Source organism: Argiope bruennichi, chromosome 8, assembly GCF_947563725.1.
Source record: "Argiope bruennichi chromosome 8, qqArgBrue1.1, whole genome shotgun sequence".
Classification (NCBI taxonomy): Eukaryota; Metazoa; Arthropoda; class Arachnida; order Araneae; family Araneidae; genus Argiope; species Argiope bruennichi.
The window spans coordinates 121,998,140-122,286,497 of record NC_079158.1 but is presented as its reverse complement, the minus strand read 5'-3'; the positions used below and the strand labels follow the sequence as shown (position 1 = coordinate 122,286,497).

The 288,358-nt window shown below is 28.2% G+C and overlaps 2 protein-coding genes across 3 annotated transcripts; both read right to left on the bottom strand.

Annotated features, from left to right (window-relative positions):
* Positions 1-37,225: 37,225 nt before the first annotated feature.
* LOC129980968 (tyrosine-protein kinase Abl-like) lies at positions 37,226-75,207 on the bottom strand. Its single transcript, XM_056091512.1, has 11 exons — positions 74,879-75,207; positions 67,789-67,989; positions 67,246-67,544; positions 64,889-65,161; positions 63,107-63,191; positions 61,846-62,023; positions 57,991-58,175; positions 56,932-57,084; positions 52,850-52,939; positions 49,434-49,550; positions 37,226-42,611 (listed from the first exon to the last, which is right to left on the bottom strand). Exons 1-11 carry the CDS (start codon positions 75,033-75,035, stop codon positions 40,192-40,194), a joined length of 4,158 nt encoding a protein of 1,385 aa, XP_055947487.1. The 5' UTR covers positions 75,036-75,207; the 3' UTR covers positions 37,226-40,191.
* A 27,665-nt stretch (positions 75,208-102,872) lies between these two features.
* LOC129981616 (neurotrimin-like) lies at positions 102,873-231,470 on the bottom strand. Of its 2 annotated transcripts, XM_056092528.1 has the most exons (10): positions 231,313-231,470; positions 144,887-145,002; positions 139,852-140,059; positions 134,034-134,189; positions 130,385-130,513; positions 122,789-123,088; positions 118,306-118,353; positions 111,698-111,802; positions 108,982-109,044; positions 102,873-103,201 (listed from the first exon to the last, which is right to left on the bottom strand). In XM_056092528.1, exons 1-10 carry the CDS (start codon positions 231,386-231,388, stop codon positions 103,089-103,091), a joined length of 1,314 nt encoding a protein of 437 aa, XP_055948503.1. In that variant the 5' UTR covers positions 231,389-231,470; the 3' UTR covers positions 102,873-103,088. The 2 variants fall into 2 exon arrangements, with proteins under 2 accessions (XP_055948503.1, XP_055948504.1); XM_056092529.1 differs by lacking the exon at positions 108,982-109,044.
* Positions 231,471-288,358: the final 56,888 nt, after the last annotated feature.

The following is a 288,358-nucleotide window of genomic DNA, read 5'->3' as shown; positions in this document are numbered from 1 at the left end:
CGATAACAACAATAGAAATATAATTTTCTGTTCAATTTAAGTGGAAAATTATACTTTTTCATTATAAAAATTTAGCAATATGCCTACTCGTGTTGCAGCTTCATTTTGATTTATTTCTTCCCAGTAGTAGACAATCTATCTTATTGTAATGCGAACCAATTATGCAGCACAATTTCAATGCGGAGGCTATTGCTAATCTTGCAAGAAATTAGAGAAAGTAGTTTCACCGAAACTTTCTCGCATACTTTGTTATCTCTCGCAAAGATGTTATCTCTTTTCTTCCCACATAAAATTCCGAATTTTGGATGAGATTGCAAATGCCTTATATGTCATTGGCAAACAGTAGTGATGAACTATATGTCTTTAGCCTGGATCTTTCATTTTGCTGAATTTATTGTAAATATGCATTTTGGAAACTTTCCCCAACCGACTGTAATCGAAATTTGGCTCGAAAATATAGCTGGAATCACAAGATCATATATTGAATTTCGTTGTTTTAATTCGTTTATGAATTATAAATTATTGTGTTTAAATGCACGTGAAAGTGCAGACATATAGGCAGAGGATTAATCCTTTGACATATTTGGTTAAAAATTGGTGGGAATACCCATTTTAAATGCTACATCTGAGTACCGAATTTTACCATCGAACTCTTTATGCCTTGAAGTTATCGGATTCATTTGTACTCGAACAACCGAATAGACAGATTTTCTCTGAATGGATTTCATTCAAAATCTGAAAACATTCTACAAATTTGATCTAAAGATCATTTTCCAAATTTCAACTCCCCCGAGGGCACCTCGAAATGAGAATGAGATGCTTCCGGTATGGTGGTTGGAGGGCACACAAAAAGGTGGGGGATCTGGCTCCTCCCATTGATGACGGGACGTACTTCCTTCTGGAAGGGTTGTACTATGGCCGGTGATGGCCCTTAGGACTTAACTACAGTTCCCTCCAGTGTTGCTGTTGTGGCGGTCTGGTCCCGTCATCCAGTGTTATTTATCCAAGTGCCTTCGGGCGGGTCTTAGAGTCAGTGATATGACTATTCCAAATTTCACGCTTCTAGCTCAAATCATTTTTGAGTTATACTGTTCACTGATAGACATAATTTGAAAGATGTATTTTATTGGATTCAAAAAGGTCCGAAAGTCGAAAAATCATCGAAATCTCGATTTCGAATATTTTGGCGATTACAGTATACTTTTTTTTTTTTTTTTTTTTGTAAATTGCATATACAAGAAAGTAAAAAAAAAAGTGTAAAATCACACAATATAGAGTTTATTTTAAATTTAACAATATAGAGTTTAATGTTAAACGACATGAAGAATGAAATTCACCAGATCAACCGTGATTTCATGTGAATTGATTACATTACGATTTTGGTCTCTAAAATAATTCCAAATTTTTCGTGAAATGTTTATTAATAATAGTTTAAGATAAATAATCTTAATTTTAATCTTAATCTTAGTTAATAATACTTTAAGATAAATAATCTTAATGTAAATAATATTTTGTATATCTGAGGGCAAGGAAATTTATTATATCAGAGGTCAATAGTTTTGAAAATTAGAGTAATTTTAACTCGGTAAATCTTTTTTGTCTTGTAATTTGTTTAAAAATATTTGTTATAAAATTCTCTGTAATCAAAACTCTCTAAAATCAAATATTAAAAATCAAGGTTTTATTATTCACTCAAGTATGTGCAAATTTTAATAAAGTCATAAGAAACACAATTGTTTTGTTATTTAAGCCAGTTTATATATGTTTTGTCAGTTTATAATTCTAATATCCCGATAGATTACAATTAAGGACTACCAATATTTTACGTTGAATGTCGACATATTTCAAATAGGTTGTTGAACGAGTGAATATTTGGTTCAAATCTTGTATATCTGAACTGGCATTGCTCTATACAAGCGTAGACATATTCTGTTGAGAGCTGAAGCGAAAAACCGAGAAGACGCAACTAGAGAGGCGAACGTTACAATTTAAATTTTTGTCATAGATAAATAACGCTGATAGAATAACTTCTATATAAATTTATTGTTGGAATTTTCTTCATTCAGAATGCACTATTCGTTTTAGTTTGAATAGTTTATTGCTTTATACTTCTTATAAGAAATAAATCGTAATATCGTAATCGTCAAAAAATTCGAACTCGAGATTTCGACAAATTTCCATGTTCGAAGAGTTCGAAAAACACATTTTTGAAAAATGTCTATATGTCTATTATGTAGATAACTTGAAAATGCATTGAGCTAGACAAATGAAATTCGGCATATGATATTTTCACCAAATTTATATATTACAATCAAATTTTGATTGAAATCCGTTCTCAGGAAGTCTGCCTGTACGGCTGTTCGAGTACTAGTGAGCTCTATAACTATAAAATGCAAATAACTTGATAGAATAAATTTAGTACACAGGCTTAGCATACATTTAACAGGCTTAGCATAAATTTAGTACACAGGCGAAGCTGTCAAATGGTAAATCGTCTGTTTAGCATTACTTTCACGTGCATGAAAACGCAATAACTCGTAAACGCATGACTTAAATCAATGAAATTTGGTATGCCATCATTTTTATCATTTATTATCATTTTCTCATAGTTAGTCTTGCTATAATTTAAAATTATAATCTTGTGATTATAACTTTAGTTACATTCCAAATTTAAATGTCCTTCTACCATCAAAAAAAGGTATCCAAAACACATATTCTCGCTAATTTCAGATTCGCGCTAAAGATCTAAATTTTATAACTATCTTTTACCACTGCCATGCAAGGCATTCGCCTTATTACCCTTGATAGGTTCAGTTTAGTTACATTAACTTCCCATTTTAAAACAACACTAAGGCTACTTTGGGACGTACCTCGTCATTTTGAACCTTGGGTAGACGACGAAGAAGACGCCATAGCTAACACCCCTTCTCCAAACTTCCTCACCGGACCAGCGAGAGGGAATTTTGGCCCTGACAGATTTAGCGGGCACCAAACACCCTTGTACGATGGTTCTTCGGGGAATCAGGTTTTGAAGATGAGACCTTACCACCATGCCACAGCAGCCTTCCTTTGATCCATAATTTTATGCTTATGGATGGGGATAAATAATATATTGGAGAAAAGATGAGAATGTTTTGACGAGACCACTCCTGCTGGTTTATATAAACTATCTTTTGTTTTGATATATATCATAATACGTTCTAATAAGACTGTATGATTCAAAATATACAGTTTTGTCTTAATGTAACACAAAACTATTATTCAACATTCACCATTATTACATGCTGAATGCCGACATTTGTCTGTGCTCGAGTGAACAATGTTCTCTATATCGCTCAGCTCATGGAAATGCACCAAGAGACTCTCAGGATACTAGCATTCATCGGAAACCATTGACGTTGTCAGATAATTGGTCGTTTATACTAATACATGTATTTCATTCCTTTTTAAATGCACAATTTAAATTATTGCAAATGCAAATATGTGTTAAAAGAATAGAACTGCTGTAATGTTTGTTGTGCACATCACCTCGCTCCCATAAAATAGGAGCATCAATGAAGAAGTCATATCACTGACTCTCCGACCCGCCCGAAGGAACACGGATAAAGAAAACTGAATGACCGGATTGCCGCAACAGCAACACTAGCGGGAACTGTGGTTGAGTCCTAAGGGCCATCACAGGCCACGGTACAACCTTTCCCGAAGGAAGGACGTCCCATCATCGATGGGAGGAGCCAGATCCCCAACATTTTTGTGTACCCTTCAGGGTGGCGAGATCCAGCCACCATTCCGGAAGCATCTCATCCTCATTTCGAGCTGCCACCCCCGGGGGTTAGCTTCAATGAAGAAGAAGAATTCTTATTCTGAGAGCGGATATATTCAATTAAAAATATTTTCTAATCAATATCTTTTGTGTATTAAATATCTCTTAACAATTTCTTCCATATTGATGAAAATAATAATTCAGCAATTGTCATTATTAGATCTTCAAATATCTTTTTTACATACCAACTATTGGTATTATATCTGTCTATATAATACCATCAGAAATCTCAAATATCCAGTTAAGTAGCTCTGCTTACTATAAACCGTTAATGATGGAAACAATGCTATAGTTTTAAAGAGATGTTTCCGTTGTAATCTAGAATTTATATGGATTCAAAAAATGTTTATTGAAGTATTGAATTCTGATCTCTATTTTTATTTTTGGCTAAAATACAGAAATTTTATTTAGAAATGCATTTGCTATCATCATAAATTAAAGGAAACTATCTTTCCACATTTATCCAATCCTCAAAAGATCTAATCTAATCTTATATCTCCTTCAGAAATATAATCTGGATAGAAAACAATTATCAAAAAGCATTATCTTTAATTGTATATTTTCGAACATTAACACATATATACATCATTTTTCCAATGACTATATTATAGCCCATTAAATCACTAGCATGCGATTATATAATAAACTGGAAAAAAAGTCCAGGAATATATGTCAGGATGACTATCGTTGTTAGATTTGAAGCATCAGATTATCTTATAAATGAATTGTTATTTTATTATATTTAAAATTTCGCATTGTTTTTAAATCAATTGCAAAGAATTTAAATCTGAACATAATAGAAGGATCAATAAGATGCCATTTTTGGGTTTCGTTTCTTTTATTTGTAAACTAGCCGCCTTTGGCGACCAGCAGGTTCGCCAATCTTAATGTTCGTTTAAATTTTAATAATTAAATAGGTTGAACCAGAGTTTAACCCCCTTCTTCGCCAAGTTGTGATAACGCGCCAAAGCTGGCAATCTTTATTATGCACTATAATTGAACATCTGCTTCTTTGCTTTTGAACATTTCGCAAGGCCGTTGTTTGCGATTTTTAAAAATTTCCCCAAGCAGGGGATAAAATTCCGGTCGTACCATTAAATATTTTACGCAATTCCAACTTTAATGGATTCTTCAGCAAAATATTTTAAAACTTCAAATTTTGATAGGCATATAATTCACTCATAATATTATAAAGGCCTTCAGTTATAGCGTGAAATGTATCTCTCTCATTTTCTGTTACCCCTCGTAGAAATTATGCTTTAAATTAAAGTGTAAATGATTAATCTGCAATTAATATAATAATATTTTATACTGAAACAAAGCATTTTTTTAATAATATGATTACTGATAATAGAGTCACTGAGCGTTTAAACTTTATGGTCACTAAAGAATATCTTTCTTAATTTATGTAATATCTCAAGAATTTGTCAACAAAAATTTCTCAGATTCATCATGAACAGATCGATTCATTAACAATGTTTCATTTTAAATGCATCCAATACTAAGAAAATAAAATGAATCGTTTAAAATAATCGGTCGAAAACAGGTTTAAAAAAAACTACTTAAAAAACGATGTACTTAAAACTATAAGCATATACAAATAACTAACATAAATACATTTTACTTACAAAAGCATGCAACTAACCTAAAAATAATTTAAATCGTCCGTTGGTTGTCATGGCAACAATCAGAACAATGCGCATGCGTGGATTTTCTTCGCCAGTTACGTTAACGCAAATGCGTAAATTTTTCTACGCCAGTTGGGGTACCGCTATGCAGATTATACATTTTTAATTTCCTTTATTCTGTGTTATTTTAATTCAAAAGTACTTCAGAATGAATCTGAAACATGGATTAATTAACAATGTTTAATTTTAAATGCATAAAACATTAAGAAAATAAACAGAATCGTTTGAAATAATCCGTCGAAAATTGTTAACCCTAGCCTCATTACTGTTGGGAGAAAAAAACAACTAATGCCTTACTTATTTGGCGGTGGGGAAAATGGAAGATTTTTTTGGCGGAAAAGTTGGCGGTGGGGAAAATGAAAGATTTTTTTGGCGGGAAAGTTAGTTTTTAATTAATAATTAAAATTCTAATTAAAATTTCAAAAAAAGGGACCCCAGGTGCACATTCCCGACCTCTAAGTATACATGTACCAAATTTGATAGCTGTATGTCAAATGACCTGGCCTGTAGAGCGCCAACACACACACACACACACACACACACACACATTGAGCTTTATTATAAGTATAGATAAATAAACAAAAACTCAAATCTGCTCATCATTACCTACATTTATAAGTTTAAAAATCAAACTTTATTCTTAGCTATTTGAATAATCTTTCCAGCTGTCCTGTTTAATATCCAGAAATATCTGTAAACTTACAATAATATAGTTTGTAAAAATAAAATCTTTGCACATGAACAAGCAATATTTATTCCATTATTTTTCTTGATACCTTAGGCAAGAGCAAAGTATCTAAAGTTTAACTAACCAAACTTATAAATTTTTTTTATGATGGAGAATCTTAAATAATTTCTTGATTTTTCATCTGGAGTATTAGAATGACCCTCGGAAAAATATGAGTAGTAAATTGGAATGTCATATTTTAATTCAAAAGATGTGGTAAGTATTTATTAAAAACTTTCATTGCGAAAAATCCCCATTCGTTTATTTGAAATCAAGCAAGACGTAGTTAATTCGGTTCAACATAGTTATAATAGTTTAAAAGTAAATGACACTTTGTTTTTCAAGAAAGATGGATAGTAAATTAGAATACTGCTTAGATTAAGATTATATAAAATAGTAAATTAGCAGTACCTGTAGAATACTGAAATAAATAGGTTTCTTTTGTAGATTTTGATTTTTTTGGCTATTAATATATATGTCTTTGATTATTATAGAATTATTGTAGCAACATTATATAATTTTAAGGAATTTGAAAATTAGAGATAAAATATAAGTAAAATTATATTTTGGAAAACGATAACTAAATATATTTTGAATTAAGATTTTTTTATCAGTAGAAAGACTTAAAATATCTTTTCGGCAGTGAAACAGGTGAGAAAATAATATAAAGTCTTATATAGTTGCAAGAACAAAATAATTCTAATTGCTCTGAATTTATTCTGGTAATTTATTAAATAATTGATTCATTAAATTAATTAAAGTGTTAAAGCAATCATATAAAAACAAATTTGAATGGAGTAAATTAATTTTTTACTCTAAGGGATGAAGGCAAATGATGACTAAAAATCTGAAACTATATATTTACATCATTAGAACGAGTTACTAAATTTTGGATATTATCAATTGGTATAGACTTATTGAAAAATATACAAAATTTACTTAATTCTTATCTTGCATAAACCATAATTTAGTAGAAATAAGTTTCTTTATTTTGATTAATGTTTTTGGGAGCATCAATTAGAAAAATAAAATTCTTCTAATTTATTATTCCAAAGTCTTTCAGTTCATTAACCCTTTACACTCGTAAAAGTAATTAAAAGTTATTGAATAATTATTCACTTAAAACAAGGACTAGTTTATTGTTTCGAAAAATAAATGTATATAAATATTTTAAATTGAAAAATTTCCACAAAAAAAATTACCCTTTTTCACCACTGTTTAAATACTTTTAACAATCAAAATTAAATAAATAAAAAGTCAAAATGATGCATCATCTTGAAGAGTACTTGAAAGAAGGCATCCGAATGCAAAGTGTTAATAGAAATAATTTTAATTTTCAGAGTGAAATGGATATTTTTCCAGCTACTTTTATTTTTAGAATCGTTATTTTCGTTTAAAAAGAAAAAAAGAATCACATGTCAAAATTTTTTTATAGAATACAGTACACTCCCGAGTATCCAGCCTAATGTGATGGAAAAGCTGGCCGGATAACAAAAATGCCGGATAGGTTGGATTTCTATACACTCATTTCTTTGCTCACCAAAATTAGAAAGAGTTTTTGTACCAAAACGCACTGTTACAATACGTATTTTTTCACTTCTTATTGAGTACTAAGTCCTTCATGTATCTCAATGTAAACGCAGCCGAGGCCCAGTGAATCATAGAACCGATATCCGATAACGTGTCGAGTTAAAATAGAAGGCTCTGTAATGGTAGTTTATATACGTTTAGATACTGGGCTGCACGTTTCAAGAATTTATTAGAGAAAAAGTAAGTTAAATAATATAAACTGTTCGCATTTTAACATAAATTCTGTAATGCCCAACTTAAATACAGGAAACATAAACAAACCTTTAATGTAAATTGTAGACCCAATTCTGAAGAAAATTGGCTCAAATTGATTTTAATTTTCTCTGATAAATGATTACAAAGATATGAAAAGGTGACCCTAACAGAAGAGTCAAAATGTACAGTTTTTATTTTTTGAAAAAGTCTTTAATAGATGACTTAATAGGCATCTTGCCTTCCTCATTTAATAACGATAAAAGAAAACCAGGCAGGATTGTATGAAAACTGGATAGAACCGGATGCTCGGGAATGTACTGTAATTCCATAAAAAAAATTTTAAGTAAAATTATTTGTTAAAGAGTAATTAAACTATTTCTCAATTTTTTTCACTAGCTGCTGAATTAGAGTTCCTAAATTACTTACACTTGCGATCCATTTTTCATAAAAGATGATTTTGTAGACTTAAAATGAATATATGAAATAAGTAAAGATAACAAAAATAGTAATAAATCATACAAAATTATGTTACTAAATTTTAATAAAATAAATATAATCAAAATATTTTCTTAGCTTAACATATTTTTGAAAATTATTAAAATTAAAGAAAATTAGTATGAAATAAAACTGACTATACAGAGTTAATTTTCAAATTTTAAAATGGTGCAAAGATTTCTTTAGGGCAATAACATACTTCATTAAAAAAAAGTTTACGATGAATTAGGAATTCGGTGTAACATTTAACAAGTTAACTCGTCGTACAAGTTAATTTTTAAATAAAAATATAATTAAAACTTATGAACCAGCTTTATTAAATAGCCTCTACTATCTCAAATCTATCTAAAAGCCGAATTCTATCTGTCGTGAAAGCATTTTGAATGATTTTTGGATTTTGCAAATTATTTGTATCCAACATATGAACATTATTGTACTAAAATAAATGTTATAATTAAAATGAAAAAATGCGAATAAATAACCAAAACTACAAGTGGGAATGGATCATATACAATTCTAAATATCATCACATAAAATTGCATGGTAAAAACTAATATGGAAACTTAGTATCGAAAACATAGCGGTTAATTCTACGTTAATTTAATTCATTAATACACTACATTCTTTAATACATAACATCCATATTTACTTTTATCAGTCACTGATAAGAGATGGTATCTTCCTGAACAGGAACAATAAACTCAGCCTTCCTCAATAAGGTATTGATTGCTCAATAAGGTATGATGGAATATACTCATTCGCTTGTATTCTCATGGAATTGATGCTTTGTTCGTCATTCCCTTCTTACGGTGCTCGTCCTGATCCAAGCAACAGCTGCTTTGTAAAGTCTATCTCTTGGCATTCACCGCGTGCCTTATGATGTAAAACAGAAACATAGAGGCCCAACAGTGAATACAGAGAGTCAGACAACTTGATGAACAGACTTCTGAAAAGAACATCAAAAAGAAAAAAAAGGACAATATTCTATATTCAGCACACAGAATGCTGTGTAAATGTTTTTCAAATTAATTTTAACTTAAAACTAATTTTTTTATTGATAATTATATTAGACATAATGTTATGTACTACTATTAAAAGGAAGGTATTATAATCTTTTTTAAAGTAAAAATAGTTACTGAAATAACACTTTCAATCTTAGGAATATGTATTTTACTTAAAAGCAAAATCATTCTCTATAATTTTATTTTCTGTTATCTATATTTATATTTTTCTATTCTTATATTTTTCTTATATATTTCTTATATTTTTTCGATTTTTATTAAATTTGTCTATATTTAGATTTTTGGAAATCATGAGAAATATTCTAATACATCTCTAAACCAAATGATATTGCTATTCATTACATATTCTACTTATAAACAAAATTATTCGTTATAGTAATAAGATTTATACATATTGGAAATCATACAAAATATCCCTAAAGCATATGATATTGCATTTTTTTATCGTAATAATTTTTGATACTTAATGGAATAAATATACATTCTATTTTATAAATAAAGCATTTTTTTACAAAATAATTTACAGTAAGAATATAACATAAAAAAGCTATTGTCTTTGTAATATAAGCTGAATTTATTGTTAATATTTAATTAAAAATACTTTTGTTTACATGAATATTTAGCTAAATATATAATTTCTATATAAATAAAATTAAGAAAATTGAGTAAGTTTAGGTATATCAATACTGGTAACTTGCAATTCAAAATAAATATTCGGATACAAAAGCACATTCATTTTGTTTCACTAAAATGCAATTTAATTCGATTTTCTTTGCTTAAAATGCAAGAAGTAAAAGTTTTCTTCTTAATAAATACATGTATGGTGGTTTATTTTATTATTAAAATTTCATTATAATATAGATGAAAATGATATAAATCATTAATACAAAAAGTGTTATAATAGTAAAGGTAGTCTTTATTACAATTAAAAGAAAATATTTTTACCAATACCATAAAATACCATTAATATTAATACTATAAAAGTATTATTCATCATATAATTTTGTTAAGTAAATATCCGTGTCATAAAATTTAAGAATATAATTACAAACATATACATATAAGTCACATATTAATCATTAATTCAAACATTTACAGATTTTCAAAAAGTTTTTTAAAACCCTCCAAGAACATTAAATAATCTTGTCTGTTTAATATTAAATGAAGTTTTTTTTAATAAAATCAAAACATTTATTTGACAATAATCATAGTTTCTACAGTTTAGAACTAGTTTATTCATATGCACGCATAGGCCTCAAATACTAATTTCACACACAGATTTTATAAAATTTAACAGCTTTTAAAGTATATAGAAATTTTTCTATCGCTCTTTAATTGTTCTGAAATTTTGAAATTCAAATTAACAAATTAAATTAAAATTCAAAGATATTTTTAGAATTTTAACTTTATTTATTTTCAGAATAAGTTGCTTCACTATATTATGATATGTTATTTAAATTATCTTATTAATTTATCAAAAACGTATGCAAAATATTTTTTACAGTGTTGTACTTATAGAAAATTATTTTTAATACTTTTATAAAAGATTAAAAAAATGTTTTTAGTAGCATTATTATGAAAATTTAAATCTATAAAATTATTATCTTAAATTTATTATTAACTATTTTTTACAGTGTTATATCTATAGAAAATTATTTTTAATACTTTTAAAAAAGATTAAAAAAATGTTTTTAGTAGCATTATTATGAAAATTTAAATCTATAAAATTATTATCTTAAATGAATTATTATCTATTTTTTACAGTGTTATATCTATAGAAAATTATTTTTAATGCTTCCATAAAAGATTAAAAAATACTATATCTATATCTAATCTAAATTATCTATATCTATATTAAAATATATCTAATAAAAGATTATAAAAGATTACTTAAATCTATAAAATTATTATCTTAAAAATTGTTTTCTTTTTCTAAATCAAAAATAAACTGCCAAATACATAAATATGATCCTTTTTCCCTCTATAAACTAAAATATTTATCGAGCTACGAATGCTTAAGACATTTTTAAAAACTCAATAATAACTCTCTTTGTTTAAAAAAATTAGAGTGTGAATGGTTTTTAATAATAATAATAATTTATACATAAATATAAAAATATAGAATAATGTATTAATTGTGAAAAAAAAATGATTAGAAAATTTTATAGATCAGTTTCATCATGAAATTACATTAAGATGTTAAAAGTAAATATTTACGTAAAATTACAAATGTGCTATGTTGCAGCTATTCGATTTAACTCCTGCAAATATCAGTGTAAGATATCTCTCGTTCAGTTGCATATATATATCTAAGCATTATTTTGTTTAAAACAGCAGGTTCAAAGACATTGAAGAGACTGTTTACATTTTAAAATTCATTTTAATCCATCTCGGGAAAGCAATTTATTTACAAGCCGGCGCGGACAGAACACGTTCACAACAGCGCAGAACAAAAAGCAGAAGTAAGGAAAGGACGAAACACATGATCACTAGTTTTATATAACATGGGATTTACAGCCACGTGTCAATTGAATACTCGTGTTCACCTTGGATAAGGGCACCGAAGATATCATTTTCACTTGACACGTGTAACTGATGGAGCATCATTTTTACAAAGCTTCAGCAGTGGAATGGGATCAGGAAACAAGAGAACACTTTAGAATGACCCGACATGGACCAGATTAGGCAAAAATTTGGGAAATTAATTTGGATTAAATTAGATATTAAAATATCATTACACACACACATATATCGTATAATAATCGTGTGTCGTATAATATAAAAAAATCCTATTATAAAAAATCCCTGATGAAAAATAACTTAACGGTTAAAGTATTATGAAATATAGAATTAAAGAAATTCAAACATAAATTAACAACACAAATAAAAATGATCTAAATCAAGACTTTCAAACTTTTAAACACTGTGACCCACTTTTTAGAAACCAGAACTTCGACGACCCACTTAATCCTCGATACATTTTTTTCAGAAACAAATAATGCACATTTTGTTTGAAAGAAGCGAGGTGGAACATAAAGAAAATTTTGTGAAGAAACAAAGTTTTTATTATTAAATATATATATTTTTTATTTTAATTAATATTGTGATTATACGACTTTTATATGCGAAGATTTTAATCCCATATTACAGTTTTGTAAATTGGGGTTAGATATATACATAGAGGTCGTGTCGAGGCCCGCGGTTTGGGAACCAGTGCTCTACACAAAACCGAACACATAAATATTAGATTATATCGTTCCCCATCCATTATAATTAAAAGTATTCTAATTAAATCATAATCCAATGATAGTTTAGAGAATTTATACGAAGTGAAAATTCTGTTGTTTTAAAAAACTACTTCAGACTGAAGTTTTACTGCATTCAAAATCAATTTATTCGAAATTTAACTTATTTAAGAAATAAATCATTCATTTTAATAAGTGTTTCTTGTAAAGTTTTTACCTTAAATCTAAAGATTATCTGTATCAACTGAAAAAGTTCGTAAATGATTTCAATATTAGATGTTTTCAAATTATTTCTAAGATTCTGAACAAATATTAATTAGACGAACTGTTCTTTAAAAGTATTTATGAAAGCCTATTTTTTTTTCCTCAAGCGACGATGTAACAAAAAAGCAAAGTGTAGAGAACAAAATAAATTTATAGACGAAATTTGTGTTCAAACATGGTTATTTTTCACCTTAATCTCTGCTAAGTTTAGTTGGTTATTATAAAGGTGGATTGCATTTCACTCTCTTCCCTTCGAAAAATTTTGCCGCCAATGTTGTTAGATGGGTCTTTACATTCCTTTGAAATTCTTATAAGGCTGGAAGTTCTTTGAGTGTTCTTTTAAAGAAATAAAATGGAGAAGGTATGTTTAAGCATTTATTTTCCAAAATCGTAATTTTGGCATGGAGGTCAGCCAGCTGTTTGCCTGGGATTCCAACATCATTTATTTCTTTTGAACTATTTAATCAAATTCTTGAATCAAACCTTCAGCAAAACGTGCTTCTTTGTACCTCTTTATCGAGAATGCGATTTAGAGCCGAGTGATTTTCAACTCTTTCTTGCATTGAAAAGACAGCTAGTAAGCCAAAGCTTCCAGATTAATAATCAGTTTAAAAAGAATTATAAAGCCCATATTGTATCAATGGCAACGTTTTTCGAATAAAGGAGTGCAGATCTAGTTCACCGTTATGACAAACGTCTGAATTTTCCAAAGAATTATGACAAAAAAAATTATATTTGTATATAATTTTTGGTAAAAAAATTTATTTTCTTCTCAAACCTTGTGTTTTTTAATAGTCCATTGTAGTCTGGATAAAAAGTCCCTCATACGCCCTGAACAATTAATTAATTATGATGTATTAATATAATGGACAATTAATTTATTCTTTTAGAACTATCAAGGATATATTTGGTTTTTCATATACATTTTTCAAAACAAACTGATAATTGATTTTCATATTATTCAGCGTAATATATATTAAGCCTGTACATATCCACGAGATTACATACAAATTATTCTCTTCCAACATCATCTGACTTAAAACCTGTTAAGAAAATAGCAGTTTATAAAAAAAAAGATAGCATGGGCTTAATAGGAAAATAAAGGAAAAAATTAATCTTTTCTTCAATTTTTAATTAGCCTATATAATTAACAATAAATCAATATAATTTTGAAGTACAGTTTAATGAATAAATTGGTGAATTGACACGAAATATGAAATTATAAAGATTTTAAAATTATGATGATAAAGTTGCACAAGATTAACCAAATTTGTGAGAAAACTTAGAGAACTCTGAATTCTTTAAGTAAACATTTTTTTTTTCCAATAGATACTGTATGATTCTTGATACATTTATTATGACAACAAATTTAAGCTTTATATTTATTTATTTTTTCAAGTTTATCTCGCTTTATCGTTACTGAAGGATTAAAGATATTATGATGTCAAAACATTTTTTTTCAGGCTTTGAGAAACGATTTGTGCTAAGGTTACTCATTTTTTATAGTTTAAATTAATTTCGAAAAGATATTATTGAATAAATAATATGAAAGCATACCAATAAAATTAGAATTCTAGAAAGGTTGTTATATTTCAAAAATATTTTTTGTTCAAAAATATTTTAGAAGAAAATAATCCAGGCTATATCAACTTAAATCTTAATTAATTGCTACGTCACATGTCATTTCAATTATCAATTTAATTTGCATTCAAATTCTTTAAATATTAAGTTATAATAAGTAAAATACAATATAGTCCAACTTTTTCAAAAATATCAATTCCTAATAGTCAATATGAGTAATTGAAATTTACAATGAAAATGATTAAAAATTAAGAAATAATGATCAAAAGCCATATAAATATAGATAAAATACATCAAATTCTGGAAACATTTTATCGAAATTCAGCAATATTTCCAAACTGAACTATTATTTAAATAATCGGTTGGTTCAATAAAAGTACATTTTGTTGAAAATCATTTAATATTTATTCTGAATTATAACCACGTATTTAACATATATTTAGTTGATGAGACATTTCACGTTTCTATATCTATATACGGTAGTAAGAAAATTATAAATAATGTTTATTTATTTGTTTGGTACTAAAATAAATCTTGATTATACAAATAAGTTTGAATTGTGCAATTGATTAATTAGATACAGAAGTTAAGATTAGTTTTGATTAAATTAAAAGAATTTGAAACACATCACAAACCTTTTTGCCTTTGTTTTGAAACTATTCTGAATTTATCATTAGATATAATTATTCTGGTTTTATAATGTTATCTTTTTTTTTGGTAAGTGGTAGTTTTTTTTTTCACTATCAAAAGTCAATGTTTTGAAATTATGCATAAATGTCATTTAAACATTTGTTTCACAATTAGTAGAATGGAAAATTTTGATATAAAATATTTTATAAAGATATTAATTTTGTAAAAAATTTATGCTCTATCTCATTTCGAATGACCTCAAAAATAATAAAAGAATATATTCTTGCAGTCCAGGAAAGGAAAATATTTCATTGATTATTCTTCCAAAAAAAAATCGAATTTCCAATTTCGACGGGGAGTTTTTCTGTCCAGTAACATAAAAATTATACCTTAAAGTAGATATATTATTCTTTATAATAATTTATTTTGATTCAATATCCATAACAGGTGAAGTAATTCATACATATTTTTCCATTAGATGAATAATGAAATTGCAAGTTGATCAGGCAATACAAAAAAAAAAAAAAAAAAGTAAATAAGCAAGGTCGACAATGAAGTCATTTTGTAGACTAATATACTTCCGCTAAAAGTGAAATTTTTGAGCCCATGCCAAGCACGAGCACAATGGAGCCATTTCTAGCACAAAGCTCGAAAATTGCTTCTTTTTCTTGAAGCATATTCGAAAGTAAGGTTGCATTTGTCTCGGAAACATGGGTGGGTCGCCATTTGGTTACCTGGCCGAAGCCATAATCCATCATTCACCACGTGAATGACATCATTCTCAGTACGACTACGGTACTATTCCCGTGGTTCTTCGTGAAAGACTGCAGTTTAAGAGCTATAAAATTGCTAAGCCTAAATATAAAAACGTTGTCTGAAGTTTTTCTTTTAAACGCATTTATTTCAGACTAAATCAGCAAAATATTTAACAATACGATTATGAAATGATAAAGAATAACAACAAAGATTTAATATTTCCTGTAAACTTCTTAAAGAATAAATTCCTCAACGTGTAAAAAGTTATTTAAGTTTCTATTTGTTTACAAATTCAATACATCACAAAACTAAATACATACTGAATTCGAATCGAATTGATTCGAATCAAAGATCAGTTTTAATTTACAATTTTTTTGTTTAGTTTACAGATACATACAAGCATCTTTAAAAAAGATAAAGTAGAAAAAAATAGAATGATTTGTTCTAATTTTATTTAAATCTTCTGTTCAATATTGGAATTTTAATTATCGTTTGATAATTGCTGTAATTAATTGCAATTCAAAAATAAGAATAATTCATTTTCATAGTTTAAAAAAATTACCAAACAATATCTTAATGATTAAAAAACGGAAACTAATCCCAAAATATTAATGTTTAGAAAGCATTTAATAATATTTTTTTCAAGTAAAATTTCACTATCTCACAATGCACAGAATAATATATACAATTTGTATTTTCATAGTAATTTCAAGAGTCTAAATTGTCTCCTATAATAGAAAACTCTAGAAATTTAGGTTTATGAACAATTTAACAAATAAATTTTAATAAGGTTGTATTTGATTAAGAAATAAATGAAAACTATATTTTCAAAACAATAAATTTTGGGAAGTTTAGAAATCTATTATTGTTAAAACTTAAGCTTTACTTTACTTACTTACTTATAACAGATTTAAATTTTATTTTTCTTATGTTGATTGCTTGAAATATTATCAGTCAATTAAAAATTTATTTACAAAATTGTATTTACAAAAATATTGAAATTTTAAATTTTAAATGGAATTTGGAAATTTTTGCTTTAATTTAAAAAAAAAACACTTTTTGTTGTGATTTTTCTTGTAAACAAATCAGATAAAAAAAAAAAACGTTTTTCTCTGAAACATCCAGCAAAATTTGAGATACCTGATTAAAAAATTTGTTCACTTATCACTAGCAAGTATAGCTCCTTTGACATGAAAAAATAATACATTTGCTTGAAAATCTATTTAAAAATGAATAGCATTATTGAGCAGGCATTTAAGATTTACTATTTTACTAACATAAATGAATTATTCACAATTTTACTGATATGTGAATCGAATATATCTAATTTAATACATGTCCTAAACATTTTTCAAACACAATTATGTATATAAGTAAGAAAGGGAAAAACTAATAGTAGAGTCAGTGATAAAATTATATAAATGTCTGAATTCAATTAACATTTTAATAAATTTAATAGGATTTTTTTTATTTGGAAAAGCTTTCTTAGATATACATTTTTACTAGCACTGAAGTGTTTGACATATATGAATATCACTTATGAGTTCTTTATTCTAATTCATTGAAATTCATCTGCAATGAAAGCAATGAAACAATAAATTCTCAATATGATTAGAAATTTCAGCATCTTTTTTAACCTAAAGAGTTTATCATTTCAAAATACTTAGAATGCCAAGATACAAATCAAATTTGGTCTTAATATTGCAAGAAGACTAAATAAAATAATGCAATCATAACAGCTCTTTGTTCATTTCGACTCACTACAAATTTTCGATTGAACCTATAATGAACCATGAAAAATCACAAATGCACAATTTGTATCTTTAAATAGGATCAAAATTAATGTTAACTCAATTGTTTACTTATCAGAACTATAGCGTATAAATATTTTATTCCATTGCATAACTTATATTAAAAAACAAAAGTTCATTACATTTCTTAAGAAAATATTACTTACTATTTATTCTATATAATTAATTTATCGTATACATGAATCGAGCCTTTGAAAGTAAAATATTTTCATAAATAAAATTACACACATGTTTAAGGAAAATTATCGTTCAAAAATGAATTTAAAAGTTACATTAAAAACAAATCTTAACTAACAACTTTTTTTTTTATACAGCATGAAATTCTTTTTTATATAACAAAATATTTTTTACATAACAAAATTCCGCTTAATCGAATTCTGGTTATTCGAAATTCCCCTGAAATTGTTAATCCAAAGAACACTACTTGTTATGTCTTTACTGTTTGCTGTATTGCTTGTTATATCTTTCAGTAATCTACTATTGTATTTTAATGTCTTGATTTTTTTAACGAAAAATTAAAAGTGACCACCGCATCAACGGGAACTTATTACATATTGTATATTACTACATTTTTTTTAAAGCAGCATAGAAATATACGTTGTTGTTATTTTAGGTTGGACTAAGATTATGCAGTGAGTCCCTAATGAAAAGTTTGGTTTCCTAATCAAAAGGCTGCCGGATACTGCTGCTCAAAAGCGTTGGTAAGGAGTCAAAAAATAAACAAAAATTCCTTTGTTTTTTAATGAGTAATTCAATATGTTATAAAACTAAACCTAAGTATGTATATACGCATCTGCTGTAATCTTAAAAAGGCAACTATCATAATAATAAAAAAAAACAAGATGAGCTTAGAATATTTTGAATTCGTTTTACATTCAAAACATCTCATATTTAATTAGATACAAATTAGCAATAAATGTCCATGTGTTAGCCCTAAAACTTCTTGATCTGAAATGGCCAAACGCTCAGTAGAGTTAGGTCAGTCGTGATAGTATTGTATTTTACGCAATATGAATTGTTATGTACAATAGTTAACTCAAAATGATTTCCCGAATGTTTATTTACATTAACTCTTATTCAAAACTCAAAATGATTTCTCTACTAACATAGTGGATGCCAATTTTAATCTATTTTTTTGTTTGTATACTGGATTAAGAATTTTCACAAATTTCCCACTTTGCCTCTCATAAATTTGACTTGCTCTAAATCAACAGCATTTTTGTAAAAGCCAATTTCACTCTGCTTTTCTTCCCTTTCTGTTAGTGGTAAATAAAAAATCACCCAGAAGAAAATAATAATTTAAGACTGAAACTCTTAATTCTTTTTATTCCATTAATTTTCTTATGTATCATTTATTTAATATCTATAAGTATATATAATAATTAAAATACTGCATAGAATTTGTTGTTTCAAAATATTAAAAAATGAAAAATATAAAATACTTAAATAAAATGTAAACATAAAATAAATGTCCTATGACAATGTTTGTTAAATAAATATATCGTTAGAAATTTCTACATTCGAAAGATTTATATTTATATTTACTTGTAGTAACATTTTAAAAACTAATAATCAGATAAATTTTTATTAATAATCCTACTAGTTTTGTATAAAGTTTAGAATTATGATCACCTCATATTTATCACTCATTTATATTTCCCCGAATTAATTTAACTAATAACATTTTCCAAAGTGATGCAAATTTTAAATCCAACTCTTGCACTTTTTTTCTATCTACAACAGCTTTATTTCTTGATATATTTTTTCATTCAAATGCTTTTTTTTATTTTAATTTCCAAATAACTTGAAAAATTGTTTATCAATTGCAGTTTCTTAAGAGAATTTTAATAATTAGTCCTCAAATTCAGTATATACATTAAATATATTTAATTACATATAAACATATTATTATTGAAAATATATCTAATAATGAGCAATAATAATTAACAAGAATTTATATATAAATGTGTTCACTATTTATATTTTATAGATTAAGAATAAGATATAATATCAAATTTAAAATTGACGTTCCATACGATACACCATAATAAGATTATTAAAAAAAATGCAAGAAATTAATTATAAGGGAAATATTATAAAACTACCTACCTGTTATAAAGAGAACCATTTAAACAAAAGATTTCATAAAACATAAGAAATATTTTGGGAAATTGTAAGCTGGTCTGACATCTAAAACATAGAAAGGCCTGTCTTTGTAAACATACTTTTTTTATCCGAATTTAAACAGATAAAATCTGCTGTCACTTATTTTAAGCAAATTTGAGTTTAAACAGATAGAATTAATGCATTGATCATTATTATTCATTAAATGAAAATCTTACCATTGAAATTAAAATTACTATATAAATCTATATTGCAATTTAAATTAGAAATATTTGAATAAATAAATTGTAATTAACAGATCTTTTGAATTATAATTATTATGACATGAATAAAGATACGATAAGATTTATACTATTTGTTACGGTATTCACTAACGTTTTGTAAACTGAATTCTAAATCTTATATAAACAAATTGTAATAATCAACTAAGTTCATAATATTTCTAACTTCATTTTTTATATAAAACTGATTAAATTGCAATTTATGAACTAAACCTTAATTCATTGTTTATTTATTATGCATTTATTTTTTTCGCTCTGTTCAAAAAAAGTATAGCTATTTCTATATAGCAAAGCAATCCATGAGAATTATAAATATTATTTTCTAAATTTTGACGACAGAAACTAATAAATACTGACTTTTTAATAGACGAATAATAAAGTATGCAATAAACTTATTTAAATGCTCCTCCATAAGAGAAGATTATGAAGATTTTCAGTTAGTTTAATCTTTACTTATGAATATTTTTAAAAGAATAGAACGCAGAGTACATTAATTTCATAATTAAGAATAAATGGTTACGATACATCAGATTTTTTTTAAAAAGTACATTTTCACATAAATAAATCAGTTTTATCTCATATTATAGAAAATATCAGATTATATAGCGAAACTTGAAAAAGAAATTGAACTATAGGGTATCCACTTTATTTTCCTTCGCTGTAATTCGTTAGAACCATAGATTTATTGACACTAAATAGAAAAATATAAAGATGCGATCGTAGATATTACCATAATAAACACTTGCTTATCAAGCTTTTATTACCATACGTCAGTCAAATCTTTAGTGTGGGATGCTTGACTTCATCAACAACAGATCATGCCACCTGTTACTTGTTCATAACGTCATAACCACAAGAAGTATGCTTCCACTGTAGATAGCTAGCCGCATCCCCAAAAAGAGCTGACAGACAACTATCATCCCTGAATCATCGTTGAAACATACACTTTGTGCTGCAGATCGGCGTTTACGTCTCATATTAATACTGCCTTTTGATGAAAATAAATTGCGCAAAAGATCCTGACACTATTGCTCCACGAGCATTCCCTAGAAAGGCGGTCGACAACGTCACCAGGACAAAAAGGATTCCATCGAATTCGGCAAGGCATACATCCTTGGCAGAAAAGGTCAAGAGACCAGCAATCGCTTACCTGAAGCTCGCTGACCAGCAGAGGGACGTTAGATATATCACAGAAAGGATGTCCTTACCTGGCTGAAAAGGGCATCGTCCGCTGTTAGGGATGGAAGTCAATCTGCGACCGTAACGGGTAGCAGCCGATGTCGGATCTCCTCCCTCCTACCAGAGGACACCGGAAAACCCGAGAAACCGGACATTATGCAGTGCCCGGACCGTCCCCCTACACGGCGCATGCGCGGCATCTTCGATCCGATTACCGTCCTGACACCCTCCCTCCAAGGTAGTTGCAGCAATGGTGAGAGATCGATAATTCTGAATCATATCCCTCCCGTCTCCGTTTTGTACTTTTTGGCGACTTTTCCAAATTATTTACCACCGTTTCCCATCCTTTCCAGATTTTCCAGGCCCTACCGATCTCTTGCACCGTCTCCAGAAGCAAGCAAAAGCCTACCCTCCGGCTTTAACCTACCCCAACCCGGAAAAATATTCCACTGGATTAAAAGGCTTCTATGGCAACTGGCAATGGTGGACGGGCGCATCTCTCTAAGGCGGGTGGGGAAGGTCTGCAGCTATTCTGTGGAGGGGGGGGGATGGATTGAAACTCAACAATGAGTCTCAAGATGAGGGAATGGGGGGATGACAGGCAGGAGGGGGTGTTTTGGACTAAGCTCCAATCAATAACACACAGTGGGGAAGAAAATAGGGGATATTTCTTGTATTATTATTATTTCCAGGATCTTTCATTAGGGCTCGGATCCAGGAAAAATCCAGTAGGTATTTTTGGCAGCCTAAAGTACTCGGGGGCTGGTATCGATTTATATGAACAGCCATCCTGAAAAGCGACTGGCAGAATCGGTAGCTCTTTTATCGATCGTTAATAACCACCTTCTCTCTCCCTCCGCCTTCCAGTCACTGTTGCCATCGGGATCCAGCGAGGTCTTCTCCATCACTTCATCTCGAGCATCCCTTATCCCTGGAAGCGGCGCAAACCGGAATTTCTGCCCGCATCGGGATGGAAACAACAACAAAAATGGGGCTGCGATGGCAAAACATTTAATTTCGTATTATGAAAAAAGCGTTGTGGGCCAAGTTGATAGATCTGAGGAGAAAATTGGGTAAAAATGGAAATATATAAGAAGTGATATAAAGATTTCTTGCTTCCGTGAGTCGTTAAAAGTGCTCAACATTTTTATAAGAGATCTATGTATCGAAACAGTAGAAATTGGGACTTATTCCCAATATATTTTTTATGGCGGAAAAACATTACGGCTAAATTAATAGCATTAAAGATAGGTAAAATTGTAGAAATTGCTTTTTGTCATATTTATTGTAAGAAGATTTTATCCTCATATATTTTTTCCTTATGCTAAAACATTAGACTTCATAATGGGAAAAGAAGCCCCAAATAAATAAAGATACTTGGAAATATGTATGTAAAAACATTTGATATATTCGTAATAAGAATATTCACTATCAGATATACACATTTCAACGATATATATTTCTTAATGCATATTCGGGACAACGTGCGTGGTTGATGAAAAAGTGAGGCAATATCAAATGATTCAGTTTTACGCCATAAAAAAGATTTACAGATAAATGAATAGCAAGTAGTAAATATAAGTACAACTTTAAATTTAAAGATGTTTCTGTATCTATAGAAAAAAAAACAGTACTAAAAAAGAAGCATATTGTTGGGGATTCACGACAAGGGACATTCAGAAAGTGTGAATTAGAAGATTGTTTGTGGTTTTTAAAAATATAATTAGTAATAAACTTTTGGAAATTTACAACTTTTCCATTTTATACTTATTAATTACTTTATTGTATACATAAAACTTGTTCACATTTACATAATTACTTGAATCAATTAAAGTTTACTTTAAAATACGAACAAAAGGATAAAACTTTTATTTCTTAATAAAACTATATTGTAAACAAATTGCATTGAATATCAGCGTGCGATTATATATACAACATGTATTCTTATTAACGAGCAACAGTTTAACCACAAATATTAAAACATGTTAGCGATATTTATATGTTATATTAAAACATTTTTTCTTCCGTACATATGAGCTATAAATTGTAATGAGAGGCTAAAAGGCTAAAAACCTAAATTAATAATTAGTGCACAGAGAAGACACATAATGATACGATTTTCTGACAGAATATATTAGAAGAAACACGAAATTTCCAAAGCAAATATATAAATGGTTCAGCAAACGAAATATCTATCTAATCATTCTTGAACTGTGGCTAGTTATTAGCGAAAAAAATGATAATACAAATTAGCTAGGATTTGAACTTGGAAATTTAAGGATTTTTTAATCCATTACCGCATCTCTCCTAAATGAATCCAGTATAAAAGTTGTTTGTAGAAAATAAGCATATCAATTTTTGCAGCTGTAATTAGTTCTTAGCTTAAAAATAAAAATGTTTTGTTATCTCTGATGTTATAAGACGAACGCAGATTAAATAGACTAAAATACCAGTTTTTGTTTGTTACCATTGGTGTTTTCTAATATTTTAATTTTAACATCGAAAAAAAAAATAACCAAAAATTTCTTTTTTAATTTAGAACATATCAACAAAAATGTGTTCTTTAACTTAGAATAAATCACCAAAATTTCAGTTGGTTTAAGATAAAGTAAAAATATAAAATGCGTTTTTAAGAATAGGTTTCCAAAGGTTTAAAAATTAATTGAACTGTCATTCTGAGTCAAAAACTATCAAGGTTTCGATAAAAAAAAAAGAAGATTCGATACAAAAAAAGAGAAGCTTTAGTTAAAATTGAAAAATATAACGAAATAATAAAATATTTAAATGTACTGTATTTTTACCATAGGAATTTCCGCAGATATAAGGAACCAACTGTAAACAAAATAGTAAATATTCGGTTCATCCATCTTCTAAATTTGTGATATTTCAACTTCACATTTTTTAAAATCTGTTTTGTAAATTAGATAGACACAGATATAATAGACAAAAAATATTTTTAAAAAATAGCGGAAATTCCTCAAAAATTTTCCAAGATTATTAAATTGTCAACATTAAAAAGAATTTCTTATATTTTGAAACGATGTAAAATTCTAGTGGTATGCAGTATTATTTTTGGACGTAATCACAAGAAAAGCCAAAATTAAGCTTGATTTTTAATTAATTAAAATTTCAAAAAAAAAATTGCTCTGGGGGACATATTTCGACCCTTCAAAATATACATGCTCCAAATTTGGAAGGTGTAGGTCAAATAGTCTATTCTGTAAAGCATCAACATACACATACATCCATCCTTATTAGTAGAATTGATAAAGAAGTGTAAAATATTTTTCTGGACACAGATCTTGATAGTCACCTTAAGAAGAAAAGAAATGTTGCAAATTCTTGAACTATTTAAATTTAAAAAAAGCAGCTTTTTTAATTTTTTGCGATAACTTTGTGAAATGTTAGTGAGAATAATCTTATTTTTATAACATTTTAAAACTGAGAAATTTAACTTTTTAATATTATAATTTAGATTTTCATATATTTTCATTTTTTTAAAAGTTAACTTTTAACTATGATACTTCGCGAAACTTTTGACTGTTATGAAGAAATTCAAACCAATTCCGTTGTTTAATCAAATCTTTCAATTATTCTTTTACTTTCTTGTGTACAAAGTACCGCAATTGTTAAATGATTTAATCACATAATTTTAATGAATTTCTAGAGGCCAGGAAGAAAAGGTCTTTTTTCAGAGCATGGAATTTTAAAAAAATCTTGTCTGTTTGTTTTCGATCCTTATAACTCAAAAAGATGATAAATAGAGCTATACGATCGAAATCATTTACGAGATGATATCTTTTTTAAAAACTGAGTATACTTTTTTAATTTCACGAAATCGGTCGATGGAAAGATCTTTTTGTCTATCTATTTGAATTTGCAATATGATAACTCAAAAATGCAACAAAATTGGCGATTGAAATTTGGGTACATAGTTTATTTTCAAAATTGTAAATTTGTTCCAAATGTAAGGAAAAATATTCTCATTAATCCAACTATATTCTATCATTGCAGAATATAATTACTGCCTGTCTGTTCATGCCTTTGAGAACTTTATAACAAACAATAAGCAATAAGCAAGATGAGTGAATTTTGATGCTAAAATTATATATCTCTGTTTAACTTTTTTGGTGACTTCTCTGATTGTATATGCCCTTACAGGATAACTCAAAAACACAATTAGTTAATAAAATCCCTGAAAGTTAGAAAAATAAAATTGCAGGGCTAGAAAATAGACATTAATTAATGTGTCGTTTATGTAATCACAAGAAAATGCATGGAAAATACTGCCGCTATTTTCTTCTTTTCGTGTTAGAACGTAAACGGATGCTTCCTTTGAACTGTAACTCTAAAGCAAATTTTGACTTCCGACTTTTATTTTTTTCTCAAACAATAATAGATATGAATGTTGACACTCTACAGGAAATGTTAGGCCTAGAGTTACTAATATATCTGGCCTAGAGTTACTAATATATCTGGCCTAGATTTACTTTCAAAGGCAAAAATATGCATCTCGGAGAAATTCTTGAAATTTTAATTAATTAAAATTAAAGCCAAGTTTTTAAATTCTTCGATAATAATTTCGGAAAATATCACATATAAATAAATTTTACAGTCTTTCAAAATAAAAAACTATTTTTAATAATATTAGATTTTTCCAATGTTGGCAATTTTTTAAAATCTTTTTTAAATCTAAATTCCAGCAATAGATTATATTGTTGTCCTGCAATTCAAATCGTTTTCATTGTTTCATCCATTATTTAATCGAGTGATTTTCTTCCACCGTTGAAAGCTAAAGAAGAACGATTCTGTTTAAAATCTGTGTGGTTTACAATACAAATAAAAACGTTAGAAGATATATCATTTGGGAAATTACAATTTTATACGCTTTGATGTCATGGAACTTGATTCTAATAGAATGGTACAAATACACTATAAACAGAACAGATATTAGAATATCAAATTAATACGACTTCAATTTCTGTTAAAATTTGACACTTAAAAGTACTTTTTTAGAGGAGTCATGAATGTTAAGTTATGCATGGAACAGAAGATCCCTATGAGAGAAGAAGCAATTGAAAGTAAACGAAATCGAAATTCCGAGAGACCAAAATGGTCGTCAAAGACGACTAGATCGTAATGAGCATAGTTCGTTAATTGGTAAGTTTGTATTGAAAATTAACTAAAACTTTTAAATACTGTTTAGAGTTCTTTTAATAGGTTTATCTTAAAGGATTTAATTTTTCCTATATCAATGCAATTAGTTCGTACATCATTGACTTATCAGTATTTATATTTCGTTTGAATTCAAACTCACTTAATTATAAGATATTTTTTTCATTTGATTCATTTTCTTATTTGTGTCACTGACTTTAAATTAATATATGATTTAAATTTTTAAAAAAGCGGCATTTGTTTTTGGTTATGGCTTTTAACAGCAGATTCGTTTCAACATTGCTGCATTTAAAATTCATTACTTTTCTTGAATAAAATGAATTGTAATATTCTCCCTGAAATAATTTTATATTTGGTAAACTTTTATGTTGAAATTTCTCTAATGATAATTGTCTATTTTCGTAAGATTTTTAAACGTTGATAATACTTTATTACAATTTTAAATTTTACAACTTCGCATAATTCATTCAACAAAAATATTTGCCGGCGTCCTGGCATAGGGGTAGCGCGTCTTCCCCGTGATCTGGGCGTCCCGGGTTCGAGTCCCGGTTTGGGCATGGTTGTTCTTCTGTTGTTCTATCTGTGAGATGTGTGAATGTGCCCTCCTGTAAAAAGGGGTTGTGCAAGCGAATGAGTGATGCGTGAGTGGCAAAGTCGTACTCTTGGCCCTAGTTGGCGCTGCTATAAAAAATAAGAGACGTTCCCCTCAGGCTTAAATCGCTGTCTTCGTAACAGTGGGCTTGTCAGTGGCAAGTGCCATAAGAAACAAACAAACAAAAATATTTAGATTAGATTGCATGTAGATATTTCAAGCCTGCTGTTATTATTTAATTAGATTGTTCCATGTATTCAAGAATATTCAATAACTATATATTTTGAAAACACATGTAGAAATTATAAAAACCTTTTTCACATAATGTCATTTTTTTTACTTTGTTTCTTTTTATGGATTTTGTTCAGTTAACGAGGTCTAAGGTTTAGATTAAGGTAAGGTTAAGGTGAGAGGTCATTAGTTTCGTATAATGATAAAGACCTCAGCGGAATCCAACTTAGAGAGACTATCTTTCTTGACATAACGAAGATATTGACTCGGCAATTATAAAGTGACGTAAAGCAATTTGGGGGGAATATTTTAGTTTTTATTAAAGTTTTAGCTTTTCTAAATTAAAAAAAATGACAATTTTTTTAATTCATAAATTTTTGAAAGAATCGTCAAAATGAATGAAATTAAAAATTTAAAATATTTTTAATTCTTATAATGTCATATCATTTGGTTCTCTTGATTTTTTTCCCACCAATTTTACCAAATTTTTGAAAATGCTTTGCTAATTTACAATTTTATTATTTATTATGTTTAAAGGTACTAGTAATATATGGATATATTAACTGCTAGGAATTACAGTGACAATGATCCAAAATTCATCATCTGGAAAAAAAATAGCATGTCAAATGTCATTTTACTCGAATATCGTATAATGTCCTCTAGTGACAAGGAGGTGAACTTTTTCAGTATGTGTAAAAGGGTTAACTTAAGTACTATTTGATGGTCTTACCACAAAAATCGATTTTTTTCAGAAGGAGAGCGAATTCGCTACTATGATTCTGAACTAATGGTGCTTAAATTAAACATTATCTATCCATTCAAGTCTTATTAGCCCTTCATTAAATAAGTTTTTCTTTCATTGGATGTTCTTAAAATTGAAAAATGGTTCTAAATCACAAATGAAAATTTGTTGCGGTCTGCATAGAAGAAAGTGTAGTATATTGAGTGATTTCTAACCAAAGATAAATTTGCCTCATAATTCTAAAGGTAACACTTTTCCATAAATTAAAAAAGCTGCCTTTTTTATTTGGCAATTCCCTTACAGGCCATGAACTGAGTTTCAACAATCGGGGGGGGGGGAGATCATAGCAGAACGAAGCTTAACAATCATAATTCGTTCCCAAATTTTACTTGTCATGTGAAATACTCTTTAAACGAAACCATAGGCATCCACATAAAATAGAACAAAGCTTTCTTTTTAAAAAAAAAAAAAAAAAACGAAAATTACGTAGAGTATTATCTTTAAATGAATTTATACCACGCACATCTATTGCCCCGATAGGGCGATGTTTCGCAATGCACCATGCAATAATTTCATATGCTTTCAGCATGTCTTTTATTTTACTCGAAGGTTCCTACAATGTTGAATCTATTTTTTCTTCCTCCCTTGTTTAATATCCTCCGCAGTTTTTTGCTGGGATTCAGAATGCAGCTCTATAAATTCTTCAGTTGCTTTGGCTATCTTATTCTACTAGCTTATTGGTGTTATTGCTATCCATCTTTAACTCTGTGATCTTGAATTTAGGCACAATCTCGTCGATTAAGGCTCTGCAGACACATGCTTAAGACCCTTGGAATCGCGTTTGACAACGCTGTCCAACCAAAACTTCTTCCATATAGATTTAATGTTTTTTTCAAACAAGAGTTCAATGCTGACTGATACAAACTAATATAGCATGTGATGTCTCGGTGTCTCTTCGATACTCGTTCTGCAAAACATCGTTCGTTAGGTGAGGCTTTTTTTTTTTTTTTTCATTTTGTTTTGCTTGTTGAGCGAGGATGAATTGTATTTTCTTTCTTCGCTTATGATTAAGAGTTTGTATGTGGTACAGTGACAGTTTATCCATTAGGATTGCAGAGCCTCAGAACCCCTAAATTTGTTTTTAATAGTTAATTTTTTAAGTCGAATTTCCTTGCTTTTTTTTCTTTGATATTTCTTTTCTTACTTTATTATTCTGAGAATCGGTACTTACATATTATCGCAACCAGGTTGGCGCGATTTGTAAGTTTGAGTAAGAAAGTATGAATAGAAAGAAAATGTACATTTATTAATTACAGATAATTTTTAATACAGTTTTTTATATTATTTTCTTTTTACAGATATTTTTATATTTTATATTATTTTTGTTGCCGTTAGTAGGGTCGCCAAATTTGGCGATTTATGCGAATTTTGGCCTAGTTGCGTTAATACGTAAGTACCTGAGAATCTGTTGATCAGCAAAAATGGAGATAAAAGCAATAAGAAACGCAAAAATAAGTCAGGCAATGAAAAAAAAGCAAAGAGAATCGCAAGCCGGGGCCATTGGATATGCAGCGCATGAAAACTCATTGTGCTAAAAACTGACTGATTAATTGGAAGAATATTGTAACATTTTGAATTTAGAGGTGCTAGAACTGCAATCACAGAATTTCCGGTTCGTAGAATGGAACCTCTTTTTTTTTTATTTTTTTTTTACTCTCATTCAAAATCTGCTTTTATTCTCAGCGTGCCCCTCCCCCCTCCTCTTTTCTATCTTTCTCGCTCGATGTTTATGAACTTTGGTTTTCAATTCTTATTGCCCTGACAGGAGTGCATCTTCTTTACCGAATATTCTTTTTTTTTTTTTTTTTTTTTTTGTTAGAAATTACTCTTCAATGATAAGGTACATGAATAAATTTTTTAAACGTTACTCAGATGGAAAATTTTACGAGGGATCAATTATTATTTATTATTGGTTGCTTCAGACGACCAACTGGTTGCCCAGAGTATATTGATTATATTTGATTTTAGATAAATTTATAAATTTAGTTTATTTAATAAATTTATAAATTTAGTAATTAAACTAAATTTATAAATTTATCCTTATTAAGTTTATTTATTAAATTTAGAAATTAATAAATAAATTTATAAATTTAGTTTAGTTTTTTATAACTTTATGATTCAACCAAATTGTCGGACATTAAAACTCTGTTATTTTACTTGTCTTAGTTAAGTTCTGTTAATCGTGTACATGAACTTTTTTAATGGAGAATGTCCGGAATATCGTAGCGATATTAAAAAACGTAAATATCCAATTCATTGTTAGAAATTAAGCAAAAAAATTAGTTAGAAATTTTTTTCAAGATTCAGCAAAAATTCGCACAATTATTAAATTGGCATCACAAACAATAGATAAATTATGAAAAATAGGAAGGTTTTTTTAAAATTTTAAGATGATGTTTTTTTTTTTTTTTTTCCAAATTATAAATAATTTATAACTGAATGTTGATATAAATTACTACAAATGAAAAAGTATTTCTTCAACTACAAACATTTTGCCTCTTTTCATTGTTCACATTATTTGAAGCCTATTCTGTAGTTTTTAGTCAATGATCTCTTTTTTATAACCCTAATTAACCTAAAGTAAAGATATAAAAATGACCGTAGCTGCATTTATTTTAAGTCTACAAAATGCTGTTTCAGAATTCCATAAGATATCGTTAAAATATTCATTTGTATTTTGCGTTTTTCTTTGTAGGCACTTATACAATAATTGTTGATGATCTAATTCCTTAAAAAAAAAAGCCTTATTATGTCTGTTATGTGCTGTGGGTGTTCTTGCCATCTTATCCATGAATGACATGTTGAAAGCCTTTGCTCGTTTGCAACGAGCATCAATACCAACATTGGCAATGCGACATTACAATAAAAGGATACAAATCTGCATATCTTGTAAGTTGCTTTTGTTGCTGTAAATTATAATTCTGCAATAATTTGTAATTTGCTGATATAGTGGGAATGGAGTTTTCCATTCCCACTTATCCTAATTGTACGGTTATTGGAGAGCTCCAACTTTTTTCTATATATGCCCAAGGCATTCTAATATTTTCATAAAATTCATACAATAAACTCCCTTTACTTTATTATGAAAAAAAAAATCCAAACTGTTACAATGTTAAGGTTAATTTCTGCTTCGAAATGCTACTTCTGGGTTTCTCTTCAGATGTAGGATATTACAGTTATTATAACAATTTTCTAATACACTTTTTTAAAAAAAATTGATAAGCAATTTCGGAAAGAAAAGTGTAAGTCGTAAAAAAAAAAGTAGATAAAGTAGTGAGGTACTTCAATGGCACTGCAGTAAATTTATAAACAAACGAAATCGAAAGAAAATTTTATTATTTACCTCTGATGTTGGAGGGATACTTAATTTCATTATATCAGGAATAGGTTGTTGCCGATACTCGATTGTACCTGATACTTTTAAGCCTGATACAACCAGTAACCGATTCTTTTCCCATCAGAATGAAATCAGGTGGGTATCGGTTCTAGTGCGTCGAAATTAGGATTAAATTGAAACCCAAGTTTACAGTATCATGAGATGCCGAAATCGAAAAAGAATTTCTTTTTTATTTACCTCTGAACTTGGTTTCGCTATATCAGGTATTGTTTGTTACTGATACTGGATTGTAACTGATACTATTGATACAACCAGTAACCGATTCTTTACAAGTTGGATGAAAGCGGCTGCGGTGGATATTGGTTCTCGTGCGCCGAGCCTAGGGTTAATTTCAAACCCAAAATTGCATCATCATGAGCAAATTGATACTAATATTCGATTGTAAACACCATTTTTATCTGAAAAATTTATACTTGATATGAAAACTGATCAATTAGCCGCCGATAGATATTAAAATCTGTTAATAGATATTAGCTTTAAAAACTGTTCCCTCTACCCTAATTGGTAGAGGGAACATATAACTCCGGTATTAATTTTGTTTTTTAAAGCAATATTAAAAAATAAGGACTTTTATAAAATTTAAGATTGATAAAGCAAGAGTCTGATTTTCTTTTAATTTTTAAGTATAGATGTTGCCAAAATTGTGGAAACCTTTGAGAAGCCAAACACTTTACTTGATGGGTCTTAGCAGCAAAATATTATATAATAAAAATTATATAATATTTTGAAGATAATTAGATCAAGAATTTTATAGAATAATTATTATGATGGATATTTGCATTGGAAAGCAATTATAAAAAAGGAAATAGGAATAATAACTATTACAAAATTTTTCTCACATATAGCAATTAATATATACTTAGGTAAACTTTAGCGTCAATGACTGTCATCAACTGTAATATTACTGTTACTGTTATTGTTACAACTGTTACAAATCTGTAATTTTGCTACCCGGTACGAATAGTGTCATCCTGGAAAAACCTTTGTAAGATCTGTACTGTGCGTGCTGAACTTGGCAACTTGGCGATGACTTTGGCGACTAAATGGATAATACCGGAAAGTTCGAGAAGCTTCGCGATCCATCCAGTAATAATCGAGATACACCGAGGTACGCCCTGATTGGTCTGAAGATTCTAGCCCCGCCTCCCGGAACTATAAAAGACGAGCACTCTGAAGCTGGAAAGAAGTTCAGGGTGCCCTGACAAGTTTCTCCCAGTATCCTGCACCTCATTGGCTCCTGGCTACTAATCTGAACCCCGAAAACCAGTGCTTCCTTCTCCTGGCCTCACTCCTGTGGTGTCATCTTAATAATCTCTCATCATCTACTAGTACCTTGAACTAATAAGAACATTTTTATTCACCCCAAAGTTTTATTTCTTGTTAGATTTACGGATGGTGGGGCCTGCGGCCCCAATGAGCCGTAATCCCTCTCAACAAGGGAAAGAAGTTGAGTCCAGGGCACATCCGCTGCCAAATCTACATGCTGCTAGGAAGGAGATAGCCCGGCTTCGCCGGGCGGGTGCTCCATAATCCCAAATCTCGGCTGGAAAGAAGTTGTGTGGATCGTGAGAAGTCGTGTGTATAGTCAGAGGCGGTGTGTGGTGAGAGTCGGAGTCGCCGACACGTAGAGAAACTGGAGGAATAGACAGCAAGAAAGCTGCTGAACTAGCAATTAAATGTGCTGCGCTATTACGATTGATTTGCGATTATTGTAGGAAAAATTTTTTCGTAACAATACCATAATTATTGTTTAAATTAATTGGATTTTATTGCTGAGTTATTTCTGTGCAACAAGAGTTTTTAGGCAGCTCCATAGATTTTCTGTTGAGTTAAGGTCTGGGCTATTCCCAGATAATAAAATAACTTATGTTTTATATATAATGACAACACGAGTTAGAGTTGAATTCTTTTGAAATATAGATTCTTCTTTATCTGGAGAAAAAACCTCATGTACAAAAATATTTAGGAATAAGAATTTAATTAGATATTTTGAGACATATATATTCCCTTACGCATACAAATTCTGTCCACGAATTTTTCTGTCGTACATTTCCAGATCACAATAACAACTAGGTGATTAATCACAATAACAACTAGGTGATTAATCAGCATACAAATATCGTCCTTGCGTATTTTATGCCATCACTCTCAAATGTTGAGATTTCAGTCTCATCACTCCAAACCACACTTCCCATTTTCTATTGTACAGTTATCATCGGATTTTGTGCATTTTAACTCTTTCAACCTTTTTTTCTGATTAAAAATGGCTTATTTATTGCATATATATATAATATTAGAAAGAATCATACAAAGAAATCGGTTCGGCCAAAAAGAGTCAGATACCATCATTTTCAAGGTGAGCCGATCTAGAACGAGTTCTTTTGAAATTCTATCAATTATACTTGATGAGAAAAGGTGAAATTTAGCAAAAACATTTAAGACATTTTGTGGCGTTTCGGTATTGAAAAGTGGCAGATATAAAGATGAAGTCACATATTTCCCTTTGCTGTCTCAATACTACTGAGCTATTGTGTTCTCTATTTGGTGAAGAGAATTTATAACAGATATTTTGCTTTTAATCTCAATGGACAATTCCACAATTTCTTCAAAATGAATGATTTAATATTCTTTTAAGCACCATTTAGGATTTGTATAATCCAATTTCTTGACGGATTCAAGTTGTTATAAATGATAGAGGTATCTCAGAAATAATTCTATATTCTCTTAAATAATTTTATATTCATTCGCTTGTGCCTCCGTTCATTTGTTTAACTCCTGCAGACAGTAGTGACCAAAATTGTGAAAATTTCGGAAAAAGCGCATTTTTGAAACGAGGTGGATCATAGCAGCAATTTTATCAAGAGAAAAAAACCCAAAAGTGGTAAATTATTAAAATAAATTTTACTAAAAATTTAAGAAAACAACATTTAAAACTTATATTTGTATTGGAACAGCAGTTATGAGGAAGATAAAGGAAACATAGAAATAATGGTATATATGTATAACATGTATCAATCGTGGCACTTAATATTTGATTAGATAACTTTGAACAAGAAATACGCCTTACTACGGAGTTCCCCACTGCTTTTAGTTCTTCACTTATTATAATGTGATATCATGATTTGATTATTGTTTCAACTAACTGGGTTTTATTGCTGGGTTGTTTCTCTGTAGCAAGTTTCATTAGCCTATTTCATAGACTGTCAATCGGCTTTGCAGTAGTGAAATAAGATTGTCTTAAAACCTTTTTTTTTTTACACACAGTGGCAATATAATATAATGCTAAATCCTCTCGAAATATAAATTTTTCTGTATCAGGTACAAGGTATCAAAACAAGGTAGCAGTTTAGGAATGAGTACTTCATTGTATATTTTATTTTTATATATACTCATATATATGTAATGATATCTCTTAATCTAATTTATTCACCTATCAATTCCACCTTTTATTTATTAAATTAATTCTACAAGAGCTCTGTAAAACTGATTTAATCAGTAAGTTCTTATGCTCCGAGTAAAGGGAAAAAAATCTATCAAGCTAAGCAAATTCTTTTAAAAGATACCTATATTTCCCTTACCTAAACCGACAAATGTCAAAGAAATCCCTATCAGAATCTCATAGTTTAAAATCACAGGAGAGGGGGGATTTTTTTCTTCTCTTTTCATTCTTTTTCTCTTTTCTTGTGCCGTGGACTGACGCATCTCGTCGTTTCTTGCTTGTACATAAATTATGCTTTCTGGGATGGAAGCATACGAAGTTTAAAATTTTCAAAGGTGTCTTCTATCTATCCGGCCACTGCTTAAAAATTATGTTTTACATATATGTGTGTGTGTTTATGTGAGCATTTTCATTCCCATTAATCAAGCAAATTCTTCCCACATCCTTTACTGTCACATAACCTCAGATCATAACATTGGCGTTTAACAGTAGAAGTAAAAGAATCAAGATGTAAATCTTCACCTTAATATTTTATACCATGTTATGGCATAAATATATTTTATACTATTTCTTCTACTAAATACTAAGATTTTGGCCTGATCAAATCACTTTCCCCTACCTCTTATTTTATGATACAGTCAACATCGGATTTTATCCATGCGATGAACAGTTTAATCTTTTCAACTTTTGAGTACGATTTTTTTTAGTACAATTTGCATTGAATGATCCTTCCATTCAGTTTCACATTGCATTACATATTCCTTGGTGATTTTCTTATATCAATTAGGTGCAGTTTTTTAAAATTATTCTATCTTCACTTCGTGTTGTGTACGTTTTCCTGCCTTTACAAATTTTTTCCTTATACTTCTATAAAAAAAAAATTTGAAATGCCACCTTTAATTACGTTTCTGTCAATTTTCTTTCAAATTTTATCATAAGTAAAACCTTGTTTATCTAGTAATAAAATACTGCACCATTTTTTAAGTGACCAAAACAACTCTTTGCACCATTTCTTCGTTTTTTTTAATGCTTCGACAACTCACATTATGTAAGAATAAACAAACATTAAACTTGATGATAATCACAAAAAGCACTTATGAAAATGACCTCCTCTCATTTCTAAAATTTGGAGCCGATTGCTAAATTCTTCCGATTTAATATTATATATATATATATATATATATATATATATATATATATATATATATATATATATATATATATATATATATATATATATATATATATGTGTGTGTGTGTGTGTGTGTGTGTAACATTATTTTGGTTGAAGCAGAGTGCAGGTTTGAAGATAGACGAGACGTTGTATTTTTAATTTCGTTTTATTCTCTCTTTAATATCCATCTCGGGAAAGCAAATTTACAAGCAGACGTAGCGCGGCACAAATACAGAAGTAAGAAAGAAGCGAAAAAGGCCGAGACAAATGATCACTAATCTTATATAACATGGGATTTCCGGCAAATCGCCAATTCAATACACGTGACAACTTTTCAAGGGCACTGAAGGGATCACTTTCATTTGATACGTAGTACTGATGGCGCATTATTTTTACAAAGGAATTAATTAAACCGAAAGTGGAATTGGATCACGAAATAAGAGAATGTTTTAGAATGAAATTACGATGGGCTAAATTAAGATTAAGTTTTGGAAATTAATTTGGATTAAATTAAGAGTTTAAAATATCATTACATATACATATATATATTGGTTGTCTGAATACTTATTACTCACATTCAAATGAAAAAAAAAAAAAAAACTGTGCCTTATCAACTTAGACAAAGTGTGGTTCTTTCTTTTGCTTATTTACCCACAAATTATAAAATAATAATAAAGATAACTGAACATAATTGAATGTAGTAGAGTATAAATGTAAAGGCTATTGTTATAAGCCATCAAATCTTCAAAATGTACTTTTTCCAAATTGTATCTACAATTTTGGTCACTACTACATTAGAAGGTTGAGGAGACCATTTTTGTAATGGTTACGCTATGAAAACAACATGCGAGGAACAAATCGACAAACTCAAATATTCTAGAAAAAGATTTTATTTTCTAAATTTAAAAAAAAAATAAAAAAGAAATACTTTTTATATATAAAACAATGGTAAAGATTTAAAAAAAGACACAGATCAAAACACCAATACAAATTAGCTAAGTTATTGATTTTCATCCTATAATAAAATTGCAACCATAAAAAAAAATTAAATAATATACAAAACCTTGATTCTGAATATTATTTCTGTAAGTGGTCTTTGACTAGATATAATTTATTAAATTTAAATTATATAAAAATTTAACAATGTCATGAGATACTCAAGATGCATGCTTGCTACTCATTTATATCAGCTATAAAAGTTATCTTAGTATCATATTTGAATAGATTACAAATAAAATTTTATGGATTTATATTTTAATTTATTAACTCTTAAAGAATCTAAAAAAAGTATTTGAAATGACACAAAATTTAGCCAACTTTTACAGACTTGCTATTTATAAAATGATTAAGCTTTAGTTATGTATATTTCAATGTAACTGAATTTTTTTTGGTAATCTTTCAATGATCCGAGTTCAAATTTTAGTCACAAGTTCAAATTTTGAGTAGCACATCGAAACCTCTTTATAAGGTCATCAGGGAGTAAGGCCACCAATAGAACACATGCTTACTAGTTAAAACTCTGGTCTAAATCATTGTTACAGGACAAAACATACAACACGCAAATTCAGATTATAAAATAAAAACTACTAAAATATAAAAATTTAACAATCAATCTTTGAAAAGAAATATTTTTAAATACTTTTCATCTGTCATTCTTAGTCAGACATAAAACTAAAAAAGAAATCTATTTGAATTCTATTATATTATCATGAATAGATTTAGTCTATAATGTTAAAGAAAGTGCCCTAGAAAAGGCACTTTCTAAACTAAAGACGCATTGCAAACTAAAGACATACCCCCCAAAAGATATGCCTTAAATTTGCAATAAGACATATCAATATAGTATTGCTTTATTGATTATATAAGCTGATGCAAGTGCAAATGGAAGAAAATGTAGCTCTGGAATGTCATGAAAAGTTAAAAGTGTAATCCACCTTATTTTATAAAAGGTTCCAATCAGATAGAGAGAGCTATATCAAAGATTCTTGAAGGAACCATGATAACCAATAAAATTCTGTAGTTATCTTGGACCATAACATATATAAACCAAAAGTTATCGAAAAGAATTGATACAATGACTGAACATATAATATTTTTAAATATATTCAGTTTAGTTCAAATGCCTATTGAAGGACTTGGCATCAAATACTCGGGTGCATTTTGTGCTAGATAGTTTAAACAAAAGTTTATTGATTTATGACAAAGGAAACATATCAGAAGATTTAAAATGGCCAAATTCAAATCCAGAAAGTAGTTTTTCCTTTTATTTCTTATTACAATGACATCATTTCAGAAACTGGTACAGTCCTCAGATAAGTCAGTATAAAACACTCTCGGCATAAAAACAGCATTATATGCATGATTAATATGAAGGGAAATACTAGTCCCAATATGAATTTGTATGCATGAATGCAACAGTAGAACCTTTAAAATGGTTAAAAGGAGCGAAAAAAAAAATCATGACACTAGTTATTTTTGCATTTTACCATGAAGCATATGAAGTAATCTGCATATCAAAATTTATTATCATAAGTAATTTGATGATAATTTTACTTTTTAGGCACATACAGTATGACTAGTATAATAAATGAATTGCTTCCATTTGATGAATACATATCTTATTGCTTATTTCACAAAAAAGACAAGGGAAAAAAAATTATAAATCTGAACATTTTCCAAGAACACATTTTAGGACTAATTTTTAATTTTTCTAAATGTTTAGATGTTTCTTGATTGTTAAAAGGTTTTCTATCATTCAAAAACTTCCAATTTGTTTCAGATGACAGCAAATTTTTATCATTTACCAATAAAGGATAATACAGACAAATGAAAGCAGAGTATGAAATTCAGAAAAATTCCAAGATTCCTTAAATTTCTATAACATAATTGTCCTTAAATTGATCACAATTTTATGTATAAAGTATCTTTTTTCTAGTTGAATTCCACAAATAAACTTACTGAAAAATGGTTAATGAATTATTAAAATAAGCATATTCTGAAAAATGACGAGTAGTAATAACTAAACAGTAAAATTGAATAAATTTGCAATTCCTTTCATCTTTAATGCAGATTTTTCATTTCAAAGAAAAAAAATGTTGAATTAAATAGGTGACAAAGCATCAAAATATATAAAAGTATAAAATAAAAATACAAAGTAATGATAATAATGCTATATTATTGGATTGATCCAAATATTATAAATCATTATTTTCATATTTTACCTATAGTTCTATTATAAATTTCCCATTTTCTTTTAATTTCAAATTTAACAATGAAAGAAATCTTTATTAATAAAACCTTTCAAATAAATATTTTGTATGTGTATATATGCATGTAAGCAAAAAGTCCTACGAAATTAATATGGATTAAAATATTCAATATTTTTCAAACAGCTGAGATAATGCTTTTAAGTCAATCAAATCCAAGATGACCATATATAAGGTTTCAAATTTTTCATTTCAACTGAAACAAAGAAATGGGGTAAAGCTCCTCTAAAGTATAACAGCTACTGTAATAATGAAGGAAAATAATAATAAAATAATAATTTATATAACATTTAAAAAATTTAATAAATCATTCTTTTCAGTAAACTAAATCTGGAATCATTAAAAATATTGCTAGACAAGTATGTAATTAATAAAAGCAACACTATTATAAAAAAAAAACCCAATGTTTCAATTTAAAAAAAAATCTTAGAACAAATTTATCTACAAATAAAGGTGATTACATCACATGAGTGACTGGTCAAGTAAGAAGTGCATGTTCTTTGCCAGAAGAACCTATAAAATTGTCCTGAGGCTGATTTTTGAAACCATACAACAAATTTGTCACACAGAGAATATTTACAAAACAACTAAGTACATAAACCTAACATAGTGGTATGTGAAATAAGTCCATCTTCAATGCAGACTAGACATTTTTATATGTATAAAACGATTGCACCGAGTCATTTGTCACATGTATAAAAATTTCACCTCTGAACAATGTTTATCAAGTCTCTAATTGTGCTATGCATTTCAGTCAGCAGTTTCACATCACTCGAGCATTTGCTGGAATATGAATGAAACCGCTCCTTCTGGCTCTCCAAGATGGAGATGAGCTCACGGAAATGAAACTGTTCTTGTGCTGCTATACTGGCAGTGTAGGTCCCACAAGTGGCACAGAATAGACTAATCTTTTCTGTAAGCTGGTTGACTCTGGAACCATTGCTGTGAGAGGAGTTCCGGAGACGGCTAATCAGTTCCTCTAGGTTCCGGTACGTCTCCATAAGTTTACGATCAGGATCCTTAGAACCAATCTTTTCATTAGTCTGATTCATGTTTTTGGTGGAAGAATCTGAAATCTGTGGGAAAAGCTTATTGGCTTTGGACAGTTTTTGGTCTAGGGAAGGAGTGGTTGCAGGAGAGCCATTTTTTGGATTGTTGGAAGAGACCTCTTCAAAGGCTAATTCTTCAGGCGGAGGAGGTGGTGGGAAAAAAGAATTGTCATTTTCTTCTTGCACATTATTGGCATTAGCAAAAAAAGTGTCAGGTTGAGCTTTATCTGTTTTTAAATCGTTCTGTGTTCTTTTCTTGGTGTGACTATGTCCTTTACCTTCAGATGAGTCTTCTTCATCTGGGAGGTCTGGGCTGCCACCACCATCAGATGACTTAGCAACTTTATCATAGATAGCAAATTCCCGTTCAAAGAGCTTTTTGAAGTTCTTTACACATCCTGAACTGTGTCTTCTTCCATTTGACTCTTTCTTTGCAAGAGATGGCTTATCATTCACAAAGGCATCACTTTTACTTCTTTCATGTTTAATATCCTCAGGTTCAATACTATCTGTGGAAATATTTTTAAGTAAGGAATTTTTAAGATGTGCTGGTTTCTTTTTAATTTGAGGCTTTATAGATTCTGTAGCACCATTGCCTTCAGATTTGACATTTAATTTTTCTAAACCAGTCAAACAGTCTTCTTCATCAGCACCAATAGAATTCTGAAAACCTTCTGGAGCAGGGATCACTATTTCTGAACCTAAGACACCAGATTGGGAAGTCAATTCGAGTTCACTGGTGGTATCTGGAGGTGGTACATCAGCCAAACCGTCAATGTCATCTGGAGAACTTAAGGATTCTTCACTTTCAGAAAACAAGTTCTCATCAGACAAGTCAGTAACAGGGGCAAGTTTAGAACTATTAACAAAACATTTAGACTTTACTTTTTTATCACTGATACTTAATGGCATGAATTGCATGTTCCCAGAATTACAATCTGCTGAATTGTGGTGATTATACATCAATTTAGAGCTCTCATTATTGACAACTTGGTCTCTACCATTAGATGGCTTATTTAAGGTTCGTTTCTTCAGGTTACGTTTGTGCATATCACGATCAAGCCTATCTGAATCAAACACCAGAGCATTATTAGAAAGACAGTTATTGGCAACAATATTTTCCCACGAAGCATGATGAGTAGAATTTCCTATGAGTTCCATTGGCTCTCGTATGCAGGACAAACTTTCTGATTTTTTCTCAGCCTTTTTATTTGGAAAAAATCTGCTACTGAGAATAGGTTTCCTAGATCGCAGATGGTGAGATTCAGTAATGGAAAATGTTTCAAGTACATCATTCATTTTATTATGTGTTAGATCAGATTTTTGCCTGAGAAAAAATCGGTGAGAATTTCTGATAGATTGATTTTCTAAACCATAACGCATACCAGCCATATGTCTGGAGCTTATTTCTAGTCTGCTAAGATTGGTAACTGATCCAGTCACCCTTCGGTCAACATGGACTTCTTCACTTATTTCTCGGAGGCATTCCAATTCTCCTTCCATAATGGTTTCAGGAGGACATTGGGTACCTTCGTGCAAGCCATGTTGTTTCAGCGAATCCAGATAAGCCCCAATACGTGCACCTTTTGGTAAAGTTCCATAGCGACTGATAGCTTTCTTGACATTTTGAACTTCCAATGCTGCAACTCTCACCTTTTTTGTCTCATTTTTCTTACCATTGTTACCATCCTTTGATTTTTGAATTGAAAGAGATGTTTGGGATCTATTTTTCTTTGACTTCTTTAACTGAATGGAAGAAGCATCAGAAGAAGAAGCTGCTACCCCAGAATCATCTTTTTCTGAAATGCGATCATGAGAATCACCTTTTGGAATTTTATTGCACATAGAAAAGTCTTCTGCACCAGCTTCAAATTTGACATCAGGCGGCTCTCTAAAGAACATACAATCCTCAACTTTATCCAAGTCATCAGGAAAAGAATTTTCTTTGAAAGAGCTCGTTCGTTTAGGAGGAGGAGCTGGTGTATGTTTATAACGAGGACTAGATCGGCTAAGCTGCACAAATACTGATTTAACGGAAAATATGTTTTGGCTCTCTGAAGACATGACATTGTTTTCTGCAAAAGAAAATAGAATGTAAAAGAATACCAATAAAGATCAAAATTTTATTATTTCACTATTTTAAAGCATTATAGACAGATATAAAGTTGGTTTGTTGCTTTGCATTTTTTTGCACAAGAGCCATTTTTGGCCAAACTGTGCCATCCATGCAGTAAAAAGATATAAAAGAGCAAATGAATTATTCAATATAATATTTAACCTGTTTTTATCATTAAAAAAATATAAAATTGGCCTGTATAACCCTTTTTTTTTAACTTTATGAAGGAAGAAATATTTAAAACTGATTTTTTTAAAAAAAAGTGATGTACAAAGAGAATTTATAATTTTATTTACTTTTTTCATTATTTATTTATAATTTTTTCATGGAATTTTTAATTAGAATTTATTGATTAAAAATAAAAGAAATTAAATTCAATAGTTTTACATAGTAAGATAGTACTAGTTGAAATAATATACATAGCCATATAGCAATTATCACATTGATAAAATGAATCTTCTCTCCCTTTTGAGAAACAAATAACACAATGTTTTTGAGAATGATAAAATTGTTTCAATAAATATTAGAAAATGTTGGACAAAAAAAATTTTTTTTGATGATAATGACGTAATTTCTTTTATTATGGTTTATTCTACTCAGTTTTATTTTTGCTTGAAGTAGTGAAATGCTCTATCAACTTCTAGCTTGCGGCCGGTATATCTGTTGTACCAGATTTTTTTATTACTTTTCCTTACTACTCAATACAACTGCTGTACCAGCAACGAATTTCAATTTCGTTCCCCCACTTGAACTTTCTAGCTGAGCCCTAATTGCCTCGCAAAATCCCTTCTTTTTTGTGTCGCACCCCTTAGGGTAAAGAGATTTTGTCCAGCAGTTGCTATAATCATTGTTGGCATTAGTAAGTCTTGTGAACCCTACTTGGTGGCATTTTTTTTTAAAGTAACATTCCTAAGAGGTATGGAATGAGTTTGCATAATTTCATTTATGGGAAATACTCATTGTAACTTTCGTCTTTTCATATGTTTCTTAATTTTTTTTAACTTTATAAATTCCTTAATATTTTAACTTAATCTAATTTTGTAACTTAATAATAATATATGGTTATAGTTGGACCCATCTATTTGTCTAAATATTTGAACCAAGAATTTACTAATCATTTGAAGTTTCATTTCTGACGGAATGGCATTATGAAAGTAACCGGCACCCTAGACAAATTGCTACTTCTTTGCCCCCATTCATCACAATTGATACAGAAAAACTAAATGGATCTCGGGGTTTTTTTTCTCTTTTTTTTCACTCTATCACTATATTTTACATTGAAAAGTGACAAAACACTTTGTTTTGTCTTCATGCTTACCCTCCCCCCCCCCCTCTTACTGGAGCCTTGGGCATATATACTTCCTAGTCACTAATGTATTAGTCACTATTTTATTAGTCAAACATAATATTAAAACGACCTATAATTTTTTTAAGCTTTAAATTTTAATACTTGAACTGGATATATTCCTATATTTGCTAAAAATACATTTTGGTTTTGATTTTTAAGTAAGCTGTTGGTTTCACCATTATTTTTCATAATTTATGAAACCGACTGTTTTAATAATTTATAATTAATCATTCATTAAAAGTTATAAAATATTGAAGGAGGTTGTTAAAATCCATCAAAAATAATAATTCGTAGTTTTTCTATATCAGAAGAGAAATATTAAAATCTTTATACTCTCATTTCAATCCACCAAGAAGTTACTAGACACTTAAGTTATTCCAGAAATATTTGTATTGACAATAGAATAGGAAAATGTTACTAGTAATTATATTAAAAACCATTCAAACTATGTTAGGAATAAAAATTATATTCAATTTCTGTGAGCACAGTATATTAACATTAAAACTGTCAAAGATATTTTAATCTACAAAACAGCAGATGATTGTTATCTGTGTTATGCACAAAGAAATGGAAATATAAACAATTAGGATCTTTATGCATGATATATATATTGTCACATTTTATCAAAATTGATGAGTTAGAAGAATAACAAAATAAAATTCACAATGGTCAGTTCAAGCTTTATAAGAATTAAATTTACAGCTTCAGTAAAGCTTGAGAAATTTATTTAACTACAAATATGATTGAAAAATTGACAATATTTTGTTTAATGTGCTAAATAACAATACAGCAGTTATCCTATTTACAATTTATTTAATGTCATAATATTTAATTCAATACTTTCTCCTACAGAATTAGTAAACTAATGTTTTAGGAAAAAATAATAATAATAAAACTGCGATAAGAAGTTTTTCCTAGGATTCAGACGTAGTAAAACTGCAAAAAAGCAACCTGGTTATGATGGAGAGGACAGATGGCCAATAACCACTACAGGTGGTCGAAATTGGAAAGACCATTTTCAACAATTGCCTTTAAAAGAAGGAGAAAGCATCTTCTAGCTTTTCTCACTGAATGCCATATTCAAAGTAGCTTTGCTGAGTGTGAGTTCTCAAAGCTTAACAAATAGTTTCAAAGCTAATTTAAATGTTAAAAAAAAAAATCATATCGTCATTTTTTTTTGCTTTTGAGACTGTTACATAACATGGAATTTAATAAGAATGTGATCTCATTTTGCAAGCACTTTCCATTTACAACATATATGCTGTTTGTATATCTGCTTCATTTTGTTCTTATGCATAAAAAACACATAGAGAGAGCACTTATCAGCACTTTAGTGATAATGGCCAGGATAATTCTGCAAATACATTTGCTTATGATGTAAATGGGCTAAAATTCTCAATAGAAAGAATTTCATTAGTAATGATGTGTCATTGGTAACTATTTTTACATTGTAAATACAGAAAAAAAGATTAAATGGACGAATCTATAAATGATAGCTTTCACAGAATCTCATTCTATGTAATTACTTTAGTAACAAATGACATAAAAAAACTGAACTAAAATTTTAGAATAAAATATTTTAAATTTCCCATTAAATATCAATTTGTAGAAAAATGTCATTAAATAGGTTTTAATATAAACTCTTTTTAATCATTTATACAGCATACATATACTGAATAAAATGAAGATTACAACACAATAGTATTTTTTGTATATATCATTCAAAAAATCTAGTGACAAAATTAAATAGTGATTATATGAAGATAGATAAAATACAAATTACAGAATGATAATACAAGAATAAACCAAAAATCAGAAAAAATTTATGTTTGTAAAGAATGGCTATCAATAATCAATGGAAACTAATTTAAATACTTACCATTTCATTTATATAGCAGTATTTCTACTCATAATAAAGGACATATATATTAGAACCCTTAAGATAGACCATATGATCTAAAGCTACCAATTTTGGCACATATATACTCCAAGTGAAAATGAACAACTCAGAGTGATTATTTTAAAATTTAATTAATCAAAAAAAGTGTTGGCATTTTTTTGGTCTTGTTCATAATGCAGTAAAATGTTATAAAAAACTTAAAATATTATCTCTTTAAATAATACACATAACTAAAAAAATATTTTTATGTATAATTTTCAACAATAGTTTTCATTATTATGAAAAAAAATTGAAAACATTTTTGTTCATTTATAAAGTATTTAACTGTAAGATTTCCTTCCTGTGATGAAAGCTAAGGATGCTGCTAGATATCAGCACAGTTTATATGAGGAATCAAAAAATAATAAACATTTCAATGGCATTTTGATGCTATGGGATTAGATTCCATTAGGAACTTGGTATGTAAATTAAGCAGAAATGGTACAAAGTTATAAAAATAAAATAGTTTTCACATCAGACAAAAATTCCTGTTTACAAATAAATGGTAGAGAGAAACATCTAATAACACTTAGCAGATTTAATTGAAATAAAATGTAACCAATATTACCAGGGTCAAAGTCGGCAAGACATGAATCTAGGTATTGTGTTGCTCAGTAGGCCAGACCATTTGATCTAGAAGCTACCAAATCTGGTGCAGATATACTTTTGAGGATAGAAATGTAAATCTTGGAGTGATTTTTAAAAAATTTTAATTAATTAAAAAAGCTGTATTTTTACGTTTTCTTGCAAATACTTCCAAAAATATTCCCACCCAAAAAACAATTCTTGCGGTCTTCAAAGTCCAAAAATTATATTTTCAATCATGCCAATTTAGATGCTGTCAAATTCTTTACGCTAAATTTAATTAACTTTTAAACATGTTTTTAAATATATTTCCCACAATATTTTTATTATAGTGAATGAAACCTAAATCGTTTTCTCCTATTTCATCAAACGCTGACTGCATGATTTTCTCTCATAGTTGAAAGTTAAAAAAGGATTCTGTTTATATTTATATACTTTACAGGATGGATAAAAAAAGTAAAGTAGTTATAATATTGGTAAATTTAAAAAATAAATAAACTGGACATAATACTGTTATGATTTCATGAAATTGTTCATAAAAATAATGAACAGAACACACAGAAAATTATTAAAATAAGGTGGCTTTAATGCCTGACAATTTGATTCAATTATGGACATTAAGTTATTTTGTAAATTATTTAACTGAAATTAATCTCTAATCTAATATCAACCAATACCTCTGGCAAACCAATTGATCATAAAATGTGACTAGCATATTATATTTACAAATCATCATTATGAAGACCCTATTGCTACAAAATTATTGGAGAACTTATGCTCATTACCCAAGAATGTGCTTTTTTCATTATTCTAACTTTTTAGTATAAAGCTACATTTCATTGATAAGAATGCATTTCAGAGAGTTAGAATAATAAAAAGTATACATTATTAAAATTTGTGTTCTTAGAGCATACTATAAATTTATATGAATTCCATTAACAAAAGTAACTCTTTTATGGACTTTGAATAATTTTTATCATTATTTCATATTAATTTATAAAAAAATATATTAAAAATGACAGATAGCTAATGCTTTTTAAAAAAGTGTCTCATAATGAATAATTTAACTTTCTTTATGAATTTATTTAACTTTCTGACAATTTCTGCACAAATGCAGCCACGAGTAAAATATTTAATATGCTATAATTGCATTTAGCCATTTAAAATAAAATCTTCAAAATATGGTGCATTTTTAAGGTGTGTGTGTGGGGGGGGGAGCAAAAAATTTCCTGCATAAAGTCATTCCAAGTATATTAAAATATTTAATCTTAAATTCTTAATAACATTTAATACAAACTTTAAGGCCTGCATTCCAATCAGATTTCTGAAGAACAATATTTTTCTTAGAAATTTCAGCAGAAAATTTTCCATCTGATCAGAAACTTTAAATTATAAACATATTTCTCAACAAGATGAAGACCATTTGTTTCTTCTCTGAAATTACCAAAACAAGTTTTTTTTAATTATTATTTTATAATTCTTAATAGTTTTAAAGGGGATATTTTTAGTAGTTTTCTAGATAACTATGATTTAAATGATATCTTATTCTTTTTGGATTACAAGTAGCTTTCCAAGTTTAGAATGATTTTGAAAGAGACATTAATATATCAAATAAATGAAATTCTCAAGAAATTTATTAACTACTCATCAAAAATACTATTATTCTAAAGCATGAGAATACTACAAAAAAATGTGACTCCTTTAGTGGGGAAAAGAAATCCTTATCAATGAATTGTATAGTAAAATTTCAATTACAAGATAAGATATAAATAAAATGTTTCTATTCTTTTATAAAATATTAAATCTGCAACTGTATTACATAAGTGCTTGTGTGTGATGAATTGCAATTTTAAAATTACTGATTTTCTCACTTACTTAAATCCAAACATATGAATACTTTAACTTCTATGTCACAGAAGTTTTTAGTTTATTTTACGACATATATTTAAGGTAAAGCTGCAAAAAATAACTAGTCAACATTTTTATAGGTGAAATTCAGTCTTAGATACATAAAAAAATAAAATCCATTCTCATGCTTTGTTTATTTTGGTCTTAGTTGCTGTCAGCATACTCTCCGAGTTCCTGGCCATGATTAATAAAAAAAATTTTTAAGATGAAAAATTTTGCTAATTATGAAAAATATGCAGAGCAATGCTTCAAAGAATGATTCTCTGGTTCATTTAACACTGAATGGCATATAACGTTCTTTGATTTAAGGAGAAGCAAAAGTGGTGTTTTATTTAGTTTCAATTCAATTTTATTCTTCATAATGTAATGGAAGGAGTTCAATTTATTATCAATATTCCTTGGTCAGAGCTATGACCAGACAATGCTCTAAACTGAATAGGAAAGCAGAAAATAGGAAAAGGAAATTGTATAAAAAATATCTTGTACTTTTATAGGTTAAGAATGGAATTTTGCAAAGAAATATTTCCAGCTTTAGCTTGTGAAGTGTTGTTCCACAATATTCGGAAAGTTCAAGTTTTAGAGAATCTCGAGTGATTAGAAAATAATTATTTTTAAAACATGGATAAATTGAAATTATTGCACATGCACACTGTCGTAAAAGAATAATGCAAGTGACATATTCTATATAAAGTTAGGTTTTCAATTTATATAGAATATATTGAAAACTCAAACTTCCTAAAGTTATGTTTAGCAACAACAAAAATTCTTCAGTCTTGAAATTTAAATTTATGCCAATTCCACATACCATTTTTTTCTTCTTGTCTCATCTTAAATGAAATCTTTAAAATTTGAAATAAATCTGTATTCCTTCTTTTTTTTAATGTTAATGCAATTATTTACTTTTGTGAGTATATACCCCCCCCCAAAAGGGAAAAGGGAAAAACAAACAAACAGTTGATCTGTAAGGCAAGAAGTTGCATTAAATGTGTAAAATTACTCACCTAGTTCAGAAACCATGTTTTGGCAAGTTTTTTCATTAAAAGAATGAGACTTAGAAGAAGAAACACTTCCAGATTTAGTTACACCAGAAAACTTCTGATCCAGTTGTTTTTCAACTTCTATAATTATATAATGATTTTAATTAACAAATGAATTTCATGAATATTTTAATATTGAATAAATAAAAAAAAGGAAGATGAAGCATTGACCCTTTTCAAACCCAACAATGATATGAGTGCAAAACACGTTTTCAGTACAAAATAAAATACGTTGGATGAATACACAATATGTATTTTTCTAGTATCCTATTCAAACAAAAATAACTGTAGTTGATTTACATTAATAAATATATCAATCAAGATATTAAAGCAATGATTTATTAGCCTTGTTATCACCACATTGTATATATTATAAGTAATACGATGAACAACTATTTCATAAATCACTGTACAAAACAATTTAATAAAGAAAGCATTTATGTATTTCAAAGCTTATGGAGAGAAACATTATTCATATGATTAGTTCGAAAACAACTTTAGATAATTGAACTAAGATTTTTAATTAAACTATTTCCTTTAAAAGATCAAAAGCAAAAGAAAAATAATAAGACCACCCTCTCCAAAAAAGTAGGTTGTTTGTATCATTTTCAACATTTAAAGAAAATATGAAATTTCAACATCATATGCATTAAAAATAGGTCCTTAATGTTTTGGAATTTGATAAAAATTATAGTAAAAAACATCATTAATTGTAAATATTCCAAAAAGAAAAATAAGGCCATAAATAAATACAGATAAGTTGAGATAGTATGTTTATATCATTCATAAATTTAAAGGAATATAAAAAGCTGAAATTATAATAGAATGTTGGAAAAGTTACTTTCAATTTATAGTAAATAAGGAATTTAATAAAATGAAATTAGGAGTTGGGTGAGAACAATATAAAATAATAATGAATATCTGATAACCATAAATAATCCATAATTTCTCTTAATTCTGAAATGAATAACAATATTACAATTGCAATGATAAAAATTAAACACTGTTAATAAATTTTTAGAAAATTTTTGAATGTAAGGAAATATTTTTTTTTATAAGCGGACGTCAAAACTGCACAAAGTAAAAAAATATTAGAAAGAATTCTGTTCATATTTGTTACAGTTAAAAAAGTTGGAAAAATTCCTTTATTTCAGTGATTAATCACATTAATCAAACATTCAATAATTATTATCTATTTTGATAATTTGAAGGAACAAAAGAGTATTAAATAAGGAAATATTCCGCATAAGAAATACAACTGCATCAGACTTTTATTACTCTTAAATAATTTCATCAACATTATTTCCTCTTTTAAAAAATCACATATGTGATTTTTAGTAAACCTATAAATACAAAAATACTACATAATAAGCAAAATGGTAAACAAAAAGAAATTTGTAGCTTTTACCTAAAGATTCCCTTCCCCCCATTCATACACTGAAACTTAAGAACATAACACTATGGGCGAAATCTCTCTTAACTTTTTTTTATTTGAAAAAAAATACTTTTATATTATAATAAGCATATATTATTAATGTTAGTAAGAGAATAGTAATTGCACATTCCAGTAAGACTAACTGAATAAGATGTATTATAAAAAAGTAATTATTAAAAAAATTCTGTGGATTACACAGAACTTATTATTTATCACATTCATTCAATAACATATGCAGTGTTTTTACTGGCAAACTAAAGCTATGTAAAAACATATACAAAAAAAAAAAGAAAAAAGGAAGGGAGTCTGAATGAGAAAAGCAAAATAAACTATAGTTTATGTTATGAGAAATTGGGTATTCCCCCCCCTAGTAATTATTAATGCAATACATTCAGGGTAATTTCAACACTCCCAAACATTAGTACGTGAACATTACTAAATATTTTTTTTTTTTCAAGTTTCATGGAAGGAAAAAAATTATATGCAAGCAAAAATAATGGAAAACTTTTACTATCCCAGTACTTCAATCCCTACTCCATCAAAATCATTCAATGATGATGTAAAGCACCTGGAAGCTTTCGCATGTAATAGATCACTGGAAGTGATATAAGTAGAAATGTTAATGAATAATTAACAGAAAAAGTATTTAGAAATAATTGTTACAACAAAAAATTAGCCAATTTAAATATAAATGAATTGCAGCTCACTAAGCAACATAACACTGGAAAACTCAAAAGTAAAAATAAACAATTTAACATAAAATTGTCATTTACATGCAGTAAAAAGCATTTATATAGTTTGATTTTCCCAATAAAATTTCACCAACATAGCAACAAATAATAAAGCTACGAATATCCCCATATAACTTAATAATACTTCGAAAGAGCTTACAGCAGAAAAAGAAAAGCCAAATTAGAGTACTAATTTCATTTTTAGATAACTTTATAATTAACAAATAATTGCTAGAAAAAAATAGGTTAACATTTTAACAATTAAAGTAATTAAAATGTATTGCTTAAATTTTCTAAGATAATTGCACAAAATTTTCTTTTTTTTTCCCCCTCCTGTTTCAAAAGTTTTTCAGATGTTAATGACAGAAAATTCATCATTAGGCACAATTTAAATAAGAATTAAAACTTAAGAACAGTCATAAAATGCACATCATATTATCATGCATTTAAACTATAGAGCAAACTCTAAAACTCCTATAAATTTAACCTCTAATATAATATAACACATTTAACCTCTATCTAGCTTTGAAGGTATACTAAGCAAAACAATTTGCACTAACAACCTACTAATAATTGAACATCACTTTTTCATATGTTTATTTGCATCATTAACACAACTTCAACTGACTTTAAGCTATTCAAATTTTAAATTCTGATGTCACTTGCATGTTTGAAAATTATTTGTGAATATAACATGGATACTACAAAAATACTACAGAACATTCAAGAAGTTACTGAAACAGAATATGATTGAGATCACTTAAAATTACTAAAATTGTTAATATGGAATATGTGTGTGTGTCTCTCTATGTGCAAAATAGAATATGATACTTCCACAGCAAAATGGCTTAAAAATATATTTATTATTTATACGAAAATCTATTAAAAACTAAATAAGCATTTTTACCAAGTACGCATTAAAAAATCGATCTAATGCACGTTTTCTCTATTAATTTATTTTACAGAAGGATTAAATTATATTGTAATCAAAGAATAAATAGAATTGAACAATTGTTTAATTTTTACCATTGTGTACATTTTTCTCTAGACATGCATATATCAATATAAAAGTCAAAAGACTAATCTAAAAATATTATTTATATATTTAAATTATATTATTCATAAATTTTTTTTCTCTAAGTTCATAATATATGAAAAAGTTTTGATATATAGCAATATTAGATTCAGCTAATAAACTATTCTAAAAATTTTACCTTCAATTATATCAGAGTTTTGAAACATATTTTCCAGTATTTCATGAATATCTTTGAAGGTAGGTCTATCATTGGGCTCCCAAAGCCAGCCTGCAAAAGGAAAATAAATACATATGAAATGATAGTTCCTGATTTCTTCCATACATTTTACTTGGTTTATTATAGTTTAGATCTCCAGTTTTATCAATAATGTTACAGAAATACTAACCAATATAAACAACTTTTGAATTGTATAATTATAAGAACAAACCAGCTAGTTCAGAAGGCATTTAGTTATGAATTAATATGTAATGTTGGACAATATAACTAATAATAATATAATGCTAATTTGGAAAGAATTTAATTTTTTTACTATAAATATCAATGTAACAGTCCTAAAAGCAGAAAAGTTTAAAATACTAAAATAATAAGGCCCAGGTATTTAAAGATTATGGCTGCACAGATTAATAGAAATTTGAAGCAATTTTCTGGTTACAAACTGCTTTGAACCACAGACATAAGATTTTAAAAATTTATGTCATATTACGTAATGCAGATATGACACATGCTAGGAACAATAAACCTAACTTAATAGTAGAAATAATTCATTCTTCTACTCCAAATATAAACAACAAGCAAATAACAGGGGTGTTTGTGGGACCACAAAAAATCCCCTGAAACTTTTACGGAGTTACTACCGACATTTTGGAGTTTCGAGAAGGGGGGGGGGGGAGAAATGAAAAATTACAATTATGAAGTATTGAATGACCTAATTATAAAAGTTCAATGAATTACTTTTTTTGCAAAATTAATAACCATAAATTTTCAAACATATAAACTACTACATTTTATGTAAATATTTTAAATTACCTGAATTAATTCTTTAAAAAAATTATCTAATTTCTGCTGCTTTTTTTTATTTTCTGATGTTTGTGGGCTGGTCTTTCTTTAGTGGTGAACTTCATAATTGCGGGAAGGTTGACTTTTATTTTCCTCATTTACAGTTAAAGAAATTTCCTCGAGAACTGCACATGCAGAGGTGGAAGCAGTTTGCTTTTCTGCTAATGTAGAAAGTTTTTCAGAGACTTTTATAGGTGACTCATCTGAAATACATGTTTTTAAGTCCTCTTGATATGTTTTCCAACTTCTGTTCATATTCAGTAAGAGATCTTTGTGAAGTGGATCAGTCATTGGATTTTTTGAGCCATATTTTTCACATGAGGTTTCTTTAGAAGCCATTAAATCATATTTAATAGTCTGCACTGCATCTAGGGAATCAATCTTAAGAGATGTTCTATAGTCAGTGACAAGTGTATCCATTAAGTTGAATGCACTTTCCACTAATGGGCCATGGAAGCAGCTAAGGTAGGCTTTGGCCACTTTAGCCAATGTAGGATACTTATAATCATTTGTGAAATCATCTTTTAAATTAAAAACTTTAGACCAATATTTATCAATTGTACACTTGACTTGATTTCCACTTTCATCAGATGTGTAGAGCATTTCTTTGGTGATATCAATATCACTCTGGTATAACCTTATTTCAGCTTTTACTTTTGACTTTTCATTATCACTAAAAATATGGGACATAAAAGATGATAATTTTTCAAAAGCTAATATTGTACTGGTTTTACCTCTTAGCTCTGGATCTAATGCTGTAAAACTAATTAGATATGAATTTTTAAGGGGTAATTTCTGTTTCATATGCTGTGCTGTATTAGTATAAGCTTTCATCAGAGAAATTTGGAATTCTTTTGCTATTGGATGATTGGATTTTAGAATGATTTGTGAAAGCCTTGAATCCTTCCCCACCATACTTCAGCAGTGAGTTACAAAAAACACAATATGCTTGTCCAGCAACATTTATTTTCTTGCACCATGTGCCGATGGTATCCCCATTACCATCTCTCCGTTCAATCCAATTCCACCTAAATGCCTTCAGGACACCTTCTTCTAATTGTATAATATCACTATTTATATCGAGAAATTTCATAGTGAAATTCTCTTGCGTACATAAATAAAAATATATTTCAATAAATGAAACGAAAAATTTACACGTGCATCAATAAATGAAACGAAAATTTTACACTGCGGAGAAAAAAAAAGTTGCGAAGCGATCAATGTCAAATAGCTAATACGACGAAAAATCCCCCTTCTCTACTTATTGGCGCCACGCCAGGAGAGATAAGACCTTTGAACCCAGAGTCACGTGATCGCACATCTGGTCGAACGAAGTCTCTCCCTTTTTTTTCTGCCGCGCCTACTTGCCGAAAAGAATCCAGAAGAGAATGTCCGAGAACCGGGGGAATGAGTCATAACTCGCAATAAGGAAAGAACAAAAAAGAAGTTTTTTCCCCCTTTTCACGCATTATCACTGCCTTTGGAGAAAGAAAGGAAAAGTTTTCACCACACACACTGACCTTGCGTTTTCTGCTTTCAAAGCAAACAAAATTACCCAGATCAAAATAAATAATTCATTATTATTCCTATTTCCTTTTGAACGACGATCCCCGGAATTTCCGGGTATCGAAGTTCAAAATCCCCGGAATTCCGGGGTTTCCCCGGAGCACAAACACCCCTGAAATAATGTATAATTAAAGAACAACAAAATAGATCAATTTGTACAAAAGAGACTTTAGTTATTAAAAATATTATAGCTTATAAAATATTAAGAAGTAATTATTCATAAAAGAAAATTGCTTGATCTTCAGAATGCTGAAATTTGTGTAGAAATGTGACGTCGTATAAAGTTTTCAACTGAAAATTTCAAATAAAAGCTCCTATTAAAAAGCTTTTACTTTAAAATAAAGTATTTAATAAAATATTTCTAAGAAATACGATGACATAGGCATGTTTAATGGATATTTTAAAAAATCATAAAATACTTAAATTGCAAAATGATTTGAAGGATAGTCATTTCATTCAGTTTTTTAAGGGGGAGGGGGAGGAGATGAATGAGGTAAGTGGCGCCATAAAGAACTGTAACATTGAATCCAGGTAAATAAAATATTTATGAGTTTTTGTGCTTCTCATTCTATTATATAATTTCTGATTAAAAATGTCATATGGTAAATTAAAAAAGCATTTTACCTCATGGTGGAGATTATGGGAAAATTTTGTAATGAATTTTTAATTAAGAATTGCTCTACTCATTCATTCACATTAATGGCCCTTACTAGCACTTTTTTTGTTAAAAAAAATCGACTATTCTCCAAAAGTGTGTAGAATATTTTCTCTACAAACTGTTTTTCAGTGCAATATATATATATATTTTTTCTCTAAGTAACTAAAATATGGCAAGAATGCAAATGAATCAGCTTCATTATTCAAGTAATAAAAATGTAAGATTTTTTTTTTTAAAAAAAAATTCCAATAAAAGTTTTCCAGAACAGTTCTGAATAAAATAAAAATACAAGAGAATTTAGATGTAGAAACAGATCTCTCTTAAAAAGAAAATTGTTAGTTAATCTGCCCTTCCTCTTTGCTAGTATTATCACCAGATATTTAAATACTGTTGCTTAATACACACTTACGTGAAATCTACAAATTAACTACATAACTAGAAAAGATATGATCTAATTATCTAAGATATGAATAAATGAATAGATAAATGTTGGATTTCCACAACATAATGTAAATCCTTGATGAAAATTTAGAAATTTTACTGAATCTCTTATATGATCCTTGGATAAAGCCACAAATGTCTTACATGGCGTTAATAAAAAAAATATTTTAAAAATATTAATCTTTTTAGTGAATTTATCAATTTTACTGAATCTATCATATGATCTTTGACATTATTTGGTGAGTAATCCCTAGCAATTAGCAACAAGAATTTGAAAATCAAATTTTTGTTTTAATCCTGTTGTATTCAACCAACTGAAACCTAAATTTAGCATGGAACAGCAAATGTAGTCACAAAATTACATACCAAGCTTCATATATTTATTTCATTGCATTGTTGAGTTATTGAGTTTAAATGATTATGGAAGTACAGACTGACAGAAAATTAACCCCTCAAGGATTTGTATTAAATATTCTTATAGTGTGATTAAACTTATTGTTCCAATGGAAATATAAAGAAATAACATGTAAATACTTACATTCTTTCATTAACTCATATATACGAGAAGGACAACCTGCTGGACACTCCATTCGATATCCAGATTCAAGCATATGATACACATCTGTTAGTTCCACTCCAGGATATGGGGACATTCCATAAGTGGCTATTTCCCACAGAAGAATACCAAAGGCTAAATATCAATGGAAAAACTTAATATAAATTTAAACTTATAGAATATACTTATAAAACTGAAATTTGGCTAATTGCCTTTGGCAATCAACTATATGACAATAATCGATTTTTAAAAAAATAATTGGCTAAATCAAATTACAATTTGCAGCATTAAACACTATATTATCTTTGCCAATTTTTATTTCATATTAAATCAAAATACCAAAGATCAGATGCATTTCATATCAAATCAATGAGTTGCTTCTCTCAACTATCATCCAGTTTCAAAAGGAATTGTTTAACTGCTCATTCTCTGTTTGAAAAATCCTTGACTCAGTATGCCAGTCATGATAATAAAATAAAATATATAAATACCGATTTTGCCAATTTCAATATCATAAAAATGTTCATGACTTTTCAATATGTCATTATTGCCTATTTTTGAGAGATACTGAAAATTAACAGTTGTACCATTTTTGACAATTTTGACCAATATTTTGGAAACAGAAACCAATCAAAATACTCTACCATTATTATTAAGCCATCATGATTAAAAGTAACACTTTTTATTTTGAGAAGATATATTTCAGCAAACCTCATTAACATGACTTTGCTAATATCATAAAAAAAATCAAATAGAAAAAATAGTAATGTCTTTATATAAAGCTTCCCTGGAAATGAAATGTTGTGATTTGTATATATGTTTCAAGTAATAGAAGCTCAATATATTTATTTGAGGAAATATAAAATGTATAAAATTTAACACTAACAATCCTATACTTCAAGAGAATAACACAAGTTAGAATTTCCATATAATTAAATGTAACAACAAATGAAAACTACATAATTACAAGGCTAGGCAAAATCAGTAAAATAAAAATTGTGAAATGTTAACAAAAGAAATTTTATTTTACAGTAAGCTTACCCCAAACATCTGACTTAGTAGAAAATTTATTATAAGCTAAACCTTCTGGGGCAGTCCATTTAATAGGAAATTTAGCACCAGCATGAGCAGTGTAAGTATCATCTCTCATTAAACGTGCTAATCCAAAATCAGCAACTTTTACAAGATGGCCATCTCCAACTAGGCAGTTTCTGGCGGCAAGATCTCTGTAAAATACCAATAATTAATAAAAATAGAATTCAAAATGTTTCAAACATTTGAATACATGAATCTAGCCATGATCAAGGGCCTATTCATTTGTGACTAATTTCTAAATCATATCAAATAAGCATATACTTTTAGCTAGAAAAATGCTTTAAATGAAGTAAGAATTATATTTTATGTTGTTTAAGTCAATTAATGTACTGCTGAACAAATTACAAAGTCTAAATTTTTATACATTTTCCTGGTTCTATTAGTCAAGATCAGCAAAATATTTTTGACATTCTAATATATATAAAAAAAATCACTGATTTGCAATTAAAAAAAGCTTATCAAATTATATTATTTTAAGCATATCGATAACCACAATGAGAAAATACCATACACTGTTAAAATTTCCTCAATATAGCCTTTGAAATATGGTCCAAACTAATGATACTCAAAGCTTCGTAACCTGGTTAGTTCAGTCTCAGAAATATACATTTTTATTTATTTATTTGCTTAAAATGCCGGCTCATTTCAATAAATATGATTAATAGAACATGCAACAAAATAATAATTCTTTTAATTATTATTATTATATAGCATATATTTTCAACTAGAAACATGTCTATATTTTAATCAGGAAAAATTTAATTATTGGGCCTTGACCAGAATGGTCATGTTTTATATGCTACTATAAATATTAATTTGTTTTAAAACATAATATAGTCCAATATTTTTTATTAATTATTATGCAAAGCTGCATATATATATATATATATATATATACATATTATTCTCTGCAAATAATTATATCCCTCCATACCATTTCTTTCTTTGTATTATATTATAATAAATTATGTTTACACTACGAAATACATACTAAAAAACTTTTTTTAAATGGAAACTGCACTCATTCAAGAAATACAGTGTGAGTCAAAAAAAAGTAAACACTAATTTTTCATGTGTGAAACAATATATAGCAAATATATTATTGACTTGTAACATAAATTAATATTGCATAGTTAAATAATTAATATTAAAATATTTAAATCGTTATAAATATTAAACAAATTGTAATTACAAGAAGAAATAAGCCGCTTAATCAAAAAATACACCCATTTTTGAGCGTTAAAAAAAAGTAAACACTGACAAGTCTTTCACTATAACGTTATCAATTTTGTAAGTGCCACCACTTTTTTTTCACAGAATCTTAAACAAAAGTGAATTCTTGATGTACATTTCGCTCTTCTGTTAATTTCTGAAATTTTCTGGAACATTTTTAGAAAACTGGATATGGGGAAACAAACATCACTAGAAACGAGAAAAATAATAATAAATTTGAAGAAAAACGGAAAATCATTACGTGAAATAGGACAAATTGTCCAAAGGAATCATTGCACGGTCAAAAAAATCATTGACAAATATACGAAGTATAAGCAGATTAAGGATTTTGAAAGAACAGGAAGACCAAGAAGACTTACTGATGCAGAAGTTAGAACTGTAGTACGAGAGATAAAACAAAATCCAGCTGAAAGTGCTGTAAAGATAGCGCAAAATGTATCTCAGACATCAGGAAAATCAGTAAGCGCAAGTACTATAAGAAGAACTCTTAATGATCATGGGTTACATGGTAGGATACCGCGTAAAAAGCCATTCATATCGAAAACAAATCAAAATAAGCGCCTGAATTTTGCTAGGAAGTACGAAAAAAATGATTTAAATTTTTGGAATAATATTTTATTTAGTGATGAAAAAAAAATTGAAATTTTGGCCCCTAAAAAGCAGTCGAAAATATGGCGATCGAAGAACGAAGAATTTGATGATAAATGTACAGTTAAAACAATTAAACATGGGGGTGGCTCTATTATGGTCTGGGGATGTATGGCGGCAGCAGGGGTCGGAAATTTGGTATTTATCGAATCTACGATGGATAAAATAGGCTACTTAAATATTTTAAAAGAAAATGTTGGCCCCAGTGTTGAGAAATTAGGACTGTCACGAACTTGGATCTTCCAGCATGACAACGATCCAAAACACACATCTAAAATTGTAAAAGAATGGTTACTATATCGGACACCCAAGACTTTAGACCATCCTCCGCAGTCTCCAGACCTCAACCCCATTGAACATTTATGGGCATATTTAGATAAAAAAAGTACGCCAAAGAACGGTTTCAAATAAAGAAGAATTGAAAAAAACTATCTTGGAAGAATGGCAGAAAATCCCGATCGAACTGACGAAAAAATTGGTAGCATCTATGCCTAGAAGGTTAAAAGCTGTAATAAAATCTAAAGGAAAGCAAACAAAGTATTAATTGCTAATTTTTTTCATTCTATTTTGCTATCAGAGTTATCTTTTTACTTTTTTTTGACTCAGAAAGTTGGCTAGACATTTGTTTAAATTGAGCTATTTCTTTTTGTATTTTGTTTTAGCTTAACATTTATAAGCTGTTAAATTCTAATTAAATGAACATTTAATTTTAAGTATTTGTTTTACATTATAAGTCAATAATGCATTTGAAATAAAGCATTTTATACATGAAAAGTTGGTGTTTACTTTCTTTTGACTTTCACTGTATATAAAATTTGTTTTATTACATATAAAAATAGGGTCTCCATTTATATTTACAGTACGGAATTTGCATAAAATTACCATTTTAACATAAATTATTAAGTAATTTAAATATATCCTTCAGATACATTCTGCTATAACTTTCATTTTTAAAAAATTTGTTCAAAGAAGCAATTTTTTTTAATGAGCCAGAATTAAAATAATCCATTTCTTGAACTATAAGCGAGGTTTGCACTGTATTCACATAAACTAGAAGGTAACTTTCACAAACATAATAAAATTCAGTGTTTTTTAAATTTAAATAAGAATTTCAGTGTCAAAATTTCATCAAAATCGTAGATAAAATTCTTGAAATAAAGCATTTAGGTAGAATTATCTGCCTTGAAAAGAAAAAAGGAATGTACTCAGCTTCTCACATGCACTAGTTGAACCACTGGCAAGTACACTAGATGGAAGACACCATAAAAACAATAACTGCAACAATTTTTTATTAACACGTTGATGGACTCTCATGTGTCAAGCTTATGAAAACAATACAACAGAACCCCTAACAACGTAAATGGCTTAATCTGTACTGCTAAATCACATAATTTTATAATTATTTGTTGTGATGCTGTGCCTATAGGCAATGCATTAAATTCAATGGTGTCTCAGCAGGCACTGCCATCAAGGTTGTACTGTTCATCAATGTGCTAATGAATGCTTTTGCAGATTGTGCAGTACACTTAATTCTACACTTAAATTCTATTCCAATAAAGTAACTAATTCCAAACGAATTCTATTCCAATAAAGTAACTAATAAATTTATTGAAATGAGAGCAAGGAAAAATAAGAGTTACATTAATTTTCTTCTTATTACTTTTTTTATTATTAACATTTCATAAGCATGTTCCTTTCCATATAAATGTTCTTTTCTTCAAAAAGAATAATAAAAAATTAAGAAAGAATAAAAAATTTATGTATTTCTTTTTCTTTATTGGGGGTCTTATTCTTTATTTATGCTTGAAATTTCTAAATTCAAAAAGTGGTACTGAATATGATATTCTTTCTTCAATTACAACAAAGAAAAAACATCATTATCAACAATTACAAAAGCAGCCACAAAAGTAATTTAATTACCTGTGAATAAAGCACCTAGATTCCAAATATGACATGGCGGATGATATTTGGGTAGCCATATGCATGAGAATGATGGCATTTATACTATCGCGAGTAGTATTCCGCAAGAAATCGAGAAGGTTTCCATGTTGCATAAACTCAGTGATGATGTAAAATGGAGGTTCTCGAGTGCAAACACCTGAGCAAAACATTAAAAGCACATATAGAATAATTCACACAGGCTAATGGAAATTATCATTTACTGATAACATAAAAATTTAAATGCTTTATTCTGGTATTATATAAATGATTTCCAAACTTTATTATTATTATTATAAGCAATCTTGATGAACAAACTTTTATTAGGAACCATTTAGAAAACTCTTAACATGTACTTTTCCCAAGTGAACCAATATTATTTTTATCACTTATGAAAAAATAAATACAGGACATTTTATGTGACAAGAATTTACTAAGCATATTTTAATAAATAAATTAGTGGGATTACAAATGGCAGATTTAGTTATTTTTCGGCCCCAAGCAGTGCTCCTCATGAGGCCATTTTCTTAATAAATTGATCAATCCAATTTCAAAACATTTTCAATATTATAAACATGTTAATTATCAATTTTTGATTAATTTTTTATTTACTAATTTATTAATATGAACATGTTTATACATTATGATTTGTGATCCAGCTGTATAAAGGTTTGTACATACTTTCATTTTAGCAGATGTTCTAAATTTATAATTGTAATAATTAAGTGAATGCAATGAATTAGATAGGATTCTGATTGAATGAATACTGTTTTAATATTTTAAAATTCCAAGGATTTATATTTTTAATAAATTAATTTATTTGACAACTAGACAGATAACATTTTAAATTAATCTGTTTATGAGCCCTTCTCAAACTGGTGACCCTAGTTGTCTAGTTAGAAACCCGACAATGGTGATTAATATGCATTTTGTAAAATTATACAATTAAGTTAAATAAAGTTAAATGTTTCTTCATGTTGATTCTCTTAGATACTATAATTTTATGACTAAAACAGCAAAAGACATATCTTGGCAGAAAGACAGAGTAAAATTTGAAATTAAAATTTAATTAAGCATAAATTTCTTATTTAATCTTATGATGCTTCTGTGAAGAAGTAGGGATTTCCTGGGGTGCCCATTTTGGGAAACACTGTTACATTAAAAATAAATTGCAGTAACCAAATAAAAATCATACAAAATGCTTGAAAATAAACCATTTCTACAATTTTTTTAAAGCTTTTACCTAAAAGTTGGACTAGATTAGGATGTTTCATTTCTTTCATAATTGCGGCTTCTTCTAAGAAGTCTTTTAAAGCCATAGTATCTTCCTGAAAATTAAAGGAACAAAAATGTTAGACAATTGTTAATTTCTGCTTTAATGTCATTTAAGTAAATTAAAATGATGAAAAGTTTAAGACCAATATTAATTTCATAACATGAAATAGCAAATATTATCTTGCAAAACAAATGTTTTTTAAAAACTATTATCTTGTAGAAAATATTTCAAACATTAAAAATATTCAGTTTTCATTCATTAAAAAAAAAAAAAAAAATCAAATGAGAAAATTTTCTAAGCTGAATTCACTTTACCTAATATAGTTTTTTCAAAATACATATTCTTAAATATGAATTGGAAAATAAAATCCTTTCAATTAAAATGGAATCATTAAAAAAATTATGACAAAATAATTTTATAAATACTTTAAAAAAATCTTTTAAGATGCCAAATATAATGGATTTAAAGAACAGTTTTTCACAAAATCTCAATTGCTACAAGAACCTAAAATAATTTAGGAAGCTAATTTCTTAAAAAAAGCATCTAAGTTTTTTAATGGGATATGCAACAAAATTATAAGTATTTCAATTCAAACAGGTCATTATTTTGTTATTACAGTTATAATGGTTAATTTAAAAATTAGACATTTAAAAGAAAATTGCTTAAAAAAAAAAGGAAATGTTTGTTCCTTCTGTGCTTTATTTTCACAATCTTATTTCAATTGCTTTTATCCCTATCCCCATCAATCCAAAAAAAAAATCATGTATTTTCTTGTTAAATTTATTAAATATATTTATCATAAATATTGCTATTCTGCTTGATTCAGCAATATTAACTACTTGAATGTGCAACAAATCTTCATTAGTGATCTACAAATGATGTTTATCTATCATAAAGGATAAACATCATATACATAAATTAGACAATTAGTAAAATAAGACAATTTGTGTAGTAAATAATGATACAGGCAAGTAAGTGGCAGTCATAAATAGGTTGATTATAGATCATATAGGTAAAAATTAAGAGAGGTACATGCAAAGAATACACAGAAAATTAAGTTAAATTACAATAATGTCCAGTGAAATACAATGAATTAAAATCAATACTGCAATGTAAAGGACTATCAAAAGATGATTCTTATTAAATACCAATTACATGTAATTTTCAAACAGAAAGGGACAAGAAAAATTATATCTAAAATGAATATTGCTCCATTTACTTTATCATATTTATTGCTGAAGATACATATATCATCTTATGTCTGTATTTATCAAAAATGAAATTTCTTTATCTCCTCTAAATTTCAACCATCTTCAACAAAATCTCTAAATTAGTTCTTAAAAATATAGAGATATATATAGAATATAAATGAATAAATTTAGCTCTCCCTGTTAGTCTCTATCACTTTCAAATTTAAATCATTGTAATACTTATAGATATAAGATCTATTCATTAGATTTTGAATATTTTTCTATTAAAATTTTAAATTCTGTTTAGAATCTAAACAAAAATTCTATCATTTATTTTAAATAATAACGCATTAAAAATAATTAATAAATACTGCTGGCAAAAATATCTATTAGATATAGTTATTAATGAATTAGTATTATTAGTTATATTAGCATGATATTTAAAAGTTAGACCTCAAATAATTATGCATTATTTCTAATTATTAACAAATAACCGCATGTTATAGTTTCATTCTATTTACTATTCACAAATCATTTCCAAAATAATTTAAAACAAAACCTTTAGAGTTTTGACAGCAACTGTCATATTATAGCGTTTCCAGACAGCTTCATACACATCACCATACTGGCCACCACCTAACCGATGCTTCATCACAATATCTGTGCGTTCAATTTCCCATTCATCTGGTTCTGGACTCAGAGCAAAGACCGTGGGCTTATTCCTTTTAGGGGCAGGGTACAAAAGGACAGTAATGAGGCCATCAGTATGAATTGAATGGTGATGAACTAATTCAGCAAGAGTATTGAAAGGACACTCTGAAGTTACAAACACCTAAAAGATAGAAATTAAATTACAAAATATTATCCAGATTACTGAAGTGTACAGGGATATTTTAATAGCACAATACAAGAAATAAAAATGAAAGAATCAAATCATTCATTTAAGCACATATCCCTACCAAGTGCTTTAAGAAAAAGAATTTAAATTTTCCTACCAATTTTTTTCATTAAAAAAATTATTATTATGAGGAATAAATGTGTTTTTTTTTTTTTTTCATGTTTTAACTTGGACATAGATATTTGTCTCATAAAATCATCACATAAATAATCCAACACAAAATTTTCACAATCTTTTGTTCCACTCTTTTAATGTAAGATACATCTTTAATTCAAATAACCATGATTAAACAACAACTAGCACTATCAATTGAAATCAGAAGTGGTCCATAAAAGTTTTATTGCACATTTTGTAATAAAAGTATTATCTTGTCGTCTCCCCCCCCCAAAAAAAAAGAACTGGGAAATTTGGAAAGGTCATGAATGTCAGAAGCACTCAGATTTTATTTTTAGAATTTTACACGAGTATTTTATATTTAGCACTCATTTTTTATGCTTTTTTTCAATAATTGTAATGAAATTTTAATTAGAGTACAAGTTTAGTAATAAGATCACATATCAATATGTTTTTATTTAAGAGTTATTGTGTTTATATGCAACATACAGATAAAAAGACAATCAACCCTTTGTCAGTGAGGATTCAAAATTTGATATAAATCTACATGAAATTATGAACCAAATTTTATCTCTCTAGCTCTTTTCCTTTTTAATTATCATGCTTTTTTGTATATGGACTGACTAAAAAAAACTTCCAGTCAATGTTTTTTTTTTTTTTTTAATTTGATGGAAATCTATAAATTTTATGTTAAGGCCACATACCAAATGTTACTTACCTAATTCAAAATGTTTTTGAATTATAATGCTTAAAGGCAGACACATAATTCTAAAATTGTGCTTTTCAGACTTGGAGAGGTCTTAAATATAGAAATTTGTTAAAATCTTAAGTTCAGTTTTTTTTTGTTTTTTTTTTTGACAATTACAATATTTTTTCCTCTGTATACTTCATATATGAGTAAACAGACAAAGCCACTTTGTTAAAAAAATAAAAATTTTAGAAATTTTAAATGCATAAGGATTTTGTGTATTTCAGAAATTAAAAAATATATATATATGTTTTCCTGCATCTACAGAAACATTTTTTACAATTACAGCACTAATATAATAAATGGGTGAGAGTATGTAGCTGAATTTCAAGGTTTCACCATGCACGATTATGCAAAGAACAAACCAATATTTAAAATTTTGTTTTGCTTATTGTTGTTGATTTATCTTCCTTAGTTGTAGACGATTTATATTTGAATTCAATGGAATATTTTTTTAAACCATCGAGCAGAAAAATAATATATATATAAGGATGAGCATAATTATAAAGATATTTTAAAACATCTTTATAATAATTATATACTCAATTTTATCTTAAAGAAAATTATAGAAATTATTAAAAAACTGAAGTGTGCACTTTTTATAATATATGATAATGGATTCCTTTCTTTATTATACATAACCATAATAATTTCAAAGAAATATAAAAGTTAACTGGAATAAATAAGCTGATTTGTGTTATAAATAAAAGTAATAAAGGCAAGTGGGAGTCTAAAAAATATTAATTTGCTATATTAGTTTTAAATATTTACTTTATATGTTTTACTTCATTAGTTTTAAGTTTACTTTTAAAATGAAAAAGTTACAATTTAAATTTAACTGTTTACAGAATACATTATTGCTTACAGATTATATTACTGAGAACTGGAAGTTTTCTACAAATAATTCTACTAAGCTTTAACAGATAAATGCTTCCTAATTTATATTACAGCAATAATAAGCTGCGTATTTAAATTGCTTACATATTTTAAAACTGAAATTCAATGTGCAATTTCTAGTCATTTTTCATTTTGTGCAAGATGAGTATGAAAAACATTTTTGCTTAAGGATTCAAAATATGAGCAGTATTTCATTAATTACATTTTGTTAACATGAAAACTTTATAATTGTAAATCAAAAAGAAAAAAAAATTATTACCTTGCCTTCAGAATCTTCATTAATTCGATAATGGTACACCCTGCCCTCATACCGGACAGATATTGACCTCTGACCTGGGCTGCTCTCACTTTCTCTGACTAAGAAACTGCCATTTATACCACTACTGAGTAGGTATTCAGCAGCATTGCGAGATATTGGACCATGATACCAGGAATGTTTTTCCAAGCTATTAACAGGAGTGATGTAATTGCTGGGCACCCAACCAACAAGACCATTCCATGACTGGGCTTCACACCATTCGCCAGTTTTATTATAAGACAAGACTCGAACTTGTTGCCCTATAAAAAATTATTATTTTTAAAATTATTTAAACTTTACAATCTTCTAAATTAGCACAATGAATTCATTCTATTATTATTATTATTTTAAATCAGAAAGTCAATAAGGAGTAATAATACTATTTGCAAGGTGTACATTCAAAAGATATTTTTAAAAAAACTATGACTAAAAAAAAAGCAAATTTTCTAATATAACTATTAAAATATTAATAATTAAATAATTTCAAGCAAATCTGAAAATTGCCTTTTCTAAGAGAGAGCTGGTTCTCTCCACCAGATTGGAAATCATACAAAGCTACAAAGAGCTGAGGATCATTTTCATCTTGAGATAAAAGGTTTTCTTTTGACATCCAACGAGAGGAACCATCTAGGGGAGGTGGGAGGTTGCGAATGTCATCAGAGATATCAGGTATTTGAGGAAGTGGTCGACTTTGTAACAGGGCTTCTGAAATGCATAAACAATGCAATCAGTTGAAAGTAAATATATAAAAAGATAGCTAAAATGCTTATGATAAATGCCTTTTGCTAAGCATGTTAATTTTTTTAAATATAAAATCTTAAAACTTCTAGAATGACCATAAACTGTGTAATAAGTAAGAAACAGTAGTTATAATTCCAAAAAAATTAAACTAAGGTGTTTTTTTTTATAAATCTTTGGCAGTCTAAATGTTAGAAAGACCCCAAAAAATATCTATAAAATATTTTTTAAAAATTATCAAAGTTGATAACTATATAATGTTTTTAACCCTCTGACTGCATATTTTTTTTTAAATCGCTGTTTAGATGCGATGTTTGCAAATAAGTTCAAATACTTTTCAAATCTGTAATTGTGAAAATAAACACTCAAAACTGCAAAAAATGCAGGATGCAATAGAAAATGGATTGATTGCCAACCTTGCTTGATAAGTAGCTGGAGGGTTAAAAGGAATCCTCCAAAATAAAGAATAATATAAAGAAAAAATTTTATGACATTCATATGTGATGCGAGGGCTTTCAGCATACACATGTTACATATAATGGCTTCTAATTTATAGTCATAGAAGTTAACCCAAAATTGTAAATTCAATCACAAATCAATCCATCTTGTTTACGACTATAGAGGAACAAATGAAAGGGGGGAAAAAAAAGTTTGTATGAAATAACCACTAGATTAAACAATATTTTCAACAATGAACCTTTATCCATTGTTTAACTCTCTGGAATTATACAAAAATAAAAATGCCTACAATTATGTGTGAATAAGATGAGTTTGTAGATGATTATGAAAAGAATTGAGAAAAATAAAAAATTGGAAAGACAACATGCAGAAGGCATTAAAGAATAGAATATCTTTGTAAGAAAAAAACAATTAAATGATTTTGTAATTTTTCACAATTATAACGGTATGCTCATTTAATCAACTAGATAACAATTATAAATATAAATATATTGATGAAAGCAATAACAACAACAAAAAAAATTAAAAAATTACTTTTTTCAGTATTACATGTAATCATAAAAATATTTTCTTTCTAAATAATAGTCGCAAATGATAACAGGAAAACCATGAGTAAAAATTGTTTTAAAAATAAAGTCAATTTTAAAGCCAAATTACAACATCAAGTGTGAGTTTAGAATAAAAGTAATTGAATGCTTGATAGAAAAATATGCTGAAACTAAACTTTTCAATGTAGAATAAAATAAATTATTTAATTTCAGTTATCATAACAACAACAAATATTATATATATATATATATATATATATATATATATATTATTACATAAGCAGCTTTTAAATCATTGGCATAATCCTGAATTTGATATACACTGTCAATGCAATGAATTAAACAGTCTAAAATGATGCATTTGCTGACAAGAATTATTGTTTACTCAGGGCATTAAGCTGCTGGAATTCACCTGGGGAATAACAAACAATCAAATCTACTATTTTTAATATTTCCATTTGTAATATAAAATAATGAGAATATTGAAATAAAAGATATCTACAACTATATTAACTGATTCATTCTTACTTTTTTAGAGACAAAAATAGTTGCAGAAAAAAATTTAAATGACAGTAAAAAACTCTTTCCAGTCTGTTCTGAGAACTAAAAAGTGACTGAAAAACATAATTTTGTATATTTTCTAAAAGTATAATTTTTATAAAGCTTTCTTGACTTAGAGAAAAAATAGGAAACAGAATAGTAATTGCAAAATGATAGGGGAATATAATGGAACAAAAATTTTACACTGTTTTCCATATATTTTCTATATCTGATAGATTTTTTAAATTTTATTTTTATTAGATATCTAATGATTGGATAATTTTAATATGCATGAATATATATTAAAATATATCATGTATATATAACTGCTCAAAATTTATAAGTAAAGAAATAATTTTAAGAGCAACTGACTTATAGAATTTTAGAAGCAAATGACAACCATAAAATGTAATATTTATACAAATAAAATAGCTTTATATTTATTGGGAAATAATTGTTTAAATAACTGCTATTCAGACATCTTATTAAAACCACGCACATAATAAAATTATATATATATAATAGACTTCAATTACTAGCATATTTAATATCATTCATTTTCAAAAGCACACAAGAACAGAATGTAAGGAATGAAAATCCACACATAGGTGCCCTCTAACTAAAAATAAGATACCTATGAATGTAGAGAATGTGTCCTATACAAAGACCAGTTGGTTTTAGAAACCAAAGAATATTCATTGAAAAGAAATGAGCTGTTCATTATTTTCAATAGATAAATGCTAACAAGGGTTTTGAATTTATTGAGATACCATAAACTAAAAGCTATAAATTTTCAAAAAAAAAAAAAAAAAAAACCATGGAAATACAGCACATCCAATAAAAAAGATAATGAAATAAATCAATTAAATTAACACTGCTCAAATTTCAAACATTTTGTTCTAAATGTGCATAAAACAAAAATTGAATTGTTTTTGTTATTTAGTTGTTACATATTATTTAATTTGCACCACCTTTTATTAGCCACTACCGCTAAACATCTCTTATAACCTATCAATTAAAATGTTATAATTAATAAAAAGTTATTCCAGTTCTTTTGTAGTAGTTTCTAATTGTGTCTCTTTTAATTTTTTTAGTTTCGATATCCATTTCCTAGCATATCAAACCCATGAGTTGATCTATTTGCATAAAATCATAAATAAGCAGAGAATCTGAAGGCAGGTCAACAAAAGAGAAATCCATGTTTCAAAAATGCAGGATAGGAAAATTAGATCAAATTTAAGAGAAATATTTTTGTGCACACAATCAAAAGTGAAACATAAAAACGTAACATATCTCCAATTAAAAGCAAATAGATAATTATTTGAAAATGTCTGTCACAGTTAAAAGTAAGAGACATATTATAGCTATCTCCACTATATCAAAGCATTCTATGAGGTACTATCAATATCCAACTATTAAATTTTAAAATATCCTTTTTAGGCTTTCATTTTATTTGCACATAAAATGATACAAAAATCACTCATTTTAGAAGAAAATTCTAATCTTCATTTACCTTCTCAGATTTGGCTAAAGATACTATATTAAAAAATTCATGACCTTTTTTCCTCATTATATGTCAATTTTATTTTGGTGCAATTGTTCGTTAATTTTAAATCACTAGACGAACAAATGCAACATAGCAGCACATTAAGCAACATGATTTTTTTTTTTTTTAAGTTGTAAGAAAATTTACTATAACCAATTTTACTGTTTCATCAAATCTCTTACTTACATTATTCTACAAATTTTAATAGTATGTTTAATTCCAAAGCACAATTTTCACTTTCATTGGCATGGTATGATTTAAGTTGATATTTTTTTCTGCTAATTCTATGATGTAAAAGTATTAAATGCAATAGCTGATGCAATCAGGCCAGACAAAGACAAGACAGGCAAGTCAAAAGTACAACATTAGTTAGCTATAATGATTTAAATTAGAAGTACAACATTTAAACAGATTTCTAAACTCCATCTGAAGCATAAACAGAAATTCCCCTGTATATTGGGGCTATTAATATTACCATGGATATAAATAACTATGTATCATTGAAATTACAATAAAATTTCAAGGTAAAGAGTTCATTATTTTAAAGGAGAAGAGTTCCAGAAAATAAGAGATCAAGCATAGAGGCTCAGTAAGAAAACATTCACTTGGACTCTGAAAAAAGATGTTTTAATACCAATTGTAGGTCAAGTATTAATCAAACACAGTAACTATTCTCTTGTGAATATAAAGTTTAAGAACAGTGCTCTTAAATGGTTAATTTTTTGTTGACTTCATCATAATTAAAAGTTTATATGTGTAACTTTCTTCCAATTTGAAAAAGCTCTTAAACCTTTAATCATTTATTAAGTTCTAAGATACAAAATCATATTTGCAAAGTTAAGTCTGTCTAACATAGAACAAGTGAAAAATAAATCAACAAATTTGAATAATTTAATCCTCTAAGAGACGAACAGATTTTTCTACTTTAGAAATTAAATATAACAGCTTTCAACCAGCATTTATTCATGTATTTCCTAAAATTCTCAGAATATTTAAATTCTATTATGTGAAGACGGGAGGGAAAGAGAAAAAAAGAAAGAAACGATTAGGAAATAGATGTGCAATTTTATTTCTAAAAAAAAAAAAAAAATGCTTTGAAGAATTACTTTTAACATGTACATCTCTACTAACAGAAAAGTATAATTTGTGTGTATGTGTATTGCCACTCTATAGATCAGATCATCCCAACTTGAGCTACAAAATTTAATACATATTTTGGAAATTTGTAACTTGAATTACTTTTTTTTGTAAAAGAAGTTTAATTAAAAATTAAGCAAGATTTCAATATTTTTCTACCATATATTTCAAAAAAGGAATAGCACAAAACCATTTACAGCATTTTCAAATCGAAAAGATTTTCTTTTTTAAAGATCACAATTCACTATTAAATGCTAAAAACATTTTGCTCATCTATGCAGTTCGAATGAAATATAAAAGACAGAAAAGAAAAAAAAATTAGAAATTAAACTGCCCACAAAATCAAACTTTTAAAGTCATTATGACATCATGGGATTTGGTTTTATTAGTAAAGTTCATGTATATAATTAACAGAACAAGAGCAAGGTTGTCAAAATAACGTAGCTTTGTCTATCATAATTTGATGATTAAAAATATTTTGTTGAGGAATCATGAAGAAGTTATGTATAAAAGATTTAATAGAAATTAATAATTATCAATATTCCCAGTAAATTGAATGGGCTCAAAAGGATGCAAGATATAAAGTTAAACAAATTTTCTAAACAATAAAGCAAATCACATTCAAAATTTTCAAACAACTTTTCACTAGTTATAATCAACAACTGCTTTATAAATATAAAACTAATCTTTTGACATGCATATTACAATTAGCATTTGTATTTCCCATTTCCATAATTTGTTTTTTCTATTACTATTTAAAAATAACTATGATGTATAACTAGTTCAACAATGATAAAGATACAACTAGTTCTGTATTTTATACATTTTTGCATAGTACATCTAGCATAAATAAAATTTGAATTAATATATTATTTAAAATCCAGATATCTTACTTTGTTTAAATACAATTATTTGTGAATTACTGTATGTTAACATATACTGGTGTAAAATGATGCAATGAAAATTTTTGTTTATTTGTTTAAGGATCACAGGATAGTTTTTATTTTCGTGTCTATTATTGACAACTTTTTTTTGATCACACAAAAAGCTCCAATGTATCTAAATCATTCATTTCCAATCCAAAAATAACACTCATAAGATATTCTTTACTTCAGAACTTATAGCTACACAATAACAAATAAATAAGCAAGTAAACAAATACATTTAAAAAAAAAAACTTATATAAATAGAAAATTTTTAGAAATTTATTCTTTCTGTAACAATTCAAAGTTTGCGAATTAATCATTTAATCAGACAGCTCATCAGTTTACAAATCATTAAAACATTTTAAATAATTAATTTGGAGAAGAAAGCTATAAGAAGTGTTTTTGACACATGATAAAATCTTAGTGATCCAAATAAATATTTTTCTGCTTTTAAAATGTGCAAATAAATGTATTAAATGTTTTGGAACAAATCATAGCAAACAGCATGAATTTGTTACTTAAAGGATAAAATGAAACACAATTTTTTTTCTTATGTGAATGCAAAATAAAATGATTTGTTTAAAAAGAGAAAATTATAAAGCATGACTATTAAATATGCAAACTTCACTATTTACATTTGTAATATTTTAGTGTCAATTTATATTTAAAAAAAATTTAATATACCTTTAACCAAATTAGTTATTTTTGGAAATTTATTGAATAAAATGTTAAAAAATTTAATATATGAAAAAGCAGAATTTAGTGTTAAAAATATTTGTCCAACTTTTTAGATTTTAAAATGTCTATTTAAATAAATCAATAATGAACTTGATTTTCACACATAAATTATTCATGCAACATGAAAAATGAAATATTTTTGAAAATTTAAAACATCTAAAAATTACCTATTTTCAATTGTTTTTTTAACTGTATTGAAAGTAATAAATTAAAAATTTATTAACTTAAACTTTTTAAGGAAAATAATGGTTTTCAATTCAAACATATTTGGCAGAATGCCAGGTATTTAATAAACAAAACACATTTAAATTGTTTATAATCATTTAGTCACCCTTAATGAACTTTTGTAAGCATGAGTCATATCTATTATATTTCAGAAGGATACAAAAAGAAGAAATTTAGTTATCTTCCTGAAATTTTGAGCTCTCATGAAAGCAATTTAATTCAAACCAGTCACTTATAAAATAAAATTTCATGTGAAACTATCCCACATCCCATATATACATATATCTATACAAATTAGCAAGTGGAGATTGAAAATTAATCAAGATAACATGTACAAAAATATATTAATCTAAACTCATTAAAAATCAATACAAAAGTAAATAAAGCCATACTATACTGATTAAAACAATGTAATTTTCGATAAACTCAGCATTAGCTATTCTGATAATTGAAATAATTTCTAAAAATAAATTAAAGCAGAAATGAAAGAATAATTTGATGAACTTCCTACCAATCAGATACATGAATTTCTTAGCACTAACTAGATATTCTGAAAAGGTTATATTTCCTTAAATTCAAAACTGTTTAAGTGCACCACACTTTAAATAAGAGAATGCAATAGAAATTATCCGATTTGATTGTGAAATTAACACAGAATTCAAACCCAAAATAAATAAGTCAACATGGCTACGACCAGTCCAAAGACTGAAGAGTTATTTTTATATTTATCCATTTACCATTATGTTCCGTAAACACATTTCCAGCTGCCAAAGATGATCTTGATTCTTTGGAAGACGCTTTACTTCTCTGATAGTGTTTGGCCGGTTTACCCCGAGTACTGCTGACAGAAGACCCGCTTCCACAACGGGTCTCCTTGCCTTGCTGAGCACCCATACCACGGCTCAGGCGTCTTCCCGCTGGGCCAGCACCACCCCAAATAGTTTGAATGTCTTCTTTTATGTTTAATCAGCCATATCGTTATTATTTTTAAGAACATAAAATCATAAACAAAAACTCATTTTTGAGATGCGAGTCCTTCTTTCCAGAACTCTAATGTTTTCTTTAGTTTTCTTCTCTGCGGTTACGATTGCAGTTAGTACGTTCCCATTTTTATATGCGGGTGGACGGAAACATTTCGAAACTAAAGGGTGGCGACAGAAAAAAGACTGACTAACAAATTACTGATTTTTTTTTTTAATAAAGAGAATTTCAACATTTTAATCATTTTACAGAAAAGATTAAATTTTAAGTTTCTGGGGGAATACAACAACTTTTATAAGATAGAGAATTTCAATTTTCCTATCAGAGAATTTCCGTTTTCTTATCTTGATGACAATTGGAATTTTTTGATTTCATTCTTCTAACTAAGATCCATTCAAATTCTTTCATGCTTTCGTTTCCGTAAACTATTTGCTTTAAAATTACAGTTATCTGAATGTGAAAGTAATAAGATATAAATTATGAGAATCTGATTGTATATTTATATTATTTTGTATAGTTTTTATTTCTACAATTAATAAAGGTGCTTGTGTATGCTGCGTTGGCTCTCTACAGACAAGACCGTTTGACTTACAGCTATCAAATTTGACATATATATAATTTAAAAGATGAGAACATGGAACTCGATAAGATTTTTTTTTTTGAAATTTTAATTAATTAAAACTGAATTTGAATTTTGGAGTTTTTCTGCAATGACTTCTGAAAATATTATTGCAAATGGGGAATTTTACATCGTTTCAAAACTTTAAAAGATGTCTTTTTAATCATACCAATTTTATAATTATTCAAATATTTTCTGATTTTTTTGGGGGGGTGTCAAATTTCTAACAAGTGATCATATTGTTGCCCTAAAATTCAAATCACTTAATTTTTCATCAAATATGCAATCAATGGGATTTTCTTTCATTGATGAAAATTAAAGAGGAAGAATTCTGTTTAATACCATGTAATTTACAAAATTGATAAGAAATGAAGTTGCAGTATCAAAAATTTTTGATGACTGAACCCCCGTTTTGTCACGGGTTTCCATTAAATTAATTCATATACACAACGAACAAAACATACGTAATATAATTAAAGTAGCATGGTTTTAATGTCTCACAGTTTGACAGAATCATAGACATAGAATTATGTCTAAACGATTTAAAGAAATCAAATATAATATTTCCGGCGAACCAGTTGGTGGCCAAAGACGTCCAGTGTAAGGATAAAGAAATGATTTTCAGCTTGGGACAATTTTTCAGCAAATTATTTTGAATCAGAAACAGACTAATACATGAAGAAAAGTTTGAAGGGTTTCGAATATGCATTCAAATAATTACTAGGAAAATAAATTAAAACTGGTAAAATGCATAAACTATGGAATTCAATATTTAATTAATGTAACTAAAAACTAATTGTTATAGTAATTTTATAATATCTATAAACAAGAATTTTTGATTTAAAAAATTGATTTTTTTAAATGAATTTTTTCGGTTTTAAATAATTTTATATTTTTGAGAAAGAATGCCTATTTATGAACGAGGTACCTCGACTACTCGTGTCTTTATTCCGAAATTATATAGCATGATAGTATTTTAAATCTGATATGCCTCTTTGCCTTTATTTGACTTGATTTTATCAGTCGTTGCAATCTATATTTAATTTTTTAAGCTGTTTTTAGAAAGAATGATTGCATATAAAAATTATCTTACTAAAAAAAGAAATAGTATTGCAAATGGGAAGAGAGTAATATTTTGATCTATTTCCTCGAAAATGCATAAATTCTTTTTAAAAAATTATAAACAAATAGCTTCTTTTAAATATAAACTGTGATGAAAATAATTATGTGAAATGATTTTTATTAAAGAAACTTTTCGAATCTTTTGAAATGTCTTATACATGTAGTTTGAAGAATTCATTCTAAGCGAATTATTTTTAAAAATATGTATTTCTTTTTTTCTGGAAGAAAAAAAAATAATTTATTGTTTTTAAAAATATAATATGAAAATAAGAATTTGCTCTTACTATGTAATTTATAAACTAAATTATTGTAATTTTTTTTAATTGTAAAAGTGTAAAGAAAAAGTAATATTAAAAATTTCTTTTTAAATCCCATGAAAGTAAAATCAGCCTTATTATTACAGTATATTGTACGATATCACCACGATGTTATTCGATAAATATCGGCCAATAACGTGAAGATATAATGAAGACGTAATAATGATGTTGAGCATTTTGTGCTAATAGGTATATTTGTTGAAAATAATTGAATTCGTCATTAAAAACAAAACTACAATTGTGTATATCTATAATCCACTCGAATTTCAAAAGTTTCAGAAAGGCTAACTCCGCTTGTTTAATGGGGCAATCATATTTCCCTAAATGCCGTCGTTGCGTAAAATATTGTTATTTTTTCAAATTTTGCTAATAGATGTGGCAGTAAAAACGTCTGATGTAGAAAAATACTATCTTATGAAAAATCTGGGTAATTTTCATCCCTCCCTCCTCTGCCATTAGACACGCCATTTTCTTTCCGACGCTCCCACTTTAATTCATTTTATAAGAAAAAATGCTTCAAATACAAATAATAAATGTAAATTATTTGCGATGTTTTCCCGTGTATATGTTTTATGATAAATCATCTCCTTTGAAATTATCCGCTGTAGTACCGGAATATTATTCTGTACAATGATTGCAGAAAAAAGGGGCGAGGGGCGAGGAGGAAATGCATCTTGTTAGCCATTAAATGTATTTATCGATGAACAATTATCAAGCGACGGTTTAGTTTTATATTTTTATTATTGTTTGATTGTCATTTGCATAATATGTTAACTTCTTATATTTTAATTAATACAGGTAAAAAATTTAATACATTAATTTAATGAAAAAATTTATGGACAAATATTTTTTATTTTCTTATAATAATTTACTAAAAAATAACTAAAAATTTAATATAGTGTCTGTGAAGTGTAGTGGATTTATATAGTGCAGTGCGCCAGTAGTAGAGTGTGAAGTAAACGTTTTGGTGATTTATTGTAAATTATCAACTAAAATGAGACAAAAAAAATTTGATTTAAACTGTATATTTTATTGTTATAAATAGATTTGGAAACTTCCTTTAATAAAAAAAAAGTTGCTATAATATGCAGAATATAGAGTTTGGTTACCAAAATGAAACAAAAAGAGGCCATTAAATCAGTCTTAGGCACATGACTCGCCATAATACAGTCCAGGTAAGAGCTGTAGCTGACATTCCTTTCCCGATAAGCTTTGAATAGAAAATATCTACACGACTGCTGCCCGATAATTCTGAACTACAGATACCCATGCTGAAAAAAAAAAAAAAAAAAAAAAAAAAAAGATAATTGTGATAAATCAGCTTAAAATTCATTCATAATAAATATTACTTTTAATCATAATTTGCATCATTTGCGTTAAATAAGAAAACTGTGCGAATGCTTAGAAGTACCATAATATTGGAGGAGAAGGGAACTTCAAATGTTTTGTGATTGTTTCAATGTAATTTAATTTGTGCCTTCATTTTATTTAAATAGCTGTATCCGACCACTTTAAAATTAGAATGAAAAATCAATTTAAATGTCAGAACAGTTTTCTTAGTTTCGTTTCATGTTTTTAAATTCTTTTACAGGTCTGTAATGATTTAGTTTTTTTTCTTGGAATTGATTGATTGATTCACAATTCATCAGTCTTCGCAAAATTTGTATAAAAGTATTTAGATTATATATATAAAAAAGTTTGTTTAAAATTAGTTTCATTTTAAAACTTTATTACGCAAAGTACTGAAATTCTAATTCTTTTAGAGAGGACATCAATTAAATATTTTATTTTAATTTGTCACAATATTTATAACTTAAAAATTGATTTAGAGCTGAATAAATTAAAATCAGTAAAATGTATCTGGTTTGAGAAATTGGTAAAGCGAAAGAAAAGATCTTAATTTTCATAGATTAAGGGCTCCTACAAGGAAGATGTTGGCCCTACCAGAACAGCATGCTACTAAAATATGACGTATGAGGATGCTTTAGTTTCAATACAAAAACCGAGTCCCTAAAACTGAAATTCTATATCAAGTGCTACATCGGCAAAAATGTTTATAGACGTCGGTGCGCTTGTGAATATAGTAACATTTTCAAGCTTTCTGGGCATTGATAAAGAACTAAGAACAGTCTTCGGTACAGCAATCATAACAGATGATCAATTTTTTTTTTTTTTTTTTTTTTTTTTCATTTGAGTTTGAAAAGTACGGATCAGTTTTCTTCACTTTTCGGCTAGAATCTATTTTTTATTCAGTTTTGAAGACACGTATAAAGTTATCGTAATCTATCTGTAGTTATCTAAAAACATATATTATTTACAAACGAACTCTTTCTTTTTAACTTGTAAAAAATCTGAAATCTTTGAGTTAAGATAAAAATTGTTTAGGAGAAATTTAAGCACATTACAGTGCAAAGCGTTTTCGGTATTTACATTTATAATTCTACTTTTTCTTTTTATTTTGATTAATATATAATTATTATTGTACATTACTAGAATTCTGCTGCGTTGTCATTTAAATACTGTGCTATTCATTTTTTAAATTAATCACATAATTACAACTATAAGTCATAAGCTTTGATGTCTTTATGATTCCGATTCTTTTGTTATAACAGAGAGTTTCAGAAGTAGAGAAATTGGAACTTGTAGCACGTTTTTATAGTAATTTTAAGAAGGTTTGGTTGGATTACGGGCCTATTTCCATGTATAATCAAGTGTCATATTTTGTGTACTCTCCGTCCTATATTGCTTGCTTTATTTAGAATTGCAATCCTAATTTCTGTTGATTTGGCTTATTTTGAAGCAATTACTCACTGAATTTGTAAGAATAAGAACTGCAAAAACATGATACGTGTACTTGCCTATTGCAATATTCATTACTGACTGTCGAGCATGGTAATCCAGGATATCTGAAGAAAAAATTAGAGGTGTTAGATTTTAAGCCAAAATTTTCCGCTGGCAGGCAATGCTTGCCTTTTCCTTTTTCTTTGCAACACACTTTGCAGGTTCTGCGCGACTCGTGTGCACAGTGGCAGTCCTCCAATCCAGCATCTCTACAAACAGTGCTATCACAGCGGCCATTCTTGCACGTTCCGGCTCCCACTTGTTCAAGGTTACCTGGTCCACATCTGTGTCCGTCAGATTCATTGGATTGATGTTGATGATGAGGGCAAATGGATGAATCGCCATTGCAATAAGCGTTTTTGGGCCCACAACTAGGATCACCACTTCCGCAAAATTTCTGCCAGTCTTTTGGGATGATCTTACAGCTCATTGTGCAACAAGCATCAGTCCATTCACATTGGTATCCTTTAGATTTATCGAAATGACATTCGTTCTTCTTTCCTGTTGAAAAATTATCGAAAGATGAATAAATACAATTCACCGTTTTTGAATCTATCGAGCACGAGATTCTAAGGAAAATAATAAAGGAAAAAAAAATAAAGGACTGATAAATAAATCAAAATTAGAAGAAAACATAATCTGTTCGGGTAAAAATGAAGCACCTGTCTTAAAAATTAGGAAAACTCATGCATACGTAACATCAAGGGGTAATTTCTAATTAATTATCTCAAATTCCATAAAACAACGTTGTTCTTCAGTTAGAACGGGCAGCTCTGAATTTTTATTAAGGAAGTATCATTCTTGAAATATGCACTGTGATTTCTTTCTTCTTTTTTTACTTTTCCCTGTGATCATGTTTAATTTTCAGTGTAGCTGGAACAGAGTATTCCACTAAACATTCTTGATCTCGCACGCATATTCTCTAATAAATGTGCTTGTGTATTATTAATCGCATAACATTGGCGAACAATAGTTACTAAAGTGCTTGTTAAAATGCCATATTTGGTGATTTATCGCTGGAATGCGGTTAATATACAAGCACCAGAAAACTAAATGTATATTTCAGAGCCTTTCCTCGACAGAATGAAATCAAAATTGGATGCAAAACTATAATTTTAGTCACATTCCAAATTTCATATATTTAAGGTTGCATTTTTGAGTGATCCTATTGACAAGGTTGTGGAAACAGAGACCGAAAGATGGTAAATCCATTAAGGAATCTGATTTCATATTTTATACATATGCCCACTTTAGATGCTAAATCTATGTAGCAAATTTTATCTATCTATCTGTCTTCTTTGTGTAGTTACAATGTTAACCGACATTCGGTTAGCCCAAAACAGACAGACTTCGTCAAAATGAATTTTATGCAAAATTTGTTCGAATTTTTAAAATTTGGTATTAATATCATGTATCAAACTTTATTTGTCTCGGGCAAAGCATTTTTGAGACATAATTTTTCCACAGACAGACAGAATTTTAAAAATGTGTTTTTTGGACTCAGGGGCATATGAAACAAGGAAATTCGTTTAAATCTCAAGATAGAACTTTTTGACGATAACAAAACTTTCTCTATACTTATATATCAGAAAATAATAAAAAGTTAAAACACATTAAATGCAGTTTCTTTCAAGACAGAATATTCTATGATTATTTCATTCAATCTAAAAATCGAACAAATCATTATTATTAGCTTTATTAGCGTATCATCAGTAAATATAAAGATTCATAGATGAAAGTAATAAATTCTGAAATATAGTGAGAATAAAGGCGACTAAAAATATAAAATGCTTTTGATTTAAGTCGTATTAACAGCTGAATTAAAAACAGATAGGAATTGAATATATTTTCAACGTTAGGAAGAAAAGAAAAAGATTATGCAGATTATTTCATTATGCAGATTTAACTGTGCACTGATTGATGGATATTATTAAAATTTTTTTGTGTTACTCATTTCTGGTAAAATGGATTACGTATTTGAAACTCTGTTAGTTACGACTGTACTTAAAATTATTTTCAATTATAATTTCTTTAACTGCATTCTGTAAATCCATATATGTTCAATATTCAATAAAATAGGCTTTATATTCATAAAAAATAATTAAACAATTTTTATGGAAATTGGAGCTTTATACTGCAGAAACTAGAAATGCTTGAAAACATTTTAAATTTAAAAAACATGACAGGATTAAATTTCATCAATATTATTAAAATAAGAAGTTTGTTGTAGACCAATCAGGTTAATGTTTTTTTTTTCAAATATGTGTGATAAATTATTCGTCATCACGATAAACTGATATTTCAATTAATACATTGAAACTTCACTTTTCACAACACTGAACATCATTTACCTGCTGGAACACAACAACTGTAATTCGTCAGACAATCTTTTCCACAATCACATTCCTCCCCAGCATCCAAGATTCCGTTACCACATCCACTAGCGTTTTCAGTATTTCCCCTTATTTTTAGCCTTTCGGTATCATGCTCTTTGTGGGTCTCTAAACAGAAACCTGAGAAAAAATTATATTAGTAAATTTAAAATAATGAAAGTATATTTTAAAAATATTACTGACTAAAAAATATTTAAGAGGCTATCTCGATTTTAAGATTTAAAACCAATCTTTTGGTTTAAAATTCTTAAAAGTCATTTATATTTATATCCAAAATCCGACCAACAATGGCATAGTGAGAATGAGGAGGCGTGTGTGTGGGTGGGGGTGGAGTAATTTTTTTACCTCTCTCCAAATGGTAAAATATTACCTTCCAAGTGTCTTAAATAATTACGGGGGATTGTATAACTTTTTTATATTAGCATAACAAAGATAATTGTTGTCTGGAAATTTTTTTTTCCTTCTTTTTCCTAAATAGCGACAAATTCACAGTAATATTTCGCCTACGAGGCATTTTATGAAATTGACAACAAGAGCTTTATAATTTTAGTATCTTCTTTCCACTGGCCACCAACGGTTTTTCTGAGAAAATATTAAGAGCGAAGATTAAGAACGAGCAGTTAAATTGACAAAATAATTGAGAAGCGAAAATTAAACTAGAATTTAAACTGTGCATATTTTCCTATGTTTTTGTCCCATAAAACATTTGTATTCCAAACACGAACAATTGTTTTGATGTGAAATCCAAATATTAATCCTTTGACTATTATGGGCGCCTACATCACTATTGCGCCTTTGACTATTATGGTCTCAAAACCCATTGGTGTGGCTTATGGGCGAATATTTGCGTCTGGCACAAGCCATGAATTCAGTCTCCAACAATCGCTACTATGAGCCGCACTCCGCTCATGCGTGCAGATAGCAGTCAAAGAGTTAAAATGGGGCATTGAGTATGATCTTTGAAACAGAGTATTTACTGAGAAGCGGAAAGAATGAAAGGCAGAATAAAGTTTTGAGAAATAAGGGAGTTGTATTAAATAGCTTCCTAACTCATTGACAGAGCTTATAACCCAGTTGTATTTAATTCAGAGAGAGGAATTACTATTCATATAAGGAAATTTATGTCCCAAATGATATTTTTCTATATTGCACAGGATTGTAGAATCAGAACAATATAGTAAGGTAAAAAAAAAAGTAATAAAAAAAGTTTTAATATATTTACAACAATATAATTAATAATTAATCTATTTCTAATATATTTAACAATAACTTGTATAATTAATTATAAAAGAATTAATTTTTAAAGATTGTCCAAATAATAATGCTTGAATGCAAAGGTATATTGTATTTCTTACATGTTTAATACTGTTTTGATAAAAAATTTTAAATCAAAAGAGAGGTTACATATTTTTGATTACGGAACATATGGTTCTGTAAATTTTTACCGAGTACACAAACGAACATAGGACATGCAAGGCCATATAAAGCTCTTTAGGAGTCTTTAGACAATGTATACTTCACCCCTCCCTTTCATTTTGCAATTTTCCAAAACCATATAATATTTATTGATTTTAATTTAATTTCTATGTAAATAATTTTCAAATAACACGTAGTACGTCAACCTAAAATAACAAAGCATCAGATTGCAGTTCATCATCTAGATGGATAGCTTAACTATCTCCTGTGGAAAGAAATTTATAAACGATTTAAAATTTGAATTTAAAAGTAGTTTTAAACAAAAAAGTGCAAAGCATTTCCTTTTTAAAGTGGTCTAAAACTTAAAGAAGTTTGCCAGGGCTTTGTTTGGCATGTAATTAAGATCGGGGGGGGGGGGAGGGGTATTTTGCAAATGATTTTGGCAACACGGAAAAAAGTAATAAAAATCATACTATTAAATTTATAGACGGGTTTTAATTTGAATATGTTCAATTACATGAATCTTGCAAATGAAATAAAACGACAAAATTACATAGCCCGAAAAATGTCGAAAAAAAAAAAAAAAAAAAAAGAAGACAGAGTTGGAGGATTTAGAAGGATTTTGTGCATGCGGTCTTTTAACGGTGAGGGACATTAGGACAATGCTTACTTTTATTGTTTGATAATGTGACCTTAGCCATATGTGTATATTTTTTATGTTTTAAATTAAAAAAAACCAACAATAATTGACTAAAAAAATCATTCATAAAAATAAAATTTAATTCTGTAATTTAATATCAATTAATAAAATAAAGAAAGAGAAAAATAATATCAGAACTTATTAGTACAAACGAAACTTATTATTCATTTTTCAAGGGCATCCAACTCCAGCGAGCATGTATGTATAAATACGTGCTGCCCTCTATTGGCTTGAAAGTAAAATAATTGATTTGAGTCTTTTTTCAGGGAATTTTAAATTAATTTTAAAGGATTTTAAAGATAACAAAGATTTAGTGTAACTAAGAGATGTTTTTTTAGAAACATAATTTTAAATGAAACCGTGTCCATGAATCTATCTTTGCAATGGAAAAGTTTTGATCAATCGAATATTTTTTCCCCAATCTAAAATAAACTTACAAATGCAATAACTTTAATTAAAATATTTTATCTTTGCTTTTTGGGATTATATAAAAATAGAAGATAATAGCTTGATTGCATATCTGCATTTTTCTATGAATTTCCAAATTTTTTTAAAATTTCTTTTTAATTGTAGTCAGGGTTCTAAAATAAACATCGAATAATAATTAATTGTATGGCCATGGTGTAATTAAGGCTATTTTCCAGTTTCAGTGGAAAATAAAGTCTCTCTGAAGCTTTTCTCACATTCTCCAATAAATGTCCATCCCACTCTCCCCGTATAAAATTATGCATCATTGGAATATCTGTGAATGTCTTTCATGGTATTCATAATAATTACGGAATCTTGATCTTTGGCGTGAATTTAGCATTTTAATAATCTATTGTGCGAATATGTATTTTGGTTTCCTTTTTTTCCAACAGATTGAAACCAAAATTTGACACAGAATTACAAATGTAATTTGATCACATGTGCCATTCAATGTCTTTATTAAGAAGCAAAATTTACTGAGGCTTGAGATTTACACCTTATTATGGAATATGTAGGAAAGTTTCGGAAAGATAATTTCCACTGCTTAATGATCCGAGTGGATCACATTTCCCATTGGATTGTATTAAACCTGCGAGAGTGGCTTCCCGAAACTTTCTCGTATACTCACTAATAAATGTGAAGTTGTGTTTTGCAGATGCATTTTTTTCTCAACCAATTGAAATCAAAATATGACACAGAACAACAACTGTAATCATAAAATCACATATTAAATTTGATATATTTAAGTCCCTGTGTTTTGAGTTATTAGGTTTACATGCTATTGAAAGAACAGACCGACAGACGTTCAATCCCTCGCTGGATTTGGCGCAAAATTTGGGAGGAGTTTACACAATAGATGTTAAATCTGTGTATTTTATTTATCTTGCTCACTTCGTTTTGTAATTTTCGTGTTAACTTGTAGTCGAACAATGGGACACACGAAATTTCCTCTGAACAAATTTTTACTCAAAATCTGATACAAATCTACAAATTTTATGTAAAGTCAGTGCACTAAAACTCGCACGTCTGTCTCAGAGTATTTCTGAATTATCTTTGTCACAGACAGATAGACGAACATTTTCCAAAAATATGTTTCTTGAATTTAAGGGGGGAGGGGTTTTAAAACTTTGAGATTCTGTAAAAACTCGAGTTCGAATTTTTTGACGGTTACAATGCTCTCCTTATACCTCGTATACAAAAAAGTAAAAGAATGCAGATTCTTACCTTGGGTTGCAAGTGTTTCAGTCATGCTCTCCCAAGTGCAATTAGGGAAGAAAGAGAACCAACTGTCTGCGGAAGAAGAAGAAGCTTCGCAATCTTTTTCTAAACTTCCCATCATCTCACCAATGGTTTCGGTGACTCTGAGGCTCATAGACAACAGAGAGTTTCTGTTCTTCGGACCAATGGTGTTAACGACCGCCACATTCATCGGAGGGTGTGTTCCGTTTATGCTTCCTTTGCAGATAGAGCCTATGGATTAAAGAATTGTGTTTAATAAGACTGTTTTACTTAAATGCAATATTTAATCCTTTCACTTCTCTTTTGGCCTGTAAAGTGACAGGTCTTTACTAATGGGTCATTTTTGGGCCTACATTCTTTTCTCTTCTTTTTGAAAATGAACCCCCCAAAAAGGCCTCTTAGCATAGAGTTTGCATAGCCAGGTTGGGCCGGTTAAATAGGGAAAAAATTAATAAAACAATGTAGTGCTGATAAATTTTGGCACTAAGTCCATTTAATCATTTCCCTCAGTAACTGATGTTCATAGCTCTTATTAAGAAATAAAGATTTTTTTTTTAAATAAATTTCTTAACTCAATTTTGATATGCTGCGTATTGACATCAGAAATTTGCAGAAATTCAAATTTTGCGGAATAAAATGCTTAATATTATAACGATTACTTCATAATATGAGATATTTAATATCGCACACAATGACTTCAAAACTGATAAGATGAAAAATTATGTCTAGCATTTTTCTAAAACTTCTCCAGCTAAGTCAAGAGTCATCGTAACGCATTCAAAAACTGCCAAATTTTGTTGTCAAATAATAATAGCCAATTGGTCCTTCTCCCATTTAAAGCAATTAAATTTCAGACAATCTGAGCTGAAGTGCTTGGTTGGAAATTTTTTACTGCATATTCTGAAGTAGTCACATCTTTCAACAACGCATTCTTAAAACTCACCCAATAGTGCTTCCCGGTTATTCTTTAGAAATTTTCAAGGTTTTCTTAATGTTTCTTTTTGGAACGAGGTTGAGAAAAATTGTACTGGTAGTGACATTAAGACGAATTTCTAAGTCAAGTAACAAAAATAATCAGTGTTTCAGATCACTATAAATAATTTCGGAAAGGGGAAAGAATGCTGAAATTCACTAAGAAAATTGTGGCTTATTGAATATAGAGTACAGAGTATAAAGATTTCATTACTTATTTTAATAATGCTTAGCTCAAAAAATTACTGCAATGAATTAATATTTACTAAAATATGCATCAAAATTTACTCTGACCAAAGTTTACTGAAAAAAACAAACTATATTATACTAAATTACATTATGAATAAAAACATTACTGAAGCATACAAGATATTCTTTTAATGGGTCAGCAAAATCAGAGAGTTTTTAGCAGACACCCAGAGGAACAAAACTTGAAAAAGAACATATTATCTCAAACTAAATTGAGTGAGTGAAAATAACAAAGAGACTTATGCAGGTTTCGATTGCACGCTGGATAGACAAAATATATAATAATAACCTACAAAAGTTTTTTTAATTACTTATTACAGGAATTGTGGAAGTGGCTGCCGGTGACGTCATTACATCGTCTACAATGATGTAAAAAGTTTTCCAGACTCCCTTGATCATATCAGATTGCTTTTGGTGTCTGCCGCAGCAACAACAATCTGCGTTCTGAGATCCTCTTTGTGACCTTAAGTGTCACATAAATGAGAAAATTAAGATGACTCTATAGAGAAAAGTCAAAAGTATAGAGAAGATTGAAATTCTGGAGGATACGGAGGTCAAGAAATGAATAGGTCCAAGTGTCCAGTCCTCTTTTATGGATATATAACAGTGAAATTATTGCTCATCTCACATCATGTGCAGGAATGCATGAACTACTTGCCTCAGTGCATTGTGACTTTCACCACAGAATATCCCCGAACTTGGAATCTCTAGGATTCCCTGTCGGTTGAAAGGATATACATGGAAATATTTATTAAGATAAAAAAATACACATAAAAAGACATAAAATATCAAAATACACATAAAAAGACATAAAATATCATCAATACACTTAAAAAGTAACTATATACAATATTAAAACGATGAAGGAGGTGTTCGGTGGGGAGTATGAATAGATGAAATCTATTGAAGTTAATATATTCCGGAGAAGAGCTTGGTTGAGAAATGAAACGAAAAATTATACTGGGCTTGGGTCTGGAGAAATCATTTCCTCGTTCTCTTGTAGGAACCGCACAAGATTTCTAATTTTGACCTTGGACATCTTGTTTCTCATAACGTTGGTCCACCAGATATTTTCTAGGCCGTGGGTGGGTTTTTTGAGATGAAAAGATGTGGTGAGAGGGCAGCTAGTGGCATAATGAAGGGGATCGCCTACTTCGCCGCAGCCACATTGATCAGATCCTTTAATATGGAATCTCTTGAAATATGAAGGGAAAGGGCCTTGGCCAGTTGCAAAGATAATGTCAAGCCTATTCCAAGATGATGGGTTAAAGGACACTTTCGAGATGATTTGATGGATGTTTCTGCCAGTTGAGCCATTGTCCCATTCTTCTTGCCATCGCTGTAGGCTCAATTCATTTAGAATACTTTTCAGATGGCTTTTAGGAGCTGGGTATTGAAAGGGCGTACCTGCAGAAATGGCCTGTTTGGCTAGAGTTAATACGTAATAATAAAGAGTTAATTACGTACCTTGCCGGAAATTCCGCATTGGCACCGTCCTGTAAGAATTACATGTCTTGATGCATTGAGTTAACACATTTAGGGACATAAAAGAGTAATTTAACATGAAGTCATAGAAAAATGTCACATGAATTATATCTGATGCACTCGGGGGCCAAATAATAAGCCCTGGGTGCCCAATGCACTTCCTTGGATGTATGACAACGAAGTGATCACACTCCAGAAGAAAATATGCAGAGGTACTATCATATAACATCAGATGCACGGGAGGCACGCTTTCCAACATCTCCACAAGAAGCCAGTGTAGAAAAATAGAGTACATCGATCCATTTAAGCGTACGGGTAGCAAATATGATGTGAATAAATATCATCGAAGAATCTTGATCACGTGTCGACACTAAATCACTGTTGAATTTCCCATGTGTGTGCATTTCATGTATTAACAATTACTTCTAGACTCAGAGTTTGCATGTGTCTTTTTTCGCTATTTTCACTCTCTCATTGTGATTTGAGACATCATGTTACATCACAAATTTTTATTCGTCTTGAGGCCCACTAACAACTAATTCTCTGAGCTTGTCGATATATTAAGCGAGCACCCCGCAATATTCATTTCTTATACTGCTTAAAAAGAAAAAAAAAATCGATTTCGTTTCAGAATTAAACCTAATTGAATAATAAAATCAAAAATATTTTAATACTTTTTTAAACATAAAAATCAGTAATTTTTTCTAATTCGATAATTTTTTTAAAAATATTTGAAATGTTTCTCTAATCTCTTGCACTTTATGCTAGCATAATATTAAAATATCATATATAATTAGAATTTATTTTGGTTTATTCGAAGTTTAGACTACACATTTTGAAAACCTTTATTTTATTTCGATATTATTTTTTTTATATAAATAATCTATAATTTGTGTTCCAATGCCCGTTATTTGTTTAACATTGGAATTATAGTAAATGCATCCAAAAAGAAAACGATGAAATATCACGCTGTTCTATTATAACAGCGGATCGAACCTCTGTAAAAATAATCGATTATGCTGTCAAGTGTAGAATTAAATATATGCAAACACAATAATAGATCTCATTATTAAAATTTCGTAGAGTTCCTCACATGCCGATTTATTTTAGGTTCAGAGAAAACAAGAACCTGTTTGATTAACTTACAGGCTTTCCACCTACTTCTCAACAGTTACTCTTTCATCGCAGTCGTGGAGGTGCTGCAATTTATATGCGCAGTGATATCTTTCGGCATTAGTTACATTTTTGCAAAGATAATTTTCAACTCTTTAATAATTAATTAATAAAAATAATAATTAGATTTTTGATTTGATATATGTAAGTTTTAACAAAGAGACTGCAACTAGGGAAATATGTATTTTTAATTAGTTTTAATTAAAAACTAGCCTTCCATGACATCCTGATATTCGTCCAATGAACTAACAGTATTAATTTAGTTATGTTGACCAATTTTAATTCATTACAATAAAATTTCATTTCATTACAATAAAAGAAAATGTTAGTTTAAGCTATATATGCTCGATAAGCATAGAGCATTTTATTTTTGTAATCGCTTTATTTCGCTATGTCTGCAAAATGGTGAAATCGCTCTAGTTGAAGAAGATGAGCTTTCTGACAAATTTTTATTTTGTGATATGATTTGAAACTGCAGATGGTGGTACACAGGGCAATATTAGGAGTCAAAAAGTTTCCACTTGGAACATAAATAAGTAAAATTAGACCAGTGTATTAGACAGAGGGATTGATTTTCTAGTTTTCCTTATTATTTTAAATATGTAAATGGCATGTGAAAATAAGTTTTTTTTCTTTATATTACTTGCGATCTTTTGCTCGTAAACATTTTCAGAAATGTGATTGAGCAATAAAAGATCATGAAATTTCTTCAAAAATACATGTAAGGATAGTGTTTCATCTTTATTTAAAGATAATATAATGAATATTTTTGTAATTAGTTTTTATTTAACATTAACTTCTTTTTAATTTATTTTAAAACTTAAGGCGCTCATGCAGGTTTTTTAAACAACAACAACAAAAATGCTTAAAACATTTTAAGTTCTGTATTTTCACCAGTAATTTCTTCTGTTTGCCAACCGTGTAGCGGAAACAATGCCCTCTCCTCTTTCCTCCTGTGAGTGTACTGTAGAATCGATATTAAAAACAATACCACTACGAAGGGAGGCCTATGTCTTTCTCTATGCTTTTTTGAGCATTAGCAGGTCTAAAAGGATTGAGATATGAGTAAATTTTAAATGAATTTATGATTACATTTATACATTGAAAAATCTATGGTTGCTGTAGTTCTGTGGCGCCTCTGTGGCAGTCACTATCGGGATTTTTCTACATGGGAAAATAAATAATAACCATTCATACCTCCGTAAGTAATTGACACTGGCTCTTCTTCTGTCAGGTTACTACTAAGAACCAGAAGAGACAAACAGCTGTTTTGTGGGCGTTTCAGAAGCATGTTCAGTTTCTGATCCATGAAACTCTCATCGCTTGCAGACCTTTCATCCTTGTAAGATACATACATTGCAACATGTCCGATTCTCAAACCGAAGTCGTCCTCTTTTCCATCGCCATCAAAATCTATTTGATTTAGAACTCGGTTTGCTTGAAGAGTTATTGTCAGAAGTTCTCTCAGAGTGTCAAGAACGCTTTGATTGTGAATGTTCACGAAATGGCTAGGGTCGGATATTAGTTCGATGGCACAAGTCGCATTCTTTAGTGAGTCCGATGAAAATTGATGGCTATTAAAGATAAAAAGTGAAAGAAAATTGCTAATAAGTTATCTCCAACTTTTTCCGTTATGACATAAAATTATGAAAGTTGATTTAAATTTTGTAAAAACTGTAGATTAATAAGAATTATCATTATATCTTTATCATTTTCCGATTAGGAAACTTTGTATTTTCTCACGTATGAAGAATATAAAGAAAAATATTCGATCGCGAGATTTTGACCAATTTTAGATTTTAGATTTTCTCGATTTTCATTTAAGGGAAATGGAATTGGAGATTCTATTCCATCTCTTATAGGACTTGCAGAAGTTATGGACATCAGTGAGCACTAAGTGGTTCACAATGTGGATGAAACTTTATCAGAATTTATTATAGATATGGATTTGGAATTACCTGTGTTTTTTAATTACAAGTAAATAATCCTACTTAGAAATTTTTTCACTTTTGACTGCTATTAGTCTGCTTATGCTATAGCACATGGATCTAAATATTTAACCTCTATGTTAAGTTTGAAATCATGGTACAGATAATCAACTTAAACTCTTTTTGAGAAATAGCTTATCAAATGCGGATTTTTTTTAACACTAGTAAAATAGCACTGGATCTGAGATATTCACTGAACAATTTTTTGCCTTGTGTTTGGCTAGGGTGTGAAGGGTTCTTCCTCCCCGTATCCTGCGGACTCTTACAAATCTATGATTCAATGGTGAAGTTACTTTGAACTCCGAACGTTGATGTGAAATCAGGCAGATTCTTAGCGACAAAATGTAAATAATGTTGGTTTATCCTATTTTATTTTTTCTTTCATTATCATATTTGATAAAAGTGCATATTAGAAACGAAACTGTTTATTATTGCTTATAATTATAGTAGAGAAATTATATATCCAATGCAATCTTCTATTATTTTTTCGAAATTTTCTTGCTAACAAAAGCCTAATCATCGCCAAGTTGAAATGTTAAAGCTAATTTTTTTTGCCTCATTGAATAATTATATTGTAAAGAATTGACAAGTTATTGCAAAGTTAACTAGTTTTGGTCTAGGATATAGTTAACGAAAAAGTATAATTCTCTCTTATGTCCACAGCACGTTGTTTTATATTTGTCAACGGTCTTTTAAAATAGTTTTTGGATTTATTGTTTTTCTTCTCTATTATTACAGAACTATAACATCCATGTAACTCTTCTGTCATTATTTCAGAATATCATTTGCCATTTATTGACATATTAAAAAAGAACATATGGTAAATTTCTAACGGTTTCAAAGGAGTAAAACTGCAACCAGCTTTTAAAAATATGTTGTTTCAAAAAAAGGAAAGTAATCGGAGATTGCGATTCAGCTTCTCAAAGCTAAATAAGAAAAAAGAGAGAAGTAAAATATTGTTTTTATTTCAAGCATCCACAGCAATGAAGCCAGAAATCATAACATATTACAATATACACAAGATTGGAATTGATATTTTTGATAAAATTTATTCAGCATATATTTGCCGAAAGATGGATGAAAAGATGACTTATAGTCATTTTTTCTACTTTACTTTGAATATTGTTGGATTTAATTCTCAAATAATATTCAAGTCGAAAAAAATGAAGTCAAAAGACTAGGCGTATTTTTTAGGCAGATGGCACAAGAATTAATTCAAGGCCAATTGATCAGAAGGGTCAGAATCCCAAACATTCTTCGGTCTATCACCTTAAGGATCCGAGAGCTCCTACAGCAGTCTGAAATTTCGAATCCGGAAAATTCAGGCAAAATCAAAATTATTACTGGTGGAACACAAAAATGATGTCTTCCCTGAATGGTAAGCACACCAAACACAAAAAATTGACTACGTATTTGTGCCAGTATTACGGACAGTATTTATGTTTGTAATACTGTTCCCCTATTTGTTTGCATGAATGCGAATTGAATAAATCAACAATCCATTAGAGCTCAGAGAAGTATGAATCAAAGAAATAATTTATTTGGGGTGAACCGGAGTTTAAGTCCCTTCTTCGCCAAGTGGCGATAACGATCTAGACTGGCAAACCTATTATTTTTCGACTTTATTATGCGCTATGATTGAACATCTGCACCCTCGCTTTTGAAGATTTCGCAAAACACGGCGCAGGACAGTTGTTGGCGATTTTTGAAAATTGTGCCAAGCAGGGGGTTAAACTTCGGTCGTCCCTTTATTTGTTAACATTTTTCGTTCCAATGTGGTAGTAGTTTATTCAAATTGCTTTAAAGAGTCGATGCTTGTGAAACATCTATTTTTTTCTTTCGAAGTCATTATACAAATGTTTCTCTTTTAATTTTAATTGCTTGTATAATTTTAATAAAAGTGTGGAAAAGTAAATATTTTTATTTGATTAATATATATTCAGTTTTTATTTATAAAATTTGTAAACTAGCAACAAATGGGTTTAACAGATCCAACGCGGGTGTTTTAAGTGAGTTTTAAGGTGCAACAATCGGAATGTCAAACGATAGCAGCCATCTGTCGAATGTTTCGAGAGCTTGGTGAAGAGTACGCATTGTAATTTTAAGCATAATTAATTGCATATGTAAAACCAACAACGGGTTGACTGTTCGTCGATTCGTACTTTCAGAAAAATGTAAACGTGATCTTTCAAAAATACAATGATTTAAATATATCAAATGAGGTAAAGAATTTTGTGACTACAAGTGCAGTTTTGTGTCAAATCTTTGTTTCAATCTATTGAGAAAAAAAGGTCTAAAACACAAATATAATTTTCGGATATTTACCACATGTCAGAGATTAATCGCCAAAATGCTTGCCAGTGATGACGCGATAGATTCAGCAAAAATGTTAAATTCGAGCCAAAAGAATATTTCTTAACCATTGTAAGTCAATGTCATGCGTTCTCTGGCAATGCAAGTTTATTAGGGAGTATGTGAGAAGGTTTTGGGGAGAAGACTCTCGCTGGTTTAATTGATAATTAGCCAAACTTCCAATTGGATTTAAAATCATAAGACTGCTTGCTATGATGACTATCATCATGAAGTTTGTTGAAGGGATCGTTAATTTTTTTTCTCAGTTTTTACAGCGTTATGCACTATTATTCGATAATTAGAATTCAAGAAATTTTAGATCTAAGAAGTATCAGATAAATACATCAACTTCTAATTAAATGTAAAATTAGTTTAGAAAGAAGATATAATAATAATAAAAAAAACTACCTGCTTGTATTATTTGGCAATTTATTTTTCATTTTCTTCAATTTCATTTTTTCTTTCCCATCAAGGTGACCTTCAAAACAAATAATTTTATTTTTTTCTTTTCGTTCGCATCCCGAAATCATTATTTCATGACATGACTGTTTCATATGAGCACAATTTTGGAAAGATACGTTTGTTTTGTTCCCAGAAACTGAATTCCCACCAGTGTCATCATTCTCAGGGCGTTCCACATACCAAACTGTTCCATTTTCTAACATGAGAATTCCGGTGAAATAGCTATCCACAATACTACCGCAAACATAGGAACTATTTTTTGAATTCAAAAAACCTTCATACATATGCAGATCTTTTAAGGCTGAAATTGAAACGTTCTTCTTGTTTTCCTTATCATGAACGGTAACTTGTGCGTTTGGCATATATTTTTCGGTATGGAGAACATGAAGAAGAGCGATAAAACTTTTACCAAAAACTGCCAACTGCAAAGTTACATTTGATCCGGTAGAATCATAAGTTATTTTTTGGTCTGCACTCACAGTTGTGAATTTATCATCAAGCATTTCCAAATGTTCGTTGAATATGCTATTCTGTGCATTGCCAGGTCTGCTTTCATTATGCTTATGTGTTTTGGCCTGCTTGTTAGGTTCAGAAAATTCAGAATCCTTTTCGTGATGTTTAACATAGCGGAGTTCGGCTAAATTATGCTTGGCACCTATATTTTTGGTGTTGTCTGTAGGAACAAAATTGGGATATCGATCTTCCGCTGTAAGATCTTCCTCGGTCGTAACTTCTGCAACATCGTAGTCATGATGAATTCTGTTAAAACTGATTTCGTTTTCTTTTGGAGATAAATGTTTCTCAAGAAGAGATCTGTAATTGGGACCTAATAACTTACTTATGTTAATGTTTATATTGCTGGCAGCAGTAGTCAAGCTTTCATTGAAATCCTTGAAAAAGTCAGGCAACGACTTGGATGAGTTTACTAGAAAAGAAGACAAAGGTTCAAATTCATTCTTTTCTTCTTTTGCATCACGTCTACTAAATACCTTTGTCATTGCTTCTTTAATGAAATCTTTGTCACTAAGCAATACAGTTTCGTTTTTTAATTCCTTTTTATACTTTGTACTTCTTACCTTATCTTCAGATGATAAATTTCCTCTTAGATCCAAGGCAGCATCTGCTATTGACTTCCATCTTTGGGTTTTAGTCGGAGAAGTTGTAAATTTTTTAAGATAATCTAAGGAATCCCTTGTAGCGTAAAATGCATCATCTCCAGATGCTCTAGTTAGTATATTTAGAAATAAATACAAACTTGGAAAGTAGAGATAATAGTAGCAACATAAAAGCATCGTCTGAAAAAAGACATTAAATATTCACAAAACAAACGTTACTAATATTCAACTTAAAATTCATTTGGACAATTTTCATGTTTCTTTTCAAATATTATGTCACGAGCAGAAAAAAATAACTAAAATATATTAAAAAAATCTAAACATAAAACAGAAATTTAATATTTTTGTGTTCTTTACCGAGATATATTATTTACGATCGTAGTTAACAAAAATAAATCATTCATCCCTATAGGTCTATTCTTAAGAGCGGTAAACATTTGGATGATTTCATGCTCTTGTAACCTCTACAAATCATATAATCTTTATTTCGATAATTTTATGCAGATTGCGAATGGCAACATTATAATAAATATGTTCTTAGAATCCAATGCTTGAAAAGGTAAGTGTTCTTAGAATAACACAGTTTAAAAGGCAAAATGTTTTTTGAAAAGTTATTTTTAAAAGTAAACCAGTGCGAGTGGTGTCTCCAAAACTGTTTTTGTACATTTTCTTATAAAAATGTACAATGCCACAGAAGGCATTGCATCGCATGATAGTACAACATCTACGAAATATTAACTTTTGACGTGATTCATCCTTTTTACTAAAATCTATCCCATAATTCTTCGTGAGTTTTGGGATAATGAATGCCTCGCATACAGTTAATAATATATGAAAATTGAATTCATATTTTAGACTCGTTTTTTTACAATGATTAAAATCAAAATTTCATATAATGCTACTCTTATAATCACAAAATACCATGGCAAATGTGATATATTTAAGTCAATGCTTTTCTAAGTTATCGCGTTTACATGTTTCTGAAAGTACAGACCGACAGACGGTAAACCCTTCGTTGGATTTGGTTCACATTTGACAGTTGTCTACATTATACATGTTAAATCCTATCTCAAATTTTATGCATCTAGTTTTCTTCTTTTTGTAGTCATCGTATTAATGCATATTCGGGCAGCAAATTTCATCCGTCTAGCTCAAAGCATTCTTGAACTATCTTTGTCACATATAGACAGGCAATTTCCAAAAATATACTTTTCGAACGCAGAGAGGTCTAAAACGTAGAGATTCGTCAAAATCACGAATTCGAATTTTTTGACGATTGCAATACTTTTTTTATACTTCTTATACGAGATAATAATAAAAAAATATTTTATGATACTGCAATTACTAATATTCTCATAACTCATCTCAAATTCATCTTTCTAATTTATTTTTGTCATCCAGGGCTTGAATTTGTTGTTTATAGTTTTGCGCCACTGAATATATTATGCTTTGATGTAAAATGACATGCTCGTTTATGCTTATCATGAAACTGCGACATTATACATATCAGCTTCATTTCCTACTTTCAACTTTCTTGTAGTAAATACGTATTCATCGTAATTAGAGAAAATATTCAATTAAACTAGTGGGAATAAAAATATTTTTAAATGAACAAATTGCAAATAAACTTTCTATTGTATGTGTGATATATTTTATTGGATAACAATCACTTTTAATCGGATGCATAAAATATCTGGTCACAGGATATTTTTACAATTTCACCAAAAATATATTAATAAGCATTAAAAGTATTTTTTTAAAATTGATTATGTTTTAAACACTATATTAAAAAAAGACACTGGAGGTCTTCTGGAAACGAATAGTACTTTTTTTGGAATAGTGCTTTGCTAGTAAGCTGAGTAAGAATCGGTAGGTGTTTGTCAATTTCCGTCATTAAAAAAACCCTTCATTCCCATTTCAACCCCCTTCCTATGCAATGACTTTCGTCATTTAAAATGTTCTTTAGCCCTACATATACATTCCAAGTATTAAGTATATTTGGTGATGCATTTATTAAACGTGATTAATTTGTGTTTCAAAGATTCTTCAAGTACCACTTCAATAGCAAACGGTACGATGATGTCTCCAGAGGCAATTCCATTTTCAGATGTTACTCTTCCGATTTCTCTAGAGACAGAAAAGCGGAAGAAGAGTAATTTTGTGATACTTTTTATAAGAGAAGTAAGAAGTTTTGAAGAGTAATTTTGTGAAGTTTAACAAACTTTAAGCTTATTTAAAGAGAGTAGCGCTTTATTAGATGGGATTCATCTCCCAATCCTTTTTCGTTAATATGACACCAGGCAAAATCGGTTAAACCTTAGAAACAGATAACCAGATAGTGACAATTCTTGAAACAGACAAAGCAAATATTTCAGCTTGGTGACGATTGAGTTTCCTTTGACAGAAAGAAACCAATTTTAAAAAAATGAAATGAAATCTACAATCGTAAATTTCAAGTGTTATCATGTGAGAACATTATTATTTTTAAGGTCATTATTTGTCTTAATTAATTTAAGTCATTAACCAGGTTAAAGCGGTTTGAAACAATCACGAGACTTCTCTCTCTCTCTCTCTCTCTCTCTCTCTCTCTCTTTCTCTCTCTCTCTCTCTCTCTCTCTCTCTCTCTATATATATATATATATATATATATATATATATATATATATTTGTTTAATGTATAATAAGCAAATACAAGAATTTTAACTTTTCTATTTTTATATAATTTTCTTCTTTTATTCTTCTGCTTTACGAACTGAGCTATGAAAAATCTCGCATAAATATGCGAAATCATGAAATTGACTTTTATTCTTTCTAATTCGCGGACTTTTAGCATTTGTATTGTTCATTGAAACATTTAAATGATCAAAAAATGTTAGGGGTAGATGAATGAAGTTCTTAATATCTTAAATATGTATTGCAATATATAAAATATTTCTAAATATAATATATTTCTAATTACATCTAAATATAATTGCATATTTTAATTTTCCATATGTTATTTTGTGCAAACATTATCATCACCAGAAACTAGTATTGTTCGAATATTAAATGAAAACTTTTTATGTGTTAAATTCTGGCCCTTGTTTCATGTAGATACGAGATACATTTGAAATGAAACCAGAAAATCTTAGGTAGAACGAAACTTATAAAAGCAAAACTATCTCTAATTTTAGCCAGTGACAATTAATTTTGCTCATATGACGAAAGTTATGGATTGCATCGTCAAGGAAAGTTCTATGCAGGCAATAGATTAGTTCTTTTTACCAATCTTTTAAAACAAAATGTAAAGAAAGAAAGAAAGAGAAAAAGATTCTAGATCCAGATTAATATTTATACTTGCTAACTCATTGATGTTAATTGGGGGTGAGGTCATATGCCCCGAGTGTGACACGACTCTGACTTAAGTAGAGATAAATATGATATTATTGTATTTATCTTATAAAAAAGTAATGACTATGATTCCAATATAAAAGTAAAAATGGAAAAAAAGTAAAAGCATTTCTTTTTTAAAAGGGTGACTTTTAACTTGTTTTTCATGGAAAATTTTCACCTTATTTATTTCATTTCTTTAATCAAAATTAAATATTTTCTATATCAAAAATTATATTTTAAAATAAAAATTAAGTTTATTCCCTTGTTATTCCTTCGCGTTAAAGTATTTCAAATCTTCACAGTTAGAAAACAACAAATAGTATTTAAAGAAAGCCTTTGAAATGCTCGATCTATTTAAATTAAGTTTTTTTAAACTGATAATTTTTAACTATATTTTATTAATACAGTATTTCCATCTGTTTAATTATACAATAAACAATTACTATTTTTTAAAAAAAATAATTACATCTCTTGGTTTTCCTTATTTCCATCTCTGAAAATTTATTATTATTAATTTAAGTAGTTGGTGCTGCCATCTGTCATGTGGCATAGGAGCTAATGGCTTTTCAGTTAAATTTCGTTAAACTCCACAAATTGAGAAATTTTGACCGTATTTAAATACATACATATAGAATGAGAACAAATACTTTTGCCAAACGCTTCTTTTCTTTTTTTAATTTTGTGCAATACGGTAAAAGGCGACCATTTTTTAAATATTATTTGTTTTCTTTCATTTATTATTTGCAACAACATTAATTTTAAGTAAATAAATTAATTCAACACGTTTGTAGAGATTTATATTCGATTGCTCTAATCATTTATCCATTCGAAATTCTAAGAAGGCACCGTATGGTTTATAATATTTTAAAATATAATTTCACTAAGTGAATAAAAAAGTATTTGAAGATGAAAATGGATACCAATACAGTTTCAAATTATTAAATTTAATATGTAATTGTTTCGCTCCCCACCGTGAATTATTCATTGTTTTTATGATGTAATTTAGACTGAAATAATTAAATGTAATATGATTTATAAGTTTTAGGACATTTATCAATATCACTGTCACAATTTATAACATTTGAAATACTGGCTTCTTTTGAAAGCGATTCTACACAATTGCATTTTATCAGAATATGCCTGATTAAATCTTTTTAGATCAAAGATAAATATACAATGAAAGAACGAATTTGTTTCAATGTGTATTTATGTCTGCTTCAAGTCTGCACTTTAAGCATCAAATTATAAAATATAAAGTAATTTTACGATGATTACTGACTTTTATTTATAGCAGTGATGAAGTGATATTTAATATTTATACTGCAAAATAATTTTCACAGAAGCTATTGGATGAACTAGATCATGTGTGGTTTTCAAAATTTTCTCTGAGTTGAATACTTTGTAACTGACGATGTGAAAAGTTAATCGATGCATATAAAATATTTGCATGTAGCTGTATTTATTTCCTGTCTGTGAAAGGAAATTCTTCCCATAACAACTGAAAGCATTGATTACACATGCATATCCAATTGTGGACTATATATCCACATATAGGAAATATATATTTACTAATCAATATTTGTTCGTAGGTGAATGGATATATAGCACTGTTTCAAAAAATTTAAAATTTATTCTATGATAAAAAAAATTAGAACAACTTAGTGTACAGACCACGAAAATAGCATTTTATTTGTATTTAAAATTAAGTTCATGTCTAACAAGAAAAAAATCATGTCTGTAAATTCGAAAATAATCTTCTGCTATAGTACATACACTATGTTATGTGATATATCGCAGTATAACTTTTTTATATCTGTTGTTGCATAATGAAAATTATTTGAAATATTGTGAAAGTCTAATAAATGCGACAATAATCAAATCTTAGTGCTGATACTGTAATCAAAATTTACTTTGCGATATATCACATAACATAGTGATATATCGCAAAGTAAATTTGCATTACAGTATAAAAGGCATTTTCAGTATAAAAGGCAGTTTGGTGAATATATTTCCCTGAAATTTACCAGGGAAATATATTCACCAAACTGCCTTTTATACTGAAATTTTTAAACACAGGACACAAATTATGGTAGGAGTTTGAAAATATTTTTTTTTATCTTGTAGACAATTTGACAAAAAAACGTTTTCCTTACTAAAAAAAAGAAGTAACAGATTTATCTAAAATGCACCTCTTAATAACCAAATAAAAGTATTTTTAAAACATCATTATAATTCGAGCAGATACAATGGAATATAATTTATTATTATTAATTGTTATGTATAAAAAATATGTATTTAAATAATAATGTTGCTCATAAATATATTTAAAACTGCACCGCAAGAAATTTGCTTTTAATAACATCGAAAAAAATTACTAATGGTAAGAATCCTCACTTATGAGGTTACTTTTAAACTATTTAACAAATTCTTACCTATGTGTCAAAAATTTTGAAAAATTCTAATCTGCAATTAAATAATCGCATAATTCAAAGTTTACCGTGAAGCAGTTTTCAATTACAAGCAATTACCCAATAACGGACCCTTTCTCCCTTTTCATTTTCAGAAAAATCTGTCAAATTAATGCTAAGGAAATTCTATTTGAGGATAACAAAAGTGTAAAACAGAAAAGATGTTCGTTAAGGATTGCAATGTTCATCCGGTGTTATTTTTTAAAGCATATTTTGTTTTAGAGTATATTTGTAAAGTATATTTTGTTTCACGTTTATTTCAGAGAAAAAAAGAAATTTGTTTATAATCTTTTAATTTAATCTATGCAGTTATTGAAATGTATCTTAAAGACGACATAAGCACATTCCAATAAAAATTATTCATTTTCAGTCTTACATTAAGCTAACATAAAGTTGTAACATTTAGATAAAAAAGGGATATTATAAATAAAAACCAATTTTCTAGTTCCTTTCGCAGTGCATTAAAATTAAGTTATTAAAATGGTTAGAATTTAGTCTATATCAAATAGTATAAAAGAGAAAACATCATGTAATGAATTTCATATCGTAATATTAATATAAATGCAGTAGAGCTCCAATTATTTTGATAACTGAGACTAGATCTGATTGGGATAATCGAATGCTTAGTTAACTGACGAAAAAAAAATGTATTTCATAGAAAAAAGAAATTTGTCGATAATCTTTTAATTTAATAGCTACAGGAATTATGTTTATTTAAATTTTGTATATTAATATTCTGCTGAATTAAATTATTAATTCTTGAGCATATGAGTCAGTCAGTTGTTCAGCTGTTTTTATTCGAGAATATTTTGTTTGTTTATTTCCTTTTTTTCTTCAAAACGATTCGAATAATTAAAGTTCTATTGTATGTAATTATTTGTCTTTTTTATTAAAATTACCGTATCTAAAATTAAAAATAGGAATAAGCATGTTCAAATCAAATTCCAGTGATACCGATCTTGATTTGCAAATGAAAAACACACGATAATGAGCCATAATAGTGATAATAATTTATTTTGGAATGTTGTGCACGCCCACAGAACAACAAGATCATATTTACACACACAAATATACATAACAACAAAAGCGATTTTGATTTACAAAGCATCGAATTGAGATGAAAAGCAAATTCATAAATATACAGTTGAAAAGGCATGTACAACATGAGAGCAGCAAACCGCTGTGCAGCAGGTAATGAGTTGTTCTTCTTTTACGCTACTCATTCATCAACAGCTGATAGTAGTAGAGATATGCGGAGAAAATGATGATAGAAAACTGTCCTACGTTGATAGAAACGGATCCAGAGACTTCAGCTTTGCTCAGTATATCTGAAAGATACAAAATATATCTAATACCAAAAAAAAAATATTATATTGGAAAAATATGATGAAATACAGAGAGAAGTGAGAAAATTTCGCGATAAGCTAAATTATCAGAAAAATTATTAATCTACTTGGACATAATGACATCTTCAAAGTAGTCAGTTGCATTGCAATACAACGTTCTTGCTACTTCTGGAAATGTTGGAAGTCCACTATTTAAAGTGTGTCAATCATCTATGAAACGTAATGGATTACAAGGATTTTATTTTTTTCTTTAAGTCTCCTTTTACGACTCATGGCAACATCGCCTTAAACTAGCTGAATCACGAACAATGTCTATGCAATAGACATATCGAGTTTCACACAAAATTTCAAGTTCGCTCATTGATCATATTGGGATTGCAAAAGTGGCAACTGGCATGTTCTAAAAATTATGATCTGCAGAGCTACCGATGCACACAGTTAGATGCCTTTTTGAATTCTGACTTATGAATATCAATGCTCCCTGTGAATGTGTGTACGGATTTGTTCTGTATGAAATATATGTTATATATGTCCATATATTTGTTATATATGGAAGTATTATAACACTTATTTCAACAGTCTTAGCTCTTTGTTCATATTAGGATTGCAAAAGTGGCATCTAATATGATTCAAAAAGCATGATCTGCACAATTAGCGATGTACACATTTTGAAATCTCTTTGTACTCTGACTTGTGAATGTCGATGCTCACTATGACTGTATGAAACGGTTTGTTTTGTTAGACATTGACGTATTATCACATTTGTCTTAAAACTCTTACCTTTATGTTTATATTAAGATTGCAAAAGTGGCAAATCTCATAGTCACATTTGTCTTGAAACTCTCACCTTTATGTTCATATTACGATTTCAAAAGTGATAAATCACATAGCATACATCCATAGCTATCGATGCACGCAGTATGATGCCTCTTTGCATTCTGGCCTGTGAATATCAATTGTGTGCTCCCTGTGAATGTGTGTACTGATTTGTGACATTATACTTTGGTGTATTATAACGCTTATCCCGAAGTTCTCACTTCACTAGTCTTATTGAGATTGCAAAAGTGGCAATTCAAGTAGTCCCAACATTATGCCCTGCATAGCTACTGATGCACATATTAAGAAAACTTTTGAGAATAGATGCTCCCTATGACAGTGTGCGTGGATTTGCGCTGTTTTATGTTGCCGTATTATAAAGCATGAATCAAGATGTTATTGAAATTTATCGTATTTGATATTATAAAAATGTGCGTTTCCAGCTCGGCTTAGTATCTCATCAAAATTACTATTTATTATAATTATTGCATGATTTTATAATGCTAATCTTAAATTTAAGAATTCTAGAATTCTAAAATTTACAAGAGAACGATGTCGAATCTGTTGCCGAGCATGCATATAATAATTATTGCAGAGAAATTAGGGAAATGTACTTTATTTCAATGCATAAAATCAATCACTAATTCATTTAATTTTGCATTTAATGATTAAATTAATCGACAACAAAGGAAAAGTTCCTTTTAATGATTTCAATCTTTCAGGAGAAGCTGAAAGAGATATTGAGGCAGAAAACTAAGTTGCATTTGTATTTTTTTTTTTCATTATAAGTGTGTGCTTTCAAGTGTACTTCTTTTCTTAGAGATGAAGAAAAGAAATCAAACTTCTTGAAAGGCCATATATTCCTTCAATTCTATTTCATTCTATTTTTTTGTCCAAGATTTTTTTTGAAGAAAGGAGAAACTGCTTCAGTGATGTGCAAGAATACAAATTTAAACGTTTTTCCACAACGAAAAATTGCATGTTTTAATAAAGTTTTAAAAATATTTTATGATTTACATCAATACATTTCATTATTGATGATTTATGAAAATGAAATTGATTTCATTGTTTAATCTAATCTCTTAATCCTATTATTTTTCTCAGAATTAAGGCTACGGTAAATAAAATTTCCTTTCTTTGAAACTTTAAATAATTTCAAAATATTTTTAAATATGTTCCTTTACATAAATTTGTTGAATGAAATGAGATTTAATTCATTTGATAAATTTTATATAGTGAAATATTTTTTTGAATATGCTTAGCTTATAATTATGGATAGTTTTAGAAAATTGAAATAGAATTATTTCAATTTTCAGAAAATAACTTTATTTCGAGATTTTTTTAACATTTTACTTAAGGAAAAAAAAAGGGAAAAGAAACTTTTATTCTTTATAAAATAATGGAAAATATTGCTGTAAGTCATAAAAATATTTTTTAAATAATTATTAAAATTATAGAAAAACTTGTACAACAACTAAATTGGAATCGTTAAAAAAGTGATTTTACACCATATGAAAGCTGGTGTGAAATTTTGTGAAATAATATTTTTAGAAGATGTCACAAAAATATAAAAAAATTTGCTAAATTTTAAGAATGAGCATTATTGAAGTTTTTGGATTGTAAAGTGTTGTCTAAAATTTTTCTTTCTTTGAAGAAGGGTCACATTTCACCAAAATGTAATGAAATGGATGAAACTATCTATTTGCGAAACGAACATGCAATGTGTTACAAATATATTAATAAATAATTTTTTTTCATAAAAGATGCTTGAAATTACAATGATATTTGTCAAAATATAGATGGAATTTTTAATTAGCAATTAATTATAAATGCAAATCTTTAAAAAATGAATACAATTTAAAATTTAGTTTCACCGCGAGGAGTTTTTCGAATAGATATTAACTCTGGTTTTGAAAATTATAAAGAAGTATACTATACTAGAATTATTAAAAAAATTAAAGGTCTGTCAAATTTGAAACAAATATAAACATGTACAAAAAAGTAAAAAATGTTGGTTGCTACTAACAAATATTACTTAAATTTAAATAATATACTGCACTCACTTCCTTTGAGTTCACTTACTTTAGTAACCTATATAAATTATTTTTAATAAAAAACCAATTCAGTTTTTATTAGTATCAAATCAAAGGAATTTTCTTACTTAATTAGCAGTTTTCCAGGAAATTTAGAAATTGTATTTCATAAACGAATATAATCAAAATATATACAGCTAATTATATTAATAATTAAACAGTTTATTCTATGAACATGAACTTCGAGTTTTTTTTTTTCAAAACTGAGACAATACTACATTTTAATTAATTTATTAAATTACTTAATGGATGGAGGCAAATAAAAATATTTATTATTCTCATTTGTTCAACAATAATAATACAAAATTTTATATTTAATTAATATTAATATTAGTATTTTAATTAATATTAGTATTTAGCTTCCTGATTCAAAGCAAATTTCCTTTCCTTGATGTGAATTATTACAAGAAAATAACTGGAAAGCAGCGTTTTGTTTGCTACAACTTTATGTAATAAAATATGAGGTTTATTTCCCAAAGAAATAGAAAATGAGAAAGTAAAAAAATAAAACTATAATCCATAGTTACTTAAATGTTTTTGCAAAAATATTATTTGTAATGATTTTCAATGTTTTAAATGCCATTAATATTTAAAGTACAGGTGTTACATGTAATTTGATGAATAAAACATAAACCTTTAGGTTCACATTAGTTGTCTTTTAAATGTTTAAAAAGTAATGATTAAAAATATGAAACTGACTAATTCTTTTTATTTGGAATTTTTTGCCCATGGAATAATGATTATTGTCGGAAAATTCTGAGAGCTTATGGATTGCCGCAACAAAAATGGAGTAGTTTTGATGGTGCATTAAAGTAGAGATCTGTCCTTACGTTTGAAGTTGTATTGCCCCCAGTGGACAGAACTAGACGATTAAGAGTGTTTCAGATAGTAGTATCTAGGTTATAGAAACCATCTTAAATATCCAGATACGAGTATTACCGCCATAAAATGTGTGGAAGGTAGTAAAGAGATATGACATCTAATGCTAAATGCACAATAACTCTGAAAACCAGTAGCTTGAAGACTCTCAGAATTTCTTTGCTGCAAATGAAACAAATAGCATACTTCTATAAACACCTTATATGAGAAGGACTTTATTAAGGTAACAGGTGGTATGCATTCCTCTTATTATATTACCTAATAGAATGCGTGTCTATATTTGAAGTGAGGAACATCATTCATGAAAACATGAGAAAACATTGAAATAAAACTCTAAACATTTCAAATAATTGCTTTTCAAGTACAGAAAGTTTTCATTAGCATAACGAATCGTTTTCTGGATTAGAATTTCATTGATTACAAGTTTTCAATGATCGATATTTCATTTGTTTGTAGTTAAATCACTATCCTTAATGTTTTCTTATATCCTTTGAATTCGATTCTTGAATTTCACAGATAGACTTTTCTACAGTATTTCTAGAAATTTCTATTTCCATGGAAAAAAAAGCTGTTTGTACTTCTTTACTACTTTATATGAATATAACCAATTTTTTTAGATATTAATGCGATTAAATTTATTGACTGGATTTATCAATAAATAGTGAAATAAAAATTATGTAAAACTCTCTGCAGGGCAGAGCGTTGGACCTATATTTACCAAATTTGTTATACAGTCATTTCTAAATTGCAATTATTCACTAAAAGAATTCTTAAAAAATATTGATAAGAATTTTAATTAAATAAAAATTAAAGAAATTCTAATGCTTTTAAATAAATATCTTCAAACTAGATTATTGTGTGAAAATAATTTTTACATCACTTTAATATTCCAAAAAGTAAATCTTAAATGATAACAAATTTCTTTCAGTACGTTTAATTTTATTGTTTTATTTAATTTTAATTAATTTTTCAAAATTAATTTTAAGCATTTTTCTTCCACATAACCCTAATTAATTAATACGTAATCAACATAATTACGAATATGTGATATTGCTTTCCTACATAGTAAGTTTTATAGTAAGAAAGATTATTTTACAAATTTTTCTAATGGGTGCCAAATAATTGTCCTCCAGCCTTTGATGATAAAATTGGTGACAAAAATTAAGGTTCCCCCTCCCCCCCCCCAAAAAAAAACAGAATTTATGATGATATCTCTATTATTAGTCGAAATTCTAGATCCTTCTAGAAGCTTTCATACCTTTTCAGAGAAAACTATAAAACCCGAAAGAGAGAGCTAAAATCAGTCATTCCGATGAATTCTTTTGGAGTACGATTTTGGAGAAAGCTATTCAACTGCAATTTAAACGATAATGTATTGTGTTGTTATTCAGTTAACTTGTTTGCTTGTGTGGTGTTGTTTTCTCTAAGCACTGTTTTATGTGTTTTGTTATTTGCGTTCCATGTAGAATAAAGCATCGATAGCCAGTATCGAACTAGTTGAGCTTCTTATTCTGCACTCAGCAAACAGATTTTTCTTAAAAATATAAATATTTTAATAGTTCAAGTGCAACTGAGTAAAAATAAATATTATATATATTTTCTAGTTCAATTTATTTTTACTTTTAGTTAGTTTTATTTTTTAGTTCATTACTAACTTTCACATATTCTAAATATTAGAATTTTAATATGAAAATGTTCTTTGGCTAATATTTTTTTTCTTTAACCTGTTGATTATAAAAAATAATTGGATACCTAATGCAATATTGATATTATTAAGAGAATAGAATGACGCTTAAACCTTTCTTGTTCCAATTTTTCGAATTTGTGATTTGAATCTCATTTTTTAAATATCCTGAATTTTTAGTAGTTATTGATTTTCTATTTAATGTCATAAAAAAATGAAAATATTGAAAATCAGTTTTATTTATCAAAATGTCAGTTTTTATTAGATTATCGCATAAAAGTTCTTCTTACCAGTTTGATGAGTATTCGAAGTAATGAGCGGTCTCTCTACTTCTTCTCTTCTTTCATTCCGTTCTAAAATTAGAATAAATATTAATTAACCGATTACTTAGCGAAAATAAAAAACAGATCAAGAACTACGTTCACGCAAATATTTGGTAAAGCTTTTAATCATTTCGAAACTCTGTTTGAAAAAGAAGATAAACTAATGTTATTCACCAAGCACCGATAAATCAATTTCGTAAAATGAATGTTTGAGAGTAAATATTTATTCAGACTGATTTTATGTAACACATTAATAATTAAGATGAAATATTTCATCTATTTGGATAATAATGGAGAAAGAATGTTAAGCAGAGATATCAAAATAAATTTAGTTTTTTTGTTAATATTCTTTATTTTAGCTTTGATAAAAATTATCTTTTACAAAGTTTTTTTTAGAATTGTTAAACCATGAAATAAAAAGAAAAATTAAATATAAATCTTATTGAAAAAAAATTAAAATCGTTTTTTATCATAAAAATTAATTAATTGTTATTAAATTTTCGCACAAAATTTTTTAGAAATTATTAAAATAATATTTTGATAAAAGATTCTTCACATTCATTAGCGAAATAAAATGTATTCATTATTTCAAAGCGAATGTAACCTTAAAGAGTGCTCTGTTTTTATAGTAAGAGCTTTAAGGTACATTAGCAGGAATGACCACTTCTAGAATTTCTAGTATGTTCCCAGATAAAAGGACCATTGCTCTTCTTGGAAACTGCGAAACTTGGACAAATCTACAATTCTTGGATGGTTGCGAGTACTTAAATTTTGATTAATTTTCTGTTTTTTCTTAATTTTCTGAATCGGTAGTCTTTTGTTGCTACCTTTCCTTAAATTCTGTAAAAATATATCTCATTCTTGAAGTCTAGTTTAAGGTGTCTTTTCAACTCTTCAAGAATGCCAGTACAGACAGGTCAATAATCTAGAAGCCTGACCAGATCACCAATCGAGATGATAAACTGTAAGACAGATATTGTCAAATCTCATGATTTTTTGCTTAGGAGACTTGGCATCCTTGGAGAGATGAAGATTAGATTTCATCCAATTCCTTCGTAAACTAGATTTCATCTCATCGCGTTTTTTGCTTAATCGTATAATGAAGAAAATCAAGTATGAACTATATCAATCTCCTTTCGATTGATATAGTTCAAAATTTGATATATACATATAATTTTGGCAGAAACCCCATTTACTAAATTTCACAGCTACGACGCTGGATTTGAGTTATAGCATTCATATACACACATATATGCAGAATGACAGTTGGTCAATTCTTTGGTGTAATTGGTCTAAATTTTGATGCAAATCTGCAATTTGATGCTGAAATTATGTACAAAATTTAACCCATCTGACTTTTTAGAATTTCGAGTTATGATGTTGATATGCAATTGAAGAAATAGACGAATTTCTTCAAAATTAATAAAAATTTGCAAATATGATTTTAAGAACAGACATTAAATTTCATTCATCGGCCTCAATGAGTCCCAAATTTAAGACATTTGCAGATGGGGAAAGCGACAGATAGATATATATGCCTAAAATTAGATATATATGCCTAATAGGCGATATATGCGATATGCCTATATGCGATATATAGATATAATATGGATGCCTAATACGTGATATATAGATATAATATGGATGCCTAATACGTGATATATAGATATATATGCCTAAAAACATGCCTCTATTTGAAACGTGGAATTTCATCAAAATTTCTAAGTTAAATTTTTTGACGATTATGATACTTACTCTTTCATATATGAGAAGGTAAAGATATTCATTTTTTGACTTGATTTCCTTCATTTGTTTCTGTATGTTCTGAGATGATTTTTATTAAAAGCAATTTTCCCATAAATTCTTTCGCTAAAATGTTCTTATGATTGAATTTTTTTGTACAGTGCTATTATTAAATGAATTTTAATTCAACCAATTTTGTAAATGACTCTATTTTACCTGATCGTTACAAAATTTCATGAATTAATAAAATCCCCAGTATTAAAATCCATATTTTGTAAAGGAACAATTACTTAAAATAAAAAAATATATAAAAATAAACTAATTAAAAAATTAAATTTAAAGGAAACACAGATCTTTTCAGTTTAAATTTTTACCATAAATTTTGGCATTTACTCATTTATCGATAAACAGAATTACCAATAAATAAGATATTTAATAAATAGAAATTAAAAGTGACTTTAAAGTTCTTAAATTTTTAATATTATTTTATATTAAAAGTACAGTTTATTTGAAATGGTCTCAATACATGATAGAAAAACTATTCAGCCCTTTTTAAATTTTGAAGTCCATTTCGCATCTTGCAGTAGAGAAAAAAAATGTGATGTCTATGCATAGTTTAGAAATATGTCTAGCTGGATACTAGTAGATGCGTTGGATGCTAATACAGCAATTGTCTTGTGACTATGACATTATTTGAATATATCATTCCATGAGGCGATAAATTCATATTGCATTTTTTTACCAGCATATTTATTCAAAAACTTCTGTACTATCTTATAAATAAAAGTTTTATTTAGAAATTAATAATTAGAATAAATAAATGCTTTCACTCATGAACATGAGAAATGCAGAATTCTATGAAATATCGAGAGATCATTTATCTGAATATCGTCTAACGTTTTCGCTGCGAAACTGATCAGGTGAGTGCCCGGTATCTTACCTGCCGGAGGAGGCTTGTAGGGAATATTCGGCATCCCCAGCTTGATGTTATCTGCAATTGGGGGCGTTTCATCCTTCACGATCTCGTTGCTGATACTTTTCGTGCCTGGACAGAGACAGGAACAAATTAATTCACGCTACATTTCTTGCAATTGCTCTCTTTGTCTCTCTGTATGAGAGTAGAAATAGCATTATTCTTTTCGGAAATATGTATAGTTTCTATATAAATAGGAACTACAAAAATATTTTTGTTATTCTGAAATAGGAGCGTCATAACTGTGATTCTACAATAGAATTATGGATCAATTAGACTGCTAATTGGTCCTTAAAATTATTCTATTTCATAAATTTTGGCGTAATTTCTGTATATATACTCAAACAGGAACTCTTTTTTACTTCTTAAAAATCTTCTTAATGTAAATGTATATCCATTTAATATTTATTAGTATATTTTAAAAATATATATATCAACAAATATTACAATACTTGCAAGCTATATCATGAGGAAAAATGATTAGGGACTAGTCATATTTATGAGTTTTCTATACTTAATATTACTTTTATTTATTTAAAAAAATAAAGCTTTTAACTTCTTGTCCTAAATATAAAAGCATTATAATATTGTAGGCTTGATTCTTTTATTTTGATCGCATTAGTCATTGCATTCTGTATATATCAATTTTTAGGCTACGCAATTAAAAAAATGCCAATCAAAAATTTAGTATGTTAAAGAGTATCGTTTTCTACTGGTTACAAGTTAAACCTTTTTTGTTCAGTAATGCCTTTCTTTGCCCTTTATTTTATTTTTAAGCATCTATTTTTAACTATGAAAAAATTCTATATAATATTTAAAGCTTTAAACATTAAAAACATTGTTGTAATATATATTTTAAAATATATTAAAAAATATATTACAAATTTTATTTAAATAAGATTAAAATTACGTGGAGATATTACAAAAATTAAAATTACGAATATTATTGAAAAGTTGATTTTTAAAATAATTTGAAGTAATGTAAAAAAGAGTTTCACGGAATAATATAGTCCAAATTATCTCTTCTAAAAATGAAGGAGAATGTGTTTGTTTGGCGTTGGCACTCTACAGCTTGGGTAATTTGGCCTAGGAGTACGAAATGTAATACAATTATTATTCAAAGAGTAAAACTTTATATCTAAGAACATTGTTTTTTTGAAATTTTAATTAATTAGTAATTATAAGAACATTTGATTTTCTTTTTTTATCGTAACTTCCAAAAATATTGTTAAGCAAAAATAATGTTTGCTCTATTTTAAAATTTAAAAAAATATCTTTTTATAATACTAATTTTATTGTCATGAAAAGTGTTCTTGTACTTTGGCAATTTTTTAAACTACTTTTTGCATAATTTTCAACAATAGATTTCACTTTTGATCTGAAATGTAAGGCATTTTCATTGTTCCATCAATCGTGTGAATTTCTTCTATTGTCGAAAGCCAAGGAAGAAGTATTCTTTTATATATATATGCATTTACATGATGATGATCATCCAAAAGGGAAGCTAAACTATAGTGAAAGTTAGAATCTGGATTATCCGAAGATTTACATCCAGATAATATTATGATTTCTTAGGATGAATGAGTCATATACACAATGAAAACGGCAACTGTAAAGTTATTTAATTAGAATGATTTTGATGTCTATCATCTATATTTAAAAATATCTTATTGGGAGAATCAAGTTATTCACAAAAATATTATTTAAAGAAAACACAACCAACATTCCCGGGTAATCAGCTAGTCGTCAAAGGCCGCTACTTAAAGAATAAAATTAAATGTTCAGAAAACCTTTCTCCATTAATAATGCCGGCATAGGGTTAGCGCGCCTTTCCCATTATCTGCGCGTCCCGGGTTCGAGTACTGTTTTGGGCATGATTGTTCTTCTTCTGTGTTCTCTCTGTGAGGCGTGTGAATGTACCCTTCCTCCCCTGTTAAAGGGGCTGTGCAAGCGAATGTGACGTATGAAGTAGCTAAGTCATACGTTTGGCCACAGTTGGCGCTAATGTCAGCGGGCTTATAAAATGTCATAAGTCACAACAACAACTAATAATAAAGACAAATGCTTGTCTTAGCGCTGTACAGCCCAGATTAATTGACTTGACAATTATTATCTAGAGGTCACAATTTTTAATTAGAATTTAGTTAATTAAACGTTAAGTGAAATTTTGGAGTTTTTCCACCTTAAATTTCGGGATAATTAAAGCACAAAAATGATTATTTATACCAACTGTAAATTAAAAAAAAAATTCTTTAATGATACATGGTTTATTGTTATATAAATATTTTCTATTTTTTAATAAATTTTTCAAAAATACTTTAAACACTTTTTGAAACAATATACTTCATAGTTGCAACGAAATTCAAATCATTTGTCATATGTCATCCTTTTTTTTCACGTTACTGATTATCAAAATATGAAGATCTCGGCTTCCATATCGAGTAGATTGACGCTTTTAATAAAATGCCTGAAATCTTGTTGTATTTAAAATCAAGGTTAACCTTAGGAATCAAGAGACAGTGAAATTTTTTTAGAGCTCCCAAAATATTGAATTTTCCTATGATATAATTGTACGCATAAATACATAAACAGAAAATCAGAATAATGAATAACAATATAACGAACAAAACATTATAAGGCATCTAGAATAGTATGAATTATTTGTCTGTAAAAATTTAAAATTTAAAAATTATTTGCTGATGAAACCTTTAAGACAACTTATGCAAAATATTTTATCACAATTTTTAGCAACCAGTAAATGTGAGTAGCTAACTAATCGCTGACATTAAAATAATAGCTTAGTTAAAACAAAACTTTATTTACTATTTCTTACACATACACACACAATATATTATATATATATATATATATATATATATATATATATATATATATATATATATATATATATATATATATATATATATATATATATATATTGTTACGAAATTTCCGGGTTCGTTTGGATAGTGGAAGTTATATTGTGTGGAGAACGCTCAATCAGCAGGCGGCAGTACAAAATAAAACAACGATGTTTATTTACACGAAACAGGACAGGACAGCACAAAGACGCTAACTATTTACAGCATAGAGAAGGCAATTATCTTCAAGCTGAGACGTGCACACAGCAGCATACAACGAGACTCTACTGCAGACTGTAGCGTACAGCCTAGTTCAGCACTAGCTTGACTCCGTCGCTGCTCCGCTAATCTCTGGAAGGAGAGTTCTTTAGTGTCGATTCCGACTACTCTCGACTGACAGCTGCAGATCGCCTCCTTTTATAGGTCTCAGGAGGCGGGGCTAGAAGCCTCTCAACCAATCAGGAACTTTCGAGGCGTATCTCTGTTCCTAATGGACGGATCGGGAAAATTCTCGATGTTTCGGGTATAATCTATTTTGGTGCCAGAATCGTCAAATTCGTCGCCAAGTTTATCGCCAAGCTCATGGACCTCCTACGTGACACCCGGACTCCGTCTAATACAGATGACTGTCAAACTGTTTTTCTGATGATGGAACCAACTATGCTGGGAAGCCGCATCACATATTCGTAACAATATATATATAATTCGTATATAGTGATCATTTTGACCAAAGTGATCATTACAGTGGCTTCCACTGTGGTGTTAAAGCTAAAATGTTTATTTTTTCTGTACATACATTTGTGTTTTGAGAATGCAATAAATTTATGCGATTTAAAAGAGCTATTTGATTTCATACCTCTAGTTAATCTTTCTTTTTTACGATGGATTTAACCCAAATTTTGGATATATCGTGAGCAATTTTTGGTCATGATCAACGGAGCAACATTCGAGACCTTTCTAGCTTATCCGAGACTTCTGAATATTTTATGAAGTAAAATATCCATGAATAAAATATGTTAATAAGAAACCAAAAATTTGCGCCATTTTTTTGAATGCTCTATTTAATAGGATCTCTGAAACTTCTATAATATATTTTCCACTTATGGTATAGATGTTCTTTATTTAAAAAGAAGTTAATCACTTGCAGAAGTTTGCAATGAATGAAATTAAATAATTCGTAATTTGTTCTCGAGCCGATAATCTCTAAACGGACCGTAAAAAGGGAGAATTATCTTCATAAATAGAAAAAGGAATCACAGGGATATATATGCCATGTGCAAAAGCATCTATGTATGAAGCATATTTGGATTTATTATTAATAGAGATTTAGATCGTCTACTTGCAATTAAAGATTTATTTTCATACGAAAAACAGGACTTTTTAAATCTATTTTCTGAGGGATTACACTCAATTACTTTTTAAATGAATATTCAGTTTGGAAAACCGGGTAAATGATTAACTTTGTCATTCCAAAGTTCACATTCTTTCATAACTAATCTGAGAATAATTTCCTTGTAAGAAGTCTAAAAGTTCTCTAAGACCGTTTCATCTCTCAATGCTATCTTTTGAAAACATTTTTTTATCCAGTATTGACTTTCTACCACAAAAAGACAACCAATAAATCAATTAAGAAGAACTAACAACTGTATCAAAATGTCTTTATCTAAAGATCCTTGTTCTATATAAACTTATCTGGATAAAGTTTAGATCTTAATTACCCCCCCCCCCCGGGAAAATAATTTTATATTATTATATTAATTAAAATTATTTTGTAAATTTGTAATAAATTCACAGAAGAAGTTATGCCATAAATGTAAGTAAACAATAAGCCAGAGTAGCATTTTAGTACTTAAAACTAGATCCGTTTATCATTGTTTTATTTTTTTTAAAAAAATTTCACTTATAGTAGCAGTTCAGATAAATTTTTTTAAATATCTTTGCAACATAAATGAATCATATGCAATAGCTAAAACGATGAAATGTATTGTAAAATGTCTTTATAACTAATCTGAAAATAATTTCATTCCAAGAAGTCTAAAAAATTTTTAGACGTTTAATTTTTAATATTTAGAATTTTAAATTTTATTAAAATTAGAGCGTAGAATTGCACGGTAATGAAATAAACAGAACATAAAAGTTTTTTTTTTAAATTTTAGAATAATGTCTAGATGATTTTTGTGATATAATATGCTCCGAGTAATTAAAAAAAACATTAAATTTTTTTATTAATATTTAATTAGTAAAATTCTAATCTTTCATCAAGTAATAAAAATTCAATTCTTTTATCAAGAAATTACAACCAAAAAAAAAAGCCAACTACATGCATAATTTGATAGCATTGCGTTCATCAATCTTCTATGGTGGTGATCGATGGTGATGATTGAACGCCCTCGTATAGCACTTAGAAAGATTATTTCATCCTGCAGTCACATGACATAATTTGTAGAAAATGCCCAGCTTATAACCATATTATGTTAAAAGAAATTTTAAGGGTATTTTGTGAGTCTTGTTGTGCGAAATCTTTATTTTAAAAGAATTCATCATTATCTTTTCCCAATTTCATCAAAAAAATATTAGTAACTAGCCGCCTTTGGCGACCAGCCGGTTCGCCAGTTTTAATACTCGCTAAAATGTTCAAGTAATATATTAAGTGATTTGTTCTCGTAATAGATTTTTCAGCAAAACATTTTTAAGCTTCAAATTTTGATATCCATTTCATTCACTTATATTATTACCTAGGCCTTAAGCCGTTTTGTTCATTGTACTCTCTAATTTTCAATTAACCCCCGTAAAATTCAATTTTAAATTAAAGTGGAACTGCAACTAATATAAAATATTAAACTGCAATTTACATTAATGTTATTATTATAACTTATATTTTAATTTGAGTTTTGGTTAATATGATGGCAACGCATTGATAATTTTTTCCCATTAACGTGCAACGTGCTCGCGCAGCATAAATTTTATTTTTATTTTGTGAGAAGTAAATTGTTGAAAAATATGATTAAATTGTTTTTAAAAAACTAATTTGTTGGTAAAAACATTAGCATCATTGAAAAGATTATTTTTTAAACTTCAATATGATGCAAAAATTAATTTTGTTGTTGTATTTTTGGATGTTATAGCGGAAAAACGCCAAATTTCGCTTAATTTTTAATTAATTAAAATTCTAATTAAAAATTCGAAAAAAATCGCTTCCTCGTGCACATTGCCGTGCTGTAAATTGGCAGCTGAAAATCGAACGGTCTGGCCTGTAGAACGCCAACACACACACACACACACACACACACACACACACACACACACACACACACACACACACACACACACACACACACACACACACACACACACACACACACACACACACACACACACACACCGAGCTTTATTATAAGTATAGATAAATAAATAACAAATTATCAATTAGGGGAACAGAGAAAGGAACAAGAATAATATTAGAACAATTATTTAACTGTTAAAAAATACTAAAAAAAATTGACATGAAATATACTCTTAGAGTAAGGCGTAAAATTAAAAAAAAATTAGGAATTTGGAATAATTATAGATTTGTTCACATAAAAAATACACTACGTAGTTTATGAGTTAAATGTTAATTGAATTCATGAAAAAGATATGCATGTAGGTATGTTACTCAGAAGTAATTATAAAAAATAAAGATATTCGGAGGATTTAAATAATTAGAGTACTTGCCAAAGTAATAATTTTCCTCGGTTTCCGCAGTGCTCGCTCTTGGTTTTTCTGAAAGAAAATAATTTAAATACATATCAAAGACGCAAGAATACTTAAGAAATTAATAAGCATTCGTTGAGAATGTAACAAAAAAAATCATTCATGAAATGTAGTCAGTTTCGATGCTTATTTTCTCGACATAAAATGAACAGCCTTAGAACGCGAAGTTTAAGTTGATTGTTGCAGTTTTTACAATTTAGAAGACAAGATCTGGCGTATGCTTTTTTTTTCGTTTGACAGTTATAGCAGCAATTTTTTTTGAGAATTAAATCTTCCTTAATAAAAAAGGCTTTTGCTTTGATTGTTGCTTTTGTAATTTGAAGAAAAGGTGATTATGGAAATTAAGCTTCTCAAATTTCATTCTTTTTCACATCTCCTTTATACCATTTTCTTTAATTTTCGAGCGACTATCGTTAAGCTTTTTATGAATATTTGGATGCTAGAATTATTCAGGCATTCCTAGTTGCTCCATTAATTCACATTCACAATCTTTTTATATCATTCCAAGTATTCTGTAGTTATATTTACCTCTAGAGCATTAGAAAAACATTTTTTTACGTCTTATCATCAAAATTTATACTCCCCCCGCCCGTTTCTATGATTACTCTTTTTTTGAAAAAACATAATTATCGTATCACGCATATGTTGCTTTAAGGCTGTTGCTTTTAATTGTATTCTTATTTATTTTGTGGTAAAAATGTTTGAATTGAGAAAAGAGTCTTTTGATGCAAAACAAAGTGACTTGCGATTCATTTATTTTATTCTTTGGCATGCAGAAGACACTTTTAAGATAACGATGGAATTTAAGAATTTAGAAATGTCATTTTGGGCTCATTTTTCAAGATTCAATTTAAAAAAAAAAAAAGTAATACGGTTGTTTATTTAAAATGAGATTCAATTAGAGAACAAAATAAATATTCCACTTTTCTGATGATAAAAGTTAACGCATGAATGTCTGCATGTCATTTGGCGCTCTGGAAGGTGAATACTGAATCTATAGTAATAAATTTGGCACTCAAATACTTTGGATGTTTGGAATTTGCTTTTTTGGCGCTTTTTTAAAATTTTAATTAAACTAAAAGCTTATTTAAAATTGAGAGTCATATTGGCGTTCAACAAAAATTTCCAAAGGTATCATCGATTGGAAAAGATTTTTAAGCCATATTTGAAAAATTATATTTTACATGAAATGAAATTATTTATGCATTTTTTCTCTTTAAGTTGATAAAAGTATTTTTATACGTAATTGATAACAGTGCTTTTCATTGTTCCAAACTCTTTTCGTTGTTCCTAAAAATATTTTTCCGATGTTTTTTTCTTTGTGAAGAAATTAAGGAATAAAAATGCTGTTGCCATCAAAATTTCAAATTGTTTGAAAATACCGTAATAAATATTAATTTCTTACTTTTTTATATATGAACTACACAGAAAATATTGTAATGTAAAAAAAAAAATCGAATTCTGTGAAGGCGACAAGTCTAAAATATTTTGAGCTAGATGACTGAAATTTGGCATATAGAATTACAACAAAACTTGTAGATTGCTGTCAAATTTTAAACGGAATCCATTAATGGCAAGTCCGTTTGGCTGTTTGAGATCAATTGAACTCAATAACTACAAAAAGGAAAGAGCTAGATAGATAAAATTTGGTATACAAGTTTAGCATCTAAAGTATAGATACTTCTCAAATTTTGGTGAATTCAAAATTTGCTGTCAATCGTTCCTGCAGAAAAGTGTCCAAAATACATATTCGCATGATAGATTCAGGAGAAATGTAAGAATAACACCAATCATCTATTTTTCGCAAATATTGTTTGTCAGTGCTATACAAGGAATTCACTGCCTTACATAAAGTCGACAATTTCATGCAGAGGAAAAGGAATTAGATATTTATTGGGGAATATGTGAGATAATTTCGGTAGTCTTCTTCTTTTAATTAATATTATTTAATTAAATTTTCAAGATATATCAGCAAAATCTGTTAAGCCTGTCTTGTATATTGAAAGTTAATACTGATTGTTTTTTAATTTTTATTCCTCTATTCAAACATATGTAATATACTATTAATTTAATTAAACTTCAGTACTTTCTCTTTTAGTATTAATTACAGGTAATTTAGATAACAGATTCTGTCACTTAAAATTATTTAAAATAGATCAAAGAGTAGATAATATATCAGATACATGAAGCACAATAAATGAAATTTAACTGTCTATAGTAACATGAGATTTTAAATAAACTTCGTAAAGAAATTTAAGCAATGAAGGAAATTTATTTGAAATTAAAGTTAAACCATATACCTGGTAAAATAACGAATTAAAAAAAATAAATTAAGGAAAAAATTTTGAATAAAATCCCTCCAAAAATAACATAATACGTGAACAAAATTCAGTGATTACGGTTAAAAATCTTAATTTGATTTGGAAATCTTTTTGATGCAAGAATTGCTACGTTGACCACATTATGTCAAATATAAGATTTAAACATGTGATGTCAAGCAGATAGAAGTATAGTTGCACGAAATTCTTATTAGACAGAATAAAAATTCCGGATATTGTTTGAATAAAATAATAAAATCTAAATTTTAAAACTGAGAAAAAGAAAGCAGGCAGATTTTCATCAACCAGGTATTCACAATGAAAATATCATGAAATGGTTAGACATTGAAACCTGACCATAAGTGAGAAAGACCTGAAAGAATTACAGTTATGTTGTTTGGCCTTCAAATGACTGGTGGAGACGAGAAAGTTTTGTATCGTTTCAGGCGTGTTTCTTTGGTCGGCATTAATGTTCTTTTCATTTACAGTCCTACTTAAATAGGGGCCGGCGTCCTGGCATAGGGGTAGCGCGTCTTCCCCGTGATCTGGGCGTCCCGGGTTCGAGTCCCGGTTTGGGCATGGTTATTCTTCTGTTGTTCTATCTGTGAGATGTGTGAATGTGCCCTCCTGTAAAAAGGGGTTGTGCAAGCGAATGAGTGATGCGTGAGTAGCAAAGTCGTACTCTTGGCCCTAGTTGGCGCTGCTATAAAAAATAAGAGACGTCCCCCTCAGGCTTAAATCGCTGTCTTCGTAACAACGGGCTTGTCAGTGGCAAGTGCCATAAGAAACAACAACATCTTAAATAGGGTGTCCGGAAAACTTATTTGTTAAGTTTGAGGTCTAGACATACAAAAACAAGTCATTTTTTTCATTAGAAAAGGGGAACAAAATGGTATATACCGGTGATATTTTAATCAATAATGACTTTTAATCAAATATGAAGCATCGGTTTAAAGGGATAATAATTTACAATATAGTAATAATACAACAATGCAAACAATTGCACGAGGCTTGCATTGCTTCAGAATGAATGTACTTGGAACAATTACTTTAAACATTTCAATGGTTTCCTGTTGGAATTGTGCCTTACATGTTACCGTATTATGTCCTGTTTGCTTATGAAGGGGAAGAACCGCAAGTATGTGGATGAGAAGTCACTGGATAAATACTCCTTCTTTCGTTTGTCTATAGGTATAATAATGATTTCAGGTCTAATTATCTTCATTTTGATGACGGAACATGCATCATGAATGAAGGTTTGGACTTAGTCAGTGATCGTCTTTTTAACTCTAATTTTAACTGTCATGAGAACAATATTTAGGCGAAGCGGAGTTACTCTTTCATGGTTGCCATCATTGTATCTAACAAGTTAAGCACGATTTGTTATGTTGCCACTCATGAAACAGGGCTATTGTGCTATTGAAAATTTTTGTTTCATAAAGTATGTTATACTTTTAACTCGAATATCTTATATATTGAATAAATATACAGCAATATATTAGATAATATGAAATATAAATAGTATTTAAAATAAAGTAAATTATAAAGAGTCCTAAATAATAGGATATATATAGTCACGTATAATTTAATTTACAGCCCTGTATAATATAATCCTATACAATTGCAATAATCCTATATAATACGAAATATAAATAGTATTTTTCTAAAACTTTATCCATTGAAAGAGCCACTTCTGTTCTCCTTTACCTTTCTGACTCATGTTTCATGTCTTGTTTCTATATGTCTGATTTGACACTGAAAAGTATAAACAACCTTTTGGAACATCATGTAGAGATTTCTTGCTCTGTATTTCATTTAAAGAAATTACCTATTCCAGCATTACATTTTCGTAAAAAAAAAGTGTTCATGATTTGTAAATACAGTACAATGTAGGAATATTCTTTTACTTTATTCATTGAAAGTGCCTCCTGTATTCTCTCTAAGTTTTCTGAATCATGTTTCATGTCTTATTTCTGTGTACCTGATTTGACACTAGAATATGTAAACAACCGTTTGGAGCATTCTGTAGAGATTATTGGCTCAGGACTGCATTTAAAGAAATAACCTACTCAATTACTACTTAGTTGTAGAAAAAAGATGCTGTCGTGGCTTGGTAATATACTCACCGTACAATGAAATCGTGCCTTCTGTTTCACCAAGTGAGTTTTTCGCCACGCAAGTGTAAGATCCAAAATCCTGAGGTCTCAGATCTCTGATGAGCAATTTCAGTTTCACTTTATACGATGAAGGAGAATCGGAAGGCTCCGTGTAGACCTTGTACTTGTTGTTGGTGATGATGACGATGCCTCCTGCGATCACCCAATAGGTGACAGATCTCGGGTATGATTCCAGGTTGCAGATCAGAGTCACGTCTTCTCCCAAGCTGGCTCCGATGAGTTGACTGGGGATCAGAATCATAGGGGCGACTGAAAAGGAGTAGTTAGACATTCCAGGGTTAAAGAGAGTGAAGAAGAGAGTGAAGCCTTCTCGTTAAATATATTTTATTTTATCTTTTATATAAAATTTACAAGGTTACTTAAAACAAACGTCTAGGTCTCAGAGAGCTGAGGAAATTGCTCTTCTTCTTCCAATAATACAAAAAATGAATCTTAGATTTGCACTCGTCACACACTAAATCAAAAATATAAAATTTCACCAACAGATGGCACTGTTTCATACAAAATTTATGATAATACAAATAAAACACTTTTAATTTTATAATGCAAAAGATAAAACCGAAAGGTCTTCAGAGACAAAAAAGAATCAAATATAGTTAAAAATAATTATGCATGACTTTGTTGAAGATATACAGATATTTAAAGCTGTGTTCCGTTTCGGATCATGACATATTGATAATTTTGCGATCCCAGAAATTCAATAACAGTGATGAATTCAAGAGACAATATTCATATTCACAATGTTCAATTGTGCCTACCCACAAAACTCGAACTGTTTCAAATTTGCTTATATATTTTCATGAATGAATAAGTGATCAACCATTATTTTGGAAAAGGTTTGGTAACTTCACAAATCTGATTTCATACCCTATTTACTTCATCTGAAAAAAATTCTTAAAAGACGATGTTTAATGGGTATACTCTGTGTTTATTTTTTATTTTTTAAAGGCTTTAGCATTAATTTTTTGTTTAATAATAGGCGAAATAGTCATTATCAATAAATAATAAGCATGAGATTATTATTATTAACAAGCTCTTATTATGCGATTAATAAGCAGCTATTATTTAATTTTCGTTCTATTTTCACTAAACGAAAGTCTTTTGCGGATTTCTGAGTTGATGAAGTTTAATTTGAACAATTCTGTATATGCTCTTATTTTTATATCTTTATTAAATATTCGTTTCTTTGTCTAAAACAACTTATTCATGGAGATAATTAGAACCAAACTTAAAATCGTTAGAACTAAATAGGAATTTATAAATAATCTGAAATTAATATTATCGAAGTCGGAAGCATTTCTTGCCACATTTTCATAATCCTTCATAATAAACCAATTTTTATGTTTAATATGAAAGAGAGTCTAGAATGTCTTTTAGAACAATATTCGTTTCAAAACGTTAGATGGAGTTAGATTCACATATACCCAAATTTTAATGCAAAAATCACATACTAAAATTCACCTCTCTAACTTGCTACATTTCAGAATTATCATGCTCGCATCCATACATAATAATTGTACTTATTTTTTAAACTGGGTAATTATAAAGCATGGAAATTCCTCAAATGATTTGCACTGGATAGGGAACGTCTATTTTATACAGGAAAAAGAAAGGGATAACGTAACTATTTCTGTTGATCATATCTAGAGAATATATTATGATTCTGTCTTCCACTGAATAAGACAATCCTGAAATCTGAATAGCCGTATCATATTATAATGATATTCAATTTTCTTCCACACGGCATTTGATTTTTTTTAAAAAAAAATTTCTTTGCTCCTGCTGCTTTTTTTTTTAAAGAAAATTTTCTCACTGAAATAGCTATAACACCTTAACTTACAAAATAACTTTTAATCTTACAGATTATTTTTTCCTATTAATTTTTAAAATATATAATTCCTGAAACAAATTTTTATTTTTTCGTACTTGAAGTATAGAAGAGGAATTGTAATCATCAAAAATTTGAATTCATTTTGACGTATCTCTATGTTTAAGATCTTCCAGAGTCCGAATTTTTTTTTTTGGCATTGTATCTGTCTGTCTGTGAAAGCTAGCTAGAAGCTTGGAGCTAGATAGATTAAATTTGGTATAGATATTTAGACCTAATTTTTAGATATCTTTCAAACTTTTGAACGAAATCCATTCACAGAAGATATGTCTGCCCAACTGCGTGAATACAAGGGGATGCATTAAGTACAATATGCAAAGCGATAAATAGATAAATTTTAATACACAGGTTTAAGATCTAATATCTGGGTTATTATCAAAATTTGAACGAAATCTTTCAAACGGTTGACCTTTTGACGTTTTATAACCTCATGCATGCAAACGCATTCATTCATAAAGCAAATGGATTAAATTAATAAAAGTTTGTTTCTTATCTCGTGTATCGATTATCTTTATCAATTCTTTTTTTTTATCTGTCAACAGTAATTTCAGATAAAATTTTGTTGTCATTCAATCGGCAAAAAGGCTTCCAAAATGTATATTCTCACCATAGATTCAGTCAAAATCTTAGATTCACGCCAGAAATCTACATTTCTTAATTATTCTTCATCAATGCCATGGATGTATTGGTGGCCTTACTTAAAGTTCAAAATCTTATGCCGGAGAGAGAAATTCATTTTTTCGAGAGTATATGAAAGAGTTTCGTAGATATCATTTCCACTGGTTTAAATATAAATCTTCAAAGTAAAATTAAACCTTTCATTTTCTCCATACCTAAGGAATTTACCATCATTAACGTCAATAATAAATCTTGGAAATGAAGTTGCCGAAATTAGATTTCTAAACACAAATTCAATTTTCGTCCATTTAGATCCAATTTTTATATGTGGGGAACTCATGAAAATTCACGACAATTAAGCAACCTACATGCAATGTAGGAAAACATAATGATAAAAGAAAATTATTAATCATGTAAGTAGATGCAAATGTATCATAAAGCTCTTGGACTCATGCATATTCATCTAAGAGCAATCTTAGATGAGTGAATATCTATCTGAGGTACATGCTGGTATTCTGATGATGTTACACTCTAATGATGCAAAGTGAATTTCTTTATTTATGTTTTGCTATTTTGATACTCTATAGACTCAGCAATTAATTCTAAAAAGGAATCGAAATCGACAAAAATAGGATTTCCCAGAATTAACTCAGCAACTGAAACTCTGAAAGTAGCACTTACAATTAAGTAAGCTAATTAATATCTTTTATACAAAAAAAATAACCAAAATATAAAAATTACAAATATAGACAGTACAAATCTATTTCGCTTGTACGTAAAAATTTTGTATCATTTCAATTTTTTGGCTGTCTTAACGAAAAATGTCTTTGATTTTCTCATCGCAATTTTAAGGTTTCATCGACAATAGATATAACATCTTTTTTTAAATGTATCTGATATTTATGATAGTATATGATATTTAAATTATTTTAAATTTTTGGATATGATGAGCAATTAATCAGATTGATTAAATTCAAAGGGAAATGAAATTGTTATGTTTATTTTGGTTTTGCATTATCGAAACGTTTATTAGAATAGTTCAAAAAATATAAAATAAAATTTTTATTCGTTTTGTTATTTACTCCCAATCGCTCTATATTATAACGAAATAATCAGATTAATAAAAGCAAAAGTCAGGAAAAATATTATACTTATTTTGATTTTACATTACCAGAATTTATTTGAAAGTTATAAAAAAATTAAAATTAAATAAAGTAATCAAATTTAATACAACCACCACTTTTAGAATAAACTATTTAATTATGATATTAATTATGATTTTTATAAATGAATTTTTGCATTATGGTTATGACTCTTTTTGTTTGAGTAAGTGTTTATGAAAAAAATATTATATTTCCAGTTTCCCGAATTTTTTTCTTATAATTTTATCCAAAAAAAAAAAAAAAAAAAACGACAATCTATTTTTGAAAACTAAGAGATTTTTTTAAATTTATTATTTAACATTTATTTTAATAAAGCTGAATACTAAATTTACTAGGAAATAACAATTATTTAGCTAAAAGAGAATTTAACCAGTATTTTTTTAAGTAAAACTTACCGAAAGTTGCATAGAATATAATAAATGAAACCTATTTGTGTGCTAAATATTTATTCATATTAAAAGTCATAAATGCAGGCTCAGATTGCAATGCTTACCTTATGTTCTTATACAAGTACATTTTCCCCCTTACTTGATATTGATTTTTAGCCAAGGGGCATTTATTTTAACTATATTGTTTTACAAGAAATAGAAAGAGAATAAAAAATTACAGAATCAACTTGAGAAATAATAAAAGTTTTTAAATAATATTCTCCTTCAGGCAACTAAAGTTTTACAATTTTTTTAGAGCTTAGTTTAGTGTTTTATCTTATCATTTCTCAAAGGGTGAGATATTCATATTTTTTTCTTGAATATTAACTGAAAACATGTGTAGAAACTACTGAAATGTATACAAAATATCTTAATAAAAACTTCCCGCTAGCAAAAATCATTTTATGTTTTTTAAAGGCTTTCATAGTAAGAACAACAAGAATTAATTTTTTTACTCGGTGTATTAAATTAAAGACAGAATCAAGGAAAACAAAATGTAAATATTTTGTATTAGTCTTATCGTTTGCCTTAGGGTTCACGTTGTCTTTCTTTGTTCCTTTTTTATTGTTGAGAGACACATTTTAAATATTATCTCTGTTTCTTATTTCATGAAAAACACAGAAAGAGATATATTCCAAAATGAACAGCAAACTAAATTCCTCTTTTAACGGCAAGACTATTAAAAAGTGTATTATGTTTTGAATTCTAAGATTTTTATCTGATTTAAAGTGTTTCTTAGAAGAAAAATTTCAATAAAAAATATCAGAAAAAAAATTATTTTTTGCTGTTTAAATAAGAGCAATCTCATGAAGACTGATCGATTATTTCTGAGCCTTTAACATAAGACATCTTTATTTTTAAATTTTTTCTTAAAATAATTGAGACCTTAACGAATCGAAACTGAATAAAGTTTTAATTTCCATTTCAAAAGTTTACTTGTAAAATATATCCTGATATATCAGCATAACGGTATTTAAATAGAGATGTCATATAAAATGAATAATTGTTAGGACAGAGAAAATGACATTTAAAAAAGAATATTTCTTCTCGGATTTGCATGATTTTAAAATACTCCACGCATTTGAATTTTTGAAGAAAGTGTATAAAACTATTAAAACCATGGAAGAGACTATTATATAATAAAGTAAGTTTTCACATCGGCTTTATATTTTCCTTTCGTTTAGGTAATTAAAAGTAACTTTTAGTTCATCAAAAGGTAAAATTTTAATATAAATTCGGTATATATACATAAAAGTATATACCAAATATTAACTTTAAGCTCACATAACAAAATGATATCTTAATTTGTACCATATGTATTTTTAATTTATAATAAGATGTAATTAAATGAAAAAAATTATAAATTAGAAAGCCTGCTTATATAAATCAAATAAATAATAAAAAAAAAACCGCAAATAATTATCCTCTATAATGCATCCAATTATCCGCCAGGCCACCAAGCGGCGTTTCTCACTTATTCCATCGAAGTGAAATTTCTATATACAAACAAGCTAAAGTGTTTCAGCTGCAGATACTCACTGTTCTAAATAGACAACATGAATTTATTTCACAGTATTGAAAATTATTATAAAGAACTTTAATTTATGGAAATTAAATTAGCAGTCCCGGTTTCTGAGGTCGAATTCTCATATCATCCTGATAGGCAGAAATTAATATTTTCTTTTAAGGTATACGAGCATAATTTTTGATAAGAAGCTGCATTACAATAAAGGCAATGCAGTGGACGCATAACAAAATTTGAAAACTGAAAAATGTATTAAGCGCAATTGTGATTATTTTTGCTAATAATAAAGATGAACATGTGCGTGTGTGTTCGTGCTCTGCAAGCCAGACCTTTTGTCCTACAGCTACTAACTTTAGCACAAGAATTCCTTGGTGGTCGGGAATGTACATCTTGGAGCGGCTTTTTTGAAACTTTACTTAGAATTCTAATTAATTAATGATTAAGCGAAATGTCGGAGTGTTTTGAAATGACTTCCGAAAATATTGCTAAACAAAAACGGATTTTATACCATTTTAAGATATAAAAATTATCTTTTTTATGATATCATGAGAACTTTTACTGAAATTTTACGATTTTTTAAAAATAATTTAGTGCTTGATTTCTAACAATTTTTGAGTTATATTCTGACATAAATTTGCCTTAATTCTTGCCTGCAATTTTTTGGGCAAAATATTTAAAAATCATAAACCAACTTTAAAAATTGACTTCAATTTTTAAATTTAGAGAAGCAAGAAATTTCAAAATCTTTAATTCCTAAGATTTATACTGTAAGTAAAATTGTAGTATTTAAGATCACTATATTTCTTTGCTAAGTAATTAAAGGATATGATTCCCATAGATTGATCACGAAGCACCAATTATTTTTGTCCTTTACTAACAACCAATTTGTTTTTAATACACATTATCACTAAATAGGGTAGGTAAATGATATTACCTCTAGGATAATTAGAGATCCTACACATAAGCACCGGAAGAGAGTAATATTATATTGATTTATAATAAAATGTAAATAATCGCAAAATAGTATATATTGTAATGCAGGCATAAAAATTCTGCTAATATAAGATTATTATGAAACTGTAATGTTGCTTCCCAGCATAGTTCGTTCCATCGTAGAAAGGGTCAGGAAAGTTTTACGATCAGCTCTATTGGATGCTGATTGGATGCCGGATCAATGACTTCCGGGTTTGGTGACTGTTTGACGACTTGGCGACTTTGCCGAAAAAATGGAAGATACTAGAATCTTCTAGAAATTTGACAATAGGACCAATAGGAAGCAAGTTATGCTTGATTGTTCGAGAATCATCTCTTCTCTGCTTTGGAAGCTACAAAACGTAATCGTTAATCGTATAGAAAGTCGTGTAATGAGTCAAAGCCGAATTAGTTGGATAAATCCAACGAAGCTCAAGCGTTATTTGCTCAAGCTGGTGGATTGAGAATTGGTACCTTGCGCCAAATATTGAAGCAGCATCCAGTCGTGTGTGGAGTAGCCAGTCGCACAGTAGTGAGTGGGCAGTTGGGTACAGCTGAAGTGAGAGGACAGCGGAGAATAACATTCATTTGGAGAGATCTTAATGAATATCTACGCAGTTTCTTTCCTCCTGCTAAATTCTGTCCGGTCACCTTGTCTGCTGTTGTTTGCTTACCAATTATTACTTGTGAGATGCTTTTTGTTCTAAATGTGCTGCTGTGTATTGCTTATGTACGTCTCGGCAGTGTGTTTTGTCGTCTGTGTATTCATGTTAATAAATATCGTTATTTGCAATTGAGGCCTGTCAACGGTGTTAAACAATACACCCACTACTCGTCAAATGAATTCTTGAATTTTCGTGACAATATATACTAACCACAAAGAAATGTTAATTCAGCAATTATTATTTCAGATTTAAAGAAAAAGAGAAAAGAAGTGCTTTTTCTATTTACAAAGGACGTTTAGCATGATCCTCTTGCTGACCGATGGTAGTACGCCATTTGAAGCGATGCACAAGTAGGCTCCCATGCTGAGTCGGCTTGTTCTGGTCAGTTTCAGAAATTCTCCTTCCACGCTGGGCACTATGAATTAAACAACAAATAAATTCTCTTCAATAATTTGATAGTTTCAACAAGATCCCATATTGGTTAAATAGTATGCATAATCCGTACTGAGGGTGGTTAGAAGATTCTAATTACTTATGTACAGACTGGTTAGAATCAAAGTATTCTTTTTCAAAGTTTTGCAGAAAAAATATTTAAGCTGGAATGCATGGAGAAAATAATTATACAAGTAAAGAGGGGAAAGGATAAATATTTAATGAATATGATAGCTTTTCATCGTTATTTTATAAAGATCAAATAGATTTGCAATATATATAAGTAATCAAAAATATAAGTATTATGAAATTAAGTCCGATTTCTGAAACAACCTAAGATTGAAATTATTTCGGAAACGAAACTAAAAACCATTTCAGAATCGAAACTAAAAAATTATTTAGGGGTCAAATTAAAAAAAAAAAAAAAAAAAAAAAAAAAAGTAAAAAAAGTAGAAAATGCACCATTGTATTTAGAAAGCGCAAATGCAATTACTACTAAAACATGGATGAATCTAGACTAATTAGTAATAAAAACCAAGATAAAAGGGAAAAAAAATAGAATCAAAATTAAACAAAATAAAATAAGAATCCGGCCTGAAGACTTTCTCAAGGATCACCCTCAGGCAGGGATTCAAAATAAGAGATTTTGTCTGTGAGGAATCTGACTCTAGTCCAACAGCATTGACCCCTCGAGACCCGAAAATCCGCTGAAATTAAGGCCTAAGAGATACGCCATTTTTTATAGAAATTAAACAAAACAATAAATTATAAAAGAATACGACCACCAATTAAGGAAAAAATACAATAACAAAATAAACTATATAAGAACACTCATAACCAATTATTAAAACAAGAGGGGAAAAATATACCAGCAGCTGGCAAAAATTTTTTTACAAAAAGTGTCCCATCTTGTTTTTTTTTGTTCTCCGTGTCTATTCTGTTTCTGCTTACGCCATTCAAGGTAATAAATAATTGGAAGGTCTATTGAGTTAGTATGTAACGGATAGTCTATTTTTATTTTAGGCAAAAAATAATAATAGACTTTCCGTTGCCAAATCATTTCTTTTTTTATTAAAAAAATCAATTTTGCAGTAGTTTCTGGGCAATTCGTTATAAGTAAAATTTTTAATGAGATTATTTGTTGCTTCAATATAGGAAATTTTGTTATAAAAAACTCTTTTCATCCTGTTGAATTGTGAGAAAATTAAATTTTTGAAATTTTTAATAGCTTTGATTAGAATGGCAATTGCAAAGTTGAATTCATCCCTTTTATCATAGGTACCAACTATTGTTTTATCATTAGCAATTTCGATTTTTAAATCCAGAAAAATAACTTCAAGTTGATTTTTATTTATTTCTGATAGAATTAAATCTTTTGGATAGCAATTGGTCACAATATTGGTACTATCTAAGTTTATCAAAAGTAAGTCATCAATATACCTCCAACCATTTATTAAATTATATTTAATTATTTTCTTCTCATAGTAATGTAAGAAATATTGGCTAAAACACTTGAGAAAACTGTTCCCATTGGAATGCCCTTTACGTGTTTATAAAATTTAATTCCATTAAAAACATAATTTTCGGTAATATTAAAATTACATAATTCTAGCCAGTTATTTTTAGTAATGACACCTTCATTTATATATTCGTCATATATAAAAGTACAGACATTTATTAATTTTTCATAAGGAAGACGGGTGTATAAATTTTTCAGAAATCGTAAGTATTAAGTTTATTAATGTTATCTTTAAGAAAATCCAAAAATTTTTGTTACTATTAATAATAAAGTTATCTTTATCTTTGATTTTGTCCAGGATAATTTTTAAGTATTTAAAGAAATGTTTTCCCGTATAGTAATTATAACTGCCAGTGCTACAAGTCATTAATCTGAATTTTAATGTTTTTTTAATGAAATTTAACTGTTGGGAACAAATAAGATTAGTTAGAGAGCAAGTCTTAGTTTTGGTTTTTTTTGCGAAAGCTAGCATTCTTTTATCCAATTCCTTTTTCCCCGTGCTCTTTAAAATACAAGTTGCATTAGAGGTATATTCATTCATTAATAGTTCTTTATAATAATATTTACAAATTAGACAGAAATTATTTGCTGATTTATCTATTACTGTAATAAAAAATTAATTTTTTTTTTAAAGTTTTGCTAAAATAAATCCGTCGTTCTTTAGTTCTGTCAATATCTGTATTCATTTTTGTTTTAATTTCCTCTAAAATTTCACTTTCCATTCTCTGAAACCTTCCGCAGGTCAATGGTATTTTCTAGATAATTTAGGAATGAAAATATCTAAATCTTTTCCAATAGAAATTAAGATTTTATTATTGTTTAGTTTTTCTTTTAATCTAAATTTAGTTCCTCTTTCCATTAATACATACATACATACATATATATATATATCCTAAATTTTTGTCTAATTCGGCCCATGTTGGGGTCATTCTAAAGTGTTCTCAGTTTCCTGATACCATTCCCCTTTTTCTGTTTAACTAATTCAACTAAAGCTTTGTGAAAATGATGCACCATCAGTTCCACGAGTCGAGTGAAAATTATCCCTCAGTTGCCCTTTTCAAAGGTCAACACGTGTATTGAATCGACACGTGGCGGAAATCTTATTTTATATAAGATCTGGGATAAAATGTTCAGTTTTAATTCATTCTTTTTTTTTTTTTTTTTTTTTTTTACTTTGCTGTTCTGTGTTGTGGATCTCCAAGGGTATTCAGAAAAGTTCCAGATTTTGACATTTTGTCCAGAAATATATATATATATATATATATATATATATATATATATATATATATATATATATATATATATATATATATATATATATATTGGAAATCCTGATCATTTCAATATTGTACCTGTGTCAAATACTCAGGCCTGTTTTACGTATTCCAAATAATCAGTCTTTATGCCTTATAATTATTTATTGTATCACACATATTTCGCGAATACTGTCCAGCACGGATTCAACATATAAAAACATCAAACGGTAATAATAATAACTCCAGATTTATTTTTTAATTACTAACCGGGACAAGCTGTTTATGCATGGATATAGCGGATAATCCCGTCTCTGAAATAGTAGTCATAATTCTTTGAATAAAGAATAGTAGTAAAAATTGATAGTAATAATTCTTTAGACGCTAGTTTTTGAAATTGAATTTAGTTAATAGTTTATTTTTTTATTTTTCGGGACAAACCGTCTATGCATGCCTTAATTGGATAAACCCGTCTCTGAAATAGAGTTATTACAAATAAAAATTGGCAGCAATAATTCTTTAGACATTTGTTATTTATAGTGACATTTAGTTAATCGTTTATTATTTTTTTATTTTTGAGTACAAACTGTTTATGTATGCATTAAGAGGATAATCCGATACGTTTTATTCAAATATAGGCAAGGAATCAAAATTTGACCCTTCTTCTTCGCGATGACGTGTCCTTTTATGATTGCTCGCTGTCATAAACAAAGTGTTTGAGATGAGCAAACCTCTTTTGGAGCCGAGGATGATGTCCTTGTCCTCCTCCCTCCTCCACTTGATGGTCGGTTTGGGGGAGCCGTCTGCTCGGCATCGAAGGGTGACGTCAGCCCCCTCTCGGACGTCCATGTCAGAACTCGTGTATTCCTCGTCGATGGAGGGTGGAACTGGAAAGAATCCATATCTTATGATGGTGGTTGTGAGAACATGAACAATAAAAAAAATTCACTTGCACTATTTCTTTTTTATAAATTGGATAGCTGATTTTAAATACGACAATGGTAATTTTTGGGCATGCTACGATAAATACCATTCAAATGAATCCATGTTTTCCCAATAACCAATAAGATACTGTAGAAAAAAGAAGAAATGAAATTGAACAATTGTGATGTATTATACAAAAGGAGTTTTCTGAGCATTACAAAAATGTTAATAAAAAAACATAGTAATGATGCAGTTCTCCAAATTTTTACTTCGAAGAAAATGTATAAAAAGATGAAACATGCATACTTTACAAATATATGTTTAAAAACTCAACTCATGAAAGGTCAACATGAAAATAAGATGATTTTTTTTCAAAATATATGTTAAATTGAAACAAAAAGGGTTTATTTGAGATTGTATAAATAGTTGGATGGAATTTAATTCATTTATTCATATATATATTTTACTTTGTTTATTAAAAAAAAAGAAAAGTAATGAATGAAAAATAATTGTGATGTAAAATACAAAAAGTTTTTTCTGAACGCTAATATTTTATGGGAAAACATAGAAATATTGGATTTTAAAATTTTTACTTCGAAGAATATATATATATAAAAAATAAGTTTTTTTACAAATATGTAATTAAATTCTCAACTCAGGAAAGGATGGCATGAAAATAATTTTTTTCCAAAATATATGTTACATTGAAATCAAATGTATTAATTTCAGATTATGTGAATTGTTGGACAGAATTTACTTCAGTTATTCATATATATATTATTTTATTATTAAAAAAGAAAAAAATAATGAATGAAAAATTATTGTAATGTATTATTCAAAAGGTATTCCTGGATATTGCTATGATTTTATAAGAAAACATAGCAATGATTGAGTTTTCTAAATTTTTACTTCGAAGAACTGTATAAAAAGACGAAACATGTAAGCTTTACAAATATGTGATTACAATACTGAAGTCATGAAAGTAGTAATTAAATAATATTTTTTCCCCAATTCATGTTAAATTGAAATAAAATGTTTTTATTTAAGATTTTGTACAATGCTGGATGGAATTTACTTCATTTGTTCTTATATATTTTATTTTTGCTCATTAAAGAAGTTAAGAGCAAAATAATGGATGAAAAAATTCGCCTTATGCTATTATTGAGAAACATAGTAGAAATAATCTTTTTTTTTCATTAACTATTATTTCGTTCTCATTATCTCTAAGGATCGAATTATTTTGGATGATTATAATGCATGTTTAGTAATCTAGAAAGAAATAGCTAAAAAAGTCACAACAGAGCTTGGCAATTATAATGAAAGATATTCTTTATATTCCAATAGCCGCCTTTAGTGACTATTTGATTTTACTGGAAGCATAGCAATGATTATTTTCATATGCGTAACTTGATGATCGTGATTCCCACAACAAAATATTTTTAAGCATAAATTTTTGATAAACATTAAAAGCATGTTATTTTAATAGCCTTACACCTTTTCTGTTTGTTGTGTACTTAAATACTCTTGATGGAGTCGAGTATTATGATATCGTAATGCCATTAAAAGGCATTCCTTTTCCTAGTGTGACACACAGATCAAAATTCTCATCAATTAAGGTATTGAATTTCATTTTTATGTGTTCTTAAAATTATAATTTTTTGTGAATGTATACAGTATTATTTATTAACTTTATTTCATTCCTTACAAGGATATTATAAAGATATTCCATTATTGTAATAAAAAACTTCCACTAACTTGGTTTATCTGTAGTTTTCATTTCTAAGACTTTGAATGTAATTATTAGTAAAAGTATAAAACAAGATTGAATATTTTCCATGTCTTAAAATGATAACATTCAGAAGATATGAATTAATAGCACACCTATTGTTGTAATTAATTTAAAGTTATTTCATTGCAAATTAAAACTGGAATCCCTAAAAAATCTCCAAGAAATGAATTGTGCCCTTAATTAATGCAAGTTAAAACTTTTCCTTAAGAACATAAATAAATTTTGTCAAAGGAAGTGATTAGAAAAATTTATTAAAAGAGTGATTAAAAATGTAATTTTAATAATTAGATTTTAACGGAGTTGTTATTTTATAGCTGTGTTTTTCAATATACAATATTCATATATATTCATATTACCGTTTTGATATTTTATATTACCTAACAGTTTACAAACAATTTACTGACAGCTTAATTCATTTAAAGATGAAATACAAAATAAATTAACTAATGTGTCAGTGAAACTAATGACATAAATTAAATTCAAAATAATTTTCGTATAAATTCTGAAAATACACTATATTTTCTACTAACAATTTGCTATATTTTCCAAAAATAAACAAAAAAATAAAGCATAAAAAAGATATTAAAGATTAATATTTATTTATATTTTACGCAGAATAAAATAACATTGAATTTGTATAAATATGCGACAAAGTTGCAAATTATATATAAAAAAAGTTTTAAATAATTACTTTAAGGGACAACTATATCCAAATAAACTTCATTATGTAAAAACTAAAATTTATCTTTAAACAATATATTTGATGATTCATGATCTTAAGAAAATTTTTAGAATATTTAAACAAATATTGAATTCATGTTCAAAGTACTTTCCCTCCACTTTTCTTGAAAAGCACAGCAAGGTCTCTGTCACCATCCTTTCAAAAAAGAATATTAAAGAGATACCAAGGACTGCTTTTACTTCGCTTTATTGATTTTTTTTTGAAGAGAATTATTTACGCTATAACATAATGCAATGAAAAATCCTCTTTTTTCGGTAATGCTTTAACAGAAAGAAAATAAGAACGTCTTGACGAATTTTGAAGCCTTTCTGAATCAATACTTTTTTTTTTTTGACAAATGGTTCGTCTCCTGTATTATTTGGCGATGTATATGATTACGTAGAACTTGGAAATTCCGCTGTCTTTTATTACAACAATGCTAAATTTGTTGTCTGCTAAATTGCAGAATATATCTTAACAGCATTCTTTCGAAACTTTTTGCAAGTGACGTTGATTTCTAAAATTTTATTTTGTTTTTCCTTGCATGATAACTGTTAGCTTATGAAGGTTATAGCATCGGAACCAAAAAGTTTACATTTAAGGTCCCGGCGTCTTTTACTTATTTCTTTACATTTTAAACCGCTTTCAACTGCGAGACATTACGACTGATAATATATATTTATACTTCTCTTTATAAATGAAAAAGTTATTTTTCGGGTAAAAGTATATAGGTAAATAGTAAAATAGTTAATATAAATGCAAAGTTAACTGATTAATCAATTTGGAATAATTAAAATTAAACTAAAACGCAATTTGATAATATAGTGTTGTTTGTAAAGTTTGAATGAAATTTTTAAAGAAAGATTTTTTATCATGTTTTCTTATATTGAACAACTAGAAAAGTGTTTTTAAGATTTGTGAGAATCATGGATGCGATTCTTATTATAGTTTATACTCTTATTATAGTTAATACATTGTATTTATAGTTTACTTATTATTATAATTTACACTCTTATATATTTATACATCTCTAATTATAGATTATACATTGTTTACGTTTTGATGATTTATTGATAAATAAAGTTCTTTATTTTTTTTTAAAAAAATAGCATTTTTATTGATTCTTCAAAGAAATATTATTGCTCTCATTTGGTTGATTAATGGCCTATATTTCAACTATATGAAGGTCATAAAATCGATGTTGTAATTTCGAACGATATTAAGCTGAACAATGCGAGACCTAAATCCCATTTTCCAATATTCTATACTACGCCCATGTTAAAAAAGCATTAAACACCAAGTGAAAAGAATAGTCTTGAAATTAAAATCCGTCAAATAGACTTACATTGATGGTGTTAATTCATAATCGTTATAAAAATACAGCATAAATCGTTATAAAAATACAAAATAAATCGTTATAACGAATACAAAATGAATCGTTATAAAAATACAAAAGTAAATTTCATTTCCTTGTTATTTATAAAAAATTAACACAGGAAAAGTATTTAACAAGATTTTTGAATTCAAAATGCGTCAATATAGGTAATAACAATAAAAAAAATATCTTTCTGTAACCATTCATATTTCAATAAACTTCGATAATACAAATAAAAAAAACTGTATGCAATGATGCAATAAATTTAATGAATATTCATATACTTATTTACTTAGAATATGTAAATAAAAATGAATGCTTTGTAGAAAAATGATGAAAGGGACGATAAAAAAAGAAAAAAAAAAAAAAGCTCGGTTTATTAATCTATATACTTATAATAAAGCTCAATGTGTGTGTGTGTTGGCGCTCTACAGGCCAGACCGTTTGACATACGGCTACCAAATTTGGTACATGTATACCTTGGAGGCTGGGAATGTGCACCTGGGGTTTCTTTTTTCGAATTTTTAATTAGAATTTTAATTATTAATTAAAAACTAACTTTCCCGCCAAAAAAATCTTCCAATTTCCCCACCGCCAACTTTTCCGCCAAAAAAATCTTCCATTATCCCCAGCGCCAAACGAGAAAGGCTTCAGTTTTTTTTTTCTCCCAACAGTAATGAGGCTAGGGTTAAAATTTTTCGGCGGATTATTTCAATCGGTTCTGTTTATTTTCTTAATGTTTGATGCATTTAAAATTAAACATTGTTAATGAATCAATCTTTCAGATTCAATCTGAAGTACTTTTGAATTAAAATAAAACAGAATAAAGGAAATTAAAAATTTCTAATCCGCATAGCGTTACCCCAACTGGCGTAGAAAAAATCACGTATTTGCGTTACGTAACCGTCGAAGAAAATTCACGCATGCGCATTCTGTTCTGATTGTTGCCATGACAACGTTATCAATGGATGATTTAAATTATTTTTGGGTTAGTTGCATGCTTTTGTAAGTAAATTGTATTTATGTTAGTTATATATTTTTTGTATATGCTTATAGTTTTAAGTACATCGTTTCTTAAGTAGTTTTTTGAAAACCTGTTTTCAACCGTTTATTTTAAACGATTCGTTTTATTTTCTTAGTGTTTGATGCATTTAAATTTAAACATTGTTAATGAATCGATCTGCTCATAATGAATCTAAGAAAATTTTGTTGACCAACTCTTGAGATATTACATAAATTAAAAAAGATATTCTTTAGTGCCCATAAAGTTTAAACGCTGAGTGACTCTATTTTCAGTAATCAGATTATAAAAAAATGCTTTGTTTCAGTAAAAAATATTATTATATTAATTGAAGATAAATTCTTTCCACTTTAATTTAAAGCATAAATTCTACGGGTGCTAACAGAAAATGCGAGAGATACATATTACGTTATGACTGAAGGCCTTTATAATATTATGAATGAATTATATGATAATCAAAATTTGAAGATTTAAAATATTTTGATGAAGAAGCTATTAAAGTAGAAATTGCATAAAATATTTAATTATTAAAATTTTAACGAACATTAAGATTGGCGAACCGGCTGGTCGCCAAAGGCGGCTAGTAAATAATAAAAACGCCTACAGAAAGAAAAGTCGATTTCAATGAACAAAACAAGAATATCTTTATCCGACCAGTAAAAAATTCATATACATGTAGGGTTCAAAGTGCTTTCCTCATTCATTCTGAAAGTACATACCAACAACCTCCAGATGCCTCGTCTGGCTAATCATGGGTGCGGTGTTGATCTGGCACATATAGTGACCACTGTCCTCCAGTTTGACCTCTCTAATCTCCAGCCACCAGGACCTGTAGTTATTGTGATGAATGGATATTCGTGGATTCCGTGTGATCAGTTGGTCGTGGAGAGTCAGGAGGATGTGGCGATCTTTGTGGATCCAAGCCAGCTGAAACAAACAATACAAGAGAGGATTTAGAGCGATCAAATTATGTCTTCAACAATATGTCCTTCGAATAATTAACTGTAAGCCCTTCTAATATTTATATAATTCTGAGCACTTCTATTTAATTATAAACCCTTCTAATATTTATATAATTTCAAGCCCTTTTAATATTAGTTAATAATTATTAATATTAGTTAGTTATAATATTAGTTAATAATTAATTTATATAGTTCTGAGACCTTTTAAGATTTTTTTAATTCTGTGCCTTTTTAATATTAAACTTCAACTCTAAATATCAGTTTAAACCGCCTCTCCTTTTCAATGATGAAGCTGAACCTACAAACTGATTTTCAGAATCATTTGAAAACCTTAAACAGTTTTTAATCTGTTAACCGGCGAATTAAACTCATTTTACAATGCGGCTTTTTTTGCAGTGAGAAGTTATTTACCCCTAAAGTAATAAATGCAAATTTTGTTCACTTGTTAACTATTTATTTTTATAAAAGATTTTATGATATTTCAAAAATATCCTCTTGGCAAACAGGAAGGCAAAAGTAAAGGATGGAAGTCAAAGGTACTCCTTTACATCCAAGTTACTATCTAAATTGTTGATGTTAGAAAGTCAAAATTAGAACTTGAAAATCACTTTTCAGCCCCTAACTTCTAAGATAATGCTGTTGTAGAAGAATTTTGAATAAAGTTGTTTATCTTAATGGGGCGCTAATCTTGATAACTGGAATTTTTCTCTGTCTTTAACAGTACGAATGTTGTAGTGAAATGAAAATTTCCACCATTCTCTTCCCCTTTAGCTAGATGAGTCATCTACGAATTCATCCGAGAATTTTACATTTCTAATAACATATTCCAAGCCAATTAAAATCCAAATAAAATTTCTCTATTTATCCTGTTCGCAAGATAACATGTAGCCACCGGTTTTAATGGTTTATAATGACGTAAAATACAATGCAATCCACATATTTCAAAAATTTCCATCATGGAAAAGGGTATCAAGTCCATTATAGATGTCTTCTTTATACGATGAAATGTTTCCTCAAACCCGGTTAAAAGGTTAACAAATCAATATTTATAGGTTGACTGCATATTATCAGTAAATTGCTGTAAAAGCCATTGAAAATTTCTAAAGACCAAACTGGTAAAAAGAGGTAATTAAGAAAGAATTTTCTCAAAATTTAAATTTGATTCTAATTTCTTTAATTTCTCAAAAAGACACAACAGTTGTAGACCTATCATCCACCACTTTCTAAAAAATACATACACACAAAAAATTAAATTCCCTTTTCCCACTCATGCTGACTTCCCTACTCGTTGGAAGGTTTCATGATTCTAGATTTAGGGGACATGCAGTGGTGTTAAAATTTAAAAAAAAGTCTGTGTGTCTGCTTGTCCGTCCGTTCTTGTAGCTACTTTTAGTTGTTTTCTTACTTTTCCTAAACTAAACAGTTTCCGTTTCATGCAATTTCCATATAATTTACAAATTTAAAAGATTTATAATGCTTAAAAACGTCGATGATGTATTTTCATTAATAATTATTGAATTCTTAAATGTCCATAAAAAACAATATAATACTGAAATCCTTCTCAGATTTCATATATCTTTAAAATAATTATATATATATATATATATATATATATATATATATATATATATATATATATATATATATATATATATATATATATATATATATATATATATATATATATATATCATGCTCATAAAATATAACACGAATTTCAAAATTTTGGTGATTTGCAAAATAGAGAATTCAGCCAATAATAAAATACAACTAAACAGAAGAGAAATTCGTTTCATTGAGAATACTTTTTTATTACTAGTAAAAGAGTAGAGGTAATGACATTCTTATTCATAAAATTGAGATGCGCTAACAACCAAAAGAGAGGAAAAATATCCGTTTTCATGAAAGTTTTACCCATTTCAAAAAATGAATAGAAATATGAGCTTTATTGCTGAAAGTGAAAGAAACCCATTTGAACACGCAGTTGATGTAATCTGCAAATGGCTACATTTTACTCAGCTTAAGATAATATTTACATCTGAACAATGCATTTTTTTAGACAATGCCTATTTTGTTAGGCGGAATTGCTTGTTTAAATTGCATCTGCTTTACAATCCATTTGTTCCTTTTGATTGTTTCAAATAACATTTCTCCGGTTGTATGATGCAAAATAGGTAGCTAAATTTTTCAGAAAAATTCCAAGAATTTCATCTGCAGTTGGTTGGAAAATTTCAAATTTCCGTTATATTCAATATGTTTGAATCAAATATATAATTGTAAAAAACTGGATTCAATTTCCGTGACGTTATTCTATTGTTTTGATTTTTGAATCGAAATATATTATTTTCAGTTTTAATCAATCAATTTTTTACTAATTACATGATATCCGCAAGACATTAAATTGCATATCTATATAGAAGTCAACAATATTCACAAATGAAAAGAGTGAAAATTCAATCTCTAGATATATTATTGTAGGATACTAGTTGCACAATTCTCCACAAAAAGTAAATGCATAACATGCAAAAGAATGAGGGTAGTTCTAATTCGTTTCTGTTAATCATATAAGATTTCACAATGCAAATTTCATTGAAATTCATCAACCAGTGTATCTTCATATTGCACTGAATCCATTTGGCAGAAATCGTAAAGTAAGATTGTATTGCCGATTGGTATCCCTTGGCCATATGAAAAGATGCCAGTGTAATGCTTTTTGTACTATGCATGATGATATGTAACCATGCATCCGAGATTCGTAATAAAGACGTGACAATGGGAAAATTGACCTTTTGACATTGAAGTAATATTTTCTGAAGCAGTCTGAAATAGTTCCAATATTTGGTGAAAGAAAGTTGATTGACTTAATACAAAGTTTTTAAAAGGAAAAACAATCATATTCTATTTTATTAAGAGGAAAGCCCGAAAAATCGTTAATAGTCAGAAATTCATAGATAAAGCGACATATTTTTGAATTATGCTGAGTTAGAACATAACTAGGGATTGCAATACCGGACCAAAATTTCAATACCGGTATTCGGTATTTTTTAAATCTTAATACCGGGATACCGGTTTTAATACCGGTATTAGAAATTTTGGAAAAAGAAAGAAAACACAGGTGTTTGTTTGTTTTTTATTTGCCAGTTTTGTTAGAGAGTGTAAATATCACAAAAAATTATTTGTAACTTATAAATTATAACAGTATATGATCACAAAAAAGTAAAGAAACATCTTATTTATTTAAATCGCAAAAATAGTATAAATATCACTATTCAGTTTGTGGTACTATTACAAATTTTTGAAATGTGATCTAAAAAAACGTAATGCATCGATTGTACTGTCATTAAGCCTGAAAAGTAATTTTGTGTAAAAATTACCAGTTGTCGAAAACGCTCTTTCGGCATCTACGCTAGTTGGTGGTACTGTTAGCAATGCGCGATATACTTTTTCCAAGTATTTACCTCTAAATTCCTCATCTTCAAATAAATCGATTTCTTGTCGGATGGTTTTGGATATAGCTGATTTCTGTATTGTATTTTGGTTCGTTGAAATTTTTTTATTTATTGCTAATTCTAATTTTTGTTCAAGAGACGATTCCTTTTCACTATCGACAGTAGTGACATCATAATCTTTAATAATTGAACCAAATTCTGAATGTGGATAGGTTTGTGGGAAAAAAATTTTTTAGAAACTTTACTCTAACTTAATTAGATTTGAATTGATTATTTTCTTTTCTTCTTTTTTCTTTTCATTTTTAAAATCGTTAGAATTATGTAAATACCATAAGACATTTTCTATTTCGGTATGCCTTTATTCTGTGCGATTTTTCAATTTAATATAGTTGGACTCCGAAGTTTCTATATCCACAGTATTTGGATTCTTCTGTTCTTTATATTTTTGGTATAATACATCTATTACTACTAATTGAATTCCATGTGCATAGCACAACTGCTGATTTGCACCAATCAACTTTCCAACTATTTTTATAAGTGTTGCTCCATCAGTCGTTATGGATACAATATTTTCTTTCAGGGATAATCTATGTTTCGCTAATTCAGATTTAAGCAATTGATTAAGCCATTAATTAGCTAATTTCGCCCGTTAGGGAGACATAAAAACAAAAACGTATACTATATTGCTGTGTTCGCGATACCTAAACATATAGTGGAGACAATTTAAAAAATTTCTAGTAAATACCGAAAAACCGGTATTTAAACTTGTGAATACCGGTATTACAAAATTGTACAAATGGCTCAAAATACCGGTATTCGGTATTCCGGTATACCGGTATTGCAATCCCTAAACATAACCAAGGGCTAGAACCCATAACTTTGCCCTTCCGAATCAGCGTCTCAGTAGAGAAATGACTTAAGCTGAAAGGTAACCAGTTCCCATGAAAATTAATTAATATAAATTATAGGTATCTATTTTCTAAATAATTATATGTATACATTTAAAAGCATCCATGAATATCAAAAGGACAAGAAGGTTGAAATTGATATTCGATAAGAATTGAAAATAGAAATATGAATAATCAGGATAAAGTATTTTATTTTGCATTTTTGTCTTTCAATCAATAGATGAAAAGCACCTTCATTGATTAATTGAATTATATTACAAGAAACTTCATTAAGTGCCGATTTAAGTGAGCGGTCAAAAATGCTTACGATCCGCTTCTTTAAGAACTTCTTCATTATTTTTCGAAATTCAAACATTTGATTATGGAGGTAAATGAAAGGGCGAACTCTGAATCCGAAATGCAGAACTTCATTTTAGAACTTAAAAAAAATCTTACCCTGTAGTTTCCCAGATTTTCTACGACGCATGGTAGAGTAGCTGTTCTGCCTTCTGCCACGGTCAGATTAGTAGCCTTTTCTGCGAAGTAGGGCACTTGTTGATGGTGTTGTCTCTCTGCAATGGAAGTCACTTATTTTATAGAATAGTTTTATGTATTTCAATTTATATAGTTAACAATTTTAAGAGAAACTAAAAACTAATAAGACTTCTCAAGTAATGTCTATTATTTTCAAAATATCTTTTCGCATAAAATGAAGAATTCCTTTTTTGTAGTTTATATAAAAGTTATCTGTTTCCAGTTCGTAAATGTAAAAAAAATAGAGTTAAAATTGCTGAATGGATAAAAAAAATCCTATTTGTTACACTTTTACACGATATAATATTGGGTTGGCAACTAAGTAATTGCGGATTTTTTTTAGAAAATCAAAGACAATTTTTTCATGGAACTAAATAACTTTATTCTGTAATGTATTGCCCATTTTGATCAATTACCTTTTGCCCTCTTTCAGGCAGCATCATAATCCCACGTTCATAAAACTTCTGGTTTTTATTAGCAAAAAACTGAATCAGGTACGATTTGACATTATCATCATTATTGAAATTTTTACCATTCAAGGAGTTTTATAAAGATCGAAACAAAAAGTAATCAGATGGTGCAAGGTCAAAACTATATGGTGGATGTGGCAAAACATCCCAACCAAGCTCCAATAATTTTTGCCGAGTGACCAAAGATGTGTGTGGCCTTCCATTGTCATGATGGAATACAAAACCTTTTCGATTTGTCAATTCGGGCCGCTTTTCTTCAACTGCGTTGTTTAATTTCGTTAGTTGTTCAATGTAGACATCAGAATTGATCGTTCGGTTGGGTGGTAAGAGTACAAAGCAGACAATTCCTTTGTAATCCCCCCAAACTGATAACAAAACCTTCTTTTGATGAATATCAGCTTTTGATGTTGTTTGAGTTGGTTCACCTGGCCTGCTCCACAATCTTTTTCGCTTGCTATTGTTGCAAACAACCCATTTTTCATCGGCAGTTTTCAGTCGTTTTAAAAATGGATCATTTTTATTACGTTTCTTTAGCAAATCGCAGCTGTTAATGCGTTGCGTTTCTTTCAGTTCGTGAGGAACCCATGTATCCATGTTTGAACATAGCCAAGTTGTTTTAAGTGATTTTCAATGCATGTATGTGATACCTGAAGCTTCTCTGCAATCTCACGTGTTGTACTGTGACGATCCGAATCGCTTATTGCTTTGATTAGGTCGTCATCACCTTCAACTGGAGGACCAGAGCGTTTTTCATCTTTGAGTGAAAAATCACCAGAACGAAATTTGGCAAACTAATTTTGGCACTGCCGTTCTTTTAAGGCTTCATCACCATAAACAGCACATAACTTTTTATGAACTTACATAACTTTTTATGCGTTTTTCCCTTTGCGGAAATAAAAAAGCAAAATATGACGAAAATGTTCCTTTTGATTTTCCATTTTTCAACGAACGCCAAACAAAAACTACGCAACCGATCAAAAAACTTTTTCGACTGATTGACAGCTGAATTGCCAACTATCAAATAACAAAATGTGTTTTACATTTGTACTACGTCTGCAAACCTAAAAATTCAATTGAAGCCATCTATGAGTGAAGTCCGCAATTACTTAGTTGCCAACCCAATATTTATATAAACGCATTTATCATGTTGAAGCTCGAGTTTTAGCTGATCTTTAACTATGTTATTCAGATGTTATTACATGTCCTTTTTTAAAATACATTGAATGCATCACAAATAATAAAGTCAAACGAGTTTTGCTGTACGACAATTTTGCTTATATTCGTAATCTGACAGACTAAATTCTGCATAACCCTTGTTAATATCTAAAATAATTATATGGAAGCGGTATGAGAATATCAATGCTCAGAATATCTTAACCAATAAGGACCAAGAGTACGGCTCAGCTACTTCTTGCGTCACATTCGCTTGCACAACCCCTTTTTACAGAGGGGTACATATATATATATATATATATATATATATATATATGCAAATATGTGCCGAAAAGAAGACAAATTTGGATTTACTTTAATATATTTTTCCAAGGAAAGGCATAGTTTGTACACGGAAACAACCGATGAAACACCTCTGTTTACATCGAGACACAAGAGAAATGTGTAAGGAATTTTTCATGAATATATTATTATGCAATAACCAGTGATGCAGTGAGTACATGTCTTGTTTTTATAAATAACAATGCCCATCTTCATCATCTAACCATCGAAAACTAATGCCTTGAAGAAAAGGGTAATTAACTTCTTGAAGTAGCCAGACTGCTTTCTCAATATGAATCAATTTGTGCATGTGTGCAAAGAGTGGGATACACTCTTCTAGAGGCAGCAATAATTCATTTTCTCCCCTAAGATTAATTCAGAATTTAGGTTTCATGGATGGTCTGTGCATATATATATATATATATATATATATATATAACTCTTAATTTAATCCAAATTAATTTTCAAAGCTTTATCTTAATTCAGCTCATGTCAAAGTCATTCTAAAATATTCTCTTATTTACTGATCCCATTCCACTTTTTCTATTTAATTAATTGAACTGAAGTTTCGTAAAAACGATGCGCCATCAGTTCCACGTGCCGAGTGAAAATGATTGTTGCCCTTGTCATAGGTCAACATGTGTATTGAATCGACAATTGGTGGAAATCTCATGTTATATAAGACCAGTTACAGTTTATTTCGCTCTTCCCCACTTTTTTTCTTGTCTCGTCCTATGGCTCACGTGCTCTGTCCGCACCTTCTTGTAAATATATTATGCTTTACCGGGATGGATTAAAACGAATTTAAAAATGCAAAATGTCTCTTCTATGTCTTCAAATCTGCAGTTTGCTTTTAAGAATTAAATGCTTACACACATATATGTATTATATATAACTTTTTATTATTTTATAGTATTTTTTGTTGCTTTATGGACAAAGTTTCATTAATTCTTCATTTTTCATTTTCACAAAATTTAGTGTCATGGGTGTAAGTCCATATTATCAATCATAATGATGAGAGAAAAGAATTAAATCTCGAAGATATTTCCTCCAGAGAATATTAGAATTGCTCCAAGAGTCTCCAAAATATTGTGAATAATAGATCATAATAAATAAAAAGAAAATTGTTCTTTAGTTTGAACAATATGCATAAAACTTTTTTATGGAGCGACCATTAATTACGGCAAGAAGACATTTGGAAAGATGTCAAGATAAACCTTTTTGTTTCTTAAAAGTGTCATCTTAGTCATTGTTAGTCATATTCGAATATTAAGTTATGTTACTAATTCAGTTGCTGAAATAAGTGAAGTATAAGTATCTAAGTTTTTTTTTCAAAAATTATGCCAAATAAACTGAAAGAAGAATATTTATTCTTATTCTTATGATTGTAGCTTATATAAGCAATATTTAATTATAAATTGTCTTTTCATCTCTGTGAAAATATTTACAACTTTTTGTGAATTCTCATTAAGCTGTTAGTATGAATAACTAGATATTATTGGGTTGTTTTCATAGAGTTTGAAAGAGTGGAATGAAACATGGTCTTGCACATAATAATGTTTTATGCACGCAAGCCATTAAGCGAAGCAGTTATGCTTCGCATCAAATTGATGGATTAATTTGGTGTACTATATTGTCCCATAATCACGTGATTATCACGTAATCACGTAATTTAGATAGTAAAAAAAAAGCAAAAGCTTTTAGTTAGCTTAGTTACATTAACATACCGTTTTAAAGCAACACAAGGGCCATTTTGCGACTGAAATCGTAATTTTGAGCAGCGTTCAGATAACGAGATCGACATTTGAGCTGCTACCCCCTCCAGACTTCCATACTACACCAGTGAGAGGTCGTTTGACCCTGACGGATTTAGCGTGCACCAGACCAGTTTACCCGACGGTTATTCGGTGAAATTGTGCCGAAGCCGAAATCTATCATCAGGCCACCGCAGCCCTCAGTGATAACTTCCAGGCAGACAGTAAGGTAGAGATAGATTAAATTCAAAGCTATAACTTGAGAATATAAGAGGAAATAAAACTGAATTAGTACTATACATAAATGTTGATTTTCCCCTTCTAGCTTAATGTCACTGAGTCCCAAAAGCAGTAGTTAATTTAGTACATCAAATAAGACTACTTGACTTTTGCCTGCATTATAAGGTTAGTAACCTATGTTATAACTTAATTAATTGTATTAAATAATGTAACTTAATTAATTGTATTCCATGGATTCAGATATTCTTAATTACTTATTTTTTTAAAGATCTGTGTCGTAGTCATTTTTCCACTAAAATTTTTATCAAGTATATAACTATTAATATAATACAATATCACCATAAATGTATTATGTGCAAAAAAAATCTGTTCATTAGTTATTTTGTTTATGTATGAGTATTATGGGTGAACTTCCTACTACTAGTAATAATAATAAAATAAGAATGCCTTTGCAAGTTTCTAAGAAAGAAAGAGAGAGACAGAGAAAAAAAAATCACCTCAATTTACGCTTGTTTTCCATGAATACCAAATCTCTCGTAAATAACCCGAGACCATATCAACAGAACATTTGATATCAGTCAGTTGAAGATTGGTGGAAAATGACTAAAATTTGTTCTCTTTAGACATTTTCTCGATTTTAGAGTCATTTTGAAAAGATACTGTAGCTGAGAAGCCGATAAATAAAATATATTAAAAGACGTAACCCAATAAAAGAGTCGATGCAAAATCAATGAATAATAAATAAAAAAGGTATATTTATAGAAAATAACGTTTTTTTTCTTCTCCAAAATTTTCTTGAAGGTAACTAGATTTTCAAAATTCATTTTGGGAAATTAATGCTTATTAATTTTCCTTTAAAGAGTATTTATGAGATGAAAATAATATTGTATCATAAATAAAGCTGATAATACAGTTGTGGATTTCCTTTTAAGCAGACAGATAGTTACTTTGAATACTAGGCCGAGAAGAGACCGTAGGCAGATTGATTTAAAAGAGGTTATTAGAGAATTGGCAAATAAATATAAAAAATAAAAATTCAATAGACTATAAAATAGTGCAGGGATTTTACTAACACTTAATCAGATTTAATTTCGAGGCTCCAGTCTTTAATTCCGTTTACTTAATCATACATTTACAAACACCAAACATTTGATACAATAATATTCTTTGAAATACATAATAAATAGAAAAATACATAAGGTTTTTCACAAAATTATTAAAATAAAAGAAACGAAATAAAAATAATTAATTATTTATTATTATATTAAAAATGCGTTTAATCGTGGAATGATATTATTAATTTTTGATCAAAATTATTAAAAGAGGGGCTTTTAAATTTACATTTTCAAGGACTCCAAATTCCCTAAATCCATCGTTGTGGTAATATGAAATACAGATGGGTAAAATTGTTACAGTGTTTACGGTTCGGGAAATCACACACACTGTAACAATTGTTTTGATGTCTTAATTAAGGATCAACATTTGTTAATAGTAGCTAATTGTGTTAAAGTTTTCAATTGAGGTTCAAAAATTGTTAACAGTAACAACTGTCGTGTTAATTTTCTGCAGTTGTTAACAGTAGCAATTGTCGTGTTAAATTTGAAGAATTGTTAACAGTAGCAATTGTCGTATTAAATTTGAAGAATTGTTAACAGTAATAATTGTGTTAAAGTTCAACAATTGTTAAAAGTAACGATTCTGTTAAGGTCTTCAATTAAAGTTCAACAATTGTTAAAAGTAACAATTGTGTTAAGGTCTTCAATTAAAGTTCAACTATTGTTAAACGTAACAATTGTGTTAAGGTCTTCAATTAAAGCTCAACAATTATTAAAAGTAACAATTGTGTTAAGGTCTTCAATTAAAGTTCAACAATTGTTGACAGAAATAACAGTTAGATTACGATTACCAGTAATTACAGCGTTATCCTTTGTCATGTTAAGTTCAACAATTGTTAATACTGCAAACTTAACTGTGTTAAGGTCTTCTCATTAAAAGTGTATAGTGAACTAAGGTTTTTAAAGTTTTTCTCAAAAATAGAAGATTGTAAGGGAGTCAAGCAACTATAACATTTTATATAAAATGAAAAGTATTTCAATCGGATTAGTGATTGGATTTAAAAGACATGTCATTCAGTCTTGCCAATTATTTTAAGTATATGGTAACAAATCTGCTCAATGAAAAAAAATCTATGAATAGTTATTTAAAAAGAATTCCTTACCTCTTTTAATCTTGTATTTTAATCCATTAGAAGTATTATATCACACTCAATCTATCCCTATGTTGTATTTGACATTAAACTGAAGACATAATACCGTCTAATGCTCTTATTTAAAATGCATAATCGATTCTCATTAAACAAACTAACTTAACTCCCAACTAGATGATTTGTATAAATATTAAATTGCGCTTCAATCCCCGGAGGTTTGTGGATTCATATCAACGCTTTGAAGGAACCATTCATTAATTACAAAATTTATTGATGGATTCAAATAGAGATGAAATCAGATTTAGAAGTCAAAGTCGATTTATGTAAAACTTTGCGACGACAAACATTTTCCAAATCGCCTTTAATTAAGTGGAAAAGAGGAGAGATTGATTTCGTGGAGAAAAACTTTTCCCACATCTGTTGGGAATATATCGGAGCATGTTTTCGCTTGGGATGAGAAATCCACCAGAGAATGAAATTTTAATTCGATTTTCAATTTTTTCGATAAGGGATTACAGCCGTGCAGTTTATTTTTAATGCGGAGTGGAGTGGAAGTTAAAACTATCGATAAACTGAGTTTTAGCTTATAACTTCCTTTATAGTTTCCGATATTATTCGGTTAGATTCATTTATTGTATTGGCATATGTACTAAATTGCTTTTGGATGTTGCGAGTTTTCCTGGTGCTGAAGTAATGTATTAAATGCAAACACTGTCAAACTTCAGTTTGGTTCAAAGACAACCTTCAACATTTATTTAAACAAGATTCGATACCGAAGATTATTTTTTTAAAGATTAAATCTTATATAAGAAATGTTTTAAGAACATATGAAATTGTATTGTATTATTGAAATACTTATTAATATGAATTACATATGTATGCATGTGATAATGTATACATATTACATAAGAATAATTGTAAAACAGAATTTAAAAAAATGTGCTAGACAGAATAAAATTAAACTGAACATATGCCATATATTTTGATTTGACATCTTTGATGCTATTTCAACTTTTAATTCCTTAATTTTTGGTTCATTTCTATCATATGATTTGTCTTTTTCTTATAAAATGGGATTATGGGAAAGCTAATGTTTAAATTTGTAATAGAAAATGGCATATTTTAGCGAATTACTTGGTAACATTATTTTTGATGAAGTTTCCTAATCAGTTAAATTGCTTATTTATTCATTATTTATGAATTATTTATCCATTTGTATAAAATATTTTCTAAAATAACTTACATATTATCCTTTGTGGAGAGATTCGAAAAATCTAATATTAAAAATAATAATAATAAATCCAAGTAAAAGGATGTGTTTATCGATATATTAGGTTATGCACTGTTTTATCATATCATATTTTATTTCATTCATGTGATTTTATGAGAGCATATTGTTACAGAAAATTATCCATAAAATTCCGTAAATCCAACGGGTTCGCGGTAGCGGGTATATGGTGAAACAGTTTGCAGACCCAATAAGAAATTACACCGCTTATTAACACAAAGACAAGACCACAGATGACAAATACGTAGCCGAGATGCACACAAGCAATAAAAGTGGCAATTACAACAGTAGCCCACAGGTAGCTAATCGGTAATAAACAACCTAACAGCACACAAAATGGTTAAACAGAATTCAGCTGAAGAGAGATTCAGGCCTCCCAAACGTCTGCTATCCACAATTGTTTCGTCGCTTTAGCTATACTCAATTGCCTACTCGCTAATATACGACTGGCTACTCAACACATTATCGACTTTATTTCAATACTTAACTCTAAAACTCGACACACGGCTCAATCTTCAATTCATTAATTACTTGAACTTCAACGCTTCGCTGGACTAATCCAACCGACGGACTAATAACTACACGATAGACTTCAATTTTGTCTACCGGCCTCTTATAACTTCCGAAATTGAGCACAGAAATTTCTCGAAGTATCGACACAATTCGTCTCTAATTGATCCTATCGCCTAAATTCCAGGCGATTCTAGCATCTTCTATTTTTTCGCCAAAGTAGCCAAATTTGTCGACAATTTGTCGACATCCGATGATCATTGATCGGACATCCGATCAGCATCCAACAAAGACACAATTTCTGCCGAACAATTTATCTTGCGATATAAATATTTGAATTACTTTGAACTTGCTTGAATCCGTAACAATATTAAATAACTGATTGAAACACAAACTGCTAGGAAAGTTTGTAAAGAAAAGCTTTCATTTCTAAGAATGTATAATATACAAAATTAGAGAAAATTCAAATAACTGTCAAGCTCAGGTCGCACAGCATGATGCAAAATGTACAATGTGATACGATATTATATTATTCATTGCGACTGTATGTGAGTAACATAAACAGGAAGACTAGCAATGCGAAGAAAAATTGTAACTAAAATATAAAATTATTATTTAATGAAGGTAAAAGAATTCTTGTGTTCGTAATAATAATTTGTTATAAAAAATAGCATATAGTAGCACAAAACAAAAGTAACACATTTCGCCATATCAATATCTTTCATTTCCAAATAAGCCATTGTTTGGTGTGGTAATATAATAATTCTAAACAGCAAATATTTTCTCAATGTATTTTTCTATCAAGTAAAAGTACATAGATTACTTGTTTGGAGTAAATAACTACTATATAAACCATTATAATATTTTTTTACAATGGAAAAGGTGAGAAATAAATTATGACGAATTAAAGAACGAACACAGCTTGATGTAATACCACATATTTAGCAATAAATAACGCCTGATTTCTGCTTCTTGATTATAAAAAATTATCACCGACTAGAATTATCAAGGCAAACTGTTGTATATTTGTTTATATTCTCATTCATTCACTCAAAAAGGTTTAGTTCAAAGCGTACTCTATACTGACCCAAAAGAGACACACACACACACACACACACACACACACACACACACACACACACACACACACACACACACACACACACACACACACACACCAAACACACACATACATACAAACAAGATAAGATGCATACTTTATTCAAGGATATGTGCGTCACATTTCTAAATCACGAGGAACAAAAAGTCTCTAAGTCTAAAATGAAAATTTGACTAGATTAAAAAATACAAATATGGATTATATGAATATTTAACTTGAAATAGTGACACAGTACACAAATATCTCCAAATGCCAAAGATATTACTTATACTTTCCTATTAAAACTTATGCAATGCAATGGTTGAAACATAAATCTTGGGATCACATATCCAATATAAAGACATAAAGCGTTTATATAAACTCATATATATATATATATATATATATATATATATATATATATATATATATATATATATATATATAATCTCTCTCTCTCTCTTTCTTTCTCTCTCTCTCTCTCTCTCTTTCTTTCTCTCTCTCTCTCTCTCTCTCTCTCTCTCTCTCTATATATATATATATATATATATATATATATATATATATATATATATATATATATATATATATATATATATATATATATATATATATATATATATATATAAAATCGTGTCTCCTTTATTGTGACCAACTCGCTCGTTGGGGATGTTAATTATCTTAAATTGTTTAGATATAATTTCATATCCATCATACTGTAAAACTGTCATTCATTCAAGATGTGTTAATTTAACTGTCGTAAGGGGAAAAAAACTCCGAACATTTTCTTAGTTATTAAATAATTAAAACTTTAATAAAAAATTTGCAAAAATTGCTGCGTGATGCATATTTATATCCTTCATAATATATATGTGCCAAATTTGGTAGGTGTAAACCAAACAATCTGGTTTGTAAATCGCCAAAATGTGCACTCATGCACGCCCCCCCCCCCCGCACACGCATTCATATTTATTTTTAGTAAAGATAATGCAATCTTTTGTTGCAATAAGAGATTTTCATAAAGCATTTTTTAGCTCGAAAATTCTTAATTAAAAGAACGCTTCTGTTTCTTAAACGCGCTTAAAATGCTTTAGCATACCACGAGCAAAAACGAAGCAATAAACTTAATGAATGCACGCTTCAAGCCCGCAGATGTCCTCTCATGGCCCATTTAATTTGCATAGGATTATCGCGTTTCTGGTGTCGTCTGTGATATTCGGTTTTTTACGTGAAAATTCAGCATTGCTTAATTATAAAATCTGTATAGTTTCTATTTCTTCATAAATTTAAATAAAAAAAGAGAGAAATGTGGCGGCTTTGCTTCTAAGAAACGGCAATGAATCCAATTCAGAAAGAGGATGAATGCATGTGTGCTTTAGAAAAGAGATGAAAATATAAGCAACACAAAGAAAGTATATTTAGAAATCTGTAAATATAATAATCTTTCGATGCTAACATTTATTTTATGAATAACATGAATAAACTGAATATATATTCAAAGGTTAAAATTAACTGTAAATTTATTAAAATAAAAATTAAATATTTTTTTCTTTTTTTTTAAGATGAAGGATTTTTTATTAGAAATCTGCATTGATTTTATGTCTAAAAATAAATGTTAGATATTTTTGCTTGATATGAAATGCTGTAACCGTATCAATCTTTAAATAAGCAGATAAAAGTTCTTTAGAGAAAAACTGTGTTTGAACTACGGATAAACACTTTTTTAAAAGTAAATGTTATTTTAACTTTTATCAGATTTATTTGATTAAAATTAAAAGTACGTTTTTAGAAATGAATAGTAAAGATAAAATTCATTCATTAATTGACACCAAAAACGATAATTTTTTACTATGCATTTTATATTTTTTAGATCCTTTTTTTTATTTAAAAACATAAATATTTCTTTTGAAAAGAACAGAATTATTCAAAAATACTTCAATAAATTATCTGAAAGATACTTTAAAAGAAGAGCAAAAAATTTTTTTGAGTTTTGAATTTTTCCTATTTGAATAGTTTCCTAGTTTTTCTGGTTTCTGAGAATTGTATTTTTCCTTGTTCTGAACTATGATGGAGAAAAAAAAAAGACTCATACGTTTTTATTTATATTGATGTTAAAAAGAATCCAACTTCAATTTTTTTTAATATTAAATATCGTTCGTTGAGAATCATAAGGGCAAAAGTATGACATTCGTCTACTCAAAAGTTGTTTTTCCCGCATGATGATTGCATTCTAATACAACGGTGTCTAGCAATTACAAAATAAATGAGAATTAAGTTTATGCAGAACTACAAAATAATCTTTTTATTCTAACAGAAATATAAATTTATTAATGTTTAAAGTTAATGTTTTTTCTTTAACTCTTTGCATTCGTAAAAATAATTCGATGCATAATTATTCATTTATTACATGGACCTGTTTATTACACCAAAAAATAAATACATGCAACTATTTTAAGTTGAATTTCCTTGAAAAATGAATCTACATCTTTTAAAAATTCTGCAAATATTTTTAACAATTAAAATTTAAAAAAAAAAAAGATATCAAAATGAGGCACCGTCTTGACCGAGAGAAGGCATTCGAGTGGCAACTCTTTTTTACTATCATCTTTTTTATTTAGGGGAATATCTTGACTTCAGTGATTAATTTTAAAACTGACCGAAGATGAAAATGGCAAACATTCTGAATCTAAAACAGGATACTGACCTTTTAATAGATGAAAAGGTTTGGAGGTAATGCTGAATCGATGTAATACTACTAGTAATCGTCTTCGAGAATATATTATGATGCAGTTATTAATGATAATATATTATTACCAATTTGAAAAATAAGCTATGAAATGTTTATCAAAAAATTTTGTTTTATGTTGTTGAGTTTGCTTGACAGCAAAAACTTTTGCTGTGAGTCGCGTATTTGACTTCTGTGCTCTAGCGATAGGGAGTTGAGATATTCTTTTACCTATTGTGTGTGCAAAAAAGAATTCATTGAGGTACATTCGATGACCAAAATTTAAAAATCAATATTTTTGAGTTATTTACTTTAATTTTCAATATGCAATATGAAATAGAGATTTAACAGAATAACCGGAATGCAAAGTCAAAAACTTGATTAAACTATCCGGAATGAATCATTGGAATGAATTTTGAACCTCACTAATCAGAACTCTGAGTCTCGTCCATTGGTCGAAAAATCATGGATTTGATATCTGCTTTCGCGGCTTCATAACGGTAGAGAATTGGTGCTCTGAAATAAAAATCTTCTCCCCGACTTATAATCTATACGAGTTTGAACAGCCTAGTTTACAAAGATAAAAAAATTGCAAAGTAAAATGAATTTCAGAATATATTTTTTGTTAACAGTTCCAAAAACAATTAATTCAAATTATATTCAATAATTTTATATAAAAACAAATTGAATTTGTATGTTATATGTATAAATCATTATACAGTGTGATCAAGAAATAACAGGAGGTTTTCGGAGCGTTGTAGCTTGTTATGTACTGAACGAAATATAACAAAATTTGGCCACCATACACATTAAAGTATGCGGTTTCAATTTATCAAGGAAAAAAATAGTACCCAAAACGCCGATAGGGAAAATCCTGGCCGTTGTAAGTGCATAATTTGTGGAAAAAGAATACATAACTTCTAATGAAAGCAGTAAATAGCAACAACCAAATACCAATGAAAAACGTATTATAGCAACTTACAAATTTGGCTCAAGGTGACCACCAACTTGATGTTCCAATAATGTTTGTGGTACACGAGGTTTTTGACGGTGCCTCACATCATATTGGCATTTATTCGTCTGGCATGTAATGTTATTTGATCTTTTAAAAATGGAATGTCAGGAACCTGTCCTTGATACACAACATCTTTCAAGTGAACCAGAACGTCCCACAGCCAGAAATTGCCAAGATTCAGATCAGTGTCATCAGTTAATTGGCGTTATCTTATACGGATAAAATTTCAGGATCTTACGCAATATCTTTTGCACCGTCGAGAACGGGATGTCTGTTTGTCGTAATATTGAACATGCACTGCCGGTATCCTGCTTATTAGCTATCGCCTGATCCAAAACGACAGTTGCAACTTCTTCAACTTGTCCCAGCTTGATACCTTTATGTACACGGCCTTGAATTCTCGCACACCAAGAATTCCTGTTGTTTCAAATCTTTCAACCATTCTTCATATGTTAGTTATGATTATCGATCCTTTAAGTAACTGTTTTAACCTTCCATTTTCACGAAGAGCAGCACTGGCATTTTCATCTCCCTGATAAAACAGCTTGACTAATAAGGCGCGTCCACGTAGTGACAACATAGAATGGCTTAAATTCCCACAACCTTTCCTTATGTCATAATGTACCCGTATAAGCAAATTATATAACACAATTTTCGATCTCAGCTCCTAAATTTCCCCTATCGGCGTTTTTCGGTACTAATTTTTTTTCTCGATAAATCGAAACAACATACTTTAATGTGTTTGGTGGCCAAATTTTGTTATGTTTCGTCTAGTACATAACACGCTACAGGACTCCGAACACCTCCTGTTTTCTTGATCACTCTGTAGATCTTCTAATGAAGATGATTGTTGAGAAATATAAACACCAATTACGTTCAGTTCAACTTAAACAGCTGGGAGGAATTCGGTCATTCTACGACAATTGTACGTAGGGTGATGCAAATGTTTTTACATTGGCATAGTATAACAAATCAAGAGATGATTGAACTAAAACAGTGGTTATTCTCATTGCCTGGCCATAAACTCAAAATTATGATATTTGTGTCACCAATAGTGTTTCCAAAACAGAACCTTAATAAATCAGTCAATCTTGAAAAAATTGAAAAATATTAAATAAGTTGTTGAAGGAATAATAATAATAACGTATTTTGTTAACGCTAACAATTATGAGCTTCTGGATAATTTATTCAAAAGTAAATTAAAACCATAAGTTTGGAAGCAATTAACTATAACGACAAAAAAGCTAACTTGACTGGTATCAAAACGATAAGAAGTCAAAATCCATGATGTACTTTACACAAATAAGAGAAACCAAAAGGATAATAGTAGGATGGAAAAAAAGACAACCATGGTTTTTATGGTTATTCCACAATGAAACAAACCGCTATGCCAATAGATGCTCGGGTGTTATTAAAGGAATTTTTCAGCTTCTATTAATTTTTTTGTCTTATTAAATCTCAAGAATAATAGGCACTGAAGTCAAATGTAATTTTATGTCTACTTGCAAAAGATTCATTCCTGAATTTGAAAGAATGAAGGAGTTGAAAAATGAAGGAATTTGTCGAAAGGAAATGATGATAATAAGACGTTCTAATTCCATAATTGAAATGTCGGGAAAAGCAATAAAAGCAATACCTCAGCATTCTTTTCATAAAATTTGGTGAACATTAAAAACGAATTTGATTTTTATCAGTATTCATCTCAGAGTGAAGTACTGGAATGTGCAATGAACATTGTGGAAGTTCCATTCTCTTTGGAATTTCTTTCAATAAGATACAATAAAGGCAATAGATTGGAAGATGCAATAGCCAAGTGATAACAAGCATTACGATTTGTAAGAAGAAAATTTATAATTAATAAAAATATTGACAAATTATATTACAAAAATTACAAATTGAGCAAACATTCGGAATTATTTGTAAACTAATCTCGTGACAGTAGCATTCTATATATCATGTACAATTACAAAAATGGCATCTTAAATATTTTATTTTTATCGTTAACTCAGAAAAAAATGAAATAAATTCAATTTTTCCAAATCTCATTATTTTTTGGGAGATTAAAGTTACTAAACAAATTTATATATGTATATTCAAATAAAAGAAAAATTCTAATATCTAAAATAAATAAAAAGACATTTTCAACTTTTTAACCACTAACCACTTTTAATTACTGAATCTATAGTTATTATAAAATAAATTCAATATTATTTGATTTATTTGAAAACTACTTCTTTTGTCTTTCCGAAAAACAACAACTTTCGAATAACTTAGATGAATTTTTACTAATACTTATGAATAAAATATTGCGATTAATTCTTATAAAAATATAATAAGAAAATGATTGCCTCTATACATAGTACAAAGTAGTAGAACTATTTCTTTGCACTTCAGTTTTGTAGCATTAAATAATAAAAATATCACGTGATGCTAGAAAAGTTTAATTACTTTTTTACAAATGACAAGTTTTAAAAATAATTATTTTATCATAAAAATAATTACCTAAAAATGTCCTTCCCTATTTTATTATTAATTAATATAAGTTTTTAGAAGCAAGGAAAGGAACTACATGTTTTTTTTCCGGAGAATGTCATTGGAGACTATTTTTTTGTTTATATAAAGTTTAAATTGAAAAACATTCTATTTCATTGTTGTCAATGAGGCAAAAGAAAGAATTTAATTTTTGGTCAATGAGGTTTCTTTTACTAAATTGTAATAAATTATCTTTATAAAATTGCATATATTAAATCTTGCTTTTCTTAGCGTTCTTTTCAGTTCTAACTTAGATTTTGAAATATATAACATTTCTCTTTTATAATTTTCTTATTTATAATTTCCCCCTTCTTCTTTCTAAAAGCTAACCTTTGCACTTGGATCGATATTTAAATTAATTTATATTTTCTTAAATGTTTACATTTATTTTTTTTATATTCTTGTACATTTTAAGTACTTTTGCTTTCCAAATCATCTTAAATTGTTTCTTTGTACAATAACTCCATGCAGTTCTAAATAGCTGTAACTTTCAAAATCTCCATTTGCATGCAATAAAAATGTCTATAAAATTTGATGTATCCACTCGTTTTCAGAAATTTATCCTTAGAAATTTAACTTAAAAAATGACCTCATTTTAGAAATTTTTGTTTTACTGAGGACCCCTAAACAAGTTATTTAGTAATAAACTGAAAAAGGACACTATCAAACTGGTTAGAAAAAATCGAAGTCTAAAATCAATAACATAAATAGAATATATAATTGCTATCAAAGATGAAATTATTCTTCGAATGATACCAAATATCTATTATATAAAGTTAAAGTTCAATATCGACATGTTAAATCGAATGAACTGCAATGAACGATGTATTTATTCGTATAAATTCAGATGAGACATATTTTCGTCATAATTCAGACGAACCTTCAATGCGGCGCACGCACTGACATACCTTCAGAATCAGAGATGCACGAAATAAAATCTGGAGTAAACCCATAATGGGTCATAATAATCGACGATAGAAGACTTCGACCCTTCCCTCCACCCACCCCCCTTCGAATCATCTCATGAATCTCATTGAGCTCCAGAGGAACCATATTCATGAATCTCATTCCCCGAATCTCCACAGATCGCAATCCTGGAAGTGGCTCCATAAATGTGATGGCCATGTTTCTGCTACGATACAAAAGGGGAGAGGGGGAGAAAGAAGAAGAAAATAAAGAATAAAAAAGAATAAAGAATAAAAATGAGGGGGAGAAATTCTTTTTATAAAGGAGAGACCTTCCCTTTCTTCCTGTGTGGCAAGAAGGCGATATATCTCCTTCGCCAGAACCGTCACAATTTGTTGCTTTTGCGTCGATAAGCAACGATCCTTGAATGCTTTCGTAAGCCATGGCCCCTGCCGTCACAAGAGAAATCCCCGTTTATCTGATGATGTTCGAAAAGACATGACACCAAATCAAAGCAAAAAACGAACTTTTCTTTCGAGTAAAAGTCCGTTCTTGTTTATATTTTACTCGTTTTGATACTGATGAGTCATGGATGGGTGAATAATACATCAAGTTGCGAGAATGAGCGATTTTAGTGAATGTTAAAATTGAATGAAAGGAATTGTAATTTGGAAAACGCATGGAAGAATCATCTATAAATGCTATTTGGATATATCTACAGATAAAAATTTGTAAAGGTGTTAATATTGTTGGTGAATTATGGGAGGCATTACGTTACTTGAATACATTGACAAAATTAAACAAATTGCTATCAGTAACTACTGTTTTTCAATACACATATCTCTTCAATGATTTATCATCATTTCCGAAACACAATGCATTCATTTAAAAGTATTTGTATAACATAGTATTCAAACTGTTTTAAATATTTAAGAATACTATGTCTTTGCTTCAAGATAAATAGAATTCAATGTCGAAAATTTAATGATAAATGTTTGCAAAAGATGAAATTTGTAAAAGAAATGAGAAATGTGGGAAAATATAGAATTTATGAATAAGAAGATGAATGGTTCAACATTTAAAAGCTTTCAAATGTGGTCCATTCGTTATATTTTAACTGCAAATTATTATAAAGATAATAAAACTGATAAAGTTACAACAGAATCTTTTGATGCTTATGCCTTTTTAAGAATAGACGATAAATAACCCAATTTCAGTTCTTAAAACCGAAAAATTCTTTATTATCAACATAACTCAAAATGTGTCATCATTTGAAAACAAATTGCTTAGAAATATTGGATTGAATATATTAATAGTTTTTCTTTAAATATTAAATATATAAAAATTGGGGTTTTACTGTTTTTAAACCACTTTTTTAATTTGATTTTTCTTTGTCTGTTAAGATGGAATTTTACAAGCAATGTTTCAGACATTTCTTGGAGTTCTAAATATTTATAAATTGTTTCTCTATTCACTTGTATATTCTCGATGCCAATACACTTTTTTAATATTATCTTAATTTAAATATTCCTTAATTGTTGATTAAATTCGACATATTTTCATTTTTAATGAACAATCCCTGGTACTGAGTTTGAGATACAATTCACCACAGAACTAAACGGGGGAAATAATTATAATAAAACAAATTCTGTTTAGTTTTCTAATAAAGTTTGCAATACTGCTTAATTGCTATACAAGATGTAAGTGGTTTCAAAAGATTATTATACTGAATGATAAGTCATCCCCAACGTTTCAAGAAAAATGTTTAAGAATGAGAAATTTTTAGAACCAAGTAAATCCAAATATTTATGAAAAAAATTACCATTCCAACAAAATATTATATCATGATAGAATAGATAACATACAACGAATAAATAATATGTTTAACTTCGAATTAACAAATTTTTTTTTTGTTGCAACTCTTTATAAATACGTAATGATTATTAATGAATATTCTATTTATTGAAAATATTTTCGAAATTATCAGTATTGATGGAGGCTTCACACAATTGACAAGACATTCCTAACCTTTGAAGCAGAATGCTTAAGAATGAGAAATTTTTATGAACGAAATAAGTTCAAATATTTATGAAAAAGTTACCATTCCAGCAGAATATTACATCACTAACTAATAACATATTTAACTTCGAATCAAAGAAGTATTTTTATTGTAATTCTTGACAAATACGTAATGATTATTAATGCATATTCCATTTAACGAAAATAGTTTCCAAATTATCAGTACTGATAAAAGCTTGTCAGAATTGAAAGAATTAAATAAAAAAAAAAGAAATATATAATAACAACAACAAACTTTTGTGTAACTAATGAGTTTGACCTTTGAATAAGGTTTCTTTCTACATAAAAATAAATATATTCTAGACAAGCAAGAGAGGATAGTGTTTATCAAAGTTTATAATCGGTACTCACCGGTGGGTGGAACATTGTCTAATTAGTTATAATCAATTAATATCTCGTAATAATGCACCATTTTGCAATGTTTTCTCATTAAAAATAAATTGGTTGCGACTGAGATTATAAAAATGGCATAATGGAACAAATTATTCACAGTAATTAAGCAACAGACGATGCAAATTCCGAGAATAACTGTATAGATGTTTGTAATATGAGAAAACGTGGGAGGTTTCAGCTTACATAAGAATGAAAGCTTTGATGAGAGTTTTCAAAAATTTGTAATTAATTAATTTTTGTATTTGCTAATTGGTAAATACACTCTTAAAGATTTTGAAATTCTTATTGCAGATTTTTCTATCGTAATTAGAATTGAATAAAAGATCATTTATATTTTATTAAGATTGATTGCTGTATTTAACTAAATAATCTCATAAAAAAGGAAATAATTACACAATCTTATTATAAAGAAATGAAACGATTTAGCAAATATCGTTTATTGCATATTCTTTATTATTTACTGAGGCATTAAGTTTTGATGTAGCGAATTAATCAGAAATTTTAATAAAAATGCCAAAATAAATTTACCATTTACTTTATATGCTGCGTATTGAAGGCATTTACCAATGAAACTAGGAAATATCACAAATTTATTAACTTTGACAGATAAATAGATTTCACAATTAATTGAAAATGAACTGAATTGAACTGTGAGGATAATATAAACTATGCTGTATTTTATACGAAATATATGTAAATACCTTCAAAGATTTATATTTGACTTCTATTTCTGGAATTGAATGATTTCTCATGCAAAAATTAATAAATAATAATTAATTAATAAAGTTTTGATGTTCTAGTTTTTAGAAAGAATGATAATGATTTCAGCTTGATTCATCTATCATTTTTTTATTTTTAAAATGCAATCTTAATCATACAACAGGAATAATTTGCACTGAAAAAATGCATTTAATATCGCAGAACACAAATGTGTTAGGTAAAAGAACAAGTGGAACATTTCCAAAAAGTAACATTAAGTAAAAGGAACATTTCCATTACTTAAAAGTAAATTTAGAATAAAAAAATTAAATTAGGCAGAAAATTATACTGAAATAAATTGGTATCAATGAAAGGATTATTTATTGAATTTTAAGATTTTGTGCAATAGAAATTTTGATATTATTGCACCATAGTTACTGAGTGAAAAATACGCTTAAATTTTTAAATTATTTTAAATAATTAATATTCAATCGTAGATTTTTATTTAATTATAGCTTTACTTTCTATAAATATTACTTAAAAGGACGGAATTTTGTAAACGACTTTTCATTCACTAATCTATTAGAATTGTGAAGTTTTGTATAGTTAATGATTCTTCATAACAATATTTTATGACAATAGGATATTTAAATAATTTTAGATCGCCTAATCATAAATTATTATATTAATTTCTCTATAAATTTATTTTATAGAAATGGCAAAATCTAGAACTCAATTTGAGAAATATTTATCGATTGATTTTATAGTATTTATAACCAGTAATTATGAAATATGTTAAAGAATAAAGAGAAGAAATTTTCATTATTTCTTTATATTATTTGTGCTAAAAAATTACAATTTTTGTAGCAAAAAGAAGGAAATAAGAATTTTTGTCTAAAAATCTGTGAATATTATAAAGGAATTGAGATACAATGTAAAGATGGGGAAGAAATTCAAAACATATATTAAAATTAAGTATATCATAAATGTAAATAATTTTCCAGTTGTTCTGAATATTTTTATCAAAATCCTGGATTTTACATTTAATTTTGCCATTGATTTTAGTGATAAAAACGATTAATATTTATAAATTAAGAAAGAGTAGATGATTATTAAAATTTCTGTTCTTAGAATACGAAGATTACAAATAAGAAATCTAATATTTGATATTTTAATAGAATGTTATATGCATAAGGTATGAATCGAAGTATTTATTTTCAGAAAGCAGAAACATTAGAATTTTATGTAATTTTATAGAATACAAATGCCGCCCAATTTGTTATGTTAGTTTGTGTATGGCATAACTACTTCCGAGAGAGTGGATTAGATCACCCACTAATGTTTAGTTCCGTAGGAGCGAATTTGTAACCTCTGCCTCTTTCTTAAAATGAATACAGTACCCCATTTAATGATTATTTATTAGAAAATATGTTAAAATATAGGAAATATTAAGTAAAAGTGTCTTTTTAAATGCTTTTGTCAATGATTTAAAAAGGAATTTTTTTTTTTTTTTTTACCGAAACTGAAAGGCAAAGAAAAAGAAATAAATAACATTAAAATTTGAGGTTCAGAAAACAACTTGGGAAGGTTATAAAATCACAATTAATATCGCATGAAACAAAACAAAAGAAATTACAAGCTTTCATTATAAAAAAGTTAAAGTGCAATATTCAAAAGAAATATAAAATTAAAATTCCATTTTATTTAAGCTGTTCTATCTGATAAAATTTTTGGACTTTTGTTTCTACATTTAGATTTTTGATAAAATTATTTTTCTTTTAATGCACTGTTAAATGCTCTTTATGAAGTTTTTTTATACATTATTTAACCATGTATGTTGCAGTTTACTGCTAGAATTCAGATTGTAAATGCTCTCGTGTTATTAGCAAATTTTTTTTTTTATTGTTGAAAAGTGTATGGCAATCTGTACATGCTCTGAATCAAATACATGTCTTACATGTGAAAGAAGGAATTTTTGCAGAAAAAAAAATTACTAAGCATAACGCTTGTCAATTTTTTACTAAGTATTGTCTCAACATTCTAACATAACTAAATTCTAACGTTCTGGCCATAAAAAGTCTGGCATTATAAGGACATTTCGGCATTTTATTCAATTAAGTGAAAAATAAAATGACTAATATTATTTTACTGAAGAAAAATGTGGAAAAATGTTCTAAAAATTATTAATTCAATTTCATTTAAAGCAATTTCTACTTTTCCTATGGTTAGGAAAAAATAATAAAATAAAATTTTTATTCCATAATATGTTAGGAAAATTAACGTTTGTCCTATTTCACAAATGGATGATGACATTGAGATAAATAAGCTAGATATATTAGGATTAAAGCTATTTAATCAAATGTAAAATCTGTTGAAGGGATTTTGGTGGATTAAATAATATTTTAAGAGATGGCAAAAATAAACTTTAAAATACAAATAAAAGAAAATTAAGCATTTAATTCTTGGTATTCTAGAGCAGCGTGATTTCCTGGAAAAAAAACCCACAAGAAATTCAGCAAAAAACACATCGAGTAGGAAAAAAAGTTGCCTTTCTCACTATATTCGCAAAACAGTTCAATGCACTACTTGTTTCTGGAATTTATCCTAATGGTATGGATTTGAGACTAGCCAACAAAATACCATAAATTCTATGAACAGACAGTTGGAAAGTTTCCATATTTTTTGAAGAAAGAAGCGTTATCGAATGACAAACTCAAAACTACATTTCAAAAATATGTTGTTTAAGAATCGTCTGCTTTTTTGCCTTTTATAAAGGAAAAGAATAACATATTTTTATTTTAGGAAGAGATTAGGAAAATGTAAGATATACATACATACATATGCTAAAATGCTAGCACTGCTCTATTTTTAAAGATAGGAATTAACTTGATTTAAACTTAAATATTAAAACATTTCTATGTCAACTAATGTGAAGATTAAAATTTCGAAATCTCGAAATAACTTTTATTGTTTTGAGATCAAACGCCCTAGCATCACAATTAACATAAAAATCTGATTAAACGCTTTTTTTCGGGGAATTTTCCGTTTCTAAAGCATAAAAACTTTCCGACTTTGAGTTTTCTACTTTTGCCACTTCTCAGTAATCACGTCGTCTTACACATAAGATTTCAAAAATGGACATGGTTTGGATTTAACTAAAAGATATCTTTAACCATACAGTGTATCGTGTAGCTATTTGGCTATATGTTTTTATTTCCATTTATAAGTTTCACTTGACGATTTCAAAAGGCAACAATGAGTGTTTGGAAATCCTTTTTGATATACATTTGTAGAAAAAAACCAACATAAAGCAACAAAGGTATTAAGATTAGATTTAAACTGAAGAATTTTAATTTTTTTTAATTCACAAAGTAGCCATTTGACACATTTTCTTTTAATTTTATAAAAAAAAATAATAAAAATTGAAAAAAAAAAAAGATTTTTCTAAATTATATTCAGCTAATCAAAATGCACTTTATTTTTTAAACATCATTTGTAAAAAAGTAATAAGTCATGCATTCTAGGGTTAATTTTTTAAAAAAGATCTCTTTCATTGATAACAAGAATAAATAGAGCCATAGAAATTAAGATTGGAAATACTAGAATTCTTTTAAAAGAGAACTGCACCTAATACTAACTTATATCAAATTGATATAAAATAAAATATAAGCAAAGATGTAATAAAATAATGGGAACAAACATAAATAAAATAAAATGGGAATATATTTATAGATATAAAATAATTTTGCGGAGAACCTTGAATTTCAGTGCAAAACGTTTCTATTTTTTTTAATGGTGATCGATACATTTTTCGGTGAGTACAGCTGCTTTTCTCCGAGAAAGTCGGATCTTGTTCCACAAATCCATTTCTCGGCGTTCGAAAAATCGGATTCAAGGTACTTTGGAAGAGGGACTAAGAAATCTAAGATACGAAGAATTAAGAATAAGAGTCGGTTACGTTGAACTAAAAATAATTCATTGCATATATATATATATATATATATATGAATTTTCACTATCCACAGAATGCTACAGCTGATTAAGTCAAGTCAGACAATAGGTAGAAATACGAATCGAGTCTTAGACTTTTTCACACAACAATGTTTCAATCTAGGGTTTGGAAATCATTTACATATATGTACACAAACTCACATTCTAAATATTCATTACCAAATATTCATCATATAAGTATTAAATTACATTCTAAATTTGATTAAGACTCCCTTTTTATTTTCTCGTATGTGAAATATAGAGGATGCATTATAATCGTCAAAAAATTCATATTCGGGTTTTTGAAGAATTTCTATGTATCGGAATTTGCAATGTCTGGAGCTTGGCTATTATAGATAATTTATTTTAATACACTGTTTTTATTACTTAACTTTCATCAAAATTTTCATTTTTGTGTAGGCTGAAATCTTTTACATTTTCTCATATTACAAACTTTTATGCAGTTTTCCTTGCATCGTATGAAGCGTAATTACTATGAATAATTTATTCTATTATACCATTTTTATAATTTCAGCCACAAGCAATTTACTTTTAATGAGGAAACTCTGAGATTAGTTGAGAGATTAGTTGATATCAACAAATCTCTAAGAGATTAGATAAGAGATCTCTAAGAGATTAGATAAGAGATCTCTAAGAGATTAGATAAGAGATCTCTAAGAGATTAGTTGATATCAACATGATGTTGAGATATTAGTTGATATCAACTATCTAAACTAATTAGACAAATTTCTACCCACCCGTGGGCACTGATTATGAGCTTCGATAGACATTGCATATTCGTGCGTATCTAGAAAGTATTCAGTTTTTACTTTTTCATGACCAAAAAAAGAAGAAGTATTAAAATCGGTACAAAATTCGAATTCCCGAATTTTATTAATGTCTGCTTTCTAGACAACCTTGAGTCCGAAAAACACATATTTGACATTATGTTTGTCTGTGAACAGGATAGTTTAAAAACGCTTTGACCTAGATGATTGAAATTTGGTAATATGGAATTACGATTAAATTTACAGACATCTATCAAACCTTAAAGGAAACCCATTCACAGGAGGTCTATCTGGTTGTTCGAGTATAAAGGAATTTGATAGCTGCAAAACGCAAAGAGAGAGATAGATAAAAAATTAGTAACCAATTCTAAAATATTGATACTTATAGATTTTTGAAGAAAATCTGATAAGCGGCTGACCGTCTTTTGGTCTATTCTTTCGCACGCATGTAAATGAAATTAGTCATAAACTTAAACCAATAAAATACGGCATGTTATCTTTTAACTACAACTGTAATTTCGTGTTAAATTTTGGTTCGTATTTTGTCAGCAAAAAGATACTCAAGATACATATTTTAGCAGTAGATTTAGTAAAAAGTAGTATATTTACGATAAAGATCTATATTTCGTAACTATCGGTCACCAATGCCATGCAAGATACTCGCCTCCTAACCCAAGTCCACTGTTTTATATGGAGGAATAAGAACTTGATTAGAAAGTATGCGAGAAAGTTTTGGGGAGACCATCTAGTCCTTAAAGCTGTCCTATCTGAGCCTCAAACTTTTTCTATTTTTTTTCCGACCCCATGATTTTTTATAAAGTCATTTGTTCTTTTTTCACATGGTGATGCTGAAGATTTGATGAGGATTTTTTGAGTTTTTATTATTTTTTCAGGCATGTTTTTATATTTACTATTTAGTCATGCTTATATTTATATTTATTCGAATTTATTATTTTTATATTTATTATTTAATTATGTATGTCGTGAATTCACACACACCCTTGTTACATTTTTAGAGAATTTACAAATATGTTGATTAAATACCATCTTTATTTTCTTGAGAGTCAAATTTAACAATTCCATTATAAAAATGAGGGTCTTGTAACACTAGCATTAAGAAATTTATACTCTACTAATTTTAAATAATAACTTTAATATTTCCATTATAAAATATGAGGATGTTGTAACTCTAGCATTAAGAAAAGTATATTCTACTAATTTTAAATAATAACATTAATATTTTCATAATAAAAAATGAGGATGTTGTAACTCTAGAATTAATTAAAGTATACTCTACTAATTTTAAATAATAACTTTAATATTTCCATTATAAAAGATGAAGATGCTCTAAATCTAGAATTAAGTAAAGTATACTCTGCTAATTTTAAATAATAACTTTAATATTTCCATTATAAAAAAGGAGGATGTTGTAGTTCTAGCATTAAGAAAAGTATACACTGATAATTTTAAATAAGGAAAGTTATTTACAGATGTACCGATAAGCCAGAAAAACAGATCTCAGCAGAAAATACTAGGTATAATGCAATATCTTTTCCATGTGAATTACCAAATGCTTTCTGTAACTAACCGATCCTAGACTAATATAAACAAACCAGATTATCTCTCAAGAAATGAACCAAAATGACATCACAGCAATATGATTTCCACCACAATGGATCACAGAATATCCCAAAATGACCAATAATTCGGAATCTAACACCAACATGCAGCCGAAAAGTCAAGGAGAAAAGAAGGAGAAGGAAAAACAAACTGAAAGGAAACAAAGCAAAAAACTCGCCTTAGAAGAAACCAGATGAAAACCGCTGTCTGTGCTAGAAGCCCCCTTTCTATATTTAATTAGCGAAGATAACCCGAGGCTTATTCTATGCGCACTGCGAAGCAATTCTACTGGCTGGGTCCAATCACATATATGAGCTAGCGTTCAGCCACTAGATCGTCTGCGTATTTGCTCATTGTGCGTTAATGTTGCCTCTAAGCTGTGTGTTATACAGTATGCTATAATGTCTGTATTAACCACGAGAGTGCAGGGATATTTGAAGATGAACGCGAGTTCAATATTTGACATTTATAGCTGTGTTAAGGGGATGGTAGAGCTGCTTCTGCGATTTACGCTTTGTTGAAGAAGTACATTAGAGATATCGAATTTCTGTTTCTGGTAGAGTGAATATAGAAATTTCCAGAACAAAACTTCCCATCTCAAAGGTTTATGATTAATTTATCATTTAATTCAGTTCTATATTTCATGATCTGTTCTGTTGTAACTTTAGTAGAATTGTTTGGAATTTCATTATCTCTATCGATCCGAAAAGTAATTTTCACAATGTGAATTTAGAATATATTCATAGTTTGTTGAATAATCTAAGCTTTAATAAGCTGCATTATTTGGCCTTAAAATTCTTAATAAACATTTAATCTATTAAAATTTTCCAGTGGTACTTTCTATTTTTCAGACTAGATAATTAGGCATTTAAAAGATAGATTAAATGTATCGTTTTTAGAATAATTTCATGTTTCTGCTCACTATTATGCTATCTGCCTCGAAACGTTCAAATTTGGCCAGATAACAAGAATGGAAGTATGACAGCTACCCTTTTTCTGAAGGTTTGAACCAAACTATTTAGGATATTTGACACGATAGGATTTTGCATGCAATATATCCGTAAGATGCATTGTTGATTTTTTTTTTAGACTCAAAACTTGATTTCGGAATTATCCCTTTTAAGCCACATCTATGTTTCGAAACTGAATCAAAGCTCTTTGAAAATTTGTATACGACTTTTAAAATTATGCACGGCTTATTTTATCACTCAATGTAAAAAAGCCCCACAAAAGTCTATATTATTATTCAATTTTCTCTGACATGTTATTTTTTACAATATAATTAAACATTTGAAGAAAAATATTAAATATTTTAAATTATAATTAACACTTTTCGCTTGATTTTATATAGCAATATCAGTATGTAATTCCCAACAAAAGAGCTGAAGCCCTGAATTCATAACCCTAGAATGCATGAATTTTTTTCCCAAAAAATAAAACTACATATAATTTAAGCAAATTACTATATATATATATATATATATATATATATATATATATATATATATTCGGGAAATTAAAAAAAAAACATGCTAAATGGATGCATTATGAATTAAACAATATTTCAGTTACACAAACCACATTATAACATTCTACAATAAAATTAAAAGTCCCTTTTTACTAATATATTTTTTAAATGCTAAAAATATTGATTTTGATAGTATTTTTAAAAGTAAAACTTTTCATACAACAACCATTTTGGTATTTTTCCAAGTTTTCATTTTAAATCTAATTCTAGTACTGCTATCACCATATACAGGTCTTTTCTACAAATGCATATTAAACGCAGTTCTAAAAGGATTTCTAAACACTCATTGTTACCTTTTGGAACAATCACGTGAAGCTTATAAATTTAAATAAAAACGTCTAGTCAAATGGCTACTCTATGCAGTGTAGGGTTAAAAATATCTTTCATGAGGCATGTTCTAATTGAAATCGAATCTTTGTAACAACTGAATTCTACCTGATTTTTCTATGTATGCATATCTATTACTAAACAAGAAAACAGAAAAAAAAAAAAAAAAAATTGGGGCCGCGGTGGCCTGGTGGTAAGGCCTCAGCTTCGGAACTGATTCGTAAGCGGTAGACGTTAAATTCGTCGGGGATAAACGCTCTTCCATCGGTGTGGTGTGGAAGCTTGGTGGGGGTTCCAGCTCAGGTGCCGCCCTCGTCATCTGACTGCGGTTCAAAATTACGAGGTCCTTCCTAAAATAGCCTTAGCGTTGCTTTAAGATAAAACTAAACAAAACCAGAAATTTTTTTAAAATGTTCATCTTGTTATTTTTGACATTTAACTTTATAATATATTTAATCTTTAGCATTAACTATTCACTGAAGCACTGGAATAAAAGCTAACTTCTGAGTTTAAAGAGTTTGACATGATGCAGTCATGTTTCTAATATATATATAGAGCTGTATTCAGAAATCCGTCGTTACTCAACGCTTTGGTCGTTTGCTCGACTGCTATGATTTTTTGGCATTGAAAGAAATGCAATTATCATAATGCAAATGCTGACACTTTCCTTTCAGATTACTAATCAATAAAACATTTCCTTTTAGGAAAAGTGTGGCAAAACTTTAATTGATGACTATCCCAGATAGTAAAAGCCAGAGCTTATTCAAAAGTTGCAATAGAATCTTAATATTCGTCATTATCAATATGCATCTCTTTCACAGAAAGAGCCTGTTGTGGTTTGAAGTAATAAAGATTTCTTTCAACGCAAGCCAATAAGCGGATATATAACGGGTTGTAGTATATCAAGTGCTAAAAGGATTCATTCATTAAGCGATAATGAAGCTGATGCATTATAATTGTCAAATGATAAGCATTGTACATCTGAATGAGGAGTAAAATTTTTGTACATTAGAGCGATAATAAGAGTTTAAGAGTTACAGATATTAAGATTTTCTTTATAAAGAAGAGGAAGAAATAATGAATCACAAATCTGAAATAGTAAGTAAAGATACCATTCCAAAAGGAAATGATACTATCATTTCAATGAGTAAGGTGCTTAAGAACTGAATTTGATTTTGCGGTATATAATAATTTTCTCATTTTCAGTATTGATTTATCTTTAAATATTTTGGCGTTAAAATATGTTACTTTCAGCTACATGGTGGGTTAGTTGATTTAAGTTAATTGGCGCAAGAGCCAAAAATAGACTACACTGTGCCATTCAGCTACAGCTTGCTGATGTAACGTGCACCAGACCCGCTTACACGATGTTTCTTCGGTGGAATCGAACCTGAACCTGAAGCCCTCGGGATCCGAAGCCGAGACATTATCAACAGGCCACCGCGGTCTCTTAATATGGCGCAGATGTAGTTAATTAGAGTTGAATAAACAGTAACACAAATAAATTATCGTGAGAAATAAGTGGTGTGGTGACGAAGTTTGGAGAGGTAGGAGTAGGTGCCAGCTCAGGTGTCGTCCTCGTTTTCTGACCACGGTTCAAAATTATGAGGTCCGTCCTAAAATAGCCCTAGTGTTGTTTTAAAACGGGACGTTAATATAACTAAACCAAATCAAACTAAAGTGAGAAATAAGCACACTTCATGTATTATAATTCTACTTTGAAATTTCAGCTTATTATATAATTATTCATTATAATTTCATGATGCTCAATAAGTAATTAAATACAATAAAGCAATATTTATACTCTTTTAAAATCCTGAATTAAACGACAATAATAATAAAAATATTAATGAATGAAAAAAAATCTAAACAATATGAAATTTCATTATCTGTTTATAATAATATATTGAAAATCAATAATAATAGATAATTTAATAATAATAATAATAGACTGAAATTTCATATTATAAATACAAATTTGATACTATTAATGCAAATTAATTTAAGAATAAAAAGTTTATTTTTTGAGATATGATAAGATAATATATATCCACATAATATATCATTAATAATATTGAAAACTATAATTACATTTCAAAATTAAACATTTATCTTAAATTGAAAAGAATTATACCTTTATTTCCTATTTAAATACAAATTATAGATATTTAATTTTACATATCTTATGTTTATACAAGCAGCTATTTAATTAAAAGAAATTACTAATCCTCCTCAGACATTCTGATTGTTTGCCTTTGAGTTAAGGGCGGCATTATGATTGGTTAAATTTATAGCGAATTGAGTTCATTAAAGTTTTTTCATTAGTATTTGGTTAAATAAAGTAATTTCAAAGTTTTTCAATGGAATCAATTACGTTTTTGAATGAAGGGGGAATAGTTTCTATACATTCGTCTTCATCATCGCTTAAATTAGCTCAGGGTAATTTGTCTTCTATTGATTCATTAATTGAAAGAAAATTCTTATCTTAATTGGAATGGAGAAATGAAGATTGAAAAAGAAAACAGAGAAGTTATGATGATATATAACTCAGCTTTGCTTCATGTAAAGGGGTTCTTCACATATGCAAGGATTAGATGAAACGATATATAAATGTAAACAGCGAAACCTAAGAAAGATACTAACAATGTTTCAATTCAGCAAGGAAAAGTAACAGAAATTTTGAAAAGAAGTTGCTATCAAATTTTCGATTTATTAAAAAAAAATCAATATTTTTGAAAAATCGATTTTTTGATGTCAGTTTTGGAAAAATATCGATATATCGAAATCATGATCATAAATAATAGTTCACGATGAAACGCGATACAGTAAATCGATATTCACAATTAATTTGCTTTTTCGTTTTGGTTATCGGTTAGTGTTTATTTTTGTTGCTCTTCATTCGTTTTGACTTTCATACAGAATTTTTGTTAATATTTCTATAAATACTGTCATATTCTTATAAATAAAAATGCTTGTTTTAAACGCAATGTTATAAATTGTATCATGCAGAAAAAAATTGGCAGTGGCGCACTTTATTAAAGGGAGTTTAACAAAATTATTTTCTAATTATTTTTATTCAAAAGAAAAGAAATATTTTTATATTTTTAAATTGAAACTTCCATTTATTTGGAGTCATTTTCATCATTATGTTAAGAGATGTTATTTATAACTTATAATTGTTATAAATAAATAATGACATCACGATATATAGACAAATATCGATATGTGTTGGAAGATATATCGCGATGGTGAATTTCCATAATCGCCTAGACCTAGTCACTATGCATAAAAATATTCCAAAGTCATTGATAATTCTTTATTCGAGCACACAGTAGAGATTTTCATATAACAATAAACGCTAAGTAATATCAGCAAGGTAAAAAAAGCCATGCAAATAATTAAAAATGAAAAAATGTCTTCCGAAATTATGTTAATAAACATTTATATTCTTATTTTTAACTTTAAAACTATGATATTTTGTTTTTATCCTTCATATATAAAGAAATTTATATTCTTATTTTTATTTAAATCCTTAATTCTGAACATTATTTTGTTAAATCTCGTTAACGAATTGCTTAAAAGCTTTTGTTGTTCATCGTTTCCACTGAAAAGATTTTACCTCTGATAAATATATAAGGTGTTTTAACACATCCTTGATACTTAAAGATTCCATTAGTTTTGATTTTCTTTTGTGTATGCGTCGATATAATTATCAAGTTTCGTCGATGATATATATATATATATATATATATATATATATATATATATATATATATATATATATATATATATATATATATATATATATATATATATATATACGAGCTCGGTGGATATTTAATTTGGAAATTTGACTTCCATGCAAGAAAAAAACAGAATACTAGAACGATTGGTTGAGATGAAACAACCGCAAACAAGACAGCAGAATTTCAGAATTACTTATGGAAAAAAACTATCAAAATGGGAAATTAATAAAATATTGGATTCAAATATTTTAAAACAAGTACAGATAAAGCCTTTAATGCTGCATAACTATTGTCATTGGTGAAGACTTCAAATATATTCACATATGCTTCTGACAGAACTGGATCAAATCCTAAAAGGACTCTTAGACATTTCATAATCTTCATAATATGTATAAAAATATTTAATATGTAATTAACTTAAAACAATCGGCATTATTTTATACACACAAAAAAAGTTTTTCCTCACTCAAAGTTTAGAATGTCCCTACATACATATATCTTTTAATCTACGAAGAGAGGCTCAGAATTTCAGATTATCTTATCTTTATCTCAAACTTCCATATCATCAGTCGGATTTATATTACCTTAATCAATTTAAGATGAATTAAATTTAGCAGATAGACCCACCCGTGACCGTTGTCGTTAAAAAATTAGAAACAGAGCATTCAAATGTCATTAAAAGCAAAAGGAAAAAATTCCCATTTATAAGGAATGTAACATTGTGTTTGATATGTAGGTTTTGGATTCCAAAAGGCGCCACAGTAAACTAAATAAGCAATTATAATTGCAAAACAATTCAAAGAATCACAAGAGATTGAAATATATATTAATATATAATGCTTGTTTGCATTTATCCACTTTCTGAATTCTTAACCTACACAAGAAAAAAGATGAAACTTCTGTAGATGTTGCACAATAAAAGTATGCAGCATTACACAGGATCCCCGAAAAATGTGAGTCCATCAGCTCATTTTAATAGAAAACGAAATTATCGCAAGCAGTCCAACAAGCAAACGAAATTATTTCCCCACATTCCGGCGGATGAAAGAAATCGATGCATATTTTCAGGATGTATCCATCGAATAGATAATGCACTCTAAAAAAAAGAGCACCGGGAAATGAGACGCATTAATTATCAACGAATTGAATGTAACCAAGATTCTTCTTTGCAACTACACATTCTTATGCTTTCAGAGAAATGACCTTTTTTTCAGAATAAAGAGAGAACAGCGACACATAGCACGATTCCTAACAACATTCTTTACAAAGAACCCCGAATTTCCGACATCCCCCTTAAAAGAATCTAATGAATCTCTCTGGCTGCCAAATGTAAACTTTGGCGCGCGTCTTCTGTAGTTATTCATTTCGAACATTGAATAAAAAATAGTCAAAAGACATAGAACTCAACGTGCAGGGGGAGTTCCCTTTCCCACAAAGGCAGCGGAGAAAGTAAATGGTGGGAGCATCGAACTTTGGAAACAAAGATAAAGAATGCTATAAACAACAAAGGGCGTTCGAATGGCAACAAATGACCGCCTTTTTGTCGTCACCGGCGATTCAGTCAGCCAATCAGAGCTCGATTCATCCACACAGGAAAATTAAATGAAATATTTTCCGTGTGTAATGTTTCGTAATTGTGACATGTATCGCACATCTTTTCATTTGATTTGAATCTTCCTTACACTCTAAATCTCCACCTCTTTACCGCCATTTTGTTTGTCTTTCGGCATTATTTGTTCTCACCCAAGTTTGAAAGCAACTTAGATGGAATCAAGCGCCTGCTTGTGAGCTTTATGCAAATACCCACATCTTCGGGTTAGGGGGAAACGGTTTGAAGTATGAAAGCAAGTTGGGGGAATAGCAGCAAGCAATTTCTTCCATGACGATATTAAAGTGATCCGTCGGAGCAATTACTTTCCTCACTTCAGTCTAGCTGGCGCCAGGAGATGCGGTTGAAGTTCTCTATATTTGTCCCTTTATCGCTGTTTGGCGAACGTCAATCGCTTTTTTGCCTTCTTTTTTTGCTGCCTCTGGCCGTCAACTATAATTGAATGTTATGCCCATAAGCACTTTAAGTCAAGGTTTGATCAATAATAGCCGGGAGAACATCTTCAACTATAGTTATCATAAATTTAATCGAGGTTATTTCCCTCTATCTTGAGGAAGAAAACCACAAATCTGTTCTCGGTTATTTTTTTGTTCATGGACGAACGTCAAACATTCTTTTTGACTATATTAAAAAAGTCGTGCTCCTTTGTTTGAGACTTTTGTCAAGGAGTGAATGGAAAAAAAAATATCTGTTTACCAGTTAGAAAATCAACAAGTTCTTGGATGACATATAGGAAAAACGAATACATTTTATTTCCTTTTTTTGTCTGAAGATTTTTCTTCCAAAGCAAATAAGATATTGGCGTATTTGAAGAAGAGATATTTTTATTTTTTACCCCTTTAGTCAACTATAAATTTCCTAAAATGTTTACTATTTTAGACTTCAGTGTCAACTAGATGAAATTATAGGGCCGACTGAGATGTATTTACTATTTGCTTCGAAACTATTCTATATAATGCTTTAATATTATTGTGACATCAATATTTTCAGACTCTAAAAATTATATATATATATATATATAACTTTTAGAGTCTGAATATATATATATATATATATATATTAGGATTAATATAGTCAATTAGATGTTGGTTAGATAAAAACTGATGGAAATGTCATACATGAGATCCAAATTAGTCAATTTCAGTTATATTTACAAACTGTTTTTGAAACACCGCCACATCTATACTGAGATAAACGTTTTATTTTAAGCTAATAGTTTGCCTGTAAATTACATGTTGCAAAAATCGTTGAAAACACCGCATACAATCGATTGTTGAATCTATTACTACAAAATGTGTCATGTAGTTGTTTGAAGTAAGTGCTCATTAAGAGAAGATTTTCCAAACTTTTAATTACATTTTTAATTAATTAAAAATTAGATAATTTTAAATTACACCTCTGTAACTTCGAGGCATATTATTGCATAGAAACCAAATTTTACGTCATTTTAAATTTAAAACGTAAAACGTTGATGTTAATTTTATTTTTATAAAAATTTTTTTAATTAAATATTAATAAATTATTCAGTTGCATTTATTTTATGAATCAGTGGATGCAACAGATTTTTAACATTCATTCGTTTTTTGCCTTTATTTATTCATTAGCCTATTTAATTGTAAAGTAATCTTGCAATTTAAAATCTTTTAATTTAAAAATAAGTAAATTTACATTGAAAAATATTTAATTGTCACGAATGCTTCTGTTTCAAGTTAAATGAGTATTTTGCAATATTTTGATATAATTTTATGGAACTCTAAACTTATTTAGAAAAGATGATGTGCTTTTTATCATGAAAACATAGAAGATAAAATAAAAAATAAAAAATATTTTTTTATAACATTACTATACTATTAAAAATGTTATATTATAATATTACTATACTATTAAAAATGTTATATTATAATATTACTATACTCGAGTCAGAAGTTGGTATCGCTTTGTTTAATCATAGCATCTTCGGCAGAGCAGGATTTTGGTATTCAAAATCAACTATGTTTATTATGACAACCCTAGAAGAATGGTGATCTGGATTACATCAAAGATTCCAAGTCCAAACATAAATAATCTTCATTATTTTCTTATAAGACGCTTTAAATAAATGCGATATGTTTAAGTCTGGAAATTATCAGATGAAGATCGCGAGATTCACAGAGCAGAGTGAAAATTAATAGTGACTCTCTTTTCATTTAAAAATGGATTATTCTTTATTTTAGAAGGAGATGGAATTTTAATTGCTTCGTATTGTATAACCTAATCTTCTTCATATCGCATTTCCCTTGAGAAATGAATTTTGTTTCTTTTAGACGAAGGAATGAGACGCCAAATAAATTACTGAAGACTGATGCAAAAAATTAGGACTGGATGATGGATCTGTGTAGCACGTTTTCATTTCACATCAAGAAGCTAAAAAGGACAAAAATGTTCGATGTAATGGATTGATTAATGATAATAAGGTTTCTTAAAAACTGAAGAGTTGCAACAACTGGAACTAGTTTTTAATAATAAATTAGGAACAAGTCTCTCTTACTACATAAGGGTCAATCTCTGTTTATAAAATATGATTATAATGAATGTGTTATTTATGACGGAGGTGGGCTTTAAATATTCACTTCACGTGTTTTTAGAAACTTACAGATTCAATTAAATTCTCATAAATTTAAAAATCGTAATTTGCAAATTTTTGAAAAAAAAATGAAATTGAATTCTTTGGAAAAAAAATTATTCTTTTTTCCATTTATTTCCTTACTGAATTAATTTTTTTTGTTCTTCAGGAAAATGAGAATATTTTAATTGAATTAAATTTGTATGATATAATATTTTAAAAAGAAAAAAAAATATTTTTTTCATTATTTTTTTTAACAGTTCATTCAAAACTACATTTATGTTTTTTTTTAAAACTTAAAATTGAAAAGAAATTTATACTTTCTTGAAAAATTCTCTTCAGCTTTTTTTTAAAATCCTTCCTTAGACACGTCTGTTTCACTTTGAATTTCTTTTAATTTGTAGAAAAAAAAATGCTTTCAATACTAAAACAAGTCTGAGGGATTTAAAAGCAATTTAAACTATAATCATTAATGCATTTGCAAATCATTAATGTAATGATCAAAATTTAAACTTGCTCGTAAATGAATAATTGATGAAAGAGATTTTATTTAAAATTTCGAATCTCATCTTTAAGAAATCTGTTTAAACTGTACTACCGTGATTAAATTTTTCATTTTGAGTACTATAACTTTCAAAATGAATGTTTATTTTTACTTTAAAAAAGTGATAAGTTTGGCAAAAGAAAAAAGAACCCATTAGTATTTTTCTTGATACTAATTGAGACATGATTGTAAAAATGAAATAGTTAATGAATAGTATTAGTTAAGGGAAAGGTTTATACTTCAGATCTAATCATGGATAATTAGTGATTTAAAAATATTCTCTGAATGAGATGAAACCGAAATCAAATAATTCAGAATATTTAATTCCTTTTGAAACTAGCAAAAGAAACACGTAAGGAATATTGATCTGTAATGATTGTTTATTTTTACTATTACGTTCAAAGAATTATAACTGAAAAAACAATATTATCCAGATGCAAACGAAATGCGCCATTTCTTTTAGAAAAAAGAAAAAACTATAATTACAGAATTCTTCTAATTTAAATATGTACCAGACGCATGCGCATCACATGATTACAGACATTTAAAACTTCTCGTCGTGGGTACTTTATCAAAATAAGACGCCAATTCACAGGTCATTTCTGGCGTCATATTGTTTTACTTTCACAACTAGTGAATTTCTGTGGTGACTGCCTCCTTCGATGAAGAATTTGATGCACCGATTCTTAAGTTCTAATGAATAGAAATGCAACTACGAAGCAGTGGCCTAAGATTTTCTCAAAAAGATAGACTTTTTTCTAACGTTTCTCAAAAAGGGTTTTTTAAGAAAAAGACACAATCATTTTCCTTCCTTGAAACAAATAACAAATTTATAAATGATACGTTCATAGACATTTATAAGAAATCGAAGCTAAATATGAATCACTTACTGCTTAATAATACAGAACAGTTTTTACTTTATGTTCGAAAATAGTGAGTAAAATGTATATGTCAGCGATTATTTATTTTATCAAAATAGTAATAACTTGGCGCGATATCACAGTCGTTGCATAACGATAAGTTTGCATGACCAAATTGTGTTTGCATTGGAGGAAACACATTGTGACTTTTATTATCACCTTCATGCAAGATATTGCCTGCCTCCACATTGCACATGCAATCATGTTCCTGTTGGAAACTTTTCCTGAAAACCGAATTATAACTCAAGATTATTCGCTTAAATGGCCCTCATTATCGCCAGACTTAACTCTTAAAACCGTTCTTCAATCATTTTGGAAGGATTCGAAGACTTCATTGGATGGACCTTCAACATACATCTTTGCTGCTAGCAACAATGAACCATGATAAGCATAATAATGCATCTGACTTGCTTAAAACTTTGAGATAGTGACCATGTTAAACATCTTGTAAATGCATAGTGTCATATTATTGGATGAATTTCATTTTCTATCTGTGTTTGCCGGATTTGAGTAAAACGTTTCAGAAAGACGTGTGATCACTTTCTTTCGCTACTTTTGGAATATTTTCTTATATATATATATAAAAAATCAGAATCCCTCTTATCATATTCGGACTAACCGAAATATTTTCCAAGAATTACTTTCTAAGCAAGTTCGTTCGAATTGATGGTGCACTTTGTATATTTTAGTAAAAAAATCCATCCATGAATTGCCCTACTCGGACTGGCTTAGGTCTCCTTAGACTCAGATACACAATGGATCTTAGAATCTTAGGCTAAGATCCATAATCTATACAAGTGTATAAATGATATTTTGAAATGCGATATTATTTTTAAGTCAAATAACTAAACTTGCCAAATTTGATTTAAAATAAACGCTTCTGAAATCAAGAACAATGTTTACTCAGCAATAACGCAAAATAAAATATTGTGTATAATATACATTGTGTTTAATATTGTCTCATAAACTATGGATTTGGCATCGCGCCATTTGCCGAAAATGCCGAAATCAAAGAATATATGAGATATGACTGAATTAATGAGTAATAAATCTTTGCTATGAAGACATCCCTAAGAAGCGAGATATTCACAAACAGATATCATAGACTTGAAACTTCTATCCCTCATGTTTCTGAAATAAATGTTATTACACATTTTTTTTTCTTCTTTTTGCCGATCTAAGCGAACTCTCCTGCAAAACAAAGGTTATTTTAAATAAAGGTTGTCTCTTTTACAATCAACGAAACAAACACCATATTTGTAAAGATATCACAGATTGTAGTATAAGAAGTATGTACCATGATATCGAAATTTTTAAGAGAAAAAAAATTGATTTAAAAAATAATAAAGTAAATTAATTTTTAAAAGTAAACGTATCTGAAAATTAAATACTAAACTAATTTTTAGTATTCATATTTTAAACATAAATTGATTTAAAATATAGAGCAATGAATTAAATGTATAAAATAAATTACTAAATTAACCAAAAAATAAAATAATAAATTAATTTTTAATATAAATATTTAAAATATCTTAATAGTTGAAATATCTATTCTTTTAATCAACCATGCTAGTTTTGTTGCAAATGGGGAAAGTAGCTTCCAAACGAAAGGAAGTGATTTAAAATGAGATTGTTTTTCATAATTTATCAATATATAATATTTTCAACAATATATAATATCATTGAGCAAGCCAGATTTGAGAATTAATCAATTTACATTCAAATTTTAGTTATATCATTTATTAATAATTAAGTAACATATAGATAACAATAACCTCTATAATAGTGAAAAATTCAATAATATTTTATTTGCTGTGCTAAAACATTTTAATCGTATTTTCATTAAAATCAAAAGAAAAAAAATATAACTTTCTTTATAGAAAGAAATAAAACTAAAAAATATTTTGGACATTTTGAATTAAACAATGCAAATTAAAGGAGATTAATTAAAAGTCTAGAAAATTAATGAATAAAAGATATCTCTGTAAAGTCTCTTTTCTTACATACAAACTCACGCATCTATGAATTCTCAATATTGGAAGTTCATTCAACTGAGATACGTCAAATGATCCTCATTAACAAAATTTTGGAATAAAATATACATATAAAAACAAACAGTAAATCAATGTACTCTTAGAAATTAATGACATGCGCAGTTCCTTTTATCTTATCTCCACAATGTCATATATATTGACACCAATTAATTGAATTATGATATAAGGAAGGAACACATGTTATTAAAGAATTCGAAAATGTTACCAGGTTGAAATTGTAATCACTAAAAGAAAAGAAAAAAAAAATCTTTAATTTAGTCTTAATGAGAAGCAATAAAATTCATTTAGAAAAAAGTAATTTTCTTACATTAAAAGTACCATAGTTGAAAATAAAAGTCATCATTAACGAATATTACCCTATCATAAAAATGAACTTTGCAATTACATCTGTAATTAAAATTTAGGTGAATCGCTTCAAAATAATCATTAAATAGATTAGCTTAAATTTTAAATAATTGCTTTTGTTATATGCAGTTAAAGTTATAAAGGTGTAAGTCAATTGCAGATTAAATCCAAATGCTTGGTTTAAAATCGTATACTATTTTACACATTCTGCTGAATTTAATATGTGTGTTAAATCTGGATAAACATGAAGTCTCTTAAATAACATCTTTGATCATAATATCTTTGCTTCCGAATTCTTTCGCTTTCTGCGTCGTGTTAATGCATGAAAAATGGAGCAAATATGACTTGTGCCACTGCAACTTTAAATTGTTCATATATTCAAATGCCTTTAAATTGTATTAATAAATATTAAATGAACAAAAATTATAAGTTTCATTAAACACTTTAATCAGTATAACTAAAAAATGATACAATTCTCACATAAAAACCTATAAATTACAAAACAGACTTAGCTTGTCGTATAAATAGGTAATGCATTTATAGTTTCTTAGATAAAAAAAAAAGTATCTTTTAATTTTGTGTAATTTCCTTAAAGAAAAAAAAAATACCTCCGGTTAATATTATATTTCAATACATTTAATTGTTGTTATTCATATATTCTCAAGAACTGTACAAATTAATGGCAGGATTATGATTTTCGTAATAATACAAAAAAGTTTCAGTATCTAATTATAGTCGTGAACGATATTAATCCTTATTATTTATTAGCTTCCTAGTATTGAAGCTTATTACAGTAAAGAACAAACGAGTATGAAATTTATGAATATATTTTTTCGGTTTTGTAAAGATAATGAATATGGATTAATTCTTTTTCTTACAATATTATTAGGTAATAAAGAATTTCGTGCAATAAGTATTAAGGTTAAAAGAAACAAATGCAAAAGATGCAATTATGTAAATACAGAAGGTTTACACAATGAATTTGTTGGCTTATTCCATTTAAAATAGTTTAATCAGCGTCATTTTTATTATTTTAAATATTGTCAAAATATATTGAAATGCTCCAGAGCTAAATAATATTTAGTCATTATTATTAATTGAATGAGTCGCAAATCGGGCCAAATAATATCCAGGGCATTTTTTTATTTATTTGGACAAATAATTTAAATATAACCCAGGTTTTTTCTTTGCAATAAAAATGGTTATTTTTTTTATACGGATGGACAGAATCGTGTCCAGATTTCTAAAACTGGAGGTAAAGAATCTCGTTCAGACTAAATTAGGCTTTGATCTTATTTTTGAAAAATAAAACTACAAAAAAATATATTCGTCTTTAAGATAATTCTAAATTTTTTTTTTGTTTCATCTGCTCAGTTATTTATTATGATGTATTCCAATTCTTACTGATCATTTTTTAATTTTTTATTTTCATTCTATTCCTTTTATTTTAGTTTATCTTACTGATGACTCTTTTCAAGCTTTACATCCCCCCCCCAATGGATATAAATAAAAAAATTTTTAAAAAGAAATAAAGGCTTTATTCACATCAATTTAAAAGAAAATAACTAAACGAGATTCGAACACCTGGAGTGGAACTTCACAATAGGATAATTTTATATATATATATATATATAAATTTACCTTTAATTATAGCAAATTTGCATAAAAATATATTTACTATCACCAGGATCTGCCTATAAAGAAACGCCTTAGCTAACAGTATTATTAAAAATATATTTAAAATTAAACAAAATATTATTTAAATTATATACAAAATGTAGGTGAATAAAATTGAGAAGTTGGAAGATTTTGAATTTAAAATGGCACAAATTTAATTTTTTATGAGATAAAGCATTTCTATGCTCAAGAATTCAAATTTTAAAATATGACTTATTTTTTAATGAAGTAGAAGCATAACTAAAATTTAGAAGAACCCTTCGTTAGTGAGCTTACATTACCTTAGAAATAACCACGTGCAAACTTTGATCCAATAATCTAACCTAAAGATCGTTTTGTGCGATATATCTACTGCATGGCGCAATTTAGATGGCTTATCAGTTTATAAATTTTACCATGTTAAAAACTATTGGGATTGCTCACCCCAACATTTTCTCGCATCCCCTCCCGCCCCATAAAAAATTATGAATCTTGATTAAGGTAAAGAACGCCTTACATAGATTGGCGTGTAATAATTACGAAATATTAACCTTCACCATTAGTTTCTACTGAATCTATCGTGTGATTCTTGGCAAGTTCTTTGGCGATTAATTCCTAGAATGCGGTTATTAGTGTCTGAAAATCTAATTTAGACGGGATTTTTCTAATTGAATGAAATCAAAACTTAACACAAAATCATGGGCCAAATTTGATATATTTTAGTTATTACGTGTTTGAGTTATAGCATTTACATGCTATTGAAAGTACAGACCAACAGACAGTTACCCCTTGTTGGATTTGTATCAAAATTTAACAGGTGATTGCACTGTAGATGTTTAAACTGTGCTCTGAATTTTATCAGTCTAGTTCTCTTCGTTTCGTAGTTTTTGGCTGAAAAGTCGGACAGAGAGAATTCCTCCGAATGGAATTTGCTCAAAATTTGATAGAAATCTACAAATTGGTGTTAAGACCATAAATCCAATTTCAACCGTCTAGCTCAAAACGTTTTTCATATATCTTTGCCACAAACAGACAGACATTTTCCAAAAATGTATTTTCGAACTGAGGGAGGCCTAAAACGTGATAAACAACCAATGTTTATCATCTAGTTTGAATTTTTAATCTAGTTTGTATTTTTGAAGATTATAAGATTTTCTCGATATATAGGAGAACGTAATAAGTATATACCTCAAAATTAAATTTTATTATTTATTTTTGTAATGATGGTAACGTGATAGAATAAACGAATTTGAATTTTTGTAAGTGATTTCAAATTACATGGATTTTATTTCGGTTGCTTTATAAACCTTAATTTATCTCATCAAGCAACATTTTGATTATTGCACTATTTTACATTATTATTATACACTATTAAAAACATACAAAGCTTCTTATGAGGGGGAGGGTCCTGATACTTCGCAACTTACAATTAAATATCTTATTAAAACTAATGTAATATTAAAAATTAGCTTTTTACTAATAAAAAAAACCTTCCTTTCAATTTAAATATCAAAAAAACTTGCTTGGTTTATCAATGCTACGAAATTTCAAAAGCTACATTCTAACAATCAAAAAGACACATTTCGATGCATTGAAGACAATGGAGTAACAGAAAAACAAATTACTCTCCTTCACTCTAAAGAAGAAAGAAATGTTTTTTTCTTTTTTCGAATCAATGAAAAACGTTGAATTCTAAAAACGGATTGGACAATGGAAAGTTTTTCAATAATTGAATTTTTCCTTTATTAATGCGATGAAATGACACCGGAGTCTTTAGAATCCCTTCATTATATTCATTAAGTAAATAAAAGTAGTTCATTTTGAAGTAACGATATCTCATTATCGATACTCGGTGAGAAAAGAAAACGATGCGAATGTTTAAAAGGTGGGATTCATGGCTGGCTAATGAAGCGAAATTTGTTTTATTAATATATAAAGATCCTTTTATCTTTAAATTAAATGATACATTTTATTATTTTCGAGATTAATATTAATTTAAAATTTTACTTGGCATTCTGGGGGAAGAAATCTTCATACTTCTTGAATAAACTTATCAATTATGTGAGGATTCCCTTCCAACGAATTTTGTCTTTATTTTATACACAAGAATAAACACATTTTGTGAGAAAAATGATTACGTTGGATCTACTTAATTATAGTGATTGAACTACATGTTTGTACAACATGATTATATTATATATTTGAACTACATGATTGAACTGTATGTTTGAATTAAAAAGATTAAACTATAGGTTTGAGCTTGAACTTGATTGAACTACATGTTTGAACCACATGATAAAATTACATGTTTGAACTACGTGATTTAACTGCATGTTTGAACTGTATGATTAAATACATACATGATTAATCTACCTATTTGAACTGCATGATTAATCTACATGTTTGAACTACATGATTGAACTATATGTGTGAAATACATGATTAAATATATAATTGGACTGCATCTTGAATTACATGATTAAACTACGTGTTTGAACTATATGATTGAACTACACGATTAAAAACATGTTTGAACTGCATGATTAAATTACATGTTTGAACTACATGATTAAACTATATGCTTGAACTACATGATTAAATACATGATTGAACTGCTTGTTTGAACTAAATGATTGAACTGCTTGTTTGAACTAAATGATTGAATTGCAACTTTGAACAACATGATTAAACTAATGGATCGATATTACATACTGAGCATAGTGTCGGTAATGAGATATTGGTGATAGAACATTAATGATACATGATAGAACATGATTAAATTACAATAGCACATTGCAAAGCGAGCTCTTTGTTTCATGTATGATGGAAATCTTTCAACTGAGCCTTTTCAAATTTCCTGTTACAGTCTCACAATTCTTAATTTTGAAATTCAATTTCAAACCAATAGGGAAAATCCAGAAACTAGTTTCAAATGCTCCATTGGCTTATTCTTGCATTCGCAGGAGTCTAATAATACGTTGCAATTGCCAATATTTTTACATTTTCTAATTTATACTTCTATGCAGAGTTAAAAACATTTAATGTAGGAGTAATGCTTACATGCACAGTAATTAAAATAATAACAGTCATGTTTAATTCACATGAATAAAAAAAATTAATAAATAAATAAAATGACGAAATAAAAAAATAAATAAATAAAAGTTATTCAATTTTTTAAGAAAAATTATATTTACTATACATACGCCTTTCTTTCATTATACCATTTTATACTGTCCTGCATTAAATTTCATTATACCAAACCCGATTCTTCAATGTGACATTGGAGTTGCTCATAGTGGAGTTGCTGTGACATTGACATGCTCATAAAAGAGTAGCTAGTACGTTTCTAGAATTTTTTACTTGTTTCTCTCGATGGTAGTAAATATATATCATTTTTTATTTCATTTGAAGAGAAAAAAAAAAATAGAAAATTGTAAGAACAGGAGACATTTATTCAAATACAAATCTTCAATACTTCCAATAAAGCAAATTTTTTTTCCTTTTGATATGATACATGATAATAATGTACATGATAATCATGTTTCATTCAAAGGCTCAAATTAAAGTATGTAAATAAAATTTCAATGTCTACTTCTTATTTCTCTGATATGAACCGAAGTGTATAATTTATATATTTGAAAACTATCCTTTTACACCCAATGATTATTTTGTAATTTTCCTCCTTTATCAATTTATTATTTCCACTTTTAAAACACAGCTTTTCATTATCTTTAAAGTTTTAATCTTTTCAAACTCGGCTTCCGAAAGCTGCCCTGAAATCCAAATATTATGCCATATGTTTTTACTGGAATATTCAGTGGGATTGGTTTACTTTGTACTAATGGAATATTAAAATAACTATTACTTAACGGATTTAGAAATATTTCAATCCCAGTTTTTACAGAAGAATCTTTCCGGATCACCTCAGGCGAATTCACTGGAAATAATTCCATTTCTGCCATCGGATAATGGATTTTTCGTATAACAAATTCCAAATCCACTTATAACTTTTATCTGAAATTAGATCAACCTGGAACTTGACTTTTTTCTCCGGACAAACAACATGTCCCTCTAAATCCTGGTTGGGATTTCATAAAGCCAAACAATCTGAGATCACCAGGCAGAGACAAAACTGAGACAGGATCACTTGGGAATTCACAGTCATTTTACGGTGGCAGTGACAGAAACAAGGTTTTGCTCTCTATGTCCGAGTTGCTCGGAGAGTAAAAAAAGAATTGTTGTACCTATTCAGAAGGGAGTTAGAGAAAAAAATAGGGCATTGTACGTGACAATTTTTCATTGGTTGAGACTTGGAGGACTTTGGGGCTTTCAAGAATTAATCCAATTGTTTTGGAAGGAAAGCTGGTATAATTTTAATAAGTAAAGTCAGTGTATAAAGGGATAAGTTTAATTGATTTAAGATTGAAATGTAAAAATAAAATTTCAATTATTCAAATAAATTTATCAGATTTTTTAATTAACCGAATTTGTATATATTTCGTGATTTTAATACATATACATGTAATGAACTTTTATACATAATTTGTTATATTTTTTTTAATGTAAATCTTACATTTTTTTTGTAATTTATGTTTATTTTATTAATTCTATGAATGAAATTAATTTTTTCCTGTGTTTTATGTTTTTCCTGTTTTTTTTTAAAACATAATTTTCTGAGATATTTTTCAGTCATCCGAATAGACTTGAACACATTTAATTTGAACAAACTTTATGTTAAAAGTAATTTTAAGAACAATTATTTTGTTGCTATCATAAATCAGGAAATATTACAATTCGGTGCTACTTTCAGTAAGGAAATATTTGCAAATTAAAAATAAATTCAAATCCCGATATCGTTTTCCACAAATTACTATTCATAGCAATAAACAAATCCATATAAATTATCTGCCTTTTCGTATCCTCTTTCTTTTAAAAAAAAACTTGCTACCTTATATTTTAATTTATAAGCTATATTTTTTTTCAACAGCGGTTGAGCAGATATATATTACTCAGGTAACCTTAAACAGATATCTTAACCAGCCCAAAAGCACTTGGATAAATCTAAATAACCAGACATCTCGACAGCTGGAACTAATGTTTAGTCCTAAGGACCATCACGGCCTACGCGTAAGTCACCCTCCACCATCGACAGCGAGTAGCTGACCCAAACCATTTCTTTACCCGTCAGAATGGAGAGAACCAACCACCGTACCGGAAGTTTCTCATCCCATGTTTGAGGTTCTTCCCGGTGGGCGATATAATTCAGGTAAGGAATATATGTAAATAATTATTTAAATTTTAAACATAAATTTATTTGTTAAAATATTTTAGCTCCAAGTGAAAAAAATTATAAAGCAAATTGCCTCTTTACTTAATTATTAAGGTATTACAAATTAATTTATAAGAAGGCTGAATTTAACCGATTCGTAAGGTAAATACAAAACAATTGATAAGACAAATAATGTTAAAATTATATGTCTTATTATTATATATTTTGATTCCCAAGATTCAATAATTTTTTTCTGATTTTGATTATCAGAAGATAAAGTTAATTTTATCGGTTTACTATGAATTATATTCTATTACAATGAGTAATGCTAAATGAATAATTTATTATATAATTTTATTGTATATTGTAATTAAATGAATAATTAAATATATATGTGAACAATTCTAAGAAATTCTGTTTTTCATTGTATATAGTCTTAAGGAATAATTTTGTCACAGAAAAGTTTTTTATCTTTAAATTTTGAAAATATTAAGCATTCAAGATTTGATTAAATGAAAATCGTGTTAACGTTCGGGGAATGTGAATATAGTCCTAATTACTATCACAGGTCATGGACCAACCACTCCCGAGGAAAGTGCTTTCTGTTGTAGGAGTGGAAGTAACTCTGCTTAAACACTACTAGAATTTTCAAAAAAGAAATGACAACCTGCTTATTTATGAAGCAACTTTTCATCTACGTATTCGCGGTGCAAAACCAGCCCCAAGTGGGATAGCTCTTGTTTATAAATTTAAATTCATCTTTTAACTTTAGTTTGTAGATTTTTAAATCGTTATTTTCTAGCTAATTTAAATTTAAAATAGGAAAAATTTAATATATGATAAATAATTCATTAATTTTTATAAAATCTGCAATACAGCCAATAATTGTTGTCCTTATTTAAATGTATCTTTTGAGGAACCAGCTTTGCAATGAGTTGACTAATATATGATGAGACAATCAATGGTTTTTTTTATGTATAAAACGCCTACGTAATCAATGTAACGGTGAATGAGACAGAAACCAATATCTTAATTGAAAAATAGTGCGAAAAACCATTTCCAGCAAGCGTGATATAAGAACAACAAAAAAGCGTCAAGTAAATACTACCAATAAGATGCTGCACGCAGCTTTCTAAGTGCAAAAAATATCTAATGCGTGGCCTTTCCAGTCTTTTTTTTACTATTTGTTAAAAGAAACAACTTCTAAAAGCTAAGAGATAGTCTCTATATAATGTCCTTTTTCCTTCAGGTTATTTTTTAAAACGATTCTTTCTATAGAAAAATGCTTGTCTTCCATCATCCTAACTAAAAAGAATCCTGTTTCGTTTTATTCAAAGATAAAAAAATTATAAATCTTAGTGAAAGAATCCAATATTAATGGAAAACATTTTTCATTTAATCACAGTATGTTTTTGTTTGGTATTTTTTATCTTAAAAAGGACACTGTAAAGAAAACTACATGTCATAAACACATATAACTTTGTATCTTCTTTTTTGTAATACTGACGTACTCAACTGGAACTTCTGAAAGATTTAAAACAGAATAAATATTTAGTAAATGGGTTCAAAGTGTTTCCTTTGAACTTTTTTATATACATTGAAAAAGTCGACATTATATAAAATCCTGTTTTTAAAAAGATTATAAAAATACTATTATTTTTAAACTGGCAGAATACCTGTAAATTGCTGCCAGATTGTTGGATGCAAATCTAAGAATTTTTCCATAGAATTAGTTCTTCAACGGCAACTGCCCATAGTGAGAAATTTCATTTTAAATTAATGTTAAAATTTTAAAAAAACGAAATTTTAAAAAGCTTTTTTTTCATCAACTTTGTAATATGCTATGGAAAATAACATTTTTATTACATAGTAGTTTAAAATTTAAACTATTAACTTTCCAATGATATCAATATTATTCTGTGTAATATTTTTTAATAAGTTTTATAAAAATGCAAAGGTTGATAGAACAGATTTTTACATTATCTGATATTGAAATAATCAGTAGAGTACTGATATTGAAATAATCAGTAGAGTACTGATGTTGAAATAATCAGTACTGATATTGAAATAATCAGTAGAATACTGATATTGAAATAATCAGTAGTTTAATTGAGATGTCTGATTTCACAGCATATTAAAATAAACGACCATTGCGCATTCACTAAAAAATATTTAATTTTCAAGATTTGCCTTTTTTGTATTTATTTCAGTTTTATTATACATTCTTCGCACTTTGATAGAATCTTTACTTTGAATAGAATGAATAGAATAGAATCATGAATCAATAAATTTTATTTATGAATGAAGGCGAAATAATACAATATATTTTAATCAGTAGGACTGATCTCCTGAAAACTTTCTCATATATTCTCTAAGGTATAAAGATATTATCCCATACCCTATGAGACTTTCACTGGGATAAAGGTATTATCCCAGTGGAAAATTTGCATGTCAATGGCGTAGAGCAGTTACGAAATATTAATATTTGCCTAGAATTTAGCATTTTTTCTGAATCTCCAATAATTTAGAATTTTCCATGTGCCTTTGTGTAGGTTGGAGTAGTGAGCTAATGATTATTACTATTCCAATTTATTACAACAAGTATTTTTAAAATTATGCTATGTAGTATAAAATTAATTTTATTAGGAAATAGATATATTATATAATTATGTATTTAAAGGATAAAAAATGGAATACGAATTTGGTCTCGACTTAAAATGTGTCAAAATTAATTTGAAATTTGTTTAATGCACTTTCCGATTCTCTGGCACTGAAATTTTTATTTTATTTTAGATAAACTTATCAACATAGGTTCATAAAACCGATATTTTACATATTTTTATAGATAAAAAATATAGACATTTAAAACAAAATAATTTAAAAAAACTATTATGTTGCTTTTTTACTTTTAATCAAATTAAAAACTAAATATTTCTCAAGTAAAATTTTCGAATCGCTTCCTTGTAGGAAGCTAAAATGACACTTATGATTTTAAATAATTTAACTTTTTTTTTACAAAATTCGATTTGGTATCTAAAATATTTAATAATGGAATCCTTAAGAATCTCAAATTTTTTAAAATTCGATCAAGAATCTAAAATATACCGACAATAAATAACGGAAAGCTTAAGAATCTCAATTTACTCCAATTAATCAGTTCCAGACGCAAGATATAATTTAAATACATAAAAGTCAAATTCCATTTGATCGCCAAGATTCTTAAGAATTTCCGTTGATTTCTCAGAAATGAATTAAATTCCATTATATTAATTTGTAATTATTCTGCATCGTTTGCATTTGTGCAGTCAAATGAAAATTGATATAGTTTCGTAACAAAGGTAAAGGCAAAGGAAATCATTATTCTGAGATCAGGAAATACTTCATAGGATCCTTTAGAATTGAGAAAAAATTTTTAGATTAGAAATTTCGAACTGTTTCAGTCAATCACAGTAATGAGCTTTAGAATGTGCGGTATTCCAAAGGCAGTGAGATGCGAAATTACGAATTACGGATTTTTCACTGAAAGAGTACAAACCCGTTTCAGAATGCTTTTGATATGTGTAAAAATAGCACTCTGATATTAAATGCTGAATAAAATAATTTGAAATGAATTTTAGATTGTATATTACACAGTTTGGGTTAAAAGAAAGAAATTTTCGTGCGTTGAAATGAAAGTGAAACGCGTTTCATTTAAAATCCATGCCAGCGAATTTGAGTTTGAGGGCGTGGGGAAGGAAAATGAAGTATTGTAGAATTTTGTGGAATTATGGCACAAACAAAATTATAGAGGCCACTCGTACGTGGGAATACGAATTTTTACTAACTTGGCATTGCATTGCACAGTACATGCATTTTCGAATGAATCTATATAAGTGTGAACATGTTCTCTCATTTTTAATGGCTAATAATGCTAATGTACTAATGAGATGCTATTTCTTTTAAATATTCAATTTTTTTAAATTTCATTTCACAGTGGGTAAGTGTTATGCATTTGCTTATCTAAGCAAAAGAAGAAAAAAAAAAGTTAAATTAATCTAAACTTGTTGTAAATGGTACAAATTTTTCATTGAGTCAAATGAATTACCATTATATTCGTGCGCATTATACCAGAATTCATTTATGCAATACATTCATTTTTTTTTCCAATTGTATGACTTAAAAGTTATATTAAAAATTAAAAAAGGATTTCAGTAGTGAAAAAATTTTGTGTTTGAATTTTCATTTATAATTTGATTATAAGAAACTCATATTTTTGAAACAGAAAATATTCATTTTAATAGATGAAAATAAAAATATATTTCAATTTTGAATTCAGAAAAAACAAAAACAAAAAACACTGAGACATTTCATTGTTAAATCCAACTAAAATAAAACTTTTTCAGTGAGAATTTCATAACCATAATTATAACATTATCCATATTTTGTTGTTTAAATTAAATTTGTTAGTCGTATTGATGAATAAAAGCAACAGCTTGGCATTTAGATGAGAATTTAATTTACAAACGTTAAATTAAAGTAATTAAAATAGCTTTGAATATGGTTTGAATAAAAATAATTATATTAAAAACTCAGAATCCATTTTTTTTGTATGAGGAAAAACTATAACAAACTCGAATTCTGTAGAAATTCCTACTAAAGAAGATTATATTAATGACTATATTAATGAACGAAAAGAAATACGAAGCACTTTTTATTCAAGCAGAATCATTTTTGTTTATTTTCAGAAAAAAATATTTATTCTTATTATTTAAGGATATATTTTAATTTTTTTTATTTCATGAGGTGTAATAAACACAATATATTTTTACCCAACACAATATATTTTTACTCAATGAGAATAAAATATTTATTATTTTCTAAATCATTGAATTAGAATCTTCAATTAATATTTTATAAATACAGTATTATTTTTTAAATACTTTTCAAAAGACCAAAGAAATAGTGGCGACAATGGTGAGAAGATGCCAATCCAGGAAACCACTTACATATGTAAAATTTCTCAAAAAAAAGAAAGAGATATAAGCTTTTAGAAATGATAATTATTAAAATTATAGAAAATTTAGTTCTTATTCTTCCTGCTTACCTCAAATAAACATCGATCGCAGATTAACTCCTAATATATTTTGCCATTGCAACTATGCTTATTCTTAAGAGAAATATAACTGAAACAATACATAAAATCTTCTATTAATTTCTTATTTTTTACAATAAATCTATTGAATAACTTAAGGTGAATTAGAGATTTTTTTCTTAGCATGAGTGCTTTGATTTTAATACCTAACATTGCATCCCCAAAATGAACAAATATTTATTTAAGAAAAAAAGTACAATCACTGTTTTGTACTGTAATGTGTCGTATAAAACAAATATCTGCCCTTGTTTCTCTGAGTTATTTTATTAATTATATATTTGTTATATTATTATATATTTTCTCATAAAATTAATTTGCCTTTCAAGTTCATACAGATTAAAAAAATTATTTTTATTTCTCCTGTTTAAATGATACAATGTTTACTAAAAACATTTCTGGTTAGTATCGATGTCATTTTCTTTTTCTTTTCTTCCTCTTTAAAGTAATTAGAATGGTGAAAGCTTGAAAAAGTGGGAAATACTGTAACTTTCTTTGTACATGCAACGAATAACGAATTATAGTTTCAGAATGAATTTTAACGAAGTTTCTCGTTTCATATTAATCGTATGAAAATGCTCCTTTAAAGTGGTAATTATCAATTTTAATTATAAATTACGAATAGAATGTAATGTCCGTAATTTATAATTTAATTATAAATTAAGAAATTAATTATAATTTCGATGATCTTAAGGGATTTTGATGAATTTCAATGTTTTGTACATTCTACATTGTTCTTGATGGACCACAAAATATTTTATAAAATTGTTTTCTGAAAAGTACCAAATGTAGATTTATAGATATATTGATTTGGAAAATATATTTTGTAAGCATCCCCTCGTCAAAATACAAGAGGATAATTTAGAAATTATCTTCGCTAGTGCGAGAAATAAACGGGGTGGAAATGTGCCCTAATGTTCATTAGCTTCTGATGTGTGGTGATTAAAGGTCACGCTTTAGTTAGTGCTTCTGTTGGAACAATTGAAATTAAACAGCGAAACAGAAAATTCCGCTGTGAAGATCGTGCAGCAACTATTACTGTTTTGAGTGAAACATTTATTCGATGAAATAAGTCATGTACTTTGTAAACTATTCAAAAGACGCTTTAGGGCACGCTAAGTTTCTGTGTGATCTTGGCTCATGATTCCGTCCAAGCACCTGGCACTAAAGTTTGTAAGAAATTATTAAAAATAAGGCTTCAAGGCATGCTAAGTTCCAGTGGGATCTTGGCTCATGATTCCGACCAAGTACCTGGCACTAAAGTTTGTAAGAAATTATTAAAAATAAGGCTTCAAGGCATGCTAAGTTCCAGTGGGATCTTGGCTCATGATTCCGACCAAGTACCTGGCTCTAAAGTTTGTAAGAAATTATTAAAAATAAGGCTTCAAGGCATGCTAAGTTCCAGTGGGATCTTGGCTCATGATTCCGACCAAGTACCTGGCACTAAAGTTTGTAAGAAATTATTAAAAATAAGACTTCAAGGCATGCTAAGTTCCAGTGGGATCTTGGCTCATGATTCCGACCAAGTACCTGGCACTAAAGTTTGTAAGAAATTATTAAAAATAAGGCTTCAAGGCATGCTAAGTTCCAGTGGGATCTTGGCTCATGATTCTGACCAAGTACCTGGCTCTAAAGTTTGTAAGAAATTATTAAAAATAAGGCTTCAAGGCATGCTAAGTTCCAGTGGGATCTTGGCTCATAATTCAGAGCAACCATTTAGTACCAAAGTTTGTAAAACGTTATTAAAAAATATGCTTCAAGGCACGCTAAGTTTCAGTGATCTTGTCTTATGGTTATGATCAAGCCTCTGACATTCAAATTTGTATGAGATTATTACAAGTAAGCTTAAGGAAATTCCTGTGTGGTGTCGGCTCATTATTATGACAAAGCATCTGACTCTAAAACTTGTAAGATATTATTAATTACAATTATAATAATGTTCTGTAAAATATTTCGTCCTTTAAAATTTTTTTTTTACCTACCACAGTCTCAAAAGTTAAAAATCGATTTCTTTTTTCACCAGTTCTTTAATCAACTAGAGAATACTTTTCTTTCTTCCCAGTAGATCATAAACAAAACTAATTCTGTGGAATGTCTTTAGAAAACGTCTCCAGAAGTGCATTAAAAATAATTTTTCTGGCAGTTCGCGGGCCGTTAAATGCAAAGCGATGTCTCAAGTCTATAAAATAGGGCGAATTCGCAGCCAAGTCTAGTTCTTAATGTTTAATGTTTGGGGAGTGAAAAGAAAGATATTGATTTTAAGATTGCCAACTTTGGAGCTTGCTGAGTTGGGTGCTTATTGATTGTGGCGAGAAGATGCCTCCGTTTAGCAACTTGTTGAACTGAAATGTGTTACTTGGCAGACAGCCATGTTGTCGATGACCTCATCAGAGAGGGCACGTGGCAGAATTTCACCAAGAGACACCCTAATTATGGATTCAGTAAAAGGAGAAATCTCATCATGTTTGAACTTGTAACAAGTCCCTTTGGCTTTTATCCAACTCATTCCCCCTTTTATTTTTTTGAAATTGTCATATTCACTTTATAGACCCATTATTTAGTTACATTGTTGTTTAATGAATATTTGAATCTCGTTTCTTACAATTATTGAAAGTTAAGTTCCGGTATTTTTTGTACAAAAATAATTTTTAAATAGCTTACAGTACAGAATATACTTGTAGATTTCAGAATAAGAAGGCATATAAAATATATATGTATATCGATATATTCAAAACTATTTGCCAGCTAGATTTTATAACTCAAGAAAGGAATCCGAGGTAATTTAAATCGTTAACTGTCATGTGAGTTATATTTAAAGAAAGGTGTCAATATATACAAGGAATCTAACTTTAATATTGTCATCAGTATGATAAGCAAAATATGAAAATAAAAATCAGAATTGTAACCTCAATATTAAACAGATATATAGGCAAGCACAAATAAAATATTTAATTATATCAATTCAGACAAAAATTCTTCGTCCATTTTTGGATTCCATACAGTGATTTTTTTCTTTATATAAAAAATTTTCCAAAGTATATTCAACTGTTGATAAATAACATGGATTATTCGCTCATTTTCAAAAGTTAAAACAAAATAAATGACAATTTAATACAGCAGTTTTTTTCATTTCTTAAAACATTACAGATCAAAAATCTCAATAGAAGTGTAAGGAATATATCATTGCACCAAGTGAAAATGCTAAGAAACATTTTCTTAGTATTTTCACGATCGTCTTTACGTGGACCAATGTATAAGGATGGATCAGACATAAAACAGATCTTTTCTGAAATTTATTCATTAATAGTTTTTTAAAATTATCTTCTATAGCTCCTTAATTTTTCCCCTATGTATTAAAAGGTTCTTTTTTTTTAAATTTTTTTGAAACGATACAAAGTATCCGTTTGAAGTAAATAGTGCATAAGCTGTTTTACAGCTTCATCCGATCTAAAATCTTTTTCGTCCTAAAGCTTCTTTGAAGGGCAAAACTAATAGTAGTCGGAAGGACCTAAGTTTGAACTAAAGGGAGAGTGTCCAAGAATTGCATTTGTCCATTGTAGTTTTTTTTAAAAATATTTGAGGTGCACTATTTGTGTTTGGTTCATGAAGAATGAAAATATTGTGGATCGAGATGGGGTATCTTTATGGTTCTTCTTTCTTCTCTAAAAATTTATAATTCAATTCTGAATGTGTTATTGGTCGATTAACAATAAAAAAAATCGCGTACTTATTGCATTTTTTTCTTTATTTGAGCATTTTATTGAGTGATTTTATTACAAATCAATGTTTAAGCCTCTTCATAGTCATTTTTAAATAACTTTTAAGTCTTTGATCGGACGACATTTCAATCTGAGCTGGATATTCAATCCGTAAGAAGTCTTAATAAATTTGACATTTTCATTAATTAAAAATTTAATAACTGATTTGATTTCAAACGACTTTAATTTCCCATTGGTGCATTCTCGATGGCCATCAACAAGGCACAAGGTCAATCACTTCAGTTGTGGATTGAACCTAGAAAATCCAAGCTTTCACATGGCCAGTTGTATGTTGAATGCTCACGAGTCGGACAAATGCGAAATTTATTTGTTTTTGCTGAAGACGAAAAAAAAAAAATATTGACTACCCTAAATCACTTGAATAATAAAGTTAAAAAAAATAGAATAAATATTATTTGTAATTCTTTTTCATATATCATTCAATTTCAGTGAATGTATTCATTGTCGGCAAGAAAATAATAAATATCATTTTTTCTATCATTCCTAATTAAACAAAATAGCTATTTCCGATTTCAAACGATATTTCCAAAATTATTTCGTCTGAGGAAGCAGCGCAATGGGTACCAGCTAGTTATATATATATATATATATATATATATATATATATATATATATATATATATATATATATATATATATATATATATATATATATATATATATATATATATATATATATATATATATAAAATCCAGTTTGGTGAAGTTTCAAAATTATTTGCAAAATTATATTGTATAGCTTGTAAAGTTAATTTAGTTATTAACACCACTCACATTTTACTAATTAATCAACCGGTTTCTCACAAAATGCCTTTTGGTTTGTAATTGCAGAATTTTACTTTTATGATCAGATTAATAAAATCATTGGTGGAAAAGTTTTAATTGTTGATTTTGGAAATAAAACACTATAGAAGGAATTTCATTTTCTTTTTAATGAAACTTTTAAAAGTAATTATCTTAATGAATGTTTTGGCAAATTTTGTACGAAAACTTCCTTTACTCATTGCAATTGTAATTCGCATTCTATTGTTTGAAAACTTCTTGACGTTTAGTCTTGAGACGATATAAAATGAAATGTCTAAGAAAAAAATTCCTTTCTTACAAAATATTAATTTAATAAAAAAATTAGTTTCGAATAAGAAATATCATATTTTTGTTAATTTAATGAAAACAATATTTCACTTAAAAATGAAAAGCATTTATTCAATTTAATGTATGAATAGATCTTTTAAAAATCTAGACATTAAATTCAAATGAAACATAATTTTATGTTATAGCTTTTGGCTTAAGAATTTCAATTCAACTTTATTAGAAAAATTGAATTTTTATTGAAGAAATTATGCTTTTTCAAAGGACTTATAAGGATTTTTGAATACGTAGTTAGTGCAATATAATGAAACATGCTTCTTGCATCATAAGATCCAATCAATCAATCAACCTAAATATCAATATTTTGGCATAAATCTTAATAAAAAGGATTTTGAATTACCTTGAAACAAATTTGAAGATTTTATTTTTAGAAAAGTGAGATAGTATAAGGAAATACTTTTTTTATTTGGAAAATATTAGAATTTTAGTAAGGCAGCAATTCAAAATATAATATCCAAATAAAACATAGTCTAAAAGTTAATTTTAAAAGTACGTTTTTACTATATATTGTTAAATCAAAATTTTCAAAAGAGGTTGAAAATTTGGATTTAACAATATATAGTAAAAACGTACTTTTAAAATTAACTTTTATACTATGTTTCAAATATAATTGTTTAATACTGTTTTAACATTTCATGGTTGCTATAATATTTTAAGTTTAATGAAATTCTTTACATCTATATTAAATTTAAAAATGGAGTTTGATTTTACAATATGTATTGGAAACTTACTTTTTAAATTCACTTTTAAATAGCGTTTCAAATAAAATTAATTAATATTATTTTAACATTTGATGGTTGTTATAATATTTTAGGTTTAATGAAACGCATTACTATTATATTAAACTTAAAAATAGAGTAGATATCTAGTCAATATCATAATTGCTTATATTTTAATTCAAAAATAAAGAAGAATCTTTTTTATACAATTATCACCTCTAACCTTCACCCGACTAACAGATACTACCAAAAATAAATTCAACAGTTTTTCGAGCCCCATCACCGTCCACGTAATAATGATAATAACAATGCTCGGGTAAATGAATAAATGTAGCATCTTCCCATCACGATTCTACGCCTACACGCGGACAACTCAAGTCCCAAGGGGGGATAAGACAAATTACTTGATCATCTACCCACTACATGTTTTCATGGAATTCTGGTAGCTGCACCACATTTTTCTGCCTATTATTCTACTCAGCCAACCCATTCAGGCTCTTCCATTAAGCCCCGGCAGAATAATAGTCAGACTGTTTAAGGTTCGCAGGCCCTTTCCTTGCTTTTATACTTCGTGGGGGATGCAGATTCTTCGCCTTGTTAATGGGGCTTCATTCTGGGGACGTCCAGCACGGTGGGAACGGACAGTTGTGTTTTATAGGAGTGGGAGCGGTTAACGGTTGCTGATGTTTTAAGGAAGTAGTTGTTAGTTCTTGACGTGACTTTTGGATGAGTGCTTTATTGGACGTCGAAAAAATGGGCTTGTTAAGGAAATGCGATGGGAGAGGAGAAAGAAAAATTAAGAATAAAATATTCATGGATTTTTATGTCATGTGATATAAATGCTAAAGAAGTATGGCTAGTTTATGGAGCTAATTACCACTTTTTAAAATATGATTTATTGCACAAAATTATTGCATACAATCGACGTATTTTTAATCTTTTATATAGAAAAAGTATTGTATAGTAAGAAGTATAGAAAAAGCATTGCAATAGTAAAATAAATACGAAGTCGTGATTCTGATGAATCTCCACGTTTTAGATCTCTCTGAGTCTGGCCCTCACACTCATACAAACACACTCATACAAAACACACACACTCATACAAAAAATGGCATTATGTCTGTCTAGAGTCCATCATTCTGTCTATGAACATGATAGTTAAAAAATGCTGAAATTTGGTAAACGGAATTATGACCAAATTTGTAAATTTCAATCTAATTTTGATCCATTCACGGAAAGTCTGTCTATCTAAGATATTCGAGTGTAAGTGAATTCGGTAACAACAAAACGAAAGGAGCTACGTAAATAAAATTTGGTGCATAGATTCAATATCAAAAATATAGATACTTTTCAAATTTGGAATTAAATCGTCAAACACTTGACCGTCTGCAATTTTGAAAGCATATAAACACAATAATTCATAAACACGATGACCACAAACCACAATTCCGACCCGCCGGTGGATACTCCGGCCCATTGGAAGTCACACTGAAAAACATAAATGACCGGACCACTGCAACAGCAACACTGGCGGGAAGTGTTGTACCGTCAGAGAAGGTTAAGGACCATCACCGACCACTGAACAACCCTTTCCTAAGGAAATTGTTGTTTCTTATGGCACTTGCCATGGACAAGCCTGCTGTTTTGAAGACAACGATTTAAGGTGGTTGGGGAGCGTCTCTTGTGTTTCTTAGTAGCTTCAACTAGGGTCAAGAATGCGACTTTTCTACTCACGCATCACTCATTCGCTTGCACAACCCCTTTTTACAGGAGGGCACATTCACTTATCTCACAGATAGAACAACGGAAGAACAGCCATGCCCAAACCGGGACTCGAACCCAGAACGCCCAGATCACGGGGAAGACGCGCTACCCATATGCCAGGGAGCCGGCTTCCTAAGGAAATACGTCCCGTCATCGATGGTAGGAGCCAGACTTCTCACCTTTTTGTGTTCCAACAAGGGTGACGAGAATGAACCATCATACCAGAAGCTTATCATCCTCAATTACGAGTTATTCCCCGTGGGACCATTAGCACGATGATTTAAATCAACGAAATTCGGTGCATTGTATTGTGACTATAACTTCAGTTTTGTGCCAAATTTTACTGTCCATCGGGTCTGCAAAACGATGTTCAAAATACCTACTCTCATAAAAGATTCTATAAAAATGCTCGATTCACTCCAAGGAGCTATATTTTGTTTCATTTTCTGTCAAGCAAGATATTTACACCCTTATTTTCAAGGTCCAAAATTTTATGCGGAGAAAAGAAGATAATCCCTCTTAATGCAGAGTATACGAGAAAGTTTCGGGGAAACAACTCTGTCTAATTCTTTATATTTTTCTCGCACGACAACGGAGATTTGAATCATCAGAAGTCATGGTTTCCTCTTATAATTACAGAGTCTACACTGCTTCAATCTATACTGAAAATAGGGCTATTTATGAGTCTCTTCTAATGAGAATTCTCAAAATACTTAGTCTCAAGTGTCGCCATCAATGTAGAGCCGTTGAGAAGGCAATATTAGAGAAGGCAGCGAAACTAATTGCAGTGACATATTGGTTTAAGCAGCATTTTGGTGAAAAGCGGCGCTCTCGGAAAATGAAGGATGGGATGCTACATGTATATTATGAAGGATTAATCAGTTTAAAGCATACTATTTGGAACAGTGATCGAAGATGCTGTGCCAACACTTATAATCGCAGACTGGAATACATGTTAGAGCGATATAGATTATGTATAATAAGCAGACAGAATCGGTGTATTGAATATCGAAATGTATTCGTTTCTATGCGATTATGGTGTGATTTTATCACATTTTGTCCGAATAGTATGGACATCATATTTTAAAATGGCAATTTATGAATGATTTTGGTGTAACATTTTGAAAATTATTAAAACAAATAGGTAATTAACTAAATAAAGACAGAATGAATTGTTAATAAATATTACTTTAAATTTATTTGAACCTCATTCATTGAAATATCATGCTTCAATAAAATATATTCATCTTTAGATGATTTAAATTAATTAACTTAATTAATTTCGCAAATTAATTTATTTTTTGTTGTAAAAATTAAATAATTAACTAATTAATATTAATTAATAAGGAAAATTAACAAACTAGGATAAATTAATCTATTTGTATCATAAAATATTTTATTATTCATTTACACCAAGATCCCTTTGTTATTGAGGAAAATATATATTATATGAGTGCTCTTGGTGAGTTCTGATTATTAAAAGCAGATGATGAACATGGTACAGCAGGGTCTGAACGAGTTAAAAAGAATTGGAGCAGATATGTTATTTTGTATCATTTGGGTATCACTATTAGAAATCCGTTTTTAAAATGAAAAGCAAATTTTTCATTGCCGAAAGTTATTTAGAGATTTAAAATCATAAACTAATATTCTCCATTAGCTCTTGCATTATCTTTTTGTAATTAGCTCATTTAATTTATGATTGATTCAAACTTCCGGGGGGCACCTCGAAATGAGGATGAGATGCTTCTGGTACGTGGTTGGATCTCGCCACCATGGAGAGTACACAAAAAGGTGAGGGATCCGGCTCCTCTCATCGATGACGGAACTTACTTCCTTCGGGAAGGGTTGTACCGTAGCAGGTGATGGGCCTTAGGACTCAACCACAGTTCTCGCCAATGTTGCTGTTGCAGCGTCCGATCATTTAGCTTTCTTTATTCGTGTGCCTTCGGGCGGATCGGAGATCAGTGATATGACTTACGATTGATTCAATCGTTTTAAAGAAGCAAAAATAACCCCGCATTTGCTTTACATAAAAAATAAATTAAAAGAGCATATATTTGTTTTTTACTTATTGAAAAAGTGAATACAAAAATATCTGCAACAGATTACAAAAGGTTCAGAATAAAATTTTATAAAGCACATATTACATACAAGGGCAAAAAAATTAATATTTATTAATAATAAATAAATCTAACATTTCATAATGAAAAAATTTCTTTCTCCTTTATTATTCTTTTCCACTTTTATTCAACATAATTATACTATCAAAAGGATTTATCTATTCTTTTTCTCAAACTGATGCTTTCTAAAATGTTTATATAAGGGATAAATTTGCCAAAAAAATCCCCTTTTTCTAAGGTTTTAAGAATCACACGTTATTAGCACCACTTTAAGGTAGAGGCACTTTCGATCAAATATATTTACTGTTTAAATATTAGCTATTTAAAATATGAAAGGGCGAATGAAATCAAAAGTATATGTGCTTAAATATTTTGAACTTTCTTACAGACATTACTTGTTTCAAAATAACATTTTTAAACATAAAATATGTAATTTTAAAGTGTCAAAATTTTTTATATAACTTATTTCAGATCTTAATTTTTATTTCCAAACGATTTTTGAAATATTTTCGATTTTATTTCCTTTCCCATTAATCTCAAAATTCCTTTTTGTAAATTTAGATTTATTTCAAAATATGCTTTATTATATATTTATAAAAGATATATGTTTGCATAATGACTTTACATTTTATGGCGGTTTCTGGATTATTGATAGCTAATGCACAAAATTGCAAAGAATTACCAAGGAATAACAATGACAAATTCTTGATAATAATACGTATCATAACTATTCTTCATTAGGTGTAATTTTACTGCCTAAATTTTGTAATTTACTGAAATTAAGAAAAGCACGATTATTTCACTTGAATTCATAAATATATAATGCGATTTGAGTTGTTACATATTTAGCAAGATTTCAAGAAAAAATGACCAGCGGGGAATATCATATGTCTATTTAAAACTCAAGGAAAGCATTAAATAATTTATACCGTAGTTTCTTTGTATAAAAGGGTGGAAAATAGCAGTCAATTTAATAAAAATTGCTTTAAAAGTGCACTTTTACTAGAATATCTGAAATTTAGACTTTGCTTTATGTTGCGGTATTTTGAAATAAAATTTTCTAAAATTCCTCACTTAGTATCAATTACTAGTACAAAATCAAATTAGTTAAATTAATCTATTTACTGATAATAAAATCCTGAAAATATTAAAATAATATACTGCCATCGAAAGCAAAGAAGTAGAAAGCATTTCAAAATTGTGAAGCATGGAAAAAAAAAGAGCGGAAAGCCGATACAAAAATTCTATCTTTATAAATATGAAATAAATAAAGTTAAATATAATTGTATAAAAACAGTTCTGTTCAAAGGAAGAATTATTTTAAATTTACACTAATGCCTAAAAATTATGGAAATATTAATGAAATACCTATATCTGTGCTTTAATTTAGCATCTGCCAAAATAAAATAATTCAAGTTTTACTTTCTGATATAGTTTACATATCATACTCATGATACTTGCTGATCAAGTTTATATATACTCATTTGATTCTACCACTTGATAGGTGTAAGGATTAGAAATGTTGAATTTTTGCACTTTACCTTTGCTTTAAACACTTTCTTATTTACAAAAATGGAATTTTATATTAGATTTTACATTCAGATTTGACATGATATAATATTGAAATTCTGCGTAGGTCCCTATTTTCTCATGATAATATATTATTGAATATTTTAGATTTCACTATCAATTATTTTCTTAATTTTTTAGAATCGATTTAATTTGATTGGTGGCGTCTGGAAAAGAATTTTATAAAAATTGATACAAGATACCATTATAAATATAATCATGAATTATTAAATATATGAAAGATTTAAATTTAAATTATAATACAAATTTTGGAAAAATTGTATACACATTTCCATTGTTTGCTAAATAATAAAGAATTCTTTCCCCCATCTCGATTTTATAACGAATTTGTCTTTATTTTCTAGTATGTATATTTTTAATGCTTTATACAATTGCATATTCTTGATGCCAATATTCTTTTTTAATGTTTTCTCAAAATCTGTTTATTAGTTAATAAATTAATTGAAAACTTGATTTACCTGGTGCTACTTAGTATCAAATTTTAAAAAAAACCCAATTATTTTAAAATCCCCTAACATTTATAATAATAAACAATGGATTTAAAATTAGAAAGATGAGGATAAAAAAATTAAAAAAAAATATTTTTAGTACCTAATTAAAACTGCGTTTTTAATAACTGTTTCCTATCTATGTGGAAATATTATCATTAATATCTAATTGAAGGAAATTTGTATATTATACATGATATACATTTATGCTAAATGATATCAACGTTTGTACATATCAGCATTTGTAAATTAGACAGCAATTTGTCAGAAGTTAAAAGCATTTTTTCCCTTCAGAAGTATTTCTCATACTTGTATTAACTTAACAATGAGACAATAATATGCATTTAAAAAAAATTACCTATACATACCTATACATAACATCATTTTTAATAAGTAGGAAATTTCAAATACAAAGATTAAACACAAGAAATATAATTTGATGAAGATCTGAATGCATTATATTAATAAATAAAAAGATGACTGTAACAATTTCCACATCAAATCCTGATTTCTCATTGTTAACATCAAAATTCATCTGTCACATTGATTTTGCTTTAAAGAACCAATCATTCATTATTCAGAAAGAAATGAATTCAAACATTTTAGTGTTCAATAAACGTTATATTTCCATTCAAAGGAAAATGAATTCATGATGATGATTATAAAAGGTCTTTTCGAAGCAATTGTGTTGAAATCTGAATATATCCTTTCAAAGTAACATAAATTTTTGACAACTTTCCAAGTTAAATTTACATATGTCGGCGACTTTCTCTGTTGCAATGTTTGCCTATAAAACGCTTTGAAATGAATTCATTCAACATTTAAAATATGGATGAACGACTATATTGTCATTTACCAGAAGATGGCGATAGTTTGAGCATTCAATATAGACATACTAATTGCGCTTGAATCACTGGACAGGATCAAATAATAGACTATTCAATTTATTATTTATTATACTATTTTAAAATAATATTAGTTTAAAACCAGCTATAATTTGAAAATTGTTTAAATTGCTGAATAGAAGAGACCGTTAAATTTAGGGCTATAATATTTATCATGTAGTTACAAGAGTTTTTTTAAATTTTGATAATATTTTTAATTTTAGTAAAATTTAAATTTTTTAAATCTTATTAAATTTTAATAAGATTTTTAACATTTTCAAAATTTATGTTATTTTGTTCAAAAGAATCGATTATTTAATTTTTCCATCAGTAACTTCAGAATGTATTTTATCAAACAAATTAACAACATTTTTATTATGTGAATTTTCTTTCCTTATAAATTTTCTCTCATTTTAATAAAATTTTTAAAAATATTTTTAAATTTATTTTACAATGCGTTGCTTTATTTTAATTATTACCTTTATAGACACACATATCAAGATGATACTATAAACATTACTAATTTCTTATAAGCAGGTATATATGCTCTCGGGTTTATAATTCAGATAACATTTAAGAAGTAATATGATTCCAAACTAAAACATCCTCTTGCTGCGGTAATTTGAGCTTAAGTTTCGAATTTCAAATAATTTTTTTTATTGCAGTCGCTTGCATTATTATAGCTTTCAGAACAACGGAATAAAAGAAGTCTTGCTTAATTCTAATCTTTCATCTACTCATCATACTTACAAAGGATTTAAATGTTGCTAATTATTTTATATAATTAGAGGAAAATAAAGATAATTATTGTGACACGGTTACTTGCTGGTAAGGATAATTTTGGTACAATTAAAAAGAAGATAACAAAAATATAGCTGAGTGTAATAATGCTGATTAAATAAATTTTAAAAGAGTAAACCGTAGTAATGAAGATTTGAAAAAGAGATCCATGCCGCAATGTCGAAAAAAATTTCTTTGAAACAAGTATTAATTAGAAGTTTACCTATATAATTTCGTGGAGCAGAAAGCTCGTTTAGGAAAAAGGCACAATTTGGAGAATAATTTACCCGGTTCAAATGTGTAGGAGTCATTAAGAGTAAATGTACCTTCGCTTAACTGATGGAAAATATTAGATATGCATTCCAAAATGGTACAAGTCATTTTCTTTGAAATGGAAAGAGTTAGATAAAAGATTTTTTCGAATTTTGTTAAGGAGGAACTGTACTTTTCTCCTTATCCCAATTATTATTGTTTGAAATATTACTAGATTATTTTAAAAGTATTGTAACATAATATTTAAATAAAATCATTTTGAAAAGAAAAAAAATAATTTTGATCTTCCTCTTTTTCAGATCTGAACAGTTTGTGCTTTCGGTGAGCAGACATAGAAGATCACAGCGCACACAGCTGATTGATTGATGTGGATACCGAAAACATTCTTTCTCCACTTGAATTGAGGACTGGAGCTGCAATCAGGCCTCCTTAGTTTGTAGTGCGTTAAAATGCTTTCTTTTTTACTTCTCCGTCCGAAATTCAATCTATTTTTTAGTTTCTTTTCTTTTTACTTTTTTTCTTTCATTATTGATTGTTTATGAATTTTGTTTGCAATTCTCGATGTTTTCGAAACACATTTGTTTATTGGATATTCATTTCTTTTATTAAAAGATCACTTTTTAAAAAGAAGTAAATAGTTAATTTTTTTAAATGTTACTCGGTGTGAGATTTTTACAAGGAGGTCACACTTAGTATTGAATATTAGATGTGAAAAGCGACTAATGATACTAAAAGCATTATGGGTCTGAATGGGAAAAAATAGAAACGTTTGTCAAGAGGGAGGTTCTGCTGCTTTTATCTGCTGAATTTTCACTTCCGCACTTACATAATTTTCTTTTGGCAAAACTACATGGAACTATAACACACTAGTTATTTAATAATTTTGAAATGCCACAACCTCTATATAGAACTTTGAATTAGAAAATCTTAATCTGCTTTTAAGTAAAGTAATTTTTTTTTTAATTTCTCATATAGGAAGCACATAAATTCTCAAAAATATTCTAACTCAAAGAGTTTGACGATACTCTACGTTTCAGACACCTGCGAAAAATACATTTTTGATTTAATTTTGTTATATTAACGTCCCGAAGGATTTGGAGGTCACTATTGGACTTTTTTAAGATGTACACCATAATTTGGATCCCTGATCAGATGACGAGGACAACGCCTGACCTTCCACCCCTCTCTCTAAACTTCCGCACAGCATCAACAGGAGGATGTTAAGCCCACGATGCAATATTTGCCGTACAATCTGACGTGCATATTTCATATACGAAAGGGAAAACACACACTCACATAAAATAGTTGGAACCAAAAATTATTCGAAGAAATGAAAAAGAAAAGAAGGAATATATCCTTTTTATGCAAAACTAGCACCCTTAGAAAGAAATAGTTAAAATAAGCTAAATAAAATAATTTGATTTCACTTTTGAAAATAACAAATAACATCTGGAAAGATTTTTGATAACAGCATAACGACAGAAAAATGTTCGAATGTATTAAAAATATATGTTAACGGTAAATTTAATTAAAATTTGCTATTTTGGTTTATTTTTTTAAAAATAACACCAAGAAACTTTGCGATAAAAATAAATCGTTTCTAGACTTATAATTTCTTTTCAGAAATCGGAAAGTGAAGATTCAGTTGCATTTCATCAAGAATGCATTTTTATTAAAACTGTATAATTAGTCAAGATTTTACTTACATTTATAATTAAATGTATTATTTTATTCTAAACGCAGTTAGAAATAGTCAGAACCTAAATTGATTTTGAGTACACAATATTTGCCACCAGAATAATAATAATAAAAAAAAATTAAAATTAAGTTCATTTTTAAAAGAAATTGCTTGCTTTTATTTTATCAAATATGATTTCATGTATAATAAACACGAAACCTTCTAAACATTTAAAATGGAATTTTGAAATTGGTATTGGAAGTAAAAAACAAAATGTTACAAAAAGCTTTTTATTTTAATGTCCCGTCTTAAGTTACATGGGTCTACAAGATAGCACTTTTTGAAAATTGTTTTAAATTTAAAAATTGATTATTTATATTATTTTCATCAAACAATTTAAAAGTAAAATTATTTTTTTTATGATAGAAAATGTAAAAAAAGTCGCATTTTGGTAAAAATAAAAAAAAAAAATAAAAAAAATATTTCGACATTTTTATTTTATTAATTCCGATTTTAACAAAGCCATTTTATTTTTATTAATTTTGCATATTATTGATGCACGTTTTACATTTATGTCCTAGCCTTGCAATTATTTTGATAATTAAAGAAATGTTAAAAAAGTTAAAAATTAATTTCATTTCCCCTCTACTTTTAAATATTTTTTCTTTCTTTCCTTCTGGTGAACTTTGTGAGATAATTTCCAACATCCAGCATAGTTAGCTAACATGCTGACAAACCATATTGGCATATCCTTGGCATTGTTTTTCATTTCCATTACATTTTTCGTGAATTCATTTAATTCGATCCTCACAGACAGCATCTAAATCTTTGGAAAATTCATCTGGGTGCGAGTGGAGAAAATGAACTTTGAAATCCATATCACTCTTTGATGTCTTGAAATATACTAATATCTGTTTCACTACGGATTTGTAGTTTGAGTCTCTTTGGTTTCTAAGAAGACAAATTAATACTGGTTTGAAATATTGATTTCAATGCATTTTCTGATTTCATCTAAAAGTTTTATGCATAATGAGTTACTGATGTTGGATCTTACAAATAAGGTTTTTCAGCTTTGCTTCGAATAAACCCGGAAACTGTTCATAATGGTATGCTAAATCTTTCTTTTCTTTTTTTTTTGGTAAAGTTTTAATAAATTGTTTCGCATGTTCTTATTTTGCATGATAAAGTGAAAATAATGTTTTGAATGAATTAATTTGAATATTTTTTTCATATTTTTGATTTCCGATTCCAATATCTTCCTTCCAATCTTTTTTTATATATAAATAATATCCTTTCTTATCATGGCTATCTCATTCCCAAAGAAAATATTGGAATTCCTTACGATCATTCTATTGATGTAACATAGATATCACTTTCAAATCAATGCAAAATATCCATTTGAATTTTAAAACGAAATTTTTTTCACGCACCAATTCAAACTTTTCACAACGTTCATTGCAATAAACTAAGAAAGATTTTGATGCGGAGGCAAGCAATGGATGGAAGAATATTTGAATAAAGTAGCTTGCTTTTAAAATTATTCAGCATAATCACATTATATTAGTTATATTTTGTTACATAATTTCATAATGAATCCATTTTTAAACAAGAATGTAATGTGTAGTATAAGAAAGAGTACAATTTTTCCTGACATCACCTTTTGAACTCTTTGCAAATACTTTTGTGAATAATTTTGATGTCTTTAAGATTGTAAGATATACATCACTGCCGTACAATAAAAAAAATCAATTTGATATACTGAGTGAATTGGGAATAGTCAAAATTTCTTTGTTATGTATCTTGATGAAAGCTCTATCTTTATTGAACAGCAGACAAGGGTTGCTAAACAAATATAAAGTCGGATTAAGATCATACTAAAAAGACTCAAGTGTTGTTAAGAACAGGTGAATAAATCCGAGTTTAAATAATCGATATTTATATCCAACTGAAAGAGATAAATCAAAAATAATTCTTCGAATTAAAAAGAATTAGCTGTTTTATAGTTTTATGTTTCCAAAAGGTGAACAGAGAAAATTTGAAATCCAATTTTCATTTCGATATTATGGAGCTGATACATTTCCAAATGGCTTATGGATAAAATGACCTGAATACATTTCCAAATTTGGCCAACATTAGTCTATACTGTTGATGTTTATTCAAACATTTTATTTGGTACACAAACACATCAGGATTATCTAGTCATTGTTAACATATAGATACATAATATAATAAAAGAGTAAGTTATCTTGAGCATTGTTCTTGAAACTACAATTTTAATCACAATTTATTAATAGCTTCTGTAGGTTGTTATTAAACAGAAATTAAACTTTATGAAACCCTATATACTGAACTTTTATTCTCAATCATGGGCAGGAAATCGGAAGCAATTATTAAAATTCGGAAGTCTTCAATATCAATTTTATTTTTGTAATTCTAATAACAGAAAAATTTTTAAATGTTCCTCATGATTTAACTGGAAATTTTAAATTACTTTATAACTCAGGATCGAATTAAAATGGGGAAGATAATTTAATATCATGACTGGTTATTGTGGGGACATTTGTTGAATGTGTTACAGATAGCAAATGGGGCAACAATGTGAGGACATTCGTGGTTAATGCTACATAAATAACATAAACATGCATTGGGAATTTAAAAGGCAAAATTTTATGAAAAATTAATGTATTTTTTTATGGTAATGAAGATACCAAGAAGATGCTAAAGAAGATACCAAGAAGATTGGCTAACGTTTCGCAAGCCTTTAGACAAGATCGTACAAGGAACTTTATTCCAGTCTAAGCCTGCAATTAATGAAGAGTTAAGAATTTAGATAAATGATTTCATATTCCAATGTATAGTTTTCTTCCCGAGAGATGGATTTTTTTTTCAGTCTGTTGAAATGCATTTTAATGAATTTTATTCCGGAATATACTAGAACGCTATTTTAAAGATATATATACTATTTTGGGGAAATATCAGCTATTATAAAAGAACGTGAGATTATGATTTGACTTTAAAAATTCAGATATAGATCGTGAATTGTAACAATTTTATTTTTCTATTTAGGAAAAATATTTATTATAGAAAATATTTATATCATACATATCAAGAATGAAATCTAATTGCTTCTTGTATGCTGATTAAATAATATATAACAATCTTAAAAATATCGTTTGTTCTAGATAGTACTATATTTTTAGTTCTAACCAATGATTATAGCTAATGGAGATTTATCTTAGAAGTCCTTAGAAGCGAAAAAGATTTATGATTTCTGAGGAAAATTAATAACAATACTTGACAGAAAAAAAAAAAAAAAAAAAAAAAAAAACGTTAGCGCAAGTGAAAAAAAAAATTGTTTATTTATATTCAGTATGTTGATCTCTTAGTTTTATTATTACATAATTTATGATATAAAATTTTGTTAATTTTTTATAAAAGCTCTTATAAAATTTTCTATAAAATTTTAAATAAAAAATTAGGGTATTTATGGTACAAATATAAGATATAAGTTAATTTTATGATACTCAGAGTCTCATTTTATAAATGCTTCTTTCAGTGTATCGTATACAAAAGCAATTAATCATTCCAGAATCAATAAAATCATAGATGAGCATTTTCATCCTGAAGAAGAAGGACATCATTTATTTTATTCGATTCATTGATTCGTTACTACAAAAGAGATAGCAAACTATGACGAAATATAAAGCCTAATTCATTTTTGGATGCATGACACGCTAGAAATCAATAGATAAAAGTGGAAAAATCTAATGGAAGAATAGTGACTAAACACTATTAATCTTATTCGCTGAATAATATAATTTCTATTACGGGAAAAATATTTTCGCCATAACATCTTTTCTATATCAAAAAAGGTAGATAAATGATCACAGATTTATCAATATGTACGCATTTATTGAAATAATAAACGTATTTTAATTTATTAAAAGTAAAAAAAAACCAGCTTCTCCTTATGAATAACTTTAATATTTACATTGTATTTGCTCATGAATATAATATTTACATTGTATTTGCTCATGAATATAATATTTACATTGTAAGTGTTTTGGATAAGCTCTATTCACATAGAAAAATGGGCTGTATTGGATTCACATTATAGTCGGGCTCTGATGAGTTGGCGGCTGTTTTTTGATATCAGAGGGTAGACATCATTTGCTGATAGGGTGAAAAATAAGAAATTAAAAAGGAGACACTGATAAATAATAGAGAATTCACTCGGAGAATCAATTTAGTCTCTAATATCGGAAGATTGAGCTGACTAGTTTAGATATAGAAAGAATGACTAAAGAGTTGCCATTAATAATATTGTGCTGAACTTAAAGTAAATTGACTTATTTATTTCAGAACGCGTTGACGAATTTGACCGAATTAAATGAGAAAGATGGGTAGATATAGAGTCAGACATGGAAAATTTTGATTCATGATCTTGTTTTACTAATCAAAATAAATATATTATCAGATTACGCAATTCTTACGTCACATCCGCTACACCACAAGCATAGTTTGAATATAATTCAAAACCATTGGCGAGTGCATACGCCTTTTATTATGAAATCTGTTCTAGTATTTAGCAAAAAATGTTCGATATTTTCCCTTTCGAAACGGAGTCTAAAATGAGTACAATTTAGAACTTCTTGATGTATACAGATCTGTCTCACACAAAAGATTTATATTTTCTAAAAACGTTGCATTCTCATTTAAAAATAAATTCACATATTCGGTTATTTTTGAAGCATATTAAATCACATTAAATGAAATATATCTAATATGTTAATCGAATATATCTAATATGTAAAAATAAATTTTTTGTTTATTCATATTTTATGTGCTGTCACGCCGTTCATCCGATTGCGATAAAACTTTGCCAACTTATTGCTTTGAATCTAGAAAATCCATTTTTTTCACTTTGCCAGTATATTGGATGCTCAAGAGTCTGTATTTCTTTTTGCTGAAAATGGGAAAACCAAAAAAATATTTACTACCCTAAATTATATTTGAATGATAAAGTAAAAGAAGTAGAATAAATATTATTTATACTTCTTCTTTATATATTATTCAATTTCAGTTAATTCATTCATTGTCGACAAGAAAATAAATATCATTCTTTCTATCATTCCTAATTAAACGAGATAGCTATTTTAAATTTCAAAGGATAATTGCAAAACTATTTCTTCTGCGGTAGCAACGCGCCAGGTACCAGCTAATTATTAAATAAAATTAAATATTAAAATTAAATAGTTTATTAAAGCTCATAAATGAAGGCATTTTACTGCACAGTCTTTCAGATAATTTTCATTAGGAAAAAAAATGCTGATATTTCCTTATTGCTATTATAAATATTAATAAACAGTTTTGATGATAAAAAGACATTTCTGAAGAATTATAAATCACAATCAAATCTTGAGCACATGTACCATAACAAGAGAATGTATTATCTTGTTATGTATTATGTTGTAAGAGAATGTATTATTAGATTTTTTTATAGAAATGATTGTTCGATAAATTAAATAAAATTTAGGAAACAAATTTCTTTAGTTTTAATTTTTTTTTCAATAATTATATAACACAATTTTCGTCACTGTTTTATTAACTAATTTCCTATCTTATGAATCATGAATTTTAAACAAAGTATTAACATGTGTTTAACTGCATATACACAATCATATCGATACATTATTTAATACTTCCAATAATTTTAAAACTATATTAAAATTATTTTAAGTTTATTCAACTTAGGTACTCTTTTTCAACTTATCTCGCAATGAAACAATTCCCTGTACACTTTTTGTTGATTGCTTCATAAAGTTGATGTTGAGTAAATAAAATTAGAACTTTGAAGTTATTGCCCTCCATAGTTTATTTAAGACTTGAGAGTATGCTACAATATGATGTTTGAAAGATACTACAATATAAAATTTTTAGATTAGCTAGCACATTCAACTTTGAATTGAAAACTATCACCGCAATAAAAGTTTACAAGCTACGATAAAACAAATGTAGTAGGCGGTTATTTCAGTTGGAGAAAACATCAAATGTAGGATTATTATTTTTGTTTCTTTTTGAAATTTACTATTATTTTATTTCTATTATATTTTTTATGACTTTTGAAGAATAATTTTGTAGGACGCAACTTTGTTATATCTTTAATAAATTTTTACATGCAAGAAGACATATTTATATATGTTTAATATAAGATTATCTTAAAATTAAAAAGATCTCATTTTTGTACTCTTTTATTTAACTTCACTTTTTTAGTATTTATAAAAATACAATTTGTAATTTATACTCAGTTTCTGGTTTATTAGAGTTTCGAAATTTTGTGCATTTGCCTTTGTTACAAATGGCAAATTTAAAGAGATTAACTATCAATTAATCAATTATTTAACCAATTTTTTTTTCTATATGAGTGGTTCCAGTTGGTAAGGAGTTTCGAATAAAAAATATCTAATAATTCCGTAGTATTTATAAACAGAACCTATAAATTAAAGTTTAAAATTAGAAAATAATTAAGTTTAAAAATTCTAACTTTCATCACTTTGATAAAAATCTATTTTCAAGAAGTATTTCTATTAAATTAATTTTAATTTACGGTATTCGACTAGGATTGGGGGAAAAATTTTGAAAAATGATACATAAATATTTTTTAATAGTACCGAATAACTAAACCCGACTTGAAAGGTCACTATTAGATGAAAAAATACTCTTATTCCCTCTAGGTTTTGAAAAAAAACTGCGCATTGATTGACAATTTAGCAAGAATTTTCAGTGTAAGGAAAAATGCAATGTTAAAAAAATAATGAAATTTTTTATTTCACCTATACACAGCTCAAACTACCTAAAATGTAACAAACCACAAGATAAAAATGATTTTAATAAATAAAAATTTTATGAGTATTTGAAATTGTCGTTAACGATTTTTTTTCCAAAGTTTATCTATGTTTTGAACTGAAAGTGTCTGTAAGCATGTCTAAATGAAGTTACTTTAAAATCCGTCTTCTATTACCCCCTCAAACGTTTTGGATACATGCATACCAAATTTCACGAAATTTTATTGAATTGATTTTGAGATATCATGCTTTCCGGGAAACATTTACAGGGAAATATTCATTCTTCAAAAAATGCGTTTAGATATTCTATTTGTAAATTAGTTCATCCAAATGTGCTGGAAACAAATGTAGTTTTTATACTTTTAAATAGAAATGCCTAGAATTAGCAAATTATGGCTGATTAGGTAGATAATTGATGTAAACATATCAAATATTATTTTGGGCAATATTATGGTAAAAATAAAATAAATAACTCATTTCCGGTTTGAAATACCAGTGTTCACTATACCGTTTCTATTACTTGTGTATTATTGAAACTACTGTATTTATATTTATATTTTATATATATTAAAAACAAAATGTATTTTAGAATGTATGAACTTCAGATTTTGAGACTTTATTTTCAGATCATAAAATAAATATTTAATTTTTTGGGAGAGCATCTTTACAACCTAGTCGTATACCTTAAAGCAAAATTTAAAACGTATTCTGATACTACCTATGTGATAATTCGGATATAAAAATTATGTAATGCTGTATGGAGAAAATTTTACTCTTTGAAAATAGAAAAGAGTTAAATTTCAAATATAAGTGAGGAAGAAAAATTTTTCTTATTAGCTTTTAGGAAAGAGCAGATTCGACAGAAACCTTGACGCATGGGATGAATATATTTAGTACTACGCATACATTTATCAAATTTGCAAGTTTTCAAAATTCTTCTTTAAAAGTTGTAAAAAATTTATCCAAAAATATTTCCAAAACAAATGTGAATATAGCTAGCTAAATGCAGATACATTTCAGAAACAAAATACAATAAATAAATATAGATAAATAAAAGAGTTATATTTTATTTCATTTAATTTTTTATAACTAACATCTTAATGATGTGGAGGTGAAAAATATTTTTGTGTGCGAGCTTTAATACTAACTAAATAAATAAATTAATTTTGGTTAAGCAAAGAAAAAAATTAATTTATAAGAATCTTCTTCTACATCTTAAATTAATAGATTGATTTCAGAAGATATTAAAAGAAAATTAGTCATTTAATTAATAATTATAACTAAAAAATAGCTTTGAGCTAAATTCAATTTTGTTGAATGCGGAAACATTTAGTTTTTTTATCAATAAATGCAAATTAATGAGGAAAAATACCTCATTAGTGTATTTGCTATATCATCATTTTAATGATATTTTCTCAGGGCTTCAAAAATTTACCAGAGTTTAATTAGATGTTCTAATTTATGTAAACAACTTTTTTTGATATTGGAATGAAATATCTTAGAGTTATTAGCATTAGAAATGCATAAAAATACCACGAAAAGGCGCTGATTTCTTTTTAAAAAAATTATTTATTCAAAATACTGATTATTTTGTGTTATGGAACCAAAAGAAAACGACCGTAAAGAATTTAGTAACAAAAAAGACGGCGAGGGAAAAGAGAATTCCAGTTTCCTTACAAAAGATCACTATCAATTTGTAATGTTATATTCCGCCTGTAAACAATCTTTGAGGATTGGCATTTTACCAAGAAAATAAAGGAGAATATTCTTAAGTTTTTTGATAGCAACTTCGCACTGCCCAAATAAAAATAAATGATTTTTCCAGCAAGTTGGCCAGTAGCTTTTCTTCTCTGAATCAAATGAATAAACCAAATCTTTCTAAGATGTGGATCGCAATGGCAACTACAAAATTCAGAGAAAAAAAACAACTTGGCTGAATTTTTTACTGAAAAAGATCAGTCTTGTAAAATGGAAATCGGTCTTAGGAAACATGGAAAATATTATTTCAATTTGAAAACAATTCTATTTTATACATATAAATGAATAATACTTCAAATATAAATTTGAAATTTAGCTTAGGATACCATTGCGTTAAAATTCATTTACATTCAAACTAGAAGACAAGAAAGGTAGTCACAATTTCAGAAATTTATAAAAATATTTTTGAGTGCATTCTAATATGAAAAAAATTAATTGGACTGTTGACCATCTAACCTTACTGGCTACTCTACCTCGCCTAATAAAAGGCATTCAGAATAAGTTTAAATGACCCAACTATCGCAAGTGCATTGGCGACAGCTAAGGTATAACTATCACCTTCTTCTTCTTGCGTACAGCCGACCACCCCGCCACCACTGAACGTAGCAGTGGTATAACCATCACCGGTCGCAGTACAAACATTCCCATGGAAAGTAAACCTCGTTATTGATAAGAGACAGACGACCCTAACCATTTCCCCACTCAGCAGAGTGACGAGAACCAACCATCATATCGGAAGCTTCTTACTCTCATTTCTGAGGTGTGAATTCTGACTTAAAGGACTGGTACAGGAAGTTGCAGCAATCATTTATTGTATATAGAGAAGTATGACCATTAGAGACGTGGTAAGGCACATACACAGGAATTTGGAAATGACAGGAAAAAAATGTTCATAGACTACATCGTTGACAAGTGCAGTGTTTAAAATAATTGTCACGAATTGTGTCCACCAACACTGGTACCTGCTTGACAGCGTCAGCATGTACCAGCGTTTGCGTGTACCAATTTGCCAAGTATTTTATAGACACGCACAGAAATATGGATATTTGAGCAACGAGATCCTCATCTGAGTCTCATAAACAAAATTCTACAGATGTCTTCATAAAAAGTAATCGAGGCTGGATAAATCGGGAGATCGAGGTGGCCAGAAGACTTTTCCACTATGATCAATCTACTGTGCCTCAAAAATCTCTATTCTTCTATTAATTCCATTCCTTTTTTCCTTTCATCTCTAATTTTCAGTGATTGTACCTCACCGTTTCCCTTGAGCCTATACATTGCTATACAATAAATGATTGTTACAGCCTCTTGCTCCAACCCTTAAAATTTTCACCATGAATTCGAGATCATCTTTTATATATTTACTTTCTTATATACAAAATATGTAACGTGAAAGTTTCAGAACCTTCAAAATAACTTTTGACGTTTCAGATTTTCCTCGGTACAAATTTCACACACATTTCCATTTCCATTGTTTGTGAAATAACACATTTCACAAACAATACTATTAAAGAACACAATAACTCAGAACTGCAACAAGCCTAGGAAAAGAGTTTTGTCTAATTTATCACAAAGTCCAGACAGGAAGAAGGTGGCTGGCTATCCATATCCAATTAGAGATGAAAATACAAAAACGCAAATAATTTGATGATTAGAATTTAGCATGAAGTTTCACCTTTTGACATTTAGATCTGTATTGAAATTTCAAATCCACCGAAGATGTAAACATCCGCCGACACGCATGTTTGTATAATATCAAACGTGATATTTTAAAACGCAACGAATCAGACAAAAGAAATTTGGTGGGTGATTTTATCATTAATTTATTAAACCCGAATCAGTTTTTGTATTACCAGTGGGAAAAAGAATAAAAAAATTCGTAATTTTTTTTCTCATTATAAATGGAAATACAAAATTCCTTCTACTCTGTTAGTCGAAATTCTTTGTTTCATATTAGTTCAGAGAAAGTTGAGCGGAGAACATTCTGGTGGTTCTAAATCTATTGAGCATTATCTAAGAGTACAACACGAGAGTTAAGAAAGGTCCAAATCAAAATATCATTGTGTAATAAATTTTTCAATTTTTTTCCACTTTCATGTACTGGTCGGATACTTTTAGCAGAACTGATATAATTTGCTTCATTTCGTTTTTATTCATTTTTGAATCCATTACGTAATACTTTTAATTCAAATATCAACGAGTATATAAAATCAATGTTAGTCAATTAAGTCAATGCTAGTTAATAAAACTCAACGTTAATCAATAGAAGTCAATGTTATTGTAGTTAATTGTAATAATACGCACGTACAAACACAAATCATAATCTCACAGGAAATCATGAACGGAAACACGGATGAGTTAAATGATATAGAAATGTCATGGCAAGATTGCCTGAGTGCTCTTTGTTTGAAGATACTTGATACTTCAGCCGTACAAATACATCCTGAATAATATTCCGTATTCTCCTGTGTGAATTTGTAAGCTCTTGGTCATATGGTACATGTTTATTAATTTGAAGGCATTGCAGTTGGATTTATGACCTGGCTATTTAAAACTTTAGCTACAAATGTAGAACAGTTTCAGAATGTTGTTGGTAAATTCGGCTTGATGGCGAACATGTCCGCCTTTCTGCAAGAATTTTCAGTACCCTGTAAATCTTCACTAAATGCCAGACGTTTCTGATGGGATTTGTAAGTCTATGCGCTGTATCTACAAAGCTTACAGAGCTGTACATGGTAAGAAATTTATACTATTTTGTGAAATTTATTGTGTGCATTTACTTAATACGTGTAATGTTCACCAAATAAATTTCTCTGAATGGCTTGACATTTCTGCATGCATTTGGTATGCATCATACAGCTCATGAGTGTGGTTTTTGCTGGCCACACAGATTTGTTTTATGTTCATTTAAATTTGTTCTTTATTCTCTCTTAAATATTCGACGCCTAATTTTGAATCACATTTTATTTATTCTAAGTGCTTGAAATAAAAGATTACCATTTGAAGAATAATCTAACCCTGAGAATTAAGGCAGGATAAGATATAATAGTTTTGAAAGTTAAATAAAATTTTGTAATAATACATGATACCCTAAAATAATGATTTGGAGCATATTTGGAAATATTTAAATGTCAATAAAACATTATTTTGCATAGCAGGAAGTGAGTATTACTGGCATAATTACCAGTTTGATTCACATAAAAGCATATTTGGGTTAAGTGATATTTTAAAAATATATTCTGAAAGTTTTCTAATAATTCAGTGCGTAACGTTTTTAGACGAGCGCTCATAACTCACATAATGATTTATTTAATTTATCACACCGGTTCTATCACTGAATAATCTTTTATACGTGTACGTCATCCATATTGCCTCTTTATTACCATACCTTGCATATGAACTTCGCAATTATTTCGTTAAAAGGTCGTTATAAAAACGTTAAAATGAATACTTAGTTTGGAAATTGTAGTTTTAAGGTTGTTATTACCTTATCGCAGCTACATCGTTGCTCAATAATGTGTCTATAGCCGAGAAAATGCATCTGGTGTTTGTTTTTCTTATGGCTTATGTGGGATACAAAGTAACTCTTGTTATGATAATATGATAATGTTTGGGAAGTAATTATTGGGCGGTGATCAGCTATTAGTTCCTGAAATATTTGACAGTAAATTATTGATCGAAGAGCATGGGAAATCTGATATGAAAGATCTCTTTAGAGAGAAATATATTATTTTGATTCTTATGATCAAAATAAAACTCTTTGATTCTTATGATAAAAAAAATTGCGATCCTTATGATCAAAATATGACAAATTACAAAAAAAAAATGTTAATTTATCATTAATAAAATTAAATTAATATAAAAATATTTATAAATCAACACAAAACTATTGCGACATTTGGACTATCATAATTAAGTATTATTAAATAGATGTATAAAACAACATGAATATAAAATTAATATGTTGCGTCAAAATACTATCGCTTATTAAATAAGTTTATATAGAGGTAAAAAAAATCAATGATACTAATGATTTAGCCAAATGGCTTGCGTCACACGTGACAAACGTAAATGTGCAAGCCTTGTTGTATTTAAATCTACACTGTTTTACGATTGTTTATTTTACCTCCGTTAAAATACTTAATAGATAAAAAAAATTATGTGTATTAGATAAGCATGTATCGACTCCATGATCCTTTTATTTATTTTAAATATCTAATACCTGAATCTGACTGACACCCACAAAATTATTGTTTCACATTAGAGATATTAGAAGGGTACGAACTCTACTCACAGTTCTTTTAGAATATCCAATGTAGATTAGAAAACCTTTTGATATGGACGCATTTATAATTAAATTTGTATAAATTTTAAAATTTACGAATCGAGTAAAAGGAAACAAATACCTTTAGAATAACTTCAAAATAATTTGGCGATGTATTTTAATTTTAGGTGCATTATTTTTTGAATATGATATTCTTGGTACATAATTAGAAATTTATCAAAAAATTTTATTCATTAATTAGTATATTTAATGCATCAAAAACTCTTTAAGAGTATGGTAATATACTCGAAATTTCTGTCTATCTGATTTCTGAGTCGAATTTTTCTAAGATATATTTAATATAAAATAAAAGCCAGTTCCATGTTTTGTAATATGATGTATTTCTGATTTAAAAATGCTTAAATATACCTTTATGTATAAAATGGTATAACATTTTTTTACTTAAATCCTCCGTATTCTATAAATCCCTCTTTGAAAAATGCAACACTTTTTATCTGATAATATAGTTCCCTATCTGTGAAAGCAACAATAACAGCAAAAACAACAAAAAAAAATGGAGAACTCGAAGTCATAACGAAATTCCAGATGTGGCGATGAGAAAGAAGTGGTTTTCTCTCTATGATTTAAGAAAGCTCACTTTCAAATCGAATGTCTTCTCACCTGCTCATTTTTCTCTTTAAGCCTATTCTCTCTCTCCTCCCTCCCCCTACTCTCACTGACAAATGACAAATGGAATGGCATATTTTTTTTCTTTATATGTGACTACGTAAGGAATGATTTCTTTTCCGAAAAACGCTTTAATATTGTTATGCGATTAAATTTTTGTATAATAACGATCGAAAAAACTTCTATGAAATCGAAACATACTAGTTAAGCGATAAAAGTGTTATTGGATATTTGAAAAAAAAAGGGTTTTGTTTTGGCTAAAAAAAGAGGAATAAAGTAAAAATCATTTGATTTATAAGTTTATCAAAAGATTTGAATAAAAGTTTACAGGTAGCTTAAGAAATATATTACCTTTTTTTTACTGTAATAAAAAAATAACCTGTCCATTATTTAAGTATCGGTATTCGAATGATAAAGAACATGAAATTTTCGATTTTTTCGTATTATGGAGCACTAAAACAACTAATAAATATTTCTAAATCAATAGATTACTTTTTTTTTACCTGAAGAACATATTGAGAAATTATTATACCAAATATGAATAAAAACTTTGTATTAGATTTTAATTTATGAGAATTTTGGAAAGAAAAATCTATCAAAGATTAGAATTAGATAAAATAGCAATTAATAGCAAAATAACATAAAAACATATAAAAATGCAAATCTTGAAATCAGTATAATCTCCCAAAAAAGGGGACAAAATTTAAAAGGTACTATAATGAAAACTGTTGAAACATTAAGAATATTGATTAAAAAAATCATAATTTCGCAAAATAAATCGATTTTTAAACATATTTACCTATTTTAAAATACAACAACGTAAGGAGTTTCTAACTTAAGCTTTATTTTTCTTATTAATTTAATGCCTAATCTTAAAATATTTACAATCAGACTCTATTTAACAAATATTTTTTTTTCAAAAATTCGTTTAAGGTAGATGAAAGGTCAATTTTTTTTTGAGAAATTATGAGTTTATTTTATTCCAAATTGCTATTTTTATTTAAAATTTTTAATGTGTGATGAAATTCCTTTATAAAACCGTTTGAATTTTTTTTCTAAGTTCATATATGGATAGTTACACTGATTTTTATATTTTTATATATATACGTTTTAATGCTATTTTACATATTCAAATGCTATTTTCTTCAAATGCATTTTAATCTTTAATAGAAGCTTCTTGCGGAAAATCTCATAAATTAAAAATTTAATGCATATTTTTACTCAAATTTGGTATAGTAATTTCTCATCATGATCTGCAGTTTCTGAACTAAATAATAAGTAATCTATTCATTTAGAAATATTTTATATTATTTTAGTGCATCCTAATGTGAAATAAATTTAAAATTTCGCTATATTTATCAGTTGAACCCCCATTTTTAAAGAATGGATTGAAATACAGCTTTATTTTTAGTTCAGGAACTAGATAATATGTTTTTTAAACTAGCTTCAAAATGTTAAGCAATTTATTTGATTAACTTCTTAACTGGAAGAATTTTGCTTTATACCTCTTTTCATCAACAAAAGAACATTCTTCCCAGTTTTTAAAAAATCATTATCACTTAACTGTATATTTCGATTTCATAGATGTTTGTTTTCAATCTTTTTTATGCAAATAGTCAAAATATAATGATTTACGAATGTTTTTCAAAAAATTCATCCCGAACATAATCACATACGTTCAGTATAAAAAGGTTATTAGACTTTAGTAAGTGATATAACTAATATTGAAACAATTTTATTTTTCTTATTATTTATTGTTTATCTTATTCTTATTTATAAGAATCAATACACATTTTGTTTTTCTTCATATATGATGCCCATTCCAATCAAGGCCCAGGTTCTAAGTTCTAAATCGTTATAGATAGGAATATAATTTTATTGGTAAAATGTTCTAAGTGATGTAAATAGTTACATCCTATTTTGTTTGAGCCAATTAATGAGTTTCCCAAAAAATTAAGAGGTTAAATTTTTATATAGACTTCCGGTCCTCTTATTCATATTCAATAAAACATATCTGATACAACAGCATTTTAAACAAAAATTATTTTTCATTCTTTTGAAACTAAAATTGATCGTAATATTAAATCTTGATTACCATTATCTTTATTCTATTTCTGAGATTTATTGAGCAAATTTGAACGATCTGCTTGATATGTCAATCAAATCACGGCGATTCTTTGAGATGGCTTTGATTGACTTTAAATAATGAAATTCAAAGCTCTATAACACACTTAGTTTAATTCGAAAGGATGGAATTTATTTCGTTTAAAAGGTTAGTGATTCAAAAATATTTTAAATATTATAATAAAAAGGTCCAGGTATTGTATACAAATTTGAATTTCGTAAGCAATTCATTGACTAAATGAATATGAAATAAAATCATTTTTTGTTTTTCATATAGAACATCTTTCCAATAAGAAATATATGACTATCTCTAATAACTTTAAGAATGAAAATTGGATTTTAGATCAAGACTGAAGACGACTCCTTGTGAAGTAGAATTGGAATGATTGTTTTATATATTGTTTTAAGGATCGGTAGTTGTTTTATTATAGATGGCGGGAAAAGGGGATTGAAGGTGAAGGGTTATTTCCACCTGGAAAGCATTTGTGAGGGAACGACATTTAAGAAATTCTGGAGCAATACTTACTGTATAATAACAACAAAAACATCTCAAAACACGTTAGTTAATTAATTCAGAGAGGTAAAAAAATAACTATCCGTATTTTGAATGCATCTGCAGCGGATGGAATAAACCTAAATTTTATATACACATTTTTAACAGAAAAGGAAATAAATTTCTCGATAACAATAATAATATTATAATAATGACAAAAGTAGCCTGTGAAAGATATCTTGGCATTAGTGAACTGAAAAATAATTATAATCCGTAAATTTTATAAATATAATGTGATTCAAATATATATTAAATATATTTATAATATATTTTTAGATAATTATAAATATATTTTAATTATTTAAATATATTTAAATAAAATATATTATAAATATATTTTTATATTTAAAATAAAACCCGATAAAACTTATAAATAAACTTATATATATAGATATATAAGTTTAACCAGATAAAAATATATAAATATATTTTTATCGGGTTAATGATTATAATAATTACATGATAATGAATCAAGCAAATTTTCATTAATATTCAAACTATAAGAAACGCAATGCAGATATGAAAGATATACAATTAAAAATTTACAAAAAATAGAGTCATTTTATTACATAACATTAATTAACCGTAGTTAACATACACCAATTTTTCTGTCCAAAATAGAGAACTGCCGATTTTTGAAACTTTTTTTTATTACTTTTACTGAATTTATTCCCTCATAGGGTTACAAAATAGGGTTTCATTCTATTGATAAGTTTCAGTTGTTGATTCTTTCTGTTAGGAAAAGTTCTTGCTTATAGCAACACTTTTTTGTTAAAAAATTGCAAACTCTAGGACATTTTAAATTTTATATATTTTTTCCACGATAACGACAAAAATATTTTTAACAAGGAAACTACTACAATATAGAGTCCCGTTCTAATCATTTTTGAAAGCGATAAATTGGGCGAACGTTCTGATGGCGATAGTCACGTGAGTGCGCGCACTGGAACTCAATACTTTGAGAACTCTCGTTAGCAAAGGGAAAACTGGAAGGAAACAAGTAATTAGGAAGTAGTCTGTAGTTGACACAAGTAATGCGCCGAAGGAATACAAATCAATAATCGATAAGAACTTTGGGTTCTTACAGATGACCGAAGGACCCCAAGTGCGGTGAAGATATTTCCAAAACGTGTAATAAAAAAATCGCCAGTTACTCCAGTTTACATTCAAAATTATTAAGAGAAAAAAAATGGGCTGAATATTAATTTCATCATTGATGTGCAATTTTCCATTATCATATTTGACTCCAAAATAATTTATATTCAAAAATAATGACTCATATCTTGCATGAAAACAATTACACATATGTATAAAAAGCCACTACGTCAATTTTTTGATCAGATTTTTTTATTCCCAGAAATTAGATGTATTTTTGTGCAATTCGTGTGAATGCTATCTCGTTGATTAAGTAGTATTAAATGCAAATTTTTTCCAGTTGGTTTATATTTATGGAAAATATCTAAACTCATGTATGAGCTTGTGATAATGAAAATGGGAAGACTTTAAAAGTGAATTAATTCAAATTGCAAAAAATTACTTTTATTATTATTAGATTTTTCCTTCATCGAAATTCTCTAATATCACGGATAGTTTTTTGAATTCACAAAATTGAATCATCTGCGCGTATTGATTATTTTACCGTTTATTAGTTTAACACACAGCTTGTTGTACGGAACAGATTAAATTTTAAAAATTTCATTAATTAACTGTAAATTATATAAATGTTTACACCAAAAAGTAAGATTAATAAAAAAATACATTTTTATACACTGAAAAATTGTACAGATAAAAATAAAGCAATTTTAACAATAGAATGGAGGAATGCCGGCACGAGAATTTTCAATGTATGAGGTGCTGCCAAAATTACAATTATTTAAATGATTTAAATTATTCTAAATGCAAGCTAAAGTCAGAAAATTCCTTTAATGGCCAGTTATGTTTTATAAGATTAAAAAAACTCAGTAAATTAAATTAAAAAAAATTGATAAATGCATAGTCATTACTCAAAAAAATAGTTTATTTTTTGTAGTACGATATAAGTTTTAAATAAAAAATAAAAAATAAATTTCTGCTGCATTTTTATCACCTAAATCTGAATCTTATTCCTAAAACGCACGCAAATTGTATGGATCCGTCTAAGATGAAACTACACTGAATCGTGATAAAATGTTATGTAAATAATATAATTACGTGATAATTTATATTAGAAAATTTTGTTGTAAATTATTTTCAGTATTTATCTGAAATTTTTGGAAAAAGGAACTCGTATATTAAGAATTTTGTTACATCTATCAGGTTTTAAATGTTGCGTTTTTTTTAATTTTTTTTTTTTATTTTCTAAAATGTACAGTAATGTTCATAAATTTTATTTCTGAAATTATCAAAATCTGATCATTTAACGACAAACAAGATTGTGAATCATGATTAAAGAGATTCATATATGCTTTTATTTTACAAATTCGCATCAGATTAAAAATGGAAATAATGGAATAATGTATTAAATTGCATGATTAAATTCTCACATTCAGAATTAATTATTTCATTTAAAGGAAGATCCTGCATTATTTCAAAATTTACTAAAACAAATGAATTAATAACGATAAAATAAAGCGAATATTACTCAAATTTATCTCCTCGAAAATGTTTCTGAATTTGGTTTTTGAAATTTAAATATATACAAAAGCAAGTTTTCATATATCAGTGAGTTTTATAATTATCTATACATTTCTTTTTAAAATTAGGATCAGAAAATCCAAAATATTTGGTTCTATGTAGAAATAGAAAAAATATTACCAATGATATTACCAATGAAAAAAATATTACCAATGATATTACCAATGAAAAAAATATTACCAATGATTAAATAAAAAAAAACTTTTTTCCTTTTAAAAAGCTATTACCGCTTTAAAGCAACTCAATAAATAAATAAAAAACTTTTTCCCAAAGTTACATTTTCTCCATTTTTCTTTCTATGGAATCCAATATAAAAATCCCACACTGATTCAAGTTGCGCCCGAGCAAATTCTTACTCGTTCCTCTTAAAAACCACCCACAGAATAAAAAAAAGAAAGTTACAAACTTGGAATCCTATTGAACTTAAATCAACTTCGAAACGCAGCAATCGATTGACTGTTGCGCTTTTCCAATTGATTCTACATACACTTTCTAAAAAATAAAGAAAGAAAAATGAGCCAAAACAAAGCGGAAAACTTCAAAGAACATCCATCAGACCCGCTCCCCGGAGGGGTGCTTTGCGGGCACCTATCCCGCAACGGGGACCTTCCTCCCCACTGGTCGTACCCCTCATTTAATAAGTGAAACTTGCTGAGAGGAATCACCCTATTGGGTATTTACCTTTGAATCCTGGCGAATCAAAGGCGAGAGACCTGGCGATCAGCAGCGTACAGATGAGAAACACGTGGAATGTCATGGAGAAAGGAACGTTTCCATGGGAGGATGGAGAGCAGATTGAGGGATCGTAAGAGGCAGGGATGAGGATGACTGAACAGTCATTTAGGCACGAGGCCTTCTCACGTGCGCTAGAGGGCTCTCATGTCGTTCTTTCTCGACCAATCAATACAACACAATCCTATTCGAGTTGCGTAGTTTCATTAATTACATTCCCTGAATAGCCAGCACATATGAGAAAGAGGAATGTCGAAAAAATAAAAAAAAGAACAAAAAGACAGTGGAATTAAAATAAAAATGGTGGTCGGTACAGGCTCTCACAGGCAAACGACCGCCGGGTGTAACATTAAAAGGCTTAGATCTCGCACTCGGCCTAATACCCCCCAGGCGAGCGATGTAAGTAAGAGAGGGGGCAATAAAAATTGGATTAGAACAGACAAGTCCAGAAGAAAACGCGGGCGAAGAAATCTTATTGAGAAGTGAGTTTGGGAATTAAAGGAGGGGGCGAAATCTCTTAGAAATTAGAAAAGGAGGAATTAAGTTTCTAGGTCTGAAGAGAGTTTTATAAGCTCGTATTAAATGGGATGATGGTGTTATTAAATCAGAAAAATGGAATAAAGTGATTCTGGGAAACGACATAAGCTGGTTTATTATGCCACAATTAATTTATTTAATGTTGGGTTTGAAAGAGACGATTTGAAGTGTTTCTTTTAGGCGGAAAGATTGTAATAACTGAGATGTTTCAGCATTGTTATGATGAGATTGCTCGTATGTGGCGCTTTTGTTTTTGTAGTCTTAAAAGATAATCTTCCTGTTTATATTGAAACAAATTGGATATTCTATTCTCATGCTAATGTTTTGCCATCTTTTACTGGCATAATATGAAGATAGAATCTTAAATTAAAGATTTATAACAGATGTGCTCTTTTATTAATCAAGATACAATGCGTTAGAATGCACGGAAAATAATTTAATAAACTGAATACAATTGCGAATCGTCTACTATTTTATGGATTTAGAAATTATTTGCAGTCTTTTTCTAAGTCTGCGTAATTTGCTTTACAAAACTCAACCCTTCGCATAACGGGTTAAATAAATATAATAAAAAATATGAATTTTGTAAAATTATACTAGTACAATTTTTAGTTCCAAGTTTTAAGAGAAATTATGTTTAAAATGTGTGTCTGAAATTGTATCCATATTATTTCAATACTATATCAATGCATATACACTGCCATCAAAACCTCATCAGATTTTTACTTTTGTGTTCCCTTCAGGAGGGGAGGGGGGGGGGTACCTAGAGGCCGTGGATGAGACTTGTAATATAAAAAAATGCTTTTCTTCTCTGAAATGTGCAGCAATGATGTGGGTTCAAGTTATCTACATTCCTATTAAGAAACGTACTGTCATTGAGAGGAGTTCGGCTATGGCTGATAGGCGAAGACTTAGACGATTGTTAAGACTTCGCACTGAATTTCAACTTCTGTTGATAAGATGACGTTCATTAAAATTACCAAGGATAAATTGGCAGAGGGTTTTTTTTTCTAAAATTGGTTTCTATAAGGTATGTTAAAAATGTTATTTATGAATTTTGACATAAATTATCATAATTAAATTAATAAATTTATCAAAACCGAGATTCAGATAATTGCTATTCTAATCTATTCTATCCTAATCCATTTGAAATACTCAAAATCGTTATAGATATTAAATAATTAAAATATTTATCAGTGGATTTTGTAGTTTATCATTATCAATTATTTATAAGACAAAAATACAGTAAAATATTTTGATTTTTAATTCAAGAAATTGATAAAAAACCTCAAAAGTAAAAGTAATAAACTTTGATAGTTTAACAAGTAACATTGATTAAATAAGGATTTGTCAAAAAAAATGAAAAGATATTAATATATCGTTTGTTCAATTCACATTAACAAAGGCTTTTTTTTAATACTATAATGTTTAGAGTCAAGTATTCTGCCTCATACCATATGCATGATGCAAAAAAAAAAAAAAAAAAATCGTTTAAAATACACTACAGATCTTATAATTAGACTTAAGGCTAACATATCTAGTTACTTCTTAGTGCACTATTATAATGAGCAGAATTTTAAACAAATGATAAAAAATTTATCCAAACATTAATGATTTTCAGTGACATCAAATCGTGTTATCGTATTAAAAATCTTTATACAGCACTGTAGATTGCAAAAAATAAATTGTTTAGGAATACTAACTATATTTCAGAACATTTTTTTCTAATTTTAATAAGTTTCAAAATTGATTTTAAATATATATTATAATGAAGCTTTTTATTGCTTTGGTTTTTACAACGCTTCAGTATTTAACGGGTTTCTTTGTTCTGGATTTTAGTTAGATTTTTGTTCATGTCGGTTACAGTTGTTATCGCTTCTATTGTTAAGAATAAATTTTTAAAATCAATATGAAGGTAGCAGAATCATGCCACGATGTTCCAGACTAGAGATTTGATTCTTTTTGATTTATTTCCATTGAACTATCCAGAAAATTATAGATGTGCCGTTACTTGATATTAAAAAATTAAATAAAACGATTCATAATTAAAGAATATTATCAAGAAATCTCTATTCTCAATTTTGAGCACTATTAACAAAACAGTCGTGGTGGCCAGGTTGTAACGTCTAAGTTTTGGAAGCAAAGGATATCTGGTTTAAGACCCGCTTCCACCGATCAACCGACATGCAAACAGGTCTGGTTTGCATCAAATCTGTTGGGGCTACTCTCCCTACCGCTGGCGTGATGTCGAAACTTGGAGAGGGAGGTGCCAGACAATGTGCCATCCTCGTCATCTGACTGCGGTACGTCTTGAAATAGCCCTAGTGTTGCTTCAAAACGGTACGTTAATATAATCAAACTAAATACTATTGTGCTGGAATGAAGATCATTATGATCCGCGCATTGAAAGCAAGAGGACGTATGTTTTCGGGAGCATTTCTTTAATGATCACATTTCACATTAAAAAAAAACACGAAAAGACAACATATGATATTAACGCGTGCCTACCTTAAAAGAACAGCATCACATATCATTTTAATTACAATCGCAATATGGGATGAGTACTTAATCAGGCATCGCCATCTATTATCCAAAAGAAAAGACAGAGTAATGCAACCATTACATTATAAAAATAAATTTTCGGACAGGAATTGAAAATTTTGGGTAGCAGCACTGTTTAAGCAGTTAATTGAATTTCTACATAAAATATTCCTGATAAAAAAAACAATTTCTAAATTTTGATATTCATTCTTTCGAAACATTCTCTAACTTTAATTTTAAAAAAAATATATAAAATTTTAATTAATATAAATGTTTTTCGTGGATACTAATGACACAATATTTTTATAAAAGATTGCCCGATTGACATCTGTAAATCAGTTTTATATGGATTGAATAACATCTGTTTCAAACAGTTACAGTGAGTTAAACTATTAAGAGAATGGGAACCGGAATCGATGGAGAAGTATTTCCTTCGTAATCGATTAAGACACCGAAGTTCTTCGTCTGTTAAGGCTGTTGAATCTATTGCCTCATAATGACTCGGCGAGTCACAAGTGACTGAACATCGGGGAGAAGATTTAAGACCCGGATGGATTTTCTCAGGAAGCTCTTTGTGCATTCTGGAATGTGAATAGTATGATAAAAATAAAGGAAAAGATTTTTTTAAAAGCTTTCGCTGTCACAAAAAATTTATATTGGATAGACAAAGTCGTGAAATAAAATAAATACTTTGCTAAGAATTTATATAAGAGAGTTATAGAAAATTTTATACTCTAATATAGTAAGAGTTTATTAGATAATTTTGTAAAACTTTATGTATGAAATAGTTTGTGAGTGTTTTTGAAATTTTTTTGGTGTAAAATTATTTTAATAAAAAATATACCAATATGAATTTATAGATTTAATTTCAAACCCATCTTTATACCAAAAAAAGTCCAAGAGATAGATAATTTATTTCTTATTTTGATGATTTGATACAATTAAAGGAAATATATATATATATATATATATATATATATATATATATATATATATATATATATATATATATATATATATATATATATATATATATATATATATATATATATATATATATATATATATATATATATATATATATATATATATATATATATATATATTAGAATTTGATATATATTAGAATCTGAAATAAGGAATTTATTATGGAAAAAATATTTCCCTCCTTCTACAGTTAGTCAATTTGGAAAATTGACTGACTCTTATTATATTGGTTGAACGTCCATGATTTTTCATACACATTTCCTCTGACATTATTACATATCGTTTTAATAAAGCCGAGTGTTATTGCATTTATGTTTTCTAAATTTCTATTTATTATTTTTTCTTTTAATCTGCGTGATTTTTTTTTTTTCCATTCTTCTCTTAAAATTTTATTCTTCGTTTAACTGTTATTCTTAGAGAAGTAGCATATGCGTCAGAACTAAAAAAGAATCTAAATTATTGCATCGTGTTTTAAATTATAAAGTAATAAAAGAAAACTTTGATAGATTTAATATTAGAACATGCAACCTCTGTCACGGGATGATAATCCGCACAATTTTGAACAAGAAAAAAAATTATAGAATATTTTATTAAAAGGTTTTAATACATGCAATCAGTAAAAGGCACAACTCATGAGAGTAAAAATATCGCTAATAAAAGCGAATAAAAATATCAAGTTGCATATTTTTATATTATATACTAATCCTCAATCTTTAACATATTTTTAAAGCTAAATAATAATTCCTATTTATAAATAGGGTTTATTTTAGATACTCTAAATTGCTATTACTAAATAAACACTCATTTAAAAAAATACTTCAAATGTAATTTAAATTCTAAAAATGCTAATTCTGCATTCATAACTTCAGATGGTATTTTCGGAAAGCGTTGCGATCTTAATTTATTATTTAGAATGTTTCTAGAAACACAGAACAAACTTTAAAGGTAAGCCAAGCTTATAGAAATAGGTAATCTTTATAGTAGAAGATGGATTTGAAAATGGAAAGGAAGATCGCTATAAGAGTTAATCTGTGAATGAATTAACGGATAGATTTAAAACAAAAGGCAAAAAAAGTAGTCCCTTGTGATTCTACGTTCAAAATAAACAAAACGATTTGGGCTTCAGGAATTTTAAATTATGGCGAGTAAAATTACGATAAAGTTTATTTGTTACATTCGGAATAATTGAGACAAAATATGGACATTTCGATCTACTTTTTTAAAATTAGAATATAATATTTACAATTTAAAAAAATAGATGAAGTAAAAACGATGACTGAAACATTAAAAATATTAATACGGGACTAAAAGAAAGATGGGAAAAACGAAGGAAGTAACGCTCAAAACCTTCTTATTTCTTGTGTTTCACACATTTTTCAAGAGTGAGTTACTGAGTAGAATCATGATTAAATAGTTGTAAAGGAACTTTTTCAATTACCGATTTGTAATATCTTAATTTTTAAACTTTAAAGGGTCAAAAATAGCAATTTTCATTTGTGTTTGAGACCTCGTCTTTTATTGGTAAAATTACTTTTTTTCCTTTCCTTAACCTTTCTTTCCTTTTCTTAACTCTTAAAATATCTTTCATGATTTCAGAAATATGCTGATAGTTTCAATATATAGATAATATTTCTAAGGAAGACAGCATGCGGCGCTGTCTCATATGCGAAACAAATGTTGTGAGCATAAAGTGAACATCCATTGAAGATGGACAACTGAAAGGAAGCAGGGACATTCCTTATTTCAAGTCAAAGAAACAATGAGATGCTGAAGATGAGGGTCATCGTGTTGTCCAAAGAAAATCCACTCCGTTACACAGAGTGATTCCTGTCCTTTCGCACTTTGGAGAGGAGTGCAAGTGGATGGTTCAAATTCCAATTTCAACGATATTAAAAGTAGTTGGAAAAATTTATTTTATATCAGAGTTGAAACATATCATTGAGAAGAGACCTGATGAGAGTTTTTTTTTTGTTTTGTTTACTTTAGTTATGCTAACATTCCGATTTAAAGTAACACAAAGGCTATTTTGAGACGGACCTCGCAATTTTGAACCATCACGGACATTTGGTGAGGAAGCTCCTGAGCTGGCACCCGTATCTCCAAAATTCCACACCACACCAGCGTGTGGGCATTTGGCCCCGACGGATTCAGTGTGCAGCAGATTCATTTACGCGACAGTTCTTCATGGGAATTGAGTCTTGAATCTGGAACCTTCCCGTCCGGAAACCAAGATCTTATCACCAGGCCGCAGAGACCTTACTGAGATGAGAGAAGCCGTGTGCCATACCATGAGAAGAAGCCAGATAAACAATTGCATAGATCTGTGAAGATTTAAAAAGTACCGAAAGCATCACAGTATAAATCTGCATTAATGAGATATGTAGATGGTCTATTCAGTAAAAGCCTATTGTTTCAATTAAAGCCATGATATGTATCTCGAGTATGTTTGAAGAAATTTAGAAGTAATGGTAATTGGAATGCCACGGGTTGAAACCTGACTCCTTTACTGAAGATCCCCTCTTTTGTTTTGAGTGTAACGAGGTAATAATGAAATAAAAACCCAAAATAAGTTTGATAACACCTGTGAAATACTTAAGTACCAGATTGGATAGTCATGTTTGATGACAAGACCGTCAACGAGATCATCTTGGTTGATGAGGGTATCGCTTAGATGGCCTTACTGACTTACCCCCCCCCCCGTTTTATAAGTGCAGCTAGAGACTGTTATAATATGCAGAAATGGGGTTCTTGATTCGCATGTCAAGTTGCTTAAGGGTATTGCCACTAATAATTCCTACCTAATGGACTATAGAGCACATTCCGTTGCAGTACTAATGACTGACTATCTTGAGGCGCAGGAATCCGGAGGATTGTAATCCGTGTACATTTGAGGTCAAATTTGTTATCAAATTTAAATTCCAATGGAAATGGTGTTGAGTGTACTAGGGTGTCAATTTGAATCGCAGCTATAGTAGTACTTCCGCAGCGTTAAGGGACGTTTGCAGTGAATTTTTGTTGTTGCTGCAGATAATTATAGAAAATGTAATCTATAAAATAATTATATAATACTGATTTGATACTGGTCAGAGGTGATTTCATTCCTTATTAATGTTTCTATATATTTTTGAGAATTTGAAATATTAATTCTTCCCACTTTACTTATGGCACATTTTCCTAAGTTCTTTAATATTTTTTTTTGCAGAAATTGGTAGATACGTATGTTGTAAATATGTCCGATACTGCAAAATTATTATTGTACTTAAATATAATAAGTTATGTTACCATTATTAAATACTAGCCACCTTTGACGACCAGATGGTTCACCGGGATTAATGTTTGCTAAAAATTTAAATTGTTTTTTCAGCAAAATATTTTTAAATTTCAATTTTTATTGACATCTAATTAATATTATTTCCAAAAGTTTTACATAGTCCTAATCAATTTTGCATCTCCTTATTTTTCCTTATACATCTTTATATATACATCTACTTATATCACAGAAAACGCAGCAACATTTTAAACTTTGAGGCACTTTTTAAAATTGTTCCACCAATTAAATTTTTCCACTTTTTAATTAATATTTTTTTTCACCATTGCTTGATGCTGAATTTTAAACTTTAATTTTAAATACAATAAAATACTAAAAAATTTATTAAAAAATTATTATTCTGAAACATATTCAACCTGAAAAAAAAAAGTTAAATAATTCTTTTCTTGATAACAACAACAGAAATAAACAGGATGTAATATTGGTAGCAACCACGGTTTCAGTTTCAATTTAACAAGAACATATATTATTATAAGATACTCTTAAAATATTTAAAAATATTGTATGGTAAAAAGAAAAAAAATACTCATATCATTGGAAAAATAATGTTTTGGATTCTCAGATGTTGTAAAAATCATTTTTCTTTTGAAATATTTTCGAAGGGGTTATCGCGAAAAAGCACAAACATTTTGTTTCATTTTTAATAAATTAAAATTGTAATTAAAAGGTTTAGAAAATTTTTGTAGATGCACATTCCCGTATATATATATGCCGTTTGGTGACTGTATATAATACTATATCATCTATAGAGCGCCAGCATACACACTTTCAACTTTTTTTATTAGTAGAGGTATCAGCTATAGGAACTAACACGATAAGGTTAAAGATTAACCAACATTCGCTCAAAAGAAAAAAAAAGGAATGAAGTACTCTTGGAAGGAGATAAATAATAATAATAATAAATGGGAATTGGTAAGGACGCACTGATAATCTATGATGAAGGTTTTAGTGGCTAACGAAGGCATTAATATTAGTCAATGATGAGGTATTGAAAAATAGAGCTTTGATGTAAATCATAGAACGATTACTATGACTAGCTCCAAGGCACACGGAAAAATTTGATTGATGGACTGCCGAAACAGTAGCTATGGTTCAGTCCTAAAGTTCACCAGCCACGGTACAACCCTTCCCTAAGTAAGCGCTTCCCGTGATCGAAAAGAGGAGCCATACCCCCACTTTTTCGTGTACCCACAAGGGTGGTGAGAACCAACCACCATGCTGGAAGCTTCTCATCCTCAGTTACGAGGTGGTCCCCGTGGGGGCAGCTTTTATGTAAATATGATGCTATTAACTGCAGTGTTGCAATTAGTCAACTACAAAAAAGGATTTTATGTAAGTATGATGTTATTAGCTGAGATTGAAAAATACAAGTGTTACATATAATCGATTGTAAAATACAAGTGTTATGTAAATATAATATTATTAGCTAGCTACAATATCATTTTTTTATTTCTCTAGTTCATGTCAAATCTCTGTACTAATCACGATATTATAAAAGGGAAGATTAAAATTTTCTCTTAAGAAATCAGAGCTTCCATCAGATTAAATTAATGTGATACGCGAAATTTAAATGTTTTCGCAATATGATGACATTATCATCCTGTATAGAGAGAAAAAAAGGATTCTGATTCAAACAAGAAAAAGAAGTTAAACAAAGGAATTTACAGATCATTAGAAGTTTTCGCATTACCCTCGATCTTTAAATTTCTTTATATAATGAGATTCATTAATTATTCCTTAAATGTTCCAAATAAGGCTGTTAATAATTTATGATATTGTTCAAGATAGAAAATGTTGTTCTTTTAAATGTTCGTTATTCTTCCATTGCAATGGCGAAAATTAATCTCCTTCATTATTTTGCAGAGATAATTCATGGAATTCTATTAACGAATTTTTGACCGATAGAAAAGAGATAATTAATAAAACTCCTTTAACAATTGTTTTGAATCGTAGTTTAATATTTAAAAACAACATTAAATTATTTAATAGGGCGTATCTGAAATTAACTTACAATTTTATATATTTTTTTGAAATTTCTCATTTTTTAAAGTGTAAATGTTATAAACAAAATTACGAAATTAAAATAATAGTCGAAGGATGTCCATTAAGACATAAGTTCTTAAAGACATTTCGCAATTTTTCTGTTATACCTTAATTCCTTGTTATAATTGTTTAGTAATTAACTATTAATTTTTTGCTACGTTTGGTTATTATTATAAATAATTTGTTTATTTGTACTAGAATGATCAAAGATAGCCTTCTGTATTTAGGTATTCAAGAAACAAAAGGCTCGGAATTTTTAGATTATATAATACTCAAGCAATTATAGATAATTAAGAGGCAGAAACTGTGTTCGCTGTCCTCACCAACTTCTGCGTTTTGCATCGTTGAAATTCTTTGGCAAGTGAAATCAAAACTATAATCCTGTATAATAAAGATCATGAAATGCTATTTTTAAGGTGTAAAACTTACACATAAAATTAAAGAAAATTACATTTGCAATATTGTATTCATCTTTATCTATGTTTACAGATTTTATTAAAATATTAGCCAATAAACAGGGTGGTTATAATTAAAGTTTCACTTTGAAATGGCCATAAAAGAAAACTACTAGACCAAATGTTATCAAACTTAGCAATAGTTTAAAGGAGGTCATGGAAATTTTTTTCTGCCAAAAAAAAAAAAAAAAGATCGAAAAAACCATCAACAGGGAGAGAAATGGCGCTGTAGGAAATATTTTAAAGCAAAATACGACATGAAGACACCGGTTTCCAATGTGTTTAATCGCTTCTGAAACGTGTTACAAAACATGTTCAGGGTGTGTTATCCTGATATGCTAAGAGCCAATGTTGAGATGCAGTAATGCGATTTAACTTGCCTTTAAAATATGGTGAACGCCACATTGAACATGCTTTGTAACACGTTTCAAAAATGATTAAACACATTTTGTCTCATTTTGTTTAACAATATTGCATACAGCACCCCCTGGTAATGAGTTTTTCACCTTTTTTTTTTTTTTTTTTTTTGATGGCGGAAAAGAAATTTCCATGACCTTCTTTAAACCATTAACAAGTTTGATAACCTTTGGTCCAGTAGTTTTCCTTTTAAGACCATTTCAAAGTGGTAATTTAATTGTAACCACCCTGTTATTCGGATATATAAAGTATATATTATAATCAGTCCTTATAAAATATACTTTATTTATTATTATTCATTTATCATTAATTATTATTAATTTATATAATTTATGTTTTGTTTTCATTCAATAATGAAAATAACTGAAAAAAAATTAAATAATAATAATGAAATAATAAAAAAATAAACAATAAAAATAATAAATTAAAAAATAAATAATCTGTATTTTAACACTGTATTTATTAATTGCAAATTTGGCTAACAAGTTTTTGCTTTGGATAACAGAACCCAATTTCCTGTTTTAAACTTTTAATCTTTATTGCCACTGTCGATGTCTCTCATCAGAATCTATAAAGGATTTCTACCTGCAGATCTTGCAGTAATTTTGTATAATCTCACAATTAGAAATAATGTTTAACAAATTGAGACACTCATTCACTTTATGTCTAATGTGGTTTGAAACAAAATTTTCCTTAGATAGGGTTATCGGAATAAAGATTTTTTAATAATATTTTTTATTGATAAATATTGTAATTATTATAATTAAATAAATTATTATAAATGTAATTATTATAATTAATTAAATATTATAAATATGTAACGTTCTAAAATATTGTAATTATTAAATTTGCATTCCCTAGTTTTTACAAGTGAATTCTTATAAAAGTAAAGCATTTCAATCTTAAAGTTGGTAAATGAGATAAAATATTTAATATAATATAAACAAAATATAAAAGTTGCTTTGAAGACTTAAGCTTCATATTTTCCCAAGGACAAATAGAGGCTTGAATGTTGATTTTATATCTTAAAACATCTAATTTATTATCTAATTTTTTATTTGCTAACAAAGATGTATTAATAAAAAGAGACTGTTTGACTTTTTCTATTACAGTCAGTTCATCGTAAATATAATCTAATATCCTGAAAGAACAAAAAAAAAATGATATCATTATTGTTTGAATTTAAAATGCACGGTTTTAAATAAAGATAAGAATTATTTCAAATAAGATAGAAATTTCCTTTTTAAAGAACTCGTGCTCGTTTTCAGAGTAAATTATGTAAATATTTAACTAGTAGTATTGCTTAAATCATCACCATTTATTTAATTTATTCATAATTTTAATTAATTTTCTTAGAAGTATTACTTTTTACTTAAATAAAAATGTAAATATGCTTACTAGAAGTCATTACATTTAAATGTCACACGCCTTGAATAAAAAAATGGAGAAAATCAATAAATACTGGAAAAGCTAAAGACTTTTCTTACTTCTTGGAAATGAAATACTAATTATTTAGAAGATATCCATGGATATTTCTTATGTAAATATTTAAATCATAAATAGTAGGAAAATAAATAAAAAAGTTCACAAGAAGAAAAAAACTAGGGAAATGTTTTCAGTTTGACGATGAATAACAGACACTCTTAATTATCGAAAATTTATTATTCACATTAAAAAATCTAGAGCGTCATATTACTTTTCAGCATATTCGCTGTTCAATATGACACACAACATTTTACGGTATTTGAAATTTCTTCAATAAAAAGTTCATGCGAAGTAAGGAAAGTACTTTTTAGCAACACTGCAGAGTAGATATAGCCGAAATGGTTAGAAAACACCAAAATTCAAAGTACTTGAAAAGGTGGTAATACTTCGGTGCCAGATCTGGGTATTTGTTCAATGTTTTTGCAATGTTTGATCAAAAATATCTCTATAGAACTCCTATAGATATATTCGTATGCGTGTATGTGAATTTCGTCACGACCCCACAAGAACAAGTGCTTCACTGCACATTCTATTTGGTGAAAATAGAATGTAGAAAATAGAATAGAAGAAAATAGAAAATAGAATAGAAATCTGCCTCAACCATTGCACCAATTTAGCTAATTTTTATTCCATTTGAAATTTTAGCAAGCTCTTATGAGTAACCAATGTTCGTTTATCGCTCACTGTCAAGTTTTATTTTCTAAAGATGAGAAAGAATAATATTTTGATACAGACCGCAATTGGACCAATTTAACTATTTTACGAGTATAGTCAACCAATTTACGTTTATTGATTCAATTTAATTTAAGTGCTTTCAGTTGGTGTACTAAGATGGTGCTCTCATCAAAGTTGGTGACGTGGTTACATTAAAAAGATTAATAAGGTGGACTCACAGCTGGTGGCTATAATAATAATCAGAATATTTACCTTTTAATAAAGTTATAAAATAAAATCTAAATTTATAATGAGAAAATAAATCTTTTTTTACCTTTAAATATGTATTAATTTTGCATTTTGACTTTTGTTCCCAAGTAAGCATCGTTACGGTTTTTTTACATGAGGAATTTTAAAATTGTAGTACATTTCTTAAATGTTCGACTTTAATTGAGTTTGATTTAAATTTTGTCTCATTTAAATTTGAAAAACTTCTATCTCCAAGTGCAATTCTTGTCCTTATATTGCATCTATAAATATGAAAAGCTTTTGTTGCTTGATGATATTTATGACAAAATATAAAGCCATATGTGCCTAAAATCGTGTATTTACCATGTTAACATCATTTAAAGCCTTTTAACTCTTATCAAAATAAATAATTTTTAATAATGTTTTTAAAAGTGTTTACAGAAAAATAATTTATAAATCAGTAAACAAAATCTAGTAAATGAATAAATAGAAATATTCTTACTTTGAATATATGTCAAATAAGAGATGTAGAAAATTAATTTAATTTTTATTTTTATAAAATATTGTACCAGTAAACTTTATATCTCTGCGAACTTGCTAACACTGAACATTAACAATAGCGCTTCCTTCAAACCTAGTTTTACGTAACAAAATTAACGTCTTATCTTTAATTGTTCTGATAACTTGATAGCACTCTAATACTGTTACGCTAAATGCGTAATGATTAGACTTACTGTTGAATAATAAAGGTAATAATAAACAACACCATTAGATCGATTATTTTCAAATTATTGATTAGATCTGAATTACAACAATTATGAAAAAGCAGAAGGTCCCATCTTGCATCTTCGACAAAATATTGTTACGGATCACCGGGTTCGCTTTGTAGTGGGTGTATGGTCTGAGAACACAATCAGTAGGTCTCAGTAGAAAACTGCAACGACGTTTATTAAACACAGACACAGACGACGAATACAAAGACGAAAACTATATAGAGCCAAGACGTTCAGGACAGTACAGCGCACAGCAACAAACAGTAGCCCACAAGTAGTAATCGACCACAGCACACAAAGCAGCCAGACAAAATCCCTCAGGAAAGGACATCCTCGGAGCTTCGCTCTACGGTCTCTCCAAACTGCTGAAAATTATCCAGCTGCCGACACACTACTACAAGACTGGCTACTCCTCACAGGACACGAAGCTGTTTCCACAGTAGACAACAGGACTCGGTACACTCAGAGCTCAGCAATAACTTGGGCTCCATACAACACTAGTACTCCGCCGTTGCTTCGCTATCCTCTCAAAGACTCGTTATTTATTTACGACTCTGACTCCGACTGTTTGCAACTTGAGACTGCCGTCCTTTTATTGTCCCTGGAAGATGGGCAGAGAATCTTCTAGACCAATCAGGCGTATCTTGGTTCCTAATGGACGGATCGTTAAAATTCTCGTTAAATTCCCAGCATTATTTATTTTGTCGCCAAAATCGCCAAATGGTCACCAAGCTCTGGGATCACTGACTCGGCACCCGAGCAGCATCCAATAGAAATGATTTTAAATCAGTCTTTCCGATGTTAGAACTATCTGTGCGGGTAAGCAACTTTACAGACTCGTAACAATATTTAATATGATAATTTTAGATTTCGCCTTTTGTAATATTAATGTTAAAAACATAAAATCCAATAAAAGTCATGTGTTCTACATGTTACAAATAGTTAATAGGTGGTAAAATTTTTCTTCAATGTTCAACTGATAGAATTCCCCAAATTAATTTCCGATATAAAAAAAAAAAAAAACCGAGTTTTTTTTTTTTTTTTAAATTTTAACACCACCTTTAAATTGTTGGAATTTAAACTACACAGAAATATAATAATTATTGATTTGCTATCGTATTTTTGAATCATTTCAGCTATAATTTGCCAACATTTATAACCAACATTTTCCACCTTTTAGTGAAGACGAATTGCGATTGTCGCAACAATCTATTTTTTTATAAAAACTCATTTAAAGCGAAAAATTCGAATTTCATGCTGAAGTGGAATAAAAATGATGAGCGTATTTGCATGACATCTGTGAAGTAGTAAAGTGATGTGTATCTGGAATGTAAATTTACACAAGACAAATCCTCCTAGGAGCTTATGAAATTCAATAAAATTGAAATAATGCAAAAAAGAGACAAAGGTAAGTGAATCGTTTCTTTTATCGATTTTATATCTTTTTTCCTTCTAAAAATGCATTTTTATGCGGAGATTCTCGGAATTTATTTAGAGGAAACATGAGAAATGTTTTTAAAGAGAATCTTTTTCGAATAAATTCAGATTTAACCGCATAAAGAGGGCCCTGTGAGTTTAATATAAAGAAAAAACAAATTTTGATAAGAACTATCGATTGAAATAGAATATTGTTCTGAAAAGAAAACGGTATTAAATTGTTCTTGTCAGTGTTTTTTTTTTTTTAAATCGCAAATAAGTGAAATCCGATAAAGCTTAAAATCTGTTTTGTACTTCAGCATTTTCTTGATTTTTTAAAAAAATAATGTGCTATATATTATAATAAGAATAATTACATAATTTAAAAAGAAATAGGTATGTTAATTAGTTCCTCTCCCAAATATAAGAAAAATGTCTTACAAAAGTCATAATATCTACAATGTTTTTTAAGGAAGGAGTTTTTAAGGATGGGAACCTCACCGAAGCAAAAATATATGCTTGGACATCATTTGAGAATATTTAAAAAAATTTCCTCTTCCTTAAACTTTTCCAGGCCAGTTTCACTATCGAACGAAGCATCCACTACGGATATTAAATCACATTAAATGAAAGGCGAGGTAATTTCGCAAGGATATCCAGGCGTCTCGGGCACACACCGTAATTTCATTGAACAGAAATTTGAGGTTTTCCATTACCGATAGAGTTAAGTGAATAAAAAAAATAAAAAAAAAACCGAATTCACAAGCATAATACATGACAATTACTTGCTGAAGGACTAGAGATGGTTTCCTTTGAGATGATTATTAAACTAGAATTTTAAGCAAGAATCAATGAATAGATTTCATTTACAAATAATTTAGGGAATATTTACATTAGCAATAATATGATTGAAAGGATTCAAAGTGTTTGCTAAAATCCTTGACAAAATCCACTTTACTAAATAATGCATGTTATCCGATTTTTTAAAAGTATCTTAGATAAATTCTAATGCATTATCTTTCTACAGAAATACAAATAAAATACATCAACTAATTCCATATAAGAAATGTAATATGCTATTTCTGAAGAATCCATGGTTCGATTGAATCAAGTATACATTACTTGCGTCATGTTTATATGCTAATATCCTTTATATGTTTTTACATACCTTTTGTAGTCTGAAATTCCCATGTCACTCTTGATTGTTACCATTCATTTGCTTTACATTCACATTGCTTCTTTTATTTTATCAGCTTTATATTGGATCATACTGCATCAATATGATTAATTCAACTTATTGTTTTCTTTCAACTTTATTTTTTAAACCTTTTAATGTTTTTTAAAAAAGAGTTTCTACTTTAAATGAGGCATTTCTATTTTAACTTATTAAATGAACGGAATTTTAATATTCCATGCTTTTAAAAATTTAAAGATTATAGTTTCCATGGATGCAACTGTGTGGTCCGAATGTATTCCGAGCCCCATAAAAATAATTTTTACTGGGAATTTCCTTCTTCGGCAGCCAAAAATGTATAAATGATGCTCTAACAGCTATTCCGGATTTTTTCATTTTTCTGTAATTCCCTTTGCTTAGCTCATCTTGTACCAGCCTTGTCTATGCCTTCGATTATATTAAAATACTTCTAGCAGTTTTTCATATAATATTACAGCACTTTATAGAATAAGAGAAAATCTTCAAATAAAAATTTACGTGATTTAAATGGTCTTGATTTTTTTCAAATTGCTTGAACTTCTCCACAAAATATCTTTATCTCATATCACATTTTTGCTAATGCCTGAGGTTGAAGTATTGACTTGGTTAAAAATACTTCAATTCTTCCACTAAATATCTTTCTTCCGTATCACATTACTGTTAATGCCTGTGGTTGATGCATTGACTTGGCCAAAAATGCTTCAATTCTTACACTAAATTTCTTTCTTCCATATCACATTACTGTTAATGCCTATGGTTGATGTATTCATTTGGTTAAAAAGGCTTCAATTCTTCCAGTTAATATCTTTCTCCCATATCATATTACTGTTAATGCCTGTGGTTTAATGTATTGATTTGGTTAAAAATGCTCACATTCTTCCATCAAATATCTTTCTCCCATATCACATTACTGTTAATGCCTGTGGTATAAATATATTGACTTGGTTAAAAAGGCTTCAATTCTTCCAGTTAATATCTTTCTCCCATATCATATTACTGTTAATGCCTGTGGTTTAATGTATTGACTTGGTGAAAATGCTTCAATTCTTCTACCAAATATCTTTCTCCCATATCACATTATTGTTAATGCCTACGTTATAATGTATTGACTTGCTTAAAAATGTCTCAATTCTTCCACCAAATATCTTTCTCCCATATTATATTACTATTAATGCCTGGGGTTTAATGTATTGATATGGTTAAAAATACTTGAATTCTTCCACCAAATATCTATATTATTGTTAATGACGGTGGTTGAATGTTTTGACTTGGTAAAAAGTACTACATTTCTTTCACCAGATATCGTTCTCCCATACAACATTACTGTTAATGCCTGTGGTTGAATGCTTCGTAGCCAATGGAAAGAAAATTTCTGAATTTTAAAAATCGACAAATAACTTCGTGGATGCAAAAGAAAAAAAAACATTTTAATTATGGCATAGTTAAGATCATATAATGAACAATATCAGTTTATAAACTACAACTGACATTAAGATTAAATTGATTTCATTACTTTCCTCCCATCTCTACATTAATTTGCATTTTTACATTCAATAATTTAAAGCATGAATATTAATACCATAAATTATGCATGAATCATTGAATTATTTTAATATCCGCTTATCGATATACGTAATATTTAAAGATTGTCCCAAAATTCACTAAGATTTAAATTTGCCACCATTATTACAGTAAAATGTTGGCGACCCAATTAAAAAAAACCCACTTGACAGCAGATAGTTTAGGGTTAGTAAAATGGAGCTCTACTTAATAGAACAAAGTCTATTCATTGTTCAACAATATTTCAAAAATAATGAAAGTTTTTCGGCCACAGTTTGTAAACTTGAGAATTGGCCTTCTAGATAGTCTGATTTAACATCATTGGATTTCTTTTTATAGGGTTATTTGAAGTCAAAGGTCTATGCCAACAAGCCTACAAGCACGCATTCATTGAAGGAGAAAATTCAACTCTCCGTCAACGAAATTCAGCTATATTTATGCAAAATGGTCAAGGAAAATTTCGACAAAAGAATCCGTATGTACCAGCAAAGACGTGGAGACCATTTGTCCTATGTGTTATTCAATATATAGTCTTATCCTGTGTACTTTAAGATACATTAAAATATAACAGTTTAAAGAAAAAAAAACTGTGTTTTTTATTTAATTCAAATCTTGCGTTAGCAAGTTGTTCTATCAAGTAACACTCATTTTTACTAACCCTAAACTATCAAATGCCAAATAGGGTTACAGCATTTTACCGCACAAGTTGTAGAAAATTCAAATCTTGTGTTAATTTTGGGGCATCTTTTATATTAAAAACTAATAAATGATAATTTCTAAAACTTTATCCAGAAATTCCAAAACTAAACTTATAATTCTTTCTTCAAACATTGATCAAAATTGCTCACAGACTCAGAAATCTACTTTCCAATTCAGCTGTTATGATCTACAGTCTTAAGTAACAAAGAATTCCTTTTTCTGTTTAATGTTTTAAGACAAAAATAAGAACGAGAATTCTGGATTCTTTCTTTTATCAAATTTGGATCGAGGGCAACATTGATTTTTCTGTTGCTCCGATTGCTCGAGACAAGGATCGGGATTTCCCCCCGCGATGTTTATCTCATCAATCCTCGGGAAATTCCATTTCGTAACTGTTTGGAAAGTTTAAGGTTTCTGTTTAAGTGGAACTTTTTCTGCTTTGTCGAAGCATGGACATATATTTTTATCTCGCTTTTAGTTCAGATTTTAACAATAAGTCCTTTTTCTAAAAAATAAATAAATTTTGTGGCACAATTAAACAGACTGAACAGGAAGATTAGTATTTCTGAATAAGGGGGAAAAAAACTTTTTTTCCACTCAAGCAAAATAAAAAGAAAAAATGTGAATTTTACTATTATTTCTAAGATAAATGTCCAAGAAAGGCATTTTGTCTTAGTTGTTAAAATATTTTACATTTAAAAATAAATAAATCAGGTGTTTTTATTAAACTCTAATATAATTTATTATTTTTTGGAACTGTGGTGTTTCAATTTATTGAGCAGCTAAGCATAATTGCATAACAAATTCTCTTTTTTTAAATTAATGAATAGTTAATTAATAAGATTTATTAATTCAATTTTTGGCTTGATGATGAGGAGTTTTTCTAGTAAAGAAATTTAAATTATTACAACTTTTAATTTCTCGTTTCCTCATCAGGAGTAATCTTTTCAAAACTTTCTTGCATCCTCTTCAATAAAAGTCTTACATTCTCTTTCCCACTCTATAATTTGCATTCTCTTTTTCCTAACCCACATAAAATTGTGGATGACAAAGAATGTCTTGCATGCTATTGGCGAGCAGTAAAAAAATATAGAAATTTGGAGTGTTGGACATTTTTACTGAACCGATCGTGTAAATATGCATTTTGGATGCCCTTTTCCCGGCCAAGTGAAACCAAATTTGACGAGGAACTACAATTGTAGTCATTATCTCACCCCCCAAATTTCATTGATTCAAGTCATTGAATTTATTAATTACTCATTTATGTTTATATGCATATGGAACATCAAAATCATCAAATTTTAGTATTCAAAACAACAACTTTAGACTTTATTTTCATTAAAAATGTAATTTCTAAATAAATAATTTTTCATGCATTCCTTGTTTTTGAATATTTAATTTACTTAACAGCGGTTGAACAACGACAACAAAAAAGTACGAATATTAAGGACAAAATAAATATAAAAATAGTCTCAAACATTAATATTTTTTTAAAAAAAATTTCAGTCATCATTTATATTTTATTTTTATAATATATTTCCAAACAAAAAGATATCGAAACTGAAGAAAAACGTTTAATACAATTTCTAACATGTCTGTGAATTCATTTTCTATATTCCTTCTTTCTGGCAATCCATGCGTCAAGTAAAAAAAAAAAAAAAAAAAAAAAAAAAAAAAAAAAAAAAAAGATTTATTACATATGCGCAAAAGAAGAATATCGAGATTGCGGGAAATTGCAGACCAATAAAACGTTTTTTTTTTCTTATTTCCTTTGTAAATCGAAAAAATGGATGTCTTTTCCCGCTCTCTTACCTTAATTAGTTAGAGGGAATTTCTAAAAGGAATAACGAATATTCCAGAATATCTACAAGCCATTTCTAGAAGATAAATAACGATGTATAATATGACAATTTGACGTGGCAAATTAAATGAATTAAAGTTTGATTTTTTACTGCAAAAAATATTCAGAATGCTCCAATTGTATAATGCATATATGAAAGATGCCACCAGAAATTTTTTCTCAAAAGTTCTGAAAATCGATGGTAAGCAAGAATTCCCGGAATTTCAAATATTTCACATAAAATACTTAAATCAAAGTTTACATTTTCTTTTAAAATTCTAATCAATGCGCTTTCTATTGATTATAATTGATTAAATTGATTACAATTGATTGAATTTCGTAAGTCGATTTATGAAACATATTTCGTCACTATAAGCATATTGCCTGGAGTTTTATAAAGCTTAAAGCAATTTCACATAATGCAATTCTTGAAAATGATTTCATTTATTGATATAAAGCATTTAAAAAAATACATACTGATTTTCATCTCGTTCTTAATATTTTTAAATTTAGTTCTCTTCATCACATGAGACTAGATTTTTACAGATGTAATAAGATAATTTTAGTGCGTCAGTGTACAAATGAAAAAAAAAATCGATTTACGATTTTATTTTTAAATAACATATAATCCATATAAATTCATATCTTTCAATAATGCTCTTTTACACAAATTTGAATGTATATTTTTGATATGTTATCATGGAAAATGCTTTATAATATAGGTCAATATGAATAACAATATTCATTTGTCAGAATAGTTGTTTTATAATAATAGTTATATAAAATAATGTCTATTTTAAACTTATTTTTTATTTAAATAAAAAGAATGAGGAAAACTATTTAACAATATTTTCGTTTAAAGCTATTCTTTTATTCTATATAAAATATTTCCATTTGTGAAAGTGTTTAAGAAATTCCTCAGCAAGCAAGCTTTTATGTAAGGAATATTCTTGATAATTCTACCCAACGTCATTTTATGAATTTATTAAAAGACATTTCAATGCAAATGAAATTGTATCCTTTTTTTTTGTAGAAACTGTAATATCCATATAAATGTGACTTAAGAATACCATTTTAAAAGAAAACTTGTTTCCAAGAATTATTATCTATCATATATAAAAATTTATTTTTCAGATACGCTATCTCTTATTGTAAAACTAAATATTTCAAGACCGGTGCTGAAAAATATGACCATATGTGATATAAATAATAACTGTAATAAATTTTAAAGATGAATTTTTTTTAAAAAAAATTCTACAAAATTGCAAATATATTCGCGACTTTCATACATTATATTTAAGAATAAGAATGAGAAAAGATACATTTAATTTTTTTGTTTCAGAACAATAATGGTTTAAATCAAAATGCATTCATTATTTTTTCATTACTAAGCTTAGTACAGTCTTATTTTTTACAAGGTCCAGATTAAGCCTTCTAAGACAGGGTCTTAGAAGGAGTCTCCTCAAAAACTTAAACATATATATATTTTAATTTAATCATTATACAAGTAATTTTTAAATATCGAATCTTAACAATTTGAAATGGAAAACTTTTATTTGTTTATCAGTATCTAAAAGCGATTTCAGTACACTGCGATTAAAACATGTCAGAATGTTTCTTGACACATTATAAATAATATGTAGTTATGTTTGGATATTCTTTTAAATTAAAAAGTACCACATTTTTGAGAATTAAACAATAACATAACAAAAAATTTGTAGCTGCTATAAAATTAGGATTGTTTTTAGATAATATTAAAAACTTGATGGCATTAAAATGTGTTCATTAGTGTCATCTTTATAATTATATGAAGGTAAAAAAATTTTGGAATCAAATAAAAATAATATCACTTTTAAAATATCGTAAAACTATTTCGAAGTCCCCTAAAGTTGTGGAGGATCCTAGGAAATTGCCTATTTAATAACCCGGTGTTGTTTAGTATCATTTTATGATAAACTATTTTAAAACAAACTTTTTAAAAATATGAACGTGCGATCTTAAATAATCCTTTACCAGCAAACTTTTCAAAGATCTCTGACTCAAAATATTACATATTTTTCATCCTATCATTTTGTATTTACTTTTAGAAATTTGATTTAGCATGATACTTCCACCGAAAGGTTTTTACTTTGAAAAAAATCCTTTATTTTGATCATCTATCAGTTGTTCAATCAAGTGAATTTAGTTATTTTTAAGAATTTGAAAAAGAATTTGCCCACGAGTCGAAAATGCTGTTACAAATTCCAGTATTAAATCATGTTTTAGAACAGGAAAACATTGGTATTTTTCTACATAACTCATTAAAATTAAACCTAAACAAAAAGAATATGTCTTAAAAGTGGTATAAAGATGCTTATTATATAATAAATTGAAGTCGCTATTAATAATAAAGGAGAAAGTGTATGTGTGTGCGCGCTTGCGTGCGTGCGTGTGTGTATGTTTGTTCTATAGAGTTCGTCGTTAGAGATGAATCTATCAAATTTGACACAAACATAATTTGGAATATAGAAATGTGCATCTTAGTGGGATAAGTTTGAAATTTTAATTAATTAAAACAAGTGAAATTTTGATATTTTTCTGCGATCATTTGAAGAATATTACTGTAAAAAGTTAGTTTTAATCCATTTTAAAATTTAAAAAAATTGAATAATATTTTAATTGTTAAGCATCTTTTTTTTGAATTTAAATAATTTCTTCAAAATAATACTTTGCTTAAATTTTAATGATATATCTCATCTTTACAATGAAATTAAACTTATTTTAAATATTTTACCAAATATTAAAATGCGTGTCTTCTGCTCTTGTTGAAAAGAAAGTTCCCATTTATCATACGTGCTTTACGAATGAAGAACCAAAAGTGAAATTACATTACCAAGAGAAGCAATTTGAAATAATTCCGAATTTAATCACATTACGACGTCATGGAATGATACTTTTAGAAAGTGTCCTTTATGCACAATTCCTGAAGTATATTTATGGCTATTTAAATAACACGGATTTAATATCCCTCATTATTGTAAATTTAATCAAAATAAGAAATTAATAGTTGAGGGAATTATAAACAGTATGTTACACATGAGATATTTAATAAAAATGAAGCACAATTATTATTTCCTCCTAAACAGGTAATCTTCTCAAGCGGCTACCCTCACATAATTAATAAAAATCCCTATTGTTAGTAATTTCAAGAGATAGTAAAATAGAACTGTTGCGCTTTCTGTAAAAATAAAAAGTTTCTTAAAGTATTGCAATTAGAAAGTATGTGATCTATAATTAAAAGTCATTTTATATATTTTATTTATCGAATTTTAATTATAAAATAACTTCTTCATCTTGTTTATAATAAATATGAAGAACATTTCACGAAATATATAATCCTGACTAATTCACAAGTTTAACTTCTATTTTTCTCTCTTTTCTGAATATTATTAATGTAATCGTTTTTCTTTTTTACACCTTAAAGTAAATTATTGATTTTAATATCTTAAAACTATTTTTTTTCTTTTAAAATGTATTGTAAATTTTTACCTTGGTTTTTTTTCGGTATCTTGAGCTTTTTCGCCTCAATTTAATTAACTTACAAAATTTTTCAACTTTAATTTTTTTTCCTGTTTAGGTATGGTTATTTATTACATGTTTGAAGTTATCATTTTGTAATATATATATATATACAAAAATTTACATATTTAATATATACATATACAAATATATACAAAAATTAATTTATTTATTGTAATATATATATATATACAATATATATATATATATATATATATATATATATATATATATATATATATATATATATATATATATATATATATATATATATTCGTATATTCAGTTTCTTATCAATCTAAAAGCTGGTTTTCTTATCAGGAAATAATTTGCCATTTCTCATAAGTAATTTGACTTTTTTGTAGGCAGTTTATTCATTGTCAAAAATGATTTTAATATTTATTTTCCATTTTTGATTTTCTTTAAAGTAAAATTTTTATTACCATCTAAACGAATTAAGTACTTTTGCTTATTTATAAGCTACTCGCCTTCGGCAATCAGTTGGTTTATTATGAGCTAAAATATGAGTAAAATTCTTATGCAAAGCTTATCTTAACACTTCTCTCTGTCAAAGTATTTTTAAATTTGAAATTTTAATTTACATGTTGCAATATTCAGTAACTCATGTACTAATGTTCTATTTTAGAAGGGATACGCACTTGTTTTGCCCACTTTCTATGCACCTTCCAAATAGTGTCTGTTATTTCATTCCAAATAGTGTCTCATCAAATTTGAATACTAATTTGAAACTGCAGTTGATTTAAATTTAGTTACCTCGTAATATTTCTTGATACCTAAAACAAACCTCTTGGAATATATTAGAATAATATAAGCAATAAATAGGCTTCGGACAGTTTTGTGAAATTTTATATGTTTCATAGTTTTATGACATCTTAAAGAACTTTCATTTACTGAATTAATAGAAAAATTCAGTGCTCTATAATATGAAAGAAAAATTTCAAGCCTTTAAAATGAAATATTACATTTTTATGCATTGAATCATATTACTGGAAAATTAGGAAAGCAGAAATCGCATCAAAAAATTATCAGCACATTATAGAAGAAGTGAAACCTTATTTTTACTTGCAACCGACTATAAAATTTTTTAAAAAATGAACCAATTTTCATATTTTGACTATCAACAAAAATATTTTTAATGACAATGAAAGCAATTTGATTCTCATTAAAATAATAAATATTTCTAATAATATTTATTTCTAACAATATTATAACGATTTTAACAATATTATTCTATTAAAACTATAAATATTTCTAATTTGTTAAAAATTCTTAAATTTGATTAAAGTGCTTAGAGCATAAATGAATTCCAGGCTTCTATTTTGGTAAAAATGACAGGTCACTTTTCAATTTCGACTTCTGGTGAACGTTAGTAAAATATAAATTTGGTTTCGCAGTTAAATATCTTTTGGCAGATTTAAGAAAAAATAAAGAATGTATAAATTTAAATTTTTTAATTTATATTAATTACATCTTTAACATTTTAAAATTTAATTAGTGTTACAAACGATTGCACAACTTATTAGAACATTTCTGTGACGTTTTATTAAAGGGTAATAACGGGAATTCAATGACAATAAAGTCTAGTTTCAGGGCTTTTAATTTCCTCAAAATTTTAATTGCATCGTAAACTGCTTAAAGAATTTAATAATATTATATCATAGATTTTATAGCATACAAGATGTTGCTTTTTGAGACGTTTTAAGTTTCACATAGGTTTAATTGTATCGTATATGCTATTATTAGAATGACGATTTTGTATTGTATCCTACATAGATAAAGCATTAACCTCATTAAGTCTGAGACATAAATGAATTCTGAGTCAAAGGAATGTAGGCTTGTAAGCAAGGCAAATAGAAATTAATTGCTAATGGTGGTCATCTTGATATTACCCATTACCACGTATGCCGTAATTAACGAGTCCGATAAATCTCAGAGATTTTTGTGGACACATTGTTTGAACTTTTTTTAAAAATCTATTTTTTGTTTCGAAAAGGAATAAAAATGTATATATAAAGTACTATTAGTCTCACATAGGAATAAACTTTGACTACTGCGTATCTTTTTGTGATCATGCGAATCCTTCTCAACAACTTTCTAGCATACTCTCTAATAAAAGTGAATTTGTATTTAGACGCGTCTGATTACAACCAAAATTAGAACAATTGAAATCATGAAACGACATACTAAATTTGATGTATTTAAGCCATGCGTTTCTGAATTATTGGGTTTACATATTACATGAAATTTGATATATATCTACAATATAGATGTTATTCACATTTGTTGTTTTCAGGGGTGGTATTGAATCCGAGCACTTTCAATTCAGAATTCGTGATGAATGCACAGTTTTTGTAGCTGAACTCTTATGCTTAATCTTCGCCATCAAATGGATCGCTGAACAAAATAGTGTAATCTCAGACTATCTTATTTGTACCGATTCTCTATCATCCTTGGATTCTCTGAAGTGTATTTCTTCGTCTAACAACATAATCGTTGAAATCCAAAAGGAAATTAAAAGCCTGAAAGATAAAAATATCTCAATAGTTTTTGCATTTGTTCGTGAACACACGGCCATTTATGGAAATGAGCGGGCCGATTGGCTTGCAAAAGCTGCCACTAAGCGCAAAATCGACATTGACGTTAATATTCCTAAATCCTTTTACAAGAAGATTACGAGAGAAAAAATGGTGGAGTCTTGGAATCAAGAATATCTCCTTTGAAATAAAGGGAGTTTAACAAAGAAATTTTTTCCATCCATTAATAAGAGACTATCATGCCATCATTTTTATACTAATTACAAAATAACCCAATTTCTAACTGGTCATGGTAACTTTAAAAGTTATTTCTACAAATTTAATTTGCTTCGGTCATCTAATTTGCTTCTGTATTTAATACTAATTTGCTTTTAATTTTCTTCTGTCAAGACATATCCTAAGACTGGCTCTCAAGCATATGAATATAAATTGGCCTACAGAGTTTCACCAACTTATTTCCACTAGAATTGCTTTTGAAAATTTCTGTAAATTTATTGTTGACATCTGTAATCCTTCATAACTGTTAAATTTTCTTCTCTTTCTTTTTGTTATGTGCTTTGTTATAAACTTCTGTAAGCCCCGTGTGATACTTTGTGGTGCACGGGGGTTTTATAAATGTTCAATAAAAAAAATATATAGAGATGTTATATTTGTGTACCAAATTTTATTTATATAGTTCACTTTGTATTGTAAAATATTCGGAATGCTTGGAAGAAAGATTTTTCTCTGAATAGATTTTGTTCAAAATTTGGTATACAGCCGATATACCAAATTTCATTCGTCTAGCTTAAACCGTTTTTAAGTTATCTTTGTCCCAGACAGACATTTTCTAAAAATTCTTTTTTTCTTCTTCAGAGAGTTCTGAAACTTGTAGAATCGTCAAAATTTCGAGTTTGAAGTTTTGAAAATTACAATACCTTCTCTAAACTTCGAAAAAAGAAAAGTAAAAATAAAAGAAAAATGTGAGAAAGTAAAAATGTGAAATTGCCGCAACCCACGAGTGCATGTTTGAAGGGCAGGTTGCCTTAAATTTTCTGATAGATTTCTGTAACTTCAGCAAAATTAAAATGGAAGGTGAAAAAAATAATATCCATTCTCAGAAATGACTTATAAAACTTATAGTAAGCTCAAAAATGATTTATAAAATGTGTAATCTGACAGAAATTTTTTGCCTATTATAACCATCTTGTGATCGATTATTCTCTTATCTTTTTAATTTGCGTTTAAATTACAAAAAGTTTCTCTACAAAGCGAAAAATGCAACATTATATTAAAGTATTCTTTACATTTGAGGGTTGTTTGAAATCTATTTGAAGAAGACCACAATCAATTTCTCACAAGTTAACTAATCTGTCTACGAAAGATTTTAAACTCAAATAAAATTTTGTTGTCAGTTTGTTAAATAGAAATTTGCATCTTTGTATTATTTTTGTATTTATTATTACTTTGTATTAAAAGAATATTCTCTTTCGGAACAATAACCACTTACTAATACAATCTTTTTCATTCATTTATTATCATTTAACATAATTTAAAAGAACAGCTTCAATATCTTCTATTTACTCAGCCTTCATCCACTTTAACTCGCATCCAGTTTTAATTTTCTTTCCATTTCAATATCACACAAAACAAGCTGTTTAACCCAAAAATAGTTTTCTGTCCCTAAAGCATAATAAAGCCAATCCTCCAAAACTCTTTATAGAGCTCTTTTCAGCGGAATGACGTCAGCAAATGGAACTGAATATAAAAATATTTTCCGATGTCCCAGATCTTTATTCGCGAAGCGTTTCCGAAAAGGAAAAAAATGACTTCAGCATCCCGAGACTTTGTGGTGACTTACTGCGAAGGCTTGGCACATAAAGTTGGATCACGTGACCTACTGGGCCACAACAACTCGGAAAATATGTATTAAAAGAGTTCTTGGCGAGATATTTCTGTACAATTACCTTCGAAAAAATATTTGTCTCAAGGACAATTGGAGATGGAAAAAGATTGAATTCGGGAATATTTCGAATGAATCTAAGGAAATAGGATTGTTTACGACCAGAATTCCGCTTATAAAAAGCCAGTGTTGCATTGTTTCTTCTATTTACTGAAAAACTTACTTGCTTGATAAAATTCTGATACTAAAAAACAACACGATTGAATCTATGTCCTCTTAGAATTGAAATATTATTTATTTAAAAGTGAAAAATATCCATAATATGCAAAATTTCGAAGAGGGAGAGAGAGGAGAATAACCAAACTCGTTCTTTTTTAAGATGACTACGTTGAAAAATCGATTATTTGCATATTTTTTATTTAATATTCTTAAAATTTAAATAGTGTTTTTCATAAAACTGTTTAAATTTATTTTCTATGTTCATTTTTCGGAAAGTACTTTGATTTTTTATAATTGCTTTTATATATATTTTAGTGCTAGTTCTTTAATGATTTTTTTTTCAAATCGTAATGTTTGGTTTCTTACATAACTTATAAATGCAGTGCGGATTTTTTTTTTCAAATTGATGTAATAATTTCTAAATATATTCTGCAATTCCTGAGCTACAGAATAAGTAGTCCATTCATTTAATCATTCATTCATTAATCGTTGTTTTAACACTTCACAATGAGAAAAAATTGTGTCGTTTATCAGTATAACCGCAATGTTTACGTAAAGGATGGAAATGAATCCTATATTTTTGCTCAAGAACTATATATGTTTCTAAAGCTATCTGCAAACTTTTAAGCAAATTATTTTAAAAGTCTCTAAACTAAAATGTTTTCTGTGCACCTCTTATTAGCCGAAAAAAGACTATTTTCCCAGTTTTTTTAAAAAACTTTTGTTACTTAACTAGTATATCTAGTTTTCATAGATATTTTTACAATCTTTTTTTATGAAAAACTTTAAAAAAAAGTATAAATACTTCAGAGTTTTTTTCAAAAGATTCATCACGGAATTATTTACATACCTTAAAGTTTTATATAACTAATTGTTAAAATTTTTTATTATTTAAATGCTGAGTATAGAAATGAAATTACATTATTTTAGTTCGTTAAGTTTGATTCGATGTCGCGTTTGTCAAGCAAATAAGGAGTTTCCAAATCAGAAGTTTTAAACTTATTCGAAGTTTTAAGAAGTATAGGAAAAGGAAATCTTTTTTGTGACTCAAGAGATGGAAAACAGGGTAAAAAAATATCAATTAAGGGTTATTAAATTGAAACTAAAATTCAATTGCAATTAAAACTGCAATAAAATAGTTACTCTATAAATGCATGTCTGATAAACTTATATTAGTCAATAAGATTTTTACATTATTTGGTGGTAGACGATTAAAAAAGCCTAAGAAAATAAGAGCTTGTGAAATCTTTCGCCTATTAATTAAAGTCGCCCAAATTTTTTTTTTACCTTTTGTTAAATTATTCATGAAATAATTTTAATCGCATTTAGGTTTTCATTTTTGTTAATTATTAGTTATCTAAATTACTTTTCATTTAAAGATTTCTCTGAGCATAAATACAACATTTATTCGAAATAGAATGGAAATTTTTAGAATCTTTATACAGATATGTTTCGAAATGTACAGTGACATGGCTAGGAGGAAATATAATAAAGTAGTCTAATTCATTAAAATGATTTAAAATGCATCATTTTTAGAACTAAATTTATTCTTATTGCATAAATCACTCTTAGGAGATATATATTTATCCTTGCTATTTTAAATTTTAACCGAATTTATTCCTATCGCGCATAAAGTGACTGAAAAAACGATAACTTACTGATGAGACATTTATGAATAAAAACATTGTATTTAAACTTATCATTTGTGAGTTCCTAACCTTACTATGGCATAAAAAATATTTCATACATTGTTTGAAAAGTTCTTTTGTTTAAAATTTTAATTCATTTTGGATCAGAAAAAAAAATTATTAATTATTTAGATATGCATTAAAATACTTTTTGAAAATTTTAAAAATTCATTATTTTATATATTTTAGAAGATTCTCCAAATATGATTCTCTTTTCCTAGCAATTAAAGATTAATATTTCACAAAATAATTTCATATTTTATTAGAAAGTACTGAAATCAAAATATTTTGACATTTTCATTCTTATTTCATTTTCTCATAAATACATACTTCACGTTTATACCTTAAGTCTGATAATTACCATAATTTTTTCATATTTTAAAGTTTAAATCAGATTATACAAAAGATGTATAGTTCTTATAACAATGCTTCATTTTTCTTTTAATTTTTTTCATATTACACAAACCAACTTTTGTTACTTTTCAACATTAAATAGTGACCAGAAATTAAGAAGATATTCCATTTATTTGATGTCTTTTACTAGAAGTATTTCTGAAGTCTTTCCCTTTGCTTCTTTCTGATTGCTCCTAAATGTTAAGATTAATAGTTCAAATGCAAATAGAAAAAAGTTCTGTTAAGTTCTTTTAGAACCTAATACCTTGAAATTTATTAGTATCTTTTTCAAACCAATTTGGAATTTAGTCTCAGAGCTTTTAAAACAATCTATTTATTCCTAGCTTGAAATATTTCCAAGATTTTTTTCACGTTTATTTCCATTTTGAGCCCAAAATTTTAAATTTTCTTCATTTTCTTACTTTAGAATCTACAAAGAAGACGGCAGAAGAAAAGTCTACTCCCACAGCAAGAAAAAATTTACTTCTGGATCTTAAATCTTCAAACTTCTTTCTTTATCGATGGTCGAAAATGGCTTACTTTAAAATGCTTTTCTTCTGTATCCACCGTCAGTTCCTTGATAGAAACACATGGCTTTCCACGGCGAGCACTTATTAGACAAAAGTTTCTATCACAATGTTTGAAATCATCAAAAAGTTCTGTTGAATTTTACTTCACAATTACTACCCCTCACCAATTTTTAAGAATTGCATCTAATGAAAATTGAGTGCCACTCAATGACAGATATAAACTACCAACCCGGCCAGAAACATGGCAACAGAAAAGAACATTTTCATTTACGAAATAAAAATAAGAGTAGTAGAGCAACGTATGTATAAGAAATATAATAATATTTTTGAAACAAAAGAGATATAACTTTATGTTTAATTTTAGCTAATACGTGAATCGATTTACAAAAAACACTTTTCTTTATGTTAAATATTTTAACAGTATTAATGAATTTAATAATTTATGAATATTGTTACATAATATAATAATAATACACATTAAAAGATAAACACAGAAAAAATACCTTAAAGTTATTTATGACACTAGCTTAATATTCTGCGATAGAAACATTTAACCGAGTGACAAAAAATTTAGAACAAACTAACAATTTGTACTCTTTTTAAATTAAAGTATTTATTTACAATTACATTATTAATTAAACTAAGCATAATTGTTATTATCTAATACGTAAAAAATTCTTAAATGAGGGAACCATTGTCGACATAGTCGATAAAATTGGTATAAATGAAATTTTAATTTAAATTTTATAAGTATAATTAATAAACTCAATATTTTGTTTCTCTTAACATAATACAGACTCTTAACATAATACATTAACAAAATCATAGATATATAACATTATATCTATAATTTATGATTAAATTCTACTTGAGGAAATTTTTTTAATTATTTTTCCAGCAAGAAGTATTGAAAAAAAATCAGGGCAAATTATAATTGTTTTTAAGACAATTTTGTCTCAGAACTATTTTTTTTTTCCAATTTGGAGTTCTTTGTACTTTTTTTATAAAATTTTTTTATACGGCACTTTTGATGTTTTATTAATTTATTTTATGCATATAATTCTATTATTAATTAAACTGAAATATGACAGGAAATTTTATTTTGCAATGTAGTATTGGCTTGCAAATTTTTGCCAAAATAGAAAAATAAACGGATCGACTATGCATCTGATTCAGAATTTTTTTTGGATCATAGGCTTCTGATTTATTAAAACTCATTATAAATAATTAAATCCATTTTTAAAGGAGTTTGTTAGTGTGAAATATGAAGTTAATTTTTTTTAAAAAACGATACAAAATACCTTTTTTCGATTACTGCTTTTAATGATAGTGTTTGCTTATTACAGACAGAAAAATGAAGTTTAAAAACATCTTTTGATTATTAAAAGTTTTAATTACAATTTCTGCTTGATCATCAGATTATTAGCATGTTTAAAAATTTAAAAATAATTGCAATTCATCTAAATTAACCTGCACTTCTTTAAAAATGCTGCAGCATCTTAAATTGTTTTCTTCGTCTTTAAAATGGTCTCATGAGCATTATTTCCGGAAAGCACTTTTATTTTGATTGTCTCTATAAGTGCCTCTATTTTTTAATCTTTTGTTTCAAAAAGAGTTTCCAGCAAAATAATCCCTCTCTTTTTCGGTGTCAATTTTTAATGTCATGGAGTCGGTAGAGAAACAGTTTAGCTTGTTTACTTTCATTTATTTAATGCAATCACGATGATCATTCTGACTGGATTCAAGAACACTATCGAGTTAATTAACATTCGTTTATTTCAGAATCTGTTAATCGTGTATTTTGTGTTGTGATTAAAGAACTGGGTAAAAGTTTCTTGATTAGAATATTTAATTCTCTAGAGTAAAATACGTAACTTCAAATTCTTATTTGTCATTTTCTAGACGTATTGAAAAAGCCTAAACATTATCTTGCCGAAAAAGAAGAAGAAAAAAGACCTCAGATTTTCATTTTTTGGAAAAAAATTAAAATAAATATAGCTAATAATATGTAACATGTGCATTGTATGACTATACAAGTAATTTCTGCTTTTGAATGACTTTCTATAATGGTACCGTTAAGTGTTTTAAATGTTTGATTTGGTAAAAAGTTTGATGTAATGTAATGTTTGATTTGGTAAAAACTCGTTATTCTGTAAAACTATGGTTAAAATTCAGTTTTTCTATTTGATATTATGCAATATATAAGATGAGATATGGAAACTGTTAACTGATGATAAAAACTTATTAAAAACAATTTTTATGTCCCGAATGTTAAAAAAACAATATTTTAATTAGTTTCTATTTTTTTCTAATACTTACTTTGATTTTTTTTTTTACTTTCTCCGATATAAAATATCCAAAGAGAAAGTATTTCATCGAAAATTCGATTTCCAAATATTGTTCAATTTCCACGTTTTTGATTTCTTTGAGTCTAAGAAAAGTTTAATTTTGAAAAAAATTTCAGTCTGGCTATGAACAAAATAATTCAAGCACAAAACGAAGTAGGTGGAGAATTAGCATATTATTTTATTTAAAATTTTTCAAATATTGGAATAGATTGATTAAAGAAAGCATATCTTATTCCAAATTTTCTTAATACATACCTTACACTGCAATACAAAATTAAATGCAAAACGGGCAGTATTGTGTAAATTATACGAAAATTATTCTGTGTGGTGAAGTCTTCCAATGTTTTTTTAATGTTGTTGATAAAGTTTTGCGTTCTTCTATATGTTCGTAGTAATTATTTATAATATTTTTCACCTATGTCATACATTATTCTTAGAATCGTAAAATAATCACCATTAATCAAATCAACATGATATTTTGGATGCAATTTTCTCATGCAGCTTGGTGAGAATTGCTGAACTCACCAAATCGGAAAAAAGTAAAACATTAATCATTTAATTCTGATCATTGTTTTACCATGCCTTCTTTTGCTCTTTTCTGAAAAATATTTTCTTGGTATCTTGTTGTTTAGAGAACACTGTCTTACTTCAGGAACTGTTCACCTATATCTTGAACTGTTCACCTATATGATGATGCTTCCCCATCAAGCAATTGACTGAAAAGAACTGGATTGTGCACAAAGGGAAGTAAGCAAGAAAAATGTATTGACAACAGATATTTTTGCATTTCTTTCATCAGTTCCCTGTTGAAATACAACTCATTGAATTGTTGCTCTTTTAAAATCCTTCATAATTAAGAAATGTTAATTTATCATTTTGGAATGAGATTTTATTGAAGCATTTCCCCTTGTCTCATTTCCCTTGTTTCTTCTGAAACATTAGTACTGAACCGAGCACTTCGCAAGCTGAACTACCATTTTCTTGAGATCCTTATTTTACTTATTCAACAAAACAATTTGAATTATTAGTAAATTTCGCGATATTGATGCTTTTTTAAATCATGTGTCTCTCTAAATGTTCGATAATTTTTTTACATGTGAAGTTTTCTTTACATATTCTTTGATAAGCGAAGCTATACTAAGGAACTGTTGATAATTCCAAGCATAATTACACAGATGACGCATATATCTATTATTTGTTCTTTTTTTTCTCTTCTGAAACGTTTTCTCACTTTATTGATATTTCTTTGAGATTCCTGTCACAGTGAAGGGTAATTTCATCAGACACTATTTCCTTTTCATATAGCTTACAGAAAGATCCAGGAACAAGAACTAGCCAGGAATATCACAGACAATTGCTGTGGCAAATTATATATCAGTTGTACGTGCCTCTTGTTTCTATTGGTATGTTTATTAATGTTTTAAGGTTCATGTAACATAGAAAAAACAACTCCAGGAATTTCTTTCAATTATGTATACATTCTAAAACAGATATATGATTAGGAAATAGCCGAAGATATCAATTTTCTGGACGGTAGAATTTTATGAATTCCAAACATTCGATTCTTCAATGCGTCTTGAAGTAATGCCTTCCCTTATTATCGTTCCCTAAAGAAATTTATTACATTATAGAAGAATTTTAACTCATACTTTGTTAAATGTTTTAATTATTGACGAGAATAATCTAGAAAGTGTTTCCCATGGCCCCAAGAAGAAACGAAATATAATTGCTTGGAAAGATATGCTTCAAAAGATACAGAAATAATTCAGCTGCTTCGTACATAATAATCTGCCGAATTATAATACTTATTGTGCAGTGGGATAAGACTTTGTAGTCTAGTGTCACAGAAACCTATCGCTTGGAAATGAAGCCAACGTGTCACAATTGTCTGTAGGTCTTTCTGATGGAAAAAGGTAGTCATAGAAATTACTTAAAGTGCAAGAGTCGGTGGAAGTCGCTTGGAGCAAAATCAGGGATGGCCAAACATCTCCCAGCGAAATGTTTGCAGTTGACTTTTTTTTTAATTAGAAGAAATTAAAGCCAATAACTTCCCGAACTACAACGATGTTAATGTAGGTAATCGGGAAGTTAAAGATGCCGCATACGATAGCCACACTCATAATCTTAGCGGCTTTCATAGCGCCATCTTTTGGAGTTGTGGGAAAATTAATTTCTGGATCAATATCATACATCTAAACTCTCCCATATTTATATTTTCACTTCAATGCTAGTAAATATCATTTTAAGCTGTAGGTTCTGAGCTCATTATCGGAGCACTCATTTCTCTTTTGTTCTATGGTTTCTTTTTTCGTTATGAAATTCAGCATATTCTTAGATTTGTACTTAATTGTCGCATGAAATAAAGAAATACGTAAAAAAAAAGAAAGAAAAACACCCTTAACACTATTCAAAGGAAAGAATAAGGAATGTAGTTTGTGACTGAAGACAAGCAATATTAAAATTATATTAAATTGTCTCTTTCATTCATTGTCTCTTTCGTTTATTTCTAATTTAGTATAATTTTAATTAATTAAAAATGTCTGTCTGGTGGTAAATATTATAATAAATTAAAGACAAAATTCTTGAAATTCAACATGAAATATTTTGAAAAATACATGAAATATACGCAGAATTTCTTAGCCAATTTATAATCTTCGGAATTTTTAATTAATATTTAACTCCTTTAATATCAAATTAAATTTGAAGTATAAAATTCATTCGAGCTCTTTTAAATTATACTAGAAAACATCACTATTAAGTAACTATGATGATTTTTAAAAGTTCTAGATAATCACTTCTCTATACATAGAACTCAAGATTCGACATTTTGGATGAATAGGATTTCTATTTTCTTATTGGAATATATGCGTACTTTATCCAATTTATCTTTCTCTCAAATTAGGCAAAAAAATATTTTTAAAAAATTCAGAATATTTCAAGGAAAAAAATAATATTGTGCAAAACATATTTATTTGCCCCATTCAAAATTTAATTTCCCATAATTTTTCAAAATATTTGGGTATACAATTTATGCAAAAGGCTACATTATATTTTGCCTAAAATGGAAATTCCACTCTCCCAGTAAGACTGAAATTTGAATTTTCCTTGTTTTTATTTTTGGCTATTTATCTAAGATTTCACATTTTTCACATCACATTATTTCTAGCTTTGTGGTACCCATAGAAATGAATGTATCATTTTGCATCTCCCATACTAGGTTTCTGTTGCTTAGAATATTGTTACCTTTATGTGCATTTGCAAGTGTCATATCTTTTACGGGATATTTCTCACCTTTCTCATGTTATTTCTCGTGCAATTGTATTGTTGTTGTATTGCAAATCTGTCTACTATTAAACAAATTTTAGACATTTTATCTAATGCTGCCTTTTATTTTAAGTAATTTGATTTATGCAATTTATTTTATTTTAGCAAACTTTCTGTTATTGAAAAAGCCCTATATAGTGAGATTTTTTTTGTATCTTTTATCAATTCATCTTTAAATTATTATTATAATCAAGAAAAGTAAATGGCGCTTATCAAAGATTTAAATGTCTTTCATAATCTAAAAATCGTGACGGCTTTTATAAGCCACCAATCTATAAGATTTACTAAAAAAATAAATCTATTAATTTTTTGTGGAATGTGTTGAAATTAAGCTCAAAATTTATTATCTTTGTTAAATTCAGTCCATCATTAACACTCTTGCAATGGAACATCAGAATATCTAAGAAATTAAAGTTCATTATGTTATATTCCTTTTCATTCCTGATTTTCTTTAACTTATCGTATGAAATCTTCTATCCTTTGTTATGCAATATATTTCCTTTTCATTCCTGATCTTCATTAACTCATTATGTGAAATCTTTTATATTTTGTTCTGTAATATGTTTCCTTTTTATTCACGATCTTCATCAACTGAAAATCTACCCTTTGTTAAGACTGGATATAAAAATATGTTACAATTCAAAATAACGCATTCTCCGAATTTTTTTTAAACAACTATTTTTTTTTCCAAAGTAAACATGCATATTCTGGAAATGCCAGAAGCTTTCTATTCTTTAGGGACATCTATTGCATGTGAATATTATGGATAAAAGCGTTGTTTCGCCATTATTCTTTTATTCTACAGTATTTTTCCATTTTTGTAAACAAATCATATTTATCCTCTTTATTTCGATATCAAATTAATTCGATAATATGTGTTTACTTCTGTGAACATTTCTGAATTTGCCATTTTGATCTTATTTTTCTTTGAATGAAAGACTTGCTACATTACTTTAACACATTTATAAAGAAGCCTTTGGATTTCACTGATTTCTCGTAAAGATCATGGCGTTGATCTAGAAAATACATACAGAGAAATGTTCTTATTCTCCATTTATAAATACGAGGTCTTTTCATTTCATTGAAGGGAAGATGTTTTTCATACTGGATTCAATTTCTTATTTCTTGTACATGTCAAATAATTATTTTTAAGAACTATATTTTGAGAATTAATAAAGATTTTTAAAAAAATACACCGAAGTTTCTTAATCATTAAATATTGAATTTTACTGGATATATAAATATTACCATCAATTATTCTGCATCAATATCAAATTTCTATTTTCGAGCCTTATGGGAAAGCTCTAAACGAAATTATGTTCAAAATAATCTGCCATTTTATGAATAAAATCATATTTAATAGTGAATACAGTATCAAAATTGTAAATATATTACTTTTCTTATTCTTATTTTTCAAAAAATAAGAAATATATTCAAGAATCATAAAAATAATCTGCTTTTATAATTGGTGTTTTATGAGGCTTAAATCAATTTCGTAAATATTACATATCAATTGATTTTACTTGATATTTATTAAATTTTTATGTTACTTCTTTATTACAATTACTTTTTTTCCTAGGTGTTCTTTTAACTTCAGTATTTTCTAACAGAGGATATAATTTCTTTCTTATCTTGGAAATTGCCAGGCAAAATTTTATTTTGATGATTGCAGCATTTAAAAATATAGGTACTATCATTATTTGTTTTTAAATTCCTTAAATATCAGTTGAGCAAATATCAATTCTTTTAATATTATTTTTAAAAAATATTATGCGTGGTATCTTAAAATAGGGAAAAACACTGAGTTGCAAAAACGACATCGTCTTTGATGAATCATGATATGATTTGTGATATACGTTTTACAATAGACAACTACCTCAATAAATTCTTTTTACATGGAGTGCTCCCAGCTAGGGGCAACTCAGAAATGAAGATGAGAAGCTTCCTGTATGGTGCTTGGTTCTCGCCATCCGGATTGGTACAGAAATTGTGTATTGGTATCGAAAGCGGGATGTACTTCACATGGGAAGAGTTGTATCTTGACCGGTCATGAATCTTAGGACTTAATCATAGTTCCCATCAGTGTTGATGTCATGGTGGTCCGGCAGGTCGGATTTTTTATGTATCTTCAGGGAGGTTAGAGTAGCTGCTTAAGGTTAAGGTTTCACTTGGAGTGAATTCAATTTAGTTTTGCTCTTTGTGCTTAGTTTTTCTTTTAGTGTTTACATACCTCAGGGTCTACTGTTTTTCAGCATGTGGTAATAAATATTATAAATCATTATTTTTCTTGTATAATTTGAATTATTTAAATTCTTCTTTGAGTGTAAAGTAATGAAAAACCGTTAAAACTTTTTGAGTATATACCTGATTAAGTTCATTGATATCATACAAATATGACAAAATATTTGTAAACATAAAAGAATGATTTTTTTTAAATATATTTTAGGAAAATAAAAGAAAAATTAAATTTAACAGATATTTTAAATACACGAGTTTGATTATCAGGGACCATTTCCTGCTGTTAATTTTAAATTTAATCAATTCAAAAAGTTTTTAAATTCTATTTATTGTCAATAAACCAAAAGACACAAATTCAGTTAGATACGTTTGTTGCGCGCACTATGAACTTTATTTCTTTAAAATAATTATATCCTGTTAAATGAAAACTTGATATTCTCTGATACATTTATTAACAAGTCAATTTAAAGAAAGTAATGCAAGATTTTTAATATGTTAAGACTAATTTTCATTTAAATTACTTTCTCTTGTTTCTCTAACTCATTTTCATGGAGATATTGCCATAAATATTTCGAAATAGCAATTTTCTTTTTTAATTTTAGTGTCTAACTTTGAGGAATTTGCTAAAAAAGGAAGTAAATTGGTTTTTAAAGAGAATTTATAATGATAATTGATTAAGTTTCAAAACAATACGCTAATTCAAAAGTTTGGAATCTTATTGAAAAAAAATATTATAAGATTATAGGATGCATAAAGATTGACTTTTAACTAATTTCATTTGTTAGTAATCATTTTGTCGGTGAAATTTTCTTAGCTAAGAATTATCAACTGAAGTTTTAAAAGAAAGGGAATATTGAAAATGAGTTACACAAAGAATAATAATAGATTATCTTCGTACAGTTAAACTTTTAATGGCGATTTTTACAATGTTTTTTTTTATTGATACAAATATCAACTACTTTAATTGTAATAAAATATAACATTTAATTAATTTAGTGGGATTGATACTCAAAACGACGAAAATTTCTAATCATACTTTAGTTACTTTAAAGAATTTTTAGTCTTTATAAAGGCATTGACTTCTCTTCAATTTAAAAGGAGTAAAAATATTAAATGCTCCCATTAGACAAAATGCAGTTTTCCCAAAGAAGCCATACAAACGAAATTAAATTTCTCAGATACCTACAAAACTTCAATATTTGATTTGAAGTATGCAGTAACTATCATAGCGTAAAACGCTTATTTAAAAATGAATCGTTTTCGTATACTTTTTGTTGCAGAAGTTGTCAGTTTAAAATCAGAATATGGTGACATTGTTAATATAATATACTATAAACTAATTATTATAATTGATTAGAAATATGCTTATAGAAACAATGCTTATATGAAAACGATTTTTTAATGAAAAAATAAATAAATATAAGGTTGCTATAGTTAAAGTTATTTAGCCTTACTCACTCTTTTGTAGAACCCGTTTGATACACTTCATTGGAAGTTATGATAGACAACCGAGAAAAAAAAAGCTACATACAACTATTAGTTTTTCTGAAAATTAGAAGGCGGTTTTCATCCAACTTCGGAAATTCTTTCATAATGTCGGAAATGTCGGAAATTCTTTCATAAAAATTAGAAACATTTAAAAATGCCAACAAACAATAACATAATATTCTTCTTCATCATCATATCGAATTCTACTGGTAAAAGATCTTTATCAGAGTTTTAATAATAGTTTTAGACGCATTAAAAGAATAGCAACGCTTGAGAAAAGAGCCTGTGTCGGAGAAACCATGGGAAAGGTAACCATCAGAAAAGAAGTTCATTCTTCTTCTTTATTTTGTGAAGGTCGGCTTTTCTAATCAGTCCGGCAATAAATGTCAAGAATTCCTGTGAAAATAACTAAAATATTGTATCCTCTTGAGATACCGGTAATTAGTTATAATCTATCAATAGAAAAAATATTTTCTCGCAAATAATCTTAAAAACTTTATGTTCCACTGTACTTCTACTCTGTTATCAGCATTTTATATTTTTCTGCTTATTTCAACATTAACCTTAATTTGATCGTCTACCATATTTTTCTTCAATAAAAAAATTACTTTTTTTCCTTCTAATAAAATGAGCTTATGGGCATTTTATTAGATTGCCCATAAATTGCATCTGGACGAATTCGTATCGAATTATTTTAACCCAATTAATTTCTTCGAGGAATCCTTTGATTAATTTAAAATATTGATATTCAAAACATGAATCTGTAATTAGAAAAAGGAAAACTAACCAGAAAGGATCATCTTTACTTTATAAAAAGTATGGCTTTGAAGCGTGCGTGATAAAATATATAATACTGTCAATACGTAAAATAAATTACTGTACAACTCAACGGTAAAAACAATAAAAAAATGTATATGATATGTCAACTGGATATTTTAAAATCTTAAAAGTGCTAAAATATAAGATAAAATAGGGCTTAACAATTGGAAAAATTGCAAATATTTTAAGGGCTATTGATTAATGTAAATTGATGTATAAACTCATTAAAATATTTCTTTTATTTTAGATAATATGCAAAAAGGAAAATAACGAAATACAGCAATTCAAAAATGAAAATAACAGAATGCTGAAAATTAACTTTTACATCAATATAATTTTAACATTATTGATAGGATATTGGAAAAGACACTATAATTAAACAATGAAATAAGCTTACTATTCGCCAAAAAAAAAAAAAAGGAAATTACCTGCAAATTAATTTTGAGTAAATGATTAAAACTCAAAAAAGGGTTTATGATAATTAAATGAGCATTAATGAAATGCTATTTTTTTAATTTTTAAGGGGATGTAAAAAAATTGTGCTTTGATATATTCTAAAATGATAGCGAAAAAACTTAAAATATTTTTAACCCGTTTCTCCAGCTGCAAAAGGGTTTAGAAATTTTTTTAAGATCTTTTAATCTTTCGAAGTGTTAGGGAAAATGCATGCCAAATTTTTTTTGAATTCGTCAAGTAATGTTAAAGTTTCAACTAAACATTAAACTTTATGCATACAAACTAGCCGCATTACGTCCGCTGCTCCGCGTGCGTTTATTTATTCTATTTATTTGTAAATAAAGGTAAAGAAAAACTTCTTTTTAAATCAATCAATTTTCAAATTTTAATACTCAATCTATTAGGATTCTTTAAAATCCTTATTACTAATTAAGAGTAATAAATTATTGCTCTTTGATTTTAAATTACAGCTTTACTTCCGCCATTTTGCACATATAATTCAATAAAAACTAACAAAATTACTATTTTCTTTTACAATAAAATAAAATAAACAATATGCAGTAAACTCAAACAATCAAACAGTTAAAAAATAGACAAGTGATAAGCCAGCTTAACTTACTAAAAATTTGAAAAGTGGGAAAATATGAGACAAATGTAAATAAAGTAGTTAAAGAAATGGAAGTAATTTTTAAAAAAAATAATTATTACACGTGCCTATTACCACCATTGATTTTTTTCTATTTATTAAAAGTAATAATAAAATTTTCTGTAAAAAACAAATTAACATGAACATCCGCAGAAGGTTGCAAATCATATATATGGTTAGGAAAAGAAATAGGAATACATTTCGACAAAAATTACGGAACTGATAAAAATTGTGTTTATATTAGTTTTAAAAAATATTAAAAGCTATAGAAAAATAACACTGCAATAAAACTGATGTAATATGAATGCTTATTTTTTTGTTTTAATTTGTAAATGGTGTAAAAATATTTTTGTGCGGGGATTTTTCCAGAAGTTATGTCTGGAGGAAAATGTATAATTTTTCACTCACATTTCTACATCTTTAGAGAGCTATAAAAACTTTTTATTTAGTTTGTTAATTCTTCCAAGTGTTAAGAAATATTTATGCTATTATTTGTTTAAATTCGTCAATTATTAAAGAATAGTATAATGTTCAAAGAGACAAAAAAGCATTGTTTTGCATATATTATTTATCACGTTACATAAACATTATTTAATACAATCAATATTAATTCTTTCAGAATAAAGCAATTTCAGAATGTTGGCTGTATAAATTTTGTGGATTATCCTCTTTAAAAATACAAAAAAAAAAGCTTAAGAAAAAAGATTTCATTAAAAGTTCTAAACATACTCGCATGTTGAGCTAATGAGATGTTAGTTTTTATATTCATGATTAAGTTACAAACACAAATTCATATTTTTAATAATCTATAATTCCTTAATTCATATCTTTAAATTAAACTAATCTATACAAGACTTTTACTTTCGTAATACTTTTAATTCTTTGTTTTATATTAACTTTTATTTCATTTTAAATTAACTACTTACTTAAGATTTAAAATCCTGTATATCAGGCGAATTATAATACAAAGTCCATATTTTCATTCGCTCAATTTTCTACCCGCTAATTGAGATTCATTTTGGATACAAATTTACTTTCCATATTTAAATAATAAAGACTCAGAATATGATGTTTAATGTATCATGAATTGAATGAAATATCCCACTGAAGGTAAAAAAAAAATCACTGATTTTCCACTGATAGTAGCTGCTGCCACTATTGATATTCGCACTTGGACATCTGGAAGAGAGAGAGAGAGAGAAGTTTATATGAAAATTTCAGGTCTGACACTTGAAAGAATTTTTTTTTCTTCGAGACTGTCTTGGGCTTGCCATTATAAACAGAATAGCGTCCGCAAAAAATTCTCCAGCACTAGGAGCGGTTAAATTACAGAAAATGATAAATCTATGTAAAAAGTAATAGTTTTGTATTAAATAATTTTTATGTAGAGGAAACGAGGACTAAGATATTATTTAAAGCAAATTAAATATATGATATTTCCATTATAGTTAACAGATGCAATTTGAATATTTTGAAATTCCATTTAGCTTTAAGCCCTATAGTGCATTGGGCAGCAAGTTGGAATTCTAATTCAAAGATCCCAGGTTCGAATTCTGGTGGAAGTGTAATAGGTCAAGAAAGTTTCGTCTCTAAAGGAATGGACTTGTTTTTACCAGGAAAAAAGTAATTAAATAGTAAAAATTATGGCTAACTCTTGACGTGCAGGCATATTTTTTGTCTATATTTCCCGCTAACGTTATCACCTAAATTCAAGCATTTCGAAATATCTTGGATTTCAAAATGTATTTGTCGTACTTCCTATAGCGCAGTGGATAGCGCTGGGAATTTCTATCCAAATTCTAAGAATCGAATCCTGGTAGGTATGTTTCAGGATACAGAAGATGAATATTCTTTATTTTATGTGAGCCAAGAATATTATTATTAAGTAGGATTATGATTTGACATACTAGATTCCAATTCCCTACGTGTTTTTCCCACTAGGCTAAGAATGAGAAATTTCAGGAATTTGGAATTTCATCTTCATTTGTGGTTGATCCCTGTAGTGCATCGATTTGCACAATGACTAAAAGAAGTAGTGCAATAGGAAAAAAGAAGTTAAATTTTGGTCTCTAAAAATAGTTTTCAATTTCTCTAAACTATTCATAGTTTTTTTTTTTGCTACTGTCTGTAAATGACCGGATTTGTATTATTTAGGAATAATATCATGGAATAGCATATAGACGAACTCATAATTCAAAGATTCCGGATTCTAATCCCGGACAATATGTATTAAACTTCAGGAGATAAAAAAAAATCTGTCTAAAAATAGTTTCTTTTAACTAGGAATGTGACGATGAAGTAAAGAAAGATAAATAAAAGCCCTCGATAAATGTTTTATTCCTAACATAATATGCCACAAACTTTATACCTTAAATATAAGCATTTCGAAATATCTTTAATATTGCATTATCTGTAGTGCAGAGCTTTGAATCCAAAATATCCTTTCTAAAATATTACTTTTGCATTAATCAGATATACGACCATGAAAAAGCAAAATCTTGTTTAAGTCCTCACTTAATGCTTTATTCTTAATCTACTTTTCTTACTGTGGGTCTTTGTAGCGCAGAGGACAAACATAAGGATTAAAGACCTAAAGTTCCGTATTTTATATCTGGCAGGGATATATTAGGCTTCAGAAGTAGGAAGACCCCGTTGCAAAAGGTTAGTTTCGAATTAAACAGAAATGAGATTATTTCGAAGTAATTTCAGTTTCCATGGTCCTGTAGCACATGGATAGAGCCAAGTCTTCACTTAATTAAATTTGGCTATTCCATAATTCATGCTAACTTTAATCTTAAATTTAACCATTTGAAATACAGTGAGAGTCAAAAGGAAGTAAACACCCATAATTGATATAGAAAAATGTTTTATTTCAAATATATTATGGATAAATAATATAAAATAGATATATACAATTATTAACCCATTCATGTAGGATGCAACAAACTTGTAAATGTTTAATTAAATCAAAATGCAAAAATAAATCATTCAACTAAAACAGAAAATATTCACATTTTATGCCTCAAAAAAATATTACTGAGAACACTGATACCGACAGAAAATTGAAAGGTGTAATATTAATATTTTGTCCGCAGTCCTTTAGATTTTATCACTGCATTTAATAGTCTCGGATGTTAACAGTTTTTTTTTCTTAATTCAAGAGGGACTTTATGCCATTCTTCTCTGGCAATTTATTTCAACTCTTCCTTATCAGATATGGTTCTTTGGCGAACATTTTTCTCACGGTATTCCCATAAATTTTCTGTGGGGTTTTGATATATTGACGGTGAGGGATGGTCAAAAGTTTTCGTAACACGAAACCCTATTTGTAGTTTAGTGTCGCGTTCTAAAGTAGTCGTTTTCCAAGAAGAAGAATTAGTAAAAAAAGAAGAAAAAAAAAACAATAAGACACCACTTTTTGGTTTATTTAAAATTATTTTTCATAAAATCTATTACCCAAATTTAAGCATATCGTTCGGTTTAGTGGTCCCTGTAATGCAGTGGATAGCGCTTTAAACTTCTAATCCAAAGGTCCCGGGTTCGAATCGCGCCAGGGATGTATTTGATAGCAAAAGGTGGAAGTTGTGTACCTCAATGCATAGTTGCATGTAAAATAGCAGCAAAGACTAGAGTAAATTCCATACTTGATTTCATGCCGATGTTCTTAAGTTTAACGAATAATGATTTATCAAATTATGAGCAAATGCAAGCTATCAATTATTGAATTCGACCTTGTTTTTCCTACTACACGTTCGCATGCGTTATTAATACAAAACTATTTTTTCGAGGTACAGAACTCTCACCTGCTGCAGTCACAAACATCCATGCTGGAACCAGATGTCCAACGCGCTATCCACTGAGCTACGGTGACTATAAAACATGCCGATATGTTTCCATTTCGGTAATAGAGTTTGTGAGAAATAAAAATTTTAAATAAGCTGAGAAATGATATCTTATTCTTAATAATGAATGCTGGTTACAGCGTTGGACTTGTTTGAATTTGCAGTAGGTATGCTTTTGCCTTCAAACGGTATCGCGTTTTCAAAACGCCATTTTGCACGAAGCAAAAACAGAAAAAAGAAGAACCGGAAAAAAGAATAAGACACCACTTCTCGGAAAAAAAAGAATAATACACATATTCTCGCCTTTCTAATTATAAATAGTGGTAGATATTTCATTTTTATATAAAAATAAAGCAAGCATTGTTAAATAAAACCTGCATAAGATTCTATTAGCCTTGTTGAAAATATGAAAAAAATTTACAACTTCTACTTTTTTTACGTTTTTTTCTACTGTCCGCTATTTTTACGCAGTCTTTCACTGTCCTTCTACATTTTTTACGCAGTGTGAAGTAAGTATTTCATCTCTAAAGGAGATAGGCTTCATAAATTAGGAATTAGACTGTGGTCTGTGTTTTCGTTTACTTGGAGACTTCATGAATGATTTTCATCGTTTGGAGTATATTTGAATCTTCATTATTTGAGAAGTTTATTTTTAACTCGCTAGATTCTGAATGTCAATGAACTGCTTGTTTGACTTTTTATCCAAAGGTACAGGGATCGAATTCTCACCTAATTAAATCGGCTGAAGAAAATATGTACTTATTCGCGAAAAGTTTATTTTGTGTAAACGAAGAATAAAAATGTGAAATAGAGATAGCGAGGGCAAATATTGAAATACTGATAAATTTCCAGTCGATATTTCTCTTTAAAAATTATTAGGATTTGAAATTTTTCGAAAATTTCTTCCATTTCTTAATTTTTTTATAGTTCAATGGAATTAGTGGAACAATATTTTTTTCGAGTCTTTGCAGGGATGTGATTCATAACACATGGTGTCAATTTCAACCCAAAGATTTGTTTTGTGTCGACTAGAAATAAATCTATGGCAACGAGAGGCAAATGTATACAGGCAATGAGGGCTACACTTTGACCAACCTACAAATTTCAAATTTCATTTTAATTCTTTGGAATACGTAAGGAACTTCAGTATTTTAAAATTCTTTCTGTTGGTGTTAAACCTGTTGTTCTGTGGAGACTGCATTTGTTTTTGGATTCGATATGTTCTCTTTGGTGTGTGTTAAAATATTCAAGTTTTCAAAAATCCGACGATTTCATAGTTGATTGTGCACTGGACTTCGACGTTTCTGGGTTCAAATCCGGTCATTTGTGTTATTTGAAATAAAAGGTGTTGACTTCAACATTAAAAAATGTGGCAACACCAAATATCATGATAAAGAAGTTTACAAGATATCAAACATATTATTTTTTAATATTTTTTTTCTGAATTAAAAATAATGAAATAAGCTACACAAGATAATGCTAGAGCATATTATTGTTCACCATAATATTGAAAGGGATTCTAAGATTAAAAAATAGATTCTCAATAACATAAATATTCTTTTAATTCTTTAATTAATTAATAAAAAATTAACCTTTTACAGTCCACTGCCCAGTTCCACTGGGTATAAAATTCGTAATCTAGTTTCTCTGAAATTTATTCTGTATTATTTTTTCCATTTATTCAAATTGACTTTTTTCGTTCTATAAATTTCGTTCCAGGATATCAGTACTCTAATGAATTTCATGGACAGCAAAGTGCTAAATGTTATTTGTAACAATTCGGTATATTGTAATTAAATTAAAACAAAGTTTGTTATTTTATCAAGATTTCCTGGTGATACTTTTTGTCAGTTTCCTGATAGTAATTGATTTTATGAGATATGAATTTCATTAACATGTTAATACTATAAGTTGTACTTTTTCCCTTGTAAATTATATGAACGTAAAAATCCGTTTTACAGAAAATTGAATGTAATTCTAATCAATTTAAGTGTGAATAAAACAGACTAATCAACATAAAACATTATTATGAAAAATATGTTTCAAAATAGGACATCAAATTTCTGCCGTTTTTCTTAAAATGCTAATTTTATTATTTCCTTTTGTTATTTTTTCTCCTATTTTATTAAATTTAAGAACAAAAAAAATTCTTTGACATTTCCTTAATTCCAAATATTTTCTGGTAATTTATTAATAAGTATTTCCATAATGAAATGTTAAATTCAAATATCTGTGATATTATAAATACTAATTTAATAAATTTCGAACACATATTATTATTATGTCGATATTAACTCTTTGCACTCGAATATCTCTTCTCAAAACACATTCAAGACAGTGTATTATTTTGAAATTTTATTTATTTATTTTTTGATGTTGATCTCAAAAATATCCACTAAGTAATAGAAAGATGCAGCTTATTTTTGGAGGAAAATTGAACTTAAAACAGTTGTATATTTATTTTTCAGAATTTTAAATAAATCCTTGCATTAAGTGAATAATTATGTATCGAATCATTTTTTCGAGTGCATAGGTTAACAACTAGTCAAAGCAGAAATAGATTTCCTAAACAGTCATCTAATCTTATCAAAAAGAGACGGTTATTTCTTTCTTTTTAACCGCTAAATTGTTTTGCCCGAGTGCAATACGTCCATCGATTTATCGAATTTTGATAGTTGTAAGCAAAAAATAAATCATTCATAACGATTATAATTCAATATTAAAATTACTTCGAATATATAGATAAGTCAAGTATTCAATGGATTTCCATTTGAATCAAAATAAGAAAATATTCCCAAAATAGAAGGTGTTATCTTATTAGATAGTAAAGAAAATAAAACAGTTAAGGGGTTAATATAACTATGATCAATTACAATCGATCAGAGGAGGAATAATTATTCACATACATACTAATTAATCGGTATTCTGAACAAAATAAATTTCTAAAGTTCTCTAAATAAATGAAAGCCGAATTCGTTTCTCGTGCATATTATAATTATTATTGGAAATTATTAACATTTTTCGACTTCATCTTTTGCCATCTAATTTTGAGAGGGATATGGTTTAATTTCGTATAAGCGGAGCAAGAAAAAGATTTCGTTAATCATTTGAAATATTTTTTCTTCTCTCTTTCTCTCTCTCTTTTTTCCATCTGGTTGGTTGGTTGATCGGATATTTTGGCAAAGCTGGGCCTTTTTTTTCTATCTGAAAGTGAGATGGACAGTCTGGAGTGCAACAGTCTGAAGTTAATTACTATTTAAAGCAAGCTGGTATTGCTAGCAATCAATTAAGCACGGAACGATATGTCTTTCGAAAAATTAATGGTTCTTTGATAATAATGTGTGGTAAAGTTTGTGCGCTGGCAAATATTGATTTCATTTTCTTGCGTTTATTTATTTATTTTTTACGCGAGAGTTTCATTGCAGAAACCATTTCTTTGCGGTTTTGAAGGAATTTATATTGCAAGCGTGCTATTCAGCCAAAAATGATAGATTAACTTCATTAGATGAAGCTTAATACGCATGAAACGTGCGACATATCAGTTTCTTTCCGTTTAACATGAAAAAGGGTAGAATGTATTTAAATCTATAATTCAAACCGGATGAAATCGTAATTATATGAAGAGTGTTTGATGTTCAAAATATTTGCATTTTTTTTAACCGCATTTGTTTTCTATGCTTTTTCACTGAATACATGCAGCTTTACTAGCAATACTAAATAGTGCTTATTTTTAAGCGGGAATTTGTAGCAGACATTTAAACCTTTGTTCTTTCAGCAGTATGTTGAAAAAACTCTTGGTATGAACTCGTACATATAACCGAGTTATTCTTTTTCAAAAAAATTTTTTTGTTGTTTATGGAGTTTTTGACTTCATGTCTCTGAAACTGATTTTAATTTGAGTAATGCAAAAAGAATAAAGATACATTATTTCTTAAAATTATATTTTAAAATATTATTATTCATTTTTGTGTGCTAAATTCTAACAATTATTAACATTAGCGTAATTCTGCAATATATAAAACGAAGTAAATGATCATTTAAAGATGGTTGAAATTTTTCTTATAACATCTTTCCAACATCTAATATTATAACATGTAACATTTTTAATATTTTTAGAAGCCAACATGATTTCCAGAGTGTATTGTGTTTTCAAAATAAACAGCAAAGCTATTTACATCAGACAAAAAAGAAAAATAACAATAGAGTCAGTTTGACTCCACGTCTCTGACAACGGAAGGAATTCATGTTTCCAGTTACGGAGTAAAAAGTTTTCTTTTATGTGCATGTTTATTAACAATTGCAATTGTTGAAAATTTAAGAATTTGTTAAGTGATTCCCATCACGAAACTTTGGTAGATTTTTAACTTAATTTGTTGGAAATCTCTTATCATTTGCATTCGGTTCTTCATTATTTTTACCTCATAGTTCCAATCCTTATTAAATTCGAAGAGAGAATGTCATAGAAGTTTATGTATAAAGATAAAAGGAATACGCTTTGATCTTCTGGCTTATAGGCAGATATTATTTTATATGGTTGTTGGATAAATAATAGTTATTAAAATTTTTTCCTTAAAATTATTTATTCAGACCAGAGTAAAAATAAATTATAAGACAAATTTTCTTCTCTGTATTATATTATACGAAGCAGAAATTAGTATTATAGGCTAGGAATAACTGCCCAGGGCAAAATGCAAACAATTTATTAGACTTTAGTATCGTGGAAGGTACGGAATTAATTATTGCTTAAGTGTTTTTTTATACTTTTGGGGAGAGTAAAAATCTTACACTTAGATACTTTTGAGAAAAAAAAAATCATAAGTATGGATTTATTTAATAGTTTGCGTCGGGTATATTGCGATGAGGTAATTGAAAATAATAGATAAGTAGTATCAAGTAATTCGATCTCAGATTCTCTTTTAGTGGAATATACAGGAAGCTATTGTAGCTGTAGTAAAATACTATAATATAATCTAGCTTGATTTTAAACTTATATTATAATATTTGCAAATAAATTTATTGAGAAACACTTACTATTCGTAAAAGGGCGTGTATAAAGCATACCAAAAATATCCACGAAGAATAAACTTATAAAAGAATAACTTGTGTCTTACTAGAGTGCGTTTATTAAACTGAAAAAAAAAATGAAAACACCAAACGATATGCTCAGGATTTACATATATTTACAGATTTTTTTGAGAAACAAAATTCGTAAGAGTACGTTTAAAGTCATAAAAGTGAGGCTATAAAGTACAAAAAGTCTTAAAAGAATAAATATAAATTGCGTACTACAAAAGTGCAAAAATTAAAAAAAAAAAACCTAAAAAAAAGTTCGGAAAGACCATACAATTTTCTCGCGATTCTTTCTGTCGTGAGATTTATTAAATAAAAATAAGAAACCAAGAGATAAGTTAGTAGTTCTTCATAAAGGTCTTAATTAATTTAAAAATAAGAAAATCAAAAAATAAATTAGATATTCCATTTGAAGGTGACGCTACTTCAAGGAAACGTCGAATAGCTTGAATTTGAATGTATGAGGTATTTTCGTAGACTTTAACTCAAATATTTAAAAATATATATAGATAGAATGAATCTTTACTACTGTTTAAATTTCTTTGTTTATAAAATGCTATCTAATATTTGAAAAGATTCTAATTGTTTAATTTTCAAGAATTTAATCTTATTAGAATCTAAATTTTGTAGAGAAAATTCCAAATGAGAACTTTTGAATTCTATTACTTTTCGTTGATCTGTTAAGTAAATAAACACGTGTTTGAACTATAAAATTTAAAGTTTTTGCATAAGGGGTTCTAAAGAGTTTATTGTATATTATTGTATATTGTATATTATATACTGCTTACAATAAATCATCTTGTACGCAATTATATTGCCTGTGCATTGCAGGCTATTGCATATTACTTTCGATAGCCAGATGGAATACTTTTGTATTTAATTTCATTTGATTATCTTATGCAAAAATCGGTTGACATGGTCTCCAAAATGAGAGTAATTTCAATCTAAATTAGAAATTAAGTCGTCTACATTCGTAGATATTTCTTAACTGCATTTGTAGGAATTAAAACAATTTTTTTTTTAATTTTTAAGTTACTAAGCACAAAAATTAATATTCAAGAGAGTTTTGTTTATATATTGTATTACGCACAAAATTCCTAAAACAGAAAAATAAGAACTTCATTACATTGCCAAGAATTTAAACAAATAAACGAAAAAATGAAACTAAAATATATCTTTATTTTCTAGGCAATCAAGAAAAACACACTATTTAAATGTGTGCAGAAACAAGAAAGCGTTTTAAATTTAATTTCAACATTGCGATTAAATATTTAGAAAAAAAGATTATTATAATTTAAATTTAAATGACAATTATAGAAGATATTAATATAAAAATTACAAAACCATTTTTTAAGAAAATATCGAAATTCGGGAAAAGTTTCAGAATAAATAAGTATTATTACAGAGATAAATGTTTGAATATTTTAAGATGATGTAGAAATTAATTTTGTGTGATGATATTCTCGGAATCTATTAACAAAATTACAACTTTTTTGTTATATATTAATTAATTAAAATCTAATTATAATTTCATTCTCTGCAGTCTACATATTCTCTCTTTCCAATATGTATATGCTCTAAATTTGGTAAATCCAACTCCAAAATTCTACAATGCTCAGAGCCAAAAAGCAAATACGCAGACACAAATTATTCTTTATTATTAGGTATGTTGCTGAGACATCGGATGTGTATAAATGGATTTGTTATTGATAGAATACAACTCTAATTATTTTATTTCATCCTTCCAGTAAATGTGAACATTAACATTTCAATTCAATGACAGTCTATGGATTCCATGCTTAAAATAATTCTTTTATTTCTCAGGAAGATCGAATTTTAATTTCCATTTATTAAGCCGAATTTGAAGTTATTTATTTATACCAATTTTATATCCTTGCAACCTTTTTCCTGTTTTAATATATTTTAAAAGTTTTTTTGTGTATATTTTACAACAATACTTTCAGCTTTTTAATAAATGGATTTATATTCTCACATTTTGGACCAATTTTATTTATACATTCTTAACAGTTGCTATATGTTTAAAATTAAGTCTTGAAAATAAAGTAAAGCGTAACTGATTTACCCCAAAGCATTTTCGTATAAGGATCTAAAATTTAAAAAAATGCACTATAAATATATTGAATTTATAATCTACATTAGAATTAAGCTGACCAATCTTTACTGAACCCTCAATACTATTTAGAAAGAAACTATTATCAGCGAATTTCTTTCATGTTTGCCGTTCTGTAGAGTCATCATTTCTTATGACATTAAACATCATAAAATGGTTGAGGAAATCGAGGATTACTAATTTGACAATGAAATCTTATAATTGTGTATACTCTAGGCAGAAATCATGTTTTCTGTTACACTGCAAACATTCTTTTTATTCCGTAGTGTTTGTACCTAGTTATCGGTAAATTATATTTATCTTCTTCATTTCAGAATCAACTTAATTCGATCGTCCGGTTGTACTTCTTCCACAAGAAGATTTGGCTTTCCGGTGCCTTTTTCTTTGAATGAAAGAACTTAAATGTTATCTTACGCGGTCAGAATTGTAAAGAGGTCTCACGGTAATCTGTTTCTAGTATCAAATGGTTGTATTAACAATATAACACTTGAAAAGAGGTTTTCGTTTAATTCTCTGTTTTGGAAGCAGATATACTTTTATTTCAGAAAACTAATTATATTTAATCCTTAGAATTGTGTAGAATTCCATTTGGTTCGTAGGAATTTATTGCAGTAATTTTTCTGCAAATATTTATTTAAATGGTAGAATTTTTTCGAAAAAATGAGATTAAATCCCTAAATTTAACCAGTTTTGAGAAATTTTAGAGAAAAATTCTAATATAATTTTATAAAGAAATATTTCATATCAAAATGTTCATTTTCACGGTTCTTGAATAATTTACAGATGGGCGATTGATGAAGATTAATTATTAAGAATAATTTTTATGAGTGTGCAGCGAAATAAGGCTTCGTATAAGATTTTTTTTATCAAAAAAGTTTGAAAATTGTCTTTAAAAGATAATTATTTATTTTATTCTGAAATTTATAATTTCAGTTTTTAGTCTTTATTGAAATATATGTAATATATCGAGAAGAAGTGATAAATTTTTCATTCACATACTAAATTCGGTTTCGCACCGAAGGCAGCAACTATGCTGCTACAGCAATCATGAAATTACAACAAATAATCGGAAAAAAAAGTATCTTCGTAATTGGAACTGAATATTTTAATTTTATTCCTTTTTCACACAACGGAGTAGTCCAGATATGGGACTAAAAAGTTTCTGTTATGATAATTAGATCTTACTTTCATTATATCTATAATAAGGGCATGAGATGGAATTACCTTTCTGACGACCGAATGTTTCTTCCATGAGAGGGGTTAGATATTTTTTTATATATTGTCACGTAGGTTCTTTAGTGTGGAACTCAATGACACACACAAGAAGTAGAGCTAAACCAATTTATTAATTCAACTCTGAAGTCAGAACAACGTGACTGAGAGATCTTCTTTTTTTATACTAGCAGGGAAGGCTCCAGAATACTTTTCTGGAGACAGTAAGAAAAGACCAGAACACTTATCTGGTAAACTAAAAAAAAAAAGGTCCAGAATCTTCTGGAACATGAAATAAAGGGAAACATAAATAAATTAAATATTTACACAAATTGCGAATCGCATTGTCTCTAAAAGGATACGAACTCGCGATCTCTTGATTATGAGACCAGAGCCATGACCATTCGGCCACGGAGAGTCGACTGCCTATTTTCAATTCGGCAATATTTTTGAAGACCCCGGTTTGAAAGCAAGAATTTTATTCCTTAAAATGAATTCCATATATTGCCAAGTCATGTGTTGTGAAATGAAACTTCAAATGCTGAAAAGTAGATCATATGTTATAAAATGAAACTGCACATGTTAAAAAGATTAACGACATGACAATGCTATGTGATAGCTGACCTTTTCCGAGCAGTTTAATTATTGGAAATGTAGGGCTGAAAATATTATCTCATATTCTGTCTCCCGCCAACAGCTAGGCTCGGCTCGCCATAAAATTTGTTAATTTTGTCCATGTCTCAAAGTATCAAAGATGAATAATGTAGTTCCTTATTAATGGCTGCCATGTGGAATTTTTAACGTTCAGTAGAAAACTGATTCACTTGGCGGTTGATGGATCAGCAACCATTTTTCTTTCAGTTATCGCGATTCTTGAAACTCAGAATTTTCAATAAGCATTTGTTTTTCCGTAAATATTTTGTAAACAGAATGCGGAAGAATTTCATTACGAAGACCCTCTAGTTCTACATTGCTTCTAATCCCGGCGAAAAAGTTATCTCTTATTTGTTCATTCACTCATGCCTTTGGTAGGTTCGCCATGAAGATATATCTCAAATATTAGTAAGGAATAAAGTAATCCCTTATTAATGGCGGTCCTGCGTTGTGTGGAGGCATTGTAGAGAATTCGGTACTTGACTGATCAGCAAATACTTTTTTTTAGTTATCACGAATCTTGAAATCATAAATTTCAAATATGTATTTATTTTTCCAGAAATAGTATACGAATAATATTTGAACATGAATACTTCACAGTTTTCCATTGCTTCTCACCTTGGCATCAAAATTCGTAGATATGGTAATTCAAGACTTGATCAGATTACAGGACAGATGAATTCATTCCCATCGAGAATACATCGAAAAGTTGTTCAAATATAAGATGATATTTTATTAGTAAAGATATTTGAACAATAGTAAATATTCCTTCCATATTTTTTAAAATCTTTCCGTTAAAAATCTACAAAAATACCTTATGCATTCAAATTTTGATCGTTCAAAAGTTTGCTCAAAAATGGTAGCATTTAACTACGTTTTCTTTCTTTTTAGCGTGACGAAAATGTTTGCATGACTTCATATTATAGAATACATTTTATCTGCAAACTGTTGTTATTATTGATAGTTAAATGAGAAGATAAGTGAATATTTGCAAATTCATAAAAGAAAAAATTTAAAATTATTTAATAATTTAAAAATAAAAAGAATTAAAAAATAATTATTTTTAATTACTTAATTACTTTACTCACTTAATTAATTTTTAATTACTTAAAATTAATTACTTACAAAAGTAAAATTAATAGAAAAGTTACAAAATTTTATATTTCATCCAAATAAAATAATATGCAGTATAATATATCTTTAAAACCCTGCATGTATTCTACATAAAATTAAACACTTTCTGAAAGCATAAGCCCACTAGATTTCACCTTTATGAAACTGAGTGTTGTAAATTTTTTGTCCTTTTAAATTACCAAAGGTCAAACTTAACTTGATAAAAATAATAATTATTGCAATGGTAATTACGTCTTTAAAAACAATCTGAACCGATCATTGAAATCAAGTACCTGCTTTGATTATTCTAAAATCTTTAAACCCAGTGATGAAGAATGATTCATTTATTACGTAATAGATATTATGACTCTTTCACAATTTGATAAATTCTCTTACTCAAAGAGTCATGAACATAGCTTTATTTTGGATGCTCATTTGCTTTATGCAACATTTTTCTGCTCATTTAATCTGCATCTGACAATATTTAACTATATTAAATATTCTTCCAACACATTTAACGTTCTGTACAATTATAATGATGTATTCAATATTCTTTCAATTTAAAAGTAGATTCTTTTTCTTTTCCAAAAAATGTTTTAAATAATCTGTAGACATTTTGCCCTTATTGATAA

Coding starts and splice junctions, on each gene's coding strand:
- LOC129980968 (XM_056091512.1), bottom strand. CDS start 75,035: ATGGGTGCTCAGCAAGGCAAGGAGACCCGTTGTGGAAGCGGGTCTTCT. Junction 58,176..61,845: donor TCTAGGTGCTTTATTCACAG/GTAATTAAATTA, acceptor GGTATTTTACAG/AGATCTTGCCGCCAGAAACT. Junction 42,612..49,433: donor AAACATGGTTTCTGAACTAG/GTGAGTAATTTT, acceptor TTTCTTTTGCAG/AAAACAATGTCATGTCTTCA.
- LOC129981616 (XM_056092528.1), bottom strand. CDS start 231,388: ATGACATTCCACGTGTTTCTCATCTGTACGCTGCTGATCGCCAGGTCT. Junction 118,354..122,788: donor AGGCACGATTTCATTGTACG/GTGAGTATATTA, acceptor ATTTTCTTTCAG/AAAAACCAAGAGCGAGCACT. Junction 111,803..118,305: donor CGAGGAAAATTATTACTTTG/GCAAGTACTCTA, acceptor GTCTCTGTCCAG/GCACGAAAAGTATCAGCAAC.